The following is a 243,793-nucleotide window of genomic DNA, read 5'->3' as shown; positions in this document are numbered from 1 at the left end:
CGCTTTAGGAGGGCTTATGGAAGCATTCATCATTGCGAGGCCACTGTTTCCACTGCAGTGAGTTCACTAAAGCAGCAGCAATCACAGAATATGAGAGACTAAACAGCAGCCCACCCCTTCCCTTATTTTTTAGGTGAGAAAACTGGAGTCACAGAGATTAATGGCTTTGCCCAGGCTACACACTGGCCAGAAGTAAGGCTGATCCCAGAGTGGCACCTTTTGAGCCTCATCCACTGCTCATCACCACAGAATGCTCCCTGGAAGTCCATGGTACCTAGCACCTAATCCAATGCCTGGCACATAGTAGGTTCACAGTAAATATCTATGGACTGACAGAATGGCCTGAGAGCTTTACCATGTTTTATAAATGATTTTAAATTAGCTAAAGGCTCCAAACAAATCTAGTTTTAGGAGAGGCTAGCCAGCCATGAACAAGACCATTATGAACTAGAAGAGAGATTACTGAATAACATAAATAGAAGGAAAGAATTCAGCTGTAGCTTGTACTAAAAACACTGAAACTTATTTCATGATGGTAAGGGGCTAAAAAAGCTGGTAAACTGTGACTGTATCTTAAGGGATAAAACATCCTTGGCTGTGATGGAAAAAATATGGTGTGAAATTCCTTTGCTTTCTGCTGCTATTGAAACAGCAGGTGTATGTTCAGAATGCTTCTTTTATAGAAAACAGAGTGAAATTTTGACATCAAAAGGTCTTGAGATAACTCTAGTAATGAGAATGACCACTGGGGGAAAAGCATACCTTTTAGAAGATACTGATTTAGGATATAGCTATTTTGAGCATTTTTATTCAAAAAAATGGAAATTTTGCTTAATTTCCATTTATCCTATTCTTACTCTGCAAAGCAGAGGCATGATTGATCTTCAAATGTCAATCTCTCACCTAAAGAGAGGAAGAAAAGATTTATTTAAAGAATAAAATGTCATAGGGGTTCTTAGGGGAAAAGCTCCTGAGTTTGGATTTTCTCTTGACAGCCAGGCTTCTAGGTGAGTGACTCCTTTTCCATCCATCTCGTCGTAGCTCCCTGGATAGCTATGAGCAAGACATCCAGGTTGGCAAATGTTTCCATGTTTTAGTTTCCTTTTTGCAGTTCATCCACCTGAGCACTGAGTTAGTTTCAGCAAAGAGTTCTTGGTACTGCAAGAAAAAAGTCCTCAGCACTTTGAGGAGTTGATAAAATCATGCTTCTGGAGACACTCATCCCAATAAAAATGAGCCACTAGGCTGTTGTCTTTGGGTTAGTCCTGAAGGATTCAGGAGGCAGCTGAATCCCACAATTTGGAGAGCTCACTTCAGTACAGATTGATGTATAAGCAGGTACAGAAAATATTAATGGTTTATCAGAAGGTCCCAAGAATTTTCAACGTCTAGATGCAGTCTGCACACTGCAGGTTTAATAAATGCACTATCCTGTATTTTCAGCACCTACAGCAGGGCCCGCCTAGCACATAATTAGGCATCTGAGAATCATTTATTAAAATAATTCAGTGTTAAAATAAGAGAAAATCTCCCACTGGCTAAGGTATGAGTATAAATGTATATTGTTTATGAAATTTACAACCATTGTTTTATGACCCTGTGAATTAAAAAAAAACAAAACAAATAATACATGAATTTAGACACTTTGAGGTGTTATCTAAACTGACCTCCTATTTAAAAAAAGAATCTTACACTCAAAGCACCCTAGATAAATGGATTCTATTCTAAAGATCTTCAGATGGAGAATAGCTGTATATAAAAGTCCACTGACTGGTGCCTAGGTTTTCTTTGTATAAGGGTGCATAATCCTTACTCTTCAGGTTTTTCCTGCTTTTCTGTAGTGGGCAGGATTTATAGGGTTTGTTGCCATTGTTTTGGACTAGCTGGAGGGACTGCTTGTCCTCCTGACAAATAAGATTAAAACCTCAATCTTTACCTTCACAGTCTTTACAGAGGAGCAAAAGGCAGAGAGGAGATTCCCCTTAGTTGCAGAAAACCAGACTAAGTAAGAATCACTCTACATAAGCAAATCTGTGGTCTGCTCTCTCATTCAGAGACCTCAGGGGAGCCTAAAAAATGAGTTAGTCTCTCTGAGGACTCACCAGGCTACCAGAGCTAAACAAGAGTCTTGTCTGAACTCTGAAGGGGAGAAGGGACAGAGGGCATGGGTGAGAACACAGCTGCAGTTGACTTCCATGAAACAATCTGGAGAGCATGGCCCAAGAGAGAGAAAACAGGCCTTGGGGCCTATTAAGAATGTTCTTACTTAATTTTCTAAAGAATGAGTCAACTGGAAAACCACCCACTCCTGGGTTCCTGATAATACAAGCTTCATTCGTTTACTCATTCAACAAACGAAGTAGCTCAGATCAGTTTTATGGTAAATACCTCTAACTTCTTGGCAGAGAATCAAGCAAGGAACTTGTGATTTTGGACTATTATAAATAACTTCTCTAGGTTACATACTTACATGCTGACGGTTCACATATAAGGAGGACAAAAAGAACGCTCCCAAAACAAACATCACCCCTCAAAATTATTTAAAAGGCCTGGAAGATTTTAAATTGAAGAGATAGTTTAGCATCAAGTCAGGGTATGAATGAACCAGAAAGGCTTTGTTTTAGCAAATTTACTCCCCAAAGAGCAGACTAATAGATATGATATGAAAAATGCACAGGCCTTTGTTTCTTTAATGACCTTGAGGAATATTCTAATTTATTAGGAATCCTCCAAGAAAACAGTTTACCTCTTCAGTTATCTCATTTTGTGTTTCTTTTTTTTTTTTTTTTTTTTTTTTTTTTTTGCCAGGGTCTCAATCTTTTGGCCAGGCTGGAGTGCAGTGTTGCAATCATGACTCACTGTAGCCTTGAGCTCCTGGGATCAAGTGATCCTCCCACTTCAGCCTCATGAGTAGCTGAGACTACAGGCATGTACCACCACACCCAGCTAATTTTTGTGTTTTTTTGGTGGAACCGGGGTCTCAGCATGTTGTCCATGCTGGTCTTGAACTCCTGAGCTTAAGGAAATCTGCCCACCTCGGCCTCCCAAAGTACTGGGATTACAGGCCTGAGCCACTGTGCCTGGCCCATGTTTCTGAATTTTTAATACATTTTATTAATTTTTGCTGATCATTTTTCTAGGAAACACTAAGAAAAGTAAAATTACATGTTTTAAAATTTTCTCTCTTAATATCTTCCATAAAAGTTAATTCTATCACTTTTTCTTTGTATACTTCTTGGAAGCTATTTTCCTCCCTTTGTGTCAGTGACTTATCATAGGAAGAAAAAAAAGGTTCCTCATCCATTCCTTACTTGGTATCTATAAGGCTGTAAGCAAAGACATTGGCTTTATCTACAAACTGCTGTAGTCAGATTGTTAGGGAAGTATGAATTAATTACTGTAGATGCAGTATAATTCTATTCTTGGGAATCAGAGAATTAAAACCAGGATTCAAAGCAATACCCATAAGGGAAAGTGGTTGGGGTTTATATTGGAATCATGGGGGTATATTATACTAAGGTTAAAGAGGGAGGATGAGATGGAAAGACAGAAAATCTCACCACAGCATGTGAAAGTTTCTCCTTAGGAGAGCCTTGTGGCTCATTGCGCCTGTCAAGTAGGCTAATGTGCCTGTAAATTTCCTCTGACAGAAAACACATCACAGCAGCAGCACCAGAAAACAACAAAAGCAAACTGTGGAAGACTGAAAGCCCAGAGCTTTCAAGGGTGATCAGAATATGCCAGAGTTAAAAAAAAAAAAAAAAAAAAAAAAAAAAAAACGAGCAAGGCATTGAAAATAAACAAAAGCTAGAAAGAAATGAGATCACTTTCCAAGAAATAAGCGTTTATCATTTATAGGCCAAAGGAAATGCTTCTCCCACAGTGATTTTTTAATGTATTATTGGGCAGTCTCAGTTCAAGGTCAAAAATATCAGAGGGCAAAAGGAATAGGACTCAAGGTTTAATACTGTATTTATCATAATTGGCATTGTAATTGCATAAATATTAAATTCATAGAAATAATTATAAGCACATTATCTCCGTATCTCCACACGTTGCTTTAATTTTTAATATAATCTTTTATCCGCCTTTTCCTCAGCTGGCTGTGGGTTTGTGATTTGCATAGTTAGAATGATCCGGTGCCATCAATTTAGTGATGAAGTCACTCATTGAGCAGAAGAGTTTTCTAAAGATTATACAAAGCTGTAGAAAAGAAAAGAACAGAAATGAAATGTTATGTTTCAAATAAATGGGAAGTTTATTTTAGAACACATTTTCCATTGTAAATTTAATACAACCACTTTGTAACAACTTTGGAAAACAGAGAAGATAAGGAAAAAGCACCCATATTTCATCATCCTAACTTACCAGTGTTTTATGGTCTTCTATACCTAGGAACATATATTTTTAACATAGATGTAATCATAACTATATGTGTGTAATTTTGCATCTGATTTTTTCTATTATTAATATGGCTTTCATAACTATGACTTTTATGACTATAAAATACTAATAAAAAGAGGGGTCTATAATTTTTTCACTTACTAAATTTCTTGTGGCTAGCAGAGCAGAAGGGTAGAATCATATGGATTAAATATCAGCTCTGCTATTGAACTGTGTGAATTTGGGCAAGTTAGTAAAAGCTGTGCCTTAGTCTTCTCAACTACAAAATGGGGATAATAATAGTGCTTTTATTAGAGTATTCTTATTAGAGTTAAAGGACATAATCCAGCATTTAGCCTGTCTCTGTCACACAATAGGTACTAAAACTAAGTATTAGTAAAGTCAAAAATGTAAAATACATTACACTGGGTTTCAAAATTAGGAAAAAAAGCTTAAGTCCTACAAAACTCAATTTCCTGGAACATTTCCATTACCCCCTTTAGAATTTTGAAAAATGTCTTTTTAGAGATGGGGTCTCGGTCTGTTTCTCAAGCTGGACTAGAATTTTTGGGCTCCAGTGACCCTTCTGCCTCATCCTCCCATGCAGCTGGGACTATAGGCATGCACCACTGAGCCCAGCTTGTCCTCACCCTTGAAGTCTCCATTTCCCAGTCACAATTCCCTTCCTCCACCACAAACTAGACATTGATGCTTAGAGTTTTGTTGCTTTCCTTCATGCTTTACGTGTAAGTATACTTCTCTAAAGATACAGCTTATTTTGCCTGTTATTGAACTTGATATAAATGGAATCACACACACACACACACACACACACACACACACACACACACATCATTTTGTGTTTAGACAGCATGCAATCTAAGGCTTGGTTTAGTGATGAAAAATCTTTAGACAGGGAACCAGAGAACTGGGCTCCAGTCTAGTCTCCCTGAGACCTTGGGCAAATCTTTTTGCCTTTCTTGAGTCTCCATGTAAAATGTTTGGATGTTCTAAGTGTCTTTGAAGCTGTAAAGAGTTGTTAAACCTTTTCTATTTGAGTATTGTGTGGCATATGAAAAATCATAGTCAGAGAGAGTCCAGAGAAAGGCCTAGTTCCTGCTGGAAATAAGCCTCCTCTTCCCCCAAATTAGGCCAATTACAGTGACAGCAAACAAAGGGCTGTAGAAAAATGAAAGTGATGATCCTACAGCACAAATAATTTTCTCATCCCTGATAAGTGCACATTTAGACATATTATTATCCCTAATTATACTGCACATAGAGAATATTTTCCTCAGGACAAATCGTAGCCATAAAGATTGCAATGTCAAGAGTTCAGAGTTCAAATAAGTAATCATATATTAGATATTATAGGCTTTTCTGGAAAGAGACAGTTTTAAACATTTTATTCCATTATCTCTTTAGAAGTATTTATATTTCTACAAATACTGCCTGTGGTAAGCACTGCAGGCTGGCTCACTCACTGTCCATTCTCCTCTCTTCTTGTGGTGGCTTTTACACTGCAGAGACTGGAAACTTAAAACATTTCCTAGACTTCTTTGCACATAGAGCTGTGACATGAATTAGGTCTATCAATTAGATAAGCTCATGTAAAACTTAACAGAAAAGAAGTTAAGGCATCCTCCTGACCACTTTTGGTTGCATTTCTCTTAGCATTAAGGTCATAGAAATATTTTTCTGCAGCAGTGTTCCATGGTCCATCATTTAGCCTCCTGGAAGACAATACACAGCTGAGGCTGTGGTGACAGCCGTAGGTTTTTGACTTCACCTTCTGTCATAGGGTTATGTGCTTGAACTCAGTGTTCCAGTAGACTTCAGAGGTACCAGCTTGGGGTCAGCTTGATTTTATACTGGGAATCATTTTTGGAAGGTTGGTTTAGAGCCCACTTCTTCAATCCTGACATAGATTTTTGTAAGCATCCTCTATTAAATAACTTGATGCTTAAAATACCTAGAATGATGTCTAATTTTTACACTTAATCTGAGCAATACACTTACTAAATGTTACTTTCAAAAGTCTATTTTTGTAATACAAGGTATAAAGTCATAATTTTATAGAATGCTGTATCCAAAGAGGAGTTTTGAAACCAGAAAAATCAAGCTATACCATTTAGCAGCTAACTATTCTAAAGCAAGTTATTTAACTTCTCTGAATCTAGGTCTCTTTATACGTAAAATAGATGTTAATGTACTAATCTTGCAGAGTTGTGATAATTAAATGAGACAATGTGTAAGTAAAGCAGTGAGCATAGATGTATTCTATGGTGTTCATTTCTTTCTATCCCTGTATTGGACTTCCTTTAGTGATCAGGATGATTAGTACAACAATTTGGGGGAGAAATTCTCTTTAAAGGGCTTTTTATTTTAGAAAAGCTCACTTTACAGGGATATAAAGATTTGGTGCTGACTCACAAAGACAAGAGGAATAGCTTTAAATGTAGCTCAAGAGCAAACAGACATCTATTACCAGCCAGGGCCACTCATAATGGGCACCACCAATCCACCTCAACTGGTAGCTCAGGACCAAAATGATTATTCACTCATTCAACAAATATTTATTAGGCCTCAATATTGCTAGACACGATTTTACTCAGTAAGATATAATGTTGAATCACAAGGTCCCTGACTTGAAGGAGCTTGCGTTCTATTGAGAGGATAGACATCAAATAAGTCAGTACATAATTTCAAATAGTGAGAAGGATTCTAAAGAAAATAAAGTCCTCCTCCTGCTCTTCTACTCTTATCTTCTTATGTCTCTCTCAGCAGTGTATTATCCTACGTGACTCATCCTCTCTTGCAGCTTCCTTTCACAGGAAGAAAGGCACAGTAAGGTACAGGTTGTGCCAACAATATTGATACTCTGTTAGGAAGGTGGCTGATTTCAAGATCTGTAAAAGGTCTGGGGCTCACTCCTGTTTCATGGATGTCAGTGGAAAACACAAGATGCCCGGATTAGAGACAAAGGAAGATGTTAAAGCTGCAGGAGTCTGATGTTGGTGCTAGTTTCTCACGTCCCCCAGATCCCACAGGGTCTGAGGCGAATGGCCAGCTCGAGGCAACATACACAGTGGGTTTATGTCACAGCAAGGGAATTTACTGCTTTTGTAGTATGTGGTCAGTCTGGCCATTGTTGAGGAGAAAACACTACTCGATTGCTCAAGGCTGCTCCCTGCAAACACAACCCTGAGAGAACACAAGTAAATAATGGTCAGGGCCTTGCATTCTTAGCATACCCAGAAAGAATGTGTAAGGATGCTCGGGGCTTTGACAGTGATTTTCGCAATAGGTAGCGTGGAGAAAAGGACTAAACTCTCATTCATTTATTATGTAATCACAATTACAAAATTTTCTCAAGTTCCCAGTATTTAGAACTTTGTCCTACTGCCTCCCAATTTTTCCCCCGTAGATGTGATTGAATTAGGCTTTTGAGGAGCTCAGACAGACTTAGAGTATCAGTGGACAGAAAAGACAGATTTTCCTATTGTTAGCAAATACAAGCTGAGGCTCTTGTGCATGTATAGACTTATCACCAGACATATGGGGCTATACCTCATGCCTTCCAGAATCCTCACCCCATGCATTCCTTCGAGACCTTTCCTATTCAAAATTACATTGATTGTTCATTTTAACTTAATCTTCACTGTAAAAATGCATTTCAGTGGGTAGGAAAAATGATAGATATCTATGATATGCTCCCAACCTGAAGCATTCCATGGGTGGCTGTTGTTCTTGCATCCTGGTAGAAGGGGCTCTTCCAGGATTGTCCTCACAGTACACTTTCATTGAACTCTAAAGTCATAGATCAATGACAAGGGAGAAAATGGTGAACTTGCTCCATAACAAATCAGTGCTGTCCAATTATCTATGTGGACTTCCTTCTCCATGTCCCACAGCAGCTATTCAAATGTTCTCTCCCCTATTCACCTCTCAACTGCACCCATCTTTGTCTTTCCCAGAATAAATGGAAGTATCTGGGGAATGCTCTCCCAATATACCACTACTTGTGGTAGTTATACAGCAAGGCTGAAAGATCACTGTTACTACCCCGATGTAATATGTTGGAAAATGGAGGCTTAGAGATATGTAAGTTCCCCAAAGTCACAAAAGCTTTATGTAATGGAGAAGCAATTAGGCTTGAACCTTTATGATATGGGCTCTGCCCTCATGTACCTTCCCTTCCCTCTATTTTCAGTGTTCCTACAAAAAGCTCTAGCCTCCTGAGCCACAGAAACATGTACGCTATAGAGCAGGCGTCCCCAAACTTTTTACTTAGGGGGCCAGTTCACTGTCCCTCAGACCGTACTGTGCTCCTCTCACTGACCACCAGTGAAAGAGATGCCCCTTCCTGAAGTGCGGCGGGGGGCTGGATAAATGGCCTCAGGGGGCCGCATGCGGCCCGCAGGCCCTAGTTTGGGGATGCCTGCTGTAGAGAATGGTTGCTTCCACTTTTGCTAGAAAATTTTCTCATAGGATAAGGATTAAATCTGTAGCAATTTGTTTCCCTAAAGACAGAGAGATAATTGCTCTGATCCAAAGGGAGAATAAAATTTCTCATGTCTTTCCCAAATGAAAAGATTGTATCCCAGGATAGGCACCTAGGTTTGTTCTGAAGGTCCTGGGGAAACCAGAGTGTCTGTCTATCTATCTATCCATTCATCCATCCATCATCTATCTCATGTGTTAATCTATCCATCCTATTTACCTGATTTATCTATCTATCCTATCTTCAATTTGTCTATCAATTATCTATCTACCAATATCTATTCTCCATCCTTATAGAGGTATTATTGACAAATAAAATTTGTATATATTTAAGGTGTATGACATGAAGTTCAGATACATGTACACATTATAAAGTGATTACTACAAGTAAGCTTACCAAAGTGTCCATCACCTCACATAATTGCCATTATTTTGTGAATGGTGAAAACACGTAAGATCTCCTCTCTTAGTAAATATTTAGTACACAATACAGTCTCATTAACTATAGTCACCATGCTGTATGTTTGATCTCCAGAATTTATTCATCTCGTAATTCAAGGTTTATACCCTTAGACCAAAATTCACCCATTTACTCCACTTCCCAGGCCCTGGCAACCACCATACAACTTTCTATTCGTTTGGGTTTGACTTCTTTAGATTCCACATACCCGCATAAGTGAGATTGTAACTGGGCGTTCCAGGTTCTTGACTACCCTGCCCCAGGAATGGGGCAAGAGGCCCTGGAGGCACGGTGGACTCATTCAAGTAAGTATTGGACCCAAAGAGTTTTGCAGAAAAGCAATTTATTAGACAGACAGACACACACACACACACACACACAGAGAGAGAGAGAGAGAGAGAGAGAGAGAGAGAGAGAGACAGAGAAGTAGGGAAAAAGAGAGAGGCTGTTGTGGGAGGGGATCCAGAGATGGAGTCCACACAGGTGAGGGGCAGGGGGTCTTTCAATCTGGGAGTTACTCCCACGCCGTTCAAGTTCTTGTCCCAAGAGAGGAGTTCCTCCAAACTTCCACTGGAGTGATTGATTTTTGACTCTGATGCTGGATTGGTTGCCTGGCCCACAGTCCTCCTATTGCTTTTCTCGGTCTTTCTAAACAAAGGGAGCTCACCTGGGCAGCATACCTTTCCCACACATGAGCAAGTTAGACAAAGAACTCTAGGCTCCTGGATGGAGACGTGAGAGAAAGCAGGTCAGGCATGTCACTGGGAAGTTCTTGTCTTTCAAACCGTGCCCCATGTGGACCTGGCAAGAGAAGTTTAATACATTCCCTCAAGATCATGTGGTATTTGTCTTCCTGAGTCTGGCTTATGTCACTTAATGTTCCCCAGGTTCATCTATGTTCTTGTACATGATAGGATTTCCTTCCTTTTTATTTTATTTTATTTTATTTTATTTTATTTTTTGAGACGGAGTTTTGCTCTTGTTACCCAGGCTGGAGTGTGATGGCGCGATCTTGGCTCACCGCAACCTCCGCCTCCTGGGTTCAGGCAATTCTCCTGCGTCAGCCTCCTGAGTAGCTGGGATTACAGGCACGTGCCACCATGCCCAGCTAATTTTTTGTATTTTTAGTACAGACGGGATTTCACTATGTTGACCAGGATGGTCTCGATCTCTTGACCTTGTGATCCACCCACCTCGGCCTCTCAAAGTGCTGGGATTACAGGCGTGAGATTTCCTTCCTTTTAAAAGGATGAATGCTATTCCATTGTTTATATAGACCACATTTTCTTTATTCATTCATCTGCTGATGGACACTTAGGTTTATTCGGTATCTTGGCTATTGTGAATAATTCTGCAAAGAAAATGCTAGGGATGGCATAACAAAGCTATCTAATGAGATATCACCTCACATCTCTTTGAATGGCTATTATCAGCTCTTGGAGACAGAAAGACTCATGTTAGTAACAACAGAAAAACATACAGTTTTTTTTCATAAGTGATAGTAAAATCTTATTTCAGTAAAGTAAATAAGTGATCAAGATGATCCAAATTTATTTTCTCAAAAATAGAATTTGCTTTGGATATATACCTAGTAGTGGGATTGCTGGATAATGTGGTAGTTCTATTTTTAATTTTTTAAAACAGCTTCATACTGTTTTCCATAATTGGTTACCAGTCTATAATTCTACAAATAGTTTACAAGGGTTTATTTTCTCCGTATCCTGGTCAAATTTTGATAATATTTGACCTGTTTCTAATAGCCATTCTAACAGGTGTGAAGTAATATCTCATTGTGGGTTTCATTTGCATTTGCCTGGTGATTAGAGAACCTTTTTTTGTTTTGTTTTGTTTTATGAGATGGAGTCTTGCTATGTCACCCAAGCTGGAGTTCAGTGATGCAACCTCTGCCGACTGCAACCTCTGCTTCCTGGGTTCAAGAGAGTCTCCTTTCTCAGCCACCACAGTAGCTGGGATTACAGGCGCCTCCCACCACACATGGCTAATTTTGTATTTTTAGTGGAGAAGGGGTTTCACTAGTGATCTGCCAGCCTCAGCCTCTCAAACTGCTGGGATTACAGGCATGAGCCACCGTGCCCAACCTAGAGCACCTTTTAATATTAGCTGTTGGCCATTTGCATGTCTTCTTTGAAAAAATGTTATCCAGGTCCTTTGTTCATTTTAAAATTGTGCTGTTTATTTACTATTGAATTATGTAGGCTCATTATATATATTTTGGAGATTAGTCCCATATATATATAGATAAATAGAGATAGATAGATAGATACCCCTTCTCTAATATATATATATATGTTCTACGATGATACAAGCTATATGAGGACAAAACCACTGAGTTATTGAGAGATGAATCCAAACAGATGGTGTGGGTTAGCAATGGTTCCATGGTTTGCAAATATTAAGTTGGTTTGCAAATACATGGTTGGCAAATATTAGGTTGGTGCAAAAGTAGATGTGTTTTTTGCCAATACCTTTTAAAAAACCACGATTGCCATTACCTGCAAAAACTGCAAATACTTTTGCACCTACCTAGTATTTTCTATCAACTGGGTGGTTGCCTTCTGTATACATTTGCTAGGGATGGCATAACAAAATGCCACAGACTGGGTGACTTAAACAACAGAAATTTATTTTCTCAGTTTGGAGGCTGGAAGTCCAAGATCAAAGTGTCAGCAGGTGTGGTTTCTCCTGAGGCCTCTCTCCTTGGCAGGCCATCCCAGTCTGTCCTCATATGGTCTTTTCTCTGTGTGCATGTATCCCTAGTGTCTCTCTCTTCTTATAAGGACACCAGTCAGATTGGATTAGGGCCCAACAGCTTCATTTTAACTTAATCGCCTTTTAAACTTAATCTCCTCTTTAAAGACCTTATCTCTATATACTATTATACTCTGAGATACTAGGGGTTGGGACTTCATCATGTGTATTTTAAAGAGATACATTCAGCCTATACCACTTTCCTTTCGTGGCTACATGATTGGTATGACCAGTTCCTGAAGCAATCACTTTTCCTCCCAATCCTAACCATTGCTAACCCACAGCATCTGTTTGGATTCATCTCTCAGTAACTCAGTGGTTTTGTCCTCATATAGCTTGTACCATCCTAGAACATATCCCACATCTGAAGTGATCACTTTAGAGTTGTCATCTCATACTCAAGATCATTATCTCCTCTCTGTTCAAATACATATTAATAAGGCACCCCAAATACTTGCTAATTCCTGCTCATCAGGTCCAGTCAGCATAATGTTGTCAATGTAGTGGACCAGTGTGATATTTTATGGCAAGTCAAGACAATCAACAACTCTGTGGACTATATTAATGTCAGTTGATATACCCCCAAGACAATACTGTGTAGGTATCCTGTTGGCCCTGACAGGAGAAAGCCAACTGCTTCTGGTGGTTTTACAAATAGGTATAGAGAAAACAGCATTAGCCACATCAATAGCTATATACCAAGTGCCAAGTGCTATGTTGATTGGTTCCAGTAAAAATAATACATTTGAGACAGCAGAAGCAATTGGAATCACTTCTGGATTAAGTTTATAATTAATCAATAAGCTCCTGGAGCTTCCACTTAGCTCTCCCTAATGATGGCCCTCACTCTATGGCTAAATCCCAATGTGGGGATTCTGTCAGTTGCTAAGTATGCTTATTCCAATTATTAGGTTGGTGCAAAAGTAATTACTGTTTTTGCCATTAAAATTATGCCATTAATACATATTCCAATTACACTGGGAAAGTAGCAACATAGTTGGTATGTGGACTAACGGTGGTGATTTCTATCCCTAGGAATTAGCATCAATTCAGAGCCAGTGTCTAGTAAAACTCAAATGGTCTGTATATTTCCTTTTCACCAATACAGAGTCACTAGTAAATGGCCACATGTCATTTTGGGGAAAGCTTGAAAAAATTTGCCATGTGTACTATGGGAAGGTGCAAGGTCCTTCTTAAAGGGGACACAGATTCTCCTTCAACCAAGGGACTATGGGTCTGTGAATAGACTTAGGTCTGAGAACTGAGAGACTGTGATTATCCACTGTGGTGACTCAAGTCAGGTTTTGGCTACCTGACCTAGAGTTTTACCTGTTATAAATATCAAGCAATAATCTATTTCAACTGCCTACCTACTTTGTTTCCAGAGCATCTCCGTAAGCCAAGGCAGTCTGATTTCCTGCTGACCTTTAAGGTAGTTGTGCCCACCTTGTCTTTGTTGGTTATGTACTGCCTGGACTCTGCTATTCTGAGATCCTGTCATCCCCATTGAAATCAGGATGCTCATCTAGTTAGTGTCATCTTCTACAGTCAAGGTTTTCAAGTAGAGGAAGGCTAGTTTCTTTAGACACTGGAGGGCAACCTACTTCCACTGATAAGAGAATGAGTGAGTTTGAGTGTTTAAGATCGTCAGTTTCATCTGGGTCCAACCCATTTCAAGTATCGAAATCCTATTATTAAAAAATAACATCTTTTTACATGAGGAACTCAAATGTGTGTGAATTTAATAGTAGTTATAATTCAGTAACATGAAAATTAAAATTTTGTGTTTGATTTTCAGCGTAATTCTTGTTGCTATGATAAACCAGAGATTTCTGAATTCTACAGAATATCTCTGGTTCTCATACCATAACTCTGAGAGTTAACAAACCTGTGCTTGTCATTTCTTTTTATAACCATTCGAAAGCACTCAAAAGAATCCATCCCACACCATAGTCTTTCTAGTCACCTTTATAACCATAGCAGTCAAGTGTAGCAGCCATTCGGGCCCCCAGGGCACATGCTTCAGTTGGCACTTCATCAGAATCAACTTCAGATAATTGCTTGAGATGCCCAGCATGCCATGAATTACATTTCCCTTTGGCAAGGAGTTCAAGCTCAAAACCTCAATCAAACTGACCTGTAATATCGTCTTTGCAGGTCTATTTATCGGGACTACTGGGACAGGAAAGGCTTAATAAAAAGAATTATTAACTATAATAGAGGATTACAATAATGAGGGATTCACTAGCAAGAAGAGAACCCTAAAGAATATAGAAATAGCAGCTATAAGGAACTGACCTTATAACTAACACTTGGGCTGAGAGACAGAGTGCCCAATGAAGAATCTCCCCAATTCCTCCCAGGGCTGAGATCTAGACCTTTTTGGAGAGCGCATGACGTGGCTCACTGAATGGCAGAGAAGTCACCATTGGGCTACATCTGCAAACTAGTGGAAAATGTGCCCTCTGCAACTTGTCACAAATGCCTCTAGGGTGCCAGAGAAGCTATTCATGGGGTAGCGTCTCACCTTCTCTACAAAGCTCCTAGAGTTGGGCATGCGGGAAGAAACTGCCAGTTACTTACTGAGCACTGTAGGACCTTGGCACTGGAAAAAGTCAGGTATGCTGCAAAAGCCTATCAATACATCGAAACCAGGAAGCAAAATTCTTTTTTTTTTTTTGTAATGTCTCTTTAGCGCCCTCTACTGACAAAGCTTCAGTCCCAGAAGGCAAAGGGAAAAACTGTTTTAAAGGCTCAGATGCATTTTCACAGTGCAGTCAAAAAGGGTGAATTTGGAGTTGAGAGGCAATAAATCAATAACTGGCGCAAGCATCACTTCTCAGATTACACTCATGGATATCGTAGTCAGATGTCTACATCTGCCTGGAGGGCCCTTTGTCAGACTCGTTTCCCCCAGGTTTCAACAGGCTGTCACCAAAGTTGGAAATAGCCAGAACGGAATGTGCAGCCCTCTTCTCTTGCATTTCCTCCAGCCCTTCACCAAGTACTCTTTCACGCACGCCGGGCCCGAGTGTCCTAGCATAGGAAACCTGGGCAACAAAAGGAAGTGGGGTATAAGCTCAACCCCTGTTGGGCGTGGAGTGCTGGCGCCTGAATGTCCCCAAGGCCTCAACTCCCAGAAAGCTGCCTGCCAGGTCACAAAAGCCTTGTGAGGTCTTCCTACCGCTGGGACACTGGGAGGCAGGCGCGGGGCGGGCCCGGCGGGCGGCGCACTGTGATTGGGCGCCGGGGGGCCCGCCCCCTCATCTCAGTGCGTCGGGAGGGGGCGGGGTCAGCCGCCTGCTCGGCTCCGGGGCTGCAGGCGCCTATTGACCCAGCGGCCGCCGCGCCGCCGCTGTCTCCTCTTGCTCGTGGCGGGCGGTGCTGGAGCGCCAAGTGGCGCTGGAAAACCGGCGCTTCCTTTCGTCGCTGCCGCTGCCGTCTCCGCGTTTGTGGGGCGGGAAAAAGGGAGGGGGCTCGCGGCTGCAGCTGGAGCGGGCTTCTCTCCGGGGACGGTCTTTTCCTCCCTGCTCTCCTTTTCCTCCTCCCCGCGCTGCCGCCGCCGCCAGCCCCCTGCGCCTCCCGGCGCAGCCCCGGTCCGGGAGGGGAAAGGTAGGGGCGGCGAGGGGCTGGAGAGGTTGGCGAGCGGACGCCAGCTCTGAGGAAACTCCTCGATCCCAGCGTCCCGGAGCCCAGGGTGCACACAGGTCCGGCAGCGGCGGTGGCGGCGGCGGCAGGAAGGGGCTCAGTAGGGGGAGGCGGGGGCGGTGCCGCGGGGGCGGGTCCGACCGTCCCGGATAGAAGTTGTAGGGCCAGTCCCCTCGCGACCCTGTTCCTTCCTCCTCGGTTCCTCTGACCTAGCTGCGCGGCTCCGGCCCGGGAGCTGCAGAACCCGCGCCTCCCCTGGGTGAGGAGGACACGCCTGCCCTCGTCGAGAAAACTTTTCCTGCCGACTCAGTCGGGGCGGCGGTGGCAGGAAGTGCGGGCAGCGACCTCTCCTGCGCCTGCCCCGCGCGCCCTGCCGGGGCTCAGCGCTGAGCTTGCGAGCAAGTTTGTGGGGGCCCCTTCCCAGCTGCCAGCGAGTCTCGCCTCGCGAGGGACGCCCGGGCCCGGGAAGGGCGGCAGGCCGGGGCGAAGGCCAAGGGCGTGCGGTGGCGCCGGAGACGAAGTGCGGAGCGCGGCCGGGACTCGCACCCGCAGCCGAGAGCGCGGTGGGCGCGCAGCCCGGGAGAAGGGAGCCTCCGGCGGCCGCTTCCTGGAGTCCATAGTCTGCTGTCTCCTCCGGCTGAGGACAGTGTCCTAGCCCCGAGTCTATCGAGGAAAATGAAGTTAAGCCGCCAGTTCACCGTGTTCGGCAGTGCGATCTTCTGTGTGGTGATTTTCTCGCTCTACCTGATGCTGGACCGGGGTCACTTAGACTACCCCAGGAACCCGCGCCGCGAGGGCTCCTTTCCTCAGGTAAGCGCCTGGGAAGGCGGCGCGGGGCTCCGAGGGGCCAGCTGCTCCCCGACCTCTCCCTCCCGCCGCGGCCCCACACCCGGGCTGGGCGAGGCCGAGCCGGAGGAGGGTCCCAGCCGTCTCCAGCCGGGGCTCCGTAGGTCTCGGACGTCAGTGACCGCCGCCCGGGAGCCACCTCGCCCGGGCGCGCTGAGTTAACAAAGTGCCTGGCGGCGTGCGACGGCGGCGTAGCGCGGGGGGAAGTGGCCATGTTCCGGCACTCGCACCCGGCCTGTTGGGGTGGCCTCGGGCACCTGCTGGCGGGGGAACGGGCGCCGTATGAGGCGGCCTCTGCCAGCTCGGGCATCCCGTATCGCGGTGGGGTCGTTCTCGGTTCTGACAGGGTTAAGCCGCCCAAGGTAGCCCAGACCCCCCCTGCGCGCACCCAGCCTCGGAAATGGACCAAACCGACCCCACTTAGGCTTTTTTCCCCCTTCCCCACTGCCTCTGAAGAGAGAGAAGTTTATTTCGTGTTGCGGCCCTTTTAGAAGTGGATCTGTAGGTTGATTTTGGTGTCGTCATTCTTCAGCTATTACATCTGGTTGGTTTGTAGCAGACATGGGGAACCGAGTGGGGAAGCGCGTGTTATACTTCGGCCGAAAGCTGTGGGGCGCTCAGTCCTGCGCCCAGTGGTTAAATTGGTAAATGAGTTGAGAAGACGAACCATCCGAAGTCTTATTTAAAGTTACCAAAAATAAGCAAAACGGACACAGTCTGTTCCCTTTGGAAGGGTACCCACCTCGTGGCATGTGCAACTTCGGTTGCAAGTTATTTGCCAATAACCTGTGCACTTAAGAAATTTCAGTGAAACTGAGTACGTATTGTGTAGTGTGCCCTGTAACAAATGAACGTGAAGAACTCAAACCCTTACAGGGCGATCTAACTATTCCTGCTATACTTACGAGAAAGAGAAGCCAGGCCGTGAAGTTGACATAAGATTTTTTATCTTTTGTGACAGTGTAAATGACCAAAGAATATCCTTGCCATTTTATTCTATTAAGCTAGAGCAAATGGCTTGAATTTGAGATTAAAGTACAAACTTTACTGGAATTATTTTGAAAGTGAAAAAAGACCCTTTTATGGATGCTATCATCAATACAGAGCACTCAACATGTTTTATTGGTGAGAGGTATTAAAAATCTTGCTGCAGAGAGTGTATCAAAATTTTAAAAGCCTCTGCTTCCCCTAAGAAATATGACAGAAAAAATAGAAACAAGCACTATGGGCATCTTTAAATCTTGAGCTCAGAGCTTGTCTAGTACTTCTTGATGAGGTTGGAAAAAGGTAAGGAGTTTTAAGCTTAGATTGATTATGTTGTGTAATTTTTGGTTGAAATTACTGTGATTTTTTTTCCTCTCCAGTAACCTCATTTTCAGAATTTTCTTCATTACAGGAAAATGATAAAAAAGTGATATATTCTATTTAGTATTACCTTAAATAATGTCCTTTGGCTTTGGCTTTGACTTGATCACTTGAAAATGATTTATGCAAACATCTGGACCGGGGTTTTCTGGCAACCTTGACATTTTCTCTGTTTCTAAAGACACGAGTGACTCATTCAGTTACTGGGAAATCTTAGGCAAAGTTAATTTCAATATTGCAATATCCATCCTCAGTCCTCAATGAGAGGCTGAAGTTCTGCTTTAAGTGTAAAGCGTTTGATGAAAGGTGACAGTGGCTGCTGGAAGAGAAGGCTGTTGGTATTGTACTGGGAGGTGGAGCATTTTTTATTTAAGATTGCCCTTCTCAGATTTTCTGTACTGGATTTTCACTGCAGAAAGAGGTATTCTTTGTTTTAGTGCTTGGAGGGCCACTGAATCCCCAAACAGACATTTTAAGAGCCCTATGTGAGCTTAACTATTATGTGTGTCATATTAGCCTTCGTATTTTACACAGTAAACTTAATTCCCATAACCACCACACAGTGGGCGAGGGAACTGAGTCACGTAGAGATTAGTTTGCCCAAGGTCACTTAGCTGTAAGCTGAGATTTGAACAGGTATCATTTGGAGTCCAGGCTCTCAGCCACTATGTTGTCTTGTCTCTTAGGAATCTGTTGCCTACTGTTTAGGCTGCCATCTACTTATGGAAAGACCTGATGTAAAATATAGAGCAGTGGTCCTCAACCTTTTTGGTACCAGGAACTGGTTTCGTGGAAGACAGTTTTTCCACAGATGGGGGTGGGGTTGGGGGGAGTATGGGGTTTCGGGGGATGGTTTGGGGATGAAACTCTTCCACCTTAGATGATCAGGCATTAGATTCTCATAAGGACCATGTGACCTAGATCCCTCACATGGGCAGTTCACAATAAGGGTTGTGCTCCTATGAGAATCTCATGCTGCTGCTGATCTGACAGGAGGTGGAGCTCAGGCGGTAATGCTTGCTGGCCTGCTATGCCACTCACCTCCTGCTATGTGGCCTGTTTCCTAACAAGTCCACAGTCCTGGGATTGGGTACCCCTGATATAGAGCGTGTTGCTCTCTGGTACCTTAGCTTATGACTTTTCGTTAAGGAACTTTTATTCTGAAGCCATAATGAATGTGTGTGTGTGTGTGTGTGTTTTCTGCAACATTTAATACTTGAGATTTATACCTTCCCAGAATGTCTTTGAGCTCATTTCAGAGCTAGATATTATAATGAAAACCATTATGCAGTCCAGCATCCAGAACTTGAGTTGATTCTTTTATTTTTTTTTTTCACTACTTCTAACTTATTCTTAATTTGATAACGCCAAACACAGCAAAAGGAAGTTGCAATTTATTTCTTTGACAAGTTTGGGTACTGAATTCTTGAGTTGCCAAGCTGGTTGGTCAGTATATGTCATTTTTGGTGTCTAGCAGAATGAGTTATTTAGGTGGGTATTGAGTACCTCTAAATTGTCCATTTTAGTTGGTTTCAGTTGATATGGAAACTTCACTAGACTTTAAGGTCCACCTTGTAAACAAGGTATTTTTAAAGACCATTCTAGACTGAGAGCAATCTATTTGCGGCTTTTCAGAGAGGAGGCTTTGTTGTTCTTTTTCTCTTCTCTCGCAGCTCTGTGTTTTCTACTACATGGCTGGACTCTGGGGCAAGAGTGGGCTGGCTCAGGGTGCTCCAGTTTTTCTCACCCTGGAACAGCTGTCTGCCTTTGAGATATTCTTTGGAGGTCTATCTTGTAGCCCTCCGAAGCATTGCTTCTGCTTCTGGGAGGAATTCCTTGGAGGACTAGAGGCAACAGGGGGCTTAATCTGTTGTAACTTGTGTGTATATTTCAGAATTAATAAATCTCAGCTAAAAAAATAAAAAAAAAACTCCACTGTGAATAAGAGGTTGGTCCTGGCCTAATGTCCTGAAGATGCTTTATGATAACTTGGAAGAATTTGAGCAGATGGAAAGGAGAGACTTTGTTAAGGTCTCCCTGAAATTAGTCATCACTTCTTACAAGCAAGATTTCACAAGTTGCTTACTATCTATGGTGTGTATAATAGGGTTATCTTATTGATGTCTTATGTTTGGATCTGGAGAATTAAATTAATGAGTCAGGTTTTGTATAACAAATGATCACTCTTTAAATAATTAGTGTAGCATATGATCAAAGAGATTAATATTAACTCTTAAAATATGGAAATGGAGACGCTAATGGAAAATGTGAAAGTGAAAGTGAAGTTAAAATTTTATCTTTTTGCCTATGTAACATTTATCAAGTGAGAATGCCTTTAAATAAGCATTTGAAAGCCATTAGAAGGTGGGAACTTGTATACCTTCTTTTTTTTTTTTCTTTGGGACAGGGTCTTGCTCTGTCATCCAGGCTGGAGTACAGTACAATCACAGCTTAACTACAGTGGTCTTGAATTTTTGGGCCAAAACCTTCCCACCTCAGCCTTCTGAGTAGCTAGGACTGCATGTGTGAATGCTACTGTGCCCTGCCAATTTTAAAATTTTTATTTTGTAGAGATAGGATCTTGCTATGTTGACCAATTGGTTTTGAATTCTTGGCCTTAAGCTATTCTCCTGCGATTATAGGTGTGATCCACTGCTCCCAGTTGCCTTTTTTTAAAAACTGTTATTGTGCATTGTGAAACTATAATACACATACAGAAATGTGCTTACATGCTTTATACATCAGTAGTACTTCTTAAGAGTCCAGCATTGTAGTTGTTACTGATGAAACTTGGCCCATGTCAATAAGTTTAACTAGGACTTTGATTCCCCCATTTTTTTTTCTTACTTTCGTAAATCTGTAGATCTTAAGAGTGACATACAAGGAAAATATGATTTCCTTCCCCTTCTTTCAGTGCAGTCTATTTACAAATAATAGCACTTGCTGCTGGGGTTTGTTCAAATTTGTATGAGGGAGTTTGTCTTATTTCCTAGGATATGATGCTGGAGATCTGTGCTTTTTGGGAAGTGGTGGAACTTTGACAGTGCAGAAGAATTTAAGAATGCAAGAACAAACATTAGAGCCTTTTGAGGCAGGTGTCCTCCAACCTCTCTTCAGTCCAACAGCCCTGTGGGACTCTTCCTGATCAGTGTTTTTCACTAAGACCCAAGCTTATTTCCTAGAAACCAACTGGGCCAGATCCATGACTGTCTATGGTCTGAAGACAATAGTTTATGGTGTTTTTTTTTTTTTTTAATTGAATCGGGTGTGTTGTTCCCAGATGAACACTGTTATCAGGGCCTAAACAAGTATTTTTGCCAGGGAGATGTTACAATTGTATTATTGGAAGGGGATTTTCTCTCTTATGTGTTAATTTGCATTAAGAGGTGTCTGGGCTGTGGGCAAAATAGGAACTAAAATGATCACTTTTATTTGTTTTTGAGTCAGCTATTGCTTTTTGTGATAACTTAAAACTTTGGCCTTTTTTGAAGGAATGAAGTGCCGAGAGTTTCCTGGAACGAGTGAGGTGGTTCAGTAGCTGTTGCTGATCACCTGGTTTATTCTTAGTTTTTTTTTTTTGCATTCAGAAGTCTTAGTTTTCCCTTGTTCTCCAACGTCTGTAATCTTTAAGAAAATGGGAGGATATTTAGCAGCTCTGATGACCTGGATTTGCTGGATTGTAAAGGCCTTACTGCATTTTTTGTCCCTTCTGTCTTGGTAAAGTTCTTGATAGCAGCAGCTTTTATGAAAGTTTGAACAGAACTAAGGCAAGGAGGAAGAACTCTAAAATAGTGATTTTTGCTTCTCAGTTGTTATTAGTAGGTTGATCAGGAGAGGAAGTAGGACATTTTAAAATGGGTTTCTGTTTAAGTTATCAAGCCAAGCTGCTATTTTTAAGGTTGAAACCATGTTTAAATTCAGACAAGTTTGAGGATTAATTGTACTGAAATGGAACTCATATCTAGTGCTTTAGTGAGTATTGCTAAATTTGCCTAGAATAGGGAGGAAGTAAATCATTTGATTTGATGAACTCTGTCACTTGAGGTCATATCATATCTTTTCTGAAAGAGTGCTCTGTTTAAGTTATATTTTTATGCAGACTGGTGCATAGTAGGTATCTAGTAAATGTCTGTTATGATTGTTATTTTTTTAATTGAGACAGAATCTCGTTCTGTCACTAGGCTAGAGTACAGTGGCATGATCTCGGCTTACTGCAGTCTCCGCCTTCCAGATTCAAGTGCTTCTCCTGCCTCAGCCTCCCGAATAGCTGGGATTACAGGCACGTGCCACCACACCCAGCTAATTTTTGTAATTTTAGTAGAGATGAGGTTTCACCATGTTGGCCAGGATTGTCTCTATCTCCTGGTGACGTTGGGCCTCCCAAAGTGCTGGGATTACAGGCATGAGCCACCAGGCCCGTACGGTATCTAGTAAATGTCTTAATGTTAAATTTCTAAATCTAACATACTATTTTCTAAAGAAGAGATCACCTTTAAAGTACTTTAGTTTAAAACTGTACATACTCTACCATTTGCTGCCTCTCTCCACGGTTTACAAGCTCATTGCTATTGATGTTTTAGGCCAGAGAATTATTTGGTGTTAAGGGCTCTCCTGTGTATTACAGGGTATCTAGCAGCATCTTTGCTGTCTACCCAATATCTGCCAACGTCACCTTTCTCTCTCTGTCCCCCTAGTTTTAGGAACCAACAATGTCTCCAGACACTGCTTAATATCCTCTGGAAGTGGGAATCATCTCTGTTGAAACTACAGTGGGTGTGGTCTTGTCAAAGGCCTATTCTTTATACCTAGGACACTTTGTTAGCACTTTTCGTTTTGGGAAGGAGTGATCAAAAGGCTGCTTGAGAAAACTGCAGACATTTCAAAATATTTTTGCAGACAGTTTTCATACTACCTTATTAATCAATATATCTTATCTACCTATGCTAAAAGGTAAGAGGAATAAATCTGGACAAGTGTCAACCTCTAATTCAGCTGGAAGAAAGTAAAAGATGATCTGTTTACTATGACCTGACCCTAATGCTTTTCTCAGAATACCTGTGTCCAGCTGGAAAAAATTTAAGCTCCATTATAATAATCTTCAATTTTTTCCTTTAACTTATATATGAATATAATCTATCCTTGTGTTTTTTGTAACATACTACAGCTTAGAATTCTAAATGTGTAAGGACTTTTAGGCATCCTGAGAAAGAATAGAGCTCACTCATCAAAAAACACTAGTTGTCTTTTTGAGCTGCAGCCTTTTGATCACTCCTTAAAATGAGAAAAAGCAGGGAAAGAAACTGGAAAATAAGGAGAGTGGATAGAGACTTACCTCCTGTTTATTTCATTTTGTCCTCTAAATAGCATTTTTTTTTTTAAAGAAAGTGGGATGGAGGTAGGAGGGCAGGGAAATAAAGTTCTTGACAAATATGTTCCCTCTTCCTCTTTTGTCTTCAAGGCCTTTCGTTTTAAACTCTGCCTAAGTCAGCTAACTATGAGCAGAATCTGCCTGCTACCTGTCTTTATAGGGCTATGAGCTGAGAATGGTTTTTGCATTTTTAAATGGTTTAAATAATATTTTATGACATAGCCATGGTCATTCATCTACCAGTCTCTGGCCACTTTCATACAGTAGTGGCAAAGTTTAGTAGATAGGACAGAAATTAGCTCACAAAACCTAACATATTTGGCCCTTTTCAGAAAGAGTTTGCCAATCACTAGTTTAAACTATATTTCTCTATTGCTAATATTGGATGCGAATAGTATGGTTAGATCTGTTAAAGTAGATGTGGGTTAAAGACAAATAAAATTCTTGTAAATTGGTTATTAGGTAACCATTGGTCAAACTTTGTTTTTTAGAGAGTGGTTTAAAACGTGCTATCTACATGTTTCATATATTTCCAGGTATCCTTGGGGAACTTTCCTAGAGTGTGGAAATGCTTGATGAGTTTAATTTGTTTCTCTTCTTTCACCTGAAGGTTTCATACTGTGGGAATGCTCTGGGAGGGAAGGTTCTGGGCCATGAACTAGGCAAAATTGATCCATAGCTTCAAGATTGAAAACCATGACTTTAGAACTTTTGGGATCTTCTGTAATTCACAGATGGGCTGAATTCTGAGCCCAGTCTGATTGCTTGAGTTAGTTAGTCCTGAGAAGGGAGTGCTCAGGTATAGGTATCATCTTCATAAGCTGTAAATATGGGTTGGAACTCAGCCAGTCTCTGGGATCCTGAGCATTGCTCAGCTTGGAGGCAGGGTACTTTCGGCAGAAGTACTGGCCTGCTCTTCTGCTTATCAAAGAGTAATTCTTGCTAATTTTCATGATTTTCTTCACTTTTAAAGATTATATGCCACTTTCTTTGCTGTAACACAGGCCACCATACCATTTGTTTCCTCAGAGATTTTAGTATCATCTTTAAATTGCAATACACTTAGTCTGAACAAAATGGGGGTAATGCATGTCATTGAGTAGTACTAAGGTTAGTGTTAAGTAGAGTTTTTTAAGTATTTTTTTCCGCTTAAAAATATATGCATTTGTGCATTTTTCACATGTAGATGGATTTACTACTGGCCTCCTTTGCAGGTGGTGCCTTTGGAAGTCCAAAGAAATTAAATGTTTTTTTCCAAGAGCAGAGAAGACTCCAAATCCGAACCTGTCCTGTGTTCTTGCCAGTGAACTTCATTGGCTTCAATGAGGAGTCTGGAGTACCAATGATTTTTTTTTTCTTTAAACATGTGCAATGTATAAAGGTATAAGTGCACATAGAAATAATTCAGACGACATAGAAAGGTAGACGTTGACAATAGAATCCCTCTCTCTTTTTTCCCCATCCTTAGTCCACTTTTCTTTGAGCCCCACTTCTCACCATTTCTTTGTTCCACATGTGGTTCCTTCTTTAAATATATGCGTATACCTCTTTTTTGCTTTTTTTTTTTTCTTCAATTTCAAGTATTGTTTCCCTTTAGAAGAGATGAAGAATTTAACTCAATACCCACTACTGTTTCCAGTTTTTTAAAAAGTTTTGTATTCAATTTCTGTTTGGTATGCCTTAACAACTTTCAATGATGTTATTGCATTTGTTTTCTTGATCCATCAACTTTAGACCTAAAGTCGACTCCCCACTCTGTCAGTCAAGGAATTTGGCACTTCTCAGCCTTCTCCCACTCATTTCTCTTCCTTCTCATTTCTCACCCTCCCTCAGCCATCAGTTTTTTTACATCAACATGCCTTATATCATCTTCTTTTCATTTTGTGACTGAATGTGTTATGTGCTCTGACTATAGGTTAGTTACAAAAATTGAAAACCTGTAAACAAGGATACAGAATTTTAGGAGGAATAAGTTCAAGAGATCCATTGTACAACATGGTGATTATAGTTAATAATAATGCATTGTAGTTTTGAAAATTGCAAAGAGTAGATTTTAAGTGTTCTCACCACAAAAAAGATAAGTATGTGATGTAATGCATATGCTAATTAGCTTGATTTAGCATTCCACAATGTATGCATTTTTCAAAATCATATACTTGATAAATATATACAATTTTTATTTGTCAGTTAAAGAGAGCTTGTTTGGAGATTCCAGTGGGGTAGTGCAGCTCCTCATGTACTCTTGACCAAAGACCAGTCCTCCTCTATCAGAGATGGTTATTCTCTTTGACCGAGCATGCAGCTTCGGGAGGGATGGACATGAGAGAGGAGGGGGACACCTGCCTAGCCAGCCAGATCAGCTGAATCAACCCTAGCGATCAATGGGGTGACAGATTTCGCAGCCAGACTGCACTCACATCCTGATATTATTTTATACTCCTGATATAATATCAGTTAAAAAATAAAAAATGTTAAAAATAGAAAACCAGCACATAGCGTTTTCAATTTTATGATGATAAATACCATTCGATGTATGTCAGGTAGTTTGGCTTCATAGAGAAGAAGGGATAATCTTGGTCATTAAACTTGTACCACTTGAGGGAAATATTCTGTGCATCAGAGCAAGTGGAGTCTCTTATCTTATCTTCCAGCTGGTAAGAATCATGCTGTATCAGTTTACATTACTTCTGTACAATGACTTCCTTGTATGCAGCATTTTTTTTTTCTATTTCTAATTCCTTTCCCTTTTCATTAGTGTCAAAGGAAATAGAAGTTATTGATTCCTATCTGTTGAATCTCATTATTTAAAAAATCATTTTACAACTCAGCATGCACCAACATTTTGGTCTCTTGTGCCTATTAAGACAAAGTCTGAAGTTTTTCATTTTTTTGTTTTGGTCATTCACAATTACTATTTACTCACATTGCCATGCTTCTTCTAGGACTGATAGCACTGTGTCTCCTTTGTGATGAGAAGCCTTTCCCTTCAGGGTGAGGACTTCGGGGCTGAAGATGTACTTTGCAGCAGTTCTCTTCTGTTGCTTCAGACCACAGGTGTAGAGGAATGTAGAATTTATGGGTCCTGGCCTTGGTGGTAACATTTTACCTGTAGAGCACCAGAGCGTTGAAGCATGAGAATGTGAATCATTTTTAGAATCATTTTCTACGTAAAAAAGTCCTGAATTGGCGTTTTTAGAATCCAGTGAAATAGTCATTCTTTTAACAGTCACCAGCATTCCAGAAAAGTCATGCATATGAAAAATTCAGGCATAGAATTGTAAAGTAGGCTGGGTCCTTCCAGGTCAGGTAATTTTTAGTCTTTGATTTTTCAGATAAGGGCACCGAGTCACATAAACTAGACCTCAGCAATTTGCCTAGTCACAGCATACCTGGGACATGCATCACTGGCCTTCTGGCTGTAGTGTGCCCATACCCAGCATGGATTTGAAAATTTACTGCATTAGGTAATATAGAAATTATGGTAGACATATGTTACTTGCTTTGAAAGAACTTTTTAGTTATTTAGAAAAACAAAACTGCCATTTGGGAAACTATCAGAGACAGTTAAGTGCTGTTATTCATTAAAAAAATAAAGAGGTTAGAATGGTACCTAGCATATAGTAAGTGCTCAGTAAATGCTAGTTGTTACCAATGGACAGAGGTTTATAGCATACTTATGTAGCAGGCACATTTCTAGGTTCTGGGGATACAGGAGCTAAGACTAAAACAAAGAGTCAATGATATTATTTTATACTCCTGATATAAAGGCAAAGGCCTTAAAGAGAAATCAAAAACAGAACCAACTTCTGGTGATGGCCTGGCTTAAGTTGATTAAAGGAGAGGGGAAAGAATCTAAGCTTTTGCCATTGGTTAGTACTTTGAAGGAAGAAAGAACATTGTTAGTGTGAAGTACAGTACTTCTGAAGGCTTTGAATCCTGGAGGAGATTGGCTTGATTTAGAATCCTTGGTGCCTGTAGACAGTAGTTGGGAAAACACTGTGGGTAGTTCAGGATCAGATTGCAAATCACCCTGAGAGTTTAAAGAATTGTGAGTTAGATAGTTGTGAACCACTCCAAGTTATTGAATATACCAGGAAGCTGCTTGAGAAAAGCAGTGTGAGAGAATTAATTTTGTAGAAAATTTTAGACCTGGAAAGGAGCTAAGAGAATATTCAATCTAGATTATTCTGGTAGCTGTGTGTAGGAAGACTCAAGCAGGAAAGCAGCTGAGAATCTGTTTGAGGTAATACAGACATAAGGCAGTAAATCCCTGTACCAGTATTGAATTGGCTAGAATTGAGAGGATGAAAAATGTGGAGACATCTTGTAAAGAAAAGGACCAGGACTTCTTAACAGATTTGATCAAGGGTAATGATGAGTGGCTTGAATCAGAAAATTTCTCCTACCTTTTTCCTTTGGGATGTTGGAAACTGGTTGTACTATTTGCAGAAGGGGATAGTTTGAAAGACAAGCTGATCTGGAAAGCCAAGTTCAGTTTTGTTTATGATGAAATGGACTTTAGTGGAAGTAACCAAGTGTGCTCGAAAGCCAGTTAGAGATCAGGAAAGGGAGATGCTGATCTGGTAGTCATCAGCATAGCCAAGAATGAATGAGCTCACTTGGGGACTGAGCTTAGTGAAGGCAGAACCGAGTATATTTCTTATATCCAAAAGCTGCACATCTTACGTTAAGAATTTTGTGTAGCAGATGTTAATGAAATAAAGCGGCTTGTGTTCAAATTGTCAGAAACCAGCAGCTCATGGATCAGCTTACCTAAGAAAAGATGACCAGAAGAGAGGATTTCAAAGAAGCATTTTAGTAGGAGTTTAAAAAAGGCCCTTCTCATCTTTGGCACAAATGATAGGACTAAATTATTTTTTCTAGGTTGTAAGACAGAACATAAATTACTTTTGTGTGTGTGTGGAAGGAGGATGGCCAGACAGGCGATGGAGAGGGAGAGAGAGATTTATTAAGGATGAAAATGCAGTACCCCTAATAGGGGGCTGAAGGTTAAAGGTTGTTCTGAAGGTCAGACAGATTTCTGAGAATACCCTCCAAACTGCCTCTTGTTGATAATAAAGAAAAACCCCTACTGTTGGGCTGGTAGCTGATCCCATGAACTGAAGAAGTAAAAACTGTCTTTGACCCAGGGCTACCTCTGGAAAATGTGTAGAATCAACAACAACACTTGAGATATAGGATACTTCTTGCGACTTTTAGGTAGAAGATCCAATCAGTAATTGTTTTAAACGAAAGAGATTTGGGAAGAACTCCAGATATTTGTATCCTTAACTCATCTTTGATAGCCGATGGTATGATATTTAGAGGTTTGCTATTATTGTATTGTTACGTATTATGTCTTACTACTGCATTTGTTGCTTCTGTGGTATTTACCGTGTCTTACCTTGCCCTTGTAGACTAGTTGGTGCAGATGGATTTTTATAAAGAAAGGCAGTAGGAAAGAACTTGTAAAACTTTAGAGTGCTTGTATAAAGAATAGTTTGGAAATTATACTTCTGTAGTGCTTGTATAAAGAATAGTTTGGAAATTCAGTATTTATAAAAATTCAGGTGAGACTTGCTTAAATACCTGTCTCCTGTCAATAAGAAATAGAAGGGACTTATTCAGGAAATGATTAGTATAAATAAAGTTGAAGGGGGTTTGATTATCTACTTAATACAACCCTGCCTTCAGAGGCTTTCCAAAACTATTTCTGAATGAAAAATGATCTTGGACATATCAGTTGCATTTATTTTAATAGGCCAACACTGTTTAGGTTGATTACTGACAATTATTCTCTTTTTGTGTTAAAACTGTTTTTCAGAATTACTTGTGTAAAATTATAATACGTTGATGAACTTTTGTTAGCGTATCCTAACATGCAATATATGACATTAATACATGGTAAATGAGTTTAGGTAGTATAAATGGATAGTGCCTAAACCTTGTGTACAAAGATACGCATTTGTCAAAAAAATATAAGACAGATTACCAACATAGACCAGCAGTCATTGCCTATGTGATGTGTAATAACATGACCCTGGTTACCTGAGAATTGTTGCAGTCTGAAGTGTATCACATGAACCTTCATGCAAGTTCTTGGGTGGATACACTGTTGGCAGACTCTGTCAGAGTGCTAAGCATAAGAATATAAATTAAAAATAAGTTTTAGAAGAAAAGTTGGTGTGCTTTTTAAAAATACTCCGCAAAACATACTGCTCCATAGAACGGGTTGAGAAGTGCTGAATTAAACAAAGAGCTCTGTTAGTCAACAGTTAATATGTTTAGTGGCACTTAATTGCAGTTATTAAATGGGTTTGTAAGTAATAAAACTGCATTTTATTAAGATTTTATAATCTACAAACTTTGCCCTACACCCTTCTTCCAGTCATTTTTAAGTGGGTATCTGTTTTGCATAGTCTCATTTTATATAATAGCTTGGTGTCTGAAATGTTGCCTCAACAGGAGTTAAGTTCTGTGCAGCCATATTGGGCTGGTGCAGATAGGTCTGTATGGTTCTAATCTAAACATACATCTGGAAACTCACAGGGTGGAGCTGGCGCTGCCTCCTGGAACTTGTAGAAAACATCAGCAACTGGAGTCCTGACCACATTTTTGGATGAGGGTGGTGAGAGAATGAGATGCTGTTATTCGAGGTCAAGGCTTGGATCCTGTGTCATGATTCTGGCAGCTACTAAGTTGGTTGCCCACCTGCAGTTATGAGTCCCTTGAGTGCCCTGCCAGAGCACGTGATGTTGGGCTTGGCACTCTTACCTGCATCTGAGCAGCCTCTTTTACTATCATACCTAGGCAGGTGTGAGGTTTATGAAAAATGATTTGCCTGAGGAAAGAGAGTGTATTGCTCCTGTGATTTGGTAAGGTATTCTGTAACTATGCATTTTTTATGCTCACATCATGAAGGCATTTATTTCTTTGAATGGACAAGTGGTTGCACAAAGACAAATTCCACAATTTGGAAGAAATTCAGGCATGTTAAGCTTTGGGTCTGGAAAATAGTATTAAAACGTAATTTATAACTGGCTGTGGCTTGTTGATGGACAGTTGGAGATACATACAGAATTACGAGCACTGCTCCAGTTCACACTCTTTCTGGCCTCAGCACTACACATCTTAAGGGGTGGAATGGGCACTAGGAGGGTTACCTGTCATTTTATCAAACCCGAAAGCCTTCCTGTTAAGTTTCAGAGATCTGACTAAAGGCAGAGTTTTTCTGTAGAGATTGAATAGTGACTTACTGACCAGGGACTGCAGCAATAATGATGATACCCCTGCTGGAAATACAGACTCTCTTTTACCAAATTGCAGTTTCTATATTTAGCTGTAATGCGGAGGTTCTTAACTGGGGATGTGTGAGAATCGCCTGGTGAGCCATTTTAAATCATAAAAGGCAGATCTGTGCGCTTTCTCTAGGTAATCCCATTTGTTCCTATTGCTTGAAATTCATATTTATTCTGGCCACTCAAATTTATATATTTAGCACTGACTTCTCTCCTGAATTCCAGACTTGCATGTCCACTGACGCCACCATTCAGATATCTAATAGTTTCAGGATATAACATTTGCCCCTCTGTCTCCTCCCCAATGAACTGGCTTGTGGTCCTGATTCTCTAAAATGCCACCCAATAAGCCTCACCCTTGCCTCAGCACAAAACTGAAAGGCCATTTTTTTTTTCTTTTCTGCCCCTCCCATTCCTAGCTCATCTTTCTTGTCATTCTTTCATGTTCCTTCCCTGCCTGTCCAAGCTATCATGGCTTTCCCCTGGCAAACTGCAGCCTCTTACTCCACTTGCCCCACTGTGGCTCCAGAATGGCTTAAAGCTTTTTAATTGTTTAACTCTAAAACTCAGTCTAAGATAAAGATGTTGATGCTGCTTTTTCTGAAAATTACTTTTAACCATAAAGGGTAACTCTGTCTTTTACTCCTTTATTCAAAGTTAGGTGTAGAGCCTTGTTAGACCAAATTATGCTCCTGGGAGACAACTTATGAGGTTGCATGGCCTCACCCTCCATTTCTTGGGCTCACAGCTCCTTAGAGTCATGCCTCTCCAGCTCTGATGATGGAGATTTGGGCAAGGCTTTCTCTAAGAAGGACTAAGCATACAAATATTTTATAAGCTTTATAGGGCCAACTCTTTGTCAGGTATATTAGTTTCCTGTTGCTGCCATAACAAATCACCACAAACTTAGAGGCATAAAACAAGAAAAAATGTATTGTCTTACAGTTCTGTAGGTCAGAAGTCTGAAAAAAGTCCTATTGGACTAAAATAAAGATGTCTATAGAGCTGTATTCCTTCTGGAGCCTCCAGGGGAGAATCTGTTTCCCTGTCTTTTCCAGCTTCTGGAGGCTGAGTGCATTCCTTGGCTCAAGGCCCCCTTCCAGCAATAGCATCATTGTAATTTCTTGTGTCCTCAAATCTCCCTTTCTGGCCTGACTCTTCCATTTTCCTCTTTTCCCTTATGATTACATTGGGCCTACTCAGATATTCTAGAGTTTTCTTCCCATCTCCAAAGCCTTAAAATTAATGACATCAGTGAAATTCCTTTTGTCATGTAAGGTGAGGTATTCACAGACTTCAGGGATTAGGAGAGGGAATTCTGCTTACTGCACCAGGCACTCTTTAAATTTATTTGCATATGCTAACTAATCCTCATAACAACCCTATGAATTAGGTATTACTTCTCCCCATTTCATAGATGAGGAAACTGTGGCACAGAGAAGTTACGTAGCTTTGAACTTGCCCAAAGTTACATAGCCATTAAGTAGTGGTGCCAGAGTTCAAATTTTGGTTGGCATCAGAGTCTGTTCTTAATTATGATGCATACTGTCTGGAGGTACATACTGTAGAACCCTTCAAAGTGATTTTTCAAAAGCCATGCTTTTATTCTGTAGCAGCAGCTACAGTAATACCTTCTTCAGTGCTTACTTGTTGGCACATCCTATCCTAAATTGTTTCATAGCCATTCCAAGCAATGAGTATTAGCATCTGCATTTTGCCCATAAGGAAACTGAGGCCCAGGATTAAGTTACTTCCCTAAGATTACATGGCCGGTAAGTGCCGAAACTAGTATTGGAAGCTAGATAGCCTGAACTGGAGCCCATGTGCTTAGTCATTAAGCTGAATTGCTTTCACCTTTATCTGTGAAGGAAGTCATTAAAAATAAAGGTAATCTTTGCTCTTACATGGTGGGCACATCTGGTGACACACAGTCCAGAAAGAACTTGATGTGTTGGAGTGATATGCTGAATCTAACAGAATTAGATTTGAAGGAAAAAAAACATAAATGAAAGGTGGTATAGATTATAAATTTCAGATACATACACACACATTAGTGTAAAGTTTTGTTTCTTTTGAATGCTACTATTGGTGGTTATATTATAAACATAATATATCTTCTAAAGCTCTTATAGCTAGAAACTTGATTTGGTTGAGTGCAGATCTTAGTCGCTACCATGATAGGAACTAGTCCAGAATTACCTTGAAGTTCTTTTTCCAAACTCCCTTCACTCACCACATGAGGTGAAAACAATAGTCTCTTGAGCCAGGTTACTGATGGTAGTAAAAATGGAAATTTTTTGATTGGACTATACAGAATCCATAATTTTTGCTCTAGAAAGGAAACCACGTATTGTACCCTATTCACCAGGTCATAAGTGTCATCCTGTGACCAAACATGAGTCCCATTCTATATTATTTCCCAAACAGGCCATGAAAACCACTCTATTAATTAGCTCTTTCCTTCTCATTCTTACCCACTTTTTGGGATACAGTGAAGACTTTTTTGGATTTTCTTTCTTTCAAAATGGTTAATGTGTTTCATTTGTATTATTTTTGGTATAGGTTTATATGCCAAAACATAACATTGACTACTTAGAAAAAAATGATTTCTCTCTCCGTCTTTTTTTCCTCCCAATAAATACCTGTGTAATGGTTATTGCTGAGTTTAAAATGAGGAAACTGAGGCCAGTATAAGAAAATTAAATGTCAATTTATTCAGCTCCTGGGCGAGGTTCTCTGGTCCCGGGAAAGGGGGCCAGAGAAGTTGCCCTGACCTCCTGGGGGCGGGGCGGGTTATGGCTAGGAGGAACGAGCAACAGCTGGGTACTCTGATTGGCTCCAGGGGAGTGGGATTGGACCGGGGCCGGCTGCTATTGGTTGGCGGGTTGTTGGGCGGGTTTTCTGGTGCCAGAGCCGGCCAGGGTTGCATCAGGCAGAGCCTTCCAGGGGAGCTATGTGGCAGAGCTAGATGCCGAGTGCAGAGCCAGGTGCTGGGTGCAGAGTCAGGTGCTGAGTGCAGAGGTGGGTGTGTCTCGACTCCTCACGAGGCAATTGGCCTTACAACCTGAGATTCTGCTGTGTGTCAGCTGGGTAGGCATCAGGGTACAGTACTTGAGTAAAATAGCTATGGTGCCTGTTGTCAATATAGGGATCCATTTAGTGAGGAAAAGAGGGAAGCAATACATGAATAAAATAGATAATTGTAATAACACTGTGGAGGAAACAACAAATAAGTTGAGATAAACAAAAACAACACTGTAGAAGAAACAACACATAAGTTGAGACAAACAGTAAATTGAGGAGACTGTTTTAGAATGGCTGGGGAAGGCTATACAGAGGTGACATTCGGCATGAGGATTGAAGCATTATGTAAAGGGAGACTATGTACAAAGGTTTTAGGGTAGGGAGGAGCTGGCTTGGAACAGAGATAAGATCAAGGTTAAGCTAAGTTCAGAGAAAGAGATACTCAGTCTTTACTGACTGGTGTACCGATGTGTTGATTTTAAGGGTGCTTATCTAGAGATTAAAGGCCCTTACTGGAGATCTGAGGACTGTAGGTGGCTTTTTGGGGAGGATGGTTTTTGAACTTAAGTTTGAAAGCCAGTTTGAGACATCAGGTAGGCATTTGAATATATGGGTCTGTTTTTCAGAGGAGAGGTTCCAGCAGGAGATATAAATATGGGAGACATCATGGAATTTAAATCATGGAGTGGATGAGATCATGTAAGAGAGTATAGAGAGGTATTTGCTCAAGGAGCTAACCTTGAGGTGCTCTAACATTTAGAGGTTGGAAGTGAAGGAGCCAGCAAAGGAGACTCATAAACAGCTGGCAGGAGGAAAACCTAGGGCATGTTGTACAGGAAATGAGTAAAGAAAATGTTTCCAGAGAGGAGTGCTCCACTGTGCCTAATACTCCCTGAGATGATAGATAAGGTAAGGGCAGAGTGCTTTTCATCAGGCTTGAAACATGGGAGTCTTTGGGGACTTTACAAGGTCAGTTTTGGTGCAGTTGTGAGCAAACGCTGATTGTAATGGGCAGATGAATGAATGGGAGTTTGTAAGGAAGGAGGATAAAGAGTAGAAAGAGACTCTTGATAATCGTGGTACATGAAGTGGGTGGGGTCCTGAAGGGGAACATAAGGTGTTTTATTCAGGGTTCTTCGCAAAGACAGAACTGATAGGACAGGTGTGCACGTGCGCGCACGCGGGCGCGGGCGCGCGCGCACACACACACACACACACACACACACACACACTCATGTAAAGGGAGTTATTAAGAGAATTGGCTTATTTGATTATGGAGACTGAGAAGTTCCACTATAGGCCATCTGCATCAGGAAGCTGGAGAACCAGAGAAGTTGGTAGCAGGGCTTAGTCTAAGTCCAAAGGTCTCAGAACCAGAGAAGCCAATAGTGGAATTCTCTGTCTAAGGCGGAAGGCTCAAGAGCCCAGGTACCACTGGTGTGAGTCCTGGAGTCTAAAGGCTGGAGAACCTGAAGTTCTGACATCCAGGGCTGGAGAGGAAGAGTGATCAGGCTCTCAGAGAGAGAGGGTGAGAATTTGCCCTTTCTCTGCTTTTTTGTTCCATCTGGGCTCCTATTTGATTGGATGGTGACTGCCACATTTAGGGCACATCTTCTCCACTCAGTCCACTGATTCACAAACTATCTTCTCTGGAAACGCTCTCACAGATACCCCTGGGGCAGTTCAATAATTCTAATCGATTGCCAAACCACCTGGGTTTCACTTTTAGTAGATAAAGGATGGGCTCAGTGTCTGCTGAAGCTCTGAGAGTGATCAGTGTTTGACCAGCTATCTGGATATTCTTTAGTCAAGTTGAACCCCAAATTAACTGTCACTTGGGGTTAAGGACAGAAAGGCGGGGAAGCAAGGAGTTTGACTTTTTTTAGTTGTACGTAACAAATAACATTAAGTTGAACCTGACGAAATCGGTGATATTTGACTATGTTTTACCTATGAGAATGGCAATTTCATATAGTTTTATCTAATAGAACATGTTATGTTACTGAGAATGAGTTGCTTTTAAAAATGGAGCTTGATGGAGCAGTATTGAGAGGGTTTAATCAAAAGAACAGAGAACAAAGCCTTGGAGCAGTTGAGATAGATGGGATTGTTGCTCAGCAGAGGGTTGGCCTTTGAAGCAGGGAGAAGGAAAGGCACACACTTTTCCAGGAAGGCAGGAGAAGATACACAGATTCAACCATGCTGGAGGGATCATGGTGAGGCCAGAGGCAGCAGGTAGTGTCCTGATTGAGGTAGATATTTATGTAATAAATTTACGGATTTAGCTGTGGATACACATTGATTGATTTTGTTCATAGGACTGAGTGGTTACTGATCCTGTTCTACCTTATAATGGACTCTGAATTTGTTCTTTCAAAGGTCTTTGATATGTAATTTTTTGCTCGGTTTTTCTCTTTCACTAAAAGTGGAGTAAATCAAATATCATGACTTCCCCACTCCTCAGCAGTGCAATGCTATGGCCTCCCTGTAGAACTGGTTAGCAAATCAAAGAATAAAGTAGTGTTCTCACAAGTGATTTTCTTGCCCTACAGAATTGTCGTTTTTCAATGTTACTATCAGTATTCTTTGACTTCTCAGCATAATTGAAGCATTATCTATGATTTCTGTTTCTTTAATGCAGACTACAAGTGCATCCTTTTAAGGTCATTCCACTCTTCTCTGTCACATGTACAGAATTTGCTTATGAGGTGTGTTTATTTAAAGAATTTCAGCTGTTTGGAGGGAGACTTTATTCTACTGCGTAATATAATTTTAAAAATGATGTGCTTTACACCATTGTGGGCACATATCCCTAGGCCATAATTTTCTCCGTGTAGTTAATTCAGTACAGAATTCCAGGTACTGATGATTAATGATGTCTTTAAAGCTAAATGAGATTGAAAGTCATCTTTAATGTCTATAGGATCCTTTTTTCATGAAATGCTTCCTCTGATGTTTATTTTGAATAATATTCTTATCCATGGCTTATAGAACCAAGGCCATAATAAAAATATTCCCAGGAAGGGTCATCTTATTCAGTGTGTACTTGTTGAGCTATAGGCAGTTTTTCTGTGTACGTGGCTCTAAAAGGATCTTTTCCTCAAAGTACAGAAAGATCTGGAGAAATGTCGGCACTCATGTATTAAGCTTGTAGTATAATAATACTGTAAGTGTAAGATAAAATGTGATATGTATATGTATATATATATATATATGGAGAGAGAGAGAGAGAGAGAGAGATACAGAGACAGAGTCTTGCTCTTTTGCCCAGACTGGAGTGCAGTAACATGATCTTGGCTCACTGTAACCTCTGCCTCCTAGGTTCAAGTGATTCTCCTGTATCAGCCTTTTGAGTATCTGGGACTACAGGTCCATGCCACTACACCTGGCTAATTTTTGTATTTTTAGTAGAGACGGGGTTTTACCATGTTGGCCAGGCTGATCTGGAACTTCTGATTAGGTGATTCACCTACCTCAGCCTACCAAAGTGCTGGGATTATAGGTGTAAGCCACCCTGCCTGGCCAAAATGTGGTGTCTTTAAAAGCTCTGAGATGATGGCATTTTAGACTAAGGTAATGTTTTATTTTATGGAGATGTGTAGCTATACTGCTGGCAAGATGAATCAACATGTTCTAATTCTGCTTGGAATAAGAAGAACTTGATTTACCATTACCTACTGTGGTAGAAATTGCATCACTGAAGTAGATTTGTATCTTCAGTATTGGAAATATTCAGCAGAATCTATCAGAAAGGATTTCAAAAGCTGCAGTCTATGCTGTTGTGATAATAAGTAAAGAAAAGCATTTCCCCTGTTTCAGGCAGCCTTTGATAGACTATGTATTTAGGAAAATATATACAGATCATCAACTGTGTACCTGACTCAAGTATTTTTAGCTTCTTTGGGTTGAGCTTTGAGTTATGCCAAAGGATTCCCTTTGGTCTTTTCATGGAAAATCGCTCAAAACCAATGTTGATGTGCACTTATGAAGAAGGGTATAAAGGTTTATAGGATGATTCTGCTCAACACTTTACAGGTCTGGAATCTACATGGTCAACTAGCTTCTCTATTTGAGCCCTGAACTAGTGTTGCATTCGTCTCCTGTTTCTTTTCCTTTGCTATTTTCCAGTTGTAAAAGTGATGTGTGCTTCCTCTCTTGCCTTTCACTAGTGCATTGGGGCTTGTCTTGCAGGATGAGACCTATGCTACAACTTTGTGCTTCTTACCTCTGTATATGCTGATAAACAGGCTTTAGTGTTCTGTCTAGTGGTGACATATCACCCCACCCCATCTTAGAGGTGACAGTTGCCTTTAAAGGACTACAGTTTTGTTGTTTATGGGGCTCTTTCTGTTTTGTGCTTCTAAATACAGAGGCCTGTGAGAATCTTTCAGGTCTGAGGAGGTATGTGGCTGTTTTGTGCTCCTTTCCTCTCCAACATCAGGGCTGTAGATAATTCACCCCTAGTGTTGTATTGCCTCCAACCCCTGCCACCCCTGGTGATTCGCTGCTAATTTTGGCTACTTTTTTCTTATTCCATAATCTCTTGCCTAGTCTCTTCAGACTTCTGCCAATTCTGGTATAGTTTGTTAAATTGATTGGCCTTTTCTTGGTAGATCTCAGTCTCTTAACTTCTCCCCTTCCCCTTGTTGAACTGACCAATAATCTGTGAGTATAACCCTTATATCTTGTGTCATATGGCCTTCCATATTTTTTCCTAAAGCATATCATGCTATACGTATTATTTTTAAACTGCCTTTTTGCCACTTTATCTTCTGAAAATATCTTTCATTACATTTCTGTTTTTTAAAAATTTATATTTCTAAATTTTCAGTGGCTGATGTCCCTTCCGTAATAATGAATCTGTCATTTGACCAGTCCCCTACTTTTAGAAATTTGGATGTTTTATCTTCTCTTTTCCCTTTTTCGTTCTTTCCTTCTGCCTTCTTGTTACTTCCTGGTAATGAGTATCCAGAGTTGTTTGTTCACCAGGCACATAGTTAGTTTTTGAAAACCTTACTGTGGGCTTTTTGAGGCTTTTGCTAGTTATAACATACCTTGTGTGTTCAAAGACAGGGGCCCATATCTTATGCATGTCTTTCTTCTTGGCATACATGTCTGACACAGTGGCCATTCACTAAGGAATTATTGTTGAGTTTCAGAAATATGAGGGCCATTTGAAAAATACATGAGTACCTACTATGTACTTGGAACCCAGGATATAGGGGTGAACAAGGTAGAGATTGTCCTTGCTCTCATAAGGTGAGGTATTATTTTGTAAAACAAGGTTTATGTTAGAGATGGCAAGCCTCTTATGGTAAGGATCAGTGAAAAAAATTAAGACACACAGTATAGCAAAAGCAGACTGAATGACTTCAGGTTTGGTTACTTGGGACATATTTCATGCTTGTGGCTAAGTTAAATAATTGATTTTTCTGTAGATGATATTTCTTATTTAGAATTATCCACTAGTGTTAATGGATTGAGATGGAATGATCTTTTTCAAGTTCATACTTTTGTGACCCTTGTGAGTAATTCCAGTCAATTATACTTAAATTAAAAATTTCATACCTGAATATAATATGCTGTTGTACTTAGTGATTCCAGAAACCCAGAGATCTTTTAGGACTGAGTTTGGGGGGAATAAAAATATATCCCAAAATATTTTTGGCCTTTCTGTTGCGTGTCTTAAAATATGATAGGCAAAGATTGCAGCCATGGAGAAGATTTTCTGCTATAAATTGGTGTTTCAACCCTGCCAGCTGTTCATGCTTTCTGCGATCTCACTTATAAAAGTGGAAAAGTAAAGGGTGAGTGGCTGCCCTTATAGGCGACCACATAATTAAAAAAAAAAAAGTGTATGCCTCAGCAGATCTATATTAGTGTTTCATATAGCTGCCTTTTTCTTTTTTATTGTAGGGCCAGCTCTCAATGTTGCAAGAAAAAATAGACCATTTGGAGCGTTTGCTGGCCGAGAATAATGAGATCATCTCAAATATTAGAGACTCAGTCATCAATTTGAGTGAGTCTGTGGAAGATGGTCCGAAAAGTTCACAAAGCAATTTCAGCCAAAGTGTTGGCTCACATCTTCTGCCCTCACAGTTATCCCTTGCCGTTGACCCTGCAGACTGTCTGTTTACTTCACAAAGTGGAAGTCACAATTCAGATGTGCAGGTAATGTAAACATTTATAAGTAATCACTGGGCCTTTTTTTGTTGTTCTTTTTAAGGTTTGACCTGATGTCTGTTCTGACTTGGTAAGTTTCTTAAATTCTTTGGATTCTAGTTTCTCATTTTGTAAAGTACTTTGATTAATCACATGAACATTAATGTTCTTTTTAGTGATAAAATTCTATTAATTTTGTTTTCTTAGTTTATCTTACTATTTCATACTTGCGTGAATATAGTCTTTTTGTATGCTTTGCAGCTCTTATTTTCTATATAGTTGAAAACCTTTAAAGGTTTACATTTTGCCAGAGATATTTTTTTACCTTCTTTTGGAGAATACAAGTTCTGCTCTTATTATATATATCAGTTATACATTATAGATTTTGTGCATTATAAGGTTTGATTGTTCTTTTCTTAATACCATTTTGCAAGCGGGAAGGGAAATATTCTAGAGCTGTACTTTCCAGTATGGAAGCCCCTTTCCACATGTGGCTACTGAGCACTTGAGATGTGACTACTGTGGCTTGAGATGTGCTATAAGTGTAATATACACACACAGTGTTTCAGAGTTAGTGTGCAAAATATCTTAATTCATTTATATATTGGTTATATGTTAAGATAATATTTTGTACATACTGAGTTAATGAAATGTTATTAAAATTAATTTCAACTGCTTCATTTTACTAGAAAAATAAAAATTTGGCTTGTATTATATTTCTCTTGGACAGTGCTATTATAGAGGGTAATAGAGTTGAAAACCAGCATCAGAAAGGACTTCTGCCTTTCTTAAACTCAGAGTGTTTTACTCATACTAGGCTCTGCAAATTAGGGGAAGGCTGTGTTTAACCTTGTGCCTTAGACCAGAAACTGGACTTTGGTGGAAGGATCCTAAGGGGTGAATGTTTTAAAGTTGGACAAAATTAGTTGACTTCTGGCCTTGTTTTCAAATATGCATTTTTCACTAACTGCTGAGGGTAGAGAACATGATATGATCTTGAGGTTATGGCTCACAGGCCAAGCTGGAAGCTGGGGACAGTGGAGCTGGCCAGGTCTTGCACCTGCAACCTCATCACCTGGAGTGTAGCCAGACTGTGATAGGCTCAGAATCCTGTGCTTACAGGGATAGCTGTTTCTGTGAGGCTTGGCTTTATTCAGTTGTTGTTGTTGTTGTTGTTGTTAAGTACTTCTTGAAGTACCTAGACTTCTTGTCATCCATGATAAGGGAACAGCAAAAAAAAAAAAAAAAAAAAAAAAATATATATATATATATATATATATATATATATATATATATATATATATTTTTATTGTGTGTGGTCTAAATCTGGACGGGACAGAAAGGAGTTGCAGAGCCACCATGGAAGTCAGGCAGAGCAAGTCAGGAGAGTACTGGGAGAACTGCAGGACTGAAGGAAGAAACAGAGACTGCTAACACATCCTCCTGACCAGCGGGTTTCCAAAGATTTGTCAGCTCATCTTGGGAAGATTTTGTTTATTAAAGTCATATAGTCCATAGGCAGAGAAATGTTATTGCCTTAAGATACTTTGTATTGACTTTTATATAATTTAACCTTTAAAAATTTTTTGTAACTCATTTATATATTAGGGTATGATTTTTGCAGTCTAGCTTTAACATAATTTAAATTTCACAAAAGGTTGTTTGGTCGTGTTGTTACATTTAATATTATAGATACTATGAAGAATAAAAGCACTTTGAATTTTTTTTTCTCCTACTGTTTTTATCTTTGCATCCAAACATTATTATCTAGAAGGAATACTGCATTGAAAAGCTAGAAAAGATGAAGATAAATAAAAGCTAAATCTAAATTTTAAAAATGTCCTCCATTTTTAGATGATTATGCCTAGTTGACCCTGTGGTAGTTTTACTTCTAGGATGAAACAGGTAGATATAACTATACTATACTACATGGAAGAATAGCTATAGATAGATCTATTTTCATTCAGACATAGATTTTTAAGATACATGAGATTTACTATAAAATAAAGACAGCTCAAAGTAAAATGTCATTTCCAGTTCTATATTTGAAAGTGCTGAAATATCTGGTCATAATCAAATTTAATCAGAAATTTTTTTCTAGTTTTTTTTTCTATAAATTTCTATTAAATTGTTTTGGAAGTAAAGTATGGGAAGAAGGAATTTAATGAACTTATTTTTTATTAGAAGAAGATGGGAAGGTATTATTTATCAGGGTAGTTTTGTAGCAAAAAGAGAATTTCAAGCCTTTGAATGGTGATGAAATATTTTCTACTCTGAACTCCTCAATTAATGTCTACAGAAATAGTTTTATTTTATAAAATATATATGCAAAGTATAGTAGTGAATAATTTTGAGCAAATATTTACCAACATTAAATTAATAATGGTTAAACTTTAATTTTTTTTCTTTTACATTTTTAGATGTTGGATGTTTACAGTCTAATTTCTTTTGACAATCCAGATGGTGGAGTTTGGAAGCAAGGATTTGACATTACTTATGAATCTAATGAATGGGACACTGAACCCCTTCAAGTCTTTGTGGTGCCTCATTCCCATAATGACCCAGGTAAAATTTGCACTTCAAAAAAGAGGTTCCTAGTTCCTTAGGCCTGGAGTCTTTTAATGAGAGTCTGGTAGAGCCCACTTCTCAAATTTTCAAGACATTATTCTCTGACTTTTAACATTAATGTATTCCTTTTATGTGTCATTATGTTTTAGTGTTCTCATTTTATCAATTTATGTGCCACTCAGGGTTAGTACTTGTGCAGTATGAAACGGTAATAAACAAAAAGAAGGGCTTGCCTTCCGGGGCAAAAAGGTATATACTTTTAAGAGACTGATTGTTCATTTTAGTTACTTTTTGTAAAATATTGCATGGGAGAATTATTTCATGTCTGGGAACTATACTTTAAAAAAAGGCAGAATGCTCATGGGAAAGTTTTAATCTTTAAAATAGAGAAGAAGTATTAAGTAGTTTAAGAGCCTTGGTGTTGATTGGTTTCAGGCAGATACAAATGTGAGTCTCAGTGCTCTGTATTTATCAGTGTTAGTTAGATGACTTTAGGCAAGTTACTTAATCCTCTAAGACCAAGTTTTTTCCCTGGTACAATCAGGATAATAGTATCTGTTTCTGGGTGAAGTGTAAAAGAATTGTGTTTGGCGCAACAGTAGCTGCTATCATTATTGTTACTGCATGATGGCTTTTATTTATTGGGGCCACAGATTTTTTTTTGGCCCCCCCTCCCCAAGATGAGGGGAAATTGTTTTAGTTGTAATAGAACATAGGATTTGATATACATATTTGTTAGTTTGAATACACAGGCACAGAATGAATGCCCAGTGAATTTAGTTGCAGCATTTTTTGGGGAGGGGAAGGGTGTATTTCTAAAGACTTCTTTTGAAGGAGTGTGCTACTTTTCTTAATATCTCGATTTCATGATTACTGTCAGAAGCACTAGTCACTTAATACTTTGAAGGTTTTTTTCTCTTTGCTTCCAGCATTCATTTATCTTCTACTTACATTTTTTTCCCATTAGTTTATTGGCAGATATTCCAGTTTTTCTATTTCTAAGACAATAGAACATGTTACTTTAGGTCTGGACCCATGGTTTAGTGAAGCATTGTGTGTGTGTGTGTCTGTGTGTGTGTATTTGCTGCTTTTGGGTGTGAGAGGTAGTCTGTGAGCTTGGATATTGAAATGCTCGGATTTCTAGAACAGTTAAATATTTAGTATGCACTGATATGTGAAATGTATGAAATCAGTATTCTGGAAATTTGTGATGAGCTAAACATCAGCTTCTGACTTGGTTTCCCTGTCTTTGGTCTTAATACCTTTATCTTTTTGTACAAACACCTGTTAGTCTTATGTTTTTTCATATATGTTTTAGATTGTCTTTCTCCTTAATATTAGCCTGTACCTTTTAAATCCAAACTCAGGGAAGGCAGGGGATTATGGAAAGACTTCAGGGATTTGGAGCCAGGCAGAATGAGGCAGGTATCTTGGCTCTGCTGTGTATTGCCTGTGTGTCCTTGGGCACGTTGATTTGTTTATCTGTAAAATGGAGATCATACAGGTGGAATAGCATCTTAAGCCAGAGTTAGTTATAAAGTAATTATAAAAGGTGATGAAAATTACATCTAATCCAAATTTCTTTTGCTCTTTATTCACTTGAGTACAGATTAGTTAGTATATTTGCATTTAGGGGATGCAAATGAAAAACATGTATCTTTGATTACTAAACTCACATTCAATGAGGTGAGGTGCTCACAGTTGACAGTGTGGGATCTGAGACTGCTTATGGCACTGCAGAGTTTTTTTCTCTATAAATCTCATAATCACTGTTGAATATTCAATTATTGAGTGAAATGGTGACAGGGTTACTTGTAGTATTTAAATTGTTCTCCCGTCTCTTTCTGCCAATCATGTATAGTTTAATTTTTGTTGCTTATTTGGGAGAGTGATGTGATTCCATAGTATAATTTTCCTTGTAGGCTTATAAATATACTTCTAAGTGTGTCTTGCGAGTCTTCCTCATATGAAACCTACTTCTTCCCTTTTCTTGATTTTTTTTAAAAGACCTTTGTTCTTTCCCTTTTTCTGCCATTTTTAGTTCTCACCAATCTTATTTCTTGTTATTCCATACATGGGCACGTGACTGTAATAATAAAATCTATGGTTTACCAGGCAGAATGCCAAATGTTTTACAAACGTTTAGTGTCTACCCATGAAGGTTAGTGCCATGATTCGCAATGAAGGTGTTGCCAGATTACACAGCTAACAAGTGGCACCAGAATACTTTTCTGACAATTTACCCGAATCTCCCACTAGAGTAAATTCTAGTGGCAAAGAACATATGCCTCCTATTACACATACTCTCCTCATAGTCTATCTGAGAGACTATGAGGCATGTAGAATAATTGCCAAATATGTAAGGCCTCTTTGACCTTTTTCTGAGCCCCTCCACCGCATACTTGTACTGAACACACATACCCCCACGCTTGCAAGTCTGCACAGATATAAACATTTACAGCACTTTAACTTGGTCTCCTCACTAGAATGTTAGCTCATTAAGGGCTGGAACTTTCTTTTATTCACTGCTGTCTTGAGAATGCCTAGAACCATAACTGGCACATAGTACTGAGTCAATAGAGTTTGGTTAAATAAGTTAATGAACTAATGAAACATTTAACTTATTCCTTGCCTACACTTTTAAGTTCCCTCCTTCCTGATGGCTACTTATTTCTATTCTTAATAAAAGCAACTTATTTAACGTACTCATCATGAAAAGGACTGTTCACATACAGTCCAAGTCAAAATGTGACTCTGTAATGGAAAATCTTTGTATAATATTCCTAAATGAATATGCAGTTAGTTTTCTTAATTTTAGTAATTTTATATACTAAAAACAAGCAATAATAAGTTCTTTGAAGGCAGAGATTGCCCTTGTTTTTTAGATTTCTTTTGTTTGTTTGCATTACTATTCCTGCTTAGTTAGTAGGTCGTTTTCTGAGTAGACATCCCTAATAAGTATTCCTGTCTATAATCTCTTTTGGTATCCTAGTAACTATAGCTGAATCTTTTTGTCTTAGTAAAAGATGTTAATAACCCTAACTCTCACACCCTTCACTTGGAAAAAATAATTGTCAGAAACAGATCTTTTAAAATTACCATGATTTTTGCTGTCGAGCAAAATGTTAGAGAGAAGAATCCGCTGACTTAATAATTTTCACTCTTCCTTAACAAAAGTAAAATATTGACAAACTAAATTATTCTGTGAGAAATTGAATTATGTACATCATGAAAAGCCATTCTTTTTAGTAGAGGAAAAAGAGAAAAGGACTGTTCACATACAGTCCAAGTCAAAATGTGACTCTGTAATGGAAAGTCTTTGTATAATACTCCTAAATGAATGTGCAGTTAGTTTTCTTTCTGAGTGAGATTTATAGAGATTTGTTTGCATTTTCTGCAACAACAATTTAAAACAAGGTTTAGCTTAGTAGTTAGTTTGTTTCATTGGTGGATTTTTTTGTCTATTGGGGTTAGAAATATTTGAAATAGATTTTTTTTAAATGTCTATATTTTATTCCCTAACTTTGTGAATTTGTGTTGCTGTATTTTTCTATACATAGATGTTTTTGTTTTTGCACTGAGTTGGTAATATCCTTCAAGAAAAGGTAAATTTCAAAATATGTTTCTATCTTTAAAAAATTCCAAATTATATTACTGTCTGAAAAGATGTAACGGTTGTCATAAAATATTTAAGAGGTTTACATGAGTAAAAACAGAACTGGAAAGGAATTGTGAAGTAGATGCTTATAACTTTGTACTGTTATGCTTTTGAAAGTTTTGAATCATAGACTATGAAATTAAATGTTAGTTGATTGATACATGTTCATGTTGTATTTAATAAGCTGATTAAAACACAATTACAGCACCTTTGTATCTACAATCTTAATTCTTTGCTTTCCACTAGTTAAACTGCTGAAATATTTGGTTAATTTTACTTCAAAGAAATCACACCGTGTAGAGAGAAGATAAGGTATACTAAACAGAAGGTTGGACAGCATACTGTTAGTTAAGCAATTTGTAGAATGAACATTAGAAAATAATCTCCCTTGTGGTATGACTCTAAAATAGTTGGAAGACCTAGGCCCAGGAGTTACACTGGGCACAAATAATTTTTTTGTGCATTTGCAATTCTTCTGCAGAATTTTTTATTGACTCAGAGGGTGATTAGGACTTTTCAGCTTTTTTGTGTGTGTAAAATTAAGAAAACATGTTTGCATTTAGTATTATAATTATGTATCCTCACTCTAACAAAGTTTGTAAAAAAATAAAAGCATAAAACCATGAGGAAATCAGTGTAATATTTTCAAATATTTCTATTGAAATAGTTCAAGTATAATTAGAATTTGAAAACAGTTCTGGTCAGCCATAGTTGGCTAATGTCTCTATCAGAGATATCCAGTCTTTTGGCTTCGCTGAGCCACATTGGAAGAAGAATTGTCTTGGGCCACACATAAAATACACTAACAATAGGTGATGAGCTAAAAAAAGAAAAGTCACAAAAAGAATCTCATAATGTTTTAAGAAAGTTTACAAATTTGAGTTGAGGTGCATTGAAAGCTGTCCTGGGCCACATGCAGCCTGTGGGGCCGTGGGTTGGACATCCTTGATAAAAGGTGGTGGAGACTTAGAAGTCTGATTGCTGAAGGAACTTTACCGTTCAGAATGAGGTTGTCATCGGAAGAAGTCGTATATGAACACGGTTTGGGGAGTGTTTTATTTGGTTTAGCTACTGCAGGATAAAGTGGATTGTTTGGTTTTGACTGCCATGATGAGAAATTGTAGTTTCTGGAGCTAAAATAGTATGAGGAACAACTGCGATCTGGCATTCATTGCCTGCATCAGGGGAATGACAGGTGTTTGTTACTTTTTACTTTGTGTAATTCTTTATGTAACCCTGAAAAGTGGTAAATTAAGCCACATTTAACAGGTGAGGTCAACGAGGCTAAGGTAGGGTATAATAATTTGTTTAAAGTCAGTCAATTTAATTATAAATTTTCAGAGGTTGGTAAATTGAAGCTCAGGATTGCCTGATTGTAAACTCTGTGTTCTTTCCATTTACCATATTGCCTCTTAAGACACTTTATGTAGTTCAAATTATTCTATTTCTTTTCTTCTTACGTTGTGGGTATTAGCCAATTTAACACATTTATCTGCACTTTGAATTGTTGATAGCTTTGTCAAATTTAGCAAATAAAAATATAGACTGCTTAGTTAAACTTGAATTTTCAGTAACAATGAATAGTTTTTGAGAGAGAGAGAGAGAGAGAGAGAGAGAGAGTCTGTGTGTCCCAAATAGCACATGGTGCATGCTTATAATAAACATTTATTTGTTGTTTTTCTGAAATTCAAATTCAACTTTGCTCTGCATTTTATCTGACAACCTTAATTATTAAGAAAACTGTAGCACTTAAGAGTTAAATACTTATATGGCTATCTAAAATTCTTTAAGAGGTCTCTAGAATATGTGTATTGAGATTCCTTTTTAGAGGAAGGTTCGATGATTTGGTCTCTCACTGGCCTTTATTCCTTGAGGAGCACATATGTTAAGCAGCTGCTGAGAAAGGTAGATGGTCATTAAATAGTTCTTCCTTCTCCTCATATCAGTTACCTTTGTCTATCTTTCAAGCCTGGGTGTTTCAAAACTCACCAGTGCCCTGGTAATACAAATAATTACTAACACTTAGGGAATTATTATGTTCTTTTGCACTATTCTAGGCATTTTTCATATATCACATCCATCACTTCTCTCAGTAACTTTATGACAGAGTCCTGTAATTACCCTCCCTTCATAGATGTGGGAGAAGTGGCAGGAGAGTGCATAAGTGACCTGTTCATGGCAGGGCTAAAGGTTTGAAATTAAGTGATCTTGTTCCAGAACCAGAACTTGTAACAGTTTTTAATATATTTTGTGGATAATTCTTTGGAAACCACAGGCTGAGCCTCTAGGAGGAAAGTCTTTACATGTCTCCAAGCCAAATGTCAATTACTTTAGTTTTATTAATCATAAAAAAATTTTTTCAACTGTCTTGCAAAAGTGTACATCTCACTGCACTATCTCCTATCCTTGTTTTCCTTCTGATTTTTCTGATTTGTCTTTATTGAAATGAATGTTTCTATCCTTAAATACTACATTAGTACATTAGATGGTGAGTGGTTTTCCTCATTGCCACACTTTCTGCAATTAGAAAGTGATTTACAAGCTATATTTTTCAGCCCCCCTTTTTTTTTTGAGATGGGGTCTTGCTCTGTTGTCCAGGCTGGAGTGCAGTGGCACCGTTTCGGCTCACTGCAGCCTCAGCCTCCTGGGTTCAAGCAATTTTCCTGCCTCTGTCTCCTGAGCAGCTGGGATTACAGGCATGCACCACATTGCCTGGCTAATTTTTTTGTGTGTGTATTTTTAGTTGAGACAGGGGTTTCATCATGTGGCCAGGCTGGTCTTGAACTCGGGACCTCAAGTGATCCGCCTGAGTTGGCCTTCCAAAGTGCTGGGATTGCAGGTGTGAGCCACCATGCCTGGCAATATTTTCCAGACTTTAAGGTGATTTCTATTAGAAACTTTGATAATTTGTCCAGTATTTGTCTAAGGCTCCATCATGTACCCTAAGAGTAACCCATCTAAGAAAGTCACTTTTCCTTCTAACAGTGTCTCTCATATTTTAGACAATTTTCTTATTATTTCAAATAACCAAGCTCGGGGGAAGACTTATAATGCCTGAAGTATTGTCAGTCAGTGTTAGATGCTCATAGATTGGATCATTAACAAGGGAGGGGAGAAACTTTAGCACAGATTTAGAAATTATCTTGGAGATTGATCACACAATTGCAGCTATCAGATATCAAAATGCGTTGGTCTTTTAAGGAGTACTTAGAAAAGCAATATAATAAGGAGTCACAGTTGGACACTGTACGTATACACATATACAGCTGCAGGATGAACAAAACATCTGCTGCTCTGACAATAATGCAAATAGGTTCCTCTGGTGTGGGGTAAAATTTCCAGTAAAAGCATCTGTATATGGATTCAAAAAATGATCTCTCTCAAACAACTTCAGGAAATTAAAGCTGATAAGCTTAGACAACTATTAAATGATACTGAATCAACTGGGAAAAAATAGGTTTGATTATTTTGGAAACCTGGGTTTAAAAGCATTTAGAGGAATCAGGAGGTTTATGGGTTTTCCGAGGCTCACAGGTCTCTGGAAGCCTCGACTTCATTTGTGACTCTCTTCTTACCCTCTCTTAGAAACTTCAGTTGGTTACTTATTTCTTTTCATTTTGTCTCCTTGACCTCTTATTTCCCCTCTGTTTATTTCCACTGCAGTCCATAATCATTTTTTACAGAATTTTGCAGTGGTCTCATTTTCTGTTTCTCTGCTTCTATTTTGCCTTTTTAGTCTTCATACTCTTAGTACAGTTATTTTTGAAAGTACAGGTCAGAAAACCCTAATGTCCTTCCTCCAAAGTTCTCTTTAAGAAAGGTTTAGAAGGTTTTCAATGATCTGTCTCCCACTTCTATTTTTATTTCTATTTCTCACCATATTTGCATCATGTACCCTGCAGTGCAACTATACCCAACTGCCTGTCTTTTCCATATGCTCTTCCCTCTATTTGGAACTATCACCCTTTTTATCTATCCAGATGATGACTAATCTAAGAATGCTTCTTCTTTTCTTTTGGTAGGTCTTTACCATTTCTTTATTTCCATAGCATTTCGTTCATATTTTCACTGTTGACTCTGTTTTCATTTAGCTTTGCTTTATTGCTGTGCCCTTACAAGATGCAAGGTACATGTTTGAATGAATAAACTGAACGTTAATTAAAAGTTTTTCACAGTTTATCAGGGAGGAAAAGCAATCTTAACTTATAATAGAAATGTTGGAATTAAAATTGATCAGCAGCATATTTGAGTAATAATACCATTTAAGATTGTGTTACCCCTTAAATATATGACTGGAAGTGGCAGTTGAATATTGAAGGATTAACAAGTGATGGAAGAGACCTGTTCATCATTTGTTGATAGAAAATAACTTAATTGCTAGATGAGAACAGTAGACATCAGGGATTCGAAAAGGAGGGAGAGAGGGAAAGGGGAAAGGGTTAAAAAACTACCTGTTGGTACTGTTGTTCACTATTTGGGTGATGGGATCAATAGAAGCCCAAATCACAACATAATGCAGTATACCCAGGGAACAAACCTGCAAATATATCTTTTGAATCTAAAATTAAAAAAGAAAATTAATTATTAGAACAAAGGATATTTCTGTTATTTTTTTTTTTTTTTTTTTTTTTGAGATGGAGTTTTGCTCTTGTTGCCCGGGCTGGAGTGCAATGGTGTAATCTCAGCTCACTGCAACCTCTGCTTCCCGGGTTCAAGGGATTCTCCTGCATCAGCATCCCAAGTATTTGGGGTTACATACAGGTACCTGCCATCATGCCTGGCTGATTTTTATGTTTTTAGTAGAGACAGGGTTTCACCATGTTGGCCAGTCTGGTCTCGAACTCCTGACCTCGTGATCCACCCGCCTCGGCCTCCCAAAGTTGTGGGATTACAGGCGTGAGCCACTGTGCCTGACTGATATTCCTGTTTTTAATGAACTTTATTTTAAAAATTTGACAATATTTGTCACATTGAAATGGGAAAAAAACCATATGGCTTAAGTTGCATATGTTAAATGTTACTACCAATGTATTATTTATCTGGATATAATTATTTTTGATTCAAAATCTTTTCATGTTTTCCTGAAGTTTGGTGCTTATTTAACTTTTGAGTGGAATTACTATACTTAAAAAATCGTTATTAATAAAAATAAAAATAAAAGAAAAACATCATTATTATAGCAATTAAAACTGTAATAGTGTAACAGTGCTTTGTGGAGCGGCATGCTTTCTTAGGGATGGGTGTTTTAATCTTCTTAGGGCTGACAGATTCTCTGAAAATAAAAACATTGTGGAAACTTAAAGATATTGGACAATGACTATTAGGCTAGCATCAGAACAGGCAGTGAACATGTTAAAACTAATAGTGTTGTATTTTTTATCTTTAGTTTCGTTTCTAGTTGAAGTAATAAATTTGCATTTGTACTTTTCCCCCAGTCCTTTTGGCTATACCTTTCATTCATCTTACTAAGTACTTACTGAACTCTTGCTCTTCTTGTATGTTTGCAGTAGGTGTTAGATTCATTAACATTGGCTGGTTTAAAGTTTGAGTGGTAGTATGTGCTCAGGCCTGCTTCTAAAGTTTGCAGGATCTGGGGCAAAGTACACAGAAGGCCCACATACCCTGTGTTTAAATATTTAAAAGTTACAAATCAAAGTAATAAATTACTAAAGAAAAATAGGTCTTCTCTTCTTGCCTGGAGAAATAGCTCAGTGATCTAGAAGACCAAATGGGGTTTAGATTGCTCTAGGTCTAGTTCCCCATTGGAATATGGTGGTGTGTATGGGGAGAGCCAGCCTATGGGGCAGGCCAGCTGCCTTCTCCTCCCAGACCTGGCCCTGTCCCAAACCAGGAGGGACCTTACCTTAAGAGATACTGCTGCCAGGTCTGCATCTCTGCGAACTACAGCTTCTTGGCCACTGTTTAGGCTAGAGAGGTTTCCATTTGTAGGATTAAGTGCCCTGATAGGGAAAGACTTAGAGAAGAGTCCCAGTAGGCTACCAGTTTGGGGATGTTTAGACAGATTTCTGGACTCTGGTACTCAGAAGAGCAGGGCACACTCTGGGTCAGTTTGTCGCATGGATTTATCTAGTTGAAAGGGGTATAGTTAGATTAGGGAGGTCCTTCTAGAATCCAGGACTCAGGGCCAGGTACCTCTTGCCCATGTCATCATGGTGGTACTTAGTGTATGCCCTTGAACAAAATAAAACTAAATGTTCCTGAAGAGCATCAGAACTCCACATAGTCTCTAGATTTCCAACCTATGACTTAGAGCTCAAAATTTTAAAAATAAACTGTGATTTCTCAGTTAACAATTACTAGGTGTTTAATTGTTCATGAACATTGAATATAGGCAATAGAGTTTCCAACTTTATTAGATTTTTGTATTTTAGAACTTAAAAAAATAATTAAATAGTGGTATCGAATTTGGGTTCATGCCTGTTTTATGGAACTTGTAATTAGGTACTCTTTGTTTTAAATATTTCTGTACTTATTTAAAGTAGCTATTAGCTTTTTTATGGGTGGTAGTAGTGTTAGAGTAGCAAAGAATAAATTGAAGATATTCTTAATGTTGTTGTAGGCCTGGTTCAATTTTCAAGTATATTCAAGAGAAAGAAAAGTAGCTATGAATTGACCACTTTAAGTAAATCAATTTGCAACTCAGTGTCCTAAGATTATTAGATCTAGAGGTAGGAATGTAATTTTATGTCAAAAAAATTCATCCCCTACCACTTTTTATAAAATACTCTTTCTGCTTGGTCTCACATTAATATACAATTGTAGTTTTTAAAGTAATTTAGAAAACGAAATAACCAATTCAGTGTAAAAGGGAATACTTGATTATTGTATAAGAGCAATAAAAGCTAATTTACTGTTATATTACTCAATACTGAAAGCTTCAAGAGGCTATCTTTCAGTTCATTCTTCATTAATTATGCTGCATTGTGGTGGTATTAGTATGGGTTTTTTGAAAGGCTTTCAAGTTGACATCTCTGAGCTTGTATTGTGGCTCACATGAATATCTTTGATAAATTTTCCTCATGATTGTTGAGGGGTGAATGAAGTGTTGAGGGCCAAATGGACTCCTCAGTCACTGTGATTCCTCTGTGAAAACTCTTATGATAAACTCTTCTTTGAAATGGTCTTGGTTTACTTATCACAGGTTAAAACTGTTGAAAATAAATATTGTACTTTAAAAAAAAAAACACAAAAAATCTTCTATTGATCTTCATAAAGATTAGTCCTTAAAAATTTGCCATTTATACTAGATTACTGGAGTTTTATTATCAAATTAATTTGGAGACATTTCACTATTTGTAGTTCTTTAGCTAGTAGCCAGATAATTAGGAATTAATTTGGATCTTTGCTAAAATTTAGGTAAAAGGTATATATGATATCTTAAAAACGATAATTCTAACAGAACCATTTAATTTACATGGTCCTTGTTGCATGCATATAATAAAAGCATGTTACGGAAATAGATTTACTTATGTACATTTGAATTTAGCTCAGTTTTACAATATGTAGGTAGATAGGGTATATTCAGTTAAATATTATGTTGGTACTTGATAAAATGAATTCCCACATTGCAATCTTTACTTTTTGGATGGTAATGACGCTAATTTGTTCTAGGGCTGAATAAGTTTGCTAGGGTTGCCATAGCAAAGTACCAGACTACATGGCTTAAACAACAGAAATTTGGTTTTTCACAGTTCTGGAGGCTGGAAGTCCAACATCAAGGTGTTGGCAGGGTTGGTTTCTTTTGAGGTTGTCTCTCCTTGGCTTGTTGGTGGCTGCATTCTCCCTGTGTCTTTGCATGGTCTTTCTTGTGTTCTCATCTCCTTTTCTTATAAGTATGTCAGTCATATAGGATTATGGCCTATCTTCATGACCTCATTTTACCTTAATTACCTCTTTAAAGACCCTGTTTTCCAAATACAGTCACTTTTTCAGGTGGTGAGACTTCAGCATATGACACAGATCTGTCCATAACAAGAGCATAGAGTGAATTCGGTGCAAACTGAAATTTTGGGTAACTAAAGTATGTTTAAGATGTAGAGCAGTTTACATAAATGTTTTAATTGTATACTATTAAAAATTAGGCCTTCAAAATATTTTTTATTTCCCCTTTACCTGGTTTAATTGTACGGATGTGGGGAAAGGGCAATTAAAGGCTGATGATGATAATGATAATAATATTAATAATGATAGTAATAGCAGTTTATATTTATCAAGTACTATATTATATGTTCCAGGCTCAGCTCTGAGCACTTGTTTTTTAACTTGGTGTTACTGGCATGGTTAGCAGGGAGTTAGGGCATCTTGTTTAAGGGTTCGTTGTGTTTTCTGGGCTATTCCCTAGGAACCCAGTGGTGGATCCTGGCTCAGTGCTCTGAGGGCAGTGCTCCAGGTTAGTACTTTTGTGAAGCTAGGTGGGATTCTTTGCGGACCACTATTTCCTGAAATATCTTTGAGGTTTTAACCTCAAAAGACACAGGCTTTTTTAGTTAAATGTGGAAAAGTTGAAACAGGAAGTAATCTTTAGTGACAAACTAGGTTAGAAGTGCCCCAGATCAAGAAAGTCCTAAAAAGAGTATTTGAGATTGTATTTCTATTTGGCCCATTCCTCCATATGTCCCACATTATAGGTGTTCAGTAAATAATTACAGGATGAGTGAGTATATTTCAATTAAAGCAAGAGGAATAAATAAGTCATAGCTGTAGTGTTCTTTTCAAAAGCTTATAGTCACGTCGTCAGAATAGTTTTGTCTTCCCTCTTTCTGGCAGGCTTTTCTTTTTCTGTTCCCCCCCCCCCCCCCACCCAGCAAATATAGTGTATTAACTATATATAGATATTAACTGTATATTAACTATATATCGATAAGAAATAGCCATTTGTACTCCCTTATTCTTTAATTCTCTCACATGTAAATTTGGAAACAATAGACCAATAGTTCAGCCTGTATATATAGAAACTTCTCCCTATAAGATTTCTTAGATGGGAACGGGTTATTTTTTAGTGGAACTACTTTATCTGCCACTAGTAGGTGGAATTGGTAGCTGTGTATGCTTTTGCTTGACCATTTTAGTAATCTGCTTTATGGCGCTATATTTGGACCTGTTGGTGTTAAAAAATGTTTCTTATAGCCAAATTGCAAATATCTTTAGATAAAATTTCCAGGATATTTGAAAAGTAAAGGAAAAACCAGAGGACCAAACTGTCAAAATCTGCAATTCTCTTTTGGAAAACTTTACATATTTGTGTTTGCATTGTTGTTTGATTAGTGTTACTTTGTGCTTCTAAGCAATTGAATAATGAACAGCCTTTGGGAACAAATGCCTATTTTTTGCAAAATTCTACTTCTCAGTATTCATATTTATGCGATAATTACCTTATTGGTCTGCTGCTAGCTTTATACTTGCAATCTCTTTTTTCCTTAGTTTAACTTATTTAATGGGTGAAGAATTTTAGATGTGGCATGAGAAGAAAAAAATTGGATTCTATATTATGAGAACAGTACTGCCAACTTGTTAACACAGTTTAGATTTATAAAGTTCAAAAAAAATTCCTTAAACTGGAGATAAAAAATTGAATTAGATACTATACTTATTAGATATAAATAACTGCTTTTTGGCCTTAGGTCCTCTATCTTATTTTTCTCATTTCTATTTGAATTTATACAGTTTTCAGAGTATTTTCGTGGTTTTAATATTAGTGTGTTTTTGAGTCCCAAGACAACTAAAATGGAGTTTCATTAATTGAAAACACCTGTTAAATTTAAAAGTATGTCTTTCCATGAATGAAATTTCTAAGAATGTCGAAAGAAGTACAATGGAATGTGACTGAGTTGAAATCAGCTGTACAAATCAGATATTTGTGTCTTGATTTAGGTTGGTTGAAGACTTTCAATGACTACTTTAGAGACAAGACTCAGTATATTTTTAATAACATGGTCCTAAAGCTGAAAGAAGACTCACGGAGGAAGTTTATTTGGTCTGAGATCTCTTACCTTTCAAAGTGGTGGGATATTATAGATATTCAGAAGAAGGATGCTGTTAAAAGGTTTGTTTTAAAACTTTTTTTGGAATTTAGTAATATTAAAGATTAATTGTACAGTGAACTAAGTATTGAATTTTTAGATGGTGAAAATTCTTAGCTTTATATCTGAAACTTAAAATATTTCTTTACATCCCATTTTCATTGATTTTGGTTCATCTCTGAGAAAGCCATTTGAAACTTGTCCATTTAAATCCTGTGTTCCATTGGGCGCAGTAGCTCACTCTTGTAATCCTAGCACTTTGGGAGGCCAAGCCAGGCAGATCATCTGAGGGCAGGAGTTCAAGACCACCCTGGCCAACATGGTGAAACCCCATCTCTACTAAAAATACAAAAAAATGAGCCAGGTATGGTGGCTCACGCCTGTAATCCCAGCTACTCAGGAGACTCAGGCACAAGAATCTCTTGGAGCCAGGAAGCAGAGGGTTGTAGTGAGTTAAGATAGTGCCACTTTACTACAGCCTGGGTGACAGAGTGAGACTCTGCCTTGGGGGAAAAAAAATCCTATGTTTCAACTTTGTCCCACAAATGGAATTGCTAGGTCAAAGCGGCATAATATTTTGAAGGTTTTTTTAAGCAAATAATTAAAGCGACTGCTGTATAGTTTGTTTTAGTGTATTTTTCAGTCTTCCATATAAAGAGTGTCAGTTTCTTTGCCTGTTGGTCAGCAATAGAATTTTTGAAATCATTGACCAATTCAATGGTTGAAAAATTTTATTTTAATTTCTATTTTTGATTGGTAACAATGTTCTATATTTTCTCATACAGGATAAGGTGTTATGATTTGCTTATTGTACTTTCTCTTACTGATTTTTAGGAATATTTATGTCTGTTTATATTCCTTAACTTGTATTTTTCCTCAAATTTGTATTGTAGTCTTTTAGTGTTTGATATACACACTTTTAGCACATTTATTTATGTACTCAAATCTGTTACTCTGTTTTCTTTAGATACTGGTTTTGCTGTCATGTTTTAAAACGTTTTCTCCAATCTAGAGGTCAAATAAACAGTGTATTTTCTTCCTCATTTCATTTTTTACCATTTACTTTTAAAAAAAACTGAAAATTAAAAAAAATATGTTATGATGGGAGGTTTTATGATCTCCATGTATCCCTGGAGTTAAGAATTATCTTATAATGAATTGTTTAATTTATCTAATGTCACTTATATAGCACTTGCTGTGTTAAGTCTGTTCTAAGCACTTTACAAATTGTAACTGATAATCTTCTAAACAATTCTGTGAAATAGGTACAATTATTTTACTTGTTTTATGCATCAGGACACTGAGTTGTCCAGGGTCACAGGGCAGCCTGGTATTCAATGTGGTATAGGCTGTCCAGCTCTAGAGGATGCCTCTTTTGCACACTTTGCTATCCTGCATCCTTAAGATTGAACTAGTCCATTCTTTTTTAGTGATTTGAAGTGTAATCTTTATTATATTTAAATGTGCACTAGTTCCTGGGCATTTTGACCTGTTTCATGGACTTTTGTGTTTGACTATAATTGTTGTGCCTTTATGATATATTACATTACTGGCGGTTGAAGTTTCCCCTTGTCTTTTTAAAAAAATATTTTTAGTTATTATGGATACATAATAGTTGTACATATTTATGGGGTACATCTGGTATTTTAACATAAGCATGTAGTGTATAATGATCAAATCAGGGTAATTGGGATATCTGTCACCTCAAACATTTATCATTTTCTTGTGTTAGGAACATTGCAGTTCTTTTAGTTATTTTGAAATATACAATGCATTATTGTTAACTGCATTAAAAAGTTCTTTTAATGAGTGAACATTTAATTTTCCCAAAGTGCTTTAGAATTAATTTGTTAAATTCTTCATACTCCATCAAAAAAGTAATCTCTTTGGATTTTGATGAAAACTGGTGTAAACATTTGAAGATAATTTGGGGATAATTGATTTTTTATAATTTTCTTTGGAGTTTTTTTCCCCCCTCTCCTGATAGCAGGCTTAAAATGTTTATAGGTTGGGCTAGGAAGATACTTTAAGTGAAGGGTATATTTTCCATAGGTAATGGGATGAATTAACTACCTCATCCAAAGGGGCTAGCCACATCCTCTCTAGCCATGTGCTGCCACTGGAACCAGAGTTGTCAGGATATCCCTCCAGTTACTCAGGACAAGCTAGAATTCCAAAATATTATGTAGAGATTTTACATTGAAATGTGAGCTATCAGTTTAGATGAATATCCCTGAACATGCACACATGTGCATGAGTAAAAACATACTCACACATGGACATGCACACATGTGCCTGTATAAACACACACACACACACACACACACACACACACAGACATGCACACGTGCCTGTATAAACACACACACATGCACACACACATACACACACATATATATACACAGCCAAACAGATTACATCAGCATTTCTGAATCTGTAGTTTAGATACACTAGTTTGCAACCTTTCAGACATTACTAGCTGTTTCGTTAAACCACATAGGCTTTGGTGTTTGTTTTATAAAGGGAATTTTTAAATTAAGTTTTAAGATTAAAAAAATTTTTGCCAAGTACAGTGGCTAATGGCTATAATCTCAGTGACTTGGGAGACTGATATAGGAGAATCACTTGAGCCCAAGAATTAGAGGCTACAGTGAGCTGTGATCATGCCTCTGCACTCAAGTCTGGGTGACAGGGTGAGACTTCGACTCTAAAAAAAAAAATTTAGGTCTTTAGGTCTTCCATTACTACTTGAGTATGAATAATATTTCATATTTTCTGAGAAAATAATTTTGTAGCTGTTTTACTCAGTTTGTTTCTGATTTTAAGAATTTATCCCATCTATAGTTATTTTTGCTTTTTTGTTAATTCTTTTGGGAATCTGATTTTTTTCTTCATTTTGATTTACTTAATTTTGTTGGGTTTTGCCCACCTTACCCTCCTAGAATCACATATATTTTACCAATTTATATGCTGTTTTCTCATTATCGTATTTTCCCCCTAAATATTTAATAACTGTACAACTGTTTTCTTTTTGACTTGAGTATGTTAGGAAAATAATCTTCAATTTGCAAGTGCTATTTTTTCTCAGTTATATTAAACTAGCTTTAATGTCTTATGTCTTATGGCCATAGAGTATGGACTGTATACTTTTTTTTTTTTTTTTTTTTTTTGGAGACTGAGTCTCACTCTATCACCCAGGCTGGAGTGCAGTGGTGCAATCTCAGTTCCCTGCAACTTCCTCCTTCTGGGTTCAAGTGATTCTCCAGCCTCAGCCTCCCAAGTAGCTGGGATTACAGGTGCCCACCACCATGCCTGGCTAATTTTTGTATTTTTAGTAGAGATGGGTTTTTACTATGTTGGTCAGGCTGGTCTTGAACTCCTAACCTCAGGTGATCCACCCGCCTCAGCCTCCCAAAGTGCTGGGATTACAGATGCCTGCCACCATGCCTGGCCTATGTTTTGTATTTTTAGTAGAGATGGGGTTTCATCATGTTGGCCAGGCTGGTTTTGAACTCCTGACCTCAAGTGATCCTCTCGCCTTGGCCTCCCAAAGTGCTGGGAATACAGGCGTAGCCACCACGCCTGGCCTGTATACTTTTTACTCTTTAGAATTTTTTGAATTTTTCTTTGTGGCTTAATGTGTAATCAATGTTCATGAAACTTCTACTGGTATTTGAAAAGATTGTGTTTGTAGAATATAGAGTTTGGTATCTGCTAATTCAGTATTTTACAATTGCTATTTTTATCATCGTACAGTCAGTTCTGCTGTCATATTGCATACACACTCCTAAAAATCATATTATGCAAAATTGTGCAATATTAAACCACAGGGCTCATGAAAAAATACAGTTAGGGCACAGCACTCAAAAACTTAATTAGTGACATAGACACACACAAAAGATGGAAACCTAGTAAAGATGCTAATCCAGTTTTACCTGCGTTAAATTGGTTAAAAAATGCTTAAATAAATATGCCAGTTTACCTTGAAAAAGACCTAAAGTTTGCTTGTGGAAGTATGTATCAGAAGGAATATAGATTCCAGTTATTACTGAGAAGCAGTGGCAAGTAGGTTATCTGAAATCTGTTGGAAAGTTGAATAGCAGATGTGGAGGACTGCCTCATAACCCTTGGTGAACTGAGAGAGCTGGTAGATCTTTATGGTGTGCCGTGTGCCTTGTGTATTCCCTACACAGCTTTGTTTAGCTGAGTGCAGTTTTGTACCTTCATCTCCTGTTTCTTGGAGACTAAATTGTGCATAAACAAAGCAAAATTTATTTCCTCATACAATTAATCACTTTGGAACTAATTCCCATTTTTTAAACAAGTGTTTATAGCAGAACTGACTGTACTTATTTTTTGCTACTGTTCTCCTGTCAGCTTTTAGTTTTTGGATATTTTATGTTTTTTTTTTTCCCCCTTCTTGCCTGATCTTTGTTGGCTTCTATATTAGCTTATTCATTTATCCAGCAGACACTTCCTGAACATCTACTGTGGGGCAGAGACTGTAAGGTTCTGGGTACTCCTATACTAGTATTTATTTTTCTTGATTGTAAACTGTATGTATCATTATTGACAACATCTTTTCTCCTTTTTATAATTAATACTGTTATACTATCACTCTTCTGTTGTCCATTTGCTTGAATTTGCTGTCCTTTTTACTTGAAAGGCAGTCAGCTTGGTGGCTCTAAAGGCTGGGAACTGGGACCAGGCTGCCTAGGTTCAAATTCTGCCAAGTCCCATCTACTGAACGGCTTTAGGGAAGTTATTTAACTTCTCTGTGCCTTAGTTTCTTCATTTGTCAAATGAGGATAATATTGGAACCAATTTTATTCATTTTTTGTGAGGATTGAATTAATTCAGATACCATGCTTAGCACAATGCCCAGCACATTTTAAAATCCCAGTAAACATTAGTATTTTTTAACTTTTATTTGAGGCTGTGAGTGTTTCTCTTAGGTATCATATGTAATTTTTATTTCTGAAGTCTTCTATAATGGGAGAGTTTTCTTTTAATATTTAATTTTTTTTTTGAAACAAGGTCCCACTTGTTCCCAGGCTGGAGTGCAGTGGTGTGATCACAGCTCACTGCAGCCTCAACCTCCTGGGCTTAGGTGATCTTCTGCTTCAGCTCTCCAGTAGCTGAGACTACAGGCGCATGTCACCATGCCGGTTCATTTTTGTATCTTTTGTAGAGATGAGATTTTGCCACGTTGCCCATGCTGTTCTCGAACCCTTGGGCCCAGGTGATCCACCTGTCTCAGCCTACCAAAGTGCTAGGATTGCAGGCATGAGCCACTGTGCTCAGTCCCTATAATGGGAAATTTTAATTATATTTATTTTTCTCTTCTGTCTTAAAAAAAAGCTGTCTTATATAATGCTTCATTGAAGATAACTTTTCCCCTGTGCTCACTTATGAAATTTTAAATTTTCATCAAGTTATATATCCAAGTGTATATAACTTTTCATTAAGATTTCCATCTACCAATTCAAATGTTTCTTTAGCTTATATGTTCTGCACTTACTAATTCACTACTGTTTTTGTTTCATTTGTTTTAGAATTGAGTTACCTTGTTATTGTGTCTCTAGTCTCTCTTTTTCATATGCATTTTTAATTGGTTATATTTACTGTGCTTTGGGAGATCTTTCCCAGGAGTCTTCCTTGCTACCCACTCAGTTCAGTACTCTCTGGTAGTGAGTCTTTTCTGGCTTTGAGTGTTTGGTTCTAATCTTACTTCTGTGCTTTTTGTATTGTTGTTCTTAAGTCCAAGTATTTTCCTCCTTTTAATTTGTGAGCAAGAACAACTATATCCACACCTGGAATTTGTCCCAAAACATGATGCAACTTGCCTTGAATCCCTTTCTTTTCCAACCAGATACTTTCAGTTTCCTTGCTGTGGGTATTAGTTATTAGTGGCTGACCGGCATCCACTTCACCTGATTTCCTTTTGGGAAGTTGTCTCTCACCCAGAGAAGTCAGATCCTCCTCCTTGTTGCCCTAACTCAGACGGGTCAGCTATGAACTCAGTTAATCAGCATATTATTTCCCAGGGCTTTGAATCTTTAGAGTGAAGTGAGGGCTGACAGATGGAGGGAGGGAAGCAGACACAGAGAATGATTACTGGTCCTTCCTGACAGCACCTTGCATTTGCAAGACTCTTCCTGTGATAAGATCCCTGTGTTCCCTGCAGCATGACCTCTCATTTTCCTCCAGTCCTTTGTTAAGCCTGGACTTTTAACTGGTCTTCAGTTCTGTGTGTTCAAGACAGCCTCCAGAGTCAGTTTGTATTGCTTGCAAACCAGAAAGCTAGCTGACAGAAACTTAGGATCTCTCCTTAGTTCCTCTGTTGGAGAATTACATCCTGGAAGATTATATGAGAATCAGGGATCAGCAGTTGGGGAAGGTGTCCTGGTTATAAGAGGAGCTGTTCTATGAGAAGATCTGGAAAATGAGTGGGAGAAGGGAGGAGCTGGGGCTGTGAGAAGATCTGGAAAATGAGTGCCCCGTCTGTGAAGGGTCTTCTGTTTCTTTGATGAAGCTGTTGAGCCTGGGGCTGGCTTTCTGCATCTAGCTTTGTTTTTTGTGTCCTGTAAGCCAGGTAGGAGATGTGGCCTGTCCAGCCACCTCAGAAGGAAACTGGTCTACTGCCTGCTGCTTGTGGTCCAGTGAGGCCAGCCATGCTTGGCTCCCTCCCAGCATGGCTTCATTAGGGAGACTGCCTCTGCAGCAGTCACAATACATGGGCAGAGAGGCTTCTGCAGAGGGGGCTCACACAAGAGTCATGAGGGTGAAGAATCTGTGATTAGTATCTATCCCAAGACTCAGCTTTGCTTCAGTCCTTGGCCCTCCAGATTAGGAGCTGTTGACAGAATTTCTCGGAATCTTCTTATTTATGCGGGGATCCCATGCTGATTTTTCATGCAGGGCAGTTGCAGGTCAATACTTGAAATATTTTGGTTTTACCTGTGCCATATCTGTCAGAAATGCTGCCAATTTTATGGCCTGCAGATGGCTTCTTTCTCCTGACTCTACCTGGATGCAAATTTTCTCCCTCTCTCTCTTTTTACTTACTCTGTTCGTTATTTTTCTTAGGTTGAACCATATAAAATAATCAATATTAGACTACTTCTGATATGCAAAAATGGCAATTTTATGAATCAGTCCACTATTAAGGATATAAGATGGTAAGATATTGGAGGGGACTACAGATTAGAATCTAGTCCTCAATCTTTGTCTCACTCAGACTCCTTCTGAGAACAGCTTGTTTTTGGCATTGGAAAATATTCTGGAATATAGGCTTGATCCTAAATGGTATCATTTTGCTTGAAGGAAAAATGGTTTTGTAGCCAGATTAGTTCTGTTTCTGGTCAGGATTTGCTAACATTCTCTCCCTTCTAGCTATAATAATTCACTTGTATTTACTTACTACATTTATTTGTAGAACTAGGGTAATAGCATTTTCCCCCCTACTTACTTTAACAAAACATTTTTAGTGTTAGTTGCTTAAATGTATGTTTTTCAGAGGAAAACTTAATAGATGTTTAGGTTTGCTCCTGTTATTTAAAATTCTGAGCTTGTACTAAGTGGCATTACTAATAGATTTTTTTTGTATGACTTCTAGTGTAATGCTTATGCAGTGGCTTGTTTTTCTTTTTGAAGATGAGCTATGGATTAAATATCCGTAGCTAAATTTGCAAGCTAGCTGTTGCAAAGCAGAACCTGTTAATTCCAGCAGAGTTCCATATAAGCTTTCATTGTCCCTGAAGAATACCAATTGATTGTGGGAACTTAACAGAAACATACTCAAATGATCCTCATAATCTATTCCAGAAGTGACTTGTTTGATTCTTTTCGCCTCCCCCTATAGCATTATTCAACTCTATAAGCTTTTAAAGGTGAAAATCTAGTTAGCTAAAGAGAGATCTATGCAAACAACATCTAGATTTTTTGTTTTTCTGTGATCTGAAATAATCTAATCAATTATAATCATGGTACCTACTTGTAATACATATCCAGTGGATTTAAAGAACCTGCCTTCCATTAAATAATCAGCGTATTATCTTCTACACTTGTTTTATTTTGAAAACGACTGGTGTAGTAATTTTTTTTTTCAACTTTATAGGCTTCACATTGGAATATTTTTGGCTAAATGCTGTTAAATACCGCATGATATTTATAATACATCAAAATGTGAACCCTTATTGAGAGTCAAGCAGCTGAAACGTTAGCCTTAGCATTTCCTGTGACTAGCACCCAGCATGTTACAGATTCATTGTTCCTCTCTGGGATTTGAGACATTGGAACAGCTTTTATATTGCATCTGCTCTTGCTATTGAGACTAGTGTTGAGTGGAGAAACCCACCCACCGAGTTGTTAGAACCTAAGAACAGTTTGTGTATTCACTAAAGTCTTGACCCGTTTCTCTTTCTGGATCTTTTAGGGTGAAAAAGGGTTCCAAATGTGTGCTGGGAGGATGGTGCCATCAGTTAGTATAGATTTTTTTATCTTCACTGAATTGCTGGGTTTCAATGCTTTGGCAAAAATGCAAACTCTTTGTTTATGTAGTCCTTGTACTATCTTCTTACATTTTTTCCCCTGGTGAATCTTTTACCTTCTGCTCAACTATCTCTGCTTGCTTCTTGAAATCAGAGAAATATTTGATGTTACATGCTTAAATGAGAATCCAAACTTAACTAATGTGCATCTTGGGTTTTTCTAAGAAAGTGGACTATAAATGTTCATATACAGACTAATTTATTATACATTTAATACAGGTTGGATTTTATGGTATTTAACTGAAGGTTACTGTACAATTTATAGAGCAATGGGAAATTACAGTGTGTCTTGTCATATTCAGAGTCATTTGCAGATTTGGATTGAGTTTAGAATCTAAAGATATTTAGCATTTCATCAAAGCACTGAAAGCAATACACCAGGGTCTAAAATAACTTGTTTTAATAGTCGAAGCAGTGGTTTACGTTTATTTTAGAAAGTATATGTTCTAGCCCTACCTCTCCAATCCCAGTTCATCTTGAGTGAGGCCGCTGTACTTCCACCTCGCATTCCCTTCAACCGCTGGCATCTGTTTATATCATGGATACCTGTAAAAGCCATGAAGGACTTCTCAGGTGCTCCATTCATCCTTGAATATTTTGTCAGTCCTCAAAGAGGATTTGCAGCATTGATATTGACCACTCCATTCTCCTTGAAATTCTCTCTTCTTTGGCTTCAAAGTGACCTTGAGCTCTTTCACTTTCAGGTCTATTCCTGCACTGCCAAACATTGCTGTTTCATCACCTCTCTGATTTCCTCCTCTACTTACTTCCCAAATGTTCCTGTTCTCTCGTGTTGGGGAACACGACTTGGTTTTCTTCGTTTTGCATGCTTGTCTACACTGTTGTTTTAATTACTAGGCATTTGGACTACTTACAGATCTAAAGATCAAACCTGGACGTCTTTCTTGTTCTCTAGTTAGTGGCGGTAGTAAGAGATAATACTTAGTGCTTACTCTGTGGCAGGCACATTTTAAGCACTCTTGTGTTTATTCAGCCAATCCTCTAGCATTCTCTTGAGTTAAGGCATTTTATCATCGTCATTCTCCTGTTGAGGAATCTGAGGCAGAGGTGTTAAGGAAAGTGCCTAAGGTCACCCAGCTAGTAAGTGTGAAATTAGGACCCAAGCCCCAAAAATAGTGGGCAAATAGTCTCAACGTCCATGGTGCTCTGCCTTTCTACTTCCGCTTCCTGTGACATCCAGTCACTCTCTAAGCTCTGTGACTTCTGCCTCTTCAGTGTCTCCAGACTCTGATCCTGCTTTTCATCTCCATTGCTCTTGTCTCCTACTATTGTGAAAACCTCCAAATGGTCTTTCCATTACCAGCTGTGCCACTTTTAAGTGTCAGCCATTTCATCAAGAGTTAGTTTTTAAATATGTGAGTCCCACCATGTTTGCTTTAAAATGCTTTATGATGCTTCAGTCTCAAAAGGTACAGGCCAGCCCCCTTGCCTGACACATATTGACTTTTTCTGTCTGATTCCTCCCAACTTGCTCATCTTTATCTCCAATCACTTCTTGCCTCACACTCTACTCTTAGACATTCTGAGCCACGGGTGTCCTCAGACACATGCTGTTTTGTGCTTCTTAGGAATTTGCCTGTGTTCAGTTTGGATTTTTATTTTTTTCCTTTTGTGGACTAGATAATTTCAGTCTGAGTCATTTTTAACACTCAGCTAAAATATTACCTCATCTCTGAAGCTTTCCCTTATTAACTTCTGCCATTCGTTCAACAAATGTATTTGTTGTGCTACGCTCTAGGAATGCAGGAGTTAAGCAAGACTGACCTGGTCCCAGCCCTCAGAAAAGAGCAGAGGAGACATGTAATTAAACACAGTATTACAATAAAGGGTTATCTTCTGTAGAGGCAAGAAGGGGGTCTTGGAAGGTTTCCTGAAGCAAATGATACTCAAGCTTAAACCTGAATGATGACTAGAACTAGCCAGTCAAGAAGTGGGTGTCAGAGGGTAGAAAGAATTCCAGGTTGTGAGAAGAGAATTGTGATTATGGGCCAGGGATTAACAAGGGCATGTTCCAACACCTGAAAGATGTTTATTAGCAGCAATGGGGGAGGGTGGGTGGCGAAGGTGTGTGTGTAGAAACTGGGTAATACATGGCCATCAGGGAGATACATATCAAAACTTCTACAAGATATTGCCTCCAACCCTTTTAGAATGGCTAAAATAAAAAAGATGACAACATCAAGAGTTGGCAAGAATGTGTAGCAACAGGAACTCTTACATATTACGGGTGGGAATGTAAAATGGGGGCGACTTTCTGAAAAGTCTCCAAAGAGTTTTCTAAACTTAAAATACATACCATGTGATCTGGGGGCTCTACTCCTAGGAATTTACCCAAGAGAAATGAAAACATGCTCACAAAAAGACTTGTACATTTTCATAGCAGACTTTTCCCCAGTAACCTCAAACTGCAAACAGCTTAAGTGTCCTTCAGTAAGGTGATGGACTAAAAAAAAAAAGATAAATACTGAAATACACAGTGATATGAATGAATCTCACAACTGTTAAGCAAAAGAAGCCAGAAAGAAGAGTAAATATTGTTTGATTTCCATTTTATGAAGTCTGAGAATAGACTCAACTGATCTATTGTGATAGAATTCAGATTGTCAGAATGTTTTTTGGGGTCAGGGTGAGTGGGTGAGTATGGATTGGAAACTCTCTGAATTGTTGGAAGTAGTCTATATATTATTTTGGATAGTGATTACACAGTTGTCAAAATTTATGAGAATGAAAATATGTGTATTGTATATTGTTATATCAATGAAAAATATTTTAAAAAATGTAATACAACATAAACATACAATATAATAAATACAATACAATATAAATAATGATATATGTCTCTCTTGATCTGGAAAGATGTTCATGGTATAATGTTAAGGAAATTGAGTTGGTTAAAAACCCTGCCTACCATAACCCTTTGTACATATATCAGAGTAGTAAGTGAGTTTTTAAATTTCATTTAAACATTATTCTTTAACCTTTTTCACATTTTTCAACCTATTTTTGAATGAGTATTTTATGAATGAAGTATTGTTTACTATACAGTGAAAGATTTAAAGTATATCCCCTGCTTATCAAAACTTGGCAAAAATGATTAATTGAACCATATGAGAAATTTATTTTTATTTCTATTTTATTTAATTATTTTAGAGACAGAGTCTTTGTTACTCAGGCTGCAGTGCAGTGGTGCTATCATAGCTCATGCAGCCTCAAACTCCTGGGCTGAAGTGATATTCCACCTCAGCCTCCTGAGTAGCTAGGACCACAGGTGCATGCCACCATGCCTGACTAATTTTTTTATTTTTATTTTTTTGTAGAAATAGTATATTATTCAGGCTGGTCCTCAAACTCCTGGCCTGAGGTGATCTTCCTGGCTTGGTCTCCCAAAACACAGGGATTATAGGTGTGAGCCACTGCACCTGTTCTCAAGAAATAGTTTTAAATAAAATTTCATGACTATCTTTAAGCTATTTTGAGACAGAGCTTAACTCTGTTGCCCAGGCTGGAGTGCAGTGTTGCAATCTTGGCCCACTGCCACTTCTTCCTCCCTGGTTCAGGCAATTGCCTCAGCCTCCTAAGCAGTTAGGATTATAGGCATGTACCACCACACCCAGCTACTTTCTGTATTTTTTGTGAAGACAGGGTTTTGCCATGTTGGCCATGCTAGTCTGGAACTCCTGACCTCAAGTGTTTTGCCAGCCTCTACTTCCCAAAGTGCTAGGATTACAGATGTGAGCCACCATGTCTGGCCTGTTTTCTTAGTTTTCAGTGCTTAGGAGACATAGGATATAGCATTTATAGTTGTGAAAAAATTTTGTTTAATTTACTTTTTTTTTTTTTTTTTTGGGACGGAGTTTCGCTCTTGTTAACCAGGCTGGAGTGCAATGGCGTGATCCCGGCTCACTACAACATCCGCCTCCTGGGTTCAGGCAATTCTCCTGCCTCAGCCTCCTGAGTAGCTGGGATTACAGGCACGCGCCACCATGCCCAGCTAATTTTTTGTATTTCTAGTAGAGATGGGGTTTCACCATGTTGACCAGGATGGTCTCGATCTCTTGACCTTGTGATCCACCTGCCTCGGCCTCCCAAAGTGCTGGGATTATAGGCATGAGCCACCGCGCCCGGCTTAATTTACTTTTAATATATGCAAAGGTTACACAAAGAAAAGTAAGGTACTCAGCCACTACTGTCTCCTTGTTATTTTGCTCTTTTCACAGGCAGTAACTACTATGACCAGGCTCTTGTTTATTTTATAGATTATGGGAAAACATATGTATGTGTACATAAAAGCATAGGCATATATGTTATACAAATGATAGCATGCCATGCACATTGTGCTGGTTTTTTTTTTTTAATTGAGTGGGTCTATTTTTTAATTGTGGTAATTAAGCATAAAATGTAATTTACTATTTTAACAATTTTAAAGTGGATAATTCAGACGCATTACAACATTTACATTATTGCGCAACTGTTACCACCATCCATTTCTAGAACTTCAGCATCACCCCAAATGCACACTTTGTATGCATTGAACAGTGTTTTCCATTCCTTTTTCTCTTGGGCTCCTGGCAACCACTGTTCTGTTTTCTGTCTCTATAAATTTGTCTATTCTGTTAGGTGCATTATATATGTAGAATCATATATTATTTGTCCTTTTGTGTCTGCCTTACTTCATTTAGCATAGTATCTTGAAGATTCATTCATGTTGTGGCATGTATCAGAATTTCTTTCTTTTTTAAGGCTACATGATATTCCCCTGTATGTGTTGAAAGTAGTGACAAAAACTGCAATTACTTTTGCAACAACCTAATATATACCACAGCTTGTTTATCCAGTCATCTTTTGATGGATATTTTGGTGGTTTCTACCTTTTGGCCACCGTGAATAATGTTGCTATGGATATGGGTATGCAGATATCTGTCCAGGTCCCTTCTCTCTCCATCCCCAGAAATGGGACTGCTGAATCAGATAGTAATTCTTTGTTGAATTTTTTTTTAGGAATCACCATGCTGTTTTCCATACTACTGTACCATTTTGCATCCCACCAGCAATGCACAGATTTCCAATTTCCTCACATCCTTATCAACACTTACTTGCTTTTTTATTATTTTGAATAATAGGCACCCCTAATGGGTGTCATACCAGTGTTTTTTTTTTTTTTTTTTTTTTTTTTTTTTTTTTGTCTCCAAGACAGAGTCTTGCTCTGTTGCCTAGGGAATGCATTGGCACCATCTCGGCTCATTGCAACCTCCACCTTTTGGTTTAAGCAGTTTTCCTGCCTCAGCCTCCCAAGTAGCTGGAATTACAGGCATGCACCACCATGCCCAGCTAATTTTTTGTATTTTTTTATTAGAGATGGGTTTCACTGTGTCAGCCAGGATGGTCTCCGTCTTGTGACCTCGTGGTTCGCCTGCCTCAGCCTCCCAAAGTGCTGGGATTACAGGGCATGAGCCACTGCGCCTGGCCATACCAGTGCTTTTTAAACATATATCTTAAAGAATCTGAGTAAATTCTGTCATATGAATGGGACTTTTTAATTTAACTACTCCCAATTTTATTTCTGGTCTCTTGCTAATGTATTTAGTCTGTCTTTTTGTTTTTAGTGTATATAATGCTTTTATTTTAAAATACTTTTAAATATTTTCTGACTTATTTGCAGTGAGCATGGATAAAAGTACATATGCATTTTACAGTTTGATAGTTATTGCCAGCAATATGTGAGACTACCTATGTCTGTGCTCTTGACATCACAGTATGCTATACAACTTCTTCATCTTTGTAATTTGATAGGTGAAAAGTAGCATCTTAATGAAGTTTTAACTTACATTTCCTTATGAATGAGATTAAATTTCTCTTCATTTCATGAGCCAGTTATTTCTGAAATATCTGGATTGTATTCTTTCCCTTTTTTTCTATTTTTGCCTTAATTGGTACCCATTTCTTACAATTTTATACTAATAGGAGCACTCAGTGTTAAATGATGAACAGAACAGATGTGATTTCTGACCTCAGGGTACTTATAGTCTATTGGAATAGAAAGATAGTAAACATACAAATATGCAGTTAAATTTTGTTATAAATGTTATGGAAGAAAAGTTTTAGATTTTCTGAAAAATAGCAGTTTAGGTGGGATATGGGTGGGATGTGGTGGCCAGTGACAGCCCTAGTGAGCCAGTAAGAACCAGTGAGGCAAATACTTGAAGGGAAAACATTCCAGGCAGATAGACAGCATGGACAGCTAACTGAAAGAAGGGATGTGGCTGGATTGCAATGAGGAAGAAATAATGAGAAAGGACTAATTTACCCTCTGCTCCTCATATACCAAATTTGTATAGATATGTATCAACAATGTTCAAAACCATGCAGTGAGTTTCCCCAATCCTTATATGCGGGGCTTTAAAACAAATCTTTTTCTCTGAATACTAGGTATTTTCCATGAAAGGAATACGAATCAGAGAATCTGATTAGCAGAATATCTTTAGGGTATAAATTGATTCACTGGGAGCTTCTCTCTTTTTGAATTTTCCATTTAAATTTTTTAAAATTTAAGAATGAAACACGGTACATCATCTTGTATTATTTCCCATTTTCCCAGATGTGTGATTAGAAATTCAACTGGTTTTCTCATGTGAAATTAATTTGTGATTCTTTGAAGCTTGCTAAATGATGCATTGTTTGCTACTAAGTTGTCTGTAACAATTTCCCCATTAAGGAGAAAAGCTCTTTGAGTGTGTCCTTCTGTGTGTGACCAAATTCCGAATTCCGATGATTTTGCATAGGGGGAAAAGTGACACTCAGAGAAAATAATTTGCAGGCTGTTGTGCTTTGCAGTAAATTTTGTATTTTGGGTAAAGTGAGGAGCGACAGATATGCTCAGTTTAGTTTTGCACAATAATTTTCTTAAGCGTTCTACACCAAATTTCTCATCATTGAAATAGAAACATGGTAGTATTTTAATGTCTTTCACCATTAGTTACAAGTCAGTTCAGTATAAAAAGTGAAATACAAATATTGCTAATTTTGAAAATTAGTTCCTGGTTTCCTAGTTTCTGAATTTGTTAGATAAAGATATTCCTTTGTTTCCCTTACTTACCCAATATCCATTCACATTGGTCTTTAGATTTCATGTTTATTAGGAAATATAATGAAGTGTACATGTAAAAAAGTTTGTCAGACATCAGAGAAAATGTCTTGGTAGAAACTAAGCAATATACCCTATGGTGTGGGCACTTTTTTTTTTTTTTTTTGTAATTTTGTATTCCCATGTCTGTCAGATAAATAATTCAGTTGATACCTGATGAACACTGTGAATGGAAATGCTTCAAAGTGCCTGTATTCATTCTAAGTAAATTTTTCTATAGATATAGGTATTTATCATTACTTTTAAAAATTGTTAGTCTTGAATATACAGCTACAATCTGTCTTCATTTTATCTTTATCATCACTAGCAATAGTGGCACTTGTATGGTACTTTTTTGTAGGTTTGCATAGCTTTTATGTTGTTGCTTGTGAATATTTTTTTAAAGCCAGACATATTGTTTCTGTAAGACTTTTAGTCCTAGGTTTTATAGTTGTCACTAAATGATGATGATTATTGCTATGCTTCTCAGTAATTAGGTTGAAAATTTTCTTTGTTTTTTTGTGGACTATTTCTTTTTTCTCTTTCACTAATCATATGCTTCCTTAAGTGCTTATCATATATGCTCTAGAATTCAGGGCAAGTTTGTGTCCTTCTGACGTTTTTGGGTTTTGTTGTTGTTAATGGCAAGTGTTTTTGCTTAACACCACAAATATTTTATATCAAATCAAACCTTCCTGCCTTTAAGAATCTTCTGGGTTATTATGTTTTTCCATTCTTGTGGATGGGTTAGAAGATAATACCCTTGGAAAAACGGGCAGTTCAATGAAATAGGAGTACTCACTAACCTGATTGTTCTATCAGGTATCATAGTATTATAATATGCTTCATATTAAAAATAACATCTCTTTTCTTCCATGGGATGTTTTGTTCTATCTGATGAGAGAAACTATGCTAAGAAAAACTGAAATCCATGTACTTTCTGGTCTACTATTATGACATCATTTGTATATGTTATGATATATATGTCTATTTTTGACCTACTCATGTAATTTTTCTGAAAAACCTGTATGAGCATACTATTTTAAAATATGAATCCCTTGGCTTCCATGACATAATATCTTGGCTTTTTCTTATGAGCTGGTTTTAAGTCACTCTGATTGAGTCTTAAAAAGAAAAAACATAACACATTCTTCCTCGACTAACTCGATGGCTGTTTTATTTTATATATTTTTAATTAGTACAAATATTTGTACATATTTATGGAGCATATGTGATATTTTGTTACACGCATGGAATGTGTAATGACCAAGTCAGGGTTGGGGTATCCATCACCTTAAGTATTGATCATTTCTAAGTGTTGGGAACATTTACAGTCCTCTCTTTCAGCTGTTTTGAAATGTACAATAGATTGTTGTTAACTATAGTCATCCTACTCTGCTGTTAAACATTAGAACTCGTTCCTTTTATCTAACTTATGTTTGTACCCATTAACCAGCCTCTCTTAACCCTTCTCTCCCATCCATACCCTAAGCCACATACTCTTCCTAGCCTCTGGTATCTATCATTCTACTCTCTACTTCTGTGAGATCAATGTTTTTTAACTCCCATCTGTGAGTGAGAACATAGGATATTTGTTTTTCTGTGCCTGGCTTATTTCACTTAATAGAATGACCTCGTTTCATTCATGTTGCTACAAATGACATGATTTTATACATTTTTGTGACCAAACAGTATTCCATTGTATATATTACCACAATTTCTTTTTCCATTCATCTAAATCAACACTTAGGTTGATTCCATATCTTTGCGGTTGTGAATAGTGCTGCAATAAACATGGGAGTACAGGTGTCCCTTTGAGATACTGATTTTTTTCCTTGGGATAAACTCTCAGTAGTGGGATGGCTGGATCACGTGGTAGTCCTGTTTTTAGTTTTTTTTTTTCCAATAAATTTTCAATGGCTATTTTAATAATGTAAATTTTTTAAATAATTGATTTCTCAGCTTACTATTCTGAATCACTCAAGTGTTTATTTCTAAATCATAGTTATGGTAGCTTTTTAATGGCTTTTACCAACTGAAAGGACAGATTGTTCTTTATTACTCTTATAGAATGTTTCAGGCTAAATTCAGATTTACTCTTTTTGTTCTTTAACATTTTTTTTAATCATGCAGAAATGTAATGGTAATGAGCTTAAAGCCCACTATCAGCAATAAGGATTATATATATATTTTAGTTGCATTTTAGGTTTTGAGGTACATGTGAAAAACATGCGAGATTGTTGTATAGGTACATACATGGCAATGTTGTTTGCTGCCTTCCTCCCCATCACCTATATGTGCCATTTCTCCCCATGTTATCCCTCTCCAACTCCCCACCCCCTGCTATCTCCCACCTAGTTCCTCCCCACAGACCCCAGTGTGTGATGCTCCCCTCCCTGTGTCCATGTGTTCTCATTGTTCAACACCTGCCTGTGAGTGAGAGCATGTGGTGTTTGATTTTCTGTTCTTGTGTCAGTTTGCTGAGAATGATGGTTTCCAGGTTTATCCATGTCCCTACAAAGGACACGAACTCATTGTTTTTTATGGCTACATAGTATTCCATGGTGTATATGTGCCACATTTTCCCTGTTCAGTCTATCATCGATGGGTATTTGGATTGATTCCAAGTCTTTGCTTATCTCCATTTCTCTTATATTTTTCTTCAGCTTGATCTTTAACTCTCTGCTTGTTTTCTGTTAACTTCCCATCATTCTCTATTTTCTCTTTTATTAATAATTCTTTGAAACTTTTTAATTGGCCTTTTTTCTTAAACTTACTCTTCTTTTTCAATTAACTCCTTTTGGATGTCACACTGTCATCAAAAAGCCCTGTCTAAATTTATATGCATTGCTACAAAGTGACTTCCTTTCTCCATTCAATTCCACTGTCTATTAATAGTACCACTCCATTAGACACCTGGAATTAAAACTCTAAGTCATATTTGCATTAATTGTTTCTTCTATCTTCAGTCATTTTCTAATTACAATTGATGCTTTTTCATGTAATGTCTCCCATGTCTCCCTGCTTCATATTTCATAATTACTAATATCATATTTTGGATCATATCATCTTGCACCTAGATAGCGGAAACTTCATTTTAACTGACGTTTCTCTATTTTATTTTGCAAATGTCTATGAGCTTCTTCTAACATAAAAACTGTAGGTAAATACTGATATTAAACTGATGGCCTTATTCGTTAATTCCTCATTCATCTATCAAATATTTGAATGAACATTATCTGCCAAGTAAGCTTGAGTGCCAGATGTGCAACCGTGAAACAAAGCACATTCTAGTCCCTGCTCTCTTGGAGCTTAAAATCTAATGGTGGGTAGAGGTGTGGAGGGAAAGAGTGGAGATCTGTTAATGAACAAGGTAATTTTGGTTTCTGATAAAGACTGTGATGGATAGAGTGGTGTGGGGTTGGGGGACACTGGGAGTGTTAATTTAGCTTGGGTACACCTGAAGACATCTCTGAGCTAAGATATGAGGGCAGTTGAAACCAGCCAGACTGGGAAAGATAGAGGAGAAGAAAATAGATAAATGCTGGAAAACATTTTAATAAGTTCAGTTACAACTAATTAAAGGACATCAGTGGCTGAAAAATAATATAGATATGTATTGGTAAATTTCTTCTTTATTTGGGCTACTTTGGACAGTTAATTTTGGGGAATCTGAAGTGAGGCTCTGTTTTTCTTCGAATAACTATTTTCCCCATTACTCATTATCATTGAGTAATTTATCCTTTGTTAATTTATGATATTTCTTAGCTCATAAAGTGGGAAGTTTTTCATGCCTCCTCAAAATTAATAGACAGAATAGTCTTTAATGTAACAGGTAGGAATTCAGTTTTTGATGAAAGTAGCATCTCGGGCGTCATAGGGAAGAAATGGATTGTTAACAAATGGATCTGGGAAAATTAGTTGCTGTATATAATGTAATTCTTGACTGGTTGACTTTCTTGAAGACCATTGATGCCTGGAGGGACAGGAATTATGTTGTAAATTAAAACTAATATAGATGAATAAAGAAAAGCTCTATCATTGGAGTAATTTTTTTCCTCTTAACTTTTTTAGTTTTTTTAAATCTGTAGTTTATTTTCTGTATTCAAGATCAGCATTGAGTTTGTTTTTGATTTATATCCGAATTTATATATGAAATTTTCTGAAAGAACTGTTTATTAGATATTGAAATAATGAGGTGAAATTTCCATATTTGATGATTAGACATTAAATCTCATACTGTGCTGACATCTCAGGCTGCCAAGCATAAGGCATATGCTTGGCATATGCATATAAGGCAAGTCTGGTCCATAGCCTCTAGACTGTGGCTAAATCAGGCAATCACCAGAAAGATAAGAAAAAGAACTAATTGTATACATAGGTTTATTGACAATAAGGGGGGACCAGTAGCCTTGAATTTAGGTGTGTTCTTAAAGAAGTGCAGTTTTTAGAAATTTCCAGCTTCTTCATTGTAGGTTCTTGATTTGGGCCTTTGAGAATCTCAAGTTTGATTGGATAATGGGTTTCTATAGATATTCTAATGAGTCATCGTATTCTCCATGTGAAATTATATTAGTTGGTGATTCCCATGGCAACATAAATTTAATTTCTCTCTTTAATTTTTGCAAGGAATTTATTATTTGATTTTTTAAGAAATTAAATCCTTTATCCACTCTGTTATTGGTTGTATGATTATACATATGTTTGAGTAAATTACATGTTGTATTACTGTTGTGGCTTCTATCATATGCTTTGTAGGAAGATAGTTATTCATCCTCTGTGCCCCTGGTCTGCTTCAACTAAATTTGGCTTGAGAGTTGGCTGTTAGCTGTAGGCATCCAGTGATGTATGTCCTTTTTAAAACTGCTTTGCTTCTTTCTGAAATATTACCCCATTGTCCAAACCATCTTGTTGCAAGCTGGCAAATCTGTGGCACTTAAGATAGATACTTGCTCAAATTCTTTTTTTTTTTTTCTTTTATTTACTTTTCTTTTCTTTTTTTTTTTTTTTTGGCACAGTGTCTTATTCTGTCTCCCAGGCTGGCGTGCAGTGGCCTAATCTTAGCTCACTGCAACCTCAAACTCCCAAGCTCAAGCAGTCCTCCCACCTCAGCCTACCAAGTAGCTGGACTACAGGCATGCACCACCACACCTGGCTAACTTTTTAATTTTATTTTGTAAATAAGAAATCTTCCTGTGTTGTCCAGGCTGGTCTAGAACACCTGACCTCAAGCAATCCTCCTGCCTTGACTTCCCAGAGTACTTGAATACAAGGCTGAGCTGCTGCTCTAGAACTTGCTTAAATTCTTGACTTTTATGCCTGCTTGGGCACTATTTCAAATTTTTAGTTGTTTATGATTTTTTTTTTCCTCTTCTCAGGGGAAAGTATCTTCTCAAAACAATTTTATTAGGGCTGGGAATCTTGTTACCTGGTATAGTATTATGGGAAAGGAATACCCAATAAACAAATAATGATGCTGTTAGAGCCTTTCACTCAATAATGAAAAATAAACTGTATAGCCTGTATTTCAACTGAATCTGGAGCAAAGTACTTTATGATGTTACCTGTATTCCCAGAGTCATGCGGTGTTGACTAGCTTTACCCTTTTAAATTTTTTAGGATACTTTGCATGATTAACTTATAGGTGTCAGAAGGACTAAAGTAAATACTGCTTTTTGATACAGGTATATTGAAATAAATATTTTGCTTAAAATGACAGCCTTCCAATAAACACTCATCAAGCATATACTGTGTATAAAACAATTTGCTAGGTGCTCTGCAAGATTCAGAAATACACCAGATGTGGCTTTTGACATTAAGAATCTTTGAGGCTGTGTGGGAGTTTATACCCTTCTAGAAGGAACCTCCAAAATGACCTGCATGGCTTTTCCTACAGAGACACTGGGTGCTATCATGGGGTCTTGAGGTTGAAGTCACTCACTGGTTTAAAAAAAAATTAACAACTAGTATACATACTGGTTATATTTAAAGGCTGTTCTTAAGGTTTATGCTTGTTTAGTTTTTTATTTGAACTTTTCTTATATTTATTAATGTAGACTTTTGTTATTTTCTCTCTAGTTTAATAGAAAATGGTCAGTTTGAAATTGTGACGGGTGGCTGGGTTATGCCTGATGAAGCTACTGCACATTATTTTGCCATAATTGATCAACTAATTGAAGGACATCAGTGGCTGGAAAATAATGTAGGTATGTATTGGTGTATTTCTTCTTTATTTGGGCTGTTTTAGGCAGTTAATTTTGGGAATGTGAAGTGAGGCTCTGTTTTTTTCCCAATAACTGTTTTCCCCATTACTTATTACCATGGATAATTTATCCTTCATTAATTTATGATATTTCTTAGATCATAAACTGAGTTACAGAGATTTACTATAGTCACTTTGAGGATCATCTACCATGTTTAATGTATTTATTTTACCTATATTTATATTAGTTTTGGGATTTTAATTATATCTTAATACTTGATCACAAGAGGCAAAAACCTAATATGGTAGCTTAAGTTTTTTTTTCAACCAAAAAAGGAAAAAGAAAGTTATGTCACTGGGTGTTCCAGAGATACAGTAGCTTCGGGTATGTCTGCATCCAGGGATCCAGGGGACTCAAGTTATGTTGTCTGGACACTGTATCTTTGGGCTCTGCTTGTTTTGCTGGCTTTCTCTACATGGTGAGTAAGATGGCTCTAGGCAACTGAGACTCATTTTCCCAACCTAGCAACCAGAAGGAGTTTTCCTTAATACTTTATCTGGTTGGCCCATCTTGAGTCAGTTGCTTATGTTTGAGCCAGTTACTGTGAGGTATAAGAGTTCAAATCACTGAGGTCTAATCATTTTGGTGGAAATGGTTTTGGGGTAAAGGTGATTGTGGAGGGCAGGGTCAGCTGCACATAAAAAGCATGAGACTGGGTCCTCGATATGAATGGCCCCATGGAGTGGGTCTTGTTCAACAGAAGAATTCTGTTGCTGTAAGAAATGGGGAAAAAGATGCTAGACTGATAGGATCAGAGGTCTACTGTAAAAACTTGGGACTCATAGAAAACTATGTGATATTTAATATTTGCATTTTGTAACCTGATATGTAAATCTTATCAAATATTTTATATCTCAGTATAATAATGTAGTTTTTTATGTAAGTATATGCATTTTTATTGAAGTTATTTTTAGATATTTCATTATTATAAAAAATTGTCAGGGATAAAATCCTTCCCATTCCTATTAATTTTTTCTTTACTTTTTGAGATAATTTCAAATTTAAAGAAATGTGTGAGAATACTGCTAAATACTCTCATAAATCCTTCACCCAGATTTACCAGTTGTTAACATTTTGATACATTTTCTTAATTTTTTCTCTTTCCATGCTAATGTAGTGGTGCTCATATTTATTATCAGAACCATTTGGAAGTATGTTCTTCCATGATATCTTCCATGATATCTGTTCTTGCAGATATCATGTCTATGTAGAAAAGAATTAACATAGCAGGTCTGAAAGTGCTATCCTTAGAAAGGCCTTGCTTGCAAGATTGGCCCTTGGCTAGTGTCTGGGAATATGGATTTCCTAACTGATAAGAGTGGCTATTTTTAATCTGTTGGTACTAACAGTATAGTTTGTGCTAAGTAATCCCTTTCCTTCTGGAAGTCTGAAATCTTAGTATGTGCTGAACAGAGGGTGCCTACATGACCAACCCCCAACATTGGACACTGAGTCTGTAATGAGTTTCCCTGGTCAACAGTATTTCACACATACTGTCACAGTTAGGTGCTAGAGGATTTAAACACATCCTGTATGACACCATGGGGAAAGGATGCTTAGAAGCTTGCAGCTGGCTTCCTCTGGACTTGCTCTGTGTGCCTTTTCCTTTCGCAGATTTTTTTTTTTTCATTTCACTGTAATAAATTATAGGTATGAAGAGGACAAGATGTTGAGACTTGTGATTTTTCTTAACAAATCACCAAACCTGGAAGTGGTCTTAGGGACCCTCTCTACGCAATGCCCTTTTTCTTAAATACTTAAGCCAAGAATATTCACTTTATAAACCTCAGTTATGGATTTTTTTTATGTTTAGTTTTTATTGAAATATAATTTACATGTAGTGGAATATATAAATCCTAAATGTAGAGGTCAGTGAGTTTTAACAAACATACATACCCATTTAATCTATATATTAATTACCCGAGAAAGGTCTCTCATCCCTCATCTTTCCCCCTACAGCCAATTGCTCTTTGATTTCTGTCATTGTGGATGAGTTTTGTTTGAAGAAGGACTTAATAATATATGAACTCACGTAATATTCTTTTGGATCTTGTTTCTTTTGCTGAGTGTAATTTTTTTCTTACAACTTGAGATTTATTAAACATAAATTCACAGATTTGTGCAACCATCACCACAGTCTATTTTTAGAACTTTTTTCACCATCCTCCAAAGAAACCTTATACCCAGTAGCAGTCACTCCACTTTCTGTATTCACCCTTCTCTGCCCCAGTCCCAGGCTGTCACTAGTCTTTCTGTATATATGGATTGGACTGTTCTGGACATTTTACATTGATGGACACATGTAATATATGGCCTTTGGTGACTAGATTCTTGGCATAATGTTTTCAAGGCTCATGTATTATAGCATATATCAGTGCTTCATCCCAATATTCTTTTGTGTGGATATACCACATTTGTTTATCCATTATTCAGTTGATGGGCACTTAGGTTATATCTTCTTTTTGGCTACTATGAATAATGCTGCTATATACATTTGTTTAAAAGTTTTTGAGTGGGCCAGGCGTGGTGGCTCAAGCCTGTAATCCCAGCACTTTGGGAGGCCGAGGCGGGTGGATCACGAGGTTGAGAGACCGAGACCATCCTGGTCAACATGGTGAAACCCCATCTCTACTAGAAATACAAAAAAATCAGCTGGGCATGGTGGCGCGTGCCTGTAATCCCAGCTACTCAGGAGGCTGAGGCAGGAGAATTGCCTGAACCCAGGAGGCGGAGTTTGCAGTGAGCTGAGATTGCGCCATTGCACTCCAGCCTGGGTAACAGGAGCGAAACTCCGTCTCAAAAAAAAAAAAAAAAAAAAAAAGTTTTTGAGTGAATCTACCTTTCTTCCTAGGAATAGAATTGCTGGGTTATGTGATAAAAATGTTTAGCATTTTGAGGAACTGTCAAACTTTTTCAAAAGAGCAGTATAATTCTACCTTCCCACCAGCAGTGAATGAGGTTTCTACTTTCTCCATGTCTTCACCAACATTTGTTACTGTCTGTCTTTTTTATTGTAGTCATTCTAGTATATGTGACACGGTAGTTTCATTGTGATTTTGATTTGCATTTTCCTAAAGACTAGTGGTACTAAGAATCTTTTCATGTGTATATTGGCTACTTATATATCTTTTAAGGAGAAATGTCTATTCTAATTATTTTCCTATTTTTCAGTAGAATATTTGTCTTTTTATTATTGACTTTAATAAGAGTTTTTAAAAATATATTCTGAATAAAAATTCTTTGTCAGATAATGATTTACAAATTTATTTTTTCATTCTGTGAGTTTTTTCACTTTCTTGAAAGTATCTTTTGATACAGTTTTAATTTTGAGGAAGTTTTCCTTCTGTTGCTTTTGCTTTTTATGCCATATAAGAAACTATAGTTTAATTCCAAATTATGAACATCTATTCCTATTTTTAAAAGAGTTTTATGATTTTCACTCTTAGATTTACAACAGTGATCTATTTTGAGTTCATGTTTGTGTATGATGTGAGATAGAGTTTCGTATTTATTCCTTTTCATGTTGATACCCAGTTATCCCAATGCTACTTGTTGAAAAGGTGATTCTTTCCTCACTGAATTGTCCTGGCACAATTCAGTTAATCATAATTGTGAGGGTTTATTCCCGGACTCTCAATTCTGTTTCCTTGACTTATATATTTATGCCAATATCATACTGATTACTATAGCTTGTAATAAGCTTGACATTGGGAAGTCTGAGTTTTCCAACTTTGTTCTTTTTTTAAACTTGTTTTTTTTCCATGTGAATTTTAGGCTGGTTTATCAATTTCTGTGAAAATGTCCACTAGGATTTGGTTAGTGTTTGTATTAAATCTATAGATCAATCTGGGGGACTATTGCCACCTTAACAATGTCACATCTTCTGATACTCAACATGGGATGGCTTTCTATAAGTAGATTGTCTTTAATTTCTTTCAGCAGTGTTTTATAGCTTTTAGTGTAAAAGTCCTATGCTTTTTTTTGTTAAATTGGTACCTAGGCATTTTGTTTCTTTTCCTGCCATTATAAATGAGATTTTTTTTTTCCCTCCATTACCCAGGCTGGAGTGCAATGGCAGGATCTCAGCTCACTGCAACTTCAGCCTTTTAGGTTCAAGCAATTCTCCTGCCTCAGCCTCCCAAGTAGCTGGAACTACAGGCATGTGCCACCATGCGCGGCTAATTTTTTATATTTTTAGTAGAGATAGGGGTTTCACCATGTTGGCCAGGATAGTCTTGATCTCTAGACCTTGTGATCTACTGGCCTTAGCCTCCCAAAGTGCTGGGATTATAGGCGTGAGCCACCGTGTCTGTCTGGGATTGTTTTCTTAATTTTATTTAGAATTATTCATTGCTAGTATGTAGAAATACAGGATTTTTTGTATAGTGTATGTCCTGTCTCCAGCATGAAGTTTTTGAGATTCTCTCTTGTCGTATATGTTGGTAGGTAATTCATTTCCATTTATTACTGGGTAGTATCCCATTGTTTGTCCACTTTCCTGTTGTACGTTTGGGTTGCTTTCAGTTTTGAGCTATGGTAAATCATACTGTAATATAATCATTTGTGCACAGGTCTTTTTATGGGCCTATGTTTTGATTTTCTTGGAATGAAATATTTACTAGAACTAGAATTGCTAGGCTATAGGATAAGTGTATGCTGCAACTTATTTTTACTTTGAAAGAGTTTTCCAAAGTGGTTTTGCTATTTTATATTCCACCAGCAATGAATTAGAATTCTGGTTGGTCTACATTTTTGCCAGTGTTTGTGTTGTGAGTCTTTTTTCTTAGAACCATTCTAGAACCATTCTGGTGGGTACACAGTGATATAGGCCTTTTCTGCATTTATTGAGATAATCATGGTTTTTCTCATTCGTTCTGTTTATGTGATGGATTATATTTATTGATTTCTGTATATTGAACCAGCCTTGCATCCCTTGGATGTAGCGGACTTGATCATGGTGGATAAACTTTTGGATGTGTTTCTGGATTCAGTTTGCCAGTATTTTATTGAAGATTTTTGCATTGATGTTCATCAGGGATATTGGCCTGAAATTTTGTTTTTTTGTTGTGTCTCTGCCAGGTTTTGTTATCAGGATGATGCTGGCCTCATAAAATGAGTTTGGTAGGAGTCCCTCTTTTTTTTTTTTTTTTTTGGTTTGGAATAGCTCAGAAGGAATGGTACCAGCTTCTCTTTGTGACTCTGGTAGAATTTGGCTGTGAGTTGTCTGATCCTGGGCTTTTTTTTGGTTGGTAGGCTATTAATTACTGCTTCAATTTCAGAACTTGTTATTGGTCTATTCAGGAATTCAACTTCTTCCTGGTTTAGTCTTGGGAGGGTGTATGTGTCCAGGAATTTAACTATTTCTTCTAGATTTTCTAGTTTATTTGCATAGAGGTGTTTGTAGTGTTCTCTGATGGTAGTTTGTATTTCTGTGGGATCAGTGGTGATATCCCCTTTATTATTTTTTATTGTGTCTGTTTGATTCTTTTTATTAGTCCAGCTAACCTTTTAAAAAATTTACAGATGTTCTTTGTATGTTCTGAATATGAGCACTTTGTCATATATATGTTCCATGAATATTTCCTTCCAGTTTGTGGTTACTAATTTGTTTTTAGTGGTATTTCTTTCCTTTCTCTTAATCATTTAATACCAATATGTAAGAAAATTTTTCATATGCATTCGTATATGTGTGCTCTGAAAGTGTATAAATCCTAACTGTATCTTTTTATTATAAATATTTTATATAATTTCTTATAGTTTTAAGCATGTAATAAAATCTTAAAATGATATTATCTTTTTTAATACTTATAGTAGTTAGATATATGTCTGTTTAATATTTTATTGCATAGCTAAAATCTCCTATAGTAATGACAGTGGGTAACGGTCTTTCCTGTTCCAGATTTTTAACGGAAATTGTTTAGCTTTTTATGTTAACTATTACATTATCTAGTATTTTTATGGTAGATGCTATTTATAGTGTTTAGAAAATTATTTTCCTTTTTAGTAGTTTTCAGTTAGCAGTAAGTAGTTAATATTGCTGGATTTCTTATAGTCATCTATCAATACTATATGGTTTTTCTTATTTTTCTGTGGATGTGACAATAATTTCTTAAGTTAAATAGTTACAGTCTTCCTGGAATAAATCCTTTCTGGTCTTATTGCTAAGATCTTAGGGTTAGAGGGGTCTATTATTGGAGGTAGATTTTTTTTGATAATGCTAAAAATTTCTCCAGAGTTATTAATATAATTAACTGACATCTAAAATGTAAATTAAATTATTTTTATCAGAAACCCAGTCTTATCAACATTTTAATTACTTGGAATATAAAATAAGAATTGTATATAGTAGTCTTTGTTTTAAACAGTATTTTTTAAAAATAATATGCAGTCAATGTAGGAAAATAGGAAAAAAAATACTAGCAGAAAGTAAGGAGAAATCCTTCTTCACCATTTAGAGCTACCCGTTTTGTGATATATTTTTCATATGTATATTTAAACATAGTAAATTTTTACCATAACAATGGGATAGTATTTTTTTTTTAAAAAATTGTTAGGTATGGTAAAGTGTTTAAAACTATCTTCTCTACAACGTCTTTATCTGTCTTATTTACCGCTTTCTGTAGGGCATTTTTATTTGACTATTAGTCTATGTTATTTATTTTTTAAAGAGCAGCTTAAAGTTTTTTAAGATAAAAGGTATTTTGTGTTTCTTCATATGACCTTATCTTTATTATCTTCCTGCTTTGCTTTTTTTGTCCATTTTTTTGTTTCTTTTCCTCTCAAGGAGTTAGTAAAGGGTACATGTGCACACACAAATACACTTTGGCTCATTTGTTCTTTTTCTACAAAGTGAAGGTGAGTGGCAGCGAGGCCTCTTGTGAGAGAGCATACCCATCAGTCTCATTTATCCTGCAGAGTCAGTGTAGGCCAACTGATGAGATGGAGTTGGAGCTCATTTCTGCACTCTAGGTGGAGGACAGTGGCAGTGTGGCAGGGTCAGTCTGAGAGTGTATGTTCCTCCTACCTCAAGCTGCCTTGGAGAAGATCAGTGCTGGCCCTTTATGTGGATTAGGTGTTGTACTTATGGCTCTTAGCATGTGATAAGAGGTGTCTCACACTTCACTCTTTCCTCCATCCCAAATAGTGAACACTCTTTTTTTTTTTTTTTGAGACGGAGTTTTGCTCTTGTTACCCAGGCTGGAGTGCAATGGCGCAGTCTTGGATCACTGCAACCTCTGCCTCCTGGGTTTAGGCAATTCTCCTGCCTCAACCTCCTGAGTAGCTGGGATTACAGGCATGTGCCACCATGCCCAGCTAATGTTTTTTGTATTTTTAGTAGAGACGGGGTTTCACCATGTTGACCAGGCTGGTCTCAATCTCTTGACCTTGTGATCCACCCGCCTCCGCCTCCCAAAGTGCTGGGATTATAGGCTTGAGCCACTGCGCCTGGCCTTGAACACTCTTAATCATACTTACAATATCATAAAACTCTTCAGTTTTAGAGCTATAACTATCAAAAACACAATATGAACAAATTCAGCTTAAAAATTGAATTAGCTTTATTAAACAATTCATGAACAGGGCAACATCACATCTAAAAAATATATGTTCTGATGAGCTAAGCAGAGAAGATTGGGTTTATAGGCAGAAAAAGGCTGCAAAAGCAGAAATAGGGAACAAAAAGAAGGTTGGTTATTTCACAGTTACTTCCCTTACAGGGTTAAAACAGAGGTGACTTCCTTATCATGCTGCCTCAAGTAGACAAGTCCCATAGATCAGATTGCTGCGAATCTCCTGGTTTTTATTGTTGTTTTTGAACTGGTACATATTCAAGTTCAGTTTGATTATGTGGCACCTTAGCACAAGAGACTGAATTCTGGTTTGATGTTGTCTTTTGGGGTATAGTGCAGGAGCTCAGCCCAATACAGTGGCTTCCCATAAATTTTATTTAAGACAGACCTCTATGAATTTAGTTGGGAGGCTTTTGAGCATCAAAATGAGCCTTACTACATGTTCCATAAGGCTGAGAAAAGCCAGGTTCAGGGAGATTTTCCTCTGGCCCAGTTACTTTTTTTTAAAGAGAATGAACGTATCTGAGAATATGACATTTCTTTGTATTGTAGCTTTGGCTGCATCTTATCAATTAGTGCTCTTGGTTTTGTTTTCTAAAGAATTTAGAACATTTTAATTTGGAGACTATTTTTACATTTGATTATGGGATGCATTTTTAGTTGTTTAATCTTTGACTATTAATGTGTGTTTTTAACTTTATTATGAAAATTTGACCATTATAACTTTTGAGTTGGAAAATTAGTGTATGTATGTTTGTGAGTACACATACAGATACCTATATCTATATTTTTATATTTCTATATTAAAAACCATAAGTTAGCACTGATATCTCCTGTTGTAATGCAGTGTTATAACTGGGTAACAGGAGCAGGGCTGCAGGGTTGTCCCAAAGATGCTCATGTTCCCCAGTCAGATGTGTTTTCCCAGGTCCTTGGGCCTCACCCAAGAATGGGTAGAGGGCCCTGGTGGCATGGTGAGCTCATTCAAGTAAGTATTGGACCCAGAGAGTTTTGTATAAAGCAATTTATTAGGCAGAGAGAGAGAGAGAGAGAGAGAGAGAGAGAGAGAGAGAGAGAGAGAAAGAATGAGAGAGAAAGAGAGAGAGAGAGCGCTCCCATGGTGTCCTGGGAGAGGATCCAGAGATGGAGTCCATACAGTTAAGGGAGTGTGGGAGATTTTAACCGCAGAGTTACTCCCGCCCTATTCAAGTTCTTATTCAGTGAGAGGAACTTTTCCAAACTTCTCTGGAGTGATTGATCTTTGACTCTGATACTAGATTGGTTGCCTGGCTCTTAATCAAAGCCTCCTTCCTTGGAGCTTTTGGTGGGTTTTCTAAGCAAAGGAAGCTCACCTGGGCTTTTTACACAGCCCGTGGATGGGAATGTTAGGCAAAGAACTCTGGGTTTCCAGATGGGGTGGTGGATGGAGGCATGGCACTGGGAAATTCTTGCCTTTAGAACCACGCCCCTTGTGAACCTAGGAAGAGAAGTTACTGAGTCCCTCAGTGTCATAGGTTATATTCCAGTCTTCCACATCACATTTCCACATTTGTAGTTACTTGTCTTAGAGTGAAAATCCTGGCTCCTTTGTTCTTATTTGTTCAGTCTTAGAATGCATGAAAGTTAGCTTCAGAATTGTTAAACCCATGCTACCACAAAAACCAAAATTACTAAATAGAGTTCAATATTTCTTTATAATTTTTGGATGTAAATTATATATGTGAAATGCACAAATCTGATGTGGTCAATTCTTTTAGTTTTGACATATGCTCTTTTTGAGTTTTGGCTATATACTCTTGCCCTCTTTAGTTTCGGACTTTTCCTTATTGTCCTTTACTGGCTTCCAATCTCTGTATTCTTCTCTAGTATTGTTTACAGGGTTCTGTTAGCTGTCTTATGTGCGACTTTGTGTTATAGTTATTTCAGTGACTGCCTCTGTAACTAGAGTCAAGATCTAGATTAACTCATTTTTGTAACCCTGGGTTTCATCACCTTAGGTAAGGTACTTAAAAGGTGTTTGAATGAAAAAAAAAAAAGCAAACAACAATATTACTTATATCAGTTTATAAGTTGTAAGTAGACACTTTGAGAATCCCAAATAATTAAAACATCAGATTTTTGTAATGCTAGATGAATACTCTTATTAATTCTAACCTGTACCTTTATTTTTATTTCTATATATTTTTTAACATTTTGTCCTCTGTGAAATTGAGATATATCTTTAGTCAGTAGTCTCATTATTGGTGTGAACCCGCTATGAGAAATCACTGGCTCCTTTCTACATAGAGTGAAAGCACCAGCATCATAATATCTTAAGATTTAGTGAAATATGGTGTAGTTATTTTGGTCAGTTCTGACACTGTATCATAAGAGGATTTGGGGTTTTTGTAAGATATAAAAGACAGACTTAAAAAACCCATAATGTTGGGGTTGGGAAATATAAGTTGAAATGAGTTATGTTACTTTTCTTTATCATGTAGCGGTGAGCTCCAGGGTTATCCCGCTTCACAGATCACAGGACTGTGAGATCTTTGCAGGAAGGGTCCTTCTGGTCCTGTTTGTTTTTTACCTGTAGTTAATGACTGTGGCTTTATAATAGGTAAAAGATGGTAATGGCTAAAAGATGGAAGTGTTTATTCAAACTGTAACTGATTAATTTCGTGAGTATTCCCTGCCTGGATGGATAGGCAGTGGCAGAATCCACCCTTCATGACATCTTGCTGGGATTACTTTGCAGAAGATAATGCTGGGTAGGTCCTTGATCTGATATCTCTAGGAGACTGTACAACTTCGATGAGTCTCAATGTGTTGTGACTTATTTTTATTTCATTTATTAATTTAAAAAATAACACATCATTTTTATCCACAGGAGTGAAACCCAGATCTGGTTGGGCTATTGATCCGTTTGGACATTCACCAACAATGGCTTATCTTCTAAACCGTGCTGGACTTTCTCACATGCTTATCCAGAGAGTTCATTATGCAGTTAAAAAACACTTTGCACTGCATAAAACACTGGAGTTTTTTTGGAGACAGAATTGGGGTATGTAAGGTTTGATGAAAGTTGATCCCACTTGACCTAGACACTATTTCACAAGGGTTATGAACTCATGCCACTGTGGGTTTTGTTCACTGTCAGTCTTGAAAAATCAGGTTACCTAAAGATACTCACTCTCGTAATTATTTTTTCCATGTACTTGTGTCAAGATTCTTTTCATAATCCCAATATTTATAGAGCATAGGAGAATATTTTTATGACTGAAGAAAGTAGATAAATATAAGGAGTTAGTATTTTACCAATAATGCTTTCACTTGCTTCTGTTTTAGAAAGCACATGTTGTATCACAAAGTTGAACATGCATTAGAACTGATATCCAGTCATACATCTTATATTCAGCCACTGTTCCTTCTTTCTCTCTCGTCTCTACATTTTGTAAGAATTGCCTTTGAAAGCCTTAATCCTGTCCTCCTAAAACAGCCCTAATATTACAATATCACCTGTTTTCACATTGTGTTCTGCGGGCACCTAGGCATTCTAAGGACATACTTCTGCAGCTCTTTATTAGAAGAGAGGAGACAAGGTCTAGGCCTCTTGGGAGGCCTTTGCCTTTCTCAACCCCCATCTAATTCAGACCACCTTATTTTCTATTTATTTATCTAGCCCTTCTTATGGGCCATGTATTATGCTACCTCTGTTTTATATCCTTTCCCATTTAACCTTTTTAATATAATTCATTTTTTATGGTAAAGAAATGGAGGCTTAGATACGTGAAGCCATTTGCCAAACGTCATACAGGTCGTAGATAGAGAGCAGAGATTGAATCTAGTTCTGTGTAGTTCCTGAAGCCCAGGCTCCTAACCTTTGTCACTGTGTTCTTGACTTCATCTGAAAGAATTATTTTGTTTATAAAACAGTGCTGGGAAATTACTGCATTACATTATCTTGTTTTCCTGTGTAATGTAGACCCCTTATGTGTTTCAGAAAAATCATTTGTAAATCTAGACAGTAACTTTCTTATATGTACTGCTGTTTTTTTCAGTAAGGAAAGCAATGAGCTATACAGGTTTTTAATTCTAGAAAATTAAACCTGTAGGGAGAACAAGAACTTGTAGGGGACTGCATTCTGTGTAGTTTGATCAAATGTTAAGGAGCACATTAATTTGAAAAACAACTGTTAATTTGAAGAAGCCCTACGTAAACAGTTGCCCATAAATATCAGTTAGTAAGAAATTATTGAGTATTTTGTGTATTTAAATATTTTGCTAGGAAGAAGTAATCCTTGCTTATAGGGAAATTCCAGTCTAATTTGATAAAATACAGATACGGCCATATGTAGCAGATAAAATTAAGTATATAAATTTGCTGCAAAGGAGTAGAGCATAAGGAGAGTTAGTAGGGTGTGTAGTATGCCCTTATCCATACGAGAGAAGAGTTTTAGGACTTGTGACAACCTTTTGTGATGCCTCTATGCTCATAGTAAGCATCAGTGACTGGCATCTACAGTGTCACAGTTGTGAATGTGATTCAGTGAAATAACTGACAGCACTGAAATACATAGATTTTAATAGTTTTAAATTTGGAAGACAACAGGTAATTATTTTAACTAAATGGATAAAACTGGAAGATTTTAGGACTTAATAAATTTGAACAATCTTGCTTTTTAAAAAATGTTTTTGAATTAAGTTGAGCTTGTTCATGTGTTCCAGTTCTTAATGAAGCAGTTATTTTCACTTCTTAAAGATGTAAAATTTTTTTGTTTTTCTGTTATAAAAGCAATACATACTCATTGATGAAAATTGGAAATCCATACATAAAGGATGGGGGGTTATTTGAAAGCGCAGGATCATATTCACAAAGATAACTTTTAACTAGTTAAGTCCTCCAGTCTTACTTGTTGGTAGGCTTCTGACCTCTCCAGGCCAGTGGTATCAACATGTGAGAGCATTGTGGTTTTCACTAAAAATAATTCTACATCAGGAATCAGTGCTCATTTTCCATATCTTATTTGTTTGTTTTGTTTTTATTTTTGTTTTGCTTTATGAAAATTACCTTTTCCTTTCCTGTGCTCCTTTCTTGGTGAAAAGTCCCATTGACTGACTCTTTCTTGGTAAACATGGGGTGAGACTGTAGACTCTCCTGGGTTGCACATCTTCTGCTCACCACAAGAGGAAATTCTCTCCAAGAAGGAATTTCTCCAATGCTTTTGTAAATCTATGCCCCACACTTCTTCCTTTGTTCTTCCAGTTCCCTTTTTTACTCTCTTCTTCTTCTCACCCAGCCTCTGCAGCTAATATCATGGTCTCTCTCAGTGAATCCTGTTACCTGAAGTGGGAACAGATACAGCAGGAACTGGCAGCCAGGGATGGACATGGTTTTGGATGAGCCAGTTGTAACTTTTACTGCTGCTCAGTTTGTATCCCTCCAGGTCAGCTGGCGCTGGTTCATGGTGGGGCTTTTCTGTCTCTGCTATGCTTAGATAGAAGAGGTAGATAGAGACTGAGATGTGTGAGTATCTTCCTTCAGACAGGTGGCCAGTAAATGTCACTGGGGTATGCCTACTGAAGGTAAAGGGGCTGCTGATTTAGAATAGAGCTAAATCAGCATTACTTTGTGTAAAGTAATGGCATTTTGAATATTTTTTGGGAAAACAAATTTTATAAATGCAGGTTTGTGTGTTGGCTCTTTATTTTAGATATGGGATCTGTCACAGATATTTTATGCCACATGATGCCCTTCTACAGCTATGACATCCCTCACACTTGTGGACCTGATCCTAAAATATGCTGCCAGTTTGATTTTAAACGGCTTCCTGGAGGCAGATTTGGTTGTCCCTGGGGAGTCCCCCCAGAAACAATACATCCTGGAAATGTCCAAAGCAGGTATGAAAATGCATATTTTATAAGACAGCATCTTGCATAAAGTAGCCATTCAGCTTCTAGTTCCTGAAGGGTTGAAAAAATGGGCTTCAGTAGCCAGCATTATCTTTCTTTGAGGTATTCATTCAAACCAGATCTAAAGCAACTTAAAAATGCCAGCGCCTTGACTATGCCTGTTATGTGTTGTAGTTTAATGGAAAGTGAACAATACAAGATCAATATATAATGGATAACCTATAATACACTATTACTACCATTTCCTTTGCCCTTATTATAAAAGCCTTCTACTGTGTTTGATTGATTGCATATCCTTTTGTTGATAATAAAACTTTTGGTCCCTATTGTACAAATTGGTAAGAAAAGCAACTGCAAAAACACATTTATTGAAATGGAACACATAAAGAGTTTAATTATCTGTTCTCTTAATAACAATTTCAATAATAGTGAATGCTTCCAAGCTCTGGTGAATACACATCTTTGCATCATTCTGATGTTTTTGACTTACAGTAAACTTTAATTAGGAATATTTATACTTAAATACATTTAAATAAAAATCAAAGGAATGAATCATTTCCTTAGAAGAAAATTGTGCTAATGATGGAAGCATCTCATTAAACCAACTTATGTGTAGTTTCTAATATTGGTACTTTTAAAGTTTAATTTCTTCTCTTAAAAATTAGTAGTGCATTAAAATAAAACATTGTGGTATAATATGAAAACACTAAACTCTGCTAGGAAAATAATATAGCCCACTAGATAAATTAAATAAATAATGTTTTTCACTATTAAATCAGTTTATTTTAAAAAGAAAGTTACTTAAAATAATGTGTGTGAGGGAGAAGGTGAAATGAGATCTTTTTACCTTCAGGGAGCCCTTAGAATCACAAACATATTTCAGTGTAAGCCTCTCACTGTGGCAGACATGAAGGTGTTTTAGCGTGGCAGCCTTCTTAAAGCCATGGAGGCCTTCTATCAAAATCTGACTTTAATAGTTGTTTAGAAAAACTGCCCAAGGTTAGGGATTGACTTGGTTTCATTTTCTTGGTTCCTACAAACATGAAAACCAGTGAGAAATTATGAACAACCTGCTTTGTAGCTAGGGTTGGGCTAAGTAGGCGTAAGAGAATAAGCCAGTATGTTGTGTGGTGGAAGGTGTAGTAAAAAGGAAGGGATGAGTGGGGGCCTGTCTAGTTGGGCAAATAGCTGTTTATATTTACAGGTATTTATACTACTCTCTGCTCAGGTGAACATGGTTGGGGAAGTTCTTAAAAGTTAACCAGATGTTTCAGTTGGGGAGTCCCAGTGCCTTCCTAGGTACTGTGAGCTCTTTGTTCTCTCTTTCTTGGGATGCTGCTGAGACTGCCTGAGGCATATTATCTAGGAAAAGAAGGCTTTTTGTATAATCCTTTTGCTATGTCATCTAACCTTTCAACAATTGCCCCTCAGGATGATACCTTGTGCTCAGTTAGTTCCAGTGATTTTGAAAGGGATTTCCAGGCATGTGGAGGCATACTGTTGAATGAGTCTATATATTATTTAGAGATTTTTTTCTTTTTAAACTTCTCAACAAGTCTTGAAATGTTAACTCTACTGGTTACTTCAGATCCATATATCACCTTCTTTTTGACCTGCTCATGAATTGACATCAAACACAGACATTCCAGCTCACTGGCACCTTCCAAGCTCCCTACTTTTTTTTGAGACAGGTTCTCTTTCCGTCACCCAGGCTGAGGTACAATGGCACCACAGCTCACTGCAACCTCCATTGCACAGGCTCACGCAGTTCTCCCACCTTAGCCCCCTGAGTAGCTGGGAGCACGAGCCATCATGCTCAACTAATTTTTTAAAAACATTCTGTAGAGACAAGGTCTCCCTATGTTGCCCAGGTTTTGAACTCCTGGAGTCAAATGATCCTCCTGCCTTGCACTCTCAAAGTGCTGGGATTGCAGGTATAAGCCACCATGCCCAGCCCTGTTCTACTTTTTAATATTCCAAAGAAATTGAAATGTAACCATAAGGCAAGGATGGCATCTTTTGGTAAGTCCAGCTCAGAAGGTCCTTCTACTTTGCAAGTAAAGAAATACCATTCTTTGTCAAGTTCATTTTTGGTTAAGTGCTGTATACTTTAAGTTGGCTTTTTCCATTGACTGTCAGGTGATTTGATGTTTCAGGGATTTTCTTTTTCTTGGTTACAGTTAAGTTGACATTTGTTACATGGTAAAATAAATCAGGATCAAATTATATCTGTATGTCTTCAAATGTGATGTTGGGTCAGTGGTTCACTTTATATTTAGTGAGTGAGTTCTTCATTATAGGCTGGTTACTTGGCTTTCCCAGTGTTGACACTTTCTGGACAGGCTTGAGACTTAGGATAGATGTGAAGTGTAAAAGCATGCCATTAATGTATGTGATTTCTCTTCTCTATATATGCTTTACACATATATATACAAGATAGTGTATATCTAATAGTAAACCCTTTTTCATGCTGGATGCCTAGGAAATCTAGTTGGAGCTCAATTATATCTTGTATCTATGATTTATGTAGTGGATATTTTTACTCATTTTTTTTGGTAGTCTTCTTTCTATGTGGTTAATCTCATTGTTTATGTGCTTATTATAGTAAGTAACCTAAAAGTGTTTTGGTAAATGTAAAATGTTAGTAAATACAAGTAAAGATAACGTAATGTGCTGAATGCTAATCTTAGAAAACTAAGAGCATTATACGTTATGTAAAGACACTATGGTTATATTTTACTCACCAAGGTATTATGTTATTGTTAAAATTTTATATTTGCAAAGCAATTTCAGATATTATAAATGTCAAAAGAACCATATGAGATTTAAATTTAATTAAATGTTTATAATATTTATAAAATGTATCTTTCCATCATTGATATTCTTTCATAAGTTTTTATATTGTGAATGTTAATTTACTTTTGGATTATTCTTGAAGTAAAAATTAAAATACTAATTTAAAAAAATCTTGTCATTTAATCACTAATTTCTTAAGCTTTGTCTTTGTAAACATTCTGAACTGCTCTGGGTTCATCGGCTTGTATAATTTGATTTTCACAAGTCCTTTCTCTTAGTTTGTATTCTCAGACTTTCTTAAATGATGCCTTAATTCAATGATTTCCCAAGGATATTCTGCAGAATACTATCATAGGTTATGAAACATAAAAGCTATTCTGTCAAGCTATTGTTTAGAACTCAGAGAGGTAGAAACCAAAATAGTTAATTCAACTCCTAATCCTTACCTGATGAACAGTATTGAAAAGGACACTGTGACAAATACTGAGATTATTGATGGCAGGTGTTAAGTGTGCTGAATTTTTTTCTTTAGAAGAGGAAATACGGCTCTATAAAATGTTATGGATTAACATTTATTCCCTTTTGGTTTTGTTCAAAGTATACTTTTTTTCTGTGTTTAATCAGATAATTTTAGATTGGAGAAAGGAATATTAAGACAAAGCAAACTTCAAAGTCTGTATATGTGGGAAATCCTTACTGTCTTACTAGACTAAATTATTTTAACACATGTGCTAGCTGGTATTCAATCTCTGTGGCTGGGCTTTAAGAAGTCATTGGTGACCCAGTAATTATATGCCAAGTTGTTATGTGACCATATTTCTCCAAAGATAATCCATTGGAAACTTATGAGTTTTTCCTCCTGATAAGAACTTATGTATATTTTTAAAGGATAATGAAAATTAGTATGATAAAGTCTGTCTTTACATTATACTAATCTTGCAGATAGATAAAATATACAATACTTTCTTTTATTATACTTTTGAATTTAGTTATTTCCTTTTTAGTCCGTTGCCACATTCACCTTTTCCTAATCAAATTCATACTTTCTGTTTTCTTTTGTAGGGCTCGGATGCTACTAGATCAGTACCGAAAGAAGTCAAAGCTTTTTCGTACCAAAGTTCTCCTGGCTCCACTAGGAGATGATTTCCGCTACTGTGAATACACAGAATGGGATTTACAATTTAAGAATTATCAGCAGCTTTTTGATTATATGAATTCTCAGTCCAAGTTTAAAGTTAAGGTAAGAGAAGATACTTATGATTCCATATTTGAAGTTGAGCCTTTATTATTAAATTAGACTGTAACAGAAATCCCTAGTTTCTTTGTCCTGTACTACAGTGCTTTAATTCTTATGTAAAAGTATAATCCATTAGGAAGAAAATTATTATATGCTATAGTTTCATATCTCAAGTTGTACCTTTCCTACCACTCTTTGTGGGATTAAAGAGGAATTTACTTTTATGTGATTGAGAGTATGTACCTACTAAGTTGTGATATTTAGCCTTCAGGGAAGACCCGGTTTTTTGTTTGTTTGTTTTTGTTTTTGTTTACCAACATTGAAAGTCTATTGTTTCTCTCTGCCAGTTGCATCCATGTAATTTAGTAGCATGACTGGCAGCTGCAGATGAACATGTCATGAATTTTGCAAACAAATGTCCTACGTCCAGGGAATAAATATACTAGCATTTTTTTTTTTTAAGTGAGAAGACTTCTAAAATTAATAATTAGCCTGTGGTTCTTTCTTACTCTTTTTTTTTCTTGTGAAAATTTCAAATGTACTGTAAAGTTCTGAAAATAGCAAAAATTGTCCCCCTTCTCTCCATATCCATGGCTCAGCTACAACATTCTTCAGCTCAAGACCACTCTTGTTTCGGCTGTTCCCCACTGCTGTCTCACTGTTCTCCACAGGATTTTGTGTAGTTTCATCTATAAATATTTCCATGTGTATCTCTAAATTATAAAGATTCTTTTTAAAAATATAACCATAATACCATTATCACATCTAAAAAAATTAATAATTTCATAATATATGTCTGGGCAGATTCAAATTTTTCTGATCTTATAAAAAACAATTCTTTAAACACATGATTTGTTTGAGTCAAAATTCAAATAAGAATCATATATTGCATTTGATCAGTAAGTCTTTTTAAATTACAAAATTGATTTATTGATACATAATTATATATATTTATGGGACACATATGAATTTTCATACATGTAAAGAATGTATAATGATCAAATCAGGGTATTTAGGATGTCTACCACCTCAAATTTTGTCCTTTCTTTGTATTGGGAAAATAGTCTAAAGTCTCTTTTTGTTTTAAATGTGTCTTAGAGACTCTACATAAGAAAATTAATTATTCAGCATGTTTATTATTCCACATATTGACCTGTAAAAGTGGAAGATCTGTGAAAATACTATAGAAAGGAAACAATGTTACTATATAGGAAATTTGAAAGTTAATGGGGATCTGTAGTTTATATAGTAAGAATTCAAATTTATAAAATAAACCTAAGTAATATCACATAGATAAATAAACCTAATAAAGTATCAGCTTTATTCAGGATCATTGCAGCTGAATTTTTATTAGATTATGAACTTGGAGCCTAGGGGTATGTTTAAATTAATGCTTGTGTTTTCCTCAGAGATGATGCTCATACATGAATATATGTTCAGAGGAGGGGTATTATCATAGAAGCACCTCATTTCCTGTCTGACAGAAAAATTAGATCCTGATTTTAATATTTCACCTATTTCCTCCTTTGTTTGCCTATTAGAATAGTTTTTTAAAAGTAATTTTAAAAATTGAAGTGCCACATACATAGAAGAAGTGGACAAACTGTAAGTGTACATAGACTTTTACAAGTTTAAAAGTCTCCATGTTAGTACCATCCAGATTAAGGCTTTGAACTTCTATTATCTCTCCTATCTCCTTCCAGTCATCACCAGCTGCTACAAAAGTAACCACTACTTTCGTGTCTGTCACCATTATTAGTGTTGCCTGTTCTTGAATTTTATATGATGGGAACTAGACGCATGTACTTTGTGTCTGGCTTTTTCATTACACGTTATGTTTGCAAGATTCATTCATCCTGTTGCATGTAGCAGTAGTTCATTCCTTTTTAGTGCTGTATAATATCTCTAGTATTCATTTATTGATGAATACACCACAGTTTATTTATTGTATTGTTATTGGGTATTTGGGATCGTTACCAGTTTCTATTACAAATAAGGCTGCTTTGAATATTTTGCACATATTTTGGTTACTTGTATATGAGTTTACATTGTTATAAAATGAGATGAAAGTTTTTGGCGCATTGAGAATGCACATGTTCAGCTTTAGTATATATTGCCAAACTATTCCAAAAATAGATGCATCATTTGTTGTGTTGTATGACAGTTTCAGTTCCACACCCTTTCTCAGTTTGTATTGTCAGGATTTTTGTTTCCATTTTTATCCTTTTGATAGATGGGATGGTTTTATCTTGTATTTCTTCCGTGGTTAATGAGGTTGAGCCTCTTTTCATACATTTATTGCCATTTGGGTATCCTCTTTTGTGAAGTACCTATTTAAGTATTTTGATGATTTTTTAATTAAATGGGATTGTCTGTCTTTTTCTTACTGTTTATAGGTCTTTGGTACATATTGAATTTTATATTTTTCCAGATAAAAGTTATGCAAATGTTGTCTCCTGCTATGTAGCCTGCATTTTCACTTTCTCATGTTGTCTTTTGATGAACAGAAATTCTTAATTTTAAAGAATTAAATATAACAATTTTTTTATGTTTAGAACTTGTTTCTGTTTAAGAAATTCTTGTTTATCATGTGGTTGTGAAACTATATTTCTTATGAAGCTGTCCTCTAGAAGCTTGGCTGTCTTGCCTTCAAGACAGTAAAGGTCTATAATCTATCTGAAATGGATTGCTGTGAATTGTGTGATGGTAGGAATCAAGATGTGTTTTGGCTTATATAGATATCCAGCACTATTTATTGAAAAGATCATACTTTCTTCCACAGCACCTTGGTGTCATCTTTGTCATTAATCATGAGTGAGACTGTATTTGTGTGTAGATCTGTATCTATACTCTCTATTCACTTTTATTCATCTATTTGACTTACCTCACACTGTCTTATTAATACTGTAGTTTTATAATAGGTTTTAATATCCAATAGTAAAAGTCTTCCAGTTTTGTTCTCCTTCTCAAGATTACATTGGTTACTGTTAGTAACCTTTGTAGTTCTATGTAGATAGGTTTAGGTCATCTTTAAATTTCTACCAAAAAAAAATTGAGGGGGATTTTGATTGGGATTGCATTGAATCTGTGGTTTGATTTGAGCACAGTTAACTACTTTACAATTATTGGGCCATCTAATCGATGAGCATGGTGTATTTTGTGTATTGATGCAATTGACTTTTGCATTTTAGCCTTTTATTCACTAACTTTGTTAAATTTGTTTATTATTTTGAGTTATTTGTGGATTCTCTATGGATTTCCTATGTATGTATAACTTCTGTATTTTAGCCTTTTATCTAGTAACCTTGTTATATTTATTTATTATTTTTAGTTATTTGTAGATTCCTTATGGATTTCCTGTGTATGAATAATGGCATATTTAAGTCTTTCTTTCCAAAGCTTTAACTCTTTCAATATACTTTCTTACCATGTGCAATGGCTGTGTCCTCTCATATAACGTGTAGAAGTGGTGAGAGCAGACATAATTTTCTAGGCAAGAAAACATTAAGTGTTTCATCATCGGTCATAATGTTTGCTGTAGAATTTTTTAGATTCCCTTTATGAGATTATAGAATTTTCCTCATATTCCTCATTTACAGAGTGTTTTTTCATGACCAGATACTAAATTTTATTATTTTCTTCTTCTAGGACATTGCTTTCTATTAGGTCTTATGTCTTGTGCAAATGATTGGACCAGTACCCCAAGGTGAAAATTTGATAGAGTAATAGGGGCCACCTTAGTGCATTTTCTTTTCTCTCCAAAATTTTTGTCCCTTAAGTTCTCGCTGCTTTAGTTCTTTAATGTCTTCAAAGCCTTTTCTTTCTATAGTTTATCCAGTTATATCCGTTTCTTGGGAGATACTTAAAGTTAGTTTGTCTGAACTGAAAGCATAAATTTACTTCTTTTAATGAAAAAAACAATAAAAGAAAATAACTGAGTTTAGATGGCTGAAAAATTGACATGGCCTAGCCAAGACAGTCATTTTGCCATTTGGTCATTTATTTAATAATTTTTGTAATTTTTCTTATGTGTTGTTCTGATAGAGCTCTTATATTTAAGATTGAAGTTGTTGCCTTTAAATGTAAAAACCATGTGAATATTTTTACTTGGTTATTTTTTTAAGGTGTCTTAAATATTTACTTTTTATGAGCTACCAAGGTACTTTCTAGAGAAATTTACTTTAAATAGTTGCTTTAAAAAATTCTCTAGCACAGGTACTGAGTTATTTTCCTACTCTCAGAGATTGAATTAGGTTTTTGAGAAAGCCTACTAGGCTATTTACCTAAACTTTGCTCTGGGACATTGCCGGGAAGGAAGTATTTTTATTTTGGCTCATATCAAAAATTAATTGGAATATTTTCAAAGCGTATACTCTGTTGTTAATCTTAAATCTGTAGTATGCCATAGATTTATAAACTTTGAAGTTCAGAAGGATATTTATAATCTAAGTAAAATGTTCAGATAACTTATTTAGTTATCTGAACACTCTCTGGTAGGTCCTGTGATTACTCCCGTTGTAGATGAGGAAATTGAGGCACAGATAGATTAACTTGAGATCTCGAACTCCTGAACTTAGGTGATCTGCCCGCCTCGGCCTCCCAAAGTGCTGGGATTACAGGCGTGAACCACCGCACCCGGCCGCTGTGTTGTTTTAAACAAGTCAAAAAAAGTCTAAATACTGTAATTCATAAAATTTGTAAAGTGGGAAGAATCCACACTGTATTTTAGTGCAGCCAAGATAAGAGTAGGGAATAGCTGAAAATTGCTTATCTTTAATATAAGCATAAGGATTTAGAAATAATAATCTATTTTGCTGTAAAAATGTATTGCAGCACAATTAGATTACAATCATTTATATTTATTTGCCTAATTAGTATTGTTGTAAATGTTCCAGTTGAAATTTTGTCTTTGAAGTGAAGAAATGATAGCTAAAGCTTATACCATTATTTGCCAGTCATGATTGTAAGCTTTTTACTTAGAGCCCTATTCACTGTAACATGGGTAGACAAAGAAGTTATGTAATATGCTCAAAACACATGTCAGAGAAGTGGTAGAGATGGAATTCAAACCTATGCTATTGTTATGTTGGATCAAAATGACTTGCAATATCTTTGTTTGTGTATGTGTGTTTTTGTGTATATATATATGCGTAGGAAACAACAAAATCAGCATCTTTCTATTAAAAGGAATACATTCCCTGTTAAATAATCTATTTATTTTTGACAAGACTGTCTTTTAATATCTGTTTACATGAGTTGGTGTAGTGTCTTTTTGTCTTTGATTTGTAGAATGGTTTAGACTCATAAAAATGAATTTCTTAGTACTGATTTAAATCATTAGTCAGAAGGACCAGCATTTTTAAGCAGTCAGACTTGCCATTCTTGTCACTCTATGTATTTAACTTCTACTCAGTGTTACCTACTGGTAGAGTAAGTTCATTTCTTTAAAAATGACCTCCTATTCCTTAAGTCCCATCTCCTTCACAAGAATTCAACTGGGGGAAAAGGGATATAGATGAGGGTATGATATATGAGATACCTTATGGCTAACAAAATTATTCTTTTAGACTTTATGACTAATGAAACTATTGTTCTAGACTTCTGTAACACTTTGCTCAAAATATGTCTTTTATTTTTTGCTGTTGCCCTCATCTTTCATTCATCTGGGTTAATCCATGCCAAATCCTTGCACACTTTGAAATTCTAGATATATGTAGGCGTTTTCAGAGTCACTCATTTGTAGATCTGAATAGCACTTCTCCTAACTGCTGAAGTGTATGTTTTCCTTTAGTTTAATTTGGGCCTTAATGCAAGTAAAAAAAAAAGTCACTATTATTTTCTTCTCTGCTTCTGGTTTTTGTAAAATCTGAGCTATATTTTCATCTTAACTTGGAAACATATCTTAAATATTTAATATTAACTTTTCCTAACAGGGCAAGAAGTAAATAATTTTAAGGTAGAAATGAATAATTGAAGTATATATTTTTTTTAAACTAGATACAGTTTGGAACTTTATCAGATTATTTTGATGCACTGGATAAAGCAGATGAAACTCAGAGAGTGAAGGGTCAATCGATGTTCCCTGTTCTAAGTGGAGATTTTTTCACTTATGCCGATCGAGATGATCATTACTGGAGTGGCTACTTTACATCCAGACCCTTTTACAAACGAATGGATAGAATCATGGAATCCCATTTAAGGTATTTTTACCTTTCTATAGCTACATCTGTTTATTCACTTTCTTTATATTATCATAGCCTTTTTGTAGAGTTTTGCATAATATACATCATTCATGTAGTACATTATGTAGTGTTAAGCTCTAAGCATTTAATCTAATTGTGAAATCTTAATGCAATCAGAAAGAGGTCTCCAAACTATAATCAAATTATTACATGAGTTTTTATTCTGGAAGGAAAAGTAGTTTATTTAATTAGATTTTTAAGGAGTTGTATTCTGCATTTTTCGTCTTTCTAATTAATATACTGTATTATATTTGTACACCATATTAATATTCAGTGACACTATCATGAGTGTCTGCTGGCTAGTAATCTGATGGACTTCTCATTGGAAACATAGGTGAGCATCACAGAAGCAAATAGGGTCTCTCAGCAGCCAAATGTGAGCTTCAAAGTTCACAATCCCAAACTAATGTATTTTATATGTGGGAGAACTTTAGACTAGGCTTTATCTCAGTTCGTTCTTACTTGAAGCACACTTCTGTAGGTACAGTTATCTGCATAGAAGAACAACATTTGAAAAAACAATAACTGATGGGGCAGATAGTAATTAAGAATGTAAATGGATGCAGAGAAGACGGAAAAGTCCGTAGAAAACACAAAAACGCTAACCCAACACTATCCAGTAGAACTTTCAATTGCTGATAGAATGTTCTGTAATGATACATTCTGTTTCTGCACTGTCCAATGTGGTAGTCATTAGGCACATGTGACTATTGAGCACTTGAAATGTGCCCATTTAATTTTAATTAACTTAAATGTTAATAGCCATGTGGGACTATGGCTACCATATTGGAGAGCGTGGTCGTAAGTAACTGAGGCTGATTGTTGATAAAGTTAAACTACTCCAGAGGTTCCCAAGGCTTTCTCTATGTACAGCCTAGTAAAGTAGTTCATTTTTATGATGAATCTTGATGTTTGAGTTAGATTGCACTTTTCTTTTATATAGTAGTGGACATTGAGTACATTTTGGAAAGGCTTTTTATTAAAAATTGTGAATTTTCTTGAGTTACACTTTTATATGGTAGTGGTTTTTGTTTATTGTTAATATTGTGCTGCTATTAAATATTATTATTTCAAAAGCCTAGCCTTTTACTGTTACTTGGAATATGCCAGAAAAATATATCTCACTTAAAAAATTATTTTAGATACATATGATTGTACATATTTATAGAGTACATGTGATATTTTGACATAAGCATATAGTATATAATAATCAAATCATAATTTGTATATTCATCATTTATTATATATTTAAAAATAACTAAAAGGGTAGAATTGGAATGTTTCTAACACAAAGAAATAACTGTTTATGGTAATGGATTATATCTTATTAAATTTAAAATAATGTTTACATATTATAGTGACTATCCATTCTTACACTATAGAATGTCAACCAGTTATCTGTTACACTATTTTAAACTTTTCTGTTATAAAGTGGAATATATTCTCAATAATGTAGAGATACTTTTTGACCACCAAATTAGTGATTTTTAAGTGTCAAGTATTTTTTAGTGGCAAAAAGAATATTGGTTTATCTTAATTTATTGAACATATTCCAGGCATTGTGGTTATTGCTAGTAATATATTTGGAAAATTCTGCTACACTGAAACAAACCAAAAAAAAAACCATACAATAGTTGTGACTTTTCAAATGTGTTATTTGTACATAAGTTTGTCTGAAAACAGTAATATTTCATCCCTATGCTCATTTGTAAAATGTAGATAAAACATAAAAGTATAAAGAAAACAGTATTTCCCAAATCTTCTTTTTAACATTTGGGACATGTGTATATAGATATGTACTCCTTTTAAAACCAGGAATATTTACCATGGATATACGCGGGGATATACACACAATTCAAGCTTAGTGATTTTTATGCCATATTTTTGGAAGGGCCAGAATTTAAAAGTGGAGTTTGTTTACTGTACTTTGATTATTTCTACAGTTTAGAGAAATTCATTGTTTTACAAACAAAAAAAGTGTTTCCAGTGTGTCCTCTTTTCCGAATCTTGCTATGTTTTCAAGTTGTCTTGGTTCTCTCTCTCCATTGTCCTTAAAACATATTTTGTGTATAGAACCTTTTTATACTTTTTACTTAATCAAGCCATGTCTCATTTTAAAAAGTTTTCAAGAAAAACCTACCTTGAGCCATATCCTTTGATGAAAACACATAAAAGGTGAAAATTATAGCCCCCATATAAAAGCTATTCTTAGAATAAAGGTTTTTTTTTGTTGTTGTTGTTTTTGTTTTTTCCTTAAAAATATACTACAAAGGACATCTTTTTTGTTTTGCTTTTGTTTAAGAGACAGAGTCTTGGCTCTGTTGCCCAGGCTGGAGTGTTGTAGTGTGATCCTAGTTCGCTGTGGCCTCAAACTCTGGGCTCAAGCGATCCTCCCACCTCAGCCTCCTGAGTAGCTAGGACTAAAGGTGTATGTTACCACACCTGGCTGAGATAGAGTCTTGCTATGTTGTTGTCTAGTCTGGTCTCGAACTCTTGGGTTCAAGTGATTTTCCTGCCTTGGTCTCCCAAGATGCTAGGATTACAGGCATAAGCTACCATACCCCGCTGACATCCTGTTTATCATTTTTCAGTTTGTATTGTTAAATTCTCTGTATTTGTTGTAGGTTATCATTCAAAACTGAAACTAACCCTTGCCTCTGAGCTATTCTTAGCCTTAATTTTCTGCCTCTCTTCTCTGCTTGTTCTGCTCACATGACCATGCATTTCTTTTTCATTTCTCTTAATGTATATATGTGAGAGTAAATGACATTCTGGTGATGTTCGTGGTCTATGTGTGTGTTGCTCTTCGAGAGAAGAAAGGACAGAGAAATTTACCAGTTTTTACTGCTGTGTCCAGATATTTTTTCACTGTGTTATACATAAATAAGCCTGTCTTGGTGCCAGCAGGACTGGCTTCTTTCCAGGATCATCTAGAACAAGGAACCCTGATATCAGTGTAGACATGGTATTTTTTGATGATTGAGAATGTAAATATGTTATATGGATACACTGGTCATTTTATATGACTTATTATTACCAGTATCTTTTTCATATATTGCTTGTACTGAAATTACGGATTTAAAAAATTTAGAAAGTATCAGTGTTACATGTTTCAGATTATAAGCTAAAATGTTTTTTTTTAAATTAAAATATGACTTTTATGCAATTAGGGCTGCTGAAATTCTTTACTATTTCGCCCTGAGACAAGCTCACAAATACAAGATAAATAAATTTCTCTCATCATCACTTTACACGGCACTGACAGAAGCCAGAAGGAATTTGGGACTGTTTCAACATCATGATGCTATCACAGGAACTGCAAAAGATTGGGTGGTTGTGGATTATGGCACCAGGTAATTTAATTATAGAAAAATCATCTTTAAAAAAATCTTTTAAAAGTATGGGTAATAAAATTATATCTTTTGATGAAGTTAATAGTGCATTATCGAACCACATTAACAATGATATCACTCCTAAGTATTGCTATAGCAAAACAGCACCAATATTCAAAGATTTTTTAAGAAATCAGTTGACAGAGTCCTACCTGCACCACCTTTTTATTGCAGCGCATTTCTGCAAAATTTCTGTAAAACATTATAACTACTGTTTAAAGCTGACCCTGTTTTTTTCTAAATACAGTGTGGTGATTGGGGTTATCTTCTTGACCAAGGATTTGGCATCAAATAAAATATAGTTATAATCTAGAGAGATAAAGATTCCTACTTCATTGTATGTCAGTTTAATCTCATCCTAATTCATATCCAGTTGTTCTTGTATACTTTTTTTTTTTTTTAAGAGGTACATTGACATAAAAGAATAAGCTGAGAAATACAGCCAGGAAGGAAAAAGACTTATAAACCTTGTCATATATGGATAATACAAGCCATTGGGGATGAGAAAGGATGACCTGGATGTTAATATCAAAGCCACCTTTAAGTCATTGAAGGGCTGTCAGATGGGTGAGGAAATAGAAGCTAAGTTATTTCTATATTAAAGAATTTGAAACAATGAGTATAGGCATGGTCTGAGATAGCAGAGGACTTGGCAAACAGTGCTTCCTAATGAGAAAAAAACCTTACTTTTTGTAATAGGTAGTTCTCTATCCTCATGCCAGAGTTTGGATGACCATTCGTTCATTAGGATCAGTGTAAAGGGGGATTCCCAGATTAGGGAAGGAGTTTTGACTATTTTATTTTCTATAGATTAGACTATTCTTCCTGATATTGTTTTTTATCCACAATGTTATGCTTTGATAGTATTTTAAAATCATTTAAAATATACTATGATTTTCTTAAAGAATAGATTTAAAAATTGAGTATCCTTTTTAAATTACTACTCCTGGATGAGAAAAGCATATACAACAAATAGAACAATGTTACTAACATATTACTACTCCTGGATGAGAAAAGCATATACAACAAATAAAACAATGTCAAAAAATTGACACACATCATATATTACTAATTGTAATAAATGTTAATTAAATTTTTAGTTATAATATTTTGACTGGCTTTCTAGAAATTGGGGGAAAAAGATATTCTTGGAGTTTCATTAGTGGACGTCAGTCCTTAAAAAGTATTCAAAGTAGTATCCTGAGTATCTTCTCCATTTTTCTTACGGCAAGTATATTTGATACCCACCTATTAAGATTGATCTGGAGTTAAAGTAGAAAATGCTCACTAGATGATAAAGATGGTATTTCTCCCACAGAAAGCATTTTTGAAAGTAAGATCATATCCTCCATTTTTCCTTCTTACCTGCTCCTAGCCTGCTTGGTTTGTTAAGAGTTTAAAAATGAGACTTAGACTAGGGTAGAGCTCCTGAGAGGACATGGAAAAGTCATTTTCCTACACTGCCTACTTGCTGTCTCTGGCTGCCATATTGAAAGAGATTTGCTTATAGGTCATTGAGCTGTGGCTACAGGACATTTTTTGTATCATGACCTTTCTGGAAGAGCCATCATTTGTTCTCCGTATGTTCTGTATTGCTTTTAGCTTATAAAAACTTTCCCATGCAGAATTACATGTTAGAGAAGAAAAGGCAGTAATTCTCAAATTGTACTTGGCATTTGTAAATTTGCTGTGTAAGTACTTCACACTTCATTGAAGTCATCAACATTTACCACGACATTAGCACAGACATTTTAAGGAGGAAATTTCAAAACGCAAGTTAGGGAGTTATTAACAAAGAGGTAGTTAGTATTGGGTGTTCTCTTGAACTTGGACTGATGAGTACTGTTCATTCAGATTTGGCAGAAATGTTCCTGTGAACAAGTGCATGAATTAGTGGTGCATTTAACTGCGAGTTATAGCAACTAGAAACAGAATAAATCCTGTCTTGCTTATTTTTATGTCACATGAAAGAAATCTGTAGATAACTGGTTCTGGTACAACAGCTCCACAGTGTTATCAGACATTCAGGCCCTTCTTCCTTCTCTGCCGTAATAGGGGGACTCTGAGAGCCATGGTCTCAACAATTGATTGTATGTTTATAAAGTTAAAAACTGGAAGGCAAGAATACATCATGCCATATATGGAGATTAATTCTAATCATTTCATGAAAAAATGAATTGGATTGGGACAATGTTTGTAATAGACATTCAGGTTAAAAGTATTAATAGATAATGTGGCTTATGTGGAAGGGAAGAAGAAATGGTAATGAGAGAAATGTTTTAGAATTCTGCTAATTATTCCTAACTTGTAATTAAGGTAAGTGGGAGAAAACAGAACAAAGGGTGAGGGTGAGGGTCCTAAAATACAGATTGAACTATATAGTGGCTGACAAGCTAACATCTCCTTAATAAAACAGCCATGGCAGCAAACTAGGAAAATGATTCCCAGGTGATTTTTCCTGAAGCGTATTTCATATTAATAGGATAAGTGCATGTTTGGAAATTAGAGGTCCTGAAAACCATATTCATGAAATATTGAAACATCTAGAATTCTGTTTTACCCAGTGTTTTCCGAATAAATGTACTTTCTTTCATTTAGTTTTGTTTTAAACAAAACAGCTCCATACATCCCAAGAAAGCCTTTAGGGAGTGATACACTATAGTCTTTAGTACTCATCTTATGGGAAGGCTGCATGTGTGCCTTTAGTATGCAAACCTTGATTCCTGGCTTTCGCTCAGTTTAATTAGGACTCTAATATATCTGTGGTTTTAGGTGTTGGAGAACACGACTTTTCCTCTGCAGATTCAGGCTGCCTAATAAAGAGAGCCCTGTAGACAATAGAAATGATCTTAGATTGAGGGTCTTATTGTCGTAACTGAACCACATTCATTCATGTGGTGTTTTGGTATGGTGAAAACACTTAACTCTATCTAGGAAAACATTTGAATGTATTGGGAAATTTAATTAGATTACAGCATGAACTCAAATCCATAAGATTGTAGTATTAAAATTATAGATTTGCCATGTAAATTTATTTAATGACATTGATAATGATCACTTACATCTCTGAAGAAAATATTAATGCTCTGCAAAAAAAGAAGGTATTGGGAAAACTGGCTAGCCATGTGCAGAAAGCAGAAACTGGACCTCTTCCTGACACCTTACAATAAAATTAACTCCAGATGGATTAAAGACTTAAACATAAGACCTAACACCATAAAAACCCTAGAAGAAAACATAGGCAAAACCATTCAGGAGATAGGCATAGGCAAAGACTTCATGACTAAAACACCAAAAGCATTGGCAATAAAAGCCAAAATAGACAAATGGGACCTAATTAAACTCCAGAGCTTCTGTACAGCAAAAGAAACAGTCATTAGAGTGAATTGACAGCCAACAGAATGGGAAAAATTTTTTGCAATCCATCCATCTGACAAAGGGCTAATATCCAGAATCTACAAAGAACTAAAACAGATTTACAAGAAAAAAGCAAACCCATTCAAAAGTGGGTGTAGGATATGAACAGACACTTTACAAAAGAAGACATATATGAGGCCAACAAACATGAAAAAATGCTAATCATCACTGGTCATTAGAGAAATACAAATCAAAACTACATTGAGATACCATCTCATGCCAGTTAGAATGACGATCATTAAAAAATCTGAAGACAACAGATGCTGGAGAGGATGTGGAGAAATAGGAACACTTTTACACTGTTGGTCAGAGTGTAAATTAGTTCAACCACTGTGGACAACAGTGTGGCAATTCCTCAAGGACCGAGAAATAGAAATTCCATTTGGCCCAGCAATCCCATTGCTGGGTATATATCCCAAGGATTATAAATCATTCTATTATAAGGACACATGCACACAAATGTTCACTGCAGCACTGTTTACAATAGCAAAGACTTGGAACCAACCCAAATGCCCATCGATGATAGACTAGACAGGGAAAATGTGGCACATATATGCCATGGAATACTATGTAGCCATAAAAAACAATGAGTTTGTGTCCTTTGTAGGGACATAGTTAAACCTGGAAACCATCATTCTCAGCAAACTGACACAAGAACAGAAAATCAAACCGCATGTTCTCACTCATAGGCGGGTGTTGAATAATGAGAACACATGGACACAGGGAGGGGAGCATCACACTGGAGTCTGTTGGAGGGAACTAGGGGAGGGACAGTGGGGGGTGGGGAGTTGGAGAGGGATAACATGGGGAAAAATGGCAGATATAGGTGATGGGGAGGAAGGCAGCAAACAACATTGCCATGTGTGTACCTATGCAACAATCTTGCATGTTCTTCACATGTGCCCCAAAACCTAAAATGCAATAAAATACATATTTTTTTTAAAAAAAAGTTACTTCTTTTACAGGTTATTGTTGCATGACAGCGAAACGTCTTTAAGGCATAGATCCAAAGTTGCTTTCTGTATTGGAAAAAATAATATAATTGAAAACGTCATTAGCAAGGATTCTCTACAAACTTCTTTAATATGAATTTGCCTAGGGATGCCTGGTCTGTAAAGCTTTCAAGAAACATAACTGAATTTGAAAAAAAAAAAATCTTCAAGCAAGTTCTTTTTTCACGAGTAGGGCTTCAGCAGTAGTTGGTGATGTACTGAGGATATATTTCAGAATCGGTCTGGAATCAGTAGACTTTTGATTTCTTAGACATAAAGATACAATTTGTAGGATTTCAATGTAGTTAGTAATTTCATTGACCAAAAAAATTAACAGGGATGAAGACAACTTTATTGTTCACATCTGTCAAAAACTCTTGTCCTCCTTGTTACTTTGAACAAGAACATGAAACTAAATTAAAATATCTATTTTAATTCTTGGGGTATGATTTTTATACTGGTTGAATTTTCTCGTGAACTGAATTATCTCATGTTTTTCTTTGTTATTAGAACCCTCCTTAGAGCTTTTTCTAAAGTAGCAAATAATTGGTTTTTGACAGAATGCCTCAAGGTTATCGGAGTGATTCTACTGAATATTGTTATTTGGTGTGATATTCATAGAAAGTATAAATATTTTGAGTAGGTTTATATGTTTCAGGTGTGTCCAGAAAGCTTTCAGTTTTAAATGGATCCTTGTCAATGATATCTTCTGATTAGCTATTTTTCTTAGTACTGAGTTCTGGAGAAAAAAAAGAGCAGGTTTGTTCGCTTTGAATACAGGATGAAGATACTGGTGATTTGGCTATTAGTAATGAAACTGAAAATATTGTATGCAGATTTTTAAATTATTTCTCAGACTAATAAAATTTTTGGTTTACAGGCTTTTTCATTCATTAATGGTTTTGGAGAAGATAATTGGAAATTCTGCATTTCTTCTTATTTTGAAAGACAAACTCACATACGACTCTTACTCTTCTGATACCTTCCTGGAGATGGTTAGTTGATTTCATTTATAGTCATCTTAAAAATGTGTGATTATATTGTTCTTGAATTAGAAAAGAGTATAAGCTTAATGAGAGACATTGAAATATATTTTTTTTGCACATTTGAAAGAATTTGTATCACTTAATATAAATTACCTATATGTTTGTCTTTTCTGTAAATATTTCAAAGTATGTGAAATATATAGTGTTTTAGAACTATTAAGATGTTAGTAAGGCAACTGGGCATTGTAATTAGTTGTTTTGCTTGGCTTTAATTAGAAACCCCTTGATATTTATATTTTTATAAGACCTTAATCCGTTCTTGCGGAACTTGAATTTGAATGGTGTTTTGGTTTCAGGATGAGTCCATGGAGTGTTAAGTAAAACTTAAAAATTACTGTTCATTTTTACAGGATTTGAAACAAAAATCACAGGATTCTCTGCCACAAAAAAATATAATAAGGCTGAGTGCGGAGCCAAGGTAAATTCATAATTTCTTATAAATGTTTACCACTTTTTTTTGGCTTAATATTTTTGGTTTTTATGGTTCTGGTCTTTAGTTAGCATATATTTTAAGGCAGTATTCCACTTAATCAATTTAGTAATTTTAAAACTCCTAAAAATATGGATTTTCTTCCATGACTGTGTTATGTTCAGTACTAATAGCTAACACAGTGCTTAGTACATCGCTGAACAAATATTATAACAACATTTCTCACTGATATAAGGTATAGAATGATAAATATGTAGCTTATAAAACATTTTCTTATCTCTGTAATATTAATTTTAGATTATATTCTTTCTTGATTAACCTTTCTTCTAACTACCTTGTTTTCATTTCTAAATGAAATAAGAAATTTTATTATTATTAGAAAATCAAGGTTTCTACTTTAAATTGTTCATTAGATAACTGTAATTTTGCTGGTCAAACAGCCTTGTTTTAGCACTATTGATTTATGCTAAAGTAAATGGGAAGGGTGTTCAATGACCTTAAACTAGGGCATTTATTGGTGGCTACCAAATAATTATAAAGAAATGTGTTATGTTTTATTTGTATTTCTTTTTTTTTTTTTTTTTTTTTTTTTTTTTTTTTTTGAGACGGAGTTTCGCTCTTGTTACCCAGGCTGGAGTGCAATGGCGCGATCTCGGCTCACCGCAACCTCCGCCTCCTGGGTTCAGGCAATTCTCCTGCCTCAGCCTCCTGAGTAGCTGGGATTACAGGCACACGCCACCATGCCCAGCTAATTTTTTGTATTTTTAGTAGAGACGGGGTTTCACCATGTTGACCAGGTTGGTCTCGATCTCTCAACCTTGTGATCCACCCGCCTCGGCCTCCCAAAGTGCTGGGATTACAGGCTTGAGCCACCGCGCCCGGCCTATTTGTATTTCTTTAAACAGCAAGCTATCTGTTTTTAATGATCAAATATCTGTTGATCATTACCCAGTGGACCCAAGCACGCAGTGTTTATTTTTAACTGTCAGAATTGAGATATGTAACACCACCTCTTATAAATTATATAATAAAACAATAATTTCAAAGAATAATTTGTTACTTTAACTTAATATATTTTATTTAAGTTATTTATAAATAAATGGAATGAAAGTATAGAGAATTTCTAGTTGCTAGTAGAGATTTTTGTTAAGCATAGATTAAAGCCTTAGTTGTCTAAATTTCTTTAGTAAGTAGAGACATAAGATATATACAGCTTATTTCTTAGAACAAGATAATAAGTTTTTTTTAAGTAATACTAATGTTCTCTGTAACACTGCAGAAGACTTAGGAGCTTTCAAATTGCCAAGTCATTGCTAGGTTGAAAGGATAATGTCACTGAAAGAAATATTAGTCATAAAATTACAATATGTCTTCTTTGTCTTAAGTTATGTTTTGATGCATTTGAGGTTATATGCCTGTTCCTTAAATATTGTGTTCCTAGTAAACTCTGACATTAGTAAATCTATTTGGCTTTAGGCATAGTTCTCTCATCTATTAACTTATCTTTCTTTTTATGTTTTGGTGGAGGAAGAGCTTTGTTTTTGCTGGTTATAAGAATAATATGTGCTGCAGTAAGTGATTTGTGCCGCATTTCTACCCCACTGGTCTCCCTATGGGTGCTTTTATGGTGGGTGGTTTGAGACAGGGCTAGACCTAATAGGTCAGAGGAAAAGATGTTCCCTTTAGTTTCTCTGCTTCTTTTACTATCTTAGCCTTAGCAAGCAGTAATTGATAATTTAGCCTTACTTATGCCAGAAGAAGAAAGTTAAGAAATATAGTATGTTAATGAAAGAGAAAAATATGGGCTGGGCATGGTGGCTCACGCGTGTAATCCCAGAACTTTGGGAGACTGAGGCTGGTGGATCACGAGGTCAGGAGTTCAAGACCAGCCTGGCCAACATGGTGAAAACCTGTTTCTACTAAAAGTACCAAAAAAAAAAAAAAAAAAAAAAAAAAAATTAGCTGAGCATGGTGGCAGTCATCTGTAATCCCAGCTACTTGGGAGGCTGAGGCAGAAAATTGTTTAAACTCGGGAGGTGGAGGTTGCAGTGAGCCGAGATCATGCTACTGTATTCTAGCCTGGGCTGCAGAGTGAGACTCCATCTCAAAAAAAAAAAAAAAAAAAAAAAAAAAAAGAACAGAGAGAAAAATACTTTTAAGCTTTCATATTGAGGAGTTTTAGCTACAGGTAAACACAAATGGAATTTTGGGGGCTATTAGTAAAATGATTGCTTTTTGATATTTTTAAATAGTTTTTATTTAAGTGGTATAGTGTTTATCTTATTACTTATTTACAATTCTTTTCTATCAAATATTGACTCTCCTATTTCTGTAGGTAGATAAATTGGAAATACTTCTGATTGGCAGATCCTTATTTTTATGCTTATCATCCATTTCGTAGGTTAGGGCTTCTTAGATTTTTAGTTTTAAAATTTGTATTTTACTTGTTATCTGCAAATTATTTTAGTTACTGATCTCTCAGTAAAAATTGGTGAATAATGAAGAAATGATAGTGACCTTTAAAAATGGAAGAATTTGATAGTTTTATTTAGCAGGTACTGAGAATAAAATAATTGCCCTTTCAGTTTTTAAATTGGAAGTTTTAGTTGCTATGAGTATTTGTCATATTCTTCATGAGTCTCCTTTAATGTTCTTAGGCTTGGCTTTATTTTAGTTATAGACACAGTTCCTTTTTGAGTAACAAATGATCTATCTCAGTAAGCCATGCATTCTCAATGGGGGAGATAATTTTTCCAAGAGAGTGAAAATTGGTCTTGGGGATTTGAAGAAAATCTTATTGTTTTTAATATATAAAGCACAGATACAGTACATAACAGGTAAACAGTTTGTGTGTGGCATTAAAATTGTATGTGGATGATTAGTAAATAAATGTCCAAAAAGATTCCTTAGGGAGGTGATAAGGTAAAAAAGATTGAGAAATACTAACTTAAACCCATAATATAAATAAGGCATGCAAATAAATTCGATCATACTGTTGGCAACATTTAGTCACAGCAATAAACCTAACATAATTTAGTTTGTGAGTATTTAAAAAGCAGTCCATGATCTGCTTCAAGTGGCATCGGTATATTTTGATATGCTTAATTTAGTTCACACAGTTATGTGAGCTATATCATACATGAATTCAAAGTTTTTATATAGAAAACAGATACTTCAGAATAGTAGTAACTGTTGGCCTAAAAAGTAGGTCTCCCATAACCCATTGCCATTGGCTTGTTGAATGGCCTCTCCCTGGATGACCTCCTAGCATCTCTAATTTAATATCCTCTGATTTTCTCCATACACTTTCCTTTTGGATGCCAGTCTTGATTAAGAGCATTGTTACCTTTTTAGTTATATAGGTTCTGAAACTCCAGAAACCACTTTTACCTCTACCTTTTATTATTTCTTAAATTTCATCAGTTGGAGAGTCTTTTTCTTCTCATCTGTGAAATACATCTCTCTTTCCTGTTACTTTTTGGTTCTAAGCCATACTTCATGCTTGAATTACTTCAATGGCTTCTTACCCTTTTGTCTTCAGTTTCTCTTTATTCATGTATTAAAGTTATCAGAGGAATCTATCAAAAAACAGAGCTCTGAGGAAATCACTTCTAAACGCAGCATTCTCCAGGGATGACTTCTTACCTATTGAGGAATGTCTGACCTGATGGTCAAATGTTTTAGTAGACTACTGCATAACAAACTACTAAAAAATTTAATGCTTTAAATATAGTTTATTATATTTCCCATGGTTTTGTAGAACTACTAGACAGTTCTTGCTTGGGGTCTCTCATACCATTGCAGGCAATTAGAGATTGGGACTGGAGTTCACCAAAGGTTTGCCTGGTTTCAGTGTGCAGGAGGGCTCACTCACATTACTGAAAGTTACTGCTCCCTGTTGACTGAGGGTTCACTTGGAGCTGTTAGCTGCCAATGCTTATACATGGCCTCTCCATATGACTTGGGCTTCTCTAACCATGGTGGCTGGTTCCAAGAGGGAGTATCTATCTTAAGATTAAAAGTCTCAAACGTGAGTTTTCTGGGTAGAAACAGCAAGACTTCTTAAGACCTAGCTTTGGAAGTCCTAGAAGGCCATTTTCACTACATTCTGTTGGTCAAGGAAGTCATTAAGGTTAGCCAAGATTCAAGGGGAGAGAAATTACTTTCCATTTCTTGATGTGAGGAGCATGTATAGGAAGCAAAGGGAATGATGGCAGTCATTTTTGAAGGCTAGCTATCACAACTTACCCACAGGCTACCTAAAGTCACATACCGTTCATGTACAGAGTAAACTCACCTACCTCCCAAGATGCCCGAAGTCCCATCCCATTATGTTACTAGCTCCAAATTTCTATCCAGATCAGGCTGAAAGGGGTCACTTATGTGGCTGGCAGTTAATGCTGGCTTATTTCTTCCAATATAATTATTTGAAGTTAATCACACTAGATGGTAAACTCCTTGAGGGTAGGAATTATTTCTTTGATTATTTCTGTGCTTGTGGTGTTATATACAACGTAGTAAGAATGATACAGATTCATTGAGATACATTTAAATATCGACTGAAGAGAATATTAAGCTTCAGACACCAGATATGGATAGAACATAATTCACATTCTATGCAAAAATGTGGCATCCTGGTATATATTCTCCCCAGGTAGTTCATTGGTCTAATATTTGGAGGTTGGGTGCCAAAGTGCTTCAAAGTAAACTTTAAGTACTACTAAAAATAAAGATAAAAAGTAATTCAGTAAAGCTTGGAATTTGTATAACTGCCCATTTGAGATTTTAGTGTTATACCATGAGACCTGAAAAATTTCAGATTGCATCTCAGTGTCATTTCATTCTTACAGAGTTAACTTCATTGAGATTGGATTTTGAGGGGGGCGGGGGTGTTGAGAATGAGTTGATATAAAAGATAGTTCCAAATAGCTGAATGAATTGGCCTTATCAGATTGGTTTTTATTTGTAAGACTTATTATTGTGGTTGACATATCCTGACTCTACATTTTGTATTTTTAATATTGTTATTGTAAACAGTTCTCCTGGCAGTAATTATCTATTAGTTTAATGAGATTCAAGGCTTTAGGTGAGTTTCTTTTGTTATCATGTTATCAACATATTTTTCTACCAAGTAAGAATATGTCTGAGAAATTATGTAATATCTCTCACCAGTTTTTTACAAATAAGTTTTAAATGAAGAAGCCAAACTCACAGACTTATTTTTTATTGTTTGGAAATGGAATTTCTAGGAAAATAGAATCCTAACCACTCAGATTGTGGCAGCATTACTTAACGGAGGCATTTGGAGCTTTTTGGCCTCTCAATATGACTTGGGCTTCTCTAACTATGGTGGCTAGTTCCAAGAGGGAGTATCTATCTTTTTTTTTTTTCTTTATTGCATTTTAGGTTTTGGGGTACATGTGATGAACATGCAAGATTGTTGCATAGGTACACACATGGCAGTGTGGTTTGCTGCCTTCCGTCCCCTCACCTGTATCTGTCATTTCTCCCCATGCTATCTCTTCCCACCTCCCCACCCCCCCGCCCCTCCCCCATTTCCCCCAACGGACCCCAGTGTGTAGTGCTCCCCTCCCTGTGGCCATGTGTTCTCATTGTTCAACACCCGCCTATGAGTGAGAATATACGGTGTTTGATTTTCTGCTCTTGTGTCAGTTTGCTGAGAATGATGGTTTCCAGGTTCATCCATGTCCCTATAAAGGACGTGAACTCATCGTTTTTGATGGCCGCGTAATATTCCATGGTGTATATGTACCACATTTTCCCTATCCAGTCTATCATCGTTGGGCATTTGAGTTGGTTCCAGGTCTTTGCTATTGTAAACAGTGTTGCAATGAACATTCGTGTGCACGTGTCCTTGTAGTAGAATGATTTATAATCCTTTGGATATATACCCAGTAATGGGATTGCTGGGTCAAATGGGATTTCTATTTTTAGGTCCTTGAGGAATCGCCACACTGTCTTCCACAATGGTTGAATTAATTTACATTCCCACCAACAGTGTAAAAGTGTTCCTATTTCTCCACATCCTCTCCAGCATCTGTTGTTTCCAGTTCTGTGAAGAAGGTCATTGGTAGCTTGATGGGAATAGCGTTGAATCTGTAAATTACTTTGGGCAGTATGGCCATTTTCACGATGTTGATTCTTCCTAACCTTGAACATGGAATGTTTCTCCATCTGTTTGTATCCTCTCTTATTTCATTGAGCAATGGCTTGTAGTTCTCCTTGAAGAGGTCCTTTACGTTCCTTGTTAGTTGTATTCCTAGGTACTTTATTCTCTTTGTAGCAATTGTGAATGGCAGTTCGTTCTTGATTTGGCTCTCTTGAAGTCTATTACTGGTGTATAGGAATGCTTGTGATTTTTGCACGTTGATTTTGTATCCTGAGACTTTGCTGAAGTTGTTTATCAGTTTCAGGAGACTTTGGGCTGAGATGATGGGGTCTTCCAGATATACAATCATGTCATCTGCAAATAGAGACAATTTGATTTCCTCCTTTCCAATTTGGATACCCTTTATTTCTTTTTCTTGCCTGATTGCTCTGGCTAGAACTTCCAATACTATATTGAATAGGAGTGGTGAGAGAGGGCATCCTTGTCTAGTGCCAGATTTCAAAGGGAATGCTTCCAGTTTTTGCCCATTCAGTATGATATTGGCTGTTGGTTTGTCGTAAATAGATTCAGGTCCTGGATATCCTTGTTGATTTTCTATCTGGTTGATCTGTCTAATATTGACAATGAGGTGTTAAAGTCTCCCACTATTATTGTGTGGGAGTCTAAGTCTCTTTGTAAGTCATTAAGAACTTGCCTTATGTATCTGGGTGCTCCTGTATTGGGTGTGTATATATTTAGGATCGTTAGCTCTTCTTGTTGCAGTGATCCTTTTACCATTATGTAATGTGCTTCTTTGTCTCTTTTGATCTTTGTTGCTTTAAAGTCTGTTTTATCAGAGATGAGAATTGCAACTCCTGCCTTTTTTTGCTCTCCATTTGCTTGGTAGATCTTCCTCCATCCCTTTATTTTGAGCCTTTGTGTATCCTTGCATGTAAGATGGGTTTCCTGGATACAGCACACTGATGGGTTTTGGCTTTTTATCCAATTTGCCAGTCTGTGTCTTTTGATTGGGGCATTTAGTCCATTGACATTTAGGGATAGTATTGTTATGTGTGAATTTGATGCTGTCATTTTGATGCTACCTGGCTGTTTTGTTGGTTAGTTGATACAGCTTCTTGATTGTGTTGATGCTCTTTTACCATTTGGTGTGTTTTTGGAGTGGCTGGTACTGGTTGTTCCTTTATATGTGTAGAGCCTCTTTCAGGAGTTCTTGTAGAGCAGGTTTGGTGGTGATGAAATCTCTGAGTGCTTGCTTGTTCACAAAGGATTTTATTTTTCCTTCACTTATGAAGCTTAGTTTGGCTGGATGGGAGATTCTGGGTTGAAAGTTCTTTTCTTTAAGGATGTTGAATATTGGCCCCCAATCTCTTCTGGCTTGTAGGGTTTCTGCTGAGAGATCTGCTGTGAGTCTAATGGGCTTCCCTTTGTGGGTAGCCCGACCTTTCTCTCTGGCTGCCCTTAGCATTTTCTCTTTCATTTCAACCCTGGTGAATCTGACAATTATGTGCCTTGGGGTTGCTCTTCTTGCGGAATATCTTTGTGGTGTTCTCTGTATTTCCTGGATTTGAATATTGGTCTGCCTTGCTAGGTTGGGGAAGTTTTCCTGGATAATATCCTGAAGAGTATTTTCCAGCTTGGATTCATTCTCTTCATCACATTCAGGTACACCTATCAGACGTAGATTAGGTCTTTTCACATAGTCCCACATTTCTTGAAGATTTTGTTCATTCCTTTTTGCACTTTTTTCTCTGTTCTTGCCTTCTCTTTTTATTTCATTGAGTTGATCTTCGACCTCTGATATCCTTTCTTCTGCTTGGTCAATTCGGCTGTTGAAGCTTGTGCATGCTTCACGAAGTTCTCGTGTTGCGTTTTTCAGCTCCATCAATTCACTTATACTCCTCTCTATGCTGACCATTCTCGTCAGCAGTTCGTCCAATCTTTTTTCAAGGTTCCTATTTTCTTTGCGTTCGGTTAGAACATGTTCTTTTAGCTCACTGTAGTTTGTTACTACCCACCTTCTGAAGTCTGATTCTGTCATTTCATCACCCTCCTTCTCCATCCGGTCTGGTTCCCTTGCTGGTGAGGAGTTGTGATCCCTTTTAGGAGGAGAGGTGTTCTGGTTTCGGGAGTTTTCATCCTTTTTGCGCTGGTTTCTTCCCATTTTTGTGGGTTTATCCACCTGTTGTCTGTCTCTGTCCCAGGGAGTTGGAGCTTTATGAGTTTCCATTGCACTACTGCCTTTTTTGATTTTTCTTTCAGGTCTGACCCGCCCAGCTAGCAGCATGCCTAGCCACTGCCTGCCTGCAGGGCCTTTGCTGAGCTGCTGTGGGCTCCGCCCAGCTGCCCTGAGCTCTTCCCTGTAGTCCTTTTTATATGGGCATAGTTAGAACTGTCTTGGCAATGGTGGCCCCGCCTCTGTTATGGCGGACTCTCTCTGTTGTGGCAGGTTGCCTCGGCAACGGCAGCCTGCCTCTGTAGTGGTGGAGAGTCTCAGTAATGGCAGAAGCCCCTCCCCCAGGGAGCCGGACTGTCCGGGTTCAGCTGTGCTTGGTTTGGAGGGCTCAACCCAGAGGGTTTCCAATTACTGTTTTTGTTTTCGTCGTTGTTGGGGGTGGAGGGGTGGGACCAACCGAGCCTGATCACCTGGCTCCCTGACTCAGAGTCTTTTCTTTTAAGTTGAATGACCCCGCGTTCTGGTCGCTTGTTGAAAAGGCGCCAGGATCTCCCGTGCTGCGACTCGCTGAGTCTGCTCGAACTGCGGCGCCGGCTCCTGGCGGATTTTTTGCCTAGGAATCTCCTGGCCTGACTCGCTATTTCAGATGAATGGGCTATTCTGCTGTCTCAGGGCTCTGCTTGCCAGCTAAGAGGGCTCCCAGACCAGCGGCTTTTGTATGGAGAACCGCAGCAACAGGGAGTGGTCACAGCAGCCGCGTGGGCGGAATCAGCCCCGCGGGGGCCAAAACAGCCGCACCGGCTGGGACTGCGACGCTGGCGACCCCTCTGCCTGGGTATCTCCTGGTCTGTGGGCAATAAGAGTTCGTCTGGAAATGCGGCGTCCACTCACCCTCTGCACTTTCACTGGGAGCTGAAGTCCTGAGCTGTTCTTAGGCGGCCATCTTCCCAGCATTCGAGGGAGTATCTATCTTAAGATTAAAATGGAATCTCACTTCTTAAGGGCAGAAGTGACATTCCATGACTTTAACCAAAGTGGCTCTAGTCTGAGAAGTGAGTATGGTGAAAGAGCTGTCAGTGTCCAGAGGGAGCATACTTTGTGCTCAACTGGGGAGGAGATGGAGGAATGTTAGCTACAATAATTGGTCCAGGAACTGTCCTTAATAGCTCATGAATTATGATGGTTTAAGCTTAAATCTTGACATACACTAGAAAAATAGTGCATAGAAATATCCTTCCATTAGTTAACAGAAAAACGAGTATATAAAGTCAGTAAGATTAAAGATTTTTTTCCTTAAAAATGGTTGGCTGTATTTTTTAATTATCCTAAAAGAATTCAAGGCAATAATAGAATTCAGGATTTGACACCCTGGCCCCTCTACAGCTTATATTATTTTGAGAAAACCTTAGACAGCCTTACCTTTTAAGTAAAGCTGCTTTGAACTTTTCTTTTGATGAGGGAATTAGTAACTGATGGTCCTAGAGACTCTAAAAACACAAAAACTAAGCTATTCTGTATTCTAGTCTAGTTTAGGTATATCTGGGCATTAATAGCACAGTGTTTATGAATTTTATTGGCTTTGAAGGATGAGTTCGTAAACTCTCCTCTGAGATGCTTTTCTGTGTAAGTATATATTGCTTGTAAAAAGTATTTGTATGTTTTCACCTATGTTCCATCTCTGTTACATGTTGTTAACTTTGATTTTTATTGAAGTATAGGTTGGCTAGTTCTCTGATTACCCAGAAGCACTTTTTACCTTGTCCACAATCTGCCGGGGTATTTTCAGAAATGATGCTTTACCCGAAATACTGAATAGAATATGGTATATTATGTAAATAACCAAAAGTTTCTTAAGGAACTCAAGGTACCTGCAAGGTGCTACATTAGTTCATTTAAATGTTAAAAATTCTTTGCATTGACTAGTGGTTGATACTAGTGTTGGAGCAGTCATGGCTGGGTAGCAAGACAAAATAATCTTATTTGGTGTTTGCCATTCTAAGTCAGTTGTCACAGGCTTACATTTTGCCTAATTTTTCAGGAAAATATAAAGGTCTCTTAGGGAGGAAATGAGGAGAAAAGGCTCCATCTTTGTTCCAGTTCTCCCCACCTTTAGCATTTCTATTTATTTTATGACATCAGGAATGATGAGTATTAATTCCTGAAATACATTTCAACCTCACATTGACTTAAATGAAATAACATCTATTACATTTAAAAAATAGTTGGCACTTGCAATTTACATGATGGCTGACTAGGGACCCTGAGACTGACTCTCAGTTTCCCATTAACACTCATATGAAAATGTAGATGATGATGAACAATTGCAGAAATACCAAAACCTTGGCTTGTCAGTTAATAAGGTGTCCACAAACTACAAAGCTGATAGAACTGGACTGAAAAATGCAATTACTTGCTGATGAATGATAAGCAGTTAGAAATAACAGCAACCTTCATGTCTTTTAAAACAAGTATGGAGAATGATTTCTTTTCTTTTTTATAATGTCTGCCAAGGCTTTGAAATTATGGTATTATATCAACTAGAAAAGTAAACAAATATTTTTCTACTGGAAGAGTGCTAATTTTGAGGTTATTAAGAAGTTGGGTAGCTGTTCTTTTTTTGTTTCTTCCTTCCTGCCTAAGGTCTCTGCTGACCAATCTTTAATTGACCAACTGTATCAACTGATGTTTTTCATTCCTTTTCTATGCCCATGGCAACGTGGCCTTGTAGTGAGTGGGCTGTTAGCTGTCAGGCCAATGCACTTCCTTCCCTCCAGTCTTTCAGATGTGTGATTATGACTCAGTTATTTATTCCTAAACAAGTTGTTCTCATTATTTTTTTCTCGTAATCCATTTTATTAAGCTGATGAATTATGTAAATACACTTTTTTGTGAAGTTGAGGGCTTTGGAAATATTCAACAAAGGTGAGTCACTGATAAATATGGTGACATGACTGTAAAAGATTTGGGAAGAAATCATAAAAATGTAGAAGCAGCCTGCGCTCAGATTTTAATATTTTTAAGTTTAAATTCTTGCTGTACTTTAGAGAAACCTAAGCTTGGGACCACAGAAGATTATCATATGTTTGATTATACAGAAAATATGACAAAGAACTCCAGTTACTGGTTCCATAGTCAAAGCGTAGGTTTTGCTTTTACATAAGTAGATTTGAATATGATACACATGTGTATTTCATGGCAAATTAAAATATTAAGAATAACACATACATATCATAATGATTTTCTGCCTTGACTTTTATTTTCATGTCAACTTTAACTTTTTCTGTTGATAGATCTATGCCAGCCTTGATCACATTGATGAAAGGGCTTCCAGTGTGTCTGTATTTTGTAATCAGTTTGGAGACTAAATCTGCCAGAAATAAAGTAGGCAGGAACAAGGGAACTTATGATAGGTCATTGACTAGGAAAGCTGTTGGTAGTGGCATGGGCCAGAAGAATGCTATAATATTCTTTGTTGAAGAAAGAAGCCTTCCCTTTGTTCAGAATCCGAGCTGGTATAGATGACTGAATACCAGTCAGGCACAGCCACCTTGGATATTAACCTTTTGGCAACTTGCAGTCAGGCTGGATCTATGCATGCGAACCTATTATCCACTCACTCTTTTCTCCATCACTGAATCCTCATTACATCCTTTATAGTATTGTTAACAATTGTCCATGTCATTTATTCCTTATTATCTGTCTCCCTTGCTAAAATAGCAGCACCATGAGGGCAAAGAGCTTGTTTGCTTTGGCATCCCCTGGCAAATACGTGGCACACAGTAGGTCTTCAACAAATATTTGTCAAATAAACTAACTCTATGTAAGAGAAGGATTTCAACTAATATCAAAGTAAAAAAGACCAAGGGTAGTTAGCAAACACAGAGTCTAGGTTAATGTCTACTTCTTTAAGCATAAGTGATTAAAAGGTTGTCATAGGAGAGCTGTGAAAAAGCTCTACAGAATGATTAAAAAATAGGGTGAAGCATGAAGACTCAGAATAACTTACGTATTAAAATGATTTATTACAGAGACTAGATGAAAATTATTTTAAAAAATAGGATCTGGAATTCTCAAAAAGTTTGAGTTATGATCTCTAAGAAATATGAAACAAAGTAAAACACTGAAACAAAAAGATGACAAAGAAATGAAAATAAAAATATTTGGAAGAGGGGGGAGTGAGATAAGGAGAGATTGTTGGAGGGACAATAACAGATTACTAGTGATACTGAAGAGTAAAGCTGACACTGAAAGAGGGTATTAATGTGGAAAAAAAAGTCCATGAGTTACTTTTTAAGAATGTAGACAAAAGGAAGACAAATGTAAACAATGAGAAGGAAGATGATGATAGGTATGGAGGACAAGATTCCAACAAAAGAATTAAAGAAAGGGGAAAAAATACAGCGAGGCAGTGATCAAAGATATAATTGATGAAAAGTTTTCTGAGCTGAAAAGGCCTCCCTTTATAGATGAAGAGGGCTAAGTGCTGAGTAATAAAAATGAAAAAAGAGTCACCCCCAATACAGCATGGTAACTTAGTTCAATTAAAAGGAAAAAGGACATATTAAAGACGTGCCAGGTAGAAAGAATATACTGTGTAATATAGAACAAACGCTAGACTGACTTAGACATGAAGACTATTACATTTTGAAATAACTTTATACTCAGTTATCTTTTGTATGTGAAGGTAGTAGAGAGACATTTTCAAATAGGAAAACACTTATAAAACATGTCACAGGCATACTTCCCATACTTTTAAAAAGAAATTTTAAAAATTTCTTGATGAAGTCAATGTAGCTGACTTATAGATTTATCAAAATTAATAATTAAAAATGAATTTAAAAGGCATTGGAAACAATTAGACATAGTGAAATCTAAATCGTTGTCAATTTTATTGTCAAACTAACAGTAGAAATGTCTGTTTAGTTTTGATAGAATTTACTAACAGCACTATAGATCGTGGCTTCAGGTTATGTTAATGCCAGAAAGAGGTGGAGAGGCAAGAGCATATAGGAGAACCTAAATAATTGTTTCTCATCAAGAAGATTTAAAAAATACAAGCTTCTGGTGAGAGTGATATTTCCTATTCCATTGTACTATGAGTGTACTGTTAACTCCTCAAATACCTGTCTCAGCTGAGAAAAGTCTCTTAAGTTGTAGACCCACAGGTCAAGTGTGTAGATTTCTGGGATGGCCCATTAGCAGCTCCATTTCCTTTTTTTTTTTTTTTTTACTTTAGGTTCTAGGGTACATGTGCAGATCATGCAGGATTGTTGCATAGGTACATACATGGCAAGGTGGTTTGCTAGCAGCTCTATTTAAACGTGCTTAAATGTAGCTCCTCTTTCCTGCTTTAACCTGTTCTGTGGTCCCAAGCTCTTTCAATTTTAGAGTGACCAGATATGACAGTTTTTCACTATCGGCCTCTTTCACTCTCAAAAGTACATTCGTTTGGACAGTAAATTGTGGGGCTACCCTGATCATCTTTGTCTTCCTAGTACCCAAACACATGCTAGACCTTTTCATTCTGTTTTTTAAATGGATCTCAAATTTGACCACTTCCTCTTCATCTTCAGTGCTACTACCTACTTCAGACTACTACCATCCCTCCCCTGGCTGACAGTGACAACCCTGTGACAGATGACTCTGCCTCACATGTTTGGTGGAGGGGTTAAATATGGTTATGTGTATGAACTTTATAGTATGAGACCTAGCACTTAACAGGCCCTTAATTAATGTTAGCAGTGATGCCGTAACTTAGCTCAAAACCCTTCTTTTTTCCATTACCGTAAGGCTAAACTCAAGACTCTTTAACATGGCTTGTGTGCCTGCATTTCTGTCTCTCTAGCATTATTTCTCTAATCACCTCAGTCTGCACTGTGTTCTCCAGCCTCACAATGACTCTATTCAGAGCACAACAATTCAGAGAACTATAAATTCTCTGACACTCCACTTTCTATTATGGTAACTCTACATCTTTACTGCCTGGCATGGGGTGGTGGACAAAAAGCAAAAGAACCAAACCCTAACAAAAAAATTCTGACCTTGGCCGGGCATGGTGGCTCACGCCTGTAATCCCAATATTTTGAGAGGTCGAGGTAGGCGCATCACCTGACGTCAGGAGTTTCAGACCAGCCTGGCCAACATGGTGAAACCCCGCCTCTACTGAAAATACAAAAATTAGTCAGGCGTGATGTCATGCACTTGTAATCCCAGCTACTTGGGAGACTGAGACAGAATTGCTTGAACCCTGGAGGCAGAGGTTGTAATGAGCCTAGATCACACCACTGCACTCCAGCCTGAGCAAGAGAGTGAGTGAGACTCTGTGTCCAAAAAAAAAAAAGCAAAACCAAAAAAAAACTCGACCTTACCTCCAGATGCACCTAAGTGCGGAAACATACAGACATGCACATGCACAGGTACACCATTTGCCTGATAAATTTCTGATTGTCTTTTAGGACTCAGCTTAGATGTTACATTCTCTGGAAACTTGGTTGAGATCCTTGAATCAGGGCTGGGTGTTGTTCTCATATGCCTTCATGGGACTGTGTTTACTCACTGACCACATGCATAATAGTCTTTGGAAGAAACTTGCTATAAACTTCTTGCAGGTGTGGGTTGGTCTTCTTTATTGTTCCAAAATGATGCCTAGCAAATCTTTAAGGAAAATTACCTAATGCCAGGAGCATTTGAGCTAGGAATTGCACTGGTGGAATGCTGTCCTGCAGAAATAATCAGATATGGATGTGGAGAGAACTGTGGACAAGGACGTGCATCTCAGCTTTGTTTATCATATGAACAAATATTTTTAAAGACTTAAATGTAATAATGAATTGGTCAAGTATTCCACATTCCTAAGTTACATAGAACAATTTTTTAAAGGTACCTAAAGTAGCATTTTTTTAATAATAAAGAGAACATAGGACTGGTAAATTCTGAGATTTTAGCTTAAGTTTTTATGAAATCTATGTTTTCAAGTTTTATGGAGAAAACAAAGATGACTTGTTTGAATTTAAAACATCGTGAATGGTTGAGTGAAATATGGAAGAAGTGTTTGGTACATAGGAGGTGTTTATTAAATTAATAACTAAAAATTAGAGGTGGAGATGGTAAAAATTATGAGAAAAAAGTCATATAATATTTGTTAGGCAATTAAATAATCTATCCATAGTGATGAATGCTTTTGGGAGAGTTTTTGATTCAGAATTATCTTGCATTCATTGTTACGTTCTTTTAAAGTGAAATTGTTTGTATGTGTTAGCTTTTCTTTGTTACCCAATGTGACTACTTGTATGTATAGTGTTTCATTTTGTATTGCACTCAACTTCATGTAACAGCAAGCTTATTACAATGGCTTCTGAAGAAAGCCTTTTATTATTCTTATGGACAAGTTTAAAGGTAGGTAGTCTAGGGCTCATGATATGTTCCATGGTGCCATCAAAGGTCCAGGCTGCTTTTACCTGTTAGCTCTGTCACTGTTAGCCTGTGGTTCTTGTTGTGAATACAGGATGGTTCCTGCTTCTACATACATTACACCTGTGCTTTGTCCAGAAAGAGGGATGAGCAAAAGATGAAAGTCAAGACCTGGAACCAACCCAAATGCCCATCAATGATAGACTGTATAAAGAAAATGTGGCACATATACACCATGGAATACTATGCAGCCATAAAAAAGGATGTGTTTATGTCCTTTGCAAGGACACAGATGAAGCTGGAAACCATCATTCTCAGCAAACTGACACAAGCACAGAAAACCCAAACACTGCATGTTCTCACTCATAAGTGGGTATTGAACAATGAGAACACATGGACATAGGGAGGGGAACATCGCACACCAGGACCTGGGGGGTAGGTGGCTAGGGGGCTAGGGGAGGGATAGCATTAGGAGAAATACCTAATGTAGATGACGGGGTAATGGATACAGCAAACCAGTACCATGGCACATGTATACCTATGTAACAAACCTGTAAGATCTGTACATGTACCCCCGAACTTAAAGTATATTAAAAAAATTATTAATTAAAAATAAATTATTGACTATAGTAAAAAAATAAAAATAAAAGAAAGTCACAGCAGTTGGGATAAATTGGAGACTGAATAACTTTCTCAGAATTTTCACATATTAGAATTCTGATTACATGTCGTTGTCCAGAACTATGGCACATGTCTGCGTCTAGCATGGGGAAACAGTTTTTTGTTATTGTTCATTTTGATTTTGTTTTTTAGGCTATGACTATTGCCATCCTAAATAAAACTGGCTTTCTGTCAATAAAGGAGAAAGTGATAAAGGTTGTTGGATAGGAAGAAGCAGCATGCAGCATCTGCACATTAGATTCATTAACTAGATCAAAGAGCAACTACCAGATTTTCTATCAGCTGCTCTTCCTTGGCCACTTTGGCTCAGGGACTGGACTTGTATTTTGAACAGGTCTATACTGAATAACTCAGTAATGGTTGTTAGACATTTCTTTAAAACTTGTTCTGCAGACTTATCAGTGAGGTAGGAAAATCATATCAAACAGTGAAACTGAGAAATTTTCTGCATATTCTAAAACCAAAACATAATTAGATGCTGCAAAATTAAAAATTTAAAGAGATAAAGTAAAAGCTCATAAAATAAGAGCATATATATGCAATTGGGATTTGGGGTATTTAAGTATTAAGAAAATCAAATATTTTAAAACATTTCCTATTTCTTTGTAGGACTTTGTGGGCCTATGTTAAAATAGAGCTCCTTATTCCTTGATTCATACATTCATTCAGTGACAAGTTTACTTTGCATTTCTGTCTTGGGCAGCACTGTGCTGGTATGTGTTCATATTTTCTTGCCTCTTCCATTTCTTCTTGATTATTTCTTGCTCAGAACCTGCACAGGCAAGGACTCTTTTCTAAGTGACCTGTGATTTATACTGTGCTGTATAGACTCCCCATAAGACACATCCTCAGTACCTTACCTGAAATCTTCAGGGGTTGATATATGTGAGGGCTCAGAATTCTTTTTTTTTTTTTTTTTTAATTTTAGGAAAGTACTGTGCATGGGTGGCATATTATTGCAGAGTCTCTTTTGAAATTTCTGAATGTTCATATCAAATGAGATAAATACAAATTCTATAAAGCTTCATGTCAGTGCTGTTTAGGTTTACCACCAAATGAGTTGTAAAAAAGCTTTTGATTGTTTTCAGAGCTTTTGGGATTTCACAGTTTAGCGACTGTAGATCCGTACAGTATTGGTTTAGGAGAATTATGAGATTGCTTAAAATCATTAGCAAACTTCCTAAAAAGATGCATTATAGGAGAAACCACTTTGACTCTTCTAAATGGCATGATTGTTACTATCATCAATGCTTGGGTGCCTCAGCTTTTCTTTGTTCTGATTCCCATCATTTCACAAATCTGTTCAAAAATGCCTGTCTCTTAAGAAATCTTTGCTAGCTGAGCAGTGTTCTTTACCCCTTTGTACCACAGTCTCTAATCATTTAGGTGTTAAGGTGTTGACTTTTTTTTTCTTTGTAACAGTCCATTCCTTGACTTTACTGAGTGTTGTTGCTTCATAATTATACTTCAGGCTTCCCTCATTATCAGATTTGATTTGTTCAAAAAATTTATTATTCCATTCTTGCATCTTCTAAAATAATGCTTTTTACAATTCTTGCATCAGGCAGTTTAAAGTTTATGATAGGCTACCTAATGTAATATAATTAAATATACATTTTTACTGTCATTTAGAAATTTGAAGAAAAATGTTTGTCATCTGGCTATTACCAGTCTCACACATTGATTTTTCAGTGATATACAGTGTGGGATTTGCCTTAGTGCTTTAACAGCATAGGATTTTAAATCATTCTTTTCTTCAATTTCACATTTCAGAACTTTAAAAGAATCTTCCTTACCAGGCACTTATAATTAGTTTGCTGTGATTTTGTTTTTAGGTACAAAATTCTTTTAGATTTTATTTGAGAAAGTGATTAAACAGATAGATTGCATTTAAGTTATATTTTTTATTTTTATTTCTTGAAAAATAAGGGCAGAATAGCTTAATGTTCAGAGACTACTTGCTAAAGTATCTGGTTAGTCTGTGTTTTAATTGATTTTTTATTTATATTTTAAGTCAAACTTTCTTAACTAACTGCATGGTTCTAGTTTATTGTCAGATTATTATACAAGGAATTCAGATTATAAAATGTGTTTTAATTGTGTGTTTTGTGTGGTGAGATTAAAGTTGTTTTGCTTGTTTCTTACAAATAACATCTTCACCCTTTAAGGACCATAATCAGGAAAGTGCAGAAGATGGGGAGGAAGAACAGCTGCTCATATATGTAGAGAATTATGATGAGATATTTTGATATATTAAAATATGAAGGCAGAATTGGCATGGGGAATACCACTTATAATATATAAAGGATTATAATAATTTCTAGTTAAGATATTTGGAAATTCCTAACTGTATGTAACTGAAGAAAAACTTTGAAAAGAAGATGAGATGGTGTCAAAGAATAGGTGGAGTTAGTTTTGGTGTGTTTGCTAGATAATATAAATTTTGAATGATTCTGTTCTGCTATTGCTGTAGCACCAACATTTTTTCACCTGTTAATTGAAGATGTGTGATGTACTATGAAAATGTTAAAGTAAACTAAATATCTGGAGTATCAGAGATTTTTAAAAAATGATTTCTTTTGGGGTGGGATTGATGGTTACGTGAGATTCCTTCAGTAGCTTATCGTTTTCAGTTTCTTGCAAACTTAGTTCTCTGTCCACTGTCTACTTCTTTTCCTTCCAGTGTTCATCATGTCTTCTGAAATAGTGACATAAAGCTAATTAATCCAAAGCAGTTCAGAGCATAGACTGAAGTGATACGGCATATTTCGAAGTCTTCCATCCTTCTGAACTAGATTTTTTTTCCTTCTAAATGCAGATTAATAAAGCGTGCACAACAAGAGGAACAAGGAAAAGGATTTTAGTGAAGGTATCCTGATCCTGAAAAAGTCAGGGAGGGCTTCAAGCCCATCTTGGACTTCAGAACACTTCACAACTTTGTGGTAAAAGAAACATTTTAAATAGAGCCTTTGGATGTATTTATTTCATCCTTATTCAGAGAGTAGCTTTTTTTTTTTTTTTTTTTTTTTTTTTTTTTTTTGGGGGGGGCAGGACAATTGTATGTGAAATCGGGTTACTTTTCGAACTGAAACATTCCTGCATTTCAGATTTGTTCTAGGTACTTAATATATATACTCAAAATATTATAGGTAGTTGGTTGGCTTGTGTATTTTTCTTCGAAATGTGTTCTTTTATCCCTTGTGACACTGTGTTTGTGTTCACTGTGAGTGATGTTTTCTCTAGCGTTTTTTTATCTTTAATCAATTCATTGGGTTGTATATTAGGAGTCTTTCCTAGGACCAATATTGTTTCTAAAAATACTTTGAAAGTAGAAAGTGGTTTGTGTTTTATTGTTTTCATATTTTTTACCAGTTATATGATGGCTTACTAATGTGAAGAGATGTAGCACTAGTAAAAATTTGTTGTTTTCTCCTCTATTCACCTGGAAATTTCACACAGGATAGAATTCATTTGTCAACACAGATACAGAAAATGAATACAAACATCTTTGCTATTTCTGTCCTTAACAACAAAACAGTTTTATTTTACTCTGTTAACTTTTAAGGTCCTTTTTATTTGTGAAAATTAGGTTGTTTGTGTACTGCGTGTTCTTCCAAAGTTACAGCGTTATATTCATTGGAGAAATGAAAATTTCTTCCAGTAGATGAAAATTACATTTTGATTGAACATCATTCCTTATGCAGTCACCCATAAATATAATGTCTTTTGCTGTCTTTTCAGCAAATGGTTACAGATGTGATTTCTGAATTGACAAGGAAATGGAACATCTTAATGTTTTAGGTAGAACAGATGGTATTTTTGTTTTAGGCAAAACTCTTAGAGTGAAAGCAACTTAATTGGTGACAAGACTCTTGGGGTCAGCCAAATTATATACAATTTGTGTTTGTTTTTTTTTGTTGTTGTTGCCTTAATATCAAAAGTTTTAGAAAACTTAGAAAGGAATGTTCTTTTATTGACTTACTGTTTTCTGTTGTGTACTGGAAATAGTTGTAAAATTTTTCAGTCTTCTTTATAAAAATTGTAAGTCCACATATTTATTCTGCTTTGGTTACATTTATGGTCTTAGAAATGCTTTTTGCATTGTGAGAAGTCCCTGAAATTTGTATATCTACTTTTGAGGGTTAACATTTTCATTTGTAGTTTAGAGTTGCATTTGCAACTACAAATTCTGTTGACACTGATACCAACTCTGTTATTTCCATGTCATTGAGCTCTAGGCAGATCTCACTGTCAGATGCCTGAAAGGAGCACAGTGTTGTGAAGGAAGCCTTGCATTGAGAGTCTGGGGACTGATTCCAGTCCCATCTCTGTCACTAACCAGCTCATGTTTTTGGAACTTCAGTTTCATTTGCTCTATATATTTGGCGGGCGTGTTAAATAGGTGATCTCCGAGGTCACATCCAGTTAACATTTGGTTTTCTTGTCTAAGTATTAATCATTTATAAAACATTCATTTGGATAAACACCAGGAAAGGAAATTTTGAGGAAGAAACTACTCTGGAAAATAACCAGGTATTTCCAGTAACTGGAATGTAAAATAAAGACACTGTCCTCCAAAATATCTCCAGTATTCCAAAATGAAGACCTATGATGTAGCAGATTTTCTTTTTACTACTTCTTACAGAACTTAGTGAAAACTGCTTGTATTGTCATCACAGCAACCAGGAGAAGTAAACTAATCGTCATCTCTAGGAAACCTCCTTTACCCCAGTTCTGCAACTGTAGGTGGGGAGGCTTTGGAGTGCAGGTTCTTTGCTGGGGTGAATATAGAGCAGTCTGATAAGGCTGTGTTCAGAGAGGCAGGGGGAGGGTAATGGAATTCTGAGTGTTCCAGTTGCTGCATCAGTGCTTCTAACACATGAACCCTGACTGCCTTACCCACTGGGGGAGACAACTGGTCTACCTTCCCTGCCTCCAACTGCCTGACTGACTGACTGAGTTTGAATCCTGGCTCTATCATTTCAATGGCTACATAACCATGACTAGGATACAGAACCGCTATGCTTCTGTAAAATAGGCATGTAAAGTACATACTGTTTACTCAGCACTGTTTTAAGGGTAATTAAGTGCTAGCTGTTGCTATTATTATCATTATAGTTGCTATGATTACCATAACATCTGGAAAACTCTGCCACCAACTAAGTCATTTACTTAAATATAGCAAAAATATTCCTTTAATACAATTTTATATATGACTTACTGCTTGCCTATTAGTATTGTAAACAAATATAACTCTGACTAAGTAATATTTTCTAACATACAGCTTTCTAGGATATTTACTTAATAATGTCATACTTTTCTTATCATTCTTAGTTTAGAAACTAAGAAATTATTAGTAATATTTTGTGGAATTCTTCCATTTGAGAAGAATAGATATTTGCAGAAATCATTTAGTTGCCAACAGCAGTATTAGGTACTGCAGTCATACTGTTTTGTGAAGGACAGCTTTATATTTGCATTTCATCACCCATGCAGCATGCTTGTTTACCTTCCTTTTGAATCTTTTACTTGGACAAATGGCTCTCCATGAGATGATAGGTTCATAATATTTTTGTCCATAATTTTAAGAATGATTTTTCCTAAATATGGAGAAAGGTGTGAAATAAATTTTCGTATATTAGGAAGATCAGGTAACATTTAGGTACTACTATATTCCAGTAAAATCCTAATTTTTATTGTTGAGTGTTCTGTACCTTAGTGGTGATTTTTTTTTCTCAGTAGAGCAGATCATATTTATTACTAAACAGCTAGTAGCTTCCAGAAACCGTCATTTAAAATTTTTCCCTTGCGAATACAGGGAGTACTCTGTAGGAGAGAGGGCAAAGGGGTAGACCCACTTCATTTAATCTACACTTGGGCCCAGTCCCAAGGACCCCAGGCTCTTCTTATTACTCTTTGCTCACCTCCATCCTGTTTTTCAGGACTCAGGATTTTCTTTTATATATCCTTGGTGGCAAAAAGTCTTTAGTCTTTGTAGTGTGAAACTGGAGGTTAGTCCTTATTTTGAACAGGAATAGTGTAGCCTGGTGTATTAATTTCCTATTGCTGTTGTAATAAATTACCAACAAACTTATTTCTGTTAAAACACACAAATTTATTGTCTTATAGTTTTGGGGGTCAGAAGTTCATTTAACAAAATATTGGTAGGGCTGGTTCCTTCTGGAGTCTCTAAGGGGAGAATCATTTCTTTTCCTTTTCCTTTTCTAGAGATGACCTGCATTCCGTGGGCTGTAGCCCCTTCTTTGCATATACCATCCCCTTGCTTCTGTAGCCGCATAGTCTTCTCTGTTGGATCGTCCCTCTTATAAAGACCCTTGTAAATACATTGGGCCCACCTAGAAAGCCCAGAATGAGCTCCCCATCCCAAGAGCTGTACTTTAATCACATCTGCAAAGTCTTTTCTACCATGTAAGGTAGTATTTACAGGTTTTAGAATTAGGATATGGACATCTTGGGGTCATTATACTCCCTATCATACCTGGAAATCTGATTTTTAAATTTCTAATGGAAAAATGGATGGATGTATCTGTCTTCACCTTTCCTGTCTAGGCTATCAACTTGAAGCTATCTACTTTGTCTTCCTGTTTTGAGCCTTCACTCCTTAAGTTCTTTCTCTACCTGGCAACTATGTAGAAGTAGATATTAAAAAGGAAAATTTGACTACGTTAAACCTTTTCCATCAACTGCACAAAAAACTCGAAGCTACTTGGAATAACTAAAAGACAACCCATTCTCCAGTATGACTTGAGTTTTATCCCCTTTTCTAACTTCGTATAATTGCATTTTAGAGGTTCACTTTACTATGTAGCTTCTAGTGATAGTGGATGGCCTGTATATCCTGAAAATAACATTATTTCCCATTTGTCTGTGCCTTTATCCCTGGAGAGGATTTCCCTGCTTCCTTTGCCCTTTAAAAAATTTGTTTGTTTTTTGATGTTATTGTTCTGATTAAAAAAAAAAAAACACGTAATTTCTTGTAGAATAGTGTTTACATCCAAAGCTATCAAAAGGATTTGTAGCATATTCACTGATTACCCTAGAGCCTAGAGGAAGTAATTATTAACCACAGGGTTTTTTTTTTTAAGAATTGTTTAGGTTTTTATATTTCACTGATTATTCTTTGTGTATAATTCAGAATATTCTTTTGTATTTAATAATACAACAAACATTTTCTAGTATTTAAAAAATTACTCATGAATATTTAATGGCTACTTAATGGCTATTAATCTAATACATAAGTATACTTTTAATTATTAATGTGTTCCCTCGTTATATTGATTAGCTAATATAATGTTTTTAATAGTGTTTTTTAGATATTTGCATTGCTTAGATGTGGAAATAAAATAGTTTAAATATTTTTTGTTTACTATATTTCTGTTTTTTTCCTTACAAATTTCCCCTAAATTTTTTTGGGGGGAGGCAGAGTCACATTCTGTCACCCGGGCTGGAGTGTAGTGATGTGATCTTGGCTCAATATAACCTCCGACACCTGGGTTCAAGTGATTCTCATGCCTCAGCCTCCTGAGTGGCTGGGTCTATAGGCATGCGCCATGACACTGGCTAATTTTTGTATTTTTAGTAGAGACAGGGTTTTACTATGTTTGCCAGGCTGGTCTCAAACTCTTTTTTTTTTTTTTTTCTAAAGACGAGGTTTCACCATGTTGTTCATGCTGGTCTTGAACTCCCGACCTCAGGTGATCCTCCCGTCTTGGCCCCCAAAGTGCTTGGATTACTGGTGTGAGCCACCACGCTCGGCCCAGCCACGACTTCCCAATGTGCTGGGATTACAGGCATGAACTACCACACTTGGCCTCCTTACACTAGACTTCTAAAAGTAGGAATCATTGGGTTGAAAGAGACTATTTATAAGTTATAGTTTTTTCTGATTATAAAATTATAGTTGCTAGACATAAGAAATTTACAAAGTATGAAAAATAATTACACTACCATGTAACAGTAGATATTGCTAATATTTTGGTAAATCATCAAGTTCTTTTTCTCTTTTCTTGCCGTCTTTTCTAGATGATTTTAATATTCTTTTAGTATTTACCATAGAAAAGCATAGATGACTTATTATAGTCTAATTCAAATTATTACTTTTGTGGTGTTTCGTGGTATCATTTATATTTTCTTACATATTTAACCCCACTTTGTGCTCTTCATTTTTCCCTGCAGTCTCATGTTTCTCTCTGAAATTCTTTTCTTTTTGCCTGAAGACTTAATATTTCTTTTAGTACAAATTTGCTAGAAACCCATACTTTCAGTTTTTGTTTCTCTGAAGCCATCTTTATCACTATTTAAAGAAAGTTTTGCTGGATGTAGATTTTTAGGCTGTCAGTATTGTTTATATTTTCTCACCACCTCAAGTATGTAATTCTATTTTCTTCTGGCTTCTTTAATTCTGTTGATATGTCAGCTGATGATCTTACTGTTACTTCTCCGAAGAGTGTAATCTTATTTTTACTGGTTGCTTCTCAGATTTTGCCTTTTCATGGGGGATAGGAAGATTTAACATGACGCACCAGGCGTATTTTCTCCTTTTGGGGATCACAGAGTGTTTTCTATCTGTGGTTGCCAGTCTCTTTCTTTAGTTTTGGAAAATCCTCAGCTATTCAGATAATTCTATTGTGCTATTTTCTCTTTTATTTCCATCTACTCATATCCTGTTTCACATATTATATCTTTTCACCGAGTTGCCTATGTCCCTAACATTCTTTTCTATATTGCTTATTTTTTGTCACCACTTCAGTTTGGATATTTTTTATTGACTTCTTTTTTGTGGAGTTAAGCATATTTATTCTGCTATTGTTAAAGACATCTGTGGAGTTTTTCATTTTAAATATCCTTTTAGAATTTCATTTGATTATTTTGTAATATGTTAATTTCTGTGGTAAAATTCTACCTTGTTGTCTATTTTATTCATGTTTTTCTCTTTCCTTGGCCATGTCTATCTGGGTCATAAATGGTTCTAGTTTCTTTTATTCTTGGTGTTTAGTCATGTGGCTCTGTCTTTTGTGTTGCCTCTTAATTTTATGTTGAGTACTAGACAATTGTGTATAAAATTTATAGACTCTAGAAAATATCTTCTTCTAGATAGGTATTGTCCCAGTCAAGGACTATGTTAGATTGAGACTGATTTATTCAACCTGTTGTTCACCTGGCTTTCTAGGTAAGTTTACAACGAACAGCCAACTTATTATCTATAGGCCCTATTCCCTGGTGGCTTCTGGAATGTCATGAGATGTCTCTGCTCTACTTTTCAGAAGCTTTCTTTTTAGGCGTTAAGCTTCCCTTTCTGTGTAGCCTCAGTATTTGGCACTTGTCCTAATGAAAAAATCAAAGTGAAGCCTCCCAAAGTCTCTACCAAATGCTCTTTTGACCTCTTTGTTTTTCCTGTAATTTCTTCTAGACTTTTCACTAGGTTTTGCATGGAACTCACAGCCTTTCCCTTGCTGAGAATTGGCATGCCCCAGAGTGAAAATGACTGCAGAAGGCTGGTCAGTTTTCTGACATTTTTTCTTCTCCTCAGCAATTTTCTGTTGCCCTCAGGCAAATGATTATTGTTTTTTTACCTGGTTTTTCTAGTTGGCTAGTAGAAGTGAGCACTCTTGTTTGTTGTCAGCTGCTCCATTTCCCCTGGAAGTGGAAACATCATCTATTTCTCAGCTTCAATTTGACAAAAGTGAAATGCTCACTTTTTTTTTTATTTGAGTGTTTATGTTTCTGTTGATTTATAAGAGCATTTTACAAGTTTTCCTAATTTTTTTCAGTTTTTATTTCTTAATCTTATTTTTAAGATAGAAAAATTGTTAAGTTTTTGTTACCAAATCTGTCAGCCTTTGTTGTATTTTTCAGTTATGGTTAGAAAGACCTTTTGTACCGCAGATTATGTATTTATTTTTTCTACTAATTTTGTATTTTTATGTTTAAAAATTTTAAGTTTATCTGGAATCAGTGTTGGCATATTGTTTTAATGTATCTGCATAACCATTTGTCTTGCTTATCTATTGTTAAGGATGTATGTATGTTATAGAATTGTTTTGCCCAACTCATGATCATTTTCATTCCCTCACCTTTCTTCCAAGAAATGGATTTCGGTGGGATTTTGGTTGGCACTGCAGGAGACTTATGAATTAATTTTGGAAGAGTTGTGCTTTTGCATTATTTTAGTTTCCTTATTTAGAAAGATATGTCTCTCCATTCATTTTTATTTCCTACTAAATGACATTTTTTCATTTTCTGCATATATTATACAATCTGCTTATTTTGTATAAAATTAATTTTCTATTTTGATTGATCTGATAATTCTTAATCTTCCTGACTCCTTTATGTATCTGTGTGTGTGTGTGTGTGTGTGTGTGTGTGTGTGTGTGTGTATGTCTGTCTGTCTGTCTGTATGCGTACATATGCATCACATGACCTGCTATGCATACCTTTGTCTTATTGCCTGCCCAGTTATATTGAACTTACCAGTTTGTTTTTGTGCCTCCCCTTCCTAGACTGTAGGTACTTGATTGACTGGGGTTATGCATTCACATTCATAAGTTTATAACTATACATACCATATAGCATCTTTCTTTCCTGTCTTTGCTAGCTTTTTAACTTAGCCATAAGCTATATGGTCATTGAGATTCTTTTTTGTGCTTGGTCTGAGGTAGGAGGTTTTCTAAACATTTTATAATTTAACATTAACAATAATCTTGATTTCTGATTTTATAAATGAGGATATTAGTCTTGGGGAAGTGAAATAACTTGTCCAAAGCCTCTGAAACTCATGACATGGTGGGGATTTGAACTTGAATGTGTTCGACTCAAGAGTCCAGGAATCACACAACTGTGATTTTTGAAGATCTAGTATAACTCAAAAAGGCACTCTTAGTTTTTAATATCTTGAATTTTTTCCTGCTAATATGGTAAGCATTATATTTAAACCTAGAAAACAAAGTAGAATATATCAAAAGAACTTCAGATCTATATATTATAACTTTTGTTAACTTGTATATTCATATGTTTCCGTATTCATAATACTGTATAAAGCTTAGTACTCTTCTTTAGGTTACATTCTAGAAGCTGATGAGGCTTCTAGAGAAGATGAATACATTCTTGTTGGAAATGATTTTTTAAAATATGTTGTCATTGATTAAGAGTCAGACAAAATGACCTCTAGTTTTTCGTTTGTTCCTAATTTTCTCTGTGATCTTGACTGTGTCATTTCCCTCTCTTTACAAAGGGATTAATTATATAATTTACATTTACATCAAAATGAAACTGCTCTGATAAAACTATAAAGCCTCATATTAGTAGATGCTATTTACAAGTGTTAGATTCTGCTAGTGGGATTCTTCTGCACCGATTATTCATCAGCTATTTATTGAACATTATTCTGTGTTAGGTACCTATGGTAAGCATATGAAGTTACAGTTATTTTTCATATAGCTTTCTGATGTTTGCCCAGCTGGTTTTAAAGTGCACTTAAGAACTTGAAAATATATGTATTTTTCGTCTTCCTTTCACAGTCATAAAAATATGTATGTTGCTTTTAAAATGTTTCCTCAAATCTTGTTTTGCTTACTTTATGCAGTGAGGTCATAAGATGAACTCCTTAGTATATATTGCAAGATTTTTTCTGTTCTGATGTTTCAGTATATAAATTTTCTTTCACAACTATAATATACATGAAATGTAAATAGCTTATTGTGCAGCTGAGCTTCCTGAAGAGAGAAGCTCTGTGGGGATATTGGCATTGCTGAAGGGAAAGTTCTTCACATGTGGATTTGGAAATAAGGGAATCTCCACGGGAAACTTCAGCTGTCACAAAGGATTTTTATACGCTTGACCTGTGAGTGAAGTAGTTGAGAAGATGGGTATGGGGGTAAAATTGCATTCTAAGCCCTATTGTGGCACCTTTTAGCTGGGTCAGTCTTGGCAACATTCCTACTCTTGTTGAACCTCAGTTTCCTTATCTGTCCAGTGAGAAGGATGAAAGGTTGTGCCTCACGGGTTACCTGTGCAGGCCTGAGGACCAGCTTAGGATGCACTATGAATGATAATTCCAAGGTCCCTCTGACCAAGGAGCATGTTCCTTCCGCTTTGTTCTGCATCCAGTCCTGGAAGGAAGCGTGTGTGGTCCTAGTGTGTTGTTCACATTTTAGTGGGCACTGATTAGATTTACCTCAAGAGAAAACTCAGTATTCCATAGTTTTCTTTTTTAACATGGTATGAATTACTTTTATGAAAGGGGTAAAGGAATTTTTAGTATACTCAGCCTCAGTAGAATCTTTAAGGACAGACACGTTTATACTTGGATTCAGTTCTTCCGTAAAGTGATTCCCAGTTCGATATGAGCATACAGATGTTCTTTCATTTTTCTCCATTTTTCTCATAGCCAAAGTAGATGATCTTCTGCCCTCTAATTTGATTGGCAGGTAACATATGAATGCTTTTTCTTCATGAGATAAAAGTTATTCCTAGTATATACAGAACTGAGATAATTGCTCATAACCCTGATTTGTGGGAACCCGATGTCACAATGAGAACTAGGAGGCTGGATGTGACTTGGTGACAGATGATATGTAAGAAGCTGATGTGGTGGAAATTGGAGAAGAAAAAAAAGCACTGAGCTTCCAGCTAAAATTGAATTTAACCCTCCCCATTCTGAAGATATAATTATTCTGTTAAGTGAATCAATTATTGTTAATTTTTAGTAAGTGAGTATGATATTATGATACTGAAACCTGTTGGTTTCATTCACAACCAAAGGACTTGAAAGTACTCATGTTTGAGAATATTGGCAGTATAACAAATGTTTGACTACCAAATGTGATGACAATGAAAATTAAGTTAATTTATGATGGTGTACTTATTTCCAAAGGATATATCTATATATGATCATCCTTTCTCTGTACTCTACTTAAAATGTACATAGACAGGAGTTTGTGCGTTAGATAAATTTGTACTGTGATACACATAAAAAACATGCTGTGAATTCTAATTATGTTAAAAATTATTTTCTTAGTGCAGCATTATACTCATTATATACTCTACACATTTAGTTTTTGAATAGATTCCTGGCATGATAATTACATAATCATTCAGTACAGTAGAAACATAATTATGGTCAAATACTAATTAGCATTATGGTCAAATACTAAATACTAATGAAACAAAATAGAACCTAGTTCACAGCTTATTATAAAAAGTGATTTAATATGGTGCAAAACCAAATATATGGTTAGAATTATTGTTTGTATTAAGTATGAGTACTTTTTTTCATAGTAAAGAATTAGTGTTCTGGGTGCTTATTATTGAATTTATTTATTGGGCACCCATTATATTTTATTATCACAGCCTTCATTACCAGCTCTGTGTAGTGGAGCATCCAAAGAACATGCCGGTAGGGATTCTAGGCTTAGTGTCCCTTGGTATGCCTCAGGGCTTTGGCAAAATTAGATTAGCCTAAGTTTTCAGGCCACTGTTTTCTCAAGTTCTTTAAATACTAGCTCTGTAGGCTTCCAGAACATGGCTTTCAATAGTAAATCACTCATTTCTGGGGTTCTAGTTTGAACATCTTTGGTGCAGAGAATGAGTGATCCAGCATTGTTTTTCTTCCCCAGTATATCTTAGAAATATAGGACAGTACCATTGGTAGTAATGAATCTGGCAGTTGGGGTTCACTAGGTGTGTTTGTGAATGGGGAACAGTCAGGCGAAACATAAGCTCTGGTAGGAGGGCTGTGGGAGGCCGCAAATAGGTTGAAAAATCTCTCGGGTAAGTCTGTTGAGAATACCTCTCAAGAGGGTATCACCCTTACTTACTCTCCTTGAGAATCGCTCCTGTGGGTAAAATAAGATTTTATCTAAGTACTAGGAGGATTCAGTGCTCTTTGTAAATATGTTTATGACCATGTGGCTTCATTTGTTCATCTCTTGTATACATATGGAATCTCAATGAACATAAGCAATACAAGTTAGGTCTTGTTATCCTGATGCATACTATAGGCATAATAGGAATTAGAGACATTCTTAATGCCATTATCACCTTTGGTATCTCAGAATGTTGCTTTAACGTAAATGCTTCTGATGAAAAATTTGTAAGTCTAGTGTCATACAAATTTTGTGTTATATCCTCTTTCTTTTCCTTCATTTTTCCTGTTGTCGTCCTTCCTTTTAGTTTTGGCCCTTGTAGATATTCATTTTGTTTCTTAATGAACACTTTGTAATGCAATTGAAAGCAAAAATATATGGGACACATGCAGGATGGAAGAATACCGGTAAGCTTGCATCTGACATCTGTAGCTACAAAGTGTTGGGGGGAGGTGGTTGTTATTCAACTATTCAGTGTGTTCCTGCAGTTACAACATTGTATAGGAAAACAAAGATATTTCAGATCATGAAAATAAACACTAGTAAATCAGTGAGTTATATTATTAGTCAACCATCCTCTTTGAAATTCTCTTTGATTTATTTGAAGACAATATGATGCAAGTTGATTATAAACTGTAAAATCTTAAAATTTGCAGAGGATGCAGATGTCATGAAGTCTGCAATGTGATGATCTAGAACATTTCTATTCACAGGGAAAGCCATGAAACAATGAGAATCTGGCAGAGTTATGCTAGTAAGAAAATCAAGGATGTTAGGTGCTTCAACTGAGAATTATTTGAAAATCAGAACTGGGAGAGGACTTTAGGAAAAATAAAGTCCTTGTGTATTTTTTTAAAATATAGTTTATTAATAAAACCATCATGTAAAACTTTAATGTTATGTGAAGGATGTCATAATGTGCTAGTATGAAATGTTGGAAAAATTGTGCCCCAAATTTCAGGTCATTTATGTTCTGCTCATACTGAAAGTTGCACATAGTTGCAAATATTGCCTAAACTTATTTTAACAGTTTGCATTTTCCTTTTTCTACCTCAATCCCATTTTTTTTTCCACCATTACTTACTATAAAAATTTGGGGCCCTGTTATAAGCGAATTTGATTCAAGTGACCTTTTCTTAGAATCAACGTACTTGAATAGTAAAGGCCATTGTATATAAAATATATGTGTGAATTATGTGATTCTCCATATATAGCCATGTATTTTTGTTGTGTCTTAGTGGTCTAAAATGAATATCAGATTTTTAACTGGAACTAATTGTGACTAAATTGCAAACATATTGTGAATTTTTTTATTTGGTAAGATTAGGTAGGGATTAGGGTATTAGTTATATGGAGCTGATTCTTTTAGACAGATGAATAAAACCGTATTTATATAGGCCTTTTTCTGGGACAGAGAAAAGCTTTTTTACAAATCTATTAATGTCTTCCATCTGTAAAGCATTTCTTCTTTAGAAAGGTCTTCTGAATCATTATTTAGTTACCCTTTGTACTGTGTGCTATTTGTTGTTATGAAATTGCCTGTTCTCTGAAAGTTCTGTGAAAGTAGTGGTGTGCACTACATCTGCTACTCCCAGCTACTCGGGAGGCTGAGGTGGAAGGATCGCTTGAGCCCAGGAGGTTGAGACTGCAGTGAGCTATAATCTCGCCACTGCACTCCAGCCTGGATGACAGAACGAGACCCCATCTCAAAAATATGTATATATATGAAAGAAGTAAAAATAGTTTGAGATCCCAATAATGAAGCAGCTGTTTTTGCAGGTACCTTGTGGTCTATAATCCTTTAGAACAAGACCGAATCTCGATGGTCTCAGTCTATGTGAATTCCCCCAAAGTGCAAGTGTTCTCTGCTTCAGGAAAACCTGTGGAAGTTCAAGTCAGTGCAGTTTGGGATACAGCAAATACTATTTCAGAAACAGCCTATGAGGTATGTTGTAGCCATAGAACTTAAGGAGGCATTGTAAAACAAACCTAGTGAGTATATAATTTATGTATGTACAGTAGCCCCCATTTAGCCATCATTGGTGTATGTGAAGTGATGAAAGTTGGAAATACCAGAGAGTTTAACTGGTTGGTTAAATGACACTAAAGGAAAAAAGATCCTGTGTTCCCTAAAATGTTAATTTCTTTGTTAGTATATATATTGTATCTTATTATATGTTGTTTGTATGTTGTATATCTTTGTAAGGATGTATACTGTTTATTCTAAGGTAATGCAGTAATTATTACTCATAAAATTTTGAATGTCTTGGTCTAACTGAATTTAATGACAATTATGCATATTGAAAGTGAGATAAATACCACTTTTAATAACTTTGGATCAGGTGTTCCCAAACTTTTTACGCAGGGGGCCAGTTCACTGTCCCTCAGACCGTTGGAGGGCCGCCACATACTGTGCTCCTCTCACTGACCACCAGTGAAAGAGGTGCCCCTTCCTGAAGTGCGGCGGGGGAGTCCAGATAAATGGCCTCAGGGGGCCGCATGCGGCCCGCGGGCCATAGTTTGGGGATGCCTGCTTTCGATAGTTTCAGTTTTTCATTGCAAAGGTGACATAATAGACCATGGAAGAGAAATGCCCTAAAATAAAGATGCTGCTTTTTTGAGATGTAATTAGGGAAAATCTGTGCTCAAGTAATAATTTTTTATGCTAAAGTTTCTTAAAATAAGCAATATTAAACTGATCACTGTACCACTAGAAAAGTTAAACTTTTAAAATGTGGAATATAATTTAAACTGTACTGGAGATACAGCCATCAACTACGAACTCTTAAGAATGCTCTGCTTGACAGAAGCTATTGCTAGCTACTCTTAAATATGCATAGTCTTTTAGATAGAAAGGTAAAATATAATATAAATTTTGGTCAGATTTTATAGGAAGCTCTCCATCTAGAAAATGGAGCAATAGCTCCTGGAAAGCTGGGTCATGTCTTATACTGTGTGCATCCTGCATGCTCTTCAGAGTCTGCTGAACCTCGAACATTTGATGGCTAGTGCTGACCGAACTAACATGTTTAATATTTATGTTAATCATTTTTATACAGTAAAATATCAGTATTGCAAAAAATGTTGATAATTAGGAAATGGCATTGTTGCAAAGCCCTTAAATTCATGGAGAATTTCCTTCTCTAGGCATTCTAAGTACAGTCAAATAATTGAGGATGATCATATAGGTTTACATACTGGATAAAAACATTAATGCTTTGATAGGCCTACCAACTGTAGGTTATTAGGTTCTCTGGATAAACTGAGATGTGTATGTCTTACCATAACTTATCAAAGCATTTATAGAATATAATTATACAGTTATCCCTTGGTATCTGTACAAGACTGTCCCAGCATCCCTGGGGATAACAAAAATCTATGGATGCTCAAGTTCTTTATATAAAATGATGTAGTACAGACAGTCCCTGACTTACAATGGCTCACCCTAAGATTTTTTCAATTTTATGGAAGTGTGAAAGTCATGTGCATTCAGTAGCAAGGGTACTTGAAGTACCCATACAACTATTCTGTTTTTTACTTCCAGTACAGTATATGATAAATTACATAAGCTATTTATATTTAGCACAAAATATGATTTCTGCTAGGTGATTCTGCCCAATTGTAGGCTAACGTAAGTGCTCTGAGTACATGTAAGCTAGACTAGGCTAAGCTATTTTGGATAGGTTAGGTGTATTAAATACCTTTTTGACTTACAATATTTTCAAATTCTGATTGGACACAACCCCATGATAAGTTGAGGAGCATCAGCATTTCCATGTAACCTAACACACATCCTCTTGTATATTTAAATCATCTCTAAATTACTTATAACATCTGATAACAATGTAAATGCTGTGTAAATAGTTATTTTACTATAGTTTTTATTTGTATTTTTATTGTTTCCTTTTTTTTTTTTTTCCCCAAATATTTTTGATCTATAGTTGATTGAAACTGTGGACATGGAACCTGTGGACATGGAGGCCCAACTGGCTTCTTTTTTAAAAAAATATGGTAGTTTGTTGGTTTTACCAAAAATATAAATGGTTTGCCTCTCAGTAGATAACATTTCTCTTTAATAAATTCTCTTCCCTATCTTTTAAAGATCTCTTTTCTAGCACATATACCACCATTGGGACTGAAAGTGTATAAGATTTTGGAATCAGCAAGTTCAAATTCACATTTAGCTGATTATGTCTTGTATAACAATAAAGTAGAAGATAGAGGAATTTTCACCATAAAGAATGTGATAAATACTGAAGAAGCTATAACATTGGAGAACTCCTTTGTTTTACTTCGGTTTGATCAAACTGGACTTATGAAGGTACGTTCTGAATAGTTCTAAAATTCCTGGAATGCTTATCATTTTTGCTACAATGTGTGTAGATTAATTATGCAAAAGAGGAAAAAAGTCTTAAGTAGAGCTGTACCAAATACTCTTGAGTAAAAGGATGCATGAGAAGCTGTTTGCACCTTCATTGACCCCTTGGTGCTCACATGTATGATCTATGGGTGGGACTGCTACGTGGGCAGTGTGTCACTGGTTCACAAGATAAGTATAGAAATTATGTTTTTTTCAAATTTGTCATACACATAGAACCAGATGCAATATTCTTAACATCTTAGTGGTGAGTTGCTTAAATTTTTTTTTTTTTTAATCTTTAGCAAATGATGACTAAAGAAGATGGTAAACACCATGAAGTAAACGTTCAATTTTCATGGTATGGAACCACGATTAAAAGAGACAAAAGTGGTGCCTACCTCTTTTTACCTGATGGTAATGCTAAGGTAGGTGGTACTGATGAGATGACAAATGGAATGAACATTTATTGAAAGAATATTGAGGAAAAAGATAAGTGAGTGTCATTTTATCATCTGTTGATGTATTAGGGAGAGATGAGGCTTTAGTTTCAAGATTATCTATCACCTTATTGATACTTAGCAATTTGTAGTCAAAAAATAGATAAATGGTTGGACACAGAGGCTCATGCCTATAATTCCAGCACTTTAGGAAGCCACGGAGGGTGGATTGCCTGAGCTCAGGAGTTCAAGACCAGGCTGGACAACATGGCGAAACCCCTTCTCTACAAAAAAAAAAAAAAAAAAAGTACAAAAATTAGCCAGGCATGGGGGCCCACACCTGCAGTCCCAGGAAGGCTGAGGTGGGAGGATGGCTTGGGCCTGTGAGGCGGAGGTTACAGTCAGCTGAGATCATGCCACCGCCCTCCAGCCTGGGTTGATAGAGCCAGACCCTGTTAGATAAATAATTTCTCAGAGTTGAAATTTGTTAAGATGCTACAATGAAAGATGTCCAAATAGGGTAAACAGTGAACATGGGAAGAAACCACATTTTACTTACAATTAGGGTGCTATTGTGGTGTTTTTTATATGTATGCATTTTATACAGGCACAAAACCTCTAGCCCTATAGGAGAAACAGATTGTCCACTGGACAGTTTTTTTCCTGAACTTTCAGCCCTTTAAAAAACAATTTTTTTCTCACACTTTACTATAAAGGTAGTAATATGCAAACTCTGACACATTTTGAAAATGCCAAAAACTAAAGAAAACAAATTTTACTAACTAGTGCACAATCCCATGAAAATCATTGCCAACTTTTCGATGTATTTCTTACTGTTTTTTATTTTATGCATATTCTTTTCTCCCCATTCTCAAGTGTTGACTTATTGCATGTACGTATTTTGTTTTTCCTTTGTTAGTGCTCACAATCTGATGGTATGTTTTTACAAAATGCAACTTTAATATACACAGTTGTGTTTAAGATGTTGCATATGTTCTTTTTCTCCTACGTCTTCATTACGGTCACATTGTGATATGCTTTGTTTGTAGCATTCTTTTTATGCAATTCTGATTATTTCCTGATAATAACTTTCTAGAAGAGTCATTTTGATTTTGTATCAGTGTCTGAAGTCTTTTAAGGCCTTTTGCTTTATACTGCTTATCTCCCTTCTAGAAAGACTGGGTAAATGTTTAATCCCACCACCATTTTTTGAAAGTAACTCTAAAATCCCACTCCAAGCACTGAGAATTAGCCATATTAAAAGCTTTGCGTGTAATAATAAGTTAATAGAAAAATATTGTTTCTGTTAAGATTTTGTAATTACTAGTGAAGTTGAACTTTTTTGTGCCTTCATTTATCTTTCATATTCCATCTGTGATTTTCATATTCCTGTTCTTTGACTGTTTTTTCTATTGCTATGTCCTGATGATCCCTGATTATTCTTTTTATGTGGTAAAATTAATCCTTTTTCCCATATGTTGTAAAATGTTTCTTACTGTGTCATTTAGTTTGTTAATTATTTTATAGTATTTTTCTTTTAAATTTGTTTTAATTTTTTATGTAGTAATTTTTTTTTCTTTAGAGTTTTTTCCTTTGCTTCTATACCTTTATAGGTTTTTTCCACCTCAAGATCAGTGAAATAGTCTCCTAATGATTGTCTTGTTAGATAGGGACCTATCTCCTGAAAAAGTTGCTTTTGCTCCGCAGTTTATGAACTCCGCTTACTAAAATCAAATATTGGATTTTAAGGGATTTTGTAGGCTACACTAAGGATTCTAGGTGTTTTTTAGCTGTTTGGGTTTTTTATTTTTAATTTTTTTGTCTCTGAGGAATTAAAGACAAACTATAGCTTATACGAGGTATTCCAGGATGGGCAGTGAATCCCAGTTATGAGCTGTTTTAATGTTTTCTCATTTACCAGCTTTTGTCATTGGACATTTTATTTTGATTGATTGTATTTATACTTAAAAACATAGTTGTGCTATAGAGTATTAGGCATCAATATTAATAATTTATTTAAAACTATCTTTCAATAGTTCTAATGTCAGATAGAAAGATAAAACAATTGTCATTTTTACAGAGAGAAAATAAGAAACATCAGGGAAAGAGGCAATCTAGTGCATCAGAAAAAGGCAAGAGCCCAGAACTCACCATCCCAGGTTCTCATCCCCACCTCTCATTTTCTAGCTATTTGGTAATTAGTTACAAGAACTTTGTAAACCATTAAGAATTTTATTAACTGCAGAAAATTTTCCCTAGCCAAAGAGATGAATTTGGAAGAAAATTATACCATTCTGAAAATCTTATTTCTCTTTTTATTTTTTCAAATTTGTTTTACTTTTTCTTTCTGAAAATCGTATACTGTTTAAGTATTTCATATTGCAAGCCTAACTTTTTTTTTTTTTTGAGACGGAGTTTCGCTCTTGTTACCCAGGCTGGAGTGCAATGGCACGATCTCGGCTCACCGCAACCTCCGCCTCCTGGGTTCAAGCAATTCTCCTGCCTCAGCCTCCTGAGTAGCTGGGATTACAGGCACGCGCCACCATGCCCAGCTAATTTTTTGTATTTTTAGTAGAGACGGGGTTTCACCATGTTGACCAGGATGGTCTCCATCTCTTGACCTCGTGATCCACCCGCCTCGGCCTCCCAAAGTGCTGGCTTGAGCCACCACGCCCGGCGCAAGCCTAACTTTTTATGTTGTTGTTAGGTATCTAATACTTTAAAAATGTAATTACTCATGAATGTTTTAAATTTGTTTCCATGTCACGTAAGTTACGTGCTTTATTACCATATTTTTTTGAATTTAAATAAAAACTAAACTAGTGGTTTCCAAGTAGTTTTTTTAAGTTTGTTAAATTTACTTTATATTCAGCTAGTTCTTTCAAGTAAAAGGACAGAATGTTTTATAGTTTAGTGAACCAAGCTATAATTAAACTATATTTCTGAATCTTGCTTTCAGTTTGGTTAGATGACTGCCTATAGTCATCCTTGCCACCTGTCCCAAACCCTGAACATTAGGGGGCTGGGACCATGGTTATAATAAATATTTGCCTGGGAAAATGTCACTTCTGTAGGATGATGGCTGTTTCCAATAAATAACTAGATGGACAAATAGAAGGATTTTAGTTAGAAATTTGTATAGTGCTTTCTAGACCAGTTAAGCTGTAAACATTTTTATTTCCTATTTTCAGCATTTTTAAAAAATAAAAAACATGTTCAGTTTTTATCACATGCTTATTCTGCTACCTTATAAGATCTGGTTTACACTTAAAATTGCAAATATCAAGTGATAAAAGTTTTAAAAGTTTGGAAGCCAAAATATTTTTTTCAAATATATTTTTTTGTCCTCAGCCTTATGTTTACACAACTCCACCCTTTGTCAGAGTGACCCATGGAAGGATTTATTCGGAAGTGACTTCCTTTTTTGACCATGTTACTCACAGAGTCCGACTATACCATATACAGGGTAAGAAAATAGGAATGCAGTTATGAAACATACGTATACTGGTTTTTGAATTCTTGCTTTTCTTATGCCATTCTTAATAAATTAACAGTTGGTTTTTGGAGATGACATTTTTCTAAACTTGACATCATAATTTTAATATGATTTAAAATATGAAACTTACCCTTTGATAATAAAAACTGATATACAATTTCAATCCCCACATATACATGTTTCTCTGTATGTCTTCTCTTCACTGTTGCCATATTGGTCTTAGTCGTGAGCTCATTAACTGGAAACTTTATTTCTAATACCTGAAAACAGTATAGTTTTGTTTTATTTTTATGAAATGGAATTGATATTAAATATGACTTTCAGTTCGTAGACCACACACATATATGGGGCCTGCTTCCTTAAATATTGCCTGTGTCACTGGAATGTAACTTTAAGAGAAAAATGTTCTAAACTAGTTCTGTTTGCTTACAGTTCTCTACCCTGTAGAATATAAAATCTAGAAATTGTTTATTGTTTTTAGAACAATATTGAGCAGCATCTTTATGAATTCTGCTAACTAAAATTTAAAAAAAATTTTTTTAAAGAATGTGTTTCATGCCACTGTACTCCAACCTGAGCCACAGAGTGAGACCCTATGTCAAAAAAAAAAAAAAAAAAAAAAAAAAAGAAAAGAAAAGAAAAAGAAAAAGAAAAAGAAATAGGCTTTTGATCCTTTTGAGAACTTAACCCTGGGCAATGGAACTGATTCTTCTTCCATGGGGTCTGAGTAGAGCTGTGGTTACCAAACACTCTCACACTTGCACATTTAGGTTGGTTGATTTAGAATTCATTGTTTTTAGAATGGAGTGCTTTTCCAACCACAGATTTAATCCTAGTAACCAGGTCATTTGCCATATTATCGACACTCTTAGAAAAGGTCCTCATAAAAATGTCATTTAAATTTATCTTTGCTGTTAGCTAAGTTGAACAAATTAGAAAAGAAAAAATACTCTTCCCCTGAATCTTCATACAGGTAGAAAATAAAGGATTTCACAAACTAAAGATAAATATATAGACAGGCACTGTTTCCTTTTTAGATATTGTGGGGAAGCAAAGGATACTGTGTCCAGGGAATTTCTTAGATAACCGAAGTTCAATTTTCTGATTTTATAGTCTAAATTTAATTTTGCTTTTATTTAATTTTTTTATTAACTTGAAATTTCATTCGTATTTGCTTTTTGTTAGAATTTCAGGTATAGACAGACTTGCTCATGCAACTTCTTTAGGTGATAATATAAGTTTTCAAAATAACCCATGATTTGTAGCATGAACCAAGAAGTAAAAGTTGTCTAGTGGATGGGAAAAATAATGCTAGACACTAATTTCATGTCCTAAATGTGACTTCTGCAGTTATCTACAATCACTTTGCTACCTACAGGAAAACCTGTAGTTCTGAAATAATCTTTTATTGAGTTTCTCAAAACTTCTCGTAAGTCAGAAACTGTATTTTTTACCATATGTTTGTACTCTTGTGTAAGCCATTGTTTAATACCCCTGAGAGCTCTAAGTTACATTTTCAGCTTTATAGCATTTTCACACAGAAGATAGTCTCATCTATTTTTAAGTTTGCTTAAAATTTTTGTTTTTTAGTGGAAAAGTTTTTTCTTGAGTACAACATGGCACACAATTTGGCACAAACTTGTGTCATCAAATTTTATTTGCATTGTTTTTTTATCAGTTATGTTTAGAGATGGGCTGTGTCTCAGAGTAAATGCTGTAGCAACTCATCCTAAAATGACAACTTCTCAATCAGGAATATTTGCATAATTGCTTTTGCTTTTATTTATCATGTCACTGTATCTTTCGGGTTTTCCTTGGATTATCCAGGGCCTCTAGTTCTCACATCATAGGGCAGTTTGTGTAGACTAGATGGTCGTGTTCTGCTGCTGGTGGGTGTAGCTTAGCTTGCCAAAGTACTTAATGCTTGACTTAGAAATTTATAGACTCTGGCTTGTCTGTTTACTCATTTGAGCAAACTGCACTCTTCAGAACTAAATGCTTGTCATTTTTCCTTTCCTCTTCTCTTCCTGTTCCACTCTGGGCAGTGAACTGTCCAGTGGCTAATAGCATTAAGCAGGAGTAGGGGTCACTGAGGTTTGACTGGCTCCTGGCCTTCCAAAGTGGTTCTCAATGTATCCCATTTCTGTTTGCTGGTCTGGCCTCTGCCTCTTTTCTCTTTTTATTTTTAAATTTTCCTTCTTTCCTTCTTTCCTTCCTCCCCCGCCCTCCTCCCTCTTTTTTTTTTTGAGGTAGTTTCTTGCCCTCTCACCCAGGCTAGAGTGAGTGCAGTGGCACGATCTCAGCTCATTGCAACCTCTGCCTCGCTGGTTCAAGCTATTCTCCTGCCTCAGCCTCCTTAGTAGCTGGGACTACAGGTGTATACCACCACGCCTGGCTAATTTTTGTATTTTTAGTAGGGTCAGGGTTTCACCATGTTGACCAGGCTGGTCTTAAACTCCTGACCTCAGGTGATCCAACTGCCTTGTCCTCCCAGTGTGCTGGGATTACAGGCAGAAGCCACTGCACCTGGCCAAATTTTCTTTTTTCATGTATTTCCTTTCTAGATTATTTGTCTTCTCTTCCTTGGTATTCTCTTGTGCATGTGAGGAAATAATGATAAATGATGGATAAATAAGTGTAATGCAAACTTAGAGTGCTTCACTGATGAGTTTTAACAATAGTTGCCTGGATTAAACTTGAAGCTGTCATATATAAACTTGAAGTGACATATAAGTCTTTTTTTCTTTCTTTGTAGCCCAGATCATTTTTTTTTTCAACATGAAAGTAGTTGGTAGGAAATAGAGATACCAGGATCACCCGAAATGCTTTTTCCACACGATGTACCTGCCCATGTTTGTATTTGAGCTCATCTTAACACATATCCCTCTGGGAAAAGATAAGCCCCATTGTGGAAAGAGTCTTTCCTTAGTAATCTTCATGACTCATCTGTCCCTCTTGTTTTTCACACATTGCCTGAAGACTCAGGTTTTCTCAGTCCTGGCTTATTGGGGTTTTAATGAAATCACTAATCAAGGCCCATGATAGAAACGTGAAGTCTTCAGGGCGTTTGGCTCTATAAGTGTTCATACTGCCTGAAAGCATGATCAGTCTTCAGTTATCTGTTATTTGCTGCCATGTCTTCTCTATTAAGAAATACTGGAAAGTTGTTTAACTTTCTAAACTTTGGCCTCCAGAAATCAGACATCTGAATGATTGATCAAAATGCATAGACAAAATGTGGCTTTTTATTATAGGTTGCAAAGAAAATGTCAGCCAACCTCCATGCTTTTGTAGATCGGCTTTTAGCTAATATTGCATAAAATAAGAAAAATATTTATTCTTGAATTTAATTTACTAAACTAGTTTTGGACATACGCTACTTTTGCCCCCTTAAACCAACCAGATGCAGTTACTTGGATGAGTATTAATAAATGAAACTGTTTGTTATTAGTATGAGATTTTCAATCAAGGAAGAAATGAGGGTTGGGGAGAGAGACTTGATATTTTATGGTAACATACTGTAATTGTATTAGGTTAATTATACAAAACCAGTTAATTATACAAAAGAGTCAGTGATCTCTCAGCAACAAGGAATAAAGAAACAAAGAGTTTGTACTAAAGATTATTTTTGCTATTTTTTTAAAACCTTTCAAATTCAATTTACTAAAACATTCTTTAAGAAAAATCTGAAGTAATGCATACCTGACAAAATATTCTGATATTTCTCAATCTCTACTTTAGTTGTTCTTTGACCCTTTTCTCCCCAAAGTAACTATTGAAACAGAGTTGAGAGGACTTATAGTTCAACCTACTTTTGTTTTTGGTTTGGTGTTTAACTTTAGTTTTTCTATTTGCTTTCTCTCTGGATTCTGAAAATGATTAGAAGTACAGTTGAAGGGCTGTCTCTTTCTAATAATCTTTTAAGCTATTAAAAGAACACTTTATTTTTCTTTTTATTATCGTTCAGATATCGCATTCAAAAGGTTTCTAGAAATACTAAATTAGAAGAAATCTTGTGCTCACTAGCCTTAAAAGCTCTGCAAGATCAGAGCAGTTCAGAAATTTCTAATTACGTTTAATTCTTTGCCAATGTCAGGTTTAATGAATCCATTTTGTAGCACCCATAATTTAATGAAATATAATTTATTTTGTTTGTAGAAAATAATATTTTTCTGGGGGAAAAGTTGAGGGAGGCGGGAATTAATTTTTCTTGCAGTATAATTATCTTTCATTTAATTGAAGCTTTAAACATTACCATATAGGCTGTTACTTCAGATTTTTTTGGTTAATCTGGGATTATAAGATAGAATATAATACAAACAGAAACTCCCGTATCCTCTTGTGTTTTATTTAATATTCCGTCTACATAGAAAGTACATACCTTGCAATAATATAATACAGGTTAGCGACATTGCTAACTGTGGCCTTATTTGTCTTCAGAGCTGTATGTTGGACTTTAGTGCCCTAGTTTCTGATATCAGCAGCTGCTTTGAAGAATTAGGTCACCATGGGTAACCGGTGTGTACATTTCACTGGCAAAGGACCATGGCAGGTGTTTGTTAGAGAGTTGAGTATGTGTGTGTAAACCATGTTTTAACCCATAGGGGAAATATCTTAAATGCGATATTCCTGCCCTATTTTCCACCAACATATTATAAAGTATTATGTGTCATGGATCTTACTCAAAGAAAACAAGTAGCCTGGGGGCAAAATGTAATGAACTGACATCAAAAAGTATGGAAGCATTGACTGAAATGACTGATTTTCTTGCATGGGCATATTTAGCAATTGAAGAGAGTTGCTTAGTTTTTCTCTGAGCAATTTTGAATATATAAACCTAAGTGGATTTGTAACCTGACTCTTGGTTTTTAGAGAGTCAAAATGAGCTTCATCTAGTTAAACATACTAGGGGACTTCAAAAAGTTTGCGGGCAAATGGAATTACAAGATAAAAATGTAAATTGTTTATTAGCATAAGCTTCATCAAGTTCATGACACTTTCATAAGCAATGCTACACTTAGTCCATCCCTAAGGAACTAAGGGTCCTGGAAATCATTTCAGTCTTCTTACTTTAAAGATTTTTTTTTTTTAAGATTAGGAAACAAAAAGAAGTCAGGAGGAGCCAAATCAGCATTATAAGTGAATGGCTAATGATTTTCCATTGAAACTGTCACAAAATTGCCCTTGTTTGATGAGAGGAATGAGCAGGAACATTATGGTGGAGAAGGACTCTGATGAAACTTTCCTGGGTGTCTTTTTGCTAAGACTTTGGCTAATGTTCTCAAAACATTCTCATAACAAACAGACGTTACTTTTTCTTTTTGGCCCTTCAGAAAGTCAACAAACGAAATGCCTTGAACATCCCAAAAAGCTGTTGCCATGACTTTTGCTTTTGACCATTTGACTGGACCATTTCCACCTCTTGTTAGCCATTGTTTTGATTGTTCTTTGTCTTCAGAATCATATTGGTAAAGCTGTGTTCTATCTACTATTACAATTCTTCAAAGAAATGTTTCAGGATCTTGATCCCACTTATTTAAAATTTCAATTGAAAGCCCTGCTCTTGTCTGCAGCTGATCTGGACACAACAGTTTTGGCACCCATTGAGTGGAAAGTTTCCTCAACTTCAATTTTTCAGTCAGAACTGTTTAAGCTGCTAATTGTTACTTCTCTTCTTAGAGCAGGAGCAAACTTAATTTCTTTTTCTTGGAAATTGATGCAGTCTTCATCTTCAGCATAGTCCCATCCCTTCTTAAAACAATTTCTCCGTTTTGTACACTGCTGATTTTCTTGGACCATTGTCCCCATAAACTTCATAAAGCATGAGCGATTTCACTATTCTTCCACCCAAGTTCCACCAAAAATTTGATGTTTATTCTTGTTTAAATTTTAGCATAATTTATATTGCTCTGATAGGGGCTCTTTTCAAACTGAAGTCTCACCCTTAGTGCTTCAAACTAGATCCTGTTCAGACATGTTACAACAACTATGCATTTATTTTGATGAAAATCCATGCATAGTTTTTCATGATAGGCATTGTCCATGAAACTTTTGAATACCTCCCTTATAAGGGAATCACATTGGGATTTAGAGATCCAAATCCTTGGTTTTACTTCTAAGCAAACTAGAGGAATATGGGTTTGTCCTTTAATTTCTTAGGGACTCAGTTTCTTAATCTATAAAAAAGGTAAATGTTCAATTAGGTGTAACCATCAAAGAGTCTTCATACAACTTAGTTTCACATAAAGTCTCTTGTGCCTGACTCCCTGCTTCTAAATTCATTTTCTACACTTGATCTTAGCCAAAAGGCCAAGAAGTGATTAAATTCATCTTCTAAACATGCTTGAATCTGGGCCTTCCATCCCTGGAGTCTGCCTCACTTGTAAACAAGGTCTCAGAGCTTGACTGAAGTTCTTTTTATTTCCATAAAAAGATTCATGAGGACATTAAGATGGTTTGCAATCAATCTCTTATTTTTTTCCAGAGCTATATTCCATATTTAGTTTGATTTAAAACTAAAAAGCATTAAGTAAGTTATATAGCTAGGCAGGCTTAGGTAATTAAAACATTTTTGGAATATCATAATATGCAATTGACTGCTAAGGATTTTTTTTCCCTGTTAATTGGAACTTTTAAAAATTGAAATAAGTAGCTATGTGTTGAATCTGATTATTCCCTACAGGCATGAAAGAGAAAGTTATTTTAAGGGACTGTAAGCACATTCTGGTTACACAAGATTCAGAACTCAGAGGTTATCTTTGGGGTTGTTTGAGAGCAGCTGCTTGTTGAAACCATAACTCCTTAGCAAGGAAGCACCACTCCCTGCAAAGGTGGGTTGCACTGAACTCAGGTGAAGGGCACAGAGGTAAGAAACAAAGGAGATGTGTAATGGTTCAGAGTTGAGGCTTCAGAGCCAGTTTTCTTGTGTTTTATTCCCAGGCCCATACCAGCTCTGCCACTTAGCAGCCGTTTGACCAGATTGCACAGGTTACTGCCAATCTGGCTTTGATTTTATCATCGTGAAATGTTGACAGTAGTAGAATCAACTTCAAAAGGTGTTAGGAGTATTCACTGAGTGAATATACAAGGAACCTGACCCATAGTGAGTGTGGTATCTACTTACAAGAGTGAGTGAGCCAGATGGGTTGGAGAGTTGAGTGTTACAAGACAAAGCATGGTCATTAAGCATAGAGGGAATTGGGAAGAATTTAATGCAGGAAGTGAGTTCTTGAGAGGCTAGGTATTAGAGAATGTCACATGAAAGACAGAAAGGAGGAAAAGAATATCATAAAGTGTGAGGTATGGTTGTTTAGAACCCTACTATAAGGATTTGAAGAACTCTTTATCCCTTATATATTTCTTAATTGACTTGTAGTTTTTCTTTATACATTTAAATAATTGCAAAGGATGTTATTTTTGGTGTGTTGTACATGGGGACTTTTAAAAATAAGCATATTCAATGGGCAGTGGTACTAAATCATGTGTTTTTTAAAAGCCTGCACTAGCTCTTTTTCTTTAGCTGTCAGAAACTTCGCATCATTATTTTCTCCTTATAATTACATTTTGTTTCTCCACAGAATTTTATCTTAATGCAGTATTTCTGTGGTTCAGAGTCTTTTTATTGGTCAGTCTTTTATTCTCAAAAAAAAAAAAATCGTGTGTTTGTGTTTATTTATATATATACACACACACATATACATGTTTTAAAAGTCCGTTATAAGGCTCTAAATATTCTTTTATTTCTTCTGGATTTAGATATAAAAATTATTATTAGTATGCAGTTGACCAAAAAATGTAACATGTTTCTATTTTAATATTTTTATTTTATAAATTTTAGTGGAAAGATTTTTTCAATGGGTTAACCTTTTTTATTCCTAATAGATAATGTATCCATTGATCAATGTCACTTACTGCTGGAATGATACATGATTTTGTTCATTTTTGTTTTTATAAAAATCACTGCAAAGGAAAGTTGTTCACATAAATAAGTAGCTGGTAATGAAAGGAGTTTTGTTATAGGAATATCATTCAGTACTTTCAACTCCTACATTAGATGCTATAAGTCACAGAGTGATATATTGCCAAACATTAATTTTAATCAATTATTCTTAAAGATGTACTGCCTGACAACCTGATTAGGTATGCTTTCAATTTTGTTGAAAGCAAGCAATTAGAAACCTCATGTTTCGCGGAAATATTTGTTACTTAGTTATTAAAGTCCAGTCAGACCAATATAGCGAACTGTCTTTGTTCAGCACCCACTAAAGAGGGCGAGAGATATGCTGCTGCTTATTTTAGTAAGTTGGGAGAAGTAAGAGTGGTGGAAAAGAAACAAATGCCATGGAGGCAGCTCACTGTGAGGAATCTGCTCGTGTCTAACGGTCCCTTAGAAAGGAGCATGCTTGGGAAAACAGGAAATAGGTGAGTTCGGAGTAACTGTCAGTGTCGCAGATGTGCAGATCAAATATCATGATTAGTTCGGCTGTCTTCTCTCCCCTGTCCTAAACCAGCCCAGGCCTGGGTCATGGGGAAAGTATCAAAAAACTCCAGTGTTGTGAGCTATTTGATTCACCTCCTAGGGGAGTATTTTAGTTAGACCGTTTTTATTTTGATTATCTGTTTTGAGGTTAAAACTGTTGTCAGTGTTATCCCTCCAAAACAGAGCTTCCAAAAGATTCTGTTGTTTTATAAAAGCAATGCTTTTTTTTTTTAAAAGACAGCTTTTCAGTTTTGTTATATATTTTTCAGTTATTATGTCTTCAAGTATATCAGTTTATTGGTATAATCTTTACCCAACATTTGCAATCCATGTGATCAAAATGCCATACCGTTTTTGTACACATTTACTTTCTGACGTTTTTGTGAGAATTATAGAAATGAAAAGCATAAAATATATACACTAGTGCCTAACTAGTGATTGATAAGTAATTGTAGCTGTTTAGTAATGTTTTATGAATGGCACAAAGCAGTATATCATTTTCTCAAATTTGTGACTTGGAATGAAATCTACTAAAATTTGTATTCATTGAAAGCAGATGTTACAATTTTCACTTGTGGAGAAATAATCAATATGAACATTTACAGACCCAGAAATCAGCAGTGACTCAGAGGATAAATTAGATCTTATAATGAATGACAAATTGAGCGAGTCAACATGGAAAAAAAGGTCATCCAGTAGTGGGAATTTTTACCATTTTTATTTTGGTACTTTCAAATATAAGTACAATTTTGTTTTTTTAAATATGGTCATGATAATATTTTCTTTTTAGAAACATTTAGATGTTAACTTACTCAGTTTATCATTGTTGTAAGAATTTCATATAAGCATACTTATTGAATTAAGCAGTATATGTTAATTAATAACCATAAGCTTGAGCTTTAAACTAAGTTGAATAAAGTTCACAAAAATGTCACTAAAGTAAGTGCATAATTGCAAAGGTATTTTTATATTTTTGACGATTAAGGTACAAAACAAAATGTTCCCCAAATTGAAGAGGGAATACTTGAAATCGGAAACCCTGGTTTTTTATGACAGCTATTATTATCCTACTTCTGCAACAACGTGATGGTTCTGTCATTCTCTCTGCTCAGACACAGATTGGAGGAAAAGAGATGAGAGCAACAATTACATGGATAGCAAGGTTCCCTTTTGCCTGAGAGCCAGCATTTTTAAGACACTCAGATGTTTCTTTGAATCTTAGATGGGCTTTTTGGAGATTTATTTTATGTAATTTGACAGTTGTATGTTAGATTTCAGTTAAACTTTTATTTGCAGACTTAAATATTTTTCTGAGGAATCTCACCATCACTCATCTTTTTCCTAGGTGACTGTGGGCGAGTTGTTATTGTCCCTCTTGATCTAACGAGTTGTTCTAATCACACATTAGGTACCACTGATAGGATACTGGACTTTCCTGGGATTTGAGTGAGGTTCTTTTTTGTCCTTTTTCCCAAGTTGTTGCCTCTTACTCCTATAACTGGTTGAGTGTGGTGAGAGTGGTATCTGAGTTATCAGAGTATATTCCTTGGAAAAGTACACTTTGCATTTCAGAATAGCTAGAGGAGTTTTGTCTGTTTGTCTCCATCCACTGCTCAGGAGAGGAATTCAGATATATATGCAAGCGTACACTCGCCACATGCTCTTAAACCTGTGGGAAAGTATAGTATTGCGTTTGTGTCAATCTTCAGCATAGTTTATCATGCTATACAAATGCTACATTTAGCTTTTTTCTTCTGATGTTTCTCTGCCAAGAGAGACAGGTACCTCATTCTTTTCATTTGTAACACAGCATTCCATAGCACGGGTGTATGTGATTTTATTTATTCATTTTTCTGTTGAGGGGCATCTAGTGTGTTTTCCCATTTTTTTGCTCCTAGAGCCAGTATGCAGTAAACATGCTAGTGCATGCCTCCTAGGCTCACCACTATGTACATTTCAGCTAGGTACAGTGGGGAGGAACTGCTGTGCACTAGAGTATGTATCTTTAATATTTAATATGTATTACTTTCTTGGCTTCCAAGGTAAGTGTGTCATTTTAAAAGAGAGTTCTGGGTTGTTTTAAAGAGCTTTTGGGGTCTAGAATCCTTGTCCCTTATTTTACTCAAATAGCTCTTACAGCATATCGGATTTAAAAAAAAATCTGGAAGTCTTCTCTCTACTCAGTTACCACAAGGCCTCTCTCAGTACTTGGTCCCAAAGTAACTTGAGTCTTCTCCATTAGTTGGTCTGCCAGTGAGGCATGATGATGGAGTGGTTTAGTTCTGGTTCTGCCAGTGTTGTCCTTGGGCAAATGATTTCTTCCTCGGCTTAGGGTCAGGATGAAATGAGTCATTATATAGAGAGCTTGTAGTAAACATATGGTACATAGTAAGCATCAATAATTCTTGGCTCTTGCCATTGCCTCATAGCTGCCACCCTTCACTAAGCATACATTTATTGTACACTTTCTACATGCTGAGACATGAAGATAAATAAGACATGGTCTCTCACCTTAAGGAACTTATATTCTAATGTGCATGTAACATGTATGTAAAATGAAAGCCCTTATTCCCTCATCTTTCCAGCTACTTAAACTTTAGCCATAGCCCAGTTTGCTTTCGTCCCATGTCAGCTAACTTCTGCATGATGAAGGACAGGCTTTAACATCTTAACTGTTTCTGTTTAACAGTGATTCAATACTTACCTTGTTCCCCAAATGTTGTTAAGAACTGGAATGCAAAGATGGTGTGTAAGACAGTCTGTGTCTACGAGAAGCTAACATTCTGTAGGGAGAAAAAAAAAAAATCCTAACCGTGGGGGTGGAACTGGAATCTAAAGCATCTACAGAGCATTCTGGTGTAGTGGGGCCTTCTGAAGGACTCTTTTTGGCCTTTTTGTTATCACTTTTCACCTGTGAACTGGCTCTGTTCTACCTTGCATAGCCTATGTAAATAAGGATAAACAACCTCCATTCTCTCTTCCAAGGAGAGAGTTAGCAGCAAGAGGGCATGTATTTCTCTTCGTTGAAACCTGAGAATGGCGTCACTCCTTTCTTTCCCCAGTGACTAATCTTGTGTTGGAAAAAAAAAACAGAGGGACTTAGAAAGCCCAGGCCATTCATGCCTAGGTAGAGCCACTGTAGTAAAAAAATAGCACTTTTGCTGCCATGTGATGCACAGGTACAACAGACCACTGGGTACCACTGGTTTGCATTCCTTTTTCCCAGGAAGTTCTCCTTTCTATTGCATGAGCTTCTTTGGGGAAGAGACAACTTAGGGAATTCTTCACAGAATAGGAATAATTGGCAGTCCTTTCACTCACTCACATATACTGTTCTTTAGCCATATACTGTTCTTTAAAAAAATAGTCATTGAGAACTCAGGGATACTCTCTTGCTTTTATGACCATTACAGGTTTTGTTTGTCTTGTTTGTAATAAGTATGTTAAGTTTAATCTTATTTTAAAAGTCTCTCCTGATACAGAATTTAAATTTTTATCTTGCTGAATTATGAATGGACATAAAGGCTCCTTTTAGAGAGCTTTAAATGTTTGTTGCCACAACAAGATCTGAGTATAATACTGAGGTTTAGAAAGATGATTTTGCTTAACAGAATACTTTATTATTGCTAGAGATAATGTGAAATTATTATTTTTTTTCTTGAAGCATATTCTTTTATAAATGATTTCTGGAGATACATGAATTGAAATTAATGATGTTCTCTTTTGTTAAGGCTTTATTTCATTTCATGTATTCTGTTGACCTGTGAGAGAATATCTGATCTAGAAAGAAGAAAACATAAAACAGTGCTAAAAACCCAATGAATACTTTTAGTAAGTTAGAGTTTACTTCTTGTCATAAGCCATGCTCCCTAGCATTACCTGAGTACTATCATGTTTGGTGCTACATTTTGTGTTTTGAATGTTTTTGGTTCATTTGTAGATGCTTACTTATCTGCTACTATTAAAATTCCATATACATTCCTTTTGGCTTTACAAAAATATTTCTGTTAATGTAAGCATACTGAAAAGAAGGTTTGCATTTAGAGTAATGCATTTCCTAGGTTAGAGAAGATACTGTTATTTATCATCAGTTATTTATGTGATTTTTTTTTTCAACTTCCCAATGAGTGGTGGAGATATTTGAGTCATCTGTCTATGCAGGTCCTTCTAGTAACTGTCATCAGGAAATGTACATGTGTAGGTAACTGACAGAGGTTAGTGGTTCAGACTATGGCCCTTTAAAAAAAAAAAAAAGGCATCAGCTGGGTGCAGTAGCACGTGCCTGTAGTCCCAGCTGCTCAGGAGATCTAGGTGAAAAGATTGTTTGAGCCTAGGAGTCCAAGGCCAGCCTGGACCACCTAGTGAGACCCTGTCTTTTTTTCTTTTCTTTCTTTTTTTTTTTTTTTTTTTTTTTTTTAAATAAAGGACATTCCCCATTTCCTCACCCATGAAGCTGGTACTCTTAGTAGTTTTATGAATGTAGTAAGAAATTGAAGTTAGCTCCAATTGAGTTGGAAGAGTAGTATATACTGGAAAGAAGTTCAGTGAGCATTCTGAAAATTCTGTTCCTAGAGGCTTCAGTCCATTTAAGTGTTATTTATCACTAAATTGTTATGGACATTTTATAATTTCCACTGTACTTTTCAGATAAATCTCTCACATACTCTTTAAAAAATTTTTTCCCATAGGTTATTGGGGTACAGGTGGAATTTGGTTGCATGAGTAAGTTTTTTAGTGGTGATTTGTGAGTTTTTGGTCCTTCCATCACCCGAGCAGTATAAGCTGAATCTTGTTTGTAGTCTTTTATCCCTTACCCACCTCTAACCTTTCCTCCCAAGTCCCCAAAGTCCACCGTATCATTCTTATACCTTTGCATACTCATAGCTTAGCTCCCGCATATCAGTGAGAACATAACGATGTTTGACTTTCTGTTCCTGCATTACTTCACTTAGAGTAATAGTCTCCAGTATCATACAGGTCACTGCGAATGCCGTTAATTCATTTCTTTTTATCTCATAACACCCTTGATCTGTATTAAGTGTGTTGGATTTCCTCTTAATTTCTCTTTCTATCTTTGAAATTAACCCGAGGCCTCACTGAGGACCTGAAGATACAATTAAGGTAGAGTGACAGAAGTCAGTAAACACTTGAGGCTTATCCAAATGAATGTTTGATATGTTAGGTACTTTTTAAAGCTGTCCTCTGCTTTGTATAGCAAAGGATAAAATGGTTCAATTTCATAACAGGGGGTCCTAAGAGTTACTAAACTCAAGTTAAGTTAAAATTGATTTGACTTCCGAAGAGCTTTCCAGATTATAGTCCACAAATACTAATATGTTAATATGACTTTCAGCCACAAATCATCTCATTGGATCTCCTGTCTTTTTTGAGCAATAATATACTCTCTCTTGAATCAACAGAATATAAACTTTACTGGCTCATAATTTCTGGTGTGTAAGGAGAGAATGGTGAAAAAGCAGGCTAGAATGGCTATGTTGGGGAGTGGTGGTGCAGATGAGAAGTGGACCCGCCTGTAGCAGGACTACCCTTTTTTCATGTCATGTCCTCTTTCCGCTCTAGAACTCAGAGGATCATTTGCATGTTATATATCATCTACATTTTTTTCATCCCAGCTGCTTCATTCTTTAGTTGAATAATATGCTTCTCTGAGGAAATGCTGTCTACCTTCTGATATTTTTTAAAAAGAAAAGATAAATTGTCATAGCATTTATTATATGAGAGATGTTAAAACAGGGAGTAGAAAACAAGAAAATGTATGTAACTTTGGAATGAGTTCTGTATACTATATTTAAGAAAGGTGAGGCAAGTAATTTTTTTCTGTTAATCTATATGTATTTTTAAATATAGGAATAGAAGGACAGTCTGTGGAAGTTTCCAATATTGTGGACATCCGAAAAGTATATAACCGTGAGATTGCAATGAAAATTTCTTCTGATATAAAAAGTCAAAATAGATTTTATACTGACCTAAATGGATACCAGGTAATTTTCTATGAAAATGTTTAAGTGATGGTTGTATTAGTATATGATTCTTATATGTAATAATGGGCCAGTTAATTTTGGATTATTTGAAAAATAATATCTAAAGTTTCAAATTATTTATAAAATAAAACTGAATTTTGACAGACAATTACAGGTTCTGTATTTAATCAAATACCTAAAGTTAAAACAAATATTTGGGAGACCATTTTTTAAGAACATCTTTTTGTAAGGATTTATTTGTTCAAAGGGTAGATTGGGTGACCACTATGATGTTAAATACATTGATGCTGAAAACATATATATATATATAAATTTATCTACCAGAAAGGAAACATAATTAGGGATCGATGGATTATACTTTTTTGGTTTTTTTTTTTTTTTTTTTTTTAGTAGCCTCTGCCTCCAGGTTGAAGCAATTCTCCTGCCTCAGCTTCCCAAGTAGCTGGGACTACAGGCACACACCACCATACCCAGCTAATTTTTTAAACTTTGTATATAGTAGTACTTGGGCAAAACTAGATGTCTAGCCCCACAGGTGGGTAGTTAGGAGTAGCAATAACACGATTGTGGTAGTTTTACATTTTTAAAACAAGTTTACTTAAACAAATTAATTGGGTTTGGAAATTAGAAATAGTTAATTCTTTTAAGGTAGCTTTACTTTTTTTTTTCTTTAAACATTTTACAGTTGTTGCTTTATCAGTTTATTAATTTCCCAAGGCTGCCATACAAACGGGAATCATGTAAAACAACAAAACTTTATTCTTTCACAGTTCTGGAGACTAGACTTTTAACATCAAGGCGTTGGCAGGGCCATATTTCCGACAAAGGCTATAGGGAAATATCCTTCCTGCTTTTTCCCAGCTTTTAGTGGTTGCCCATGTTTGATTTTCCTTGGTTTGTGGAGGCATCATTCCCATCTCTACCTCTTTTGTCATACTGCGTTCTCCCTACGTCTCTGTATCTGTCTGTCTGTGTCCAAATGTCCTTCTTGTAAAGATGCCACTCATTAGGTTAGGGCCCACTGTAATCCAGAATGACCTCATCTATTTCTGCAAAGGCTGTTTCAAAATAAGATCACATTCACAGTTGGTGTTTGTGGGTGGACAGGAATTTTAGTGAGGCAGGCATTATTCAACCCAGTACAACCAGTAATTTGAGGGACGTATTTCAGTGTTGCTGGGAAGATTAAAGATCAGATTTGTGAAATATTCAGGACTGTGCCTTTCGTTAATGGGCACTTAGTACATGTTAACTATTGGGCTAACTTTATACCTCTTCACTTTTGTGTCCAACTTTCATGAGTTTAAATGAAGAAATGACATTTTTGTGTGGCATCATTAAGGATTCACTGATAACAGGGTTCTGAGTTTAGAATCAGTCACTGTGACCCAGACCGGCTTTGGGGTTACTGACAGACTCTCTCAAAAAATAGTCATATTTCAAATGTTCAGGTACTAGGCTCCAAGGAATTGGAATTTGGAACTATCTACCTTGAAACTAATCAAAAAGAGTAAGCACTGAGTGTTTTTTAAATATAAGTATGCATTTGATTATAATGTAATATCTTAGTAGATTTGGTGGGGAGATCTGTGGTATTTATTAAAACCAAGAATAATAAGAGATATTTCTTGAAAGGGGATAGAGAGCTATTATGCTTAGCATTCATTATAAGAGCAGTATGTTAGATTTAGATGAGAAATGAATACTTAATACCTTTATAATTTGTTTTATGCAAATATTGGAGAGCTAGAAGACTTTTAAGCATTTTTATGCTGAATTTAAGTAAGAATCTCTGTTTTAAAAATCTGGAAAAATCCTACCTGTTCCACTTAAAAATTGTTTTCTCACATCCTTGTGGTTTTCCTTCATATTGTTTTAAATAATGTTTTAATTTTTCAATTATTTCTTCCATTGAACAAAAAAGGAAGCTTCTTTTTTCTCTTGGGAAGAAAAATTGCCTGATTCAATTTTTTAATTGTTTTGTTTTATAGATTCAACCTAGAATGACACTGAGCAAATTGCCCCTTCAAGCAAATGTCTATCCAATGACCACAATGGCCTATATCCAGGATGCCAAACATCGTTTGACACTGCTCTCTGCTCAGTCTTTAGGGGTTTCAAGTTTGAATAGTGGTATGTATTGCTTAAATTCTTTTCACTCTGAAAGGTTTCAATTCCAAGTGTATACTTTTTCTTTTGGTCAGATGTGGTATAATCTCCACTTAAAACCTCCCTGTCTTCTTTTCAGCTTTTTTCTTCCTACAACCAGACTATTAGTTAATTTTGGGTTTTGTGAGAACAACATAAAATGATGAATCTCCTAAATCTTCAGATGAAGAACAGGAGACATAAAACTACATGTTAAGATTGCTTTTTAAAGATAATTTGCGTCTCTTAATAGTGTGTTCTTTGCAGAGGTCACCATCATCATCATGATTTAATGGATGTGGAAACTCAGATTCAGAGGTTTAGAGAAGTTACCTAAGTTTGCAAAGTTTAGAAGTTAATGGTTCAAACTTAGGTCCTTCTCCGAATCATGGTCTTTCTATTCTGCTACCACCTGAAAGAAGGAAGGGAGTAGAAATGATAGAGATATGGAGATAAAGAGGTATGGCTTTAAGGATTCTAAAAGAGAGAAAGTGATGCTCAAAAAGTGAGAGAAAATAGACAATAGACACTGATTAATTTTTGAAAGTCTTTCTAATGAGAGACTTTGATCCTTTATAATACATATGTTTAATTGGTTATTATACATGTTATCATTGGTCTTCTTTCTTACATTCTTAGTGTTGGCAGAGATAAATGTCTGAAGGAGCAAGGTAGATAGTGAGTGCCGATGCCTGGTGTGTCCTTTGACACAAACCCACTTTTTACATGAGGTATATATGTACATTCTATAACTTACACACACGAAAAAATCTGCTACTTCTCATTTTTCTTTGTGGCCTTCATTAGATAAGATCATGTAAACTCATGCCATAAAGACATGAATTCGGTTATGAAAATAGGAATGGCTTCACAACAGGGATCCAGTAGGGAGGGTTGGAGACTTGAGCAAACTCAAGAGCATGTTCCTGATGTGCAGTGGGGCAGCATCGTTGCTGTGCAGTTAGGGGCCCAGTGTTGCTAAATTCAGTTTTTGAAGAAGAGTTCAAAAGTCTTGGATTTTACGTGAAGTTGTTCAATCTGTAAAATATTGTTATAATTAAAAAAAAAAAAAACGGTATGTTGACAAAACGTAAAACATCTTTGGGGCATACAAGACTCTTGAACCACCCATTTTTAAACTCTGTTTTAAATTCTCGAGGCAATGCTCTAAATAGAGAACTAGACAGTAAGACTCAAGCTATGATGAACAAAGCAGTATTGTCTCACTTCCTGATAAAGAAAAGCTAGGAAGTAAAGTTCCTGTGTTTCTGCTATAGCCACCAAATACCTTAGTATTTGAATTAAAGCAATTTGAATACAATCCAGGAGATCACTAAGTGCCAGTCACGTGTTACATGTACCAACATTTGGAGACAGGAGACAGTTAGAAATTGCCAAGAGGTTGATATGCCCATTTAATCTCTATGCCTGGGGACTAAATCTTGGACAGTTGTCTTCTTGATACTGCCTTGTGAGATTTCTACTTATCTCTGTTAATTTTAGGTACTGGATACGTAAATTCAGAAGAAAGAGGCTAAACAGAGTTGGTATGACTAGAAGTCATATTACTAAAAGTAGTAATTGTTAAAGTCTTTTGTGTTAGCTGTTTTCCTTTTGTACCAAAATGTAATTTAATATAGTAATGGATATGAATGAATATGCATGTAATTTTAAGCATGTAACTTCAGTTTTCTAAGTCTTATTTGAGTATTATCTTAAATGTATATATGTATGTGACTCTAGTTTTGGGTATTTTTTTTTTTTTTTGCTTTTTACTTTTTAATCTCATAATGTAATAATTAGCTTACAGCTTAAACTAGAGGAAATATGGAAATATTGAATAGCAAATGAAGGAACCAGATATGACCAGGTATGACCCCTTTTACTGGTTTCTAGATTCATCCATGTCTCCAGAGAGGCAGGACACTGGTGCTCCCGCTAACACAGTATCGGAGAAGCAAGGGAGTATTTGATGGTTGTGTCCACATTCTAGGGCCTCCTCAGAGACCTGCCTCATATCAAGTAATCTAAATTTTATTTGCAGACCTTTTTTAGACCTACCCATTTGTGTGTATTTTACTACTCTCTGTGCGATGTGCATTTCCTAATAAACCTCATAAGCATTTTTAGATTTTAAATGGTGCTACTAAACGTTTGGAGAACTTAATTTACTCCTTAAGGTTAATTTTTTGGAAAAAAGTTTTATTTAAATTTTGTTCTGTCCTGGCTCATTTTTAAATTTTTTATCAGATATTGTGAAACACTAATAAAGAAACATAGAAATGCTATCTTGTTTTATGAATTTGTAGTAGCTACTTTGAGCTATTTATTATCAAGAGAAAGCCCATGGTGTAGTGGGTTGTATAAATCTACCTCCTTGACTGGAGGGGAAATTTAGAGCAAGGCATCATGGCTTCTACTTAAGTGATGCTCACTGAATGTCAGTGGTAAGTAACTCTGGTCAGTTTTGCTTGTTTGTTTGTTTGTTCGTTAGGTCAGATTGAAGTTATCATGGATCGAAGACTCATGCAAGATGATAATCGTGGCCTTGAGCAAGGTATCCAGGATAACAAGATTACAGCTAATCTATTTCGAATACTACTAGAAAAAAGAAGTGCTGTTAATATGGTATGAAAAAATAAGTAGCATGATCTGATATTGGTTGTTCTTTGTCATCCAAAACTTGAAATTACAACTTCTCGCTTTAAAAATTTTATAAATCATCTTCAATATTGAGATTTCTTTATAAGAGATGTGGCCCACATTCACAGAAAGAGATCTTCAGTTATAAATATCATGTAGGATTTGAACTTAGGTCTTTTTATTTTTTGTGTTTGCTTGTTATGTTGATAAAAACTAATGACAAGAAATTAGTTCAGGTAAAATTTCCTGAAATTATTATTAATAATTAATTTTTTTTTTTATTATACTTTGGGCTGGGGTACATGTGCACATCCTGCAGTATTGTTGCATAAGTACATGCCACATTCTTCCCCTACCGTTGCCTACATTAGGCATTTCTCCCAGTGTTATAACTCCACATCCTCCCCATCCCCCGCTGTCCCTCCCTTCCACCTCCCCACCTAGCCCAGTGAGTGTTGTTCCCTTCCCTGTGCCCAAGTGTTCTCATTGTTCATCACCGCCTATGAGTGAAAACATGTGGCATTTGGTTTTCTGTTCTTGTGTCAGTTTGCTGAGAACGATGGTTTCTAGATTCATCCATGTCTCTATGAAGGACACAAACTTGTCATTTTTTATGGCTGCATAGTATTCTATGGTATATATATGCCACATTTTCTTTGTCCAGTCTATCATTGATGGGCATTTGGGTTGATTCCAGGTCTTTGCTATTGTAAACAATGCCACAACGAACATACGTGTGCATGTGTCTTTATAATAGAACGATTTATAATCCTTTGGGTTTATTCCCAATAATGGGATTGCTGGGTCTGAAATTATTTTTAAAGACATGAGAATTGAAAAATTGAGCTAAACAAAAGTTAAAGAATAGAGCTTAGTCACATGCTTAGCAGATTAAGTTTGGTAAAATTTATTTGAAATCTTAGCGTAATTATTCTAGTCTTAGACTCTTCAGTTGAAAATACATTTATATGTAGGTTTTTCACATTTGATTTTCATTCCTCAAAGCAAAAATCTAGTACTCTGTGTTGAATGGTCAGGCACTGATCACCTACCTTGGATAGCCCTGAACATGGGCTCGCTCTTTTTGCTGTTTTTCTTTCTTCCCTGACCATTGTAAGTCCTTTCTACTCTTTTCAGCCAGTGACCTCACCTTCCACTTTATAGTGAGAACAGCCAATAGACAGGACTCTTTGTTCCAGTTACCTAGTATCTACTCCTATCCTTCCCTTCTTTCTTCATGTTAATATTAAAAAGAGACTTTATCTTCCATCATCCTAGGCAGGTCCTACAACTTGTCCTTGGAACTTACTCCCTTCACCCACCTCAGCATCCTTTTACTTTTCATTCTCTCTCTGTTTCTCCCTGGCTCCTCATATCCAACACTTCCCTGGGAGATTCTTTCTGTTAGCTTTGAACACTCCTTGCTTTCTTCTGTTAAAAATAGAAATGGAGGCCGGGCACAGTGGCTCAAGCCTGTAATCCCAGCACTTTGGGAGGCCGAGGCGGGTGGATCACAAGGTCAAGAGATCGAGACCATCCTGGTCAACATGGTGAAACCCCATCTCTACTAAAAATACAAAAAATTAGCTGGGCATGGTGGCGCGTGCCTGTAATCCCAGCTACTCAGGAGGCTGAGGCAGGAGAATTGCCTGAAACCAGGAGGCAGAGGTTGCGGTGAGCAGAGATCGTGCCATTGCACTCCAGCCTGGGTAACAAGAGCTAAACTCCATCTCAAAAAAAAAAAAAAAAAAAAAAAAAAAAAAAAAAAAAATAGAAATGGAATACAGCCTTCCTTCAAACTGTTATTTCCATTTCCTCTGAGCTACTATCCTTTCTCTTCTACCCGATTGAGCCAGAGTTTATGAGATCAGTTTATTTCATCACTTCCTTCTCACACTCAGTTTGTTTCATTCTGGCTTTAGCCTCCATCATATTCTGAAAGAGCTCTTGCTGATGTCACTAGATCCTGTGGCTATTGACTGTCATCATCTTACTTTACCTTTCAGCAGTATTTGACACTGGCCATTGTTATTCTGTAAAATACTAACCACCTTGCCAGGGCTTCTATGGAGCCATGCAGCTTGGTTTTCCTCCTACCTCTCTGGCAGTTCTTTATCTCTCTAATAGTTTTCAACTAAGCCATTAAATCTTAGAGCTCTGAAGGCATAGGCCCTGGCCTTCTCCTTTTCTTATTTTTTATGCTCTCCCTTGGCAGTCTCTTCTACTCCCCTGGTTTTGTTTGCATCCTCCACACAGGTAGAAGCCACTAACGCATATCTTTAGCTTAGGCTTGCCTCTGACCTCCAGATGTATCTAACTGCTTCCTGATATTCTCTGTTTATAAGGACACCTCAAGCTTAACATATCCAACACACTCATGATCTTTCCTCCCTCCCAGACCTGGCCCATTTCCAGTGTTCCACCCAGTCTACAGTAACCACCATCCATCCAATGTCAGGACAGACACATAAGAGTTCTGCCTGATACATGCATATCCCTATCAGCCTTTTCTCACAGAGTAATGCCATCACTTATCTATCTCATTGCCTGAATGTTTCAAATTTATAATCTTCTTTACATCCACCACCCTAATCTAAACTGACTTCCTGTATTTCCTGGATCTAGCCTATACACATCCACCCTGTTCTCCTTTCTGCCATGTCTGTTCTTAACCCAGAAGGCAGAATGTTTTTTGTTTTTTTCCCAAAGCCAAACCTAACTTTATTGCTTCCTGCTGAATCCTCTGATATCTTCTCATTGCTGTCAGTAAAAATGTCAAAATTCTTACTATGGCCTCCAGAATGCCTTATGATATAGGCCCTGCATGTCCCCTAGGCATCTGTGTGCCTCTCAACTGTGTCTGCTTTAGGCCCACTGGTTTCCTTCACATCCCTAGTATTTTCCATCTCCTCCTCGCCACTGCACTTTTGCACATGGCCTATTATCCTTTGCCCTAGAAACTCTGGGTGATAGTTCAGATTAGTGTTTACTTCATCAGCTGCTTCTGGACCAGATTAAAAGCCTTTCCCCTGTGCTGCCTCCAAACTATGCATCTCACCCTCATGCATGTGTATGATTATTTGATCCCTGTCTTTTCACCTCCTTTGGACTGTAATCTCCATGAGAGTGGGATTGTGCCTCTCTCCACTTCTAGGATTGTTCCTAGCAGAGGATTCACCTAATATATGTCATATGAATGAATATCCAAATGCATAGATGAATGAGCTGTTAGTGCACATTTTGCCACTGTATTTATTGCCATTTCTGCTTATTACCTTGTCTTCATATGCATGTTCCATTCCCCCTACTAGATTCCAGGGACCCGCTGCCTTTATTGTCATATGTTCTTATATATGGTAGATACTCTTTAATAAAATACTAGTTGATTGAATGAAATGGCAGCAGCCAATTAAAGCAAAAACTTCTTCCAGTATTTAGAATATTAAAAAGAAGTAGTATCCATTTTAGATGTAAAGAGCCATACTATTCTTGAGACTCATGTTTCAAATCAATTACTGACAATATAGCTTAGTTTTAAGGACTAAAACTGCATAGGGAAATTATTGTCTGAGGGCTGGCAGCTACTGTCTGTTGCTCCTTTTGAAGGTGTTTCTGGCTTATACGACTTTCTATATTGATACTAATCTACAAAACTTTTGTCAACTATAACAATAGAAATTTTCACATTAAATCTAAAGCTTTGTCTTAAAAGTGAATTTGTTTATTCCCATTCAGACTCCTTGGATAGTAATTAATTTAAATTTAATGTTTTTATTTTACAATCCTATGTTGGTTAAAATTTTCTGTTGCTGAAATATAGATTCTGGGGCTTCATTCAGTGGTTTCTTTTAAATAAATGAACTAGAGAAGAGAAAATACATTTTAATGTCTAGTGAAAATAATTAAAAAGACACTTAATTGAGGAAGGTTAATAGTATGTAACTCGAATTTTCTGGAAAGTGTTCTTAATTTCAACTCAAACTCTAGTATCTAAAATAATGGTGGAGAAAAGTGAAGTAGGGGGATACTCCCTGGTTAGGAAGAAATTATAGTGGGATGTCCTGAGCATGACAGAGCCTCATGGAAATAATCCCGAGCTAACTAAGTGGAAGTGAGTCCTGTCCTCAAATAATTCTGCAGAGAGTCAGTAAAAACAAGGACTTGGATGATATTCACTGTGTGAGCTGTCCAACAAGGACTGTGGATGCATGAGGTTGACCATCATTTATGCTAATTATCCTCAAAGACTAATAGAAATGGAAAATAGAAATCATCTCTTTTGGCATTGCTAGGGTTTGAATGTGTTCCCCAAAAGTTCATGTGTTGGAAACTTGGCTACCATTGTGGTAGTGTTGCAAGTGGGAACTTTGGGAGGCTTTTGAGTCATAGGGGATCTGCCCTCATGAATGGATTAATGCCATTATCATGGGAATGGGTTAGTTAATGCAGGAGGAGCTTTGTTATAAAAATGAGCTCTCTTGCATGCACTCTCTTGCCTTTCCACCATGTGATAATGTAGCAAGAAGGCCCTCACCAGATGCCAGTGCCATGCTCTTGGACTTCCCAACCTCCAGAACTGTGAGCTGAATAAAATTCCTTAAAGATAAATTATCCAGTTTGTGGTATTCTGTTACAGCAACAGAAAATGGACTAAAAACAGGCATTGACAGATTTAGGATTTGTTTCTTTGACTGTTTCTCCTTACTTCTTTCCTGCTGATTGGTTAATGAGACATGAGCTAGGAACCCTGGAAGTGTTGAAGTGTTATAATTGTGTTGCTTTGCCTTTAAATATAAGGAGAAGAAATTTGGAGAGATCAGATTAAAATCTTAAATGCTTATATGGTTTAGAAAAGTGACAGCATGAGGGAGGTCAATCAGGTTTAAGGGTAAATACTTAAGTTAGGTGACCAGAAGATCTATGGTAAACTTGAGGACACATTCCACTAACACCCACAACTCAGCTCCAGCTGATTATTTCCACATGGGACTGAATGCCTGCTCGGGGTGACACAAATTTCCAGTTTATTGGGTAAAAAACAAAAAATGCGTTTTGAGTTTTTTGGGTTGCTTTTTTAGTATGAATTTTTTATTAAAGGGTTGGCTGAAAAGCAAAAAAAAAAACTTTTTAATACCATACAGACCTACCAAAATGTGTATCTACAAACCTTCCCCGTAGTCTTCAATCGTGGGCTACATGATATTTACCTCTATATGTTATGATTCAATATATTATTATTCATTTTCTCTCCATCTTCCTCATTGTCTTGTTATTCCACCCGTCCTCTCTAGTGCTCTTCTCTGTTTATATTGCATTTGCTTATTAATAGATTTACTTCCACAGACATTTAAGTTCCCACTGTATTTCAAGTCAAACTGAATAAACAAAGGTAACAAAAAATGCCTCTTACTATCTCACCATAATTTAATAGAATTTGATGTAGATGAAGTAGAAGTCTTTGATGTGACTCAAAGTGAGCTTAATAAAGGGCACCAAGGAGTCTGGCAAGAAGTGCCAACTGGTGGAATAAGGGCTGGAACCCAGTGAGGAAGATCTCCACTTTGTGTGGTTTGGATCAGAAGATGCTAGAAACTCTCTTTAATGTCAGGCAGACTGCAAAGAGAAAGCTACACTTAAATAGTGTGAATGAAGCCTTCCAACCAATGAGAAATTAAATAAGGTTTATAGTACTAGATTAGTTAAGTACAAGGCTGGGGAATTCATTTATAACTTAAACACATAAAATTTCCCGTAGAAAATGTATTTTTAAAACTTTGAGTTTATCATATGACTTACAGTGAAAAGATTACCTTTGTAGAGATTAATATAATTGTTGATGGTTCAACAGTTGATATCATTGAGCCTCTTGTTGCTGTAAATATGATAAGAAAGTACATGAATGGTGGAACCCTGGGTGAGACTTCGCCACTCCAGCCTGGCCAGCCTCCAGCAGTGTTATTTGTTCATGATGCTCTTAGGGTAGTGAACCACAACTCTTCTATAAACTTTTTTATCTTGCTAAGAACAATAAACTACAGTTTTTAAATTCTTGAAGTCCTTAACATCCATGACATTGTTTCCTTTTAGAAGACTCCCATCAAAATGTCTTTGAAACTGAATCTTGTTTTTTAATGCAAAGGTAGTGAAAAGGTACAGCTCATCTTTTGAATCTAAAGGGAGCTCTGTTTTCTCTGTAAGGTTGGATGTCTGGGGTGGCAGTTCCCAGCACAGGATCACGGAGCAGTGTGAGGCTGACTCCATGAGATTCACCGAGGGAGGCTTTTCAGCTTTGTATTTTCAGGACCCCACCTCCCAAGACGTTGTAGATTTGGGATATGACCCAAGAATCTAGTCTATTAAAGGTGTCCCAAGTCATTCTGTTGTGTGGTTAATTTTGGGGAAATACCAATGGTTAGGAAGAACTAATCTGGTTTGGAGGATTGTTATATATCCACATTATTGCTTCTGAAGTATAGAAGATCAATCAGGAAATGTTCTGGCTACTCACTGGAGTGGCAAGGAATTGCTCCAAGAGTGTAGAACGAAGCCAGAGCTTTCTTTGAATGTTTCTTGACCTAGAGTGGACTTAACACTTCCCAAATTTGATGAAGGAGGTGTTTTCTTTTCTATTTGAATCTTTTTATGTTTCATTATTCATGAGTGATTTTGTTATCAATCCTGACCTAGATTATGAAATCCTTTGATCTTGGAGTACCTTTAAAATATCTTGTTGAAATTGTTCCCACTTTATTCGTGTTATTCTACAAGCTGCATTATGTTTCAGTATTGTTGGGGAATATTATTTTATATGCTTTATTTAATCTTTCTTTTAAAAAATGTAGAATAGATACATTTTTTTTTAACAATTCTTTCAGACCTGATTTTTTGTCAGTGTCTTAATATTGCAATGTCCCTCTGCTGTCTTAAAATTTTTTTTTTTCTCTCTCCATGGTCTGAATTGTAATGACATCTAATGTTAGCTGCTGGCACGATGGTAGTCACTTTTTGCTAGCACCCTTCTGTGCAATGCTAATCTGACATTCTGAATTTTAATCTCTATATCTCTATAAATCCTGTCTTTTCACACGGATAAGTAGCCAAGCCTTTTATTTGAGCTTTATATTACAAAAAAGATGCAAAATCAGAAGACACCAATGCAGTAGTCATTTTAAAAAATAATATGCAAAATTAAATTTGGTTCAGATGTAACTGATGATCAAAGGACCTTTCTGCACAAATTATTTTCTCGGTTATTTGTGTCTGTTTTTACTCCTTAGGCATTATTGATTAAGATTCATTTCAGTCATTGATTTAATTAATTTTGTGTATCATTTAGCATATGTAATCTGCCAACATTAGTCAATTATTTAATGTTTGAATATTCAGAAATGTTGCCTTTAACCATATACTACAGCAAAGACTAAAGCATTTTAAATTATATGGAATAATCATATACTATGTAAGTGTGTGATAACTATTCAGTAACATTTAACACTTCTAGTTTTGGAATAGAATAGTGAAATAATTGGCAATGATTTACCATATGGAAAGAAAACAGATGATCTAGGTGTGTCACCTATGTTATTTATATTTAAAAACTGGGTTTATTTTGATAGTTTTATTTTTTTTTAATTCTATCATTGGGTAACATTTAGTTCCTATCATTTGTTAACATGGATGGACTATAGCTTTGAATCAGTACTTGCCATTGTGGTCTTGTTAAGGTGTATAAATGAAACCACAAGAATGTGATGGATGAAACCTGAGCAGGGACATAATATTTGATGATGCACTACAAATAATCTATGTACAGCCCAATCCTTGTACTTCTGAGAGTTTTCTGATAGGTTGAGAATTTTCATAAGAAGGTATGCCTTGTCCTAAAATGTTTGTAGGAAATTTTTTGGTATTTTTAGTATTAAATGAATGAAAGATACATTTTAAGCATATGAATTAGATATACACTGTTTATTTTCTTGTATTGCTTACAACTAAACTTGGTAGTTTATGGAGTATTTTCTAAGACTTACTTATAAAATATAATAAAACCAAAGTATTAATATATTTTTATATTTAAACCCTCTTGGATAATTCTGTTAATGTAATGAGAACTGGAAATATAGACCTTAAACATTTTTGTTTTTTCTTGATAGGAAGAAGAAAAGAATTCGGTCAGTTATCCTTCTCTCCTTAGCCACATAACTTCTTCTCTCATGAACCATCCAGTCTTTCCAATGGCAAATAAGTTCTCCTCACCTAACCTTGAGCTGCAAGGTGAATTCTCTCCATTACAGTCATCTTTGCCTTGTGACATTCATCTGGTTAATCTGAGAACCCTACAGTCAAAGGTATGTCTCAAAATATGCCTATAAAAAATTGCTGTTTGTTATGTACTTGTTTTAAGGGAGTAAAGAAATGAAAAAAATACTGTATGCTTTACCATGCTTTGAAGAATTATTAAGAGGGCTTCACCATTGGCCAAAAGCTTTTTCATTTGACTATTGCTCTATATTTTAGAGCATATCCTGATACTGATTTACTTGATTCTTAGAAAAGTTCTGTATGGTGAGCAGGTCAGGAAATATCAACATAGTAGGTAGGAGATCTGGGCCTTAAGTTTAGCACTACTGACTTTTCTTATTCATTTGTCCTTGTTAGACTGTATCTCTCAGAAGTTAGAGAAATAGTACTTAGTTATTTCTGTATCAGAAGCTTTGTATTTTCATATCTTTTTCTTGAGAATCACTGCAACTCAGTTTCCTGTTAGAAAACCAATAGAAGAAATATATATATATATATATATATATATATATATATATATATATATATATTTTTTTTTTTTTTGTAGTCTACCTTTTCTCCCTGAGGTGTCATGTCATTAATAAATGAGCTAAAAGAAAAGTAAAGAATAGAATGGAGGGCACCAAAGACCCTGGGCTTCAGGTTATCACCTCCTGACATAGATGGTAGAGGACATCAGTGACCCAAAGAACCCAGAGGCTAATGGGGAGGATGGGCGGTCACCATCCCTTAGCCTCACTTCTGGGTGGCTCTTCCACTGTAGTTGTTTTAAATGTGATTGTTTTCTGGAAGCAGCTGGAGCTAACTAGAGTCAGTGGGTATAGGGTTTTACCTTCTGTAAGTGAAGCCTGGAAATTGTTTTTCGTGTCACCTTTTTTACCTTTTTTTAGTGGTAACTGACTTCTTTACATCCTTCCTACTTTTGACTATTTTCTTGTAAAATGAATCTAATCACTTTTCAGATTAAAAAAAAACTCATTGCTTATTGAATTGGTGCAGACCCTGAGCATTTAGGCCCTCTGTAGTCTGGCCTGTGTTCACTGCAGCCACCTGGCTTCCCATTGCACTTCGTGCCTTTGGATAGGTGGGCCACCCTCCCTACCTGTCTCCTGAGTGACTGCTGACTCAGCTACCATTTATAACATGAGGCTGATGTCACAAATTCCTATGTCAGGTCTTTTGCTAAAAACTGATGAAATCCTATTATGAAAGCCATTTGAAAACAGAAGCGCTTTGTAAACATACATTGTTATCTTAATGACACTTACTCCAACCTGGGTGCAGATTGGGGTTTTAGCAGGGGGAATAGAGAGCAACTTAACAACATAAAGATTTGACCAAGAAGAATAAAAACTGAAATGTTAATTCCTATTGATAACTACCATGCTGGCACATCATCAGAACTAAATACTTGGCAGTTTTGCATTGTCTTATCTATTGGTGCCAGTTTCTGTGTTAGCCTTGGACTCTTAGCAGTACATATTTATAACAATCGTTTAAAAGCCCACTAGTAATCCAAGAGGACAGATTGGTCCATCCACAACCACTTCTTTAAAGAATTGCCCTAACCTGTTAACAGAAAGATAATCATTGAAGGGAACTGTTGAGGGTATTGATTCAAAGAAAGCTATACTTACAAAGTGCCTAGTGTAATTCCATGCTTACACTAAAAGAAAGACCAAAATGACTCAATGAATAAGTACGGAAGCCAGATCTAAGCGTTTTGTATTGGATTCCTGTTTTTATGTGCTAGAAGCTTCCACTGTGCAATAATGGGCTGTTCACTTGGTGATTGCAACTCATTTTTTCCCTTTGAAATAATGTCAAAATAGACAAAGGTTCCAAGCAAGACCTCAAGTCTGCATTGGCCTGTATTTAAGTAAGCATTTTCCTAACCACCACAGTATTTCATGAGAAATGTGTCTGAAGATCACCTTAGCATGATAAGGACATGTGTCTTCCTGCCTGACCAATTCCTTCAGCACCATGATAGAGAACGCCCTTGCTTGGCCCTCCCCTGGGCTGCTGTCTAAAGGTTTCTCAATTCTAAACCTCCGTTGGTTTTCTTGACTTTTGGGATAAGAGGTTATAGATTCAAGGAACAGTGAGGGACGCAAGTTGCAGGCTGCAGGTATGATAACCCACTGAGGTGGTTCCCCAGTTCCAACTACTGGCCCTCAGATTCACTGTCCAGATCACATGGGAGATTTTAAACATAGAGACGTTTACAGATTTCCAGATCTCTTGAGATTCTGATTCTATAGGGCTGAGGAGGAGAGCCTAGAAATTAGTAATTTTTAAAAATTCTTCTGATGAAATTGTTGAGTTATCTCCATATCCTAAATTAGGAAAGTAAGATTTAGAACTAAGTTAAATGATAAAAATAAAATTACCCAGCAGTAAATGGCAGAATCAGACCTCCGGCCAGGCCTTCCAAATCTCAAGTGCTGTGTGAGGCCTCAGAGGGTAGTGTTTGACATTTTTAGAATTACTAATTTTTTTTCTAAAAGTCCAAGTTTTCAGGGATTGCTCTATATTAGTAGACGAGTTTATGTTTTTATATAGACATAGCTTGCTTTTAGACGGACATGTGTCGCTTTTCTGCTTTATGTCAATTTTTGGAAAATGATTATATGCTGTACATTTGTAATCAGATGAAGAGGGCAACAAACATCTCTTGAAGCCCTGCCTCACAGCATGCTGTGTGGGCTTGCCCATTCCAGCCACTATTACAAGCTTACCAGTTAGCTTTCCTATTCTGCTGGCCTTTCAACTCTTTTCCTTGATCACCCCCTTTTCCTATGCTATGAAGAGTTTGAGATACTACAAAGATGCTTCTGTAAAGGTTTGAAACTGAGACAACAGGAACACCACTCATACACTAAATGCAAAAGCCTTGTCATCAGGAAAGGGCCATTATTTAAGAAAAAGGGAGATTGGGAAGAGAAGATGCTGGAAGGATCTCTTGGGAGGACAAATCATGAGTCAGGTTTCTGAAGCTGGAGGTGCAGGTTCAGCCTGGAATGGAGCGACAGAGAGGAAGCCAGTTAAGCTCAGCTTCATGGAGCCATTCTACTTGGAATCACTTTAGAAAAGTGATACGTAGTTCAGCTCTTTTTTTTTTTTTTTTTTTTTTTTTTTTTTAGATTATTCCATGGCTTTTATATTTACACATATTTATTTATGTGTGTGTGTGTGTGTATAAAAACATGTTTAACTCTTTATTCTCTGTGTAATTGATTTGTGTTTGTTTCTTGCAAATAGCCATCTTTCAATATCAGCACCACTTACTGAATAAGATTTTCTCCTCCACTTGTGCATTCTGCCTCTTCTTTTCTTATAAAAAGCAGTTTGAGGATTTTACTTTATTTGTCTTTCTTATAAGAATTGATTGGTGCTTTATTGATCTCCCTGGCTTCTGGAAAGGTGAAAATTATGAAAAAAAAAAAAAAAAAATCCTCTGTTGTACGTATTTGAGAACAACCATTTGCCTTCCTTTTCTTTCTATCATTTTATCTTGTTGATCAAAACAGGATTGCTATTATTGGACATTTTAATGAGCACTCTAAAAAATGAATTTCTACTGGTTATTTCCCATCTTAGCAGTTATAATGAAGCATGCAATTTTCTAACCTTTCCAGCTGCCAGAATGCACTAGAGATGAGTGTTAGGTATTTTCAAGGAATCTGAGTGGGATGGAGAAATATTCCTACTAGATATGTAGTCATGCCTTAATCTATATGCACCTTACTAACCCTGTGAGGAGGGTGGGATCGCATGAGTCCTGAACAATTTGGCCAAAGTTATGGCTTTTCTTTAGCCATAAGTTTACTTCCAAAAGTTCACTGTTTCTTTTGGTGCGAGAGAAGAATGACATAACTCACATCTTAGTATCTTCGGTAGAGGACTATTCGCCTACATTTTTCCTTAGAAGAGACTGTCGTGTGTATAATTTTCAGAATGGCCTTAAATCCTATTTGAAGTGGGGTGAATGGATAGATGGGTAGGTGGTAGATGGAAGGAAATTACAATTTCCAAACCTTGCTTTCTGAATTGATATATTTTTTGATAAGTTATAGATTTATCTCTGCTGGAACCATCAATCAATACTCCCCCTTTACAGCAATAAATTGGTGGGGTTATCTCCTTTAGTTTACAGTATTTTGTTATTTTACATCAAAAATAATCCTTATCTTTTCTCTCCTGGCTAGGTATCTATGAGCACCAATTCATAGCTAGTGCAAAGGCAGGAGAAGGAAGCTGATAAAAGCTTAGACTTTGGAAACAGATGTCCTGGGTGTTAGTGTGTCTCCTTCGCTTTCTAATCATGTGACTTAGAGCAAGTCACTTAACTCTCTGAGTCCCGTGCTCCTCCTTAGTAACGTGGAGATGGTAATAGTACTCACTATAGAGATGGTCTGAACATTGGAAATAATTTCAGTCTTAGTAAAGCGCTTAGAACAGTGTGTGGTACATAGTAACCCCTATGAGTGCTTGACAAGTAAAAGTTCTCACCTATGATAGTTCAGTTATGAGCAATGGTGATTTCACTAATAAGGAGGTAAAAATATTGTCACTTCTTTAAATTAGATGTTGACATTTATTGCCAGAGTAAATCTTGATGTCACTTTGACTTATATTCCTGATATTTTAGGTTGGTGCAAAAGTAATTGCAGTTTTTGCCATTAAAAGTAATGACAAAGCTAGATTTACTTTTGCACCAACTTAATACTTTGTTAGTAATTCCTCAGATATTTAAAAATATCATATCTAAAATTGTCTATTTGCCAGGCATTGTGCCAAGTGCTTTACATGAACTTTATTTAAAGCTCTCACAACAACACTAAGAAGGTAGGCAGTATTTTTATCCTGTCTTACAGAAGAGGAAACTAACTGACCTAGTGATATGATAGGTAACTGTCTAAGGCACACAGCCAGTAAATGGTGCTGGGAGCACATGCAGGTGTGTCTGAGTCCAGATGGCTTCTCAGATTCTTCACTGTCCTGTATGGAAATAAGAAGGGAGAAGGAGCGCTGAAAAGTGTTAGGGAATACACTGAATTTTTCTTGTGTCCTCAGTAATAACAGGACACCTATAGAAGGATATACCAACCGTTGGAGGGAGAAGACTAAGGGCTAATGCAGGATCACTGCATTAGCAGTCATTGCTATTTGAGTATAAAAGATAATGCTTTGTGATAGAGATTTTCCTGTGTATTTACATATGTTAATACAAACTCATACACCACCTCAACTATTTCAAAGGCTGTTGTGAGACAAAATGAGTTAATCAATGAAAACCATTCTGCACAGAGGATGGCACACAGCAAGGGCTCAACAGGTATTAGCAATGACTGATACTGACACTGCAGTTGACTCTCCGTCCTAAGAGATACTCTTCTAGCTTGCTGAATTTATAGAGGTTTACTCGAAGTCACATAAATGGTTCATGGTAGAAAAATCTTTGGTCTGATTCAGCTTTCTCTAAGGACAGCTTTATCTGATGGCTTCATTCTGCAAACCAAATCATCTTTCCCCATACTCCACCAAGTTGCTGGAAAAGCCTCAGAGGCCCAGCTTAGTCTATGAGCTGAATGTTGGTTTTATCCCCTGAAATAAATTTGCAACAGGTTTTCCCTGTGAAACTTTTGAAAACCCCAGCCTCACTTCAAATCCAGCCTTGAAAGTGATCTAATCTGTTTACAAAGATAGTTACCTACCACAGTGCTTGGCACAATTTCAAAAATTGTAAATTTTCTTCCCCACATCCTCCCCTTGTATGGAGTACAGATATTACAATGCATTAATGAATATAAAAGCAATTCTTTCAAAATCTGTTTACTGTCCTAGAGCAGACAGTTTGACGGCTTGAAGGTATCTGTTTTCCTGCATGCATATTCAAGTTAAATTCACAGTTTCCCTACTTTGAAAAACAGTTTTCTTGGAAATAAAATGTCTAGACAGACTTTGAAACTGAAAAACTGCTGCTTTGCCTCAGGTATTTTTGCTTGAAAACTGATACTTTCATGAATATTTGATTTTTTTAAAACTTGGACAAGATGATTGCTATTTTCAGTTTGTTCTTACAAAAGTGATGTAATTTTAGTTTTGAGAGAAAGTATAACTTTTTCTATCAGTGAAAGTTAATTTTTATGACTTTTATCTCTATTTTTGTATTGTCGGTTTAAATCTCTTGTAGAATTCAAATGTAGAATTCCAAAGGTGTTTCCCTTCCCACTTTTTTTGTCCCCTTCTGTTGCTATAAAGGCCTTAGGAATTTGTTATTGCAAGAGCAAATGTGTTGCAGAAATTTTAGCAATGCATGCTATCAAGTAGTGTGTAAGGATGAATCAATGAGTTCAAATGGCCAGATGCTTTTAATAGTGATATGTGCTTTTAAAATAGTTTAATTAAGAGGTTGTCTAATCTGTGAACCTGAATGCAGACTTCATTATGATTTTGATGTGTGACTGTAAACATATAATTTGGGAGTTCTCTGATTCTTTAGCTACAAAGTTGTAATGTCAATAAAGGAAATTTATGAATAAGAAGTTAAGTAAGAGTATTGTTTAATTTGTAATTATTACAAAAATGATCACCAATATTTATTTGACGGATTACACTATTGGAAATAATAATGGCGACTATACAAAGGGCTTCCTGTATGCCAGGCACTTGGCCGTGTCTTTGTTAAGTTATTTCATTTCATTTCATCTTGATTTTTAGGAAAATCTGGTTTTGCTGAAATCCGCAGCTAGTTAATTGTAGAGCAAAGATCCAGATCAGCTGTCTGACTCCCCACTCAGGCTCTGAACCACTCTTACTCCGCAGCCCCTGCACTAGTGCATTCTGCTGTACAAGGCTATGTGAGGCTATTTACATGGTATTTTCAACAGATTAATCCACACAATGACTTCATGAAAAAAATAATAGAAACATTACCTCCATTTTACAGGGAAGAATATGTATATTAAGGAAGAAGAAATTATCCCAAGGTTTCACAGTTGGCACATGATAGAGTCCTCTTTGTTATTCTTTTGGAGATCTAATAATACCATAAATGAAGGATTTTCCTATGTGTTACTTTTATACTACATGGGGAGGGTGTTTTAAATGTATTGAAATTCATTAGAAATTTTTATCATATGATTTAAAATTGCTGTATCATATGGTCTTGTGATGACTCAGAATTCCTTAAATGACTTTTCTCTTTCTTCAAACAAAATCTTAGCAGTACCCCTACAAAGTACCAGTGTGAAACATCATAACATAGGTTATTCTAGCCAAGAGTGAGGTGAGGACAGCTTTAAACTGTTCAGGCTCATTAAAATCAAATCAGTGGCGGAGATGCTGGCAGCTATTCAGGAAAGATGTCTCTTTAGTACATTAAAAAATCTTATCCCCTAGTGAGAATGATCAAGAGTTTGGGCATATTCCTGTCTGTAGCCAGAGAACAGAGGAAAGAATCAGTTTTATCACAGTGTCAGTGCTGAGCAACACATGACTCTTTTTTTAAAAAAACTGTTTGTTTCTTAATTTTTCCAGGGATTTTTAATTCATTTTTCTTATTGTCATATACACCTTCCAACTTTAGGAAACATATATTTTATTAAGATAATTATAATTTAAAATTCAGAGACTTGAACCATTCATGACATTGATGCTTAAATGGATGTGAGAAATTTTATTGCAAGAAAATGTATACTGACCCCTATAGCTGATTTGTCATGTTTAGTGTTTTTGTTTTTACCTGCCCTTCAACAATAGCTTCTGCAGTATCAACCTAAATGATATGTCAAGCTAGTAAATGTGAGCTGGCTTAGCAAGTGAAAGCATAGCTAAATTTAAATATTAAATAGCTCTAATATAAAATTATGAATCAATATATTAATGAGTAAGAATATTAATGCAATTAGCAAAATTTAGTGTTGAATAAAGAAGTGTATGTGACTTTTAACTTAGATGGTATGTCATTCAATGACCAGATAAGGACTAAGTTTAGGTGCAGTTTATTCAGCTGATGTGTGCATTAGAAAAATAAGATGAAAACAAAATGCTTTATTCAAAGAAACTTTGATAAAACAATATACAGGTATTGATCGACTTACGACCTGTGCAACTTAGTACCATTCGACTTTATGACCACAATCGCTAGCCACGACTGCTCCGCATCTGGCAGCGCAAATGGTGCCCAGCTGGGCGTACGACAGTGCGGGCCAGCTTCTGGCAGCACTACCATCTCCACGTGCACCATTTCAGCTGTACATATAGCCTACTCTACTTACGACCAAATTGTGTTACGACCGTTCCACAGTCCTGACCGTGGTCGTAAGTCGGGCACTAGCTGTATAATGTATGGACATAAGGAAACCTAAGTTTTCAGGGATTATACGGGAAACCAAGGCATGAGGTTACCCAACAAGTAACCTTAGAACATAATCTCACCTGGCTCAGTACAGGTAGGAGAGCATGATAGCAAGTGAATGGGCAGTGAGCATGGGCCTGAGGAGAAATGTATTTGCCTCAGTTTCTTGCTAAATAAACATGCTTTTGGATGCCGACATCAAGAGAGTGGTGCGTGAAGTACTGTAAATATTTGCTTTATTGTCTGCATGGTGTGACTGCATTCTGCTCATTTGCAGGTGGGCAGTGGGCATTCCGATGAGGCAGCCTTAATCCTCCACAGAAAAGGATTTGATTGTCGGTTCTCTAGCAAAGGCACAGGGCTGCTTTGTTCTACTACTCAGGGAAAGGTAAGTTGAAAAGGTTATTTTTGCTTACTGAATGTGCTTTGAAATCATCTTTTTGCAAAGGTCTTGACAATAAGATCATGTCTCATTGCCTCTTTACTGTCTCATTCTCCTCAGTCTGCATATTAGTTTGAACTCCCCATCTTAAAAATGCACTGTCTCAAAACTTCAGTCTCCTTTCCTTGTCATCATCAAAAGGCATAGCTGGAATTTATGCACATTTGAAGGCAATGTTCTTGTCATTTCCTAGGCCTTCTGTTTCCAACCTACAAAGCGTCTTCTTCCCAGACCCCTAGTTTTCTCCTCCCCTGAACCACACGTCATCTAGTTCAGCATTACAGAGGCCAAGGCAAGTGTGTAATAACTGAAGCTTATAGAGGTAGCCATAAAGAAGCAACTGGGAACATTGAGACTATAGGCTAGTGGGATAATCCATCCACAGCCCAAGAGACAGCTGTACATAGCGCCAATCAGTTGTTTTCCCTTGAGAAATAAATGTAGGTCTTGGTCTTCTGATTAATGCAGATTTGCATATGAGTCAACACTGTGCAGGCCAAACAGATCCTCAGTCTGAGCACAGCTTGCTGGCTGCCTATTTTTGATTTCTCTTCAAGTTGGTCTTTCTGGCAGTTCCATCAAGCCTGTCCTTGGAAGGAAACAAACCTCCAATCGCCTGCCTCTGTCACTGAGTGGGCCATGACTCAGAGAAGGCAGCTGGGCTGATTTAGGTACAGGCAGGTCTGCCTCACCAGGCAGCTCAGCTAACCCAGCTTTCCTCCTGAACCTCATAAATAATGCTGTAGACCAGACTCAAGTGATTCAGTTCCAGCCCTACACATTTGCATGTATTTAGGGTCCGAAAAGAAAAGAAAAATGTGCTAGGAGCCCTGAACTTACTTACTTAGATTAGCTTCTGCAATCTTTTACCCTACCCTGCTTGGAACTGATGCTAAGAGAGTACCAATATTATTATTACTTTTTTTTTTTTTTTGAGACGAGTTTCGCCCTTGTTACCCAGGCTGGAGTGCAATGGCGCGATCTCGGCTCACCGCAACCTTCGCCTCCTGGGTTCAGGCAATTCTCCTGCCTCGGCCTCCTGAGTAGCTGGGATTACAGGCACGTGCCACCATGCCCAGCTAATTTTTTGCACTTTTTAGTAGAGACGGGGTTTCACCATGTTGACCAGGATGGTCTCGATCTCTCGACCTCGTGATCCACCCGCCTCGGCCTCCCAAAGTGCTGGGATTACAGGCTTGAGCCACCGCGCCCGGCCTATTATTACTTTTTAATTATACTATATTTGCACTCTATTGTATTGCTGATGATCTAAGTATATACTTGGTTCTGAACATTCTGACATTAAGGAGTCATAAGGGGATTATACGATCCAGAGAGACATGTAACATGACAGTGGTAAGGGACATACTTTCCAAATGACCTGCCCATCTCTATAGACTGGGACTCAAATGACATAATGAACCTTCCCTGCAGTGAACCTGTGTGCTCTCATCTCTGTTGGAACAGGAAAAAGTAGATGAGGCCACCATTGTCAGGGATAAGTATTGACTAAAAGAGAATAAGGATGTTTTTAAAGCTTCTTGGCCATTGAATGTCCTTTCTTTTATTGAAAAAGCCCCTGTGCGTGATAAAATCCTAAAGCAATACAAAAAGGAATGTGGAATATGTTGCTCATGACCATTACTGGTTTTCTGTTTCCTTTCAAGGATAGTCTCTATGTCCAAGTGGGTATATATGTATATTTAATTCACCATTTTTTCCTTAAAAGAGAACTTATGTATATATATTTAATAACTTATATATGTATATTTAATCCACCCTTTTTTCCTCAAAAGAGTTCAACATATTGTTTTATTCCTTCTCATTCCAATTTTCACTGAATATATAGTTTTGCCACTAATCTTCAAAGTTGATCTAAATATGCAAATTTTATCATTTACTTTTCAGATGTTGGTACAGAAACTTTTTAACAAGTTTATTGTCGAGAGTCTCACACCTTCGTCATTATCCTTGATGCATTCACCTCCTGGGGCTCAAAATATAAGTGAGATCAACTTGAGTCCAATGGAAATTAGCACATTCCAAATCCGGCTGAGGTGAACCTGACTTTCACATTTGGATTAGGAATCATTGGCTTTTATATCTTTCTTGGTTTGACGTGCAATAAAGAAGCACATTATTTTAGCTTCTGGCTACTGTGAGAACATGAATTCTGTGATTCTGTGATTTTTTTTTTTTACCACTACAGTAAGAAAAAAAAAAAAAAAGCCATGCTATCAACCAAGTTTTTTTTCCATTTTTTAAAATTTCCTCCCATGAACTACCACCATCAGTATGAATTGATGCAACAAATGAAGAAATATTTAAAGACAACCTCTCAACAGATTGTATCTCAGGTTAAATGCTAATTAATTATGTCTGTGTTGGGGGTTGTGAAGAGATTCTACAAGTATTTGTGTGCTGATCCTTCATTAGTTCTACAAAAGCACCTATTTGGCTGAAATGGAATAAAATGTTTGTGGGTAATAGCTAATGGCCAAAATGGTTGCAGTCATTCATACTAGTTAGAAAAATTACATGTTGAAATAAGTGGAAAAGTGCAATCCATCCACCCTTATGATTAACATAGTTGATTTTTATACCTTTTTCTGGTGTACCTCTTGACCTTTTCCTTCCTTTCCTACCCTTTGTAAGTATTTCCAGAAATACCTGATTTTGAATCATTCAACAGTAGAAAAAGAGGCATATTTTCATTACTTGACAATGTGGGATGGGTGCAATTTATTCCATCTTCACTAAAATAGAAGCAATTCCATAGGTACCATAAATCTATTTTAGGTACCACAAGGTGTCTTTTTACACAGCTCATTTGAATACAGGTGTTCCAAGATGGGGTTTCTATTTTAAAATTACCATATCAAAATAAATGTGCCTTATTTTTTTATAAGTCTTATTAAATCAGTGTCCATATTACTGTTTGGGGAAGAGGGAATGTTGTGGGATTGGGGAGAGGGTGGGTACTTTCTATGACACATAAATTGTGTAATTTTTGCCTGACAATGCTGGCCACATTCTGATCTGTTTCATTAAATTTGTGGTGATGTTACTCTAAACATTTTGACTATTTGAATGTACTGAGATGTCAGAAAACAAAACAAGGAAGGAAAATATTGTTAATTAAAATATGCTGCTGCCAAGGAAACTGCAACTTGAAGCAAGGATTTTGTAACATGCGAAATCCAGCTACTGTTTGCATTTTCAGTAGTTAACTATATTAAAGAGAGAATGCTTTAAAATTGACCCCCTTTTGAAACCCACTTTTATGTAGTTCATCATGGTTTATCTTACTAAGGAATATATTTGTTCATTCAATTCTCATTCAGTTCTCAACTTGTATGTGTTAACCTTAAAGTAAAGTTCTGAGCCCATGTGCCATCACAATACATTTAATAAAATTTATTTGAAATTATTGTTTCCTTAACATTAAAATAATAGCAACATTTAGAATATTCAATTTTAGCATAGAAAGGAGTCTTTGAGTATGTACAGTTTTGAAAATTCTCTTTGAGTTAATAGATTTCATATTATATGGCTTTCAACCTCCACTTACCTCTTGTCATTCCAGCATATTTATAGAGAAATTAAAACTAAATTTATCTTTCACCATATAGTTTATCATTTTGATTTTCACTCATGATACAGCTCCTAAGATTATTGTTATGTTAAAGTCATAAACTCCTCTGCCTTTAATAATTAAGGAACTAATACCAGTGTTGATAAAGATATTACAAGGGGTAATTTCATGCAATAAACATGTACTGTAAGTTTTCTTCCACACTTTTGGGGAATAAACAACTAAAAAAAGAAAAAGACTTCCTTTTTGTGGACATCTACAGATGTTAGAGTTGCCAGAAGCAAATCCCAGGAATGAGATCAGTATTTTCATTGCATCTTAAATGTAAAACCTTCCTGTGGGAGTTCTGTGTGTTCTGTGGTTAAGTGGGTGTGCCTAATCATTGTGGAAATTCTGATCAGATGAAATTTAAAAAAAAATCTTGATGCAATAACAGTGGTCTTGCCACTTCTGGTTGTTTAAGATGGATCTGTCCCATGTCAGTCTGGGGTTTTATTCAGTGTGTGTTGCTACCAGCAGTTCACAGGTAAAGCAGAAATTCTCTTTAACCAGCAAGTTTCTGCTTTTTGAGGTTACTTTTAGAATAAATCATCAGGGAAATGAAGAGAGGATGCTTTTGCTTTGGGTTGTGGTCAAAAACTGATAAATAATTTAATGTGTCTGGCATACACTAAAAACCATACACTTCATTTGTGATCTCAGTGGCATATTTATTAGGTTTCATTACATTTATTATTTCAGATGTTCAACTGACCGAATAGTCAGTGCTTTTATTTATTTTTTATTTTTTTGGAAATTTTGAGTTTATGACTGCAGTGTTCAAGAACTTAGCATCCTTGTTTTCTACAAATACTGATTAAAATAAAATGCTGTAAAACGTGTTGTAAAACATTATCATTATCTTCTCATGCCTTTGTTGTACTTGTGCCGAAATGTTTTTATGTTTCTTTGTCTGGAAGAAAATGTTTGCTTTTATTTCGACCATTTTGTTCACCTTGGAATCAACAGGTTTTGATATTTTCTCTTGGAAGATTTTATATCTTTTTGGGAATATGTAATATAAGATCGCTAATAAAAGATAATCTTATCATGTGCATGGTCCTCTAGAGTAGTTCTTGATCGTATTTTGTCAACATGTATTAAGACATAATGAAGGGTTAGGGGAGTGCTGAGGGCCTGCTCTTTGTTCCTTCATGATGCATTGCTGTTTCTTCAGTTAGAAAATGTAGTTGTAGAGAGAAGGTTGTAGATGGGTGGTGATGAGTGTTACATCTGGGTTTGGAGGCACCTTTCAGTGAAGTCTAGGGACCTTCCTAGCACCTATGCCCACGGGCCCTCTGAGCCCATTAGGAGGTAGGTAGATTGTGGTCAGATTCCATGTATGAGCAGGACAAAGTTGTGAAGGGGAGCAAGCTCAGACATGAGGCTAAGAAGGTTCATGTGAGTTGGTCTAGAAGGGAGGGGGTTGAAAAAGTCGGAACTGGAGGCACCCTCCAGCCTGCTGACCCAGACTACTACACAGCTTCGGTGGCTTGAAGGGAGTCCCCTCAAAGCTGGGAGGTGGGCACAGGTGGAGAATAAATATTCTGGGAGGTACACATGGGTTAGCCAGGTAAACAGTGCATGTTAACTAGGAAATCTGTACTTGGTTTGAATAACTTATGCAGTAAAGAAATGAATCCACTTAAGACTAATCCACTTAAGGCTAACTCGTATCTGTAATCCCAGCACTTTGGGAGGCCAAGGTGGGCAGATCACTTGAGGTCAGGAGCTTGAGACCAGCCTGGCCAACATAGTGAAACCCTGTTCCTACTAAACATAAAAAAATTAGCCAGGCATGGTGGCGGGCACCTGTAATCCCAGCTACTTGGGAGGCTGAGGCTGGAGAATTGCTTGAACCCAGGATGTGGAGGTTGCAGTCTGCTGAGACTGTGCCATGGCACTTCAGCCTGGGCAATAAGAGTGAAAAAAAGAAAAATTAATCCAGTTACATACACACAAGAGCGTAACAATCTATAGACATTAATGAAAATAGATTTCATTGAGAAATAATAAGACTTAAGTCTTTGGCTCCATAAAATTAGATCATTAAGATGTTAAAATAATTTGAATATTAAAATTGGTAAAGAAAAATTTTAGGTGGGCACATGTTTACAATGCCTTTTACAAACCTTCAAATCAGACTAACAAAGGACAGTTATGATGTTGAAAAGTTGGATCATAAGGGAGTAGAAAGAATTACCAAGTACCCTGTTACTACCATGTATCAAAGCAGAAAACAAACATCTTAAGAGAGGTTGTAAAGGGCAAGACTTCTCCAGTACACAGTAGATGAAGCAAAAGGGAAAAAAGGAAATTGTAACTACCCAGTGACTAATGTTCAAGGTAGATAGCACTCCAAATACAGCTCTTGCCAGGCATGAGATGCCATCTAGGCTCTGTCTGGATCTCTTGCTTTTTCTTTCCCTTGAGTTGTCCTCATTCTTGGACAAAGTCTGCCCATTGGATGGCAGAATGGCTGCCAGCAGGTGCAGGCTGGCATCCAGACAGCTCAGAGACCTCAGTGGAAAGGGCACTTTCATCTAATTTTTTCAGCAAATGTCCTGGGATTTATGGTTCTCATCTTGCTCATGATGATCTGCTAATGATTATGACTAGGAGTATAAACTTAGGTTCAACTGAATCACATGGAGAAATTGATGAAAATAGTGCCTCACCCCCAACCCAAAGAAAATGGAGTTCTACAACCAGAGAAACGGGAGTTGGATGTCCAGATGCTTGGATATAGGCAGAACACGGTAGAAATACATGCAGAGGAAAACCAAATAGAGATTGCAGATTTAAAGGAAGCTGAAAACACACACAGTTTGAGTTTCAGGAAAGGTCCCATAGAAGAAGTGGACTTGAGATAATCAATTCTTAAAGGATGAATTTGATTTTAGCAGGTAGAGACAATATGTGTCCCTGTTAAAATAAAAAGAGGGTGGGGGGAGACATGATAACAGCAAATCCTAGAGAACTAGAAGTAGTTTCTTCTGTCTGATGTTGTGCTGTCCTATAAACCTTTCTTTGATTATGGAAGTGTTTATACTTGCTCTGTCCAGTGTGGTAGCCACTAGCCTATATTAGCTCTTAAATATTTGATATCTGGTTAGTACAACTAAGGAACTGAGTATCTTAATTAAATTTCAGTAGCAACATGTGGCTACTGTGTCTGGAGCACATAGTTATGTATAAGATATTAGTAGAAAGTACAACAGAAAATTTAAGGCCACATTTTGCCAGAATCCTGCTGCTACTCAAAGTATGGTCCTCATCCTAGAAAAAGCATTGGCATTACCTGAAATGTGTTTGAAATGAAGACTCACAGGTCCCACCCTGGACCTACTAAATCGGAATCTACATTTTCACAAGATTCCCCCAATAATTCATGTGCTCATTAAACTCCCTAGCACATTTTTCAAGAAGTCGGGTCTCTGTCTTGTAAAACTTTTTTTTTTTTTTTTTTTTTTTTTTTTTTTTTTTTTGATAGGAGCTGGAGGTAGAAAACTTTTCTAAATAACTCTTTAAGTCCCACCCTTACAATCTCCACTGCCTGAAAACATCCCATAAAATCTGTGCACTTGTCCTAACACCAACCAATTACAAGCTATTTTCAGCCCTACCCACTTCTAAAAAATGACATTTGAAAATCTTCTGTTTCTCTTGGAAAAATGTAGATGCATACTAACTTGGATTAACACAGAAACTTTGCCATGGTCTTAAGCCCTACCTGGCCTGTCCCTGCCCTTCCACATATGTGAACTTTATTGTGTGTTGCTTTAAAAAAATTTTCCTGATTTAAGCCAGTCTTGCCTTCTACCACTCTCCGTCTTACTCACAATTGTCTAGGATTTTCTGGGTCTCTAGCTCACCAAGATCATTTCTCTTAAGGGCCTTGCACTTGTCTCTGCCTCCAAGGCTCCGCCCTCAGAGCTCCCAGCGGCAGCCCTCCTCCTGTCCTTCTCATCTGGGTTCAGTTGTCATCTTCTTAAGGCCCTCTTCTCTTGGCCAGCCACTTTATCAGAGCCCTACCTCCACTCCTTCACTGAGTAATCTTCTCCTTGTAGCAGAGCCAAACCCGAAATTTTGTTGGTTTGACTTCCCTACTAGAATGTAAGCTCCTCTGAGGGCAAGAACTGCAGCCGTCTTGCATTGTATCCCCACGCTTGGAACAGCAGGGGTTCTGTAAATATTTGTTCAGTGAATGATGGTGATTACCACCTGTAAATGTAGATAAACAAGAATTATAATTTCAGAATAAAAGACTGCAGAATCGCTTACATCTACATGTTTGTTTGTTCGTGTTATTTGCCTGCTCAAAACTCTCAGGGAATTCCCGTGGCCAGAAATGAATGTATACATTTTCAAGCTGTATTCCTAATCCCCTCAAAGGATATGACCTTGTGAAATACTGTAGGTTGATTATCAACCAAAAGTTGCCCCTTCACCTTCTTCTTCTTAATAAAACTCCGATTTTTATTCAAGTACCAGGTAGCTCTGAGTCTCAAAAGGGTGAATCATGGTTGGCCTAAATTGATCATGATAATTTCCTTCTCCAGACTGCATTATTGATTTTGGAATTGACGTGTTATACAATTCTGGCCGATCCAATGACCTATCATGGAAGTTAGTTGGGAGCTTCTGGGGCAAGCCTCTTTCCTCCCTCTCAAAAAGGGGAGAGCACCTTATTCTTGCAGGACCATGTTCAAAGACAGAGTTGGGTAAGTGTTGATGCTGGAGCTGCTGCAGCCATTTTGTAACCCTGCAGGGAAAACCTGAGGACAGATTCAACTGGATAAGGAGAGCCTTGGTCCCTGATGACACTGAGCTGCTGAATGAACCAACTCCAATTTTCTTGTTACATGCAGGCATAAATCCCTCGAGTATCTGGAGTTTAGTGTTACATGGCAAAGAGCTAAAAGCATTTAAACCAATGCTCTTGGGTGTCACCACTGCCCCAGCACCACACTCTTACTTAACATAGATGCTTTGCCGAATGGGTACCTGTGGACAAGTGACGGACACTTGATTGCAGAGTCAATCCCTCGGAACATGGCCTCTTTGTCTCTCCTGTCCTCACAACCTCGAACGTTTTGCTAAAAAATCTTAATAAGCTGCACTTTATTATATTGCAGTATTTTTTTTTTTCAAACGTAAGGTGTGTAGACAGGTTTTTTAAAATGAAAAGTGAATCAAGCATGTGGGTACTAGGAAAAAGCCTGAAGATTTTAGAGGCACTTTGGCATATACTCAAGAGTATTTTAATTCAGATGTGGAGTTGCGGCTGGCTCCTGTGTGGCAAGATGAACCCTCCAAATGTCAACCAAAAATTAAAGGTAGAAGGGAAGAAGAAGTAAAAGGGGCTGGGGTGGGAGCAACGAGTCAGTGGCAGCTAGTTTCTTTGAGTATGTCAAGTAACTCTTTTAAGTACTTTGAGACTTTTTCAAACATCATTGAGAAACTGTCTGTGAAATTCTAAGTCTACAAATGAGGGAAATTGGGACACTACTATTTAAAAATGCCTTTTTAAAAAATTTTATTATTTAGATTGACATTGTAAAAGGGCCTATTTTATGGACTTTACATGCAGACTAGTGTTCTTGGCACTCAGATTTTTTAATTAACAGTTTAGCTTTAGGATTCATTTTCTGGTCCCAGAGCTAAATGGCAGTGCTAGCAAGCAAGACACTTACAGGGTCTGGATGTGTGAAACACCCGTAAAATACGATGGAACCCTCACTGGTTGGCTTTCAAAGCTTAAGTTGGGGGCAGGCCTTTGTTTGGGCTGAAACTTCCTCCTGGATGGAGACTCAGAGCCTTTGCCTTTCTTGGGATGGATTTTTCAGCCATATGCAGGACTGAAATAATTTCAGACTGGCTATGTAGAAGTGAGTGTTCCAGAAAAACAATTTGAGTCATTTATATATGTGTTCATCTAAATGAATTTTCTACGTGCAGTTAATAAGATTATTTTGAAGTTAAAATCTATTTTCTAAGCGAAATCTGCAGATTCATCCTCACTGAATTTGTGGGGTATGTTTAATAGGAGCCTGAAGACAATCAGTTTTTGACTTTGCATTGTGCCATCAATGAACATTAACCAACTTGATCATTTGGGCAGGGCAGCTGTGCCAAGCTCTGAGCAAGGGGGATTCTAATAATCTGTCCCCCTATTAGTAAGGGAGAGAAGTCCCAAAGCAGTTAAGGTGCCAGAAGATGAGAGCAAGAGAGTTACATTAGTGGCACAAATGACAGCTGCTCTGGTGGTACAGAGGAAGGATACTTTCCTTCTGTCTGGAGTGATGAGGAGGGCAGGCAAGGAGGTAGGAGGCTTAGAGCTGAGCCTGAAGGATCAATATGTCACTAACTGGGTGTGCAAGAGGAGGGTGGCTTGAAACCAACAGCAAGAAATCTCATTTCTCGTAGAAGTTTCATGAAGGGAAATTATTGGAAGTTAGGCTGGAGATGTTTTTGATTAAAGACTCTGCAATCTGCATGTGGACTCCAAATTCTACTCTACAGTGGAAAATGGGGGTGTGGTAGTGTGCATATTAACATTGATCTGGAAACACATTCAAGTACATGAAAGAAAAAAACATGTTTACAGTTTTCAGGAAAACTTAATATAACCACACAAATTACTAATAATTGCAAAAGAAAAGGCACATATATCTCTGAATTTGTAATTTTCTTTCCTTGTAGCCCCACAATACTTAAGGAAGTTATGAAATATAAATTTCTTATTTATGAGCCTGTTAGCCCCAAAACTCTATAGTGATGCAATGAAACCTTACCCATGAAAGAGTAGAATCTAATTGAAGCATGGACAGAACATTTTACAGAGTATTAAAGTAACTAGCCCCTTTCATTAGTCCATAGCCAATCTACTTCAGAGCTGCCTCTAGGGTTTAATTGTCAACCATAAACTCAGGAATATTTGTCACCCAGATAAGAGGTTAAAGAATTAATGAGACACATTATTAAAATGCTTTTAGTTTTAAAGGGTTCTATTTTGTTAAGGTTTAGTAGAACCTTGTCATCATGCAATCTCTTGGGCCATTGAAGTGTCATTGAAGCGTAATAATGATGAAGTTTTGTAATTGAGTAAAAACTACCTAAAGTGAAAGAGTAGGCCATCTTATCCTGAATCTCACTCTGTCTGCCCCATGGGAGTTGTGGCACATAAGCACATGCTGTAGTTAGTCCTTATAGCTTTCACAAGTAGAGGAAACATGCTCTTTGGAATACAAAATTTCAGATGAGAGGGGAACGCAAGGTGTGGGGCGGCACCAGAAATAATAGCTGGCCTTTGAAACTATGCACCTGGCTTCATTAAAATCTCTAGAAATAAACAATGAAAATAAAAGCTGTTCAAAGTTTAAAAAGAAAAGTACCTGTTTCAGCACCTGGTTTCAAGGAACCAGGCAGGAGGCTATAGGAACTCAGAATTTACCAGGGTTCCAAACAGAAGGCAAACTGTCTGCCTCAGGCATGCAGGGCCCTGGGAGCATGGAGTCTGATGTTGCCATCTGGGTGATTCTAACAGTCGCCTACCTGATGAGGTTCGTAAAGCATTAGAGGGTGGCAGTGGGTAAATCTTGACTTATCTGGGGGCAACGGAACAAGAAAGGATTACTAAATATTGATTCCTTTGTTTCTCATCCTTTTTCAGAAGGCACAGTCAGAAGTTAAATAATGGTGATAATAATGATTACAGCTAACATTTTTTGTGTCACATGCCAGATAGGTACTATAAGACATTTAGCATATCTTCCATCATTTAATCCTCACAGCCACTCTATAAAGGCTATGCTATTGTTATACCCATTGTACAGAACAGGAAAGTGAAGGCTGATGAAAATCCTCTATCTAGGAGTCTGCATACTATATAGCCCACAGGTCAAAGCTAGACCACTGCCAGCTTTTGTAAATAAAGTTTTATTAGAACAACGTGATACCATTTTGTCCCGACCTGCAGGACGACAACAAGGGCCCGAAGGGAGGGAGTGGGGATGGATGGGCAGGAGACGCGAGAAATGGAGACAAGACAGGAGTCTGATCAAGTCTCGTTTATTGTTGCTGAGCTCACAGCTTAAATAGGCCAGGCAGGGGGGTGGGGCAAAGGAAGCTTGCAGTTGGGAAATTGCGGCCAGGTGTGCCTCGTGCCATTACCAGCCTCGTGCCGCCTCGTGCCGTCCACGGGCTGGACCTGAATCATCAGGACTTGAGCCTTCCACAAGCAGCACCTGGGCTCTCTTGGCCCCAGGATTTGGCCTGTGCTCACAGCTTCCCACAGGTCCCCCTTTTTTATTTTATTTAGAATTAGGCTGAGTGGTAGTTATGCCCGCGGGAACCGTGCCTGTCTTAGGTCAGAGGACCCCACATGAGAGAACATTGACTCCTTATTCATCATGGGAAGGGGAAAAACGTTTTCCTCCTTATTTTAGGCGGAGTGTCCTTACTCATGCTCCTCAGTTGCCCGTCATTGGCTAACCGGTTCAGCTCACTGAGTGACCTGAGAGGAAAGGTATCAAGCTCCATCTCTAGGTCTACCATCTCCTGCTTGTGGTAATGGACCTGAATGGGCTGCATCTTCATGGCCTCAATTTGTGATCCTGAGAAGCTTCTGAGTTTGCTGAGTATAATAGAACCGATTAGACAATAAGACAAGGAGGGAAAGCAATCAGGATAAATAATACCATGTTGTTGACTCCCAAAACGGGAAAAGATAGAAGACCCTCAGGGCTCGATGTCGTCCCTGGGTGGAGTTGGTTTTTCGGATTTTTTGATACTTACTTGCTTTACAAGTCTCTCGGGAAGCCACCTGGCCGAATCGGCTTCCTTGGCATAAATGCACACCGATCCTCGACCCCAAATCAGGACCGGGTCCGGGCCATGCCATGCGCCCGTCATGGGATCTTTCCATATTACCGATGCATAATGGCTTTTGGATTCAAAATGCCAGTGTCGATCAGCAGCGGAGTGTCCTTCTTGATCCAGTGTTAAAAAATTTAAAATAAATAAAGAGTGTGATAAAAGGTTTTTTGGTGATCCCTTATGGGGGTACCACTCCCCCTTTTTTATTTTATTTAGAGTGGTTTTTATGGTGAGATGAGCTCTTTCTACTATGCCTTGTCCCTGGGGGTTGTACGGGATGCCTGTAACATGTTGAATGTTTAGCTGAGTACAGAATTGAGTGAAGGCTGTACTGACATAACCAGGCCCGTTGTCAGTTTTGATTTTTCGTGGACACCCCAGGGATGCAAAGGCAGTTAAAAGATGAGCAATAACATGTTTTGTGGCTTCTCCGGTTTGTAAAGTGGCAAAGATATATCCACTACAAGTATCAATGCAGACATGAACGTATTTAAGATTTCCAAATTCTGGGATGTGGGTGACATCCATTTGCCAAAGGGCATTAGGTAGGAGGCCTCGAGGGTTAACTCCAAGATGTGGGACCGGTAAGTGAGGTGCACATTGTGTGCAGGACTTTACTATTTGTCGGGCTTGTTCTCTAGTTATGTGATGGAGTAGTCTTAAGGATTGAGCATTAAGATGGTGCAAGTTGTGCGAATGTTGTGCTTGAGCTAGAGGGGTGTTAGGAAGTTGAATTAACAGAACACGGGTGGCTAGGTCTGCCTTGGCATTTCCAGAGGCCAATGGACCAGGTAAGCCTGAATGAGCACGTAAATGTCCAATGTAGAAAGGTTGTGTTCTGGAAATTAATAGCTTTTGTAGTTGAGAAAATAGTTTTGCAGCAGTTGAGGTGTGTTTTATGAATGGGGCTGTTTCTAACTTTGGGACAGAGGTAGCAATGTATGCGCTGTCTGTATAGATATTGAGAGGTATTTCTAACTTTGGGACAGAGGTAGCAATGTATGCGCTGTCTGTATAGATATTGGGAAACATGGAAAATGCAGCTATAACTGCATGTAGCTCTGCTAATTGGGCAGATGAAGATTGGGATTGAAAGCTGATAGTTTGGTTTGGGGTAACAAAGGCTGCAAGCCCTGTGGATGACCCGTCAGTGAAAATGGTAATTCCATTTGGAAGAGGATGAAGTCTGGTATTTTTAGGAAAAACGAAATCATGTCTGTTAACAAAATCTAGAAGCTTATTGGGAGGATAATGATTATCGAGGTTGCCAGTATAAGAGGCAAGTGCAATGGGCCATGCTTCAGTATTTTGCATAAGCCAGTGGATCTGCTGTTTGGTATAAGGTTGGACAATGTTGTTAGGTTCCTGTCCGAAATATTCCTTTCCTAGGGTTCTTCCTTTGGTAATTAGACTGGCTACCATAAGGTAGTAAGTTTCAATGACTTTAGTGGGCATATTAAGAAGATGGATCCACATAAGTGGAGCAGTTTGCCAGAACACAGCTATGGGAGATAATGAGGTATGACATATAATAAATTGGAGTGGTTTGTCAATATCAAAAAAGGTGATGGTTTGGTTATTGATAGCTTGGTTAACTAAATTGATAGCTGATTTTGCTTCAGGGGTGAGTTGTCTTAAAGAAGTAGGACTGGGATCTCCTACCAATGTATCGTACAGGGGCTTGAGATCAGCTTTGCATAATTTTAGATAAGGTAACAGCCAGTTTATGTCTCCTAATAATTTTTGAAAATCATTGAGGGTTTTTAAACAGTTTAGCCTGAGTTGCACCTTTTGAGTCGATAGGCGAGTTCCACTTAACTGAAATCCTAGGTAAGTGTAGGGATCAGTAAGTTGCACCTTCTCTGGGGCTATGACTAATCCACTAGCAGTAAGGGCAGTTTGTAGACTTTTGAAACAAGACAAGACCACTTCCTCTTTCGATATTTTGGGTTAGCTAATTTTTGTTTAAGGCCTGCGGCTACACGTTCAGCAAATTCCTCTAAGGAGCACACAGACCCACCGCTCTCCGCGGGTTTCTGTTCCTCTTTACCAGAGTTGCTATTGAATGACATTAAGTCAGCTTCCCCTGACTTTTTTTTTTTTTTCTTGCCCTCTTTGGGTTCTGGTTTCTCCAAAACCAACGAATTTTCTTTAAAGGGGGGACTTTTATCGGACAAATTCTTACATGAGTCTCTCAGGCAAGTTTCCCCCTGGGTTATAAGATTAGCAATGACTGGATCGTCATGTTTTCGGGTAATGACCTCATTTATCAGATTCCAGTATGAAAAGGCAATTACAGGGACCTTTTGAAGCCCAAAAGCATCATAATTATTTTTTTAGGACTTCCCCTACTCTTTTCCAACATTTTTGATCTATGGTTCCTTCCTGAGGGAACCAGGGACAAATGTCCTTAATATAATCAAAATATTTAATTAACCGGTTTACTTTCACCTTTACTCCTCGCGCCTTTAATGCTATGCTTAATTCTTCTACAAACAACTCATGCTTACTAATTTCCTGACCCATAATATCGTCGTCCTCTTACCAGAGAGCAAGGCCGCAGCAGGTTCCCGCGGTGACTCCTCCTCTGGATTTCTTCCTTCAATCCGGCCGGCTTCGACGACGTCCCTCACTGTGTCCCTCGTACTTCGAGCCCCATGTTGGGCGCCAAACTGTCCCGACCTGCAGGACGACAACAAGGGCCCGAAGGGAGGGAGTGGGGATGGATGGGCAGGAGACGCGAGAAATGGAGACAAGACAGGAGTCTGATCAAGTCTCGTTTATTGTTGCTGAGCTCACAGCTTAAATAGGCCAGGCAGGGGGGCGGGGCAAAGGAAGCTTGCAGTTGGGAAATTGCCGCCAGGTGTGCCTCGTGCCGTTAGCAGCCTCGTGCCGCCTCGTGCCGTCCACGGGCTGGACCTGAATCATCAGGACTTGAGCCTTCCACAAGCGGCACCTGGGCTCTCTTGGCCCCAGGATTTGGCCTGTTGCTCACAGCCTCCCACACCATTGTTTACATATTTTCTGTGGCTGCTTTATGGCTGCAAAGGCAGAGTTGAGTAGTTTTGACAGAGATTGTGTGGCCTGCAAAGCTGAAAATATTTACTAATGTCCCTTTACAGAAAAGAGTCGCTGTCCTCTTGTCTCTCTGTAGAGGCTGGGTTCTTAACACTATCCTTCCACTTCAGATGGAATCCCTAGAGCTATCACTTCAGAGAGTATTTTCATTACAAAGGAGAATGGAAATGATGCAACAGTAATGGAGAGACTGCTAGATTGGGATCTGGCAATGTGGATTTTAGTCTGGAATTCTGCCAAAAGTAGCTGTGGGACCTTGGGGGAGTCACTACACCTACTGAGAAGTCTTTTTCCTGGTCTGCTAATTAAAGCCACACTGCCAACTTTCCAAATTAGAAGGGTTCCTAAACACTTCTTCTGGCTTGCAAAGAACTATTTTAGCGGATGCATTTTAACAGGTTCTCCATGGCAACGCTTACAGCTCTTTTCAATAACCTTTTGAAGTCCTACTTCTCCATGTTGTGGTGATGGCATCTTTGGGTAGATAGATGTTTGGGGCTGGGAACAAAGTGATCTGTTTAACGCAAAACTTACTTTGGTTTTATGAGTGCCAGGGCTTCCTTCCCAGAAACAACATAAGCCTGAAAAAAAATCTATCTGAAACTTTATCTAGGGTGGTCAAAGCCTGAATTTTAAGAATAGTCTGAAAAATCCTCAAAGGATTACATGAAAACAGCTGAGTTTTGACCTGGGAACCAGCAACCACAACTCATAAATGCCTTTGTCTTCAGATCAGTGTGGAGACTTGCAGAACAGGAGATTCTCTGCAACTGAAGTACTAAGAGGAGAAATGTCTCTAGATCTCAAGAAATCTTAGTTTTTGGCTATCTGTGGTTAAAAATCAGTCCCGGTGTGTCTTTGCCCTGGAAGATTAAGGGATAGGACTGCTTAGGAAAATATGCAGACTGTTTTGTAAAAGTGCCTGAACAATGACTTCTACATAGAGTGGATTTGCTAAGACGCCTGGCGATGGGACCTTCACCTTGTTCCACGATGCATCATGGTGGTTTGAAGCAGGCAGTGTGTGTAGTTTGGTGATTCTGTCTTGACTCTTTATTTTAGAGTATGAAGATTTGGAGTGGGAGCAGAGAGGAAGTAATTAAATGTATATCTTTTTAAAATGCAACCTCCATCAAATTTGAATCTGACAGAAGTTATGTATATTTTAGGAACAGCAAAATGTCACAACTTCAAGCCCATCATTTGAGAGTGAGCTCCCATTTGGCTAATTCCAGCCGTGGCCTGTTGTGTCTCAATTGTAATGCACTACAAGCACAGAGCCCGTTTTGCGTTTACCTCCTCTTAGGACATGGGGCACATGTAGTGACTTGAATGGTGGCTCCTGAAAATACATCTTCACGTCCTAATCCATTGAATCTGTGAATGCAGCCTTACTTGGAAAAAGGGCCTTTGTGTATGTAATTAAGTTAAAGACCTTGAGAGGCTATCCTCTGGATTATCTGGGTGGGCATAAATCCAATGACAAACATCCTTACCAGAGGCAAAATAGGAGAAGACACAGAGAGGAGGCAACATGACCGTGGCGACAGCGCTGGGGGTGATATGGCCGTAAGGTGCGGGATGCGGACAGCTATCAGAAGCTGAACGAGGCCAGGGAGGAGTCTCCCCTAGATCCTCCAGAGAGGGTGTGGCCTTGCCAATAGCTTGATTTGCCACTTCTGGTATCCAGAATTGTGAGAGAATAAGTTTCTCTTCTTTTCAAGTACCCAGTTTGTGGTAATTTGTTACAACAGCCTCAGGAAACAGATACAGTACCCAAAATACATTCATCCAACCCATTCCATGGCCTCTGTGGAGAAGCACAGCAGAGCTTTCCCCACTTCCCTGTGATCTTATCAGAGAATGAAGGGCTGAGGGGCTGTGCTGACTCCTGATAGACAAGGTGGTGTGCCAGGATGACAGGCACAGAACTAGCCAAGAACAGCTCTAGTATTTGATTCATTGGTGGGACTACTTATCCCACCTGCCTGGAATAAAAACAGGAAGATGTTTTCAGTGATTTGCCTCCATTTACCATAGAACGTTATTCATCCAGTTACAGTCGATTTGAGTCATCTTCTCCAGATGAAATAACTGGATACTTGTCAATAATAGGGAATGAATAATTTTCGCTTCTCAGAAACTTTTAATTTTTAGGGTACTTTAAATATGCGGATCAATTTGCACTCTCTCATCTCACAATAACTCCGTGAAGCAGGTCAGACAGGTATGTATGAATTCTTTTAAGCTGTGCAACTTAAAGCTAATGAAGAAAGCCAGATTGAAAGATAATTTTTCCTGATCCAATGTCCTGCTTAATTGGCTTACTCTCTCTGTAGGGAATGATTGACTGATCCAGCAGAGAGTTGACAAATTGAAACCACATTTACCTGGAAATGTCCTAGCATGAGAATAGGGGGAAAAAAGTTTTAAATAGAAAAAATAGAGATATATCCTAACACATGCTGAAACACACATATATTATATATCTATTCTACCTAGAATATAATAATGATCGCATTTCACATTGGTGGTAAAGAGGCAGGTCACTCAATAAATAGTATAGTCTTCATTTGGAAAAAATTAAATTATCTCCCTTAAACAGATACAAAAAAATAATTTGCAGATTAGATATTTAATTGCAAAAATATAAATACAATAGAAAAAATACAAGAAATATATTTTAGCGATTTGGAAGCAGAGAAGGCCTTTCTATGCATAAAATGAACTTAAAAGTTATAGAGAAGAATAGACACATTTGCCTATAAAAATTAAAAATGATGTGGCCAAAGATGCTCAAGTTAAAAGAAAAACAAAACAATATACAGTGGTAAATATTTGCAAAATATGTGCTGTTTATTAATTTATTCAGCAAACAGTTTTGGAGCATCAGTTAACGCATCAGACACTGCAGTCAGTGTCAGGCACTAAACCCTGAATAAGGCAAGGAGTCACCATGACCTCATGGACCGTGTGATCTAGCGAGTGAGGAGCCCACCATGACCAAGTACTTTTGAGTTTAATGAGTATTATAAGGTCAAGCTGGATGCCCTGGGAAAGTGTGATGTGGATAAGTCTTGATTGGCAAGAGTTAGCATCTCTGAACCACTGACAGAAATCCATGAGAGAAATATTACAGAGAAGAGCTGAAAAAGATATGTACTGAAAATTTCCAAATGAAGATATAATAGTTCGCCAATAAACATAGGAAACGATGTTTATCCTCATGAACAAAGATATTCAAATCAAAATGACATGTCATGTTTGATCTATCAGATTACCAAACAATAAAATGAGTTACAATAGAAACTGAGAGTGACGAGAGGTAGGAAACTGGGCTCTCTCTCATTCTTTGGTAGAAGTGTAAATTGTAGAAAATCTGATGATGCCTATCAAGATTTCCAATTTATCAATCGGTTTCTCTATTCAAAGTGTTATGGACTGAATGTTTGCATTCCGCCCCACTGCAAATTATTGAAGTCCTGCCCCTCCATGTGTTGGTATTGGGACATGCATCTTGGGAAGGTAACGAAGGAGAGATGAGGGCATGAGGGTTAGGGCTTGCTTGATGAAATTATTGCTCTTATAAGAGACATCAGAGATTTTTTTTTTCTTTCTCTCCCTTTCCTTCCCCGCTTTCTTTCCCTGCTGTGTGAGGACATACCCATCTGCAAACTAGGGAGAGAGTACTCACCGAATCAGCAGGCACCTTGATCTTAGACTTCCACCCTCTAAAATTGTGAGAACTATATTCCCGTTGATTAAGCCACCCAGTCTTTGGTATTTTGTTATCGCAGTTTGAGCAGACTAAGACACAGGAGTGTATGGGGGTGTGTGTGTGTTTAAAAGCAAACAATAGGAGAAGGAAGAAAAAAAATGTAAGTACTGCAGTGTCAATGAGAACATTATCATTATATTGGGGATTGGCAAACTCTACAGTCCATTGCCATATCATTTCGGAAATAAAACATTGGAGCAGGGCCATACTCATTTGTTTATGTATTGTTTCTGGCTGTTTTTTGCTACAACAGAGTTGAATAACTACAAAAGAGACTGAATGGGCTACAAAGCCTAAAATATTTCTTATCTCTTCATTTTTAGACAGTTTGCCAATGCTGCTTCTTTTGAGATTAAAACTGTAAACAACTTAAATAATCATTCATTATGTTTAATTAAAATTATATCCACAATGTGGAGTATTGTGCAGCAACTGGCAGAGTCTTACATATAGACATGTAAATATGGTGTAAGATGTTTTGTTACATGAGAGTTAAGGCTCAATATGTGTAGCATAATTTGTTCATGTAAACCGTATGTATGAAGAGAGACACATACAAATCCATGCTATCATTTATAAAGTGCTAAAGTACTGCACTGAACACTGAACATAATTTGTCTTATTATATGATTTCTTACATATAATATTCGTATGTGTTAGGTAATATTATTTACTGTTTTGCAGATAAGAAATTGAGGGTTAAGAGACTAATTTGTCTAGTCACATAGCGAGTAAGTGACAAAGTCAGAATGTGAATTCACACTTTTCACCACTGTACTGTGCGTAAATGTTTAAAAAAGGGTGAACGAAAACAGTTTTTTAACTGTAGATCTCCTTTCTTTAAATACTTTAAGTTCTGGGGTACACGTGCAGAACGTCCAGGTTTGTCATAGGTATACACGTGCCATGGCGGTTTGCTGCGCTTGTCAGCCCGGCATCTGCATTAGGTATTTCTCCTAATGCTCCCCCTCCCCCAGCCCCCACCCCCCAACAGGCCCCAGTGTGTGATGTTCCCCTCCCCGTGTCCATGTGTTCTCATTGTTCAGCTCCCACTTATGAGTGAGAACATGCGGTAACAATTTTTACTTGGGTAGTAAGAAAAGGAATAGAAATGGAATTATAGGGGTCTTTAATTTTCTGATATTGTTTATTGTGTTCACTTCTAATACATGATTGTTGTTAAAAATTCAAAGATGCTTCCATTTTGGAGAAAAAGGATGTAAGCAATAATTTCATGGACTTTGCCTGTCTATAAGCCAAGGTTACTGTCAGTAAATTTTGATACTGTCACATGAATGCCAGATACATTAAAACCTGTCATTTAGGACATTTCCTGACCATTTTAATTATGAATGGAGAAATAATAGTTCACCAATAAACTTATGAAAAAGATGTTCATCAGAAAACCCATTCAGTTTGTAAATGAAGGAAAGAAGGCTTTAACATCAATTATTTTTTAGGAAACTTGCAAGACAGGGAAAAGTAAAATGTCAAAGTCTGTGGTAACCACCATGGATTCCCTAAGTTTGCATTATTCAAAGGGATATAATTTTCCTGCCATAGCCTGGTGGAAATGGTTTTACACTGAAAATAAATTAGATTGAATTAAGTTAATATCCGGCTATAAATTTTGGGCTTGTTCTTTTACTGGCTAGGTCATTAAATAACAAACAAATTAGTCACTCTCTTGAAATCTTACTTTATATTTAAAATGCGGGTGTTAGTCCCTAAATTTCTGGGTCTACATATATTAAAGCCGCTAATACATCCAGCGCCTTGCCAATTATTTGCGGTTTATTGAGTACCACTTAGTAGGTGCTTCATAAACACTGGCTATATCTACAGAGAGAGAATTTAGACTGTGAAGTAGCAAGTTAAATTGGTCATCCCAGATATTTCTGTCCTCAGCTCTACTGGTCCAGAAGGAAAGTGGTTTTCTCCCACTCATTAACACAAGCCGGCAACAGCACCATCCGGATGGGATGCTCATCACTATGGTAACAACCGTGGTCTCCCTGCTTCCTGCTCAGTGTTTATTCTTCCATTTTCTCCCGCTCCTTAGAGCCGAACTCAGCCGGTGGCTCCTACTCAGAAGTCTTTCTGAAAAGAATAGATAAATTGTAGCAAACGATAATTGGATATAATCTCTTTTTCCCTCAAAGTAAGATACCACTATGATCCACTTTTTTTTTTTTTGGTAAAAGGAGCCTAACTAAATATAGTACTTCCATTCTTGTAACAACACAAGATTCCCGTGTTTGATGGAGATAGAAGCAGGAGGCATGCTTATTGATACTCAATCCTCATGAATTTGCTCGCTGATCTTTAGAGCCCTGATGCCTAGGGGCATCCCATGGAGAGGATTGTGGGAGCAAAGAGCCAGCTATAGGAATGCAGTCAGTGGATCTGAAGGTGCATGAGTCCACTGGCTTTTTAGGAAGAGTAGGTTGACATGGGTGAGGAGGAGGAAATAAGCCTGGAGTGCTAGATGGGGCCAGGTTGTGAGATAATTGATATTGTTAATTTTGTCTCTTTCTAGGAAAAATTATCACTCTTCGTTATACCAAATTTTGCTGTCAGGATCACTAAGGTCCTGTATTCCTTATGTTTCTATGATTCTAGCTTCTGCAAGAAAACCAAATATATGTAAACTCAGTGATACTTGATCTTAAGCAGTTTGCCATCTATGGCCCTTGATGCAACAGTTATATAACTTGTTTTCTTAGCTTCCAGTTTTCCAAAGGCAGACCTATCTAGATAATTATTTTTACAGGAATAATACTTTTTGCAAATGTTAAATTGACATTTTCATTCTCAGAAATCACGTTGCTATGCAGCTCTGGACTTATTAAATCAATGGACTTCATCATTTCATGGGAGCTTGGAACAGAGAAGTCATTTCTTGGCCATCAGTGGAAAACCGTATTTTGAAATATTCACGGTGAGAACATAGTATTGAAACCCAGGCTTTGTTGAGAGGGAAAAAAACTGTTTAAATTTGCCAAAATTTCATTTACAAATCAAATGCTAAGCCGAGGGAATCTGGAACACTGAATTTTATTATAAGCCATTATGTAGAGAGGACCAATATATGCTGCAAGGGACATTTCTAGCTAAGAATAGGGAAAGCTCCTCATATTTCTGAGAGGAGGTGGTTGGGAGGAGGAAAGAGGAGAAAGACAAGCCATCAGACGTGACGATGCCAGCTCTTTTGTCCCCTTGGGATTGTAGTTTCTTGGAAGATGTGGTAGAAACACGGTCCAGAACAGCGGGTGTATCCTAGTACGTGCTTCAGAGCATCCCACAGTGCGTGGCACTGCATCTGACATGGTGCCAGACTGGATGGCAGAAATGGCTGAGTGAGCTGTCTAAAGGGCTGAGCTTTAGAGATCACCTCATTTCTTCATATCCTCCAAGATTCTGTATCCTTGACATGCATGGGAAAGGGAAGAAGCAGGAGATCAGAAGAGAATTAGGCTTAGAAGGAAGAGGTCATGAATGCAGGCTTAGCAGAGCTATGACTTCAGCAGGGAATGCCAGCATAGCATTTGAGGGAACCAGATGAGACAAACCACACCTCTGTGGGCACCGCCACTGTTTCCTGGGTATGAGAGCAAACAAGCTACAGCATATCAGAGGCCAACAAGGACTCAGAGGCAGTATCTATTCCTAAGGACATGTCACTTATTATCTGTGTGATGCGTAAGCATACTGGTATGTCCAAACGCCAATTTGGGAAAGGTGAGAGGAAGGGAATACTTAGAGGGAGCTTAAACTTTGAACTATCCAAGACTGAGGCATCTTTAAATAGCAAACAGAGAATAAATCAAGTTATATTTTCACTCTGAGTGTGTAACTTTTGAACCATCTACAGCAATATTCTTAATCACATGGAGAACTTCCTGGAGACCTTTTGAGGGAGTACATGTATGTTTAGCTAAGTAACCGAGAAAACTTAGCAACTCCTCATGGTAGACCCAATAATCTCATAGAATTAAAATTAGAATCATAGAATCTCGTAGTGGTGGGAATCTTTCAGTCCAACCATCAAAGTAACGTGAAACAGTGACAAGACTACCACATGCAGCCAGCAGAATGCTGTAATATACTGTGGTGACTGGAATCCTTCCTAACCAATTCCAGCACCCAGCGAACTTGGATTTCAAATAAAATTACACTCATTGAACACACTGGATTTTGTAAGTCACCATGCATTCTGTAAGTGGGCGATGGGAGTTGTGATAAACTAGAACAGAAGAGAGGATTAAAACTGCAAAAGGCCTTAGAGGCTGTATTTAAGTGTTTGATCACCCACATCAAAATCAGCTTAAATGTATTAAAATGCAGATTCCTGAACCCTAGTCTTTATCAACTGATTCACAAATCTCTACTGATGGGCTCTGGATATGTTTTTTACTTTTTTATGTATTTTTAATTTTTTTAGGCCGGGCGCGGTGGCTCAAGCCTGTAATCCCAGCACTTTGGGAGGCTAAGGCGGGTGGATCACGAGGTCGAGAGATCGAGACCATCCTGGTCAACAAGGTGAAACCCCGTCTCTACTAAAAACACACAAAAAATTAGCTGGGCATGGTGGCTCGTGCCTGTAATCCCAGCTACTCAGGAGGCTGAGGCAGGAGAATTGCCTGAACCCAGGAGGCGGAGGTTGCGGTGAGCCGAGATCGCGCCATTGCACTCCAGCCTGGGTAACAAGAGCGAAACTCTGTCTCAAAAAAATAAAACAAACAAAATAAAATAAAATAAAAAATTAATTTTTTTAAACCAGTCATTTTGATTATGTAGTCATTTTCAAAGCAGACAAATAGATTAACTATCCCAATTAGTTGTATTGACTGCAGAAAATGTCCGCAACCATGTTATAGAAATTGTCACTTTTCCTAAATTAATAGGATAGTTTTATTGAATAGTTTTGATAGACACATCATGTTTAAATATTTTAATCCCTAAGCATAAAACATTAATCAGAGGCAAATTAGGATTGAGCCGTCAGTCTGGGACTTATTATTGAATAAGGATAACCTCCTCCTTCTGGGCTCTCAGCAGCCGGTCACCTCTCCTTTGAGACCAGCACGAAGGCAGAAGGTCACACCTCTTCGGCAGACTCATTTCACCCCTCACCTGCCCATGGTCGCCTATGCAGCTGGTAAGTCCTTGAGCCCTCAAAGGCCTAATAAAGCAGATGAGTTCAGATCCAGAATCATGAAGAATCTGTAACTTTGGAGTGAGAAATTGGTTCAAAGCAAGAACCCAGATGAGGAAAATCTATAATGGATAAATACTTAAGTGACAAAAGGGTTTTCAGAAATTAAAAGAATGTGAAGTGAAGTGAGTTGTGAACAAAACCTCGGTGCCCTCCTTCTCTGTGTGCCTCAGTCACCCTCGGGCCTGGCAGGCTTTGCCCACAGGGCCCAGGGGACCCTCAGCGACGGCCTACTGTGGTCATCAAAGTGATGGCTTCATTCAGTCCCCAAAACTTCGTCTGAGAAGTTTTCACCTTAAACCCCACAGGGTTGTTCTGGCAGGTCATGGTAAGGTAGAAAACCTTGCAGAAAAGTCAGGTTACCTGATCTGAATTTTTCCCTTGTCAGATCGGGCCAGAAACAAGTACCCAAATGCAGCATTTGAGAGATTTCTACTGTACTGCCTGCCTTCTCGGGAACAACACATAACTGCAATGCAGCCTGTACGGGAGGACACAGGGAAGGAAAGGCCAGAGCCAGGTCTTGACCTGAGGAGGGCAGAGTCTTGTGGCCAGCCCTCAGGACTGGGTGATGCTGTCGGGGGGACATGAACTCCGTGTGCCCGAGGGTCCCGACCATTGGGTCGGATCACCAGGTGGGTGATGCTGCCATTGTTGGAGCGATGGAGCCAGGCTTCGGGAGGAAACTGCAGCGCTCTGCCCTGCCATCTACAGCGAATGACACCGGCGTGACATTGGAAGATCTCCTAACTACCGTCCTCCTGCTTGGCATCCTGCCTGGGGGATGCAGATCCGGAGCGCGGCCCCCATCCGGACTCCATTCTCACAGCGTTTTGTCCGGCAGCGGGCGCCTGCTGCTGAAGCCAGTGGTGTCTATGGGGTGGGTTGTGGACGAATGGACGATTTTATTAAGCCTCAATCCCAACCTTGCAAGTCAGAGTCCAGTTAGTTTGGCGTGTTCACGACCCAGTGGGTTCAGATCTCAGTCCTTTTCCAGGGATCCGTCCCCATGGTATTAGGAACTCGTGCTGAGGAAGATGTGCCCTGTGGCCTTGGCTCTGCAGTGGTCCACCCTGGACGCCAGCTCTTCTTCAGACTCCACGTTCCTCTTCTGTAGGTTGTTCAGAGACAGTGGTTCTCGCCTGTCCCAGTTGGGTCCCCAGACGCTGAGGCGCAGCTGCAGGCCCCACACCTAGGCCCACGACTCCGCCGCCGGCGGCTTCTCCACCGCACCAGCCAAGCGGAGCCCCAGACGGCGCCATTGGCCAGCCCGCAGGCCGCCAGCCTCAGCGCCTCCCGAACCCTGGGCCCCCAGCTCCCGCACCGGTCCCGGGTGAGTGCTCACTGCCTGGCAGTCGCGCCGCCTCTGGGATATGGTTTTAAATAATAGATTTGGGCCAGGCACGGTTGCTCACGCCTACCTGTAACACCAACCATAGAGGAGTTTCAGACCACCCTGGGCAACACAACGAGACCCCGTCTCCACAAAAGTGAAATAAAAAAGTATCTGAGTGTGTTGGCGCATCCCTGTCACCCCAGCTGCTAAGAAGGCTAAGGCGGGAGAATGGCTTGAGCCTGGGAGTCCAAGGTTGTCGTGAACTAAGATGGGGCCTCTGCGCTCCAGCCTGGGTGAGAGAGCGAGACTCTGTCAATAACTAACTACATAAATAAGTAAACAGCTGATTTGTTTTGTGCCACCTATGCCGCTGATCTAGTCCTAGCCCTCATTTAACAAAGTAGAAAACTAAGGTCTAGAAGAGCAAATGATTTGGTCTTGATTACGCCATTAGTTAGTGGAAGAGCCAAGATGGTGTGTAATAATAGTCTTTCATAGTTTGTTCATAGAGAGGGAGGTTGGAGAGACGGTGGGGGCGGTTTCTGAGATACACCAGGCTGGTTAATCTTGTCTTTTAGTCACAGGATGCGCGTTCCCTTCCCACATTCCACCCCCGGTACTCTCTTAAGTAATTGTTCAGATGAGTGTGGCAAGGTTCGGGAACTTTTTTAGCTGGGGGTGTGACTTCTCAGTCCCCTGACATAGGAATTTTCAGTATATTCTACTGATTAGATTCTGGAAGAACTTATAACCCAAACTCAACATAGGACTGCTTTATATTGGAGCATCAGCTTTCTGCATGATATGGAACACATAGCCCCACAACCAAGATCAGTTGTCCATCCACAAATGTCAGTCTTTTATTTGATGATTAACTGAGGAATGTTTATTTCCGTATCAGCAGACAACTCTAAATATATAACACATAAACCTCTCTGTATAACGTATAAACAGAGAGGTTTATATGTTTGTTTTCCCCAAGAAAAGGAGTTGGTTTTCAGTCCAGAAATTATTATTATTATTTTATTCTACATTTTGAGAGACAGAGTCTCACTCTGTTGCCCAGGCTAGAGTGCAGTGGCATAGTAATTGCTCACTGAAAACTTGGACTCCTGGTCACAAGCAGTCCTCCTGCCTTGGCCTTCTAAAGTGTTGGGATTACAGGTGTGAGCCGCTGTTCCCAGCCCAGAGATAATATTTTTCATAAGAGGCAGTTGGAGGCAGATGCTGTTACCCAAGGTCCCTTTAGTTCTACTCCACCGTTTTCCTAAATGCAATGTAAGTTCTTGTCTTTCTATCTCCAGAAGATTTTCAGGCTTTCCAAGTTTCACTTCTCTTCAGTGATATGCTTTCTCATTTCTGGAGTTACTCTACAGCCGACTTTCACCTACCTGTTTATATGCTTATGCTCATTTTTATGGCAGCATTGCATATGGCATTGAACAAACAAGGGCGGATCAAAACAGCTTTTTTTTTTTCTTTGACAACTGCTGCAAGCACAACCACTCTGAGGCTCTGTCGCAGATGAAGTGGAGGGCACGTGCCGCTGACTTTCCTGGTTACTCTTAGAAAATAAAATATCCTCTAGATACTTTCATCTCCAGAGTGATCTCAATGCAGTTACCTGGATGTCCGGCCGAAACTCCAAATTTCATCCAAGGCTAAAGTTCCTTTCCTCCTCCAGCATTGGCCTGTCAGCGCCCAAGGTGGAAAAGCAAGCGGGAAGTGATTGGCTTCATGACTCTGTCAGTTCTCCTGTGCCCTCCTCCGCAGCTCCCTGACAAGAAAAGAGGAGGGGAGGAGAGGCCGGGGGAGGAGGAAGTCTTATTGACTGGCATCAATCTATGGAGACATTTACAGTTGATTTTGTCCTGGAGCGTTTTCCTTGGTTCTTTGGGGACATCCGTTGCGGGAAGTTTCCCTCGATGTGGGCACAGGCTTCTGCTTGTCTTTCTCTCAGCCCCCTGGGTATCTTGTGGCGCACCTCGATTTTTAAATGCAATATACTCCCAAGACGTGGCCCATTTTTCCTTTGAGCACGTGGTAGTCCACCCCAGCCATATAATTAACCTTTAGATTTCTCAGGCACAAGTCACATATCAGTCTGGTATCAGAGGTCACCTCACAGGTTCTCCTGGTGGTTTGTTTGAACCCTCCTCACTAGAGTTGAAGTCAGGAGAAGGCGACACTCCCCTCCCTCCCACCCAGGAGTGGAGAGTGCAGGAAGAGTTTGAGACTCAGCACTACACCACTAAAGATTTTTTTTTTCTCTAATTGCAATTTTCCAAGCATTTAATTTCATTTCATATTCTTCTTTTGAGAGAGGCTAAGAGTTGCAAAACCAGATTTAGACCACATCCATCACAAGTTCTGCATAAGTAGGCTGCATATCATTTTGGAACCTGGAAGTAGTTGTTTCTTCTTGTTGCCTCGGGGGCCACAGCCTAAACTGAGACCAAATCTCACTCTATCTTCCTGTTGCATTCAGGTGGAGACAGATCTGTACAACCAGATGGAGATGGGGTATACTTAACCTCCGAGCTCTCATCTACGTCGGCAATTCCTCATGTTTGGGACCTTCTCTTCTCCCCTCCTACCTGATAAGGACTTTCCATGAACTCCTTATCCACTTTCCATGAAGTCACCCCCACAGCATCTATTTCATGCCATCACTCATTCTTTGATTTTTGTGACTCTTTCCAATGTGATATTTCCTTGCTTCCTATCCGTCTACCCTCAAACCTAGCGATTTTTACCTTCTGTTTGTGCTATCTATTCAATGCAAGGTTCCTATTTTTAAAAAGTTAAGGACTACAGTTCTTAGAAAGAGATGTTTGGGAAATTATTCCACTATCCTGGGCCCTGGGTCCCCTTCGTACCTCATCATCCAGGCCTCTGCAGATTTGTGCTCCCTTCACGGGAACTCTGCCTGCTGCAGACGGAGGAGACCCCTTCGTGTGTTGTCTATCTGAGTGTGTTATCCAGCACGGAAAGGAAGCATGCTGTGGATTCTATTTGCCAGTTGTATTTCAGCTTCTATATACTTACTTTGTTCCACTTCTTTACTTGCAGCAGAAGAATAAGGCAAACTTTAAAAAAAATTCCTTTGATGAAGCAACACAAAACAAGCACAGCCATTTATTTCCGACTAAAATTTTTTGAAGTCTTTTATTTATTGTCAAAAAGAACATAGTGGGAATGAATTAAGATGATGTAGATGCAGCGCTGACAGTCAGATCAATACACTGAATTGTATTGTTATCAGTTACACATTTGCGCATGTGATAAATGTTTTAAAGGCTTTCAACTTTCCTCTAGATCCCAAAAAGAACGTTTCATTAGACTAATATACATTGGAAAATAATTTGAATTTAGGAAGCTAAATATTTAGAACAATTTTGATTAGATTGCATGTTAAAGAGGGTTTATATATTCATCATTAGTAATTCCCAATCTAATATTGCCAATGAGGAAACTCTGAACAGCTGCCATCCAGAATCTAAAATATCACTCGTTGATAAATGTGCAACATAAGCACCATAGCTCAACAAAATGAAGTGCAATTTTCTCTTCAGTCAGAGAAAAGAGCAAGTTCAAGATTAGTTATACATTAAACAGTCCATTTGGGGAGGCTAATTAGAGAGAGAGAGAGAAGACCTTGAAATAGAAGTCACCAGAAAAAGCTAGCAGATGAGTCTTTTTGGAGACTTAATTTGTTTTATGTCACAGACGGAACACCTGTGAAAAAATCATGTTGCCCTCATCCGAAGTCTGGTCATGAGGTTCAGAAGATTTCCTAATGCCAGTGAAAAAAAACAAAACAATAGTAGCTCATGAAATTGTCCTTAGAGATGCTGAGGCCTTTTGGGCATCAGGTTTCCAAAGTGATATTATAGGTGTGCAAACTCAATTCCAAAAAAAGATACGGGCACAAGATTTTGGCTTGTTCTCTTTTTCCCGAGTGCTTTAGAAGGCCTGGGAATGAATAGAACATACAGCATTTAAGAGAGTCACGTTTTTGACAGGAAATCTAGCACGTGGCAAAAAAAATCTGAATTCTTTCCAATGTAAACACACTCAGATTAGTATAGCTCTCACTCCAGCCGACTAGCAGTGCTCCCAGAAACTGCCCTACTTTAATATCACATGCTATTCTTTGTAGAACGCTAACCAAGGACAAGAAAGAAGTTATTCTTGTGTAAGTTGCAGTTACTTTACTACTACTAATGTGTATCTTTTAAGGAAATCTAGACAACGATTTTCTTAACAAAATTGTGTTAGGGTTTCGGTATCCAGATTCCTCAATATTATCTCATAGGACTTAAATAAAACAAAAAGTTCTGGAGGAGGAGGATCAGAGAGTGGTTGCCCATTATTGGAAGAGGGATGTCCCAGAATTAGTGATAATTCTTTTGAAAATATCTTTCAGCAGGTTGTCCTAGACCTGTCTTTACTAAAAAATGGAACAGATGCCTTTAAGAAAAGAGCAGAATTGGCCAGGTGCAGTGGCTCATGCCTGTATACATGAGGCTCATTATACATAAGTCCTGATATGAATGAATCTCTGACTTGCCATGGACTGTTTCTTAGGTAAATTCCTAAGCACTTTGGGAGGCTGAGGCAGGCAGATCATGAGGTCAGAGATCAAGAGCATCCTGGCTAACACAGTGAAACCCGTCTCTACTAAAAATACAAAATATTAACTGGTCGTGGTGGCACACACCTGTAGTCCCAGCTACTCGGAAGGCTGAGGCAGGGGAATTGCTTGAACCCAGGAGGCAGAAGTTGCAGTGAGCCAAGATCAGCCACTGCACTCCAGACTGCGCAACAGAGTGAGATAAAAAACAAAACAAAACAAACAAAACAAAAATCATAAAGTGTTATTCCTATAGTCTTTTTAAATTTTATTTTATTTTATTTTTCTGAGAAGTTAGCAGTCTAGCCTTGAAGCAAGAAAGGCCAAAAGTTCTGCTCTTAAACTCCATCAGTGTCAAGAACTCAGATGATCTATTAAAATCCAAAGTCATGTATATTCTCTTAAGAAAATCTATTTTTTAATGTCAAGAGAAATCTAGTTCTTTTTATTTGTAAGTAACAGGGCTAAGGAAGGTCACTTCGGAGGATTTCATAATGAGGCTTAGTGAATGGTTGAACTTGCCCACTGCTCTGAGCTTAGTTTAGGCAGTGTCTAGAAGCCACGAGAGATGCTTTGGGGGTCACACTAGTCACTGCTCTTTAACCCTCTCCTCAAGTCTTTCTTCTCTTATAAGTGGAGGTTTCTTGGTCTCATGGGAGACAAAAATCCTATTGACCTGAGTGTGTGTGTGTGTGTGTGTGTGTTCTGTAAGTATATATTTCTTGCAAAAAAGTTCCAAATCTCTACAGTCTACAATGTCAACCATGGAAATCATCTTGTTCATCTTTGATTCCCACACCAGGGATAATATCCAAATCTTTTAACAATTAATACGGCTTCTTCATGGATTATCCAAATGGCACCTGCAATAGGGCTGGAGCAGAGACCTGAAGGCCCATTTGTGTCTCTAGTTGGAGGGTAATTGAAAGGTGTGGATAGATAGCATGGGAAACACTGTGGTTATTCCTCAACTTGTACTAAAGTATTTTAATATTTTAATGATCAGTACAATTGTTAACACTGTGTGCTGCGTGGATAGAAGCCCTGTTCATAGCACTATGAGGTGGAGATTGCAATCTCTGTTCTATAGCTGTGAGAACTGAGGCTCAAGGAGGTGAATTTTACTATGGTTACTCAACCAGAAGGGAACAGGGAGAAAGGGAAACCTGAGGATAAGCCAGACTTGTAAGATGGCCAAGCACACGCTTTTCTCACTACTGTATGAAGCGCCTGTTAGCCAGGCCTGCATTTATCCAGCTCCTCAGTGTCTAGTCCATTAAATCAGCTTTAGAAATAACCTTTGACCTTCTCTCATTCTGTGAGATTGGTCTGGCTGGAAAAGTCTGCAAGAAGACCAGAGAATTGGGTGCACCTCTACAAAGAAAAGCTTGTCACTGCCCTACCCCCGCCCCTTCAAGCTTCAGGAGACCCTGACTGTTTTCAGGACATAAGAAATCCACTTCAGTGGCTGCTTTCCTGAGTGAGATGGAAGTCTATGAGACCATCTTTTCTGAGATTGCTTTGGCAGCAAGAAGTTGAAAAATTTCTCTTGAAAGTGTTTTTCCCTTTTTCCTTTCCTTCCAAAGATCAATAAACAAAGGAAGCAAATTTTCTTTATTGTAAAAATGTCTCTATATTTTAAAAACTTCATGGTTGACTATAAAATTAGCTAATATTTATTGTAAGCAAGTGCAAAAGCTCTGATTCAAAAATTAGTAAATTACTTACATTTCTACTACTTGTTGTTATATTTATTGACATACATACTCCAGAAATCATACTTTTTAGTATTTTAAATTTATTTTTTAAATTATTAGTTTTTAAAAGTACTTTGAAATAGTTTCATGAGTTTTTTCCTTTTTTAATTACATCATCTTTGAAATTTATTTAATTATTCTTTTATCATTGAATGTGGAGGATATTTCCAGTTTTTCCTCATTATACATAAAGCTTCATTCAAGTCCTGATGTCGTGAATCTCTTACTTTCCATGGACTGTTTTCTTAGGTAAAACCCTAAAAATTGAGATTATAGGAACAAGTGTATTAGTATATTGCACAGTTATTTTCCAGAAAGACAGTGCCAGTCTGCACTTCCACCACAGTGTATTAAAGCACCTGTTTCACCTCATTCTTGCCAACACTGATAATTTTGGAAGATCTTTCCAAACTGAAAGATGAAAGATAGTATCTTTAAAAAAAAAAAAAAGGTTCAGATTTTAAAGCACTAACTATAGCCAGTTTACTGCATTTGGTATTTTATACCTATTATTTCCCTTTGATATCAACTAATCCTGATGGAATAATTATTGTTTCTCTTTTACAGATGAGGCAGAGAAAAAGTATCTGGCCTGAGGGCACACCTGCAATAAGGGCCAGTGTCAAGTTTGCACTGGGGCGCTTTCGGGGTGGTTCTCTCAAACTCTCTGCTGTGCTGCTTTGCTCTGCACTGCTGAGATCTAGTGAAGAGCAACAAATTTTTAACATTTACTTTTCCTCCAGTTACAAAAGTAGTGTAAGGTCATTGAAAAAAGAGTGGATATCCAGAAAAGCCTAGAGAAGCAAATATCCAGCTATCCAGAATCAACCACATGTTTTTCAAATGTTTGTGTACTATCTAATTTCTCTCTCTCTCTGTATATACATATATGTGTGTGTGTGTATGTATATAGATACACACACATATATACACACATTCATGTATATATACATATGTGTATATATATGTATATACACATTCTTGAACAAAGCAGGGTTTAGGACATCAACTCACTGCATAGTTGAAAAATCTGTGTATATCATTTTACTTCCCTAAAACATAACTACTAACATCCTATTGTTGACCAGAAGCCTTATTGATAACATAAGCAAATAGACTAACACATATTATCTAATTTATATGTATTATATACTGTATTCTTACAATAAAACAAGCTAGAGAAAGGAAAATATTACTAAGAAAGTCATTAAAAAGAGAAAATATATTCTCTATTCATTAATTGGAAGTGGATCATGATAAACATCTTCATCCTTACCATCTTCATGTTGAGTAGGCTGAGAAAAAGGAGGAAGAGAAGGGATTGGTCTTTGCTGTCTCAGGAGTGGTAGAGGTGAAAGAAAAACCACGTATAAGTGGCCCTGCACATAAGTGGATCATACAGTTCAAATCTGTGTTGTTCAAGGGTCAACTGTATTTATATATTATGTATGTTGTCACATTGTTTAAGTTGCTTGATGTCCTGCAGTGTATGCCATTCAATAGTCTGGTACAAAATGATTTTAAGTGGATGCATAGTGTATTAGTCCATTTTCACACTGCTGATAAATACATACCTGAGACTGAGTAATTTATATAGGAAAAATGGTTTAATGGATTTATAGTTTCATGTGCCTGGGGAAGCCTCACAATCATGGTACAAGGCAAAGAGGAGGAGTAAGGCATCTCTTACATGGACGGCAGCAGTAAAAGGGAGAACTTGTGCAGGGAAACTCCCATTTTACTATCATATCTCATGATACTCTTTCACTATCATGAGAACAGCACAGGAAAGACACACCCCCATAATTTAATCACCTCTCACTGGATTCCTCCCATGACACATGGGAATTGTGGGAGTTACAATTCAAGATGAGATTTGAGTAGGGACATAGTCAAACCATATCATGTAGTATTTTATTAAGTGGAATACCAAAATTTAATTAAATAATGTCATAGTGTTGTACATTTAAGTTTTCACAATTTTATTTGTAAGTGTCATCAGTAAAGATATGTATAATAAGGAAGTTCATTCTAGCATTAATTGAAAAAGTAACAAAGGTTCAAACCACCAAAATGCTTACCTACCACAGAATGGTTAAAACTAAGCTAAATTAATATATATGCACCCGTTTAATAAAAGAAAGAAATAAACATGTAGTTTTCTAGGAAGAGGTGCACAATGCACACAACCTGTCTTCACACAAGCACACAGATAGATAGATATATATATATCTTTGTGTTAACCCTTCTTAACACAGAGACATATCCGTTGGATACCTAAGGCCAGACCTGTGCTTTAACAACTATAGCTTTCTACAGTTTTGAGAAATGTATGCGATCAGTTATTCTTCTTTTTTTCCAGCAAATTGTCTGCTTCCTTTCTACTCGGTTCTTCCTAGTGACATTAAATATGTCAAAATCTTTCCTATATTAAAAAATGAAGGGAGGAAAAAAACAAGTTCCCTAGAACCTCATCTCCTTATAGATTATCTTCTTATTTTTCTTGTCCCTTTTGTAGCTTTGATAGATTGTAATATTTTTCTTAACTACTGTGTAATAGGATTAAATATTCCTTACCATCATGTTATGGTCCTTTTGCTGTGCCTACTGAAGATGTGTCTCTCTGTTACAGATGAGCATTTATTAATAGGTAGTTTAAAGTTTTATTATTTTTATAATCAATGCTACAATGATCTTCCTATACATACATCTTTATTGAAGCTATTTATAAATGAAAAGTTGGAAATAATGAAATGTGCAATACTATGGAATTACTTAATTAAACTTTGGTGTGACCCAGACTTTGGACTTAGCCATATGCTTTGGCCAAGGTCACATTTTCATGTATTAGCAGAAGCTTTAAATGTCATGATGTGGTTTGTCTCATTTCTGTCCTCCACTATGAGCACAGACTGTCCTAGTAACTTCTCCTTCAGCTTAGATTCCAGAATGGGAATACATGCATAGTTGAGTGGAGCCCAGTCAAACCTAGCAGAATGATAGCTAGTCCACTGAAACAAATGTTTGTTGCTCTAAACTACAAGCATCCTGGAGATGTTTATCATCACAGCTAAAGTTGGTTAATACAATAGCTAAACTTCTTCAAAGAGTTGTCCATATGTACCATTTTTATTTCTTTCCTAGCTTTTTTCCAATTCACTCCATATGACTTAGGCCCAGTTGTCTCACTGAAACAGCCCTTGCTATCATCAGTAATAAACTCAATAATGCTATATGCAATGGATACGTTTTAAAACTCTCTAGGTTTTTCACCTACCTCACTGGCCATTTTGTTCTATACGCTTTGCAGGCTCTTCTCCTTCTACCCAGAAATTAAATGTTGACATTCTTCTCCTAGACTCTCTCCTTTTCTCATTTCATACTTTATCCTTTATCTCAGCTATGTTCAAAGCTTCAGTTACTATTACTATGTAAATATAATGTTTAGCCCAGACTTATACATTCAACTAACTACTTGAAATCAATGTTTCTCACCTGAACATGATCCAGACTGAATCTATGATCTTCCCTTAGACAGATACTTTTCCATTGTTCTTACTGTGATAAATGGTACCAAGTTCTATTCATTCAGTTGCACAGGACTAAAAACCTAGGCAATATTCCCTTCCATTACATCATTTCCATATCCTTACTAAAAGCATTGTTGGTAACACCTCCAAAAAAAATCTGTTTCACTTATAAGATTGACCATTTTAGCCCAAGGTACCATCATCTCTTGTCTAAGTAATGCTTCTGTGCTTAATCACCTCCTGCTCCTGAATCCATCTAAAGATTCAATTGGATTTTAACACATCGACTGTGCTTGGGATAAAGAATAAAGACCAAAATCCTTAGCATAATGATCAAGGCTCTACATGCCTAGATGCTAAGTCTTCCTCAAGCTTCCTCTCTTACTCTTTCTCCTCATTTTTCATGACCAAATCATACAAGTCATTTCCAGTTTCGGAACGGGCCTTCTCTTTCTTAACACAGAGCTTTTACACTGGCCATTTCCTGTCTTTTGGATGCACTTTTCTTTCTCTCCACTTTCACTTAAGTTCTACTCATATTTCAGATTGAATTTTCTTAGAGAAGCCTTCCTAATCCCTCATACTTGGGACCACTTTCCTTTGTCATATGACCTTGTAAGACAACCTTCTTACCCTTTGGGTTGTCTTAGTCCATTTGTCTTGCTATAAAGGAATACCTGAGGCTGGGTAATTTATAAAGTAAAGCGGTTCATTTGGCCTATGGTTCTGTAGGCTGTACAAGACGCACAGTGCCAGCATCTGCTCTGGGGAGAGCTTCAGACTGCTTCTTCCACATGAGGTTTGGGGGAACAAATATCCACACTTTAGCACTTATCTTCAATTGAGAGTCTACATTAATATTAGTTGACTTATTTCTGTAGGGTCTTCCTTCTTTGTTACATGATAAACCCTACAATAGTAGAGTTCAACTATTTTTACTTATCACTGTATTCCTTCCACTTGGTAGATATGCAATACAAAATTGATGGATGAGTATAAATATATACTTAAATTAAGAATAAATTATAAAAGAGTGTGAACGGATTGTACTCTTAAAAATAAATGAATATGCAAATGTGCTGGTATCCACCCAACTTTATTATTAAATAAGAAATAAAATATATTCAAAGATTAGGAGATATTTGCACGTACTTTTGCATAAAATATAAAAAAGGCTTGGGAGACTAAAACAGTCAAACATTTGTAAATATCGCTTCTAAATAGTTAAACTTCAGTGAGAATCTTTCTCTATCGATCTTTAGACAAATCTCTGATTGTTTTCTTTAGGTAAATTTCGAGAAGCAAAATTCCTAAATTTAACTGTGTCGGCTTATTTATGTTCATGCATATTGCCATTCCTGATCTAATGTTAAGGAGCTCAGTGACTGGGTTTGCTCTAAGAATAATAGAAACAAAAATAAATATAAATAAAGAAAACATATAAAAACATATAAAATAAAAATCATGTAAAGTAAAAATACATATTTTTGTCCTATATTGATTCTTTTATTGGGTAATTCCTTAAAAGTCATTCCACATCTAAGGATCCAATAAATATTAAACATATTTTCTTCTCATTTATTTGATGCTAATTTTAAACATTTCACTCTTTAAGCCATCAGAATTTTAATCCATCAGAAGTTTTATTTGCTTGAGGTAAGTTTTTTCCCCTCTAAATAGTGATCCAATTATCCCTGCACTATTTATTGAAGAGTCATCATTTTCCCCATTAAATTGTGATACAACATCTATCTGACACTAAATCATCATATATACTAGTGTTGGTTTCTTGGATATTTGTTTTGTCCTATTGATATTTGTACTTTCATGAGCCAGTACATGCTACTTTATTAATTTAAGCAGAAATCACAAGGTTTCTCTAAAAGAGTTACTACCTATGCTTTAGTTATCATTATAAAAACTTACTTGTTTTAAGTAATTGAAATGTTACTGAGATGCATAAGTACATGATGTATTTATTTACCTTTCATTATCCCCAAATTTGAAATATTTTAAAGAAATGTGCACTGCCCTATGGATTAAAAATAAATGAGAACACTTGTAAGAATTAAGATTAATTTAGGAGTGAGGTTAACATATGAAATTATTTCCATAAGAAACGGGAGTTACTTTAGAACAGACCATGTATTGATTCTAGGTGTGATCAAAAGAAAGAAGAAAATGTGACCAGCTACAAGATTCCAAGTTGATCCTTAGAGTAATTTTTTTAATTGTTATTTTTTGAAGCCCCACTCCCCTGGTATTGTGGCTCAAGAGAGGGTGTAAGCAGCCTTGATGATGTCTCTGCAGTTGGCAGGTGACTCTCTCTCACCGTGCTTCCAAAACGTCTTTCGTCACTATCCAACACTGACTGTGTTGTGCTGTCATAGTCAGGCATGTTTTGCCCTGTCCCCACCAACAGGACGCTCCCAACTCCAGCCTGTGAACGTCTCTGCTGCTTGTTTTCATAGCCCTTGTGTCTGGCACTGTGCTTGGAATAGGAGAGGGCTCGAAACTGTGGGGGGCAAAAAGGGAAGAAGAAGCAAGCAGGGAGATGGGAAAGAGGCGGGAAAAAGGAAGCTCTCTAGGATGCCACATGGATTTGTTTGAAGTTAGCACTGATATGTGGGTGCCTCCGGCTTCACATTCCGTGCTTCTGACTTATCCCTGGCACCATCCTGGTTTCAAATTCTGTACCCATCCCTCAGAGCAACAGAAATGGATTTTAACCTTTCTGCTCACTGTCCCCAATCCCAGTCCTGACAGTACACTGTCTATGCTCATATTAAATAGCACGAGATGATTTTTATTGTCAATATGATGGGATTTCAGGGCTAGAATCATTTCCAGTTAATAGTGTGACATTAGGAGTTGATAGATATAGCATCAGCCTCGGGAGCTAAGCTGAGCTCACTCATCTGCCTTTAGCGATGCTGTAACTTTGTTCAAAAGGACTACTCAGAGAGCAGAGCTGCCGGCTGCTCGCTCACAACTCCTTAGATAAGGCAGGCCTATTCCCTTGGCTTATTTTCTGAGCATAATGTGCTCACAGCATCTGTCAAAACTCATTGCTTATAAAAGACAAGAACCTACCTTAAGCCAGCTTAAGTATGAAACGAAACTCATGTAACTAACTTACGTAACTCACGCAACTAAAACCTCCAGGAAAAGTTGAGCAGGGGCTCAAATCAAACCATGTCATCAGGACTCTCTCTCACTTCTGTTCCTCTGTGCGGGTGTCATTCTTTAGTAGGACCGCTCTGCAAGTGAACCCAGCATTTTCAGCATAACAATGCTGGCAGAAAACACCTCTTTTCATTTTATTTTCCTCTCAGTTTACAGCCAAAGTCCTAGGATCTGAGACTCACTGGCCTCTCTAACTCTAGTCAGAGCATTGGAATGCTCTCATTTTCTATTCCTAGAAATTCAGACTTGGAGTCAGCCCCAGCCCACCCACGTAGATTGCTCATGGGCAAGGGGTGGCTCCCCAAAGGAAAATCGAGTCATGGAGCTGAAATAAGAAGGGCTGACGTTGGGCAGATGTGGTGGTTCATTTTGTGTGTCAACTTGACTGGGTCAGCATTTTAACAGATATTTGGTCAACCATTATTCTGTGAGGGTGTTTTTGGAAGAGGTTCACATTTAAATTAGTAGACTGAGTCAAGTAGACTGCCCTCCTTAATGTATGTGGGCCTCACACATAGATGAGGCCTACATAGAACAAAAAATCTGAGCGCCCTTTACGTAAGAGAATTAATTCTTTCTGCCTGACTACATTTGAACTGGGACATTGGCTCCTTTCTGCCCTTAGACCGAAACTAAAATATCAGCTTTTGGCTGGGCACAGTGGCTCATGCCTGTGATTCCAGCACTTTGAGAGGGCAAGGTGGGCAGATTGCCTGAGGTCAAGAGTTCGAAATCACCCTGGGCAACATGGTGAAACCCTGTCTCAACTAAAATACAAGTAAATTAGTTGGGCATGGTGGTGCATACCTGTAGTCCCAGCTACTGGAGAGGCTCAGGAGGGAGAGTTGCTTCAGCTGGGGAGGTGGAGGTTTCAGTGAGCCATGATTGCGCCATTGCACTTCAGCTTGGGTGGCAGAGTGAGAATCCATCTCAAAAAAAGAAAGATACATAAAAGGTCTAGCATGGTGGCTCACACCTGTAATCCCAGCACTTTGGGAGGCTGAGACAGGCGAATCACGAGGTCAGGAGATCGAGACCATCCTGGGTAACACGGTGAAACCCCGTCTCTACTAAAAATACAAAAGATTATCCTGGCATGATGGCACATACCTGTAATCCCAGCTATTCAGGAGGCTGAGGCAGGAGAATTGCTTGAACCAGGGAGGTGGACATTGTAGTGAGCCGAAAGTAGCCACTGCACTCCAGCCTAGGCAACAGAGTGAGACTCTGTTTCAATAAACAAATAAAAATAAAATAAAATAAAATACCAGCTCTTCGTGGATCTGGAGCCAGCATACATTTAGACTGGAATTTACACCGTTGGTTTTCCGAGTTCCCAGGCCTTCTGACTCAGACTGGAACTACACCATAAGCTGGGCTTGGTGTCTGGCGTGCTTTCTCACCGTGAAGACCTTGGGGCTTGTCAGTCTCCATAGTCATGAAGGCTAATTTCATACCATAAATCTCTTTCAATATGTGCATATGACCTTTTGGTTTTGTTTCTCTGGAGAACCTTGACTAATACAGAAGGCCAGACAGTAGAAACCCTCTACACTCTCCATGTCCTCTCTCTGTGTCTTTGAAGTCCCTGTGTTCTATCTATCCTCATCTTCCTCTTTCTGTCCTTGAAATACATGTGTGACCTATTCCAGAGCTCATACCTATCCTCCGCTTTGAAGCCCTTCCTTATTTTATTCTTGGAGAACTGGGGCATCATCCACCTTACAGTTTTGCGGAGCACATGTATTTCCCAGTGGTTTCCTCATTCTGATTCCACATGGACTTCCATAGCTTCCCTACCTTTAAGGGATAAGGGACTCTTTTTTTGTGCATGTACTATGTATAAAACCCTGCGTTAAAGTTTTATGCAATATGGATAGGAAATATGGATGCCACTTGACTTACAATGGGGTTATGTCCTGATAAATTTGTTGGAATTTGAAAATATCAAAAGTTAAAAATGCTTTTAAAGGATAAGTCAAGACTGTGGACTGTGAACATCCCAACTCATGTGTGATGGCCATTACTGGCCTGCTGCCTCCATGGTAGGCAATTAACTTGAGTCTCATCTCACCAGAAGCAGGAGACACAGATGGGCACTTTTTAGACATGATGGATGCAAAAACAGGATACTCAAAAATTGTTGGCAACACAGCACGCTGTAGAATATCAATTGGTTTTTTTTTTGTTTTTTTTGTTTTGTTTTGTTTTGTTTGAAACGGAGTCTTGCTCTATCGCCAGGCTGGAGTGCAGTGGCGAAATCTCGGCTCACTGCAACCTCCACCTCCTGGGTTAAAGCAATTCTTCCACCTCAGCCCCACCGAGTAGCTGGGACCACAGGCACGTGCCACCATGCCCGGCTATTTTTTGTATTTTTACTAGAAACGGCCAACATCCTTCACCATGTTGGCCAGGATGGTCTCAATCTCTTGACCTCATGATCTGCCCGCCTCAGTCTTCCAAAGTGTTGGGATTACAGGCATAAGCCACCGTGCCCGGCCAGAATATTAATTGTTTACCCTCATCATCATCATGTGCCTGACTGGGAGCTGCGTTTCACTGCCGCTGCCTAGCACCTCAAGAGACTAACCTACTGCATATCTCTAGTCTCAGAAAAGAGAAAAATTAAGAATTAAAAATATGGTTTCTACTGACAGCATATAGCTTTCATACCACTGTAAAGCCAAAAATAGGAAGCTGAAGGATTGTAAGTCAGGGACAAAGGTACTTGGTTTCTTCTCTCAAACAGAGTGAGATTCAGATAATCATGGTCTTTTCCCTTCTTCTAGCCTTAATTTCTGACTCATCGCTAATTAGGGAGTTCACAATATTTCTTGAAGACACACATTATCCCCAGAACTGTTGTTAAGAGTAGTGATTAAGTTCTGTGGCTGGTGACAATAAACCAGAACGATGACAGGAAAAACAATGCAATTAGCTTGAGGACAGGCCAGAGGCAAGTCGTACCAGAGGTTGTCCCTTAGGGCTGGTGCCCGCCATTACAGAGGCAAAACCAAAGATGATGCAGTTGCACATGACTGAGGCATCAATCATAGTGGTCCATCCCCCAAAATGTCTAGTTTACCTTGGAGAAGCAAATTTGGTATGCTGTAAATAGTGAGAAAGCATAAGGCAAAGATCTGGTGTCAATAGTGACTTAACGTGAGATCATGGGAGGTCACTTTACTTCTCTGAGTTGTTTCCTCTTCTGTAACTTGAGGAACTGGAAGGCTGACTTCATGGTCATGCAAGCTCTGGGCAGTCCTATGGGAGCCCACATGCAGAACAGCACCACACTTGGCTTAGTGCTTTGCTGTCACTGCCTTGAATTTCTTAATGATTTTTAAACAAAAGGCCCATCATTTTCATTTTGCATTGGGTAATTATGTCCCTTGTCTTGTGGGCCAAGTCAGTGATTCCACAGGATTCCTGGGGTTGTTCTATGGATATGGTGGCTAAGGTCCTATTTGTTTGGGAAAATATGGGTTAACCATTAAACAAAGCTAAGTAGGTTTCTTTACTGAAGGACATCTCAGAGTGTTTACATGTCAATGTTATTTCTCACCAGACTAAGAAGATGAAAGTCATCATTTAGAATTATTTGACCACAAATCTCTCCAACTGTTTTTATTTTCTTCTCAAGAAGCATGTCATATAAAAAGTGACACAAAGAATACATTTTGGAGAATATTGACCTCAGTGTTTGCTTAGGTGTCTGTGAAGTCTTGCAACTTACACTTTTTTTTTTTTTTTTTTTTTTTTTTTTTGTAATGAGTGATGGGTAGAGGAAGAGTGGGAGCAGGGGAGCGGGAATTAAAGCTGGAAGTAAGGAGGGGAAACAGGGTCTACTTCCACACTCAAAGGTGAATAATGCTCTTCTATGACCCAGGGATCTGTTGCAAGAAAGAGTTACAGTGGTCTTGTCTCACGAAGACAAGCCCACGTAGCCCTACCATTTATCTCCTCTGAATTTGTTTATACTGCTTTGCCTACCTTAATGCCCTGCTTCACCTCAGTCTAGTAAATTCTTACTGTTTCTTGCTCCAAAATGTGTCGGGAATTTATCTATTTTCATATCTCCTAGCTTCACCCTGTGTAAAACACGTTGTCACAAATGGAACAATGGAGTGATACTACCATTTCCTAATTCAGCTCCCAGATCCAGCCCGTTCTCCACTTGATGCTCGGACTTGACTTCTCTTTTCAAATTGCAGAGTGGCCTCATGCCACTTCGCAGATTAAAACCTGTCAACGGTCCTGCTGTTTTTAGGAGAAAGTCAAGACTTCCACTCATAACTCAGTGCCTTGCAAGATCTGAACCCCGCCTGCTTCACCAACCTCATCGCAAGCTAGCCTGCCTGCTGCTTCTATTCTCTGAACACAGCGACCCTTTCAGACTTTCTTGGGAGGACCAAATTATTTTGCTTTTTCGGAAATTTTTACTTCCTGCTTTCAGTCTCATGAATATTCTTACCCTTGCTTTTCAAATGGCTGGTTCTTCCTCAGTCTTTAGGTCTTCACTGAAAATCATCTCCCTAGCAAGATCTTTCTTGACCACTTTTCTAAAGCATCTGCCCAACCCCCACCAACACTACATATCTCCTACCCCTGTTAATACTGTCAGTTCATCCTGGTCATTCAAGTCTTCACAGCCATACAAGATATAAATAATTGTTTGCTTTCTCATTGCTACAGTGCCAATGCCTTGAAGGTGGGGATTATATTCCTGTGGGTACATCCAATTCTTAATAAATGCCTGGTACATAGTAAATGTTCACTATGTATTTGTTGACTGAATGACCAAGTGAATGAGTTCCTAAAGGTCTGTGTCTAATGCTTGTTTCTTTTTTTTTTTATTGCATTTTAGGTTTGGGGGTACATGTGAAGAACATGCAAGATTGTTGCATAGGTACACACATGGCAGTATGATTTGCTGCCTTCCTTCCCCTCACCTGTATCTGTCATTTCTCCCCATGCTATCTCTTCCCACCTCCTCACCCCCCCGTCCCTCCCCCATTTCCGCCCAACGGACCGCAGTGTGTAGTGCTCCCCTCCCTGTGTCGATGTGTTCTCATTGTTCAACACCCGCCTATGAGTGAGAACATTCGGTGTTTGATTTTCTGCTCTTGTGTCAGTTTGCTGAGAATGATGGTTTCCAGGTTCATCCATGTCCCTACAAAGGACGTGAACTCATCGTTTTGATGGCTGCATAATATTCCATGGTGTATATGTACCACATTTTCCCTATCCAGTCTATCATCAATGGGCATTTGGGTTGGTTCCAGGTCTTTGTTATTATGCTTGTTTCTTATCCATGATATCTCTTCTGATTTTTCTCAACCAGAAAGGATGCCTCATTTGCTTGAATTCCTATAGTTCTTTATCTCTGACTCCTTTACAGCCCTTGTATTCTGCCCCTTAGCATCATTTGTGAGTTTATTGCATCCTCATTAAGTTCCTGGAGTAGTGTCTTACAGGTTTTTGTATACTCCAGCTGTTCCTGGCACAGAATAGGTACTCAATAATTCTGATTGACTTGATTTGAATAATTGAAAGAGCTTTCAGTAGAACAGGCACCTTAAAAAGTTGTTAAAGAAGATTATTTAAAAATAAAACCACAACAAGCCAAAAATGGGCACATTTCCCGGCCATTTTAGGAATCTTGGAGAACGGCCTAAACACCAGTCTCCACTGATCCAAATCGGCTTCATTAAACACTCCCTGGGCCTGCGAGATGGATGGCATCTGAGCAGAGCCCTGACAGGGAGAAAGAAAAGATCTCCACCTCCAGGTGCTCCTCCACTGCTCCTGGCCCCAGCTGATGGCCCTGCCACGAAAACTTTCAAGGAGGGAACTGCTGTGAGCGTGAAGACTGAACAGTGCTCCTTTTTTCTGGCCCTTTTAGAAATTTCCTCTGATTGAGAATTAGTCTTGGATATATATGCATAGGTGAGACTGCAGTAAAGACTTTGGAAAGAGGAAGGTGTTTTTCTCGGTCAGGACACTCAAATTTTAGTGACTATTACCATTCTGAGTTGATTTTGTTTCATCTATAGGAGTAATAATGCATACCCGACAGGGTTGTTGTGCAGATAAAATAAGATAACGTGTCTTAATTTTATATGCATATAGTAGATGCTAAATATGTGTTAGCTTCCTCCCTTCCTTCCCTTCCATTTCAGGTGAGAGCTCTGTGTGTGACCTCCAAGATGGACCACATCAAGGGACATAATCTGAATTTATAGAAAGGGGAAAGTTAGACTGAGTTACATGTGTATATGCACGAGTGCATATAACCCATGTATATGTGTTATCTATCGAGAAGCTGGTACTTGCAATGGATTTTTACGTGATAATTGAACAGCAAACAAAATGACGTGCACCCAAAAGAGAAAGTAACTGGATCCTTCCTCTCAACCTGGACAGTAGTGCCTTGTGGAGATACTGTTAGTTTGTGGGAAGAAAAGTTCTACAGCCTTAAAGGGGCAAAGGGTGAAGTTTTCTTCCTCAAACTAGGAATAATAACAAGTTTCATCTGAAACAAACTAACATCAGAAAAGTCACAATTTCCTTTTCCTAGTTTGTTTCATAGCCAAGTTGACAGATTTCTATTGGTAGATCTAGAAGCCTTTTAGATCAGGCTCCATTATTTATTAAATGAACATCAGAAATAGATGGATAAAGTAGTATCTAACACTTGAAAGTCTATGCTGTGTTCCTAACCCAGAAAAAGAGGGGCCAGATTACATTATGATGCCATTTTTCTCTCTTCCTTTCTGATAATCATTTTCTGGACACAGGAATGGAAAACAGATTGCTTAGAAACAGAACATGTCTTATAGAAACTCATGGAAGGTTCAGGAAATACCTGAAACATAAGGGTTTTTTTTTTGTTTTTTTTTTTTTTGTTTTTTTGTTTTTTTTTTTGTTTTTGTAAATGTGATGTGATAAGTTCACCTGCGGACCAAATGAAGTAAGTGCGTGGAGGACCATAAAGGCATCCATTTGCTTGAGAATTATTCCCACAGTAACCTGACTTCAGTTTTCAGATGCCTCTGGAACATTACCTGTGGCCTTGGGTTTTTTTCATCTATATCCATGGTGTTTTCTCCATTCCTTCATTATAAATGGACAAAGGATCTAAGAAGAAAATCAAAACTCAAAGAAAAACACACAGAACCTTCCCAAAATGCCCATATTTACAAGGACAATGAATGGAATTTGAGATAAATCTGTCACAACGATAGCTGTCATTTGAAATAGCTATCTTTAAAGTTCAGTGTAACTGACATTTTTTTCCCTCTGTCATCCAGGCTAGAGTACAATGGGACAATTTTAGCTTACTGCAACCTCCACCTCCTGTGTTCAAGTGATTCTCATACCTCAGCCTCCCAAGTAGCTGGGATTACAGGCACAAACCACCATGCCTGGCTAATTTTTGTATTTTTAGTAGAGATTGGGTTTTGCCATGTTGGCCAGGTTGGTCTCAAACTTCTGGCCTCAAGCAATCTGCCTGCCTTGGCCTCCCAAAGTGCTGGGATTACAGGCGTGAGCCACAGAGCCCTGCCATTTAACTGACTTTAACATGCCATGAAGTTTATTTTATGATTGTAAGTTTTGGAAAATAACACATATATTTGCTTTGTTGTTAATGAAACCTTACTTTAAAAAGATTCAATAAAAAGGAGATTTACTGGGAAAGATGGCTACCTTCTCTGACATTCAATACATGTAAACCCAACAAAACAATAGGAAAATAATACACATTCCAGAATGCTGACATCTCAGAGACTCCTCCCCATCTATTTATTTGTTTCTTCTCTTTTCCATCCCATAACAGTTCCTGCAGTGGCCAAGCAGCACCAGGACCATTTATTAGATGAGGTACTTTATTAGAATGGTACTTCACTGGAATAGAGACTCACACAGTTTTTGAGTGAAGACACGTATTGGTAATGGGAAGAGGTTATTTTGCCACAAGTCATATTAAAGATGACTGGGTGTTGATACAACACAGAATAACTCTGGTGAAGGATTTTAACCTTCTTTAGCAATGAGCAGATCACCTCTTGGAGAGACAGGACAGAGTTTTCTGAAATCTTCCCAGGAGCTTAACGAATGGATTTGAGCATGCTTATAAAAATGGCTGCATAAATATTTTTCTTTGCTCATTTCAGAGCATGCTAATCAGAAAGGCTCTTTGAAAACAATATTTTTATCTGCACCTCAAATTCATCCATACCCATTAGCTGCTCAATTAGGTGAAACAAACTTTAAGTTGCATGCCAAGGGCTTAATTTAATTTGCCTGGGATAAGCAGTTGGCCATAGCTGTGAAACCCTGTGTTTTTAGAAATTAAACCAGAGTAATAAAGCAAAAACTCTTAAAATGCAGTGTGGAAATTGAAGCAGACCATGGTTCACATTGTGTGGGAAACTAAAAGAGATTTAATAGCCAGTAAGCAGGTATGTTAGTCACATCCCCTGACGTTGTTCACCTTCCAGTTGCTGTGCTTTTCACTCTGTTCCTGTGGATTCTAAAGTAGTACAACTCAAGTGACATCAGTTCATGAAGACAAAAGAAGCTTTTTGTTTGATTTTGGCTGGGTGGGTGTTTTGTTCAGGCAAGTATTGAGCAGAAGAAAAATTGTCTTTACAAATCTTTAGCCTAATGGATTTTTAAAAAATCAAATGTAAATTCTATCAAACTACTGTTCAGTTATCACATAATTTACATTTCTGAAAAGCAAAATATATCTGGCCTAAATGCAAAAAGTAAAAAGTGATTTAACTTTGCAAGAAACCGTTCCTTTGTTTTTTAAAAAAGTTATTTTCGGAAGGGATGGCTGTGGGTGCAGCTTCAGCAGACTCAAATGGTTCTGCCTGCTGGCTCTGAAGAGAGCAGTGGATCTCTCAGCACAGTCCTTGAGCTCTGCTAAGGGACAGACTGCCTCCTCAAGTGGGTCGCTGACCCCTATGCCTCCTGATTGGGAGACACCTCCCAGCAGGGGTTGACAGACACCTCATACAGGAGAGCTCCACTTGGCATCTGGGGGGGAGGTGCCCCTCTGGGACAAAGCTTTCAGAGGAAGGAACAGGCAGTGATCTTTTCTGTTTTGCAGCCTCCACTGGTGATACTCAGGCAAAGAGGGTCTGGAGTGGACCTCCAGCAAACTCCAGCAGACCTCTAGAAGAGGGGCCTCACTATTAGAAGAAAAACTAACAAACAGAATGGAATAGCATCAACATCAACACAAAGGCTGTCCACACAGAAACCCCATCCAAAGGTCACCAACATCAAACACCAAAGGTAGATAAATCCACAAAGATGAGGAATAACCAGCACAAAAAGGCTGAAAATTCCAGAAACCAGAATGCCTCTTCTCCTCCAAAGGATCACAACTCCTTGCTATCAGGGGAACAAAACTGGATGGAGAATGAGTTTGGCTAGTTGACACAAGTAGGCTTCAGAAGGTGGGTAATAAGGAGTTAAAGGAGCATGTTCTAACCCAATGCAAGGAAGTGAAGAACGTTTAAAAAAAGAGGAATTGCTAACTAGAATAATCAGTTTAGAGAAGAACACAAATGACCTGATGGAGCTGAAAAGCACAGCACGAGAACTTTGTGAAGCACACACAAGTATCAACAGCCTAATTGATCAAGTGGAAGAAAGGATATCAGAGATTGAAGATCAACTTAATGAAATAAAGCATGAAGACAAGATTAGAGAAAAAAGAACAAAAAGGAATGAACAACACCTCCAAGAAACATGGTACTATGTGAATAGATCAAACCTACATTTGGTTTGTGTACCTGAAAGTGATGAGGAGAATGGAACCAAGTTGGAAAACACTCTTCAGGATATTATCCAGGAAAACTTCCCCAACCTAGCAAGACAGGCCAACATTCAAATTTAGGAAATACAGAGAACACGACAAAGATACTCCTTGAGAATAGCAACCTCAAGACACAAAATCATCAGATTTGCCAAGGTTGAAATGAAGGAAAAATTGTTAAGGGCAGCCCGAGAGAAAGGTTGGGTTATAGACTAAGAAAAGCCCATCAGACTCACAGCAGATCTCTCTGCAAAAACCCTACAAGCCAGAACAGAGTGAGGGCCAAACTCAACATTCTTAAAGAAAAGAATTTTCAGCCCAGAATTTCATATCCAGCCAAATTAAGCTTCATAAGTGAAGGAGAAATAAAATCCTTTACAGACAAGGAAATGCTGAGAGACTTTGTCACCACCAGACCTGCCTTACAAGAGCTTCTGAAGAAAGCACTAAATATGGAAAGGAGAAACTGGTACCAGCCACTGCAAAAACATACCAAGTTGTAAAGACCATGAATGCTATGAAGAAACTGCATCAACTAACAGGCAAAATCAAAAGCTATCATCATAATGGCAGGATCAAATTCAAACATAACAATATTAACCTTAAATGTTAATGGGCTAAATGCTCCAATCAAAAGACACAGACTGGCAAATTGGATACAGAATCAAGACCCATTTGTGTACAGTATTCAGGAGACTCATCTCACGTGCAAAAACACAACATAGGATAAAATAAAAAAGGAATATTTACCAAGCAAATAGAAAGTAAAAAATAAATAAATAAAAAGAAAACAATGCAAAAAATAAAAAGCAGGGTTTGCAATCATAGTCTCTGATGAAACGGACTTTAACAAAGATCAAAAAAGACAAAAGAAGGCATCACATAATGGTAAAGAAATCAATGCAACAAGAAAAGCTAACAATCCTAAACATATATGTGTAATAACCAAGCGAGTTAGAAGGAATGTGCCAGGGACTGAGTTCCAAATTAAGAGTCCATTTTATTAGCCAGTAACTGAGAGATGGCTAATGCTCAAAGTTCTTTAGGGCCTGGGGTGGGGGAAACCTAGCTGAAGTAGAATTTTACAGAAGCAGAACAGGCAAGTTAGCTAGTAACCAGAGGGAAGGAGGTTCCCAGGATTGTTGGTTGTTAAGGGTATTTCCAAACAATCACCAAGAGAGTTATACACAACAGCAGGTGTGCTTGCCAAGCAGAATGTAGTTACATTGGTTATATGGTAGGATAAGCACAGAGTCAGCGTGACAGAAGCACAGTGTCAGTGTGGCCTAGATATGCACCCAAGTGGGCTGTTGTAGGGATGGGGAAGCTAGGGAGAGCTTGTCAGATTTTGCAGCTAAGATGGAGTCAGTTAGGCTAACCCAAGTTAGGATATTACATATGCAAATAATAGAGGAGCATTCAGAATAATAAAGCAGGTTCTTAACAACCTACAAAGAGACTTAGACTCCCACACAATAAAAATGGGAGACTTTAACACCCCACTGCCATTATTAGACAGATCAATGAAACAGAAAGTTAACAAGGATATTCAGGACTTGAACTCAGCTCTGGACCAAGCAGATCTAAGAGACATCTACAGAACTCTCCACCCCAAATAAATAGAATATACATTCTTCTCAGCACTACATAGCACTTACTCTAAAATTGACCACATAATTGGAAGTAAAACACTCCTCAGCAAAAGCAAAAGAATGCAAATCATAACAAACAGTCCACAGTGCAATCAAGCTAGAACTCAGGGTTAAGAAACTCACTCAAAACCACACAACTACATGGAAACTGACCAACCTGCTCCTGAATGACTACTGGGTAAACAACAAAATTAAGGCAGAAATACATAAGTTCTTTGAAACCAATGAGAATGAAGACACAATGTACCAGAATCTCTGGCACAAACCTAAAGCAAGGTTTGGAAAAATATTTATAGCACTAAATGTCCACCAGAAAGCAGAAAAGATCTAAAAATTGTTGCTCTAACATCACAATTAAAAGAACTAGAGAAGCAAGAGCAAATTCAAAAGCTAGGAGGAGACAAAAAATAACTAAGATCAGAGCAGAACTGAAGAAGAAAGAGACATGAAACACCCTCCAAAAGAATCAGTGAATCCAGGAGCTGGTTTTTCAAAAAGATTAACAAAATAGATAGATCACTCACCAATAAATAAAAAAGAAAAGAGAAAGATCAAATAGACACCATAAAAATGATAAAGGGGATATCGCCACTGATCCCATAGAAATACAAACTACCATCAGAGTATACATTAAACTCCTTTTGATCCATGGTCAGACTCACTATCCATTGCACCACTGGTACATCACACATTAAACTCCTATAAATAAACTAGAAAATCTAAAAGAAATGGATAAATTCCTGGACACATACATCCTTCCAAGACTAAACCAGGAAGAAGTCAATTCCCTGAATAGACCAATAACAAGTTCTGAAATATAGGCAGTAATTAATAGCCTATCAACCAAAAACAGCCCGGGACCAGATGGATTCACAGCCAAATTCTACCAGAGGTACAACGAGGAGCTGGTACCATTCCTTCTGAAACTATTCCAAACAATAGAAAAAGAGGGACTCCCCCATAACTCATTTTATGAGGCCAGCATCATCCTCATACCAAAACCTGGCAGAAACAAACAAAAAAAGAATATTTCCCTGATGAACATCAATACGAAAATCCTCAGTAAAATACTGGCAAACCAAATCTAGCAGCACATTAAAAAGCTTATCAATCATGATCAAGTCAGCTTCATCCTTGGGATGCATGGCTGGTTCAACATATGCAAATCAATAAATGTAATCCATCACATAAACAGAACCAATGACAAAAACCACATGATTATTTCAATAATTCAGAAGAGGACTTTGGTAAAATTCAACACCCTTTCATGCTAGAAACTCTCAATAAACTAGGTATTCATGGAACTTATCTCAAACTAATAAGAGCTATTTATGACAAATCCACAACCAGTATAATACAGAATGGGCAAAAGCTGGAAAACCAGCACAAGACAAGGACGCCCTCCTCAGCACTCCTATTCACCATAGTATTGGAATTCTGGCCAGGGCAATCAGGCAAGAGAAAGAAATAAATGGTATTCAAATAGGAAAAGAGGAAGTCAAATTGTCTCTGTTTGCAGATGACATGGCTGTATATTTAGAAAAACCCCGTAGTCTCAGCCCAAAATCTCCTTAAGCTGATAAGCAACTTCAGCAAAATCTCAGGATACAAAATCAATGTGCAAAAGTCTTAATCATTCCTATACACCAATAATAGAAAAACAGAGAGCCAAATCATGAGTGAACTCCCATTCACAATTGCTACAAAGAGAAGAAAATACCTTGGAATACAGTTTACAAGGGATGTGAAGGACTTCTTCAAGGAGAACTACAAACCACTGCTCAAGTAAATAAGAGAGGACACAAACAGATGGAAAAACATTCCATGCTCATGGATAGAATCAATGTTGTTAAAATGGCCATACTGCGCAAGTAATTCATAGATTCAATGCTACACCCATCAAGATACCATTGACTTCCTGCACAGAATTAGAAAACACGCCTTAAATTTCATATGGAACCAAAAAAAAAAATCCCATATAGCCAACACAATTCTAAGAAAAAAAGAACAAAGCTGGTAGCATCACACTACCTGACTTCAAACTATACTACAAGGCTAAAGTACCAAAATAGCATGGTACTGGTACCAAAACAGATATATAAACAAATGGAACAGAACAGAGACCTCAGAAATAACACTATACATCTACAACCATCTGATCTTTGACAAACCCGACAAAAACAGGCAATACGAGAGGATTCCCAAATTAATAAATGGTCTCAGAAAAACTGGCTAGCCATATGCAGAAAACTGAAACTGGACCCCTTCCTTATACCTTATACCAAAATTAACCTAAGATAGATTAAAGACTTACATGTAAGACCTAAAACCATAAAAGCCCTCAAAGAAAATGTAGGCAATACCATTCAGGACATGGGTATGGGCAAAGACTGCAGGACTAAAATGCTAAAAGCAATGGCAACAAAAACCAGAATTGACAAATAGGATTCAATGAAATTAAACAGCTTCTGCACAGCAAAAGAAACTATCATCAGAGTGAACAGGCAACTTACAGAACGGGAGAACATTTTTGCAATCTACCCATCCGACAAACAGCCAATATCCAGAATCTACAAGGAACTTAATCAAATTTACAAAAGAAAAAACAACCCCATGAAAAAGTGGCAAAGGATATGAACAGACACGTCTCAAAAGAAGACATGTATGTGGCCAACAAACATATGAAAAAAAGCTCATCATCACTGGTTATTAGAGAAATGCAAATAAAAACCACAATGAGATACCATCTCATGCCAGTTAGAATGGTGATCATTAAAGAGTCAGGAAACCACAAGTGCTGGAGAAGATGTGGAGAAATAGGAATGCTTTTACACAGTTGGTGGGAGTGTAAATTAGCTCAACCATTGTGGAAGACAGTATGGCGATTCCTTAAAGATCTAGAACCAGAAATACCCTTTGACCCAGCAATCCCATTAATGAGTATATAACCAAAGGATTATAAATCATTCTATTTTAATGACATGTGCACACATATGTTTATTGCAGCACTATTCACAATAGCAAACACTTGGAGCCAACCCAAATGCCCATCAGTGATAGACTGGATAAAGAAAATGTGGTACATATATACCATGGAATACTATGCAGCCATAAAAAAGGATGAATTCAGGCCGGGCGCGGTGGCTCAAGCCTGTAATCCCAGCCCTTTGGGAGGCTGAGGTGGGTGGATCACGAGGTCAAGAGATCGAGACCATCCTGCTCAACATGGTGAAACACTGTCTCTACTAAAAATACAAAACATTAGCTGGGCATGGTGGCGCGTGCCTGTAGTCCCAGCTACTCAGGAGGCTGAGGCAGGAGAATTGCCTGAACCCAGGAGGCGGAGGTTGCGGTGAGCCGAGATCGCGCCATTGCACTCCAGCCTGGGTAACAAGAGTGAAACTCCATCTCAAAAAAAAAAAAAAAAAAGGATGAATTCATGTCCTTTGCAGGAACATAGATGAAGCTGGAAACCATCACTCTCAGCAAACTGACACAGAAACAGAAAACCAAACACTGCATGTTCTCACTCATAAGTGGGAGTTGAACAATGAGAACACATGGACCCAGGGAGGGGAACATCACACACTTGGGCCTGCTGAGGAGTAGAGGATAGGGGAGGGATAGCATTAGGAAAAATACCTAGTGTAGATGACAGGTTGATGGGTGCAGCAAACCACCATGGCACATGTATACCTAGGTAACAAACCTGCACATTCTGCACATATATCCCAGAAATTAAAGTATAATTTAAAAAAATTAAAATTAAAAAAAATTAAATTTTATGGGTACATAGTAGATGTATTATTTATGAGGTACATGAGATATTTTCATACAGGAATACAATGTGTCATAATCACATCAGGGTAAATGGAGCATCCGTCACCTCAAGCATTTATCATTGCTTTGTGTAACAAACATTCCAATTACACTCTTCTATTATTTTTTAAAGTACAATAAATTATTGTTGACTATACTTGGCCTTTTGTTTTTAATCATTTAAAATAACATCCAAGACACAATTCTTGTAAAAAGGAAAGTTAGAAAGTTGATTCTTTACAGCATGTAAAGTAAGTATATTTAGGCATGTAGTACCTTCCTAGAAAAATCGAGGAGTCATAGCAAAGCCTGTTTCCACTGCGTGTCTCTGACACACACGTTGTGTGGAAAATCAGGAGGAACCATGGATAGGGCTCAGGGTATCGTGCTGGCTCCAATCCTGATATTAGCTGTGTGACTTGAGACAAATCACTTGACTGTGTTGTCGTAATTTTCCAATATGTGAAAAAGTGAAAGAAATCATATGACTTGTATAGCCCACAGGGTTGTCTACAGCAGAGGAGGAAAAGATGAATGTGATTAACATATTCAGCAGGGAAAATATGCAGCAAGTTTCAAATGAGAGCTGTGAGGTAGAAAGAGAAGTACTGGGTATATATCCAAAGGATTATAAATCATTCTACTACAAGGGCACATGCACACGAATGTTCATTGCAGCACTGTTTACAATAGCAAAGACCTGGAACCAACCCAAATGCCCAACGATGATAGACTGGATAGGGAAAATGTGGTACATATACACCATGGAATATTACGCAGCCATCAAAAACGATGAGTTCACGTCCTTTGTAGGGACATGGATGAACCTGGAAACCATCATTCTCAACAAACTGACACAAGAGCAGAAAATCAAACACCGTATATTCTCACTCATAGGCGGGTGTTGAACACATGGACACAGGGAGGGGAGCACTACACACTGGGGTCCGTTGGGGGGATATAGGGGAGGGGTGGGGGGGTGGGGAGGTGGGAAGAGATAGCATGGGGAGAAATGACAGATACAGGTGAGGGGACGGAAGGCAGCAAACCACACTGCCATGTGTGTACCTATGCAACAATCTTGCATGTTCATCACATGTACCCAAAACCTAAAATGCAATTAAAAAAAATAAAATTAAAAAAAAAAAAAAAAGAAAGAGAAGTGAGAAGTAGGTTGTGAGAAAATTTGGAAGTGAGCTAAGGGGCCCGAATGTAATGTCTAGAGTGAGAAGAATGGGCTAGAAGAAAAGTAGAGAGTGTTTGATGAGTAGAGAGATGCCGGCATGAGAATGGACCAGATACCATCACAGCAGAAAACGTGGAGCCACTTGGTATCGGGTGGAGTCTTCTACCTTGACCTTTGCTGCAGTGTGTTTCTTCCATTAACTGTCTTTATGCTGCAATCTGTGACGAGACAGAATTTGTTACGAATCCTTGCAGGGTCAGGGCCAGGAAGGGAATCAGTGCAATGACTGCATTGTGTTGATGCTTGAGACCCCTGCCAAGCCTGGAAGATAGGAACAGTGTAGGCGCTGGCTGAGAGTGATGAGGTGATAATTGAAGAGACAGAGTAAAATGAACAGAAAACCACTGGGTGTTCAGTGCACAGAACTTCTTGGCATGCTGGATTTAACCAGCGAGAAAAACAAAGAGAGGGAAGAGATTGGCTGATGATCTCTCACTTGCAGACTTAGTTGCTTAATTGCCATTGAGGGAGAGAGGCTGCTTGCAGGTGAGTTGCCAAAGTGAATAAACATGAGTTATGCTAAGAAATTAACAAAAGATGAATTTCAGGCAACTTTCTGGAAAACACAGACTGCTGATAAGATCCACTGGACTGTGAAAAGCCTTACCCTTGGAAAGCGGAGGGAGTGCCATCATTTAAGATATTTAAAACAAGACGAGCTAAAGCATCTGCTAGAATCTTATCCAGAAGGGAAAAATCCAGACCTGGCAAGAGATTAACTAGCTGATAGCTGGGAGCTCTCACACCTCTCATTCTTGTTGTTGAAGAGTTGTGGTGAAATCCCTGAACATTTTCCCGAGCACATTTAAGACTGGGAGCTGTGTGACCCATCAGTCATTCTGATAATCTCTAGGAGGCAGTGCCAGCTGTGGATTTCGAGTAGATGTGGTAAAACAGCAGAAACCACCTTTTGGATTCATATCCTCTTGTCTCTCACTTATCCTTGGAAGAATCTGAGCATATTTTTAAAGGGTAAGTTAGGTGGTGGTGGAGTTGTTAAAAAGAAAAAAAACGAGAAAAATCTGTCTGAGAGAGAGAGCTTCCAACTTCCTAATTTATATTAAGGGGAGAAAAATTGTAAATGCCCAGATTTAAGTACTGTAAACTATGCCTTGATCTGACCTTTACAGGACTGTGCCCAACCTAGAGCAATTGTCAGCTATTAATTATGCATTAGAGAATGAGGCCCAGCAGATAATTCCAGACCATCTTCCCTCTGCTGCCTGTTTCTAGCCTGTCCCTTGGCTATTTGGGAGCAGAATAAACTATATCCTTGGTAAGACTTCCATTTGAGAAAAAATGCATCTGGAAGGATTGGCAGAATAGAAGGGATAGGAGTGCTCCCTTGATAAGTCATAAAGACCATCTGTCAGCTATGAATCTCTGATCTAGGCTGATTGGGGAAAAGACAGGTGCAGATTGAAGTTGAAAACACTTATCTTGAATGAATTTGTCAAAAGTTTGCCTTACTTAATTTCCATGAGATTCTAAACCCGTGGCTTTGAATCAGCCTCAAGAGTAGCATTTCCACTGCCTTCCTCTGACACACGTGTTGTGAGGAAAGGCAGAAAGAACCGTGGATAAGGCATCAGAAGCTCAGGGAATGAGGCCTGGCTGTGTGTGACTTTGGACAAGTCCCTTGACCACATTGTTTTAGTTTTCTGGTATGTGGAAAGATGATAACCTAACTCTTTTAGCTGTATTTATTAATAGGTTGTATTTATTAATAGAGGGGGGAAAAAGGAAGCAATTAGTATATTTTCTTCTGAAAGAAAAGCATTTAGATTAGAACAAGTTGTCCTATCAAAAGCCAATTTCTCTATTCACTTAGTAACTGCAACTCATCTCATTTAACTTACTTCACTCCAGAAATGTATCTTCTGTTCTGTGTCATTAATTTTCCTCATCAACTGGATCATTCCCATGGGTATGCAAAATCTCCTAATATTTCTCATGTCAAAAGAACAAAAACAAAAGAACTTTAATTCCAAGTTGTGTGTCTTCCTCCAACTACTGCCCACTGGCACTGCTCCCTTCACGATGAAACACTCCAATGGAGTTTTCTATGCCCTGCTTCTGTCTGCTTTTCTTCCAATCTGTTTTTCACTCACTTCATCAGGCTTTGTCCTCACCACTCCTTTGAACCTGTTCTGGTAAAGTTACCAGTGACTTCCACATTGCTGAATCTAGTGAAT

At 37.4% G+C, this 243,793-nt stretch overlaps 2 protein-coding genes across 2 annotated transcripts; one reads left to right on the top strand and one right to left on the bottom strand.

Annotated features, from left to right (window-relative positions):
- Positions 1-9,723: 9,723 nt before the first annotated feature.
- Positions 9,724-16,381, bottom strand: LOC101028331 (uncharacterized). The gene is made up of 3 exons (XM_039472644.2): positions 16,192-16,381; positions 14,699-16,068; positions 9,724-10,147 (listed from the first exon to the last, which is right to left on the bottom strand). Exons 1-2 carry the CDS (start codon positions 16,379-16,381, stop codon positions 15,296-15,298), a joined length of 963 nt encoding a protein of 320 aa, XP_039328578.1. The 3' UTR covers positions 9,724-10,147; positions 14,699-15,295.
- On the top strand, positions 15,927-190,702 carry MAN2A1 (mannosidase alpha class 2A member 1). Its single transcript, XM_003920707.4, has 22 exons — positions 15,927-16,573; positions 39,581-39,835; positions 42,247-42,391; positions 55,944-56,115; positions 77,864-77,991; positions 88,489-88,662; positions 91,313-91,499; positions 95,370-95,547; positions 101,542-101,744; positions 104,957-105,139; positions 110,468-110,582; positions 110,984-111,051; positions 143,120-143,285; positions 145,443-145,661; positions 146,003-146,125; positions 149,489-149,603; positions 163,981-164,114; positions 166,106-166,247; positions 168,757-168,890; positions 177,059-177,253; positions 185,849-185,959; positions 187,922-190,702. The coding sequence occupies exons 1-22, from the start codon at positions 16,439-16,441 to the stop codon at positions 188,072-188,074; spliced, it is 3,435 nt and encodes a 1,144-aa protein (XP_003920756.1). The 5' UTR covers positions 15,927-16,438; the 3' UTR covers positions 188,075-190,702.
- Positions 190,703-243,793: the final 53,091 nt, after the last annotated feature.

This window comes from Saimiri boliviensis, chromosome 1, assembly GCF_048565385.1.
Source record: "Saimiri boliviensis isolate mSaiBol1 chromosome 1, mSaiBol1.pri, whole genome shotgun sequence".
NCBI classification, from domain to species: Eukaryota; Metazoa; Chordata; class Mammalia; order Primates; family Cebidae; genus Saimiri; species Saimiri boliviensis.
The sequence above is the reverse complement of the archived record's forward strand: the minus strand, read 5'-3'. Positions and strand labels throughout refer to the sequence as shown.

Excerpts from the sequence above, each read along its gene's own strand:
- LOC101028331 (XM_039472644.2), bottom strand. The coding sequence starts at position 16,381 with ATGGACTCCAGGAAGCGGCCGCCGGAGGCTCCCTTCTCCCGGGCTGCG. Across the intron at positions 16,069-16,191 it reads TCGCGAGGCGAGACTCGCTG|TCGGCAGGAAAAGTTTTCTC; the intron begins GCAGCTGGGAAG and ends GCCCCGACTGAG.
- MAN2A1 (XM_003920707.4), top strand. The coding sequence starts at position 16,439 with ATGAAGTTAAGCCGCCAGTTCACCGTGTTCGGCAGTGCGATCTTCTGT. Across the intron at positions 88,663-91,312 it reads TTTTTGGAGACAGAATTGGG|ATATGGGATCTGTCACAGAT; the intron begins GTATGTAAGGTT and ends TCTTTATTTTAG. Across the intron at positions 168,891-177,058 it reads AAAGAAGTGCTGTTAATATG|GAAGAAGAAAAGAATTCGGT; the intron begins GTATGAAAAAAT and ends TTTTCTTGATAG.